This window comes from Phocoena phocoena, chromosome 12 (assembly GCF_963924675.1).
Source record: "Phocoena phocoena chromosome 12, mPhoPho1.1, whole genome shotgun sequence".
In the NCBI taxonomy this organism is placed as follows: domain Eukaryota; kingdom Metazoa; phylum Chordata; class Mammalia; order Artiodactyla; family Phocoenidae; genus Phocoena; species Phocoena phocoena.
In genome coordinates, this window is record NC_089230.1 from 72,677,134 (window position 1) to 72,965,491 (window position 288,358).

Genomic DNA, 288,358 nt, shown 5'->3' on the forward strand with positions numbered 1-288,358 from the left:
CAGCAAAAGTGACCCATGTCAGCATGTAATTCCCCTTCCTCGTCCTCCACTGTCACCATTCAGCCATCTTTTCCACACTGATGGTCACCATCTGGCAGTCATCTCTTCCCACCTCTGCCCTCCAGCCAAAGGACTCAGGTTGATCAAATTGTCAGTGGGGAGAGAATGAAGGAATGGCCCTTTACAGCATAACTAGCCCTGAGCCCCACACCTCTGTAGGAATCACCTTCATAGTAACAGATGAAACCACAGGCCTCTGAAGCTGCTGGGGGCCTCAAGAGTTCTCCAGAAGCCTGCTGCTAAAAATAAGTGTTAGATAGAAATGCAGACTCTCAAGCCCTGCTCCCTTCCTACTGAACCAGAACTGGAGGTTTAACAAGGTCCCCAAGTCATCTGCATACACAATAAAGTCTGAAAAGCACTAGAATATGCTTCATTATGTATACCAGAAAACTGAGCCCGGGAGAAGCCAGGTATCTAAATAAAATGCATCAGGACAGGGCTTCCCTGGTGGCGCAGTGGTTGAGAGTCCGCCTGCTGATGCAGGAGACACGGGTTCGTGCCCCGGTCCGGGAAGATCCCACATGCCGCAGAGCAGCTGGGCCCATGAGCCATGGCCGCTGAGCCTGCGCGTCCGGAGCCTGTGCTCCGCAACGGGAGAGGCCACAGCAGTGAGAGGCCTGCGTACCGCAGAAAAAAAAAAAAAAAAAGCATCAGGACAGATTTGTAGATCAATTCATTCATTGATCCGGGAGAAACAATAACAGGAAAGTGTACAACACATTAGTAAAAGCAGGGCTTTGGCTCCTTACAAAAGACTTTACCATCAATTGAACAAGAAATCCAATTGCGTGACAATACTTCGGAGTGTATCACAGCAGTTCATTAATATTTCTAAGCACCATCATAAGGACTATACAGTAAATACTTGCATTAAATTAAATTAAAAATTGTTTTCTTTTTTAACTTTTTATTTTATACTGGAGTATAGCCGATTAACAATGTTGTGATAGTTTCAGGTGCACAGACATACATATACACGTATCCATTCTCCCCCCAAATCCCCTCCCATCCAGGCTGCCACATAACACTGGGCAGAGTTCCCTGTTCTATACAATAGGTCCTTGTTGGTTATCCATTATAAATACAACCGTGTTTACTTGTTTGTTGCTTTGTTTTGTTTTTACCTGAGCTGGGTCATACAAGTGCTAAAAGACATTTCTTTGTCTTCAGGCAAGATTTTTGTAGTTCCTAGGATTCCTAAGGTTGTTACTCCCTTCATCCTTGACTTTTCTACCTGGTCTATTATTTCACCTCCAGCCACGTGCAGATCCCTATTTTTTAATTACTTGTTAATAAAAGGTAATATATGCCCTACATGGAAAATACAAGAGAATATCTCAAAGACTAGAAATTACCTAGAGTTCCAACCCAAGAGAAACACAGTTAACATGTGAAATGTATTTTCTTCCAACTTTTTAATGTAGTTAAAATGATACTGTATTTATAGGTTGGTATGCTGATTTATTTTAAATTAAGAAAAAGAATATTATCAGGTTATTACCTTGAACGTAATCAAAACTTCATATAGGAGACCTTCAAGATGGCAGAGGAGTACGATGTGGAGATCACCTTCCTCCCCACAAATACATCAGAAATACATCTACACGCGGAACTGCTCCTACAGAACACCCGCTGAACGCTGGCAGAAGACTTCAGACCTCCCAAAAGGCAAAAAAGTCCCCACGTACCTGGGTAGGGCAAAAGAAAAAAGAATAAACAGAGACAAAAGAATAGGGGTGGGACCCGCACCGATAGGAGGGAGCTGTGAAGGAGGAAAAGTTTCCACACACTAGAAGCCCCTTCACGGGCGGAGATTGCGGGTGGCGGAGGGGGAAAGCGTCGGGGCCGCGGAGGAGAGCACAGCCACAGGGGTGCGGAGGGCAAAGCGGTGAGATTCCCGCACAGAGGATCGCTGCCGACCGGCACTCACCAGCCCGAGAGGCTTGTCGGCTCACCCGCCGGGGCGGGCGGGGCTGGGAGCTGAGGCTCGGGCTTCGGTCGGAGCGCAGGGAGAGGACTGGGGCTGGCGGCGTGAACACAGCCTGAAGGGGGTTAGTACGCCATGGCTAGCCGGGAGGGAGTCCGGGGAAAAGTCTGGACCTGACGAAGAGGCAAGAGACTTTTTCTTCCCTCTTTGTTTCCTGGTGCGTGAGGAGAGGGGATTAAGAGCACTGCTTAAAGGAGCTCCAGAGACGGGCGCGAGCCGCGGCTAAAAGCGTGGACCACAGAGACGGGCATGAGACGCTAAGGCTGCTGCTGCCGCCACCAAGAAGCCTGTGTGCGAGCACAGGTCACTATCCACAAACCCCTTCCCGGGAGCCTGTGCAGCCCGCCATTGCCAGGGTCCCATCATCCAGGGATAACTTACCTGGGAGAACGAACGACGCGCCTCAGGCTGGTGCAACGTCATGCCGGCCTCTGCCGCCGTGGGCCCGCCCCTCACGCCGTGCCCCTCCCTCCCGCCGGCCTGAGTGCGCCAGAGCCGCTGAAGCAGCTGCTCCTTTAACCCCGTCCTGTCTGAGTGAAGAACAGACGCCCTCAGGCGACCTACACTCAGAGGCGGGGCCAAATCCAAAGCTGAGCCCCGGGAGCTGTGAGAACAAAGAAGAGAAAGGGAAATTGCTCTCAGAAGCCTCAGGAGCAGCGGATTAAAGCTCCACAATCAACTTGATGTACCCGCATCTGTGGAATACCTGAATAGACAACCAATCATCCCAAATTGAGGAGGTGGACTTTGGGAGCAAGATTTATGATTTTTTCCCCTTTTCCTCTTTTTGTGAGTGTGTATGTGTATGCTTCTGTGTGTGATTTTGTCTGTATAGCTTTCCTATTACCATTTGTCCTAGGGTTCTGTCGGGTTTTTTTTTTTAGTATAGTTTTTAGTGCTTGTTATCATTGGAGGATTTGTTTTTTGGTTTGGTTGCTCTCTTCTTTCTTTTTATTATTACTTTTTTATTTTAAATAATTATTTTTTATTTTAATAACTTTATTTTGTTTTATTTTACTTTTTTTCTTTCTTTGTTTTCTCCCTTTTATTCTGAGCCGTGTGGATAACAAGGTCTTGGTGCTCCGGCTGGGTGTCAGGCCTGTGCCTCTGAGGTGGGAGAACTGAGATCAGAACATTGGTCCACCAAAGACCTCACAGCTCCACGTAATATCAAACAGTGAAAATCTCCCAGAGATCTGCATCTCAACACCAACACCCAGCTCCACTCAACAACCAGCAAGCTACAGTGCTGGACACCATATGCCGAACAACTAGCAAGACAGGAACACAGCCCCACCCATTAACAGAGAGGCTGCCTAAAATCATAATAAGATCAAAGATACCCCAAAACACACCACCGGATGTGGACCTGCACACCAGAAAGACAAGATCCAGTCTTATCCACTAGAACACAGGCACTAGTTAACTCCACCAGGAAGCCTACACAACCCACCAATCCAAACTTAGCCACTGGGGGCAGCGACCAAAAACAACGGGAAATACGAACCTACAGCCTGCAAAAAGGAGACCCCAAACATAGTAAGTTAAGCAAAATGACAAAGCAGAGAAACACAGAGCAGATGAAGGAGAAAGGTAAAAACCCACCAGACCAAACAAATGAAGAGGAAATAGGCAGTCTACCTGAAAAAGAATTCAGAGTAATGATAGTAAACATGATCCAAAATCTTGGAAATAGAATGGAGAAAATACAAGAAATGTTTAACAAGGACCTAGAAGAACTAAAGAGCAAACAAACATTGGTGAAAAACACAAGAAATGAAATTAAAAATGCTCTAGAAGGAATCAATAGCAGAATAACTGAGGCAAAAGAACGGATAAGTGACCTGGAAGATAAAATAGTGGAAATAACTACTGCAGAGTAGAATAAAGAAAAAAGAATGAAAAGAATTCAGGACAGTCTCAGAGACCTCTGAGACAACATTAAACGCACCAACATTCAAATTATAGGGTTCCCAGAAGAAGAGGACAAAAAGAAAGGAACTGAGAAAATATTTGAAGAGATTATTGTTGAAAACTTCCCTAATATGGAAAACGAAATAGTTAATCAAGTCCAGGAAGCGCAGAGTGTCCCATTCAGGATAAATCCAAGGAGAAACACGCCAAGACACATATTAATCAAGCTATCAAAAATTAAATACAAAGAAAAAATATTTAAAACAGCAAGGGAAAAACAACAAAAAACACACAAGGCAATCCCCATAAGGATAACAGCTGATCTTTCAGCAGAAACTCTACAAGCCAGAAGGGAGTGGTAGGACATACTAAAAGCGATGAAAGGGGAAAACCTACACCCAAGATTACTCTACCCAGCAAGGATCTCATTCAGATTTGACGGAGAAATTAAAACCTTTACAGACAAGTGAAAGCTAAGAGAATTCAGCACCACCAAACCAGCTCTACAACAAATGCTAAAGGAACTTCTCTAGGCAGGAAACACAAGAGAAGGACCTACAATAACAAACCCAAAACAATTAAAAAAATGGTAATAGGAACATACATATCGATAATTTCTTTAAATGTAAACGGATTAAATGCGCCAACCAAAAGACATAGACTGGCTGAATCAATACAAAAACAAGACCCATATATATGCTGTCTACAAGAGACCCACTGCAAACCTAGGGACACATACAGACTGAAAGTGAGGGGATGTAAAAAGATATTCCATGCAAATGGAAATCAAAAGAAAGCTGGAGTAGCAATTCTCATATCAGACAAAATAGACTTTAAAATAAAGACTATTACAAGAGACAAAGAAGGACACTACATAATGATCAAGGGATCGATCCAAGAAGAAGATATAACAATTGTAAATATTTATGCACCCAACATAGGAGCACCTCAATATATAAGGCAAATGCTTTATGTATAAACAGCCATAAAAGGGGAAATTGACAGTAACACAGTCATAGTAGGGGACTTTAACACCCCACTTTCACCAATGGACAGATCATCCAAATTGAAAATCAGGAAACACAAGCTCTAAATGATACATTAAACAAGATGGACTTAATTGATGCTTATAGGGCATTCCATCCAAAAACAACAGAATACACTTTCTTCTCAAGTCCTCATGGAACACTCTCCAGGAAAGATCATATCTTGGGTCACAAATCAAGCCTTTGTAAATTTAAGAAAATTGAAATTGTATCAAGTATCTTTTCCAACCACAACGCTACGAGAGAGATATCAATTACAGGAAAATATGGTAACAAATACAAACACATGGAGGCTAAACAATACACTACTTAATAACCAAGAGATCACTGAAGAAATCAAAGAGCAACTCAAAAAATACCTAGAAACAAATGACAATGAAAACACGATGACCCAAAACCTATGGGATGCAGCAAAAACAGTTCTAAGAGGGAAGTTTATAGCAATAAAATCCTAACTTGAATCAAGAAACATCTCAAATAAGCAACTTAACCTTACACCTAAAGCAATTAGAGAAAGAAGAACAACAAACCCCCAAAGTTAGCAGAAGGAAAGTAATCATAAAGATTAGATCAGAAATAAATGAAAAAGAAATGAAGGAAACAATAGCAAAGATCAATAAAACTAAAAGCTGGTTCTTTGAGATGATAAACAAAATTGATAAACCACTAGCCAGACTCATCAAGAAAAAAAAGGGAGAAGACTCAAATAAATAGAATTAGAAATGAAAAAGGAGAAGTAACAACTGACACTGCAGAAATACAAAGGATCATGAGAGATTACTACAAGCAACTCTATGCCAATAAAATGGAAAACCTGGAAGAAATGGACAAATTCTTAGAAAAGCACAACCTTCTGAGACTGAATCCGGAAGAAATAGAAAATATAAACAGACAAGTCACAAGCACTGAAATTTAAACTGTGATTAAAAACCTTCCAACAAACAAAAGCCCAGGACCAGATGGCTTCACAGGCAAATTCTATCAAACATTTAGAGAAGAGCTAACACTTATGCTTCTCAAACTCTTCCAAAATATAACAGAGAGAGGAACACTCCCAAACTCATTCTACGAGGCCACCATCACTCTGATACCAAAACCAGACAAAGATGTCACAAAGAAAGAAAACTACAGGCCAATATCACTGATGAACATAGATATAAAAATCCTCAAGAAAATACTAGCAAACAGAATCCAACAGCATATTAATAGGATCATATACCATGATCAAGTGGGGTTTATCCCAGGAATGCAAGGATTCTTCAATATATGCAAATCAATCAATGTGATACACCATATTAAGATATTGAAGAATAAAAACCATACGTTCATCTCAATAGATGCAGAAAAAGCTTTCGACAAAATTCAACACCCATTTATGATAAAAACCCTCCAGAAAGTGGGCATAGAGCGAACTTACTTCAACATAATAAAGGCCATATATGACAAACCCACAGCCAACATCGTCCTCAATAGTGAAAAACTGAAACCATTTCCACTAAGATCAGGAACAAGACAAAGTTGCCCACTCTCACCACTACTATTCAACACTGTTTTGGAAGTTTTAGCCACAGCAATCAGAGAATAAAAAGAAATAAAAGGAATCCGTATCAGAAAAGAGGAAGTAAAACTGTCACTGTTTGCAGATGACATGATACTATAAAGAGAGAATCCTAAAGACTCTACCAGAAAACTAGTAGAGCTAATCAATGAATTTGGTAAACTTGTAGGATACAAAATTAATGCACAGAAATCTCTTGCATTCCTATACACTAATGATGAAAAATCTGAAAGAGAAATTAAGGAAACACTCTCATTTACATTGCAACCAAAAGAATAAAATACCTAGGAATAAACCTACCTAAGGAGACAAAACACCTCTATGCAGAAAATATAAGACACTGATGAAAGAAATTAAAGAGGATACAAACAGATGGAGAGATATACCATGTTCTTGGATTGGAAGAATCAACATTGTGAAAATGAGTTTACTACCTAAAGCAATCTACAGATTCAGTGCAATCCCTATCAAACTACCACTGGCATTTTTCACAGAACCAGAACAAAAAATTTCACAATTTGTGTGGAGACACAAAAGACCCCAAATAGCCAAAGCAATCCTGAGAAAGAAAAATGGAGCTGGAGGAATCAGGCTTCCAGAATGCAGACTCTACTTCAAAGCTACAGTAATCAAGACAGCCTGGTACTGGCACAAAAATAGAAATACAGATCAATTGAACAGGATAAAAGCCCAGAGATAAACCTACTCACATATGTTCACCTTATCTTTGATAAAGGAGACAAGAATATACAATGGAGAAAAGACAGCCTCTTCAATAAGCGGTGCTGGGAAAACTGGACACCTACATATAAAAGAATGAAATTAGAACACTCCCTAATACCATACACAAAAATAAACTCAAAGTGGATTAAAGACCTAAATGTAAGGCCAGACATTATAAAACTCTTAGAGGAAAACATAGGCAGAACACTTTATGAGATAAATCACAGCAAGACCCTTTTTGACCCACCTCATAGAGAAATGGAAATAAAAACAAAAATAAACAAATGGAACCTAATGAAACTTAAAAGCTTTTGTACAACAAACGAAACCATAAACAAGACGAAAAGACAACCCTCAGAATGGGAGAAAATATTGGCAAACGAAGCAACTAACAAAGGATTAACCTCCAAATTTTACAAGCAACTCATGCAGCTCAATATCAGAAAAAGAAACAACCCAATCCAAAAACGGGCAGAAGACCTAAAGACACATTTCTCCAAAGAAGATATACAGATTGCCAACAAACACATGAAAGGATGCTCAACATCACTAATCATTAGAGAAATGCAAATCAAAACTACAATTGGATATCACCTCACACCAGTCAGAATGGCCATCATCAAAAGATCTACAAACAATAAATGCTGGAGAGGGTGTGGAGAAAAGGGAACCCTGTTGCACTGTTGGTGGGAAGGTAAATTGATACAGCCACCATGGAGTACAGTATGGAGGTTCTTTAAAAAACTAAAAATAGAAGTACCATACAACCCAGAAATCCAACTACTGGGCATATACCCTGAGAAAACCATAATTCAAAAAGAGACATGCACCACAATGTTCATTGCAGCACTATTTACAATCGCCAGGACATGGAAGCAACCTAAGTGTCCATTGACAGATGAATGGTAAAGGAGACATGGCACATATATACAATGGAATATTACTCAGTCATAAAAAGAAACGAGGGGCTTCCCTGGTGGCGCAGTGGTTGAGAGTCTGCCTGCCAATGCAGGGGACATGGGTTCAAGCCCTGGTCTGGGAAGATCCCACGTGCCACGGAGCAGCTGGGCCCGTGAGCTACAAATACTGAGCTCTGCGTGTATGGAGCCTGTGCTCTGCAGCAAGAGAGGCCGCGACAGTGAGAGGCCCGCGCACCGCGATGAAGAGTGGCCCCCGCTTGCCACAACTAGAGAAAGCCCTCGCACAGAAACGAAGACCCAACACAGCCAAAAATAAATAAATGAATAAATAAATTTATAAAAAAAAAAAAAAAGAAACGAAATTGAGTTATGTGTAGTAAGGCTGATGGACCTAGAGTCTGTCATACAGAGTGAAGTAAGTCAGAAAGAGCAAAACAAATACGGTATGCTAACACATATATATGGAATCTAAAAAAAAAAAAGGTTATGAAGAACCTAGGGGCAGGATGGGAATAAAGATGCAGATCTACTAGAGAATGGACTTGAGGACACAGGGAGGGGGAAGGGTAAGCTGGGACGAAGTGCCAGAGTGGCAAGGACTTATATATACTACCAAATGTAAAATAGATAGCGGGAAGCAGCCGCATAGCACAGGCAGATCAGCTCGGTGCTTTGTGACCACCTAGAGGGGTGGGATAGGGAGGGTGGTAGCGACGGAGACGCAAGAGGGAAGAGATATGGGGATATATGTATATGTATAGCTGTTTCACTTTGTTATACAGCAGAAACTAACACATGATTGTAAAGCAATTATACTCCAATAAAGATGTTAAATAAATAAAGGCCACCTTGGATGCTGCCTACCAAAAAATAAATACTTCATATAATCGTAATCTATAGTCATAAAGTAATAAGATCCTTCATAATCATAACCTTAATGATTACATAATATTTTATTGGACACCATAATTTACTTAACCAGTGTTTCATTACCAGACACTTAAATTATTGGCAATTTTTACTTTTCAGATAAAGAGGTGAAAATCATCGTGAATAAAATTTTGTTCATGCTTTGGCATAGAATCATTACAAAACTCTTGATACAGACTGCCAAACTGATTACCAATCCTTTACAAGACTGATCATCTCATCAGAACCTCACAGATACTTAAGGTATTTATTAATTTGATTGGGGAAGATCAAATTTTATAGTGTGAACAGAAAATTTTAAATTTATATTGTATTGGGTTGGCCAAAAATTTCATTTCGGTTTTTCCATAAGATCTTATTGTAAAACCCCAACAAAATTTTTGGCCAACCCAATATTTCTTCTTTGGTGAATAATTCATTTTTTCCAATGTTCATTTATCTACTGACGTTCATAGCATTCTTCTCACTGATTTGTATGGGGTAGTTATAGATATTGTCTTTATTTGGATCTATGTTGCAAATTTTTTTATTGTAGCCATTATAATGTACAGGAATTTTTTAAACAAAATTTTATATAGCCAAATCTATCTTTTGCTTACTATATCTTTTGTTTGCTTCTAGGCTTAGAAAATATTCTCCTGCTCAGAGATACACTATTTATTTCTATTATTGTCTAGTTATCTTCTGTCTTGACTTTTAGATTCAACAGTTTATTCCGTCTGGAACTGATTTTGGTGTGTGTTATGAGATGAGAATATAAAGAAATTTTTCCAAATTATGAACCACTTGTTTCAATACAATTTACTGAATCTTTTTGTTTTGTACTCAATTATTATACCACACACACATATAATATACATAATTATTTAATATATAAAAATATTCTATTGTCTGTTCTGAGCTATATATTCTTGAGTGGGAAACACTATTTTTACTATTGTGACTTTATGATATGTTCACATACGTGATTGACAACTCTTTTCTTGCTGTTTTTCTAAGTTTTTCTATATATTTTCCTGTATTTTCAATATAGGATTTTAATTGTTAATTTCTAATATTCTATTATGGTGAGAGGATTTGGTGGATGTTGCAGTAATTTTTTGAAATTTACGGGAATTCCTTTTTGCCTTGTAAAGGGTCAATTTTGTAAATGTTTGATGTGGGCTTGTCTGATAGAAAGGTACAGAATTCTCTCTATACGTCCATTAAATCAAACTTGTTATTATATTTTTTAGATCTTCCATATTCTTACTAATTTTATGTCTGCTTGATTTACAAATTTTTGAAAGCTATGTTAAATAAACCACTATGACTGTGGAGTTATCAAATTGGCTTACTATATCTTAGGGTTTTTTTTTATGTATTTCGTGGCTATGTGGTTAAATAGAAGTTTATGATCAATGTTCGCGCTGGTTTTTTCTTTGTATTGTTATGCCATGTCTCTTGATTTCTATTAGTACTTCAGTTCATATTCAGTTCATATTCACAGTTTCAATTTCATTACTTGTGATTGGTCTGTTCATATTGTCTATTTCTTCCTGGTTCAGTCTTGGAAGGTTATACATTTCTAAGAATTTGTCCATTTCTTCCAGGTTGTCCATTTTATTGGCATAGAGTTGCTTGTAGTAGTGTTTTATGATGCTTTGTATTTCTGCGGTGTCCATTGTAACTTCTCCTTTTTTATTCCTAATTTTACTGATTTGAGTCCTCTCCTTCTTTTTCTTGATGAGTCTGGCTAAAGGTTTCTTAATTTTGTTTATCTTCTCAAGAAGCAGCTTTTAGTTTTATTGTTTCTATTTCATTTGTTTCTGCTCTGACCTTTATGATTTCTTTCCTTCTACTAACTTTGGGTTTTGTTTGTTCTTTTTTCTCTATTTCCTTTAGGTGTAAGGTTAGGTTGGTTATTTGAGATTTTTTCTTGTTTCTTGAGGCAGAATTGTATTGCTATAAACTTCCCTCTTAGAACTGCTTTTGCTGCATCCCATAGGTTTTGGATCATCGTGTTTTCATTGTCATTTGTCTCTAGGTAATTTTTGATTTCCTCAGCGATCTCTTGGTTATTTAGTAACATGTTGTTTAGCCTCCATGTTTCTGTGTTTTTTACGTTTTTTTCCCTGTAATTAATTTCTAATCTCATAGCGTTGTGGTCAGAAAAGATGCTTGATATGATTTCAATTTTCTTAAAGTTACCGAGGCTTGATTTGTGACCCAAGATGTGATCTATCCTGGAGAATGTTCCATGTGCACTTGAGAAGAAAGTGTAATCTGCCATTTTCAGATGGAATGTCCTATAAATATCAATTAAATCTATCTTGTCATTTAAAGGTTGTGTTTCCTTACTAATTTTCTGTCTGGATGATCAGTCAGTTGGTGTAAAGGAGGTGTTAAAGTCCCCCACTATTATTGTGTTACTGTCGATTTCCTCTTTTGCAGCTGTTAGCATTTGCTTTATGTATTGCGGTGCTTCTATGTTGGGTGCATATATATTTATAATTGTTATATCTTCTTCTTGGATTGATCCCTTGAGCATTATGTAGTGTCCTTCCTTGTCTCTTGTATCATTCTTTATTTTAAAGTCTAGTTCACCTGGTATGAGTATTGCTACTTCAGCTTTTTTTGATGTCCATTTGCATGGAACATCTTTTTCCATCCTCTCACTTTCAGTCTGTATGTGTCCCTAGGTCTGAACTGGGTCTCTTGTAGACAGCATATATATGGGTATTGTTTCTGTATCCATTCAGCCAGCCTGTGTCTTTTGGTTGGAGCATTTAATCCATTCACATTTAAGGTAATTATTGATATGTATGTTCCTATTACCATTTTCTTAATTGTTTGGGTTTGTTTTTGTAGGCCCTTTTCTTCTCTTGTGTTTCCCACTTAGAGAAGTTCCTTTAGCATTTGTTGTAGAGCTGGTTTGGTGGTACTGAATTCTCTTAGCTTTTGCTTGTCTGTAAAGATTTTGATTTCTCCATTGTATCTGAATGAGATCCTTGCTGGGTAGAGTAATCTTGGTTGTAGGTTCTTCCCTTTTGTCACTTTAAATATATCGTGCCACTCCCTTCTGGCTTGTAGAGTTTCTGCTGAGAAATCAGCTGTTAACCTTATGGGAGTTCCCTTGTATGTTATTTGTCATTTTTCCCTTGTTGCTTTCAATAATTTTTCTTTGTCTTTAATTTTGGTCAATTTGATTACTCTGTGTCTCCGTGTGTTTCTCCTTGGGTTTATCCTGCCTGCATCTCTCTGCACTTCCTGGACTTGGATGGCTATTTCCTTTCCCATGTTAGGGAAGTTTTTGACTATAATCTCTTCAAATATTTTCTTGGGTCCTTTCTCTCTCTCTTCTTCTGGGACCTCTATAATGCGCATTTTGGTGCATTTAATGTTGTCCCAAAGGCCTCTTAGGTTGTCTTCATTTCTTTTCATTCTTTTTCTTATGTTCTGCAGCAGTGAATTCCACCATTCGCTCTTCCAGGTCACTTATCTGTTCTTCTGCCTCAGTTATTGTGCTATTGATTCCTTCTAGTATATTTTTCATTTCAGTTATTGCATTATTCATCTCTGTTTGTTTGTTCTTTAATTCTTCTAGGTCTTTGTTAAACATTTCTTGCATCTTCTCGATCTTTGCCTCCATTCTTTTTCCGAGGTCCTGAATCATCTTCACTGTCATTATTCTGAATACTTTTTCTGGAAGTTTGGCTATCTCCACTTCATTCAGTTGCTTTTCTGGGTTTTTTTTTTTTTTTTTTTTTTTTGCGGTATGCGGGCCTCTCACTGTTGTGGCCTCTCCCGTTGCGGAGCACAGGCTCCGGACGCGCAGGCCCAGCGGCCATGGCTCACGGGCCCAGCCGCTCCGCGGCACGTGGGATCCTCCCGGACCGGGGCACGAACCCGTGTCCCCTGCATCGGCAGGCGGACTCTCAACCACTGCGCCACCAGGGAAGCCCTTTTCTGGGGTTTTATCGTGTTCCTTCATCTGGTATATAGTCCTCTGCCTTTTCATTTTGTCTATCTTTCTGTGAATGTGTTTTTTGTTCCACAGGCTGCAGGATTGTAGTTCTTCTTCTTTAGTGCCCTTTTTGAATTGATATTCTTCATACCCCCTTTTTCCTCCTCTGCTGATTTATAAGCTATAGATTGTATTTCTGCCTTTTTGGTGATTACTCGTAAATGTTTACATATATGCAAATAATTCTAACAAAGACTACTTTTTTAGTACTTCTATCTTCCTCTCAAATATCAGATTCTCATTGTAATTTACCTATTCAGCCATCCCATCTACAATCATGTTACTGTTATCTAGAATTTTATTTTTCCTTTTTAAAGGCAAAATTATTATGTTTAAATAGTCAATTACATTTAAGAGGTCCTTTTATCATTTTCTGAGCTAACAATTGTTTCCTCATTCCATGTCTCCACTCTTTATTTATTTTTTTTTTTTGCGGTACATGCGCCTGTCACTGTTGTGGCCTCTCCCGTTGTGGAGCACAGGCTCTCGATGCGCAGGCTCAGCGGCCATAGTTCACGGGCCTAGCTGCTCCGCGGCATGTGGGATCCTCCTGGATCAGGGCACAAACCCATGTCCCCTGCATCGGTAGGCGGACTCTCAACCACTGTGCCACCAGGGAAGCCCCATGTCTCCACTCTTAATCCAGTGTTATTAATACATGTATAATTTAGAAAAAGTCTGAAGGGGGTAAACTCTTTCTGAGTATGTCTTTCTTCTTTTCATTTTACCTCACTTTTTAATAATAGTTTTGCCACATAAACAATTTGAATTTGGCAGCTATGTTCCTTTAGCACTTTAATGATATTATCCTATCATTTTCTACCATCCATGGCTGCTGAGGAAAAATTTGTTACCAGTTTCAAAGTATTTCCTTTGAATACAATTTACCTTTTTCCCTTGGTAGCTTTATTATAAATAAGTAATCTTATTTTTTCTTTGATGTTCAACAGTATCACCATGATACATCTCACTTTGAATTTATTTTACCTGCTTGCTATTCATAGTGTACTTTTGTTATGAGAACTCACTTTTTCTTTTTCAGTTCAGCTATTATTTCTTCAAATGTTATTTTTCCTCTATTCTCTTCTTCTGGAACTTCTATTAGACATGTGTTAGAGCTGCTATACATAAGCTACTGTCTCAACTGCTCTTTCATATACGTCATCTCTCTTTCACTCTGAGCAAACTCTTCAGTACCATCTTTCAATATGCTAATTCTCTCTTTGACTAGGTCCAACCTAGAGGTTATCCTACTTTTAGAGTTTTTCATTTCAATGACTATCCCTTATTTTCATAATTTTTGAATGTTTATTTTCTCATGTCTGTTTAATTTTTGCCTTATCACATTTTTTTTTTTTTTTTTTTTATGCCGTACGTGGGCCTCTCACTGTTGTGGCCTCTCCCATTGTGGAGCACAGGCTCTGGATGCGTAGGCTCAGTGGCCATGGCTCACAGGCCCAGCCGCTCCGCGGCATGTGGGATCCTCCCAGACCGGGGCACAAACTCATGTCCCCTGCATCGGCAGGCAGACTCTCAACCACTGCACCACCAGGGAAGCCCACCTTATCACATTTTGATTGTTTTTTCCGTTGTTATTCAGATTCCTTCATTTAGCTCTTAGAGAATTCTACATATATTCATTTTCAAGTTGTTGTCTAACTGATACGAAATACTGTTTTAATCTGAGGTTAATCTGTGTCCCATTGTTGATTTTGTTAGATGACCTTCTGAGATCAAATTTCTTGATGCACTGTAGAGGTTTGGCCATATTTCTGAAATTAAATTTCCTCATGTATGGTAAAATTTTGGTTTGTAGACTCATTTTGAATACAAAGTTTTTCAGTTTCATTTTTTCTCAATCTCTTAGCTATTTATTTGCTTTTTTTATTACATTTCATCTAGAATTTCTATATGTTTGAAATGGGTGGCATGGGGAAATAGGTTCTCACCAGTTTATTCTGTCATGTGTCATCTCTTTTTCTATATTAATACTAAGGTAAATTCCTCCAAACATCACAGAGATTGTGTTTAGAGATGTTAAAACTTTAAATTAATTTGGGAAGAATTGATACCATATTAGACTTTCCAACCAAGAACAAGGACCTTGTGAATTTCTATTTGGTCAGGTCTTCTTTTCTGTCTCTCAGTAAACTTTCATATTCTAATGCCTTCTGGAATAGTTAAATCTGTAGTACTCAAAAAAGTTCTTTTTATTTATTTATTTTTTGATGAACAACAGAGCAATAGATTTTATTACACTTGTCTTAGTGATTAGTATTTTAACATTACAAAAATGTATGTCCCCTTTTAAAAAATTCAGATAATACAAATATGCACAAACTAAAGGGCATACATTATTTCCTTCTTCTCCAGTCCCTTGTTCTTTCCTAGAATTAATTCTTTTATTTTATTTTTTAAAACATCTTTATTGGAGTATAATTGCTATACAATATTGTGTTAGTTTCTGCTGTATAACAAAGTGAATCAGCTATATGTATACATATATCCCCATATCCCCTCCCTCTTGTGCCACCCTCCCACCCTCCCTATCCCACCCCTCTAGGTGGTCACAAAGCACCGAGCTGATCTCCCTGTGCTATGTGGCTGCTTCCCACTAGCTATTTATTTTACATTTAGTAGTGTATATATGTCAATGCTACTCTCTCACTTAGTCCCAGCTTACCCTTCCCCCTCCCTGTGTCCTCAAGTCCATTCTCTACGTCTGCATCTTTATTCCTGTACTGTCCCTAGGTTCTTCAGAACCATTTTTTTTAGATTCCATATATATGTGTTAGCATACAGTATTTGTTTTTCTCTTTCTGGCTTACTTGGTTCTGTATGACAGACTCTAGGTCCATCACCTCACTACAAATAACTTAATTTTGTTTCTTTTTATGGCTGAGCAATATTCCATTGTATATATGTGCCACATCTTCTTTATCCATTCATCTGTTGATAGACACTTAGGTTGCTTCCATGTCCTGGCTATTGTAAACAGTGCTGCAATGAACACTGTGGAACATGTCTCTTTTTGAATTGTGGTTTTCTCAGGGTATGCGTCTAGTAGTAGGATTGCTGTGTCATATGGTAGTTCTATTTTTAGTTTTTTAAGGAACCTCCATACTGTTCTCCATAGTGGCTGGATCAATTTACATTCCCACCAACAGTGCAAGAGGGTTCCCTTTTCTCCACACCCTCTCCAGCATTTTTTTTTTTGTAGATTTTTTGATGATGGCCATTCTTACTGGTATGTGGTGATACCTCATTGTGGTTTCGATTTGCATTTTTCTAATAATTAGTGATGTTGCACATCCTTTCACATTTTGGTGGCAATCTGTATATCTTCTTTGGAGAGATGTCTGTTTAGGTCTTCTGCCCATTTTGGGGTTGGGTTGTTTGTTTTTTTGATACTGAGCTGCATGAGCTGCTTTTATGTTTTGGAGATTAATCCTTTGTCAGTTGCTTCATTGGCACATATTTTCTCCCATTCTGAGCGTTGTCTTTTCATCTTGTTTATGATTTCCTTTGCTGTGCAAAAGCTTTTAAGTTTCATTAGGTCCCATTTGTATATTTTTGTTTTTATTTCCATTTCACTAAGAGGTGGGTTAAAAAGGACCTTGCTGTGATTTATGTCATAGAACGTTCTGCCTATATTTTCCTCTAAGAGTCAAAACAGTTCTTGATCAATGTTGCTAACTTAAGATTCCTAGAATGTATCCAGTACGCAGGAACATTCAGACTTGAGGTGATATTTCTCCTCATTCCCTACAAGGTCTCTTCTATCAATTAATACCACTCGTTATTTGTTTTTTACTGTGTAAGGATGCTATCATCAGTGCTTCATGCTCTGTGAGGACATGAGTCCATTTCTCTCCCTGGGATTGCTAGCTGTTCTGATAATTTAGAGCTACATCTTCTTGGACTCATTTCCTACAGTCATCTGTTTCCTTTTTCAAGGACGATGTCAAGGCCCAACGCCAGAAACACATGACCATAAGCCAAGAACAGAAGTGCTCTATAAGCTAGAGCAGCAGAGGTAGTTGATGGAAGGTGTGTGTGGGTGTGAGTGTGTGTGTATTTGTCCATATTAAGGACACCTGCTTATAAGTCTCCAGAGAAAAGAATTGTTTCTCATAATTGTTGAGCTCTACTTCCCCTCTGTTGCATATTGTTGATTATAAAGTATTTGTTCTGAATACTAATTATCTGGTTGGGGGTGGGGGGAACTATAGCATTCCAAGAAATAAATATACCATTATGTTCATATTTAATCCATTTAAATTTGACTGTTTATTTATTTAGCAATGGGAACTTCCAAATGCTTTTGAGTACCAGCATGTCATGCTTGAACCTAATTAACTCCTTTCATTTTAATTTACTTATGTCATGTCTGCTATCTTCAAAAGAAATGTCACTTGGCCTACCACTCACCAAGGAAAAATAGATTTAAAATATAGATAGCTTGTTCTGAGATTTGCCCATAAAACATTTACAAAATGGAATAATTTCTGAACTGCTGACAAACAATATCTTATATTTGATATATGTGTGTACATAAATAATGCTTTCTTTCCAAATTAAAATCCTAAACAAATATCGTATATTAACGCATATATGTGGAATCTAGAAAAATGGTACAGATGAACCAGTTTGCAAGGCAGAAATAGAGACACAGATGTAGAGAACAAACATATGCACACCAAGGGAGGAAAGTGGGGGTGGGGTGGGGGGATGAACTGGGAGATTGGGATTGACATATATACACTAATATGTTTAAAATAGGTAACTAATAAGAACCTGCTGTAGAGCACAGGGAACTCCACTTTGCTGTACAGTAGAAACTAATACAACATTGTAAAACAACCATACCCCAATTAAAATAAAAATCTGGGGCAAAAAAATAACAAAGGAAAGTTTAGTACTTCATAAATCCAAAAAAAGAAAATCCTAAACAGTATCAAAATTTCAAGATCTACAAAATTCCTGTTGACAACGATAACAACAACGAAAACCAAATCAAAACAAAACAAAATCTCATTAGATCGGAAGGACTAAACCATATTGTCTTGAAATGAAATGTGTGCTACGTGGGTCATCTCTTTAGGCACCGGAAAATCAATTTCCCATAAGATAAAATAGTTTCAATCAAGCATTTTTTTCTTTTTTTTAAAATTTATTTATTTATATTTATTTTTGCCTGCATTGAGCTTTCACTGCTGTGTGCAGGCTTTCTCTAGTTGCAGAGAACGGAAGCTACACTTTGTCACGGTGCACGGGCTTCTCATTGCAGTGGCTTCTCTTGTTGCAGATCACGGGCTCTAGATGCATGGGCTTCTGTAGTTGTGGCGCACAGGCTCAGTAGTTGTGGCTCAAGGGCTCTAGAGCGCAGGCTCAGTAGTTGTGGTGCATGGGCTTAGGTACTCCGTGGTATGTGGGGTCTTCCTGGACCGGAGCATGAACCTGTGTCCCCTGCATTGGCAGTCTGGTTCTTAACCACTGCACCACCAGGGAAGTCCCCAATCAAGCATTTTTAATTAAACTAGTTTACAACAGAATCCCATTACCCCAATTAAAGGACTAAACATAGTATTTATAGACACTTCTTAATAACTTAAAAATAGATACCAACAATTACGCTTAAAATTCCACATTAAAACAAAAATCCTAAGATCCAGTAGGCTAAAGTGAGTTATTATAAGTAGGAACTTCGGAGATGTTGGTCGTTCCTTGCTGATTACACCATGCAACTCTTTCAAGCGTCATGAGAAGACAAACCAAGATTTAGAACATTCCTTTGGCTGAATTATGTCCTTGTAATTTGCTACACATCACTCAATTAAAACAAAAAGCCTTGAATTATTACAATAATAATCTGAATCTTTGAGTTCAAGAAATGAATTCTGTCCTATGAAAATCATTAAAGCAAAAAGCAATAAATATGTTATAATATTTTTGAGACTAGGTCGTTAATAATCAACCACAGAAAATTCCCAGTTCAGAAACCAGCTTTTCAATACCCACTGCTATATTTAAAATGGATAACCAATAAGGACCTACTGTATAGCCCAGGGAACTCTGCTCAATGTTATGTGGCAGCCTGGATGGAAGGGGAGTTCAGGCGAGAATGGATACATGTATATGTATGGCTGAGTCACTTTGCCGTGCACCTGAAGCTATCACAACATTGTTAATTGGCTTTATTTTAATATAAAATTAAAAGTTTAAAAAAAAAACCAGTTTTTCAAGAATAAAAAGAATCCACTTTTAAATATATTTTAAGTGTATCTTTCATTCTCAAAAACCAGAAAATATGTGAGTCCATAGCTATTGCTCTAGGTTCTGCAATGTTCCTTCAACATTCCTTCAGAGGATTTAAAAGGATTTAAATTTTAATGGAATGAAATTTAATAAAACTGTTCTTCATTGCAAAATGCCAGTAATTGGAATTGCTACTGTAACACAAGCTTTCAGCTTTTCATCCAACTTTTCATTACTGAAGGATTTGATAGTAGCACTTTTTCAAGTCACCACTTTCATCCTTAAATATCAACTTTCTTTATTTCAACTCATTCTAACATCTTACCCAGCTCTTTCTCATTCCTAATCATAGCAGCCCAGTTAATCATAAACATGATACAAAAGAGAAGTAACAAGTAGGTTCTGCAGATTCAAGAAAGCATGCCAAGTTGTGGATTTCTTCAGAGGACAATTTGAGTTATTGACTTCCAAACTCTCACCTCCTCTGTAATATCCTCCTCAGATTGTATCCATCATCTAGCTAACCAGTCTGATTCCAAGGAATTCATTATCTTTCATGGCTGACCATTTTGTTTTGAACTGTACTAAAGTGACTATTCAAAGAGACTCCTGGATTTACATAAGGTCTATTCTGTCTTCTCCAAGACAGCACTTAACATTTTTGAACAAAACTATGACATCTACCTACCCCCAAGTTACCTTCCCCTGTGTTAAGAATTGGCACATTCTTCAATTCCATTCCCTCACCCTTTCTTATCTGAGTATAGGCCAATTTGCCTATATCTCTCTTACAATGTGGCTTCCAGAACAAAATAAGTTTCAGACAGTCTGATCAGTGACAACTAAGATGGGGTTGCGACATCCCTATTGTAAATTCTATTCTTCTGGTTTAGCTCCTCAATATGGAATTTGCTTTTGGGGGAATGATATCAAATTGTTGTTTCATTTTGAATTTATAGTTAAAGTCTCTGGGCCTTTTTATCTGATGTGTTGTCAAGCTGGTCTCTTTAATACAATATTTATATTTTTGGACCTATATGAAGACGTTTTCATTGTTTTCTTTTGTACTAAAATTAACCCGCAAAAATAGAAACAGAAAAATACTTAAATAGCCACAGTTCCACTAATCTAAACATATCAAATCAACCATTTAAATTTTTCCCTTAAGTCTTTCCTATATGCTTAGTAGTACTCCTATCATACATACCATTTTGTTATTTCATTTTATATTATGTTTCCATATTTCTAATACATGGATTCCAAGATTTCTATTTAAATCTTCTGCAGAATTTACTGTTAAGTTAATATACCACGATTTCATTAAGCATTTCCAGTTATTATTATAAATAGTCCTACTTACTTCCCAGGATTTTAAGGTTAGATGAACTCCTCTATGAATCTACAGTAAAATGGTCAAACTGCTTCCAAAATGTAAAGAGATGCATGTGCTAGGTTTCCCCTAACTCTGTAGGAATGACCATCCCAAGGAATACCCTCTAAGTATTTAAGGATATCTTTGTTTCCCTCAAATTAATGCATGGATATTACAGATATTGGGTTTAACTTCTTAATTAGAAAATGAAGAGCAGTTATTATCCTTTTCTACCCTATGCAAAATTCCCTAGCAGTGTCGTGCAAGCATCTGTTTAACCTGGTCTCACCTGACCTTTCCTACTCTCCTCTCTTCCTCCAGGCACAGTTAATAACCTCTACCTGTGTGTTCCAATAGCCTTTTGTACATGTGTCTGAGTAAGATATACAATTCGTCACATTGTTTCATAATTGAACTCTACATCTTTGTCTCTTACCTAGACTGAGATTTTCAAGGGAAGGATGAGGTCTTCATTTTTCTGTCACCAGTATGTACAAGTGTACCTGGCATAAAGAGTAAGTGTGTCGTGAAGGAACAGAGAAACATACCCATTCCATCTTGTCTGCAATGCTATTACCATTATAATGGTACCTTTTTTTCTTAAGATACATCCCATTGATTATTATTAATGTTGAATATTTTTCCATGCTTATTCAATCGCTGAATCATCTGTTGTGTGATTGTCTACGTTCTTTGCCCATTTATATGTTGGGATAGGCCTTTATATTGCCATCATCAATCTGAATGTCCATTTTCATTTAACAAATGCTTATATCGCATTTATGATTTGCCAAGTGTTGCTCTAAGTGCTTGGCAAATATTAACCCATTTAATCCTTGCAAAACCCTTTGAGATAGGTGCTATTAGAGGCATAGAGAAATTAACTCACCTGTCCAAAGTCACACAGCTAATAAAGGGTAGAGCCGGGATTTGAAACCAGGGACGTCAGAGTCCAGGGTCCTAATCCCTATATTATGCTATCCCTATTCATATTTTAAAATTAAATTTTGTAATATTTAATTTTGAAAAATTAAATTTTGTAATACTGATTACTGTAACATAATCAATAACTAGTCTGTGGTTGTGCTATGTATTTTAGCTACTCTATTTTCAGTTGTACTAACATTCTGAAAATAACTTCAGTGTTTAGAGCTATCCAGACCAAAGCTGGATTATAATCTGGAGCCCCGTTCCCTCAAATCGGTTGGTTGTTTTTAGTGTTGATTTGCCTAGCCTGGCATCTGACACCTCAAAGTGGACCCCTCAAAGTGGTAGCCTCACACACTGATCCTTCGCTCCCCTGCCCCATGTGCAATCCTGATTGTGAAGATGTTATCTTTGTTTCCAGGATTTAATTCACTTTCCCTGCTAAGACTGAGACTCGTTTATCCATAGAACTGACTTTCTCCATAGCTTTTTTTTTTTAATATAAATTTATTTATTTATTTTTGGCTGCGTTGGGTCTTCGTTGCTGTGCATGGGCTTTCTCTAGCTGCGGTGAGCGGGGGCTACTCTCCGTTGCAGTGCGCAGGCTTCTTATTGCGGTGCCTTTTTGCCAGCCTCCCCTGCTGGGAACTGTGCTGCTCCTCACCTGGACTTCCTGCTCACCACATTCCAGCCACCTAAACACTAGGAGGCAGATTGCCCCTTCCACTGAGAAACCCCCCACTGGCTCGTCCCAACTATCAGACAGAACCCTGTGTCAGACAGTAAAACGTTTCCTTCGAGACTAAGGCCACCTCCCCTTTTGGGTGTCATGATCTTAAACTGCTACTTATACCCACAGAAAGCATAGAGTCTCCTAGAGTGTGAATGCTGACCCCCAGCCTCCAAAGCACAGCACAGACACAAGCCAGACTCCCACCCACACCCACCCCACACCTCAGCATCCTCTGCCAATTCTTGGCTTATTTCCCATTAGCCACTGCCTCTCTGTAGGGATTCCAGCTATCCTCACTGTATTGAGAGAATGTTAGTCTCCTTTACATTTTGTTCTCTCATTTCAAAGCTTAGAAAGTTGCCAAGCCTTGGAAGACGTTGGGACCGAAAGGTATCAGGCTCTTCCTTTAAAGTTTAATCTCATTCATTTGATTCATTAATCCACATTTCAGCATTCTTCTGAATATGAATTCTGTTTCTAATATATTCACATCAGCAAATTTATTATCTGAAACTTGTTAAAAGATGTCTCTTGTATTTCATTCCACTTACTCTTGTCATGTACAAGACCACTCACATATACACGGGGTCACCTGTCTCATTTGAACACCTAAGGATCCATACAGCTGTACTGTAATCCAGTCTACATTTCTCTCTCCTGTCCATTATGTTGCCATAAGGGACTGCAAAATGCCATCCTGAAGTCCAGGTAGATTGTTTACACAGATTTGCCTGATAAAACAATGTATTTGTGTTAAGGAAGGAAAAGGTGTCCCTAGGGATTTTGTGATATGTGTTTGATTTTTTTATCTTAATTGTATTTCTCTTCCATATTCAGAAGTTGTAAAGTTGATGTGGTATATCCCTAAATGGCTATGAACTTCATTCCAACCTAACAGTCCCTGCAGGTTTCAGAAGTAAGGCTATCTACTACTAAGGTAACTTGTGTTATATTCTATCAAAGTTCCCCTAAGTCTGGTAATTTTTCTCAGGAGAACCATAAATATTTCAGAAAGTAGAAGTGACAGGTACTTACTGGGTTCATCAGATATTTCTTGATCACTAGATTTGAGTAAAATAGCTTTCCAGTAAGTATTATAAGTAGACAGCTGATTTCTTTACAGTCATCAAGAAATAGTAGGAATTATTTTGAGAAGAATACAATGGAGGCCTTTTATAAAAAATAATTTTGTTGCTTTCACAATTGAGCTATTTCCATTGTTTATAAAGATAGAACTCTTCCCATTTTATCTCAGGTGGCTTCTGTCTTCATACAAAAGACCCTCACCACTTCTAGTCCATCATTTCATTAACCTATTTAAAGTTGATTTCAAGTGACACAGAGTTCACTTGAAGCACAAAGTTCCAGACACCTTTAACTAACAGTTCAGTGTTCTAATCACTTACAAAATTCAACTTCTGTCTCAGATGTTATTTTGTATTACAAAATGATTTTCCAATGGCTCATTTATAAGAAAGTTGTTTCACAGCCGTGATCTTAAAATTTGGAATGAAAGTCCTAAAATGATTGCATGTAAAAAATTCCATGCTGTCCAATGTTAACCCTAGCAACAGGGCAACCATAATAGAAATGAAAGCTTTATGAAATTCTTAACATTTTCTCATTGCTGTGGGGCTTTTCTTAGCTGAATGCATATATATATATACGTAATTTTAAATTAGTGCTTTCCCTTAGCAAGTTCTCATATATTTTTTAGTGTCCCAGAGCTAGAATTGTTAGTTTAACTCCTCACCATTCTGAAAAGAAAGTCTAATATAGGTTTCTATTTTTAGGCTTATGTGGTTTTAGGACAAATTTACCTTACTGGTCCTGACTTTTGGTAATCTCTCATTCCAGAGAACAAGAATGAAAACAATGAACATTTTGTAATTAGGAAATTCAGTAAATACCCTCAATGAATACTAGAAAGTATAAAATGAAAAAACTACTACTAGTTTTGATTCCTTAAACGCAGTATTGTGTTTGTTTGGTTTTTTTCAGTGATTTACGGGCAACACCAAGTGAGCAACTGTTTCCCGTATGAAAGGCATCCTTTAACATGTCATCCAAAGTAACAGGTTCAAAACCTAATCTCTCTGCTTTAACCATCAAGTACTATTTTGTTTGTATGTTTTGTGTAGTATGTGGAATCCTAACCATTTTCCTTCAAAATCCTATCATAAAAATAAACAAGCAGCATATACAACTGCCTCTGTAGTCACATATACTTGAGCTCAGTTTTGTAATGCTTATAAATGGGCAATTAACACCTTTGCATACTTAGCTAGTTTAATTGTGATGTTAATCATCTATCTTTTGTCCTAATCCATTTTATTTTAATGTAGCCATTAAGCAAAGAAATAAAATGAGAACCTGTGGTCAAAAAGATATCTGTGGATACTTAGAAAACATTAATGTCTTCATTTATATGTATTACAGGGTGAGGCGTGCAATGGAAGATGTTAAATTCCTATGTTGTGATGAGTCAGTTTTGCTCTGTGGCAATACAAATAACTGAATAAAGCAAATTTGTCCTTTGCTGTATGCTGACAGGATTACCACGTGATCATACACCATAATTAGTGACACTCCACACTCTCAGGAATCTTAAAGTGTGGAAAGCAAATGGAAAAAGAGTATTATCTAATGCACCAACAATTCAAATGCACATGTGACAAAATGGTTGCTTTTAGTACAGCATGCATGGAATGAGGTCTTCAGAATTTGTCAGTAGCAGGTGTTGGCTATATAAATATACATCCAGAACTGTACGTTTGGCCTCTCTCTGTTTCCCCTTCTCTGTTACTTCTCTTTGTTAAGCCACTGACCTTATGGCTTATGTGAGAATAACTTACCAGAAGCGACTCACGTTCTTCAGATTAGAATAACAAATGTGTATTATTTTTTGCTACCATCTAGTCCACTTAGAGTACCTCTTTTAAGATGGATGAATTTGGAAATAGGTGGCTTTTTAAGCTATAAGAGCTCCATCTATTTGATTATGTTGAACATAGAATTCATTGCCTAGTATACAATCTTCTAATTAAAAGCTCTATAGAAAAAATACATTGTGAGCAGTATACTTTTAAGAAATTTACTTATAGACACCCGAGGGTCATCATCTGCTCCTAAACGAGAGATTTTGCAAGTTTGAGAAATGACATTTATTTAGTCAAATGTTCAGTCTTCTAGCTTCCAAGACCAACTTTAAGTCCCTGATACGGTGTTATAATTCAAGGTAACTGACCAGACATTTAGGGGCAAGTTGTTACTCTTGGACTTCTTCAGCTCTATAAGGGACATGATTCACCTTGCCTATAATTGACATATATCCTAGGTAGTGGCTTCCCTTTCTGATTGCAGACCATAGCCAAATATGCAATCCAAAGGCTTACAAAATGCTTGCCCCGTGGACATAGACTACATAATAAAATAGACATTTCCGCATTTGGTTCACTTTGAAGAATTGGAACGTCGCTTTATAATCCATCCTGCTACACTACATGCTTAGTGATTGATGAGACTAACTTCAAAGATGTAACCCTGTAAAGAAACTTCCAAATAAATTTTGATTAACAAGCTCAAGCTAGGTTGCCAGTGCCCCAGAGCAAGATCAGATCTACTTGCCTACGGCACATGCAACATCTAGGCTAGAGTCTGGCACGTAGCAGGATGTCAGGAAAGGTATTTGGTTTGTCTACTAGGTGAAACTGATGGACTGGCCAGTTGTAGTTATGACTGAACCACTCAGCAATCCCATCATCAGAGGTTTTTCCAAGACTAATGAGAATGATTATTCGCCTAAAAAAGGCAAAATCCAAGGGTTCCACCTGAGATTCCACCTCAGATAGAAGAGAAACCGTATGATTTGCTCATGCTTTTAACTGGTTTCTGAATGGTCCAGTCTCCTACTAATGATATGGTAAGTCAGACCAGATTATAACAGAACCTCTGGTTCTAACAAAATTACTTGTCCTATATCAACCTGTACAAACATGGCTTATAACTAACCTCAGAAATTAAAAAGGTCTCCACAAGCTCAACAGTAACACTATTTTGTGATCATCACAATGATATTTTAGGGGCTTCCCCGGTGGCGCAGTGGTTGAGTCTGTCTCCCCATGCAGGGGACGCCGGTTCGTGCCCCGTTCTGGGAGGATCCCACGTGCCGCGGAGCGGCTGGGCCCGTGAGCCATGGCCGCTGAGCCTGCGCGTCCGGAGCCTGTGCTCCACAACGGAAGAGGCCACAACAGTGAGAGGCCCGCGTACCGCAAAAAAAAAAAAAAAAAGATAATTTATAGAAAATAAATAGAAAAATACTTTTTTCATAGAAAAAACACTTTTTATAGAAAAATACTTTTATCTTTATAGAAGAATACTTTTATAGAAAAATACTTTTATTTCAACTCACAGGAAAATTAAGATATCATATGATCACAGTCATTTTTTTTAATGATTAGAAAACTATATCAGAAGGAAAGACACCAAAATAACAAGTGATTATCTCTGGGTGTTAGGATTATTGGTGAGTATTTTCTTATTTCTTCTTTCCCATATCGTCCAAATTTTCTACAATAAACAGGTACTATATGTGTAATTCTAAAACTTTTATGTTTAAACTGTTACCAAATTGCTATTCATGTTTCACTTATTTCATTTCCAGATAAACTGTTCAGTTCACCTCTGCAGCTTAATTAAGACCTAAATTTTCACAAATGGCTGGGATAAGAACATAATTTTATTTGAATGAATGTTTGTCAATGCTTTTCTGCAAACAGAAAGAAAAGCCTGAGCTAGAACTTGTCGTCACACACAAAAAAATGAATGCCACTTAGAAAGGTCAATCTATTTGTTATTCCTTTTTAAAAGAAAGGCGTATGGATATCTCATCTGTATACTGTTTCCCCATGCTAACCTGAATTCATGGTGAACGGTAACTAAAACTTAGTGTGGTGTGCCTGGCGAAGAATCATAAGAACTGCTTTTATTATTATTTTTAGAAAAGGAATTTCCATTTGAGGTTGCTGAAAGTTTCAGTTCCTAGAGTTGAAAATATCAGTTAAATTTGGTAACAAATTCCCTTTGTTTTGGGAAATTCACCAGGAAGGAACTTTTAGTTACACATAAAATTACCTCCCATTGTTCCTGGAGAGACTTGGGAAGTCTCCATAAATCTGAATGTAGTTTCTATGGAATAAATCCTTGTTCTGTCAGGTAAATGCAAATGGCTGCATTTTCATGCAGACTGTGTCTTTGCAGGTTAGTGAACTGTTTTCCCCAAATATGGATTTACACTGGATATTAGTGCCCTCCACGTACCAAGACTGAACTACCCCAAATTTGGGAAATACATTTTCAACTAGTAATGTGATTATACCATCTGAGCCTTCACTGTCAGCTATGCCCTGCTTCTTCTGCTAAAGGAATGGGAGTTTCCAATGTCGGTCTAGCTGGAGCAAGAATGGGAAGGAGAGACACTCCTTGAGATATGGAGCTAAAGAAGTAGGGAGCCAGGGCTTCCCTGGTGGCTCAGTGGTTAAGAATCTGCCTACCAATTCAGGGGACACGGGTTCGAGCCCTGGGCCGGGAAGATGCCACATGCCGTGGAGCAACTAGGCCCGTGCGCCACCACTACTGAGCCTGTGCTCTAGAGCCCGCAAACCACAACCACTGAAGCCCACACGCCTAGAGCCCATGCTCCACAATGAGGAGCCACCGCAAAGAGAAGCCCGCACACCACAACGAAGAGTAGGCCCCGCTCGCCACAACTAGAGAAAGCTGCGCACAGCAACGAAGACCCAATGCAGCCAAAAATAAATAAATAAAATAAATTTATTTAAAAAAAAAAAAAAGAAGAAGTAGGGAGCCTGAAGTGAAGGAACGTGGAGATTTTTACTTGGCTGGAGTAGTAGACTAGCTTCCAGACACACAAGAATCTGCAGGGGGCAGGGCTAGAACCCCGACACTGGGTTCAAACCTCCAGGTAAATCACTTCAGCACCAGAGAGTATTATTTCCCAAAGATTAAGTAAAGCCTTACTGAACATCATTGCCCTGCACCTCAAAGGGGTTTTGAAGGGTTCAGAGAAAGATATATCTGCACTTAGAGCAAATCGATCTTGCATGTGCGGTGTTAAGTCTTACCAGAAATGGTCACAAGTGACTTGGAAAACTCTGGAGTTCTGAGTGGTCATCTGGGTGGGTTAGAGAGATGTGGAAGCATTCCCTAGTGATTCCCAGGACTACGTGAGGAGAGGAGTCCTAGGAAAGAGATTGCGGACTTCAACATTCTGGGCAAGCAGGAAACACCAATCGTTATGGCTTGAATAGTCAAATAAATGTGACCCCAAGCTAGGGAAGAGAGGTGTGTTGCCTATACACGTATAATCCAGTCTTTATAATATATCAAAACACAGGGTTTGAGACTTTTGGTCAATCAGATGACCCATTTTGAGTTCTCAGTTTCACCTGTTAAAATGTGTTTAGGAAATGCTTCACTTAAAAAAAAAAGTTTTCCATATTGTTTTCAGTTCTACCTAATTCCTGATACTTTCCTCTCTGGCTTCACTATGAGATTGTCATTCCATTCTTATTGTTAGAAAGTTCTTTCTTATACCTTCCTCTCCTCCAAGCTAACATTCCCCTCCTATGTATATGGAGAGAATTGTGCCCTCTACTGCAAAGAACACATCAAATTGCTTCAGAAAATAAGATAGAATAAATCAACCTTACACTCCTGACGGGCTATCGGAGGAGTCCATAAATTATCCAAATCCTGTTAAAAGGTTCAGCACGCTTCCGAGGAAAGTGGCCTGAATCACTTCTCAGGATCCTGTATGAGCATTATGGCTCCTACTGCATGGTTTTCATGAAAACAGTCTTGTTTACCACCTCCAGGAGAGTCTAGCCCTGACGTGGAGGCAAGGTAAACAGCGGCAAGTGACTAAGAACCGCTGAGGCAGGAGAAGCATCCGGACTCCTTGTTCATGTTGTTGACCAGACTGGCTTCTCATACTTCTTGAAGAGCTGAGGCAGGCTCCTTCATTATCGTCCACCAACACCTGGAAGCCATTCCTCTTCATCATCTGTCAGGTGGGGACCGAACAGTCTCAATTTCTCCACCATATCCTCAAACTAGGTAGCTGGAAGAGTCCTGCAAGCTGCTATTAATTGGGGGTGGGAGGTATACAGGGAAGTTGCTTTCTCCTTCAGGGCTTTATGGATGAGACAGGGGCAGTCATGGGTCTGTAGGAACCCTCCATTCTGCTCTTGCCTTCTTGTCTCAGGGACAATGGCTTCCCTCATAGCACCTAGTCCATCCCCTTAAGGGCCTAAGGCTGGGATGCAAATAATCAGACTGCAGTTCAGCAATGAGAGTTCTGGAACTGGGCCAAGACACAGAGGTCAGTGACCTCTCAGCAGCTCGACATTAGGAGAAATTCAAGTCCAAGCTGAGGACCAAGGCAGGTGAACTAAGAACCAGGAGCCATGTTGGGCGGGATGGCTGACTGGAAGGTGAGCAGGTAAGAGGGCAGAGGAGAGCAGGGAGGGTGAGACTGATGGGCACAGAGCAGCTTGGTGGGAAGGAGTGCAGCTCTGAGCCCCCTTGGCTTGGACCATTGCACCCGCAATCTTTAAAATGAATGATTGCACCTGACATTAATTATCCAATTGGAGGGGTAGTGACTGAAACTGTGAGCCTCTGAGGGCTTTCTAAGGCCCCTCAGGCACAGACTGCCAGAAGTTAGCCCCCCTCCCCAGAACACAAGGATGGCTGCCACAGGAACACGTAACCCAAGGATGTACCTATTTCTAGGGGCTGAGACAAGCACTGGTGCCTCCTAGTTAGGGACTGTCACTGCTTCCCGCTCTGTGAGGCCTGGAGCTCCGCTTCTTCAGGTGTAAGGAGACTTCCTGTGTGGAAACAGCCGGTGTTTGTGTGTCACCCCAACAGTACGCTTTCTTTTCTCTTTCGAGACCCACTCATTCATCTCACACTCATTTTCCTTTCGCTCTGCCCTTCACCTCCACTTCCTGATAATTTTTTTCTCTATGCTTTCCTTCTTGACTTGTTTCTTTCATCTTGTCAAGATGCACTTTATTCCTCCTAATGAATGGAAGGATACTAGTCTGAATTAAGAGTACAAATAACCCCAAGCCCAGACGCAGGCCAGCCCACGCTCAGAGGATGCCTGTACCCTCAGCTCCACGGGCCCATGCTTCCTGAATCCCAGTCTCTGGGGATAGGATCAAGGCCTCTCCTTGGAAGCAAAACCAGCAGGTGAGCCTTGAGAAACCCCTGTATCAATGCCGCCTCCTTCTAGGGCAGGGACTCTGTCCTTTTCATCTTTGTCACTCGGTCCCCAGAATAGTGTTTAATAAAAAGTAGGTGCTCAAGGGCTTCCCTGGTGGCGCAGTGGTTGAGAGTCCACCTGCCGATGCAGGGGACGCGGGTTTGTGCCCCAGTCTGGGAAGATCCCACATGCCGCGGAGCGGCTGGGTCCGTGAGCCATGGCCGCTGAGCCTGCATGTCCGGAGCCTGTGCTCCGCAACGGGAGAGACCACAGCAGTGAGAGGCCCGGGTACCGCAAAAAAATAATGATAAATAAATAAATAAATAAATAAGCTACAAGGGCATACTGTACAACATGAGGAATATAGCCAATATTTTATAATAACTATAAATGGAGTATAAACTTTATAAGTTGTGGGGGACTTCCCTGGGGGTCCAGTGGGTCAAAGACTCCACGCTCCCAATGCAGTGGGCCCAGATTCGATCCCTGGTTGGAGAAGTAGATCCTGAATGCATGCCACACCTAAGAAGTCCGCATGCTGCAACTAAAGATCCTTCATGCCACAACGAAGATCCCGCAACTAAGACCCAGCACAGCCTAAATAAATAAATATTTTCAAAAGTAAAAAATAAATAAAAATTGTGAATCACTATGTTGTACACCTGAACCTTATATAACATTGTAGAAAAACTATACCTTAATAAAAAAAAAAGAGAGAGCTTATGGAATTCATTTCTCGAATCTTCATTAAAAAAAGAGATTTTCCCTAGTGTGGAATGACTCACGTGGATCGTTATCAGAAGGCAAGAGCATGTACTAGATAAACATTCAAGTATCTTTGGCCCAACAGGCCTTTCTTCCTATTCATGTGGTCCTGGTATTTCAAACTAGATTGTTAACTTATTTTTTTTCTGTAATATAAAGCATTGACATATATACACTACCAAATGTAAAATAGATAGCTAGCGGGAAGCAGCTGCATAGCAGCTCGGTGCCTTGTGACCATCTAGAGGGGTGGGGTAGGGAGGGTGGGAGGGAGACGCAAGAGGGAGGGGATATGGGGATATACGTATACATATAGCTGATTCAGTTTGTTGTACAGCAGAAACTAACACAACATTGTAAAGCAATTATACTCCAGTAAAGATGTTAAAAAACAACAACAACATACATTTTAAATTTAGTGTCCGAGCTTTGGTGATAGTCAACTAAATTTAAATCAATAAATTATTTTACTTGCAGTTAGACCACATGAAGTTTGTTTCTTCTGAGCATGGTGTGAGGGGTTCAGTTTCTGACCCTGTGACAGTGTTGGTGGACACTGTTTCATTAAATATAATGGAGCTACATTGAACAGAATAGTCTGTACTTATAGTTTTATTTTTTTCAGTCTCCCATAGAAATAACTCCTATAGAAGAAGGTAACATGTAATAATAAAAAGACTAGGAAAATGGACTCCAGGTTCACATATAGGAAACATACACATCATTCAAGACAGAATGTGTTCAATACACATAAAAAATATGTCTTTTATCTTATTAAGGAGAAAAGAAAATAACTTAGCAGAAATGTACACCTGACTGTTTCCATGACAAGCATGGTGTATGCTCTCTTCTATTCACTAGCTCAGCTCTGAATAAGGACTTGCAAGGGCTGAGGCGGGGCCACCCTGGAGAGGCACTACAATCCTTGTCACACGATGTTCTGTTGCCACAGAGTCCGCAAGCGGTTGCGGTGGAAGGCAACATACTGTAAAACGCACTAATGCAGAAGCGTGTGTAAGGCATTATAGGAATGTGGAGGCTGAGTGTACAGCTCATCTTGTGGAGGCACAGGGGCAGGGGCTGAGGCTCTCAGGTGTCCTGCTCGTACACAGCCTGCTGAGGATGTGGACTTAACCCTGAAGTTAATGCGGCTTCTTCAGAGAGTTCGACATGGAAGGGTCTGATCGGAGCGCTCTTCTAGGAAAATCACTTTGGTAACCATGTAGAAGACAGATTCGAGAGCAGTGAGGGTGGGTGGAAACAGGGAGATGAGTTAAGAGGCTATCCAGGAGAGAAATGGCGATGGTGCTTGAAAATTTCTTTGTACAACTGAGCCTCAAAACCTATTTCTGTGTCAGTCGGGATAAGTTAGATGATATTGTAAAAGCAAATCACCCAAGGTTTTAGTGACTTAAATACAGTAAAGGTGAATTACTCCTCTAGGCTATATATCCATTGTGGGTCAGCTGGGAGCGCCATGTTACTCCAGTGCAGGGACCCGCTCACAGACTAGCTGCCACCTAAAGCACTGCCTGGTGCTGTGGCAAACAGAAGGAAAAAGGTGGCCAAGTGTGCAGTGACTCTTAAAGTTTCCTGCCAGAAGTGATATATCCTATAGCTACTCAGTTCACGAGCCAGAGGAGGTCCCGTGGCCACACCCAACTTCAGAAGGGCAGGGAAGTGCATCCCTACCACATGCCTGGAAACCAGGGGCTGGGGGAGAGTGAAATGTTTGGAGAAGAGCAGTAATGGTGACACTTTCTAGTCTATAATCATTATCGAAGAAGACTCATTGCCAGTTATATGCGGATCCATGAGAAGAATAGACCGTAAAAGGGTTGCCTATAGACCTTAATGGTCTTTCAGTCTTGACCATTTGGTTTAATAGTATGTTTAGGTCATTCAGGGAAAGAATACTTTTCATTATTATTTGCCCACTGTGTAATCTGGGTACACTCTTTCTCCCTAGCCCAACAGCAGGCATCCCACCTCATTTCAAGCTTGCTTTATTCACTCAACAAATATTGACTATCTATCACATCCCAGGCACTAGGGATATAGGAATGAACAAGGCAGACATCAGACAACATCCGTATCATATGGCTTCAGGTCTATCAGGAAAAATAGAAATTAAATAATTACACAAACAATTATTTACTTATTGTTGCAATAAGAACTGGGAAGGCAAATATAATGTGCAATGAAAATCTAAGAACGGGGGACAGTTTGGAGGGTGAGAGGCATCAGCTGGCTGGAAAGTGGGTCAGGTAAAAGTCCAGTCCAGGGAATGGTTACAGGCGGAGAGAAATGCTTGTAGGAAAGCCATTGGTATTCGAGAGGGAACTGAAATAAATCCAGCGTGGCTGGGGCATAGTAAGCAACAGAAAGAGGCAGGGGGCTGGAGTTGAGACAGGAATGAGATCACGGAGGTTGTCATAGAACAAATTAAAGAGATGGCACATTACACTAAACGCAGCAGAAAATGATTGAAGTTTTAGGCAGGGGGATGACATCACCCTCATACAGACATATGAGGGCTGCTCAAAAGGAAATTTACAAGAGGAAGTAATGTGTTGGACACCATAGTGGCTCATTCATCTTCTTCAAGTCTTTTTTTTTTTTTTTGGCCACTGGATCTTAGTTCCCCCACCAGGGATCAAACCCACACCCCCTGCATTGGAAGCGTGGAGTCCTAACCACGGGACCGCCAGGGAAGTCCCATCTTCCTCAAGTCTTTACTTATATGTTCCTCCTCCATGAACCCACCACCTTTTACCACCCTTTCTAAGATTACAGCCCCATCTTCCCACATTAGCCTCCAGATGCTACTTGCTCTTCTCTTTTTCCATTGCACTTGTCCCTTTCTAACATTTTGATAATTTACTTATTTATTAGTTGATTTTCTGTCTTCTCTTCTAGAATGTAAGCTCCACTGGGGCAAGGATTTTTTTTCCTAGAAAGTACCTGCCACGTGGATTCTCAACAGATATTTGTTGAGTTAACGGCATATCACATTATTATTTAAAGCTATATTGTAAGATGGCCTATCTACCAGTGTTTATGCTTCAATATACTTTGTTGAAAATAACTGTTTCCTAACTAGGCAAAGCATGGACGGTGATTTGATTCTTGAAAATTGTTGCTGCAGCAGAAATGCATCATCTCCTTACTCAAGTGTATGGAAAAATGTTTTTAGTTGATCAAATATCAAAACACTGAGCAAATTTCAGGAAGAAAAGATTATGAAACATGGTCAGGAATCGTGAGTGACTGTGACAGCTTAGCTCTTTTACCATGTTACTACATATAACAATCAAAATATTCTGCTGTGCTGACTAAACGAAAGTATTTCCACAACACAGGAGTGATTAGCCCTTTAAACCTACTTTTGAAACACAATTGTAGCCTTACTTGAAGGTGTTTTAAGGACTAATGTGCAGTTGGCAGAGTATAGCTTGTGACAATGTCTAGAATTCCTTGGAGAAAAGCCAGTTGAGTTGCAAAAAGGGCTGGGAATTCTCCCTTTAATTTCCATGTGTATCTGACCTCATATAATCAGAGGGGGCTGAAGAGTTTCCAAGCTTATTTCACCAATAAAATTTTCCAGGAAAAACCATTCCCATTGTCAATGTCATTACTACCCATGATTTCCCATTCATTCATTTATTAAACTCATTTAATGAACATCTATTACATTTTTGGCACCATGGTAGATATCGGTCCATTCATTTATTAGCTCACTCATCAAATATTTATCTGTATTGAGGAGGGACACAGATTTTAAGAGGTAAAATGGGCCAATTGTATAGTCAGGAAATTATTTGTAAAAAAAAAATGAGAAGGCTTAGGTAAATAGAGGAAGATATATTTAACTTTTATTTAAAAAAACACATTCAGTTAGCTCCAGTTTTAAAAGTTATTTTGGCCAAAAGCAAGACAATGAGATTATAATTGGAAATCTTCTTTGCATTAAACATATATAGATATGTTAAAGCAAATATAAACACCAAAAATAATTACATTACTTCATTTATATGTCTAGCACTATAAAGAAATATGATTGCATATTATTGTCTACTTTCTAAACCACTTGAAGACAGCTTTCACATGAAACTATAGTGCAAGATAATGAGACTAAAATAAGGCAGAGTTCTCACTGAGCTTGGTTTCTTGCCTATGCACCCATTTTTGGAAATGGGGTTCTTTTATTCATCCTTGCAGAATGAGTGTTATTCCAAGTCTGAATCAGTGGGTAGTATTAAAGAATGACTTTTAATCCCTGCTCTAGAATTTCTCTTTCTAGCACTCCTGCCCCTGCCCTTGACCTGCTAACTGGGTTCTGCTTCTTCATATCACACTTGCCTGGATAACTAGGTATTGCCTGCTTGGTCCTAGGCTCACCAAGGTTAATGAACACCGAGCATTTTCTGGCATGTTGAATGTTACCCCAATATGTGCAATTTGGTCATAGACACCTGCACCTCAAACACTAGAGATGAGCTGAGATTCATATCCTTTTTTTTTCATCCTTCTGTACCTAGATCAGCCTGAATAAAGCACCCCAAAATATGCTTTCAACAACAATTAAAGCAATCTATTCTACATAAACTTGTTCATAGTTAATAAAAATGGACATAGCTTGTGCCAGAATATTCTTTCACACATGTAAGAATATCTTTCATTCCACTAGCCCAAGATATCCCTCAAGATTATGAAGGTGAGTTGTGTTATTTTATTCCTCAAATAATTCTGCTATTTGCTATTCTTGAAGATTCCATGTAGGAAGGAATTTCCTGGCCATGGAATGAGCACATCTCTACTGACCTGATCTCAGTCAAGCCTCTGCGAGGTATCCCTACCACAATTAAGACCTTTCATCTACTCTGTGGAGTCAGAGGTCCCAGGGCAGTGTTTGAAGACAGATACTTTGGTTTCCTGAATCAAGGAGGCCAAGATTAAGCTGGCAAAGTTTAGAATCGGTGAGTTATCAAGCTCCAGAGGTATGGGTCTAACTTTCCAATGACAGTAACACTTACACCTATCATAAATGTCATTCAGCCTTTGAGATGGTCACTAGGGAGAACAAAGGGGCAACAGAGACTCTGCAGCAATGAGTTCCTTGACTGTGGACAGACCCCTGACATTAAAGGATTCTGCTACACGCGGCTGTATGAAATGAAGCAGATGAGGACTTGGAAATGCCTCCACTATTGCCAGCTGAAGCTCAGACAGCTGCAACTAGAGAAAGCACCAGATGTGGTTTTTATTTTTTTTGTGGTACGCGGGCCTCTCACTGTTGTGGCCTCTCCCGTTGCGGAGCACAGGCTCCGGACGCGCAGGCTCAGCGGCCATGGCTCACGGGCCCAGCCGCTCCGCGGCATGTGGGATCTTCCCCGACCAGGGCACGAACCTATGTCTCCTGCGTCGGCAGGCGGACTCTCAACCACTGCGCCACCAGGGAAGCCCACCAGATGTGTTTTGAGGGCTTATTATGCCTAGTAAGTGGCAAGGCTGTGGGCTCTGAGGTGATTATAGCCCGTGAGAGATGATGTACTTAAGTGAATATAATCACCATTAAGGGTTTATAAGTAAGAGATTGTGTATCTGAGGCAGGTCTCAAACAGAAGCAGCCACACAAACCATGAGTATAGTTGGAAATTCATCAACAATATTTATATACATAGTTCAGAAAGGGCTATGGCTCCCTAATAAGGACTGATTGGTAATGACAATCAATAATATCTCCAAATGCAAAGGACAGCAACCAGCAGTAAACCACACAGCTGCCAAAAAATGTCCCTCACTGGACAGCACCAGGCTAAGGGCTGAAGTCCCCGACAAAACTTCAAAGACCAAACAAGAGTATGTGTTACCCGAAAGAAATGTATTTCTCCAAAATTTTGCTGCTGACTAATGAGAAATATTTTGATGTCCCTAGGTAACAAAGCTACATAAATACTAAGTTTATTGACTTATTTATTTGATTCCTATTTTATTGCCTATGTCCACGAAATGGAAGCTTTAGGGTTTTCTTGTATGTCAATATTCACTCTTTCTTATCAGCAACATCCTGAGTGAACTTGACAGGGGCTGTAGAATAAAGTCAGTAACAATGGAAACAAATTGGCTGTCTCTCCACATCTAGTAGATATAAAAGATGCCCCACTGACACTGATTCAGGTATCATTAAATCAAATGCACATCTCTGGCGATACCCATCTAGAAGCATCTGAAACAGAGACATAACAAGCCTCCAGGTCTACGAGTGATGAACGATGATGCCGGAGAATTTCAAGTTTTTTTCTTATGAATACATCTAAAGTCATTCACAATAACAGAATTAATCCAGTTTTAAGTTGAATAAGACAAAAATTTAAGGTTAAGACATACACTGATCAAGTCAATAATGGCCATAAATTTGGGGAAGCACAACAATCAACTCGTTCTTTTCTTTATTAATTTTATTGGAGTACGGTTGATTTACAATGTTGTGTTAGTTTCGGGTATACAGCAAAGTGAATCCATTATACATATACATATATCCAAAGAGCTGGCACCCTGGCATTATTTTTTTTACCTGTCTTCCTCCTTAAAAGCGAAAATGTGATCCTCCATTGAGAAGTTGGTTTTCCAAACTAACATTTTGTTAGAAAGGAAATTATATATTTTGTTTCATTATACTTGTATTTGGAGTTTAATTTGGGAACTTTCTACCATGAGGCTAACATAAATATTCGAATAAACTATAAATGTAGAGACTTCTAATTTTCTAAACCTCGCATGACAGTCCTCTGTCCTATGTAATGACATCCACATGCCTGAAGCATAAGCCCCTGGACAAAGGAAAGCACCTGAGGCAAGTAGAAACAAAATTCAATATTGTTAAATGCATTATGCGCTAGAAAGAGTAAGGCCTTACTTGTTCCAGCCAAAATTAGTTTAAACAGTAACACAGCAGTCATTCTCATCTGGTTATACTGAACATCAAATGGCCTAAACTTTCCATTTCTCTTTAATATTCTCTTTACTGGAGAAACAGAAGTGGATGACTGATATAATTATAGTTGATAATTATACAATTATAATTATAGCTGATCTCTGCAATTACTTTTGAAACTGACCGGCAATGTGTGCATGTTCCAGTTACACAATTTGAGGGAGGGTCAGAACCTTGGGTCTTTTCCTAGTGCACTGCTGTGTTCCTGCATCTGGACAAAGAGAAATGCACAGCCTTCTATAATACCCAATATCAAAGACAGCCTGAGTCACTCACCCTAAGCAGGTCAGAATATAAACTGTAGACAAATACAAAGAACAACTGAAAATACAGAAGGTAAAATAACGAGAAGAAAACTTAAAGAAATACACAGTGGGAGGTGAGGCCTACTGGCTCAGCCCTCACATGCTTTTCAGTTAGAAATTTATTTAGGGAACTTCCATCTCCAGACAAACTTTTCTGCTTAATCCTCTCCTTTTTCAAAGAAAAATCTTCTCACCCCCAAGAATTCCCTTGAAATCATCTCTTTAGATTGGAAAAAAATAGAAAAAAATTGCTGTTCAGAACACCATTACTGTACAATGACTGTATATGCAAGTGTTTTCTTCTCTAGTTTACTGAGAATAATAGAAGCTCAGTTCAACCTATGATGATATTTGAAATAACCTGGTTTCATGTCTCAGGAACTAGGTAAATTCTTAGTTTATTTTCTCACTTTAGAAATGATACTAGCTGAATAATGTATTTATCAGAGAACTGTATAAATTTGAATTTTAGTTCCAAATTAATAAAATAAAATAATAAAAATATAATGTAACAAGACCATATATTCATTACTCCATGAACAATTCTGAGTACTATTACTCAGAATCCATTATTCCATGAACTATTCTGAGTACTATTAATCACATTTATTGGTCTTTTAATGTGCGTCATACACTGTGCTATGGGCTTTATATGCCATTGTCTCATTTGGTGGTAATAACAATTTTTTGAGGTGGATGTTATGATCATGCCTATTTAACAGGTGAGGAAACTAAGCCTTAAAGACTACAGAATTTGCCCAGTCATACAGCGAATAAGGTCCAATGCAAGGGATTCAAACCAATACTGTAACCTAAGATATTAGCTGCGACACTTCCCAGCCCATAAATTTCTAAAAAGGACTTTGCTGACTAAAAAGCAAATTAATATTATGACATGAGAGTCTATTGTAATACTATCATATCTTTATCAGAAGCAATGAGTACAGTGGAAAGAACACTGGATTGGAAATTGGACATGTGGGGTTTAGGATTTGTTATGCCATTATCTCACTGTGTGATAGAGGGAAAGTCACTTAAACTCTCAAGTCTTAAATGTCCTTATTTGTAAAAATAAGAGACTAACAGAGGATTTGGGAAAGATTTGCAGATCATGTGCAACTCAATCTGGGGTCTTGAAGGATGAGTAGGAGTTTACCTAGTATGTGAGAGAGACTATTCCAACCAGAGGAAATTGTGCACTGTGTTATTTTAATTTATGCTCAAGCAATTTTTTGCTAATTTTGGGGGTACTTCTCCATGAGACCTAAGTGAATCACTTAACCTCATACTTTGAGAGCATAGGTTTCTCTCTATAGGTCCTTCACAAGGGTTTACTTCTGTGTGTCACTGTGGTAGTTGGTCCCCAACCTTCCAGTAAGAGTCTCTTCCCCTTGAATCTGGGCTGTCTGTGTCGCTTGCTTTTGATCAATAGAATATAAGAGCACTGCTGCTGCATGACCTTGGAGTCAGGTCACAAGAAAACTTATAGCTTCCACCTAGGTTTCTTGGAGCACTCACCTTGGGATGTTCCCTCTTGGAAGCCAGCCAGCATGTAAGAAATGTGACTACCCTGGACCACTTTCCCATGAGGAGCCCAAGCCACATAAAGATAACTTGTGTTGGTGCTCTGGTAGAAACCTCAGACGAGCTCTCAATGAACGGCCAGTGTCAAGTGCCAGGCATGAGAGTGAATAAGCCATCTTGGACAGCCCAGCGGGGACTTCCGATGACCACAGCCCTGGCTGTCATCTGATTGCAACCACATGAAAGACTTCAAAGGAGAACTACCCAGCAGAGCCCTGTTAATTTACAGAACTGTGAAAGAGAATAAGAAATTGCTTTTTTAAGCCAAAGATTGTGGTACAACAGTAAGTAACCGGAACAGCCACATGAGACTTAGGGAAGCAAAATGAAAACACCATATTTAAATTATTCTAATTGTTACCATGTATTAAAATGTACATATTCCTTCAAATATGCTTATTGTCATGGAATTCATTCCTAGACTGATTATGAAGCAGAACCAACTTAATAAATGTTTGTCCTGTCTTGGAATATACTGTCTCTTTGTTTACTTCCATTCTTAAATAAGTTGAATGGTTTCATGGATGAAATGTTATATTTCCTGAGATGATCTAGTTGTTTGAATCTCAATCTTACTGATATTTCATGCAACCTACAGTTTTCTTGCTATGTTAGAATCCTCATCAGTTTCATGGTCCCTTTCATTTGCCATCTTATAAAAGAGAAGTGGGACTTCCCTGGCAGCACGCTTGTTAAGAATCTGCCTGCCAATGCAGGGGACACGGGTTCGAGCCCTGGTCTGGGAAGGTCCCACATGCCGTGGAACGACTAAAGCCATGCACCACAACTGCTGGGCCTGCGCTCTAGAGCCTGCGAGCCACAACTACTGAGCCCACGTGTCACAACTACTGAAGCCTGCGCGCCTAGAGAGCGTGCTCCACAACAAGAGAAGCCACCGCAATGAGAAGCCCACGCACCACAATGAAGTCCCAATGCAGCCAAAGATTAATTAATTAATTAATTTAAAAAATCATTTAAAAGAGAAGCAATCTTTTTGTCTCTGTACAGTACAAGTGCATTCAGGATATCAAATTTGGTTTTTGTTGTTGGTTGCTTTTGAGTTTGGACAGACATGTCACATTTGTATGTGGAGGTGGATATATTCCAATATAGTTATATTTGCACCTCATGTGTTTTTTTCTGCTTTGTCAGAAAAGCATCCCTGGAATAAAATCACTCTACAGTTTTACCTGAAGAAGGACATTAAGTTTTTAGAGAAAAATGCAAATTCCACTTCCTCCTCAGGTCGTTGCCTGAGGCAATCAGATTGGCCTTAGCTTTATTTCTGTTTCTTGTACTCACTGTATCTTACTCTTGTGTCTTAAAGACATTTGCCCTCACATGTTGGTGTAAATTGTCGATCTACATGTAATTATTGTTAGGTTTTTTCTTTATTAAATCTGATACTCAGAAGAAAATATGTATTAAATCAGACATACAGAAAAGAATGTATATGGTGACATATATGTAGATTGGTTCAGAGAAAAATAAGTGCAATGTATTTTTTAAAAACATGTTTTGGATATCTATGTATTTAACTTCTTTTCTGACCACTGAGAGAGATCAAAAAACCTTTCCATTTTTAAAAATATTGACTGTCAATACTTATTCTTGCTTCAGATTTGTTGGATATTATTTATTATGTCCTTGGGCTTTCAGAGGGAATATATTGACAAGGAATCCTTTTTCTTTCTCTCAATGTATTTCTTTTAGTCAATTTTCTTTCCTTCAACTTTCATGGTTGAAATTTCTAAGTTTTTCTGGAGATAAGAACATGGCATTTCTTAATCTTTGCCACTGGAAATATGCTACTATTTTCAAAGCTTAGGAAGATTTTCTTCCAAAACAACCAATTACATCTCAAAAGTTGGTTTTACCCTTGACATGATTCACTAATTTGTATATGATACTTCCATTGTAGGGAGATTTTCAAACATTTTTCTGCTACCACCCATGACAGAAGGATGTTCATGTGTGGAACACTCTCCCATGTATAGTAACAGAGACATGATTAACATACTGAAGACAGACGATGGCTTTCCATACTTCCCATGCCACGTGTACATAATTTACTGTATGTAATATCACACTATTATAGGATTACAAGGAATCCACTCCAATTTATTTTTGAAAAGTATATCACTCACAGATCGTATTATTTTAACCATTTTTGGAATCACGTTACTTGCTCACAGTCTCTTAACTAGTAGCAATGTATATGACCCAACATCACTTTTGGACTATGGGAGAACCAGTATTCTACACTATTTCCTTATTTCATGACAATTGTATAATTTATTGGCATAATGTTCAGAACAATCTCTTATCCTTTTAGCATCCATAAGACCTATCCCCTCTTTCATTACTATCACTGAAAATTTGTGTTATCTCTCTTTTTCCTTTCTGGCTAGGGAGCTTATCCGTTTTATTGATCATTTCAAATAAACAGTTTCTGGTTTCATTGAATTTCTCTATTATTTGTCTATTTTCACTTTCATTGATTTTTACTTTTATCTTTATTATTTCTTTCTTTCTGCTCATGCTGAGTTTCATTTCTTCTTTTTCTCGTTTCTTAGTTGTTTTTCATTCTTTAAAGTATCTTAATGCTATAAGTTTCCCTCTAATTTCTGCTTTACCTGCCTCCCACAAGTTTTGATATGTAGCATTTTCATTATTATTTAATTCAAAGTAATTTCTAAATTTCCTATGGGAAAGTTAGACCCATGGGTTGTTTGGAATGTGTTGTTTAATTACTAAACATGTAGGGATTTCCAGATATCTATTTGTTATTAATTTTCAGTTAAATTCACAGTAGTAAGAGAATGCAGTTTGTATAATAGTAATCCTTCTAAATTTATGAAACTAGCTTTATGGTCCAGAATGTGGTCTATCCTGATAACTATGCCATGCGCACTTGAAAAGAATGTATTCCACTGTTGTTGGGTGGAGTCCTTTATAATTGTCAATTAGGTCAAATTGATTGATATGGTTATTTCAAGTCATCTGTAATCTTTCTGTCCACCTGTGCTATCAGTAGAAGAGTGTTGAAATCCTGAAGTATAATTGTGGATTTGCCTATTTCTCCTTTCAATGCTATTCGTTTTTGCTTCAGCCCATTTTGAAACACTTCTCAATATATATACAGGTAGGATTCTTACATATGCTTGAGGAATTCTTATCTTTATGAAATGTGCCTCTTTAACACTCCTAATATTCCTTATTGTGTAGTCTGTTCTGTCTGATAATATTGCCACTCCAGCTCTTTTTATCAGATTTATTGAGGTTCAATTTACATACAATAAAGTCACCAATTTTAAGTGTACAATTTGATAAGTTTTGAGAAATATATGCAGTTGTGTAACTATCATCGCAATCATGATATCCAACTTTTCCATCACTCCAGAAAACTTTCCTTCTGCCCCTTTGCAGTCAATCTCTTCCCCCATCCCTGGCAGCTGACATGCTTTGTTTCTATAGTTTTGCCTTTTTTAGAATGTTATATAAAGAGAATCACAGCTATAAGTAGCATTTGAGGTGGGGCTTCTTTGATGTAGCATAATACATTTGAGATTCATCTATGTTGTTAGTTCCTTCCTCGTTATTGCTTAGCAATATTCCATTTTGTTTATCCATTTACCGCTAGAATAACACTCTTCCAGTTCAGAGCCACTATATAAATCTATTACAAAATGGGAGGACAAGGTTTTGAATGGAAGTGTGTTTTTATATATTTCTTTTGTTTAAATATCTAGGTGTGGTATTGCTAGATATGGTAAGACTAGCATTTGAATCCTGATAAAGATAGTCTTGGGCTGCCTTTCTTTAGTTGTCAAGCTTGCGATTAATGCTAGAATCAGTCCCAACAGTTACAAAATCATGATTCGTACTCAACACTGTACCAGGTGAAAGAGAGTACACAACAAAACCTTGATATCTATAGGTGGACATTTTAAAGCCTCCAGGCCTAATAGAGGCCACCTGTAGCCAGGAAACATGGCAAGAAAATTCACAAATGAAGTTCTGATTGTGATTGTACCGTGAGAATTTAAAATATTTTTTTAGGTTAAGGTAAATAACAGTCTTTGAAAATGTCAACGCGTGAAACTTTTAGCATAGCCAAATCCCTGTTTAGAAATCCATGTATACAATTCAAATACACTTAAGACATTCAAACACTATTTCATTGGCAAAAATTACTTAGGGGTACAAAGAGTTTTCCTTGCACACCTAAATGATTACTGTGCGTATGATCTGGGACTCGATTGATGGTTTTGTGAATTACTCGTCCTTGTGGTAGACTTCACTATGCGTTTCAGACCAAAGTGGCTAGAATTAACTGCCCACCCCAGATCCCAACTAAAACAGAGACAAGTAGAGGAGCTCCAAGGAGTTGAGGACTCACAGGTAACGGGCGCGGTTGGCCAGCAGAATCTGACATTTTAAATCGCCCTGCCCATCAGGGCCTCTGCTGCCTTTGACGGGCGGGCGAGTCAGAGGTAGGGGAGAGCTGGCTGGGCTTTGCCAGGCAGCGCGGGACGACGCCCCAGTCGCGGCCTTCACAGCGCTGAACTCCAGGAGCCCACTTGCCCAACTGCGCCAACGCCCCCGGCGCCCCCGGCGCATCCCGCAGTCGGCCGGCAGGTGTGCGTGGTGCGCGCGCACGCAGTGCGTGCTGGGTGCGGGTCCCGCGAGCCGAGAGGCAGCTGGGCGCCTGGCGGAGGGTGGCTGGCTGGGTGAGTGTCGCCCTCCTCGCCTCCCCGCCTCCTCTCCTCGCGCCTGCCGGGGATGCTCGCGCGCGGCGCCCCCTTGCCTGTAGGCTCGCGGCCCCGGGGGGCGGCGTGTGTGAGTAGCTGGGAGGGGGCCGCGAGGCGCTGCGTGGAGAGCTCGCCCGGGTTTGTCCGCCGCCGTCACCTGACTCGTCAGAGCAGCTACAGCTGAGGTGGGGGCGGGGATGGAGACGCAGCGCGGAGGGCTGGAGAGACACGGCGGCGGGCGGGTGCGGCTGGCTCCTGGGGCCACGGGCGGCGGGCGCAGGGACCGCGGAGCTGAGGGCGGGGGCCGGGCCAGGGCCGGAGGCGGCGCGCAGCGGACACCGGGTCCGCTCGCGGCCGCTCACACCCACCCGACGCGACTTCCCTCGGCGGCCTGGGCTCCGCTCATCCTGCGGCTGGCGGCGCCGCTCCTGGGGCGGGGTGAGTACCGCCGCCCAGGCTCGGCCCCCTCCCCGTGCTTGGGCCGCCCGGGGATCCGGAGAGGATAATCCTAGGGCGCGGAGAAGGGCAGCGGCCGTGTGACAGCTCCGCGGCGCGCTGAAGGGCGGGCGGGGGGCTGGGCTGTCAGCCCGTCTCTGCTCCGCTGTCAGGAAGGGCGAGGCGCTGCGAGACTCCGGCGCCTCCGCGGAGCCCTGGGGCGGCCCCTGCGGCGGCGATTTGGGGGCGAAGGGAGGGGGTCCGGGCGGAGGGCCTCGGCGGGTCTTTGGAGACCGCGGCGAGGAAGGAAGGGGAGGCGGGCGCGTAATATGGCGCAATACTAGGATAATCTCTGCCGCGACCGAGGGAGGACGAGCCGGTTGCTGCAGCAGCGCGAGGAGGAGGGAGGCGGCCAGGGCTTGGGTATACGATCCATTCTCTGAAGCCTGCGGGCTGCTAGGAGGAGACGCTGCGGCTGGCAGGCGAGAGGTGGGCACACGGCGGGCGCGGCGCCCAGGGCATAACCCCGACGCACGCGGGAGCTGGGCTGGCACCCGAGATAGCTTGCAGGGGAAGTGCTGATGGACGGGGGGGGGGGCGCGGAAGGGTGAGGCGGGCAGCATCTGGGGGGAGGGGAGTGGGGGGGGTCGGTCGGGGACATTGTCACGATGCTGGCACCGGACTCGCACTAGTCTCGCTCAAGACTCCTAAACCGCGTCGTTCGAGCGGAGCTTAGCGCGGTGCTGCCTCCGGGAAGGTGGTACCAGGGCGGGGACGGAGAAGAGAGCCGCCCTGCGGCTGGAGGAGGCAAGGCCTGGGTGCTCGGAGGGTCTGGTCTGCGGCTTAAAGCAGGACCATCTCCCCCTTTTTCCCGCAGAAGAGAAGGCGGTAGACGCGACCGGAGAAGATGTCGGGCCAAACGCTCACGGATCGGATCGCCGCCGCTCAGTACAGCGTGACAGGCTCCGCTGTAGCCAGAGCGGTGTGCAAAGCCACCACTCATGAAGTGATGGGCCCCAAGAAGAAGCACCTGGACTGTAAGCATCTCTTTATATAAGTGGGACATGCGCATGGCCGAGGCGCCGTGGATACGGGCGACGCGGCCTGGGCGCTCGGTCGATAATGCTGCAGCCTTCCGACCTACCAGCGGGGCTGCCCCTGAGCTCGAAATCTCCCACCGTAGAGGTGTCGCCTTGGGTCGGCCCTGAAACCTTGACTTTGAGCCATTTTTTTCTCCTGTTGACCTCCAAGGTTTTGCTGGAGGAAAAAACGATTATATAGATAGATAGATAGATAGATAGATAGATAGATTAATAATTTAAGATACCAAGAAATTGTAAATTCAGGGTTAGGCGCTTTTCACCTCTTTTCCTCCTTCCTTTCTCCACCCTTCCCCTTTTCCAGTCCACGTTCGAGGAAATGAGGGGTTACACAGTGGTAACAACAGTAACCCCAAAAATGGATTCATGGAAGGTCAAATTTATCACCCTAGTTGTTTCCCAAATACATTTTGGGTAGTTTTAAAAGTGTCATCTTTTTCGGTGCTGCTGCTGAGATTTGGTGCCTGAGTGTGTGTTGTATGTCACCACACCAAACTGAAACAAATTCAAGCTCTTCAATGAGGAAATTGCACATCATAGATAATGGAGATTTCATTTTACCCATCCCGGCACACTCCTTTGTCCCGTTCTTGGGAACTGCTGGGCAGAATGACCATGCAGTGGACACAAAATGGATGTGCTTTCCCAGCCTTAGAGATGGTGCAATTTTAGATGAAAACATTCAACTTATAATTTTTTTTAAAGTATTGGGTTTTTTGATGGGTTTTTTAAAGTATTGGGTTTTTTAATCTAGTTTGGAATCTATATATTTCTGAAGTAAATATTTCATTTCATTAACAGTAAATGTTTAGTTATTGAAGGGCAAATGGGGACACTTAGAAAAAGGCTTTCACCTGCTTTGAGTAGTGAGGCTCCTTATAAGTAAGGCTACATCAGAATATATTCTGTAGTTGCTGTTCAGTCTTTTGGGACCTGCTTAGAATCTGTCCTGCTATTGTGTTCGTTGGTAAAGGTCAGTGCTGGCATGAAAGACACAGGCAGGTCAAGCCATACCCATTTCCCACCTGGCTTCCTTTGCCCGTTTTCTGGTTTTCTTATGCTTGAGGCCTTCCCCAGTGTCTGCCTGGTGCAGCTGATAAAATGGCACCACTGTTAGAATTGACTCTGGTCCTGTTACCTGTTTAAGCAAAGCTTGATGAAGCTGACAGCTGGATATCGTAAGGGTTCTCCAGCCTTGCGAACCTGTTGTCTCATAAAATTGAATAATTTTGCTACCAGAAGCTTGCCTGAGGGGGAAACACCATTACTCTTTTCCTGAGGGAATTTTCAACAAAATGTGTTGATTATGGTATCGTGTGTTATACATGCAGTACAGGGTGAGAGAGGTGGCCAGGGACCCTAACAGAAGTGGAAATTATAAATTCATGACCAGCTCGTTTTGCTGCAGCGTGCTGAATCGTTTAGCCATCTTTGATCAGTTTCCCCAACTCTGGGAGGATGATTCATGTTTTAAAGATAGGTGTAGGTGTAGCAAATCCTCATAATAAAAAAGCTATAGGTTATGGATTTGCTCAGTGATTTGAAAATGATAGATCGATACATTGATACATTTCAGAGAACACTTACAGGTATTTCATTAAACGTGATTCACATAAAGACTGACTTTTCCATATCTAGATAGTCACCTTAATCTTTAGATCTTGAAAAGTCTTTTATAAATTTTCCAGGTGGGGGGTTTTTCAGTCTCTCCAGCATATGTTATTAAGTGAAGTGATTCTGAAGATGTGGAACACAGCAGGAAGATTTAAGGAAAGCCGTGGAAGCAGGAACTCGTATTGAGTTAAGAACACGGACAATCATAAGAGCTAAACATTTATTGAGCAGTTACTATATGCTGGGCACTGAGCTTTACATTATTAATTTATCATCACTTAAAAGTTTCGGGGAAAGTAATTAACTTTCATACCTTTTAACCCCTGCACTTAACTGCCATCTGTGGTTTATTTAGTAATATTCTCTATTAGGGGGGTGGGGAAGGGAACCAAATGAGCCTGAATGGTCTAATCTTCAAAATACCCATCCTGTTTGCATGGCTTTGTGTGAAATTCAGCATCACAGCCCCACACACTTATTGTAATTTCTATGATATGCGTGCAGAAATGTTAATTCTGTCATTTAAAAAATGAGCAAAAGCCAAGCACTGAGGAGTATTGGTCTTTCTTTTTAACATTTTACTTTTCCAATAAGACATAAAATAAATTATCTTCACTTAAAGCCAACCTTAGGGTAGAATTTGGAAAGATAGGTATCAAGTTACTGATATGTCCTATTTTAAGAAAACATGATATGGAAAGTCTGAACATATAAATAGTGTTGTATGTATATGTACTGCAAGAGGGGATCTTTGCACAGAATTCTTTGTAATGTTCCTTTAAATAACAGTAGACTACCTTATAATTTATTCACAGGTGTTCCAATAACACACCAGTTTTAAAAGTGAGTTACACCAGTTATTAAAACATGCAAACATATAACTAAGTTTCACTATAGGCACTGAAATAATCTTAAGTTTATTTAGTTTTGAAAATATTAAATACTAGTTAGGAGGAAAAGAGTGCAAAATGTAGAGTTGGGGATTTGAAACCAAAAAAGTTTTTTTTTTAATTTCTCTTGTAAGTTTATTTTCAATATTCATAACGAAGAGCTTCCTGTTTTTTAGCTGGTATATAGGTCTTTTTTTTTTTTTTACATCTTTATTGGAGTATAATTACTTCACAATGGTGTGTTAGTTTCTGCTGTATAACAAAGTGAATCAGCTATACATATACATATATCCCCATTTCTTCTCCGTCTTGCGTTTCCCTCCCACCCTCCCTATCCCACCCCTCTAGGGGGTCACAAAATACCAAGCTTATCTCCCTGTGCTGCTTCCCACTAACTATCTAGTTTACATTTGGTAGTGTATATATGTCCATGCCACTCTCTCACTTTGTCCCAACTAACCCTTCCCCCTCCCTGTGTCCTCAAGTCCATTCTCTACATCTGTGTCTTTATTTCTGTCCTGCCCCTAGGTTCATCAGAACCATTTTTTTTAGATTCCATATATATGTGTTAGCATATGGTATTTGTTTTTCTCTTTCTGACTTACTTCACTCTGTATGGCAGACTCTAGGTCCATCCACCTCACTACAAATAACTCAATTTTGTTTCTCTTTATGGCTGAGTAATATTCCATCATATATATGTGCTACATCTTCTTTATCCATTCATCTGTCGATGGACACTTAGGTTGCTTCCATGTCCTGGCTGTTGTAAATAGTGCTGCAGTGAACATTTTGGTACATGACTCTTTTTGAATTATGGTTTTCTCAGGATATATGCCCAGTAGTGGGATTGCTGGGTCATATGATAGCTCTATTTTTACTTTTTTAAGGAACCTCCATACTGTTCTCCATAGTGGCTGTATCAATTTACATTCCCACCAAGAGTGCAAGAGAGTTCTCTTTTCTCCACACCCTCTCCAGCATTTATTGTTTGTAGATTTTTTGATGATGGCCATTCTGACTGATCTGAGGTGATACCTCATTGTAGTTTTGATTTGCATTTCTCTAATGATTAGTGATGTTGAACATCCTTTCATGTGTTTGCTGGCAGTCTGTATATCTTCTTTGGAGAAATGTCTATTTAGGTCTTCTGCCCATCTTTGGATTGGGTTGTTTGTTTTTTTGATACTGACCTGCATGAGCTGCTTGTATATTTTGGGGATTAATCCTTTGTCAGTTGCTTCGTTTGCAAATATTTTCTCCCATTCTGAGGGTTGTCTTTTCATCTTGTTTATGGTTTCCTTTGCTGTGCACATGAAACCAAAAAAGTTTTAATTAGTTTGATTTGTATATAACTTTGTAGTTTGGAGATCATATTAGAAGGTTGTAAGAATAGAGTTTATGGCTCTGTGATTTTCTTTTTTTTTTAAGACACTGGGTTAATTGAATGGGCTCAGAATCTTTATGAAATGTGTACTTAATATTATTTAAAGTACTGGTTTAGAAGATAATTTTTTTCTCTTTGGGTTGATAGGCCACAAAAATTACTGTTAACTATGGTAATTTATAAAATGATGCTTAATGATATATGATTTATACATTTGAAGAAATGATTTGTTAACATCTGGAGGCAGAATTACATGTAGTAAGAAGGTAGAGCGAGAAGCAAACTCTAGACATATATTCTCATATATTTTGTCCTTCTTTTCACTCATAGTATGTTTCTTGGAGGAAAAAAATGTATTCAGAAAAGCTTGACCATAATCAGCAGTTATAGATGAAAGTTAAGGGTTATGATTAACCTTAATAATTTAAATAAGGATTATATATTTTAAGGTACTTTTGGATTATGTAAAACTTTTATTCTATACTATCATAAGATTGCCCTTTGCACATGAAAATTAAACACCTAACCAATGTTAGTTTAACATTAGTTTTTCTGGATCCATCTGTACATCCTCACTTCCTTTCCCTTTAACATTGTGTACCTATTTGATAGCACATGGAACATCCAGACTTGTCAAGCATTCACCTCCTTGATTGCGTTACATTACAAAATGTAAACTATTTTACATTTCCACTGTTTTTCCTTTTCTGTTTTGTAGTTGATGGCCTAAGGGAGAGCCCAAGTCAAATAATAAAGTAACAGGATCCAGTAGGGCACCCTGTGCTTTCCCAAGTGCTGCGTCAAGGTTAAAGAACAACAACAAAATGGAGTTGGCCCAGAGAAACACCTGCAGGGAGAATTTGGGAAGTTTTACAGCCCTTGTATAAGATTCATTTTGGTTAATTGCTCTTATGAACAGTTTCTGTGTCTGCTATACTTTTAAAATACCCTATTTAAGATTGTCAAAATTCCAAACTTAGACATTACTATCAACATCAAACCAAACCTTATGAAAAGCCAAATTGCTTATCAGTAATCCTACTTTTTTCCATTCTAAACCTCTTGTGAGTTTTTAATAATGAGCTTATCCTACATAATAAGCAAGTAATTCAAGTTCTGAATCTTATGTTTGAGAGATATTGGCATTTTATAAATGATTCTTTTCCTCCCAAATTAAGAAAAAATAAGATTGTATTTCTTTTTTTTTAAAATCAGACTATCTTTATTAGATACCTTTTTTTTTAATACATTTATTTATTTTTGGCTGCGTTGGGTCTTCATTGATGCTTGCGGGCTTCCTCTAGTTGCAGCAGGTGGGGGCTACTCTTCATTGCGGTGCGCGGGCTTCTCATTGCGGTGGCTTCTCTTGTTGCGGGGCATGGACTCTAGGCGTGCCAGCCTTCAGTAGTTGTGGCACGTGGGCTTCAGTAGTTGTGGTTTGCAGGCTCTAGATGCACAAGCTCAGTAGTTGTGGCGCACGGGCTTAGTTGCTCCACGGCATGTGGGATCTTCCTGGACCAGGGCTTGAAACCGTGTCCCCTGCATCGGCAGGCGGATTCCTGACCACTGCGCCACCAGGGAAGTCCAAGATTGTGTTTCTTATAAGAACATCTGGTAAAGGGAATGGGAGATACAAGACTATGTTTTGATTCGAGACAAATATTGGCAAATGACCACAAAATTCCTACTGCTTTTACTTTATTTATAAAATATCTGCTAATAAGAAATTTTGTGAGTAAACATAGAATGAAAATTTAAACCTAAAAATTTATTTGCTTTACATAAGCTTCTTTAGGATACAGTATATAAAATATATTTCAATTTATAGAAGTACTATTTGCACACTGATTCAGTTGATACCATATCTATCTTTGTGATAACTTATAGAGCTTTCTGTAATGCTAGTATCAAAAATGTAAGCTTAGTTTATTGAGTAAAATTAAGTTGGAACAGTGTATAAAAGTTTACTGAACACTAGGGTAACTTTCAATATGAGAAGTGTACTAACTTGCTGTAAATATATTTTACTTTGATTCCAGTTCTCATTTAACCATTTGTTATTGTCTAAAGAAACCCTCTAATTTTCTATACCGAGGCATACTCTGTTCCTCCTCCTTGATTTCACCGGAAGCCTCAGCCCATGTGGAGATGGTTTAGAACAGTCTGTGTTATTTTTTAGGTAGTCAAGAAGAGATGAGGGAAATAGACTTCTGAAAAACATTCAAGCTGAGTATCCTTTATACCTTAAATCTGAAGGGGTCCAATCTGTGTGGTCCTGTGACATTCTCAGGTGACGTTCAGCATCCCAGGAGGGGAGAAGAGAGATCTTGTGAAGTTTAGGGGTTAGCAGGATTAGGAAAAGAACAGTGGCAAGGAGTCTTAGGTACATCTTTGGGTCACTTTAGATTTTTTTTTCCCGTTTGAGATCAGTGTGGTTAGCGGGTACTTTCTTAGCAGCAGTATAAAATTGGTAACTCAAATCAATTTTTTAAGAAGTTACTCTAGTGATTTAAAAGACTGTAAACATGGAAAAAGATGTAAAACTATGGACGTAGTAGGTAAATTCATATCTTAATTGCAATGTTAGCTTGATGCATTTTAGATTAAAATCTGTATTTTTCGTACATTGCCATATTAGTTTTTGACATTTAACAAATGGCTCCTGAAGTCTTATTTGAAATTTAATCTGTGCACTTAGTTGCCATGGATCTTTCCCTTCGTTTTTCACAAGTAAATATCCTTTAAATATCTTACCTCTTCTCTTCAAATTGATTGATCCTGGGATAGGGTGTTCTTTGGAGCTTATCTTGGTTTCAGTAACTTGGTAAAGAAGGTCAGGAGTGGCATATAACCCTGTTCCCTGAGGGCCGAGGATGCTTGAGTTGTATTTTAGGTGACTCAACTCCTGAGCCAGCAACTCCTGAGAGAACCTTCAATACAATCTTAGTGCAGTTAAATAATTTGAAAAGCCACATTTCTTGCCATTAAAAATATTTATTCATCAGTTTCACTTTGTAAAATTCCTTTCTCTTTACAAAGGAATATATTGTTTGCTTGTAAGGGACATGTTGACTATCTGTTTTTCCTTAGGTGTTTATGTAACATGGAAGTTTATCTTTTGTTCCTCACAAAGGGGAGAATAGTTGAATGGCATACTCATTGTCAATTGCATGGTGACCTATAAGTGCAAAATGATGGTGTCTTCCTTGGAGCAGTTGGGTGAAAGCACAAACCAGAGCGAGAATTGTACCCTGAAGCCCACAGCCCTTCTCTAGCTGTTTTCCTGCTCTCTGTTCATTTGTCCTAAGCGTGTGAGGATCCCCCTGTCCCCCCTCCCTGCCCTCCCATGTGTACATAAGGTTTCTCTATTATGCATCTTTAAGAAGGGTCTAGTGTCTTCTAAAAGATTTTGTGATGTGCCATTCCTGGCTACCCAGGAGAGAGAAGCTAGATCTTTGCTTTCTGTGGTTTTGCTTTATGGCCTGATCATTTGATTATTCTCCTAGGGTTAGCACTTTTATTTTAAGCTATAACTCTCCTCCTTTCTGTATCAGTTATTCTCTCTGTCATCCGTATCTTTAACCTCTCTCTCTAGCTCTCTTACGAAATTTTCGAGTATCTCCGTTGAAAACAAACAAACAAAACCTCCTACACACACAGCTCTCCTTGGACTCTATGACCTCTTCTAGCAACCAACCTGTCATCCTTTGCTTTTCTTTCACAGCCATGCTTCTTGAAACAGACACTCACGATTCCAAAGAAAACGAGCATAGCTCTAAGCTTACTTTGGATATTCTGTGTCTTTGGCTTAATTCATGCGTGAAATATTAGAAGCTTTGTGAGGTGCCAGGTATTGCCCACCCAGTTGCCCAGGCCACTGACCTGAGGGTTTTCCCTCCTCTCTCAAATTCAGTGAGTGATCAATTCTTTTAAAACTCTCTGACGTCTCCTTCTTTAGCTGTCTTCTGCCTGGTTTTGATCAGTAATAAACCTTATCTGTAAAATGATTAGTAATAGTACCTACCTCATATCTGTTGAGGAGTACGAGAGAGAGAGTACAGGTAAGAGACCCAGCCCAGAGCTTGACACACACACCTGCAATGAACATCAGTTATTACTACCACTACTGTAGTTAACCATTACTAGTACAGTTGCTGTTTTTGCCATGACTAGTACCATTACTGCTACTCCCACCACCATAACAACTGATGCATGATCCTTACTAATTTGCCCTTACTGTGCTTGTTTTTCGTCTCCTTTCAATTGCTTCAGGTTTTACTTTAATTCTGACTTTCCCCTTCTTTAGTTTGGAAGCGATATATACTATTTCTTTTTTTTTTTTTAACAAGAATATCTTTATTGAATCACATTTTAAATTTATAATTCTAGACATTATAGTTTTATGAATAAATAATATTTGTATTGCATTTATAGGAAATGTTCAGAAAGTGCTCATTACTTTGAATTTGTTCCCAGTGATTTTTGTAGCTCTCTAGAAATGTACTACCATAAATGTATTATCGTAAATCAGATTCTAGCTTTAGAAGAGAATGTGTTATCTTTAATCATGGAGACCATATCCTATATTATATTTATCATTATTAGCAATACAGCTAGGTAGGACGTTACCTGGATTACAGTATATTTAAAAGACTTGTTTTACTTTTATTTCTTTTTTTTTATTTTGATTTTTTTTTACATCTTTATTGGCGTATAATTGCTTTATAGTGGTGTGTTAGTTTCTGCTTTATAACAAAGTGAATCAGTTATACATATACATATGTTCCCATATCTGTCCCCTCTTGCGTCTCCCTCCCACCCTCCCTATCCCACCGCTCTAGGCGGTCACAAAGCACCGAGCTGATCTCCCTGTGCTATGCGGCTGCTATTTCAGTTCTTTTAGTGTTTGCCCTTCAAAATTTAGTATGCATTCTTAAAGTCTCAAGTCGATCAGTATCTCTTTTTTTTCCTACCAAAGAAAAGAAATTTAGAAACTTTTTTTTTTGCCATGAAGTGTGTTTTATTGTCATTAATCATACAAACAATTTTCTATAATATCCCAGAGCAAACCAGAGAATTTGGCAGTCCTATAGAGGATCCCCTCAGAGACCCACAGGCCGGTGGCATCGGCACAGAGTGCCCGGGTTCACAGTGCAGCTTGTTGCTCGTGTCCATCTTGCAGGTGGCTCTTCCTCCACATCATGACTAGGGTCTCCAAGATGATGGAGGCGGAGAATCCTCCAGGTTCTTAGAAAATCTCACTTGACTTGCTGGGTGTTCTTCTCCTGCGTCTCCATCTTCTTCAGCTTGGCCTTATCAAAGCTCACGATTTCTCTCATGTCCAGCTTGTCTGCCATTTTCTTAAAACAATCTTAGAAGTTCTACTCCAAGCCTGTGGTCCCGGTGCACCCACTTGCGTCACTGCAACAAGAGACGAAATTTAGACATTTTTAATTCCAGTCATCCACTTTTTACTTATATGCTATTATTGTCCAGGGATTTAGTCCACCATTGTTTTAACCCCCAAAGCCAGACATTATTACTTCATACAGACAGTGTTCATTTAGCTGAATCCACCTTTCCTTCTTTGTTCACCATTCCTTGATCATGCCTAGGATTTCCTTGAACTATATCTTTTTGAAGCTCTTTCAGTGAGGCTGTTTAGTAGTAAACTCTGTTTTTGTCTAAAAAAAAATCTTTATTTTACCCACATTGCTGAAGGGTAGTTTATCTGGGTATACAATTTTAGATTGAGTTATTTTCTCTTTAAAGATTATATTTGGCTTCCATTGTTGCTCTTAAGAAGTCATCTATTAGACTACCAGCCTTTAGGTAATCTCTGTTTTTGTGGTTGCTTTTAAAATCTTGTGTCTTCTCTATCTATACTGTATGTGTGTTTAGACGTACTTTTTATTTACCCTGTTTGGAGCTTTATGAGTTTCCAGAATTTGAGAATTCATGTCTCTCATTAGTTCTGGAAAATTCTCCATCTTTGATTGTTGCCTATACCCATTCTCTTCCTTCTCTCCTTCACACATGATTATGTATATGCTGGACCTTCTCATTACACCCTTATATCTATAAATATACCTTTCATAGTTTCTAACACTTTCTTTACTGTTTGGCATGCTTTGTTTTTCAGATATCTTCCAGTTCATTAATTCTTTCTTTAGCTGTATCTTGTCTGCTTTTACTCATTCTTAGTTTCTAATTTCATTCATTTATATTTTTCATTTTTGGAGTTTTTCAAAATTGCCCTGTTTGGGGATAACATATTACTTCTTGCTCACATTTTTGAGTTCCTCTTTTATTTCTTTACCATTTTGAACACAACTCATTTTATATTCTGTATGTCATAGATCTATTACATGAAGCTCTGTTTCTGCTGTTTTTGCCTAACCGTCAGTCATCGTTTATTTCTTCATGTGTCTTATAATTTTGGACTATGAGATCACGTTGGCTAGGACTTCATCTTTGGGAATCCTGGAAAGCCTAGGATCACCTAGAGAGGATTTGTGTTTGCTTCTGCAAGGTCCCACAAGTGCTACCATCCTGGGAGCACCTTAAGTTGATTTGTGCTCTTGGAGCTTCCCATCTAGTGCAAGACCAGGTCCATAATCCTTATCCATAATTGGAAAATCCAGAAAGCTCAGAAGAATGAAATTCTTTTTGTAAATCATCTGGTGGCAAAACTTGATCAGATATAGCTGTTGTACTACCTACCATGAAGGTTCATATATTGAGCTACAGAAATGTCATATTATGGTGTGTTGTCCACATTATACTAGGTTACTTAGTATATGGTATATGCACCACATTACTTTTGTAAAATCTGGGAAATCCTAAATTCTGAAACATGTATCGCTCTAAGGGTCTTGGATGGAGGAATGTGAGTCTGTAATATAAATTTGAATCACAGACTCCAAGGAGGTGAAAAGCTATGTTTACAAAATGCCCCAGAGATTTTTTTCCCCCGACATCTACTAAGAACCTAGGTTGAGGGAATAGTTTTCTTTTGGTCTTCCCTTTGCTTGAAGGTGTTCTTTGTTGATTTTTTTCCTCCTAATTTTAGTAAGGGAGTAACTCTCTGAGGATCCCAGCTCTATAAGGAGGTCTTAGTTCCAATCAGCCATCTTGCTTAGTCCCAACTGCCTTGTCTTCTATTCCCCACAGGGTTGTTAAAATCTAAGCCTCTGGCTGCTCAGACTAACACATGGCCTCAGGGCAGCCTTCTCTTAAGTATCAGTTTACCATGTGGTTTTCTGCATCTTCTTTCATTTCTGGCCCTGGGGATTGCTTTTATTTCCTCATGAGTACAGCCAAATGGGTAGAAGATGCCTGTAATGTTTATCTAAATTATCAGGTGTTTTTTTTCCTTGATAGTCCACCTGTATGCTAGAAATGGATCTAGCCTGTTTTTCCCATCCTCTGTCCTCCCACCCCCTTTACACACATCCCAGAGCAGCTCTGACATTCATCGGCTTCACTATACTGTGCATTATTTTGGGGCCTTTGTACACGCTGCTTCTATGTTTTAATATATATTTTAAAATCTCATGTCTGAAACCTGGCTTCACTCATTCCTTTTCAGTAGGTCGATGGCACCCAGTGCTTCTGTCCCTGTCATCTCACTCATGGAGCTGTGGTGGGTTTGGCGGCTCCCTCTGACCTGCAGTTTTGTGAGGCTGCCTTATCTCTAACACCAAACACAGCATGGTAGCAGGTTTAGGTAAACATTTGCTGAGTGTTTTTTTATTACACCTTTACTAAATTTTAGGCCCTTTTTTTCTTACTATTTAAAGATTCTATTTAAAGATTTTACTCTTTTATTTAAAGATTTTACTTTTGCTTACTAATCTTTCAGAAGGGCATGGACTTAAATGGATCCATTTTCTCTCAAGTTTATGAAAACAATAGAAGTATGATATTGAAGGAAAACAAACAAAAGAAACATTAAACTGTTTAATGTACATAGTTAATGTGCATTTCCTGACCGGCTCTTGACACTTGCATTCTTTTGACATGACAAAAATTTAATTTGGGGAAAATTATAGCCTTGATATGGAGAGTTTTTTGGATTTAAAGTATATGTACTTCTCTTGGTGCCTATCACTAATGATGAGATAGGAGATGATTGGGTATTAATATCAGAGAAAATTCTTCACCAGCGTCTTGTGTGCGCAGATGCATTTGCTTTGGGTTTTTTAGAGCTGGATACAGTTGGGTAGCATTGTTCTTCAATAGCCCCTTTATAATTTATAACTGCCTACATTATGAATGGTAAGGGTATTATGGAAGAAAAGCATTATTTCAAAAGTAGCTACATGTTGTTAATTTTCACTGAAATGATATCATTCACCAGGTGTATAGTGATATGATATTACCATTAACAACTTGAGGGTTTTAGAAAAACAGTGAGGAGAGGAGACAAGCTTAACCTAAAGCTTTGGATTCTCTTGCCTTTGTAAAAAGAACAGTGAATATCAACATATTTCATTTAGCTTTTAATGATCTGTTTGGAGAAATTATAAATTACTTTTAGTATTGAGGCTTTTAGTAGCTTATTAAGCACAATCCCATCATTTGTTCATTTAACAAATATTTGGGTGTGTACTAAATGCCAGGAATTATTCCAGGAGGCAGGGGTACTATGGTGAACAAGATACATACAGCTCTTGGCATCAGAGAGCTTGCAACTTACTAGTGTTGACAGAAAATGCAAACACTAATTACTGGTGGTTCTGAAAGTTTTAACAGGGGGAGGTGAAGACATCCATGGGAATGCATTGAAGAGGAACTGATATTTAAGCCCAGCCTTGAAGAACGATCATGACTTAACCTGAGTGAGGGGTGGACAAGGGCTGCCGCACAGTGTTATCTTGGAAGAGGCTTAGAGCAAGCGAGGTACGTTTTAGGAACTGAAAGAAGTTAAGGGCTGCTGGAAGACTGAGTTGTGGGCAGTGGCAGATCTGGAGGGCCTTCTAGGCTACAGAGCATATTAGAAGTTGTCCAACTTTTTCATTTTTATAGATGAGGAAGCTGAGTCCCAAAGAGGCAAGAATCACACATTCTATATGTGTTCATACTGAATATTTCTTGGGACTTCCCTGGCGGTCCAGTGGTTAGGACTGTGCACTTCCACTGCAGGGGGCATGGGTTCGATCCCTGGTCAGGGAACTAAGATCCCACATGCCATGCAGCACGGCCAAAAAATAAAAAAAAATACTGAATACTTCTTAGCTGTCTGCCTTCGGCAGGTGCACTAATGGGTCATTGCTTTGTTCACCTAGTTCTGATGGCTGTGCCTATATGGCATATAACATTCTCCATGTGGGGTCATGTGGGAAATGTAAAATATATATAAATATTAAGTAGACACACACATGCACGCACACTTTAATAGTGTTGAATTCAAATTCACCATAAATGTACACGTAACCCTGGGCACTTCTGACACAGGGACAACCATGCAGCTGTCCCTGGTAAGTGTTGCAGGCCTCATCCTGCCAGCCTGAACCTTTCTTACCGTTCTCCTCTCCTTGTCTTTTGCTTGGTTCTTGGGTCCTGGTGCTGGCACGAGAGAATGCTCTCTTTGCCATTGGTGACAGTGAAGACTTTGAAGATTACAGATGCGTAATTTAGTTGAAAGTCTTCTAAAACTATGTATTGAAACAAACTTTAAGGCCATTTGGTTTGGTCTTATTGTGGTGACATAATTTGTAACATTCCTTAACTATCACCACTGAAATAATAGAATTTTGCAAATCAGGCTTCCTAACTATTAAAACTACAAAACAAAATACCAAAAAGAATCCCCCCTCAAAACACCGTACATGTTAAGTATATCTAAGTACGTTCATGCCATACTTCACTGGGTTGGTCTGTTAGCCTGTTAACACCAAAGAAAAACACAACAGTTACTAAAATTTAGGTTAAGAAAATATCCAAGTGAAGAATGTTACCTTTCCCCTATTCTTTCCAAAGCCAGTTGCTTTCATATCGCTATCTTTTGTAATTTTTTCCTCAAGGTAAATATTAAAAAGATATAAGAAAATATCCTATTGGTTCTTCCTTAATAGAATTTTTTAAAACTTTCTATAATCTCACTAACAACTTGATTAACATCAAATTGTACAGCTTACAAACCATCATCTAGCTAAACACTTGAGTTAGACGGTGGCTTAATGAAGTTTTGTTATTTTTGTCTCCCCATTACAACAGAGTTGCAGCGTGTTCGTGTTTTTCTGGTCTCTTCATTAAATATTTTAACATTTAAGATTCTGGTTTTGGCTCCCCTTGAATGAGCATGAGTGTACTCATGGCACTTTCCATGGAAGACTGATTTGAGCCTTGCTAATGGACAGGCTGCACCAAATTTTTTTTTTTTTTTTTTCGGTGTGCGGGCCTCTCACTGTTGCGGCCTCTCCCGTTGCGGAGCACAGGCTCCGGACACGCAGGCTCAGCGGCCATGGCTCACGGGCCCAGCCGCTCCGCGGCATGTGGGATCTTCCCGGACCAGAGCACAAACCCGTGTCCCCTGCATCGGCAGGCAGACTCTCAACCACTGCGACACCAGGGAAGCCCCTGCACCAAATATTTTTCACACTTGAATCTCCTTTTTGCTTTGTGGTTCTCTAGTTGTTCATTTTTTCCCACAAGAGTTCTCATCATGGTTCCAAAGGAGTCACTTAATTTTTAGTTATGAAAAAATTATTGCATTTTTTGAAGAACAGTGTGTTGCACTAACATTACTATGTCAAGGGTCTGTTCTGTATGTGTATGTATATATATCGGTAGAATAGAGATTTGACTTTGGTCCTTCTTGTGGATTGTACTAATCATTTCATGCGGTAATGCTGTGAATTCAGCAAGAAATGCTTCTTCAGTTGAGTTCAGCATTACTTTCTCAGGTGGAAAAAGAAGAGTATGAATTGGGCACTGAGTTGGTGGGAGAATAAACTGGTACAAACTTTTGGGAGGGCAGATTGGCAGTACTAGTCAAAACTCTTGAAAACAACAATTTGACTGTTATAAATTGGTCTCAGATAAATAATTGGAAAAATAGAGAAAAGTATGCATTTAAGGGTATTTGTTGCAGCAATGCATACAGGAATACAAAATAATACACCTAAATACTTGATTAAAAAAGGATGGTGTGTGCCAACAATAAGATACTAGGCAACCTTGAAAAATGAGTTTGTTAAAGTATATTTGACATGGAAGGACAGTTTATGAGATATGATTCAGTTTTCATTTTTTTAGAAAGTATGTATATGCCCATAGTACTTAGTTTGGTAGAATGTATGCCAAAACGTTGTCTGTGCATGGAAAGATTTTTACTTTCTGCTTCATACCCATATTCATCCTGACTGTTTTGAATGTGAGTCACAAGAATATAGATCAAACTTATTTTGGCAAACAGCTTCACCAAAAGAAAGGGACTCTCTTCCTAGAGCTAAAGTTTTACAAAATCTTAGGGAAGAACTTTTTTTAACATCTTCATTGGAGTATAATTGCTTTACAATGTTGTGTCAGTTTCTGCTGTATACCAAAGTGAATAAGCTATATGTATACATATAACCCCATATCCCCTCCCTCTTGCGTCTCCCTCCCATCCTCCCTATCCCACCCCTCTAGGTTGTCACAAAGCACCAAGCTCATCTCCTTAGGGAAGAACTTTGATTTGCTTTGCTCAGGTCCTTGTTGACCTGTGAGAGTATGTGGCATGGTACTAATGATTGCCGGTCCAACCAGAACTACTTAGTTGGGAACCCCAAGAGCTAGTGGCTTGATACAAGTTTTATTTCTTGCTTGCCTCACAATTTGCTACAGATTAGTTCATTCCATCTAGGTGATTTCATCACCTAGGGTTTCAGAGTCCTCCACTGGATTCTATGCATCTGTGTGGTTGGAAGAAGGAAGACAGAAAGGGGAGTATTGCAGGGGAAGATTGAGGGCCAGGCCTAGACATCATTTCTGTGTATTTTCCATTGACAAGAATTCAGTGGCCTCACCAAAATGTAGGAGAAGATAGGAAATGAAGTCTAGCTATGAGTCCAGGTGTAGAAGGAAATGAGATGTGAACACACAATTGTTGACTCCACCGTGCCTGTGGAAGAAGAAATTGGATTATGGCTTGTCGCCTATATCTTAAAAACACTTATTTTATGCCACTGAGATCTCCAGCGATTTGACTCCTATAGTAATGTCATTCATATCTAGCAATAAGCTAGTTGCTGTTAATTTTTTTTCAGTGAGGCCAGATCATTCTGGAAATGGATGACTAATGGCTGGTCAGGAGACTCTCGGCATATTCCTCCCTCCTTGGCAGACATTGCAGATTGATGCTGGCACTCTTCGAAGCATTGATTCAGCCTCAAAATGCCGTACATATACAATGTTTTGGATTTCTACTGCCAATCATAGTTGACATTTAAGATGAAACAGATTTGCTATTACTTGTCTAGGTAATTTATCTATGTTAGATACTGAGGCATACTACTCTCTGGATTTATCTAGATGCCCAGAATTGACATTCAGCTTGGCTGGTTCGTAGCCCGGGATTCATCTGCCAGTGATCTTGTCTTTAAAAGCTAGTAATAGAGTGATTTGTGTGGTTAGGCCATGGGGAGAAGTTCTTCCTGGCTCCATTTAACAGCAAAAAGCTATTGTTCTTGATTTTATATTTTGTGTAACAGAGACAGTTATAGCTTTTGTGAGGTAAGGAAAGGATGTTTTGAATTTTTGCATAAAATCTAAACTTCCTCTAGGTAGGCATCAAGTCTGATATTAACCAGTGGCCTTAAAATATAAGTTATGCAAAGCATATTAGAATTTTAGTACGGAAGAATTGTCTTTGAGCTGCTGCTTAGGTACCTACATGGATATGGTTTCTTTTTTAATGTAAGTTGATTCTTGATTCACTTGTTTGATGTATAATGTATTAGCAGTCTATCTTTTCCTGGAAGATTTAAGTGAAGAAAACTAAAGGAGGCCCCTAGGGCTGAAGTGGGTGAGCGTTGTGCCTGGCACGTGTACAGGACCAATTGCTGTTTCCTCACAAACCTCCGTGAAGTTAATACTCCTATCCTAGGGAGGTTGGGAAACTCACCTGAAATCCCCCGGCTAATGAAGGAAGGAGCCAGGGGTTCTAACTGCAAGACTTAAGGGTTATTTTTTTCCTTTGTATCGTGTTTTTTGCCTCTTGCCTGTGTCTCTAGTTATCACAAGTCTCAATAATCCGAACAAAACCAAACCAATTAAGATACCATATGATTGTTGTAGGGAGGAAAGACCAGGGTGAGCTCTGAAGGCAGTTCATTAGCTAATTAGCTTGATGGGCAGAAGCCCTGTGAAGGTCCTCTTCTGCGTAATGGGGAAAAAAGTGGAGGGGTGGTTTCAAATGACTGCCCTTAGCCCAGTCTCACCTCTCATCAGTTACGTCTTTTGATGCTTTGATACTGAAGCCTTTATTGGAAATACTTGTTAACTAAGGACTTTGGGCAGTGCTGGGAGGTACAGGAGGAGTAGTGATTTGTGAAGACGACCTAGGGTAATGCCAGGCTCTGTTGCTCTCTGGCTGTGATCTTGGCCAGATGAATTTCATTTCTTTGGGCCTCAATCTCCTCTTTTCCAAGGCATCATGGGGTTATGGTAATATTTAAATATATTTGTTAAAAACATCAATAACAACAATAAAATTCAAACGTAAATGACTGCAAATTATTGTGATTAGAGGAATAAGCCTTGTGGGCCCCAACAGTTAGCGTCCTACAATGTGCAGCAATGAATGTACAAAAAGAGCCCAGCCTCAGCTGCTCTCCACGTATCTTTGGCGTCTGCTTGAGAGATGATAGTTTCTTCCTAGAAGATAAGAAAAGAGAATTGGGCAATTAAACCCTCACTGTATGGTTTTCATGATCTTGTTTTTATTCTGTTGACAGATGTTAGTACTAATTATCAAAATACAGGTGTAACTTATGTTTGATTAAAATCATCTACTGAAATAGATTGAATTGATGCTATAGGTTTAAACTTCGCAGTTTTAGATATCAAGCTTTTCCAATATAGTCTTTTAGTAAAAGAGGGTTATTGCTTTAAGAAAGATAATGGTCGTTGCTCACTGAAATGTTTAATAGGACATGTAGGCAGTGGGAAGACTGAAAAATGTGGAGTGACTTTATTGTTGGCTCTAGATTCTTCATGGTTAGCATTTTGTACTATTTTTGGTTTATATTTGAACACATGAATAGAAACGGAGAGACACTAAATATACTGTTTTGCATTGAACATTAAAGAATTGAGGAAAGATTTTTTAAATATTTAGAAAAAATTTTTGAACTGATAGCAAAACTGATTTAAAAGTGAGGTCAGTTTCATGGTGAATCTCAATTTATATCGTATGTACTAATAATATTATATTTGAAGGATTTGACAATTTTTAGTACTAATAGAAAGGTAAACAAGACGTAGTAGAACCATATAACAAGATGTAGTCAATAAATAATGTTAAGAATACTGATGTTCATTGTTTGTATTGAAGACATTTTGAAAAAATATTAGCAGGATAATTGAATCATTTAAAATTTTACGTATGAGAATTTAGTTCCTGTAGCTAACAGTAAGCTGTGTAGCTGTGGTTAGGAATTCACAACATTTAATCAACGAATTGATCAGGTGAGGTATAACTTGAGGGAGGTTACAGTATGTAGAGCTTGTCAAAATCTTAGTTAGGTCATAATTATGAGCTGTCTTATTTTTAAACATTTTTTGTGTCTTTGTTGTATATTTCTAAAAATGTGTAAACTTGGCCAGCCTCTGTTAAGAGTGTGAAAAGGGGAAGCATTTGTCTTGACTCAGGACTACCATTTTTTGAATTAAAATTTTAATTTTAAAAACCCAGGAATTAATTATCTGTAGTAGAACATTGGAGTTGAAAAGGATAGGAAATGGAATATTAGCAATGTCTGTACCATAGTACGACTCACTATGTATATCAAATCTTGGTTATTTTATATAAAACTGTGTTATATGGTAGTTTAAATGATTTTCTTTATATTATGTGATAGTTCTTAGAAAAATGAATGCTTTTCCCATTCTAATCTAATAATTATTTTTGGACTGTTAGTTAATATAGGAACCAAACTAATACTGCCTATCTCATCTTTCTTACAGTGCATGGCAGAAGAGATAAAATTAAAGGGTATTAGGGAATGAGATGGAAAAGCAGAAATTGTCAAAGTTGTAAGACTTACCTGTTTTCAGCTCAAGATTCACTATTGCTGTTTCCAGACTTATTCCTATGGAAACACATGAGGTTTTATACTGTCAGCCTTCTCTTTCCTTTCAGGTATGTCAGTCAGTTTGGATATAACCAACCAAACGAAACAACTTGTTCAGTGTATCTATTGCTTTAACAGAGAATTGAGAATTTTATTACTAATGTGTAACTGAGCTGAACTGTGTTTTCCTAGACCTACAAACCTTCTTTCAACAAATGCTTCCTAACTAACTTTGAGATCTTAAAATATGTTCTAGTCTCTTTTGAGTTATACAGCAAAAGAAGGCTAATGAGTTCACAGTTGTCATCAAAAACTGCTAAAAGAGAGGTACTTCAGAAATGTGTTCCGTTTGTCTTCATCACAGTATGATTTATTCCTCACAGAGAGTTTTGTTCATCAGAGTAGTATTAGGAAGTACTTCCTGGAAAACATTTAAATACTCAGGTTAAGTTATTGTTCTCTGTCCGTAATCATTAGGAAAACTTTCAATGTATGATGTCCCCTTTTATCCTTAAGTTCAAGAAAATTTACCTGAGAGTATTTTTTTTATACTCATCATGAATGCAAAGAAAACTTTAATTGTTCACAAATAGGGTGGAGTAGAAAGAAGCTGTTAAGATTAATAAAAGTTTTTTAACATATAAAATGAAATTAAATGATGAGAAACGGAAAGGAAGTAAAAGGAATAAATGAAGATAATGATTGTAAACCACTTAAGATAAAATTTTATACTCTGAAGAAAAGATAGTTAAATGACAGAATGTGTAAGATAGAAAAGAAAGAAAGGTGAGGCAACTGACACGAAGAAGTGGGGGGTTTGATGACAAATATTTGACATAGTTTAATAGAAAATTAAAGATGTGATATTTATAGCCATACTTTTTTAAGGATTGATGTCAAAAATTGTTTTCAAAAAAATTTTTTAACATCTTTATTGGAGTATAATTGCTTTACAGTGTTGTATCCCCATATCCCCTCCCTCTTGCGCCCCCCCCCCCCATTTGAGGCCTCATTCTTTTTGGTCCTCTTTCTTTTCTTTCTGTCTTTTTTTTTTTGGTGGTGGGGAGGCGCCACACTGCTTGACATGTGGGATCTTAGTTCCCTGACCCGGGATCGAACCCGTGCCGTGCCCCTGCAGTGGCAGCACGGGGTCTTAACCACTGGACCACCAGGGAAGGCCCTGGTCCTCTTTCTTGATCTTTAGATGACAAGAGAGTACTTAGATGACAGAGTAAAGAGAGTACCATCATATTGAAATTGGGTTAATATTTACCAGATTTTAAAAATATTTATCCCAAAGTTATTTGAAAGTTTCCATTTTTTAGTGCTTGTTTTGTGTATACTTTTTCGTATAATCTACGATTTTTTTAAACCATTCTCTGTATGAGCAAAATGTATTAAGATTCATTTATCACTGCTATGTTCAGCAAATGTTTACTAAAGACCATAGAATATTCCGCTAGGTGTTGGCTTTCTGGCTCTTATGGTTTTGTAATTTGGTAGGAGAGCCAAAGTAGAATTTTGAATTTTGAGGACTTAATTGGATGATTGTTTAAAAGCTGTGCTTTGTAGTTTCATAGGCATGTTATAAAGACTTCAATATATTCAAATACAAAGGATGGCTGATAGTTCAGTTACCATGAAGGCTGCTCTGTCATCAAGCTGTCTTGGCTTCCCACCCGCTTCCCTTTCTCTGGGTGGTCCTAAATGTCTTTGTCCCTAATGTTGCAGGTGGGATGGGGGAGGATGTCCTAAGGCCTGCTCTGAACCTTGATGGGTGGCTCATCTGAAGGTGGAAAGATCTAGAATAAGAAGTACCTTTGCTACCTCTGAGCAACGCTTAGTTTCATTGGGGAGGTTCAGTTTAGCAGACTTTTCCATGAACCTACTGCTTAGTGAGATGCTGTGAAGAAAACAGATAAGACACAGCAGCCTCTGTTCAGATCCTCATAGGATAAACATGTAAACAGACCAATAATAATATACCATTATAAGTGATATAGTGAAGGAATAACCAGTGTACTGTGAGAGCACAGAGGAGGGATGGCCAGTTTTGCCGGAAGAGAGTCAGGAAAGGCTTTTCTGAAGTGGTGCTATGTTTGGCTGCATGGGAGACAAATAGGAGTTTGCAAAGAACAAAGGAGTGTGACTAGGCACAAAATATTCAGTGTGCAGTGGAAAGGAAGAAGAAGTAGGGTGTAGTAAAGAATCGTAGGGGCCAGCCCTAAGTCTTATTTTATAAAGCAGTGAAAAGCCAATGCAGAGTTTTAAACAGGAGAGTTCCATTGTGAGATTTAATTTCTTGGAATATACATCTGGTTATGGAGAAGATGGCTACATTAGGAAGAATGGAGACCAGATGGAAATACTGGAGTGAGTCAAGTGCGAATGAGGGTCTGAGCAAGGAAGTTGCAGAGGGGATAAAATGGAGAGGCTAGATTTCAAAGGAAATTCTGCCTCAGAAGCTACGGGAGTGTGTTTGAAGGGTAAGGAGGAAAGATTTTAAGCTGGCTACATGGAGGCAAAATTAATGAGTTTGCAAACATCTAGACTCTTACACTCAGCACATCCAAGACTGACCTGTTTATTTTCCCCTCAAACCCGTTTCATCTCATATCAGCCATCTGAATCTCAGTTGATAGCAGCTTCATCCATTCTGTTGGTTAAGTCATTGAGGTCATTCTCGACTCCTTTCTTTCTCTCCTCCCCTGTATTCTGTCAGTCAGGAAAACCTGTTGCCTCTGCCTATCTGCAAACTTGTGTTTATCCAACCACCTGTCACCACCTCCTCTGCCAGTCTCAGCCGCCATCATCTCTTACCAGGATTACTGCAGTAGCTGCCTAATTCTGCAGCTCAAGTGATCCTCTTCAGTGTCATTCCAGTTACGGCACTGCTCTGCTCAAAACCTCCATTCCACTCAACCCCAAATTTAAATTCTGATAAATTCATTACAGTCTACGCCCTGTCATTGTTAATTAAATACCTCTGTGGCCAGTAGCTCTTTTTTTTTGGCCATGCCACGTGGCATGTGAGATTTTAGTTCCCCAGCCAGGGATCGAACCCACACCCCCTGCATTGGAAGCACGGAGTCTTAACCACTGGACCACCAGGGAAATCCTGGGGCTAGTAGCTCTTAAAAAGAAAATGGTGAATTTTATTATAAGTTATGTAAATATGACCAGCTTATTCAGAAAAATACTCAAAGTAATAAAAATAGCACGTAACTAAGGAGCCACCTTACACCTGAGAGACTTCATCTAATTTTGTCTGTTTTGCAGGCCTGGTATAGGAAGAACCCAGATTAGAATCATAAGAAAAAATCAGAGCTGACTATAGGAGATGAAGGAAGACTAGACTTAGGCAATTGAGATAAAGGCAGAGTGCATTCCAGGTTGACAATAAGTATTAGTGAATAGGTCCGCTGTCCACCAGGTCCCGTTCTCGATGCTTGGGGGTACATCAGTGAACCAAACAGATGACAATGCTTCCCTTGTAGAGTTTATATTTGAGGTGGGTAAGACAGTCAAAATAAACATAAGCAAATGGAGTTAGATGTTAAAGACGAAAAATGGTCTAGAAAAAGAGAGAGATGAGAGCACAGATGCAGGAATTCATTGGGAGGGGCCTTGAGTGTGAAATAAAAATGACTGGATTTTATTTGTAGGTAATAGGCCATTGAGATTGTTTAGAGCAAGAGAACAATGAGCTCAAAGAGATGTTTTTGAGAACCTCAGTCTTGTCGAATGTAGAGAGGGTTGGAGGGAGGGGAATCTAAGATTGTTTCAGGAGACCGGGTTCTGAAGGGTTGGTAGGCAATGTTTACAAGGAAATTGGAAGGAATGGACAGAATAAAAGACATTCGCAACACTTAGTGTGGTGATCAGGAAAAGGAGAGAGTCAGAGATTGCAGTGCTTCCAAGCCTTGTCTTGCCCCCGAGAATGGTTGAATAAGAAGTTAAGCAGTGTGTGGTCATCTTTAATTTACTAAAGTTAGGGATGGTCCCTCTTGGTGTTGAATCTCACTTTAATTCTTTTTAATCACAACGAGATGAATGTTCTTGGATAGGGAAAATCAATTTATGACTTCCTCGATTCTCTACTCTTAGTCTGTGCCAAGCAACGCATTAGGCATGGCTTCTCCTCCTTCTGCCCACTGCCAGAAATGAGATGTCTCCCTGTGGGGAAGGAGGCCTGAAGCCCCAAGCTGGTGCACCCACTGTGCTTGGGGAAGGCGCAGAGGGGTTTCAACACTCATGTTCTGAGGGCACAAACAGGCAACTGTGTCCATGTGGGCTGTGTTCTGACCCTTATTCTATCTTTCTCTGATGCATAAATGTTGGGTCCGTGGCATCCAATCATAATTTTTCCCTTGTTTACACACTGAGGGACAAGTTTGGCTCCTTTTTCTAACAAGAAATTAGAGCAGCAAACAAGCATGATCTTTAAAGAGAATTTTAACAAGGTCTATGCGGATATTTCCCATCCTCCTCCCTTTCTTTTGGTCACGTGTCAGTTATCTTCTGGGGAGGAGGCACAGATCTTGTTGCAACTCACTGTAACAATAGTCATTGTGGTTTTCTCCATCTCTTCCTTTGAGAAAGGGGAGTCATCATATAGTGGCTCGAGAGTTTCTTGTGACTAATGTCAATGTGATATTACTTTCTGATTTTCTTAATTGATGGATACAGCTCCAAGAATTGGAGTTACTACTGCAGGTTTTTTGGGATAAGGAGAAAAGGAACATTTATTATAGTTCTCTCCAAAGGGTTTTATTGCATATCCACTGTGTTTCAGGGATTTTGCTGGTGAAGCAGAGCTCACATCCTAGTAAAGCATGCAGATATGCAAATTATCCTGCATGATATTGTGAGATGAGCCCGAAAAGTGGGTCCAGAGTGCCATGGAAAGCACTGTGTTTGGTGAAGTCCAAAGAAGTTCACAAAGAAAGCATTGTGTGAGCACCCAGGCTGCATGGGAGCTCTTGAGTGGACAAGTGGAAGAAGAGAACACCAGGCCAGGGAACAGCACGTGCAAAAGCACATGGGTGTGCAAAAGCACATGGGTGTGCAAGAGCCTGGAGGTCCTGTTTGGAGGCAGGCTGTGTGTGTGAAGAAGTAGCAGGACGTGATGGAAGTTGGGCATCTGGAGGCCTGTGTCAGTCTTTCTCAACCGGGGTAACTCATCTGAACCACAGAACATAGAACATGATTTAAGTGACTCCTTCCTCAGTTCTCCCAGGGGTGGTCTATAACTAATCTATTCCAGATGCACGCCAGAGACGTTAATTTGTTACATACAATGGCTGCTCTAGGGCATTGGGGAACCCAGGTTGAAAAGGACAGTATTATATGAAACTGTTCATTTTATCAGTAGGATGACACCCCATTTATATTTAGAAATATATTTTGGAGAGCTGATTAAACATAAAGTGAGAAGAGGACAGGGAAACAAGTTAGGAGGTAATTGTGCGAGTGATCCTAGTGGAAAATAGGAAGATGGTTGAGCACAGCAGAGAAACAGTTTCAGAGATACGTAGGACGTAGGATCTGTAGGACTCAGTAATTAAATACAGAAGACAAGAGAGAAGACAAGGATGACGCTGAGTTAGAAAGCTGAGGCGCCTTGTGGATGGTGGCACTGTCATCTGGGCAAGGCTAGGTAGGTTTGAAGAGAAGGTAATGATTTCTGTCTTGCTGGTCCATTTCAGATTATCCAGGTCGAGTAGAAGTATAGGCATGGGAGCGAGTGCTTAGTAAGAGAGTCTTGATGAGAAAAGAAAAGTGATCTTGGGGACATCCAATATTTAAGGGACTGGAGGAAGAAGAAGGGCCAGTAATGGAGACTGAGAAGGAAAATCAGAGATAAGAAAAGGACTAGAAAAGGGCGGTTCCCCCAAATCACAGGAAATATGACTTTAAACACTAAAATTGGGGGGAAAAATTATTCAGCGACACATGAAATGGAATAGGACGGGAACTAGAGGGTGTCCACTGGTTTTGGCAGTTTAGGGGTCCCTGCTGGCCCCGGAGCAGATTCGATAGCATGGTGAGGATGACTGTCATGTTGTAGAGACTCCTGTGACTGAGTTCTAATGGATTCCAGACCCTTGAGTGAAGAAATGGAGGGAGAGAGAGAAGGTTTGAGTTCACGAAATCTAGAGTATAACACAGGGTCAAGAGAGGGATTTCTTGTTTCTTCGCCCTCCAAAATGGGCTATGTTGACCTTGTTTTTAGAAGATACAGAGGAGCGGGTATGATGGAAAGAATAAAGATATAGACAGAGTGGCAGAGAGGCCGGGGGGAATGAGAGCGCAGACTGAGGTGTGGCCTTAAGAAGGAGGGGAGGACTCGTCTTTCTCCAAGGTCGAGGAGAGAAAGCAGTAGAGTATCAGACCACCAGATGGAAGGGAGGTCAAGAGGGTGTCAGCGGAATTCTAGGGAGCTCTTGTTACCCTGTGACTTAAAAGAACATTCTCGTTTGCTGGTTGCCCCACCACCACCACTTCTGTGACTTGATCACGGGAGCCCCATGACCCATGGAACTGGAAGTTTAAGCTCTGCATCTCCACTGGTTTTGAGTCCAGGATTCCGGCCTCCACTCCCCATTTCAGGACATTTCGGGAGGAACGGTAGAGTATGTTCAGTCATCTTTGGTGCAAGTTATTGTGTGCAGAGTTCATTGCTGCTTAATGGACAGCCCTCTGATCTACCTCTCAGCCCTTTCTCTGCAATACAGAATTGCTCCTCAAAGCAGCTACCCTTCATCTACCTGCGTTCTCTACTATTCTTCACTTCCAACAAGTGCAATTCTGTTTCTTTCCTCATCTTTTCTTCCTTTGATGTTTTCTAACTTTTTCTTTTGCCTCTGAGCTGGCTAGTAATCTTTGTCATATTGTAAACTATAGATGAATCTGAAGTGGACTTTTGTAGATACTAAGACCTATCATTTGTCTTTATCTTGGGGATCTAAATAAATGGGAGAAAAGAGCCGAAGAGAAGCATAGGAAGCTGACATCTTTTGGGGGCCGCTGGGTCTTATAAAAGCCGAAAGGCGATGTATTTTCCCACGGGGTCTGGAAAGGTGGAAAACCTCATCAGAGACAGAGACCACTCTTGGAGAAAATGAAAATGTGAGTCAGTAGTGCCTAAGGACCTTGAGGTAAAGGGACAGCCGGAGTAGAAGAGTTCAGCAGGATTTTGTGGGAACATAGCATTGTTACAGAAAGAAATGATTATGTTGAATCATATGAAGTTGCTGGTAGTGTTAAACCATTTTTTGATTGACAAAAATGGTAATTTTGATATAGCTCAACTGAATGTGTTCCTGATTCTAAGGACACTTGTAAACTTTAAAATCGTAACAATCATAACCCTTTCGAAAGCTGGGAACTGCTGTCCTTGGTTATGTGTGAGAGTTCCTTTCCTGTAAGTCTTCTTTGCTTATAGCAGTACATGCTCTCCGTGTATGTTCAGTTCTTATAGACTGCTACCCATGCAGTGCGGTCCTTTGCCCACAACTGCAACTGGAGAGGATACTGGTCACAGGCTGGGACAGCTTCCCTGGGGACCTAATCTAGCCTGACTTCAGCTCCTGAGATCTCCAGACTCTTACTCTAGACAAGCAGTTCTTACTAGGGGGCAGTTCTGCCCCAGTGGGGAAACTTAGCAGTGTCTGGAGATGTGTTTTGGGGGGGGGCGGGAGGATGCTACTGGCATCTTGTGGCAGAGGTCAGGGTTGCCACTAAGCATCCTCCAATGCACAGGACAAGCCCCCATAACGAAGAATTTATCTGTCCCCAAACGCCGGTAGTGCCAAGCCTAAGAAACTTCTTGTAGACTGAGCCACAAGGGAACTTAAGAAAGCACACGCAAGTCATATTTCTTCGTGCTGAGCATGAAAAGTGTGTAAGGAGATGGGTAGAACTTGGCAGAATAAAGTTTGGAGAATATAATAGAGCAAAACCAATGGCTTAACTATCCTAGATTTCTGAGGCTGCTTGTCTGCAGAGTGCACTCAGAGCCGCTTAGACAACAGACAGTTTTGAAGAAGAGTTGGGAGCTGGGGTCTCAGGAGTTGACTAACTGGTTTAGCTTTCTGCTGCTACCTGCCACCTGTTATATCTGAATTTCTGACCATCTTTCATTTTTCCCTACAGTTACGCGTCCGTACATGAAGTCTCAACAGCTTCTCTTCCGTGTCTCAAGAGCAAATGTAAAGCCTTTTTTCGGCTTTTCCTTCATTCCCCCCCCTTTATCCCCTAGGGATTAAGGATATATATGAAGGAGAGGCCTAAATATTCTTTTCATTTCACTTAAACATTCTTTTTCTCTTTTACTGCAGGAAAGTGATATTACATATATGTGTTTTTATATATTTATTTATGTGTTGATATATATAACATTTATGTATTAAATAATCCATAAAATAAATATGTATAAAGAACTAGAGTTGTATTCCTTAGTATTTCAGACCAAAAATAGGCTTGGGTTTTTTTGAGGGTTTTTTTGACATTTCCTTCTAGGAAGTTATGTAGAGGATTGTGAAAAATAAAAACAAATATGACTTTGGGTAGGCCAAGGAGATGGGATAGTGCTGGGAGGTGTTGCCAAGGATCCTTGTGTTGTGGAGGAACAGGAGTGGAAAGCACAGAACATCCAGCCCTGTACTAGCCTTGGAGTGAGGGCTAAGAATTTGGGAGAGGGCTTCCTGGTGGCGCAGTTATTGAGAAACCGCCTGCCAATGCAGGGGACGCGAGTTTGAGCCCTGGTTCGGGAAGATCCCACGTGCTGCAGAGCAACTAAGCCCGTGCGCCCCATCTACTGAGCCTGTGCTCTAGAGCCCGCGACCCACAACTACTGAAGCCCCCGCACCTGGAACCCGTGCTCCGCAACAAGAGAAGCCACCGCAATGAGAAGCCTGCACACCGCAACAAAGAGTAGCCCCAGCTCGCCGCAACTAGAGAAAGCCGACACGCAGCAACGAAGGCCCAAATACGCAGCCAAAAATAAATTTATATAAAAAAAAAGAACTTGGGAGGAACCCTGAGATTAGGCTGTAGATACAGCAAAGGAGGAAAGTTCTAAATGTCTACAGCAGGAGTTGTCATTTCTGGATACTATTTATTTTTAGGAAACATAAGCTTCACATATGTGAGTGGGGAGCTTGATTGGAATCAGAAAACTGATGCCTTATTTCTGCTGCCTGAGTCCTAACTATGCAACGCTGCTTTCCTCTATGGCTCGAGAGCAGTCTGAAAGGAGATGTTGAATATAAAGAGTTAACCGAAGTTGGAATGGCTGTTCTTTTCTGAGGATGGAATAAGAAGTGATGGGCTGTGGTTAGTGCATGAAGGACTTAGGTTAGACATTTAAAAAGACGTGCAGGGTTGATCAGTGTTAAGATACAGTAATTTACTAACATGGCAAATTCTTCTCCAGACACCCCTAAGATGTTGTTTGGGGATAACTTAAATATAAGCCCCTTAAGCTTTTAATTTTAGTCCAAGTCTCTGTGAAAAACAAAAACAAAACTTAAGGTCATCATGTAAATAGGGCATGAGTTAATTTACCTGACACACTTGAAGACTAGACGTAGGTAGATCATCATGTGGCAGTAGCAGGAACTCAGAAACCCAAGCTGCACGTATCTTCTGAAATCTCCCTGGCAACGAAGTCAGCAAAGGCCATCCTTCCAGCAGTTACTGCCAGCTTAAAGAACTGGCTAGAGATTCTTTGTGGATTGCCCAGAACACCAGGATCTTCTGTTTCAGTGGTTCTGTTACAAATGTCATCTCCTACCTCTGTGCTACTGTCTCCTTTTCTGGTATCCTTTTAAAATTCTGTTCATATAAATTGTCATCTGGTTCTTAAGGCCCAGAGTTCTTTTGAGAACCCTATGATAATTTATAGAAAACAATTGGAAGAGGATAACATATAAAAGCAATGTAGTGTTATGGCTAGTGGACGTATGTGTTTATTTCTACCTCAGGGTTACAGTGTTAATGCCAGCACTGTGTACAGATCCTAAAGGACAAAAATGTAACCTTCCAATTTTTGTGCTAACAATTTTCTACTACCCTAGAGTTAACTGAGGGTGCAATATTTGGTACATGGACTGCTTACCTGCCCCCTACCCCCCAATCCCAAGCAATAGTGGTTCACGGCCCTGGATCCAGAGTCAGGCAGGCAGGTGGGCACTTGTCCTGGTTCGTTGAAGCTCTGTGAGTCCTGATCCTGCATCCGGGAGGCACATGGTCAGTATCTCCTCTACTCCACCCGGTCAGAACAATCATAGTAATTTATAATGTTCCTTTTGAAAAGTTGCCTATGTCTGCATGTCAAACCAACCCATGTTCAGAACTCTTTTGGGTATAGTTTCCATGAGGCTTAAATGATTGACGTAATTCTTGGGACGTCCTTTTACGTGTTCCACAGACAATAGACCTTCCATTGGATGTAGCTCAAACGTTACACAGGGCATGGGCCTCCCTGTGGATGGGAGTAAAGTCCAAAAAGAGAGTGACAAAGTAGGTGAAAGGAAGTAGAAAGAGAAACAAGAACACGAATACAAGCCTAGGCCTCCCGTGCTTCCCTTCCCCAGAGGGTACAAGAGGCCCTTCATCCAGTTGTTCAGATGCTACAAGCTCATCATTCTTGATTCTTCTCTGTATCTCACGCCTCCCATCAAATCCATTGGCTAATATTCTTGGCTCTGCCTTTGAAATATCCAGAATCCTACCTTTTGTTTTCCTGCTTCTATCCCATTGTCACACTGATGTAAGCTCACTATCACCTCTCACCTGAACTATTGAAATAGCCTCCTTTATTGTCTCTCTAACTCTACTCCCTCTACCCAGTGTAGGCTCCACATTGCCCCCAGAGAAACTCTTCAAGATATAAGTTGGGTCACATCATTTCCCTGCTCAAAACCCTCTAGTGACTTCCTACTGCGTTTTAATGAAATGTCAAGTCCTTCCTGTGACCTATGATTCACTGAGTTACCTGGTCCTGATAGTTCTCTGTCTGCCACTCTCTCTGTTGCTTGCTGTTCCCCAGGAACCTGGCTTTCTTGCTGTTTCCTTTTTTTTTTTTTTTTTGTGGTATGTGGGCCTCCCACTGCTGTGGCCTCTCCTGTTGCGGAGCACAGGCTCCAGACGCGCAGGCCCAGTGGCCATGGCTCACGGGCCTAGTCACTCCGCGGCATGTGGGATCCTCCCGTACTGGGGCACGAACCCGTGTCCCCTGCATCGGCAGGCAGACTCCCAACCACTGCGCCACCAGGGAAGCCCCATCTCCTAATTTTGAATTTGCCAAAACCCTATAGGGAAGCAAATAGAGATAAGCAGGAGATTCTTATATTTCTACAAACGATTACAAAAAATCACAAGGTATACATATTTTTCTTTGAGATGAAAGATGTTCCCTTAGTGGTTTAGAAATTAGGTTACATTAAAGTTCACAGATGGTAATATGAAATACCAATAAAGTTTTTATTCAGCTGTATTGACCAAATTAAGTGAAAAATATTGAAAGTTTACATTTTATACCTTCTATTTAAAGGATTTGTTTGAAGGACACCTGTTGTTATGTTCTGCAAATCCTATTCAAGTTGGGCACATTTACAAAGTGCTCCCCCTTGATCTCTGTAAACTCGAAGGTGTTTATTCTTTTATTTCCTGCTCCATTCATCCTTGTTATCTACACTTAACAGTTGAGCGACATCACTTACCCTTGCTGTCTCCACCTTTGCTGTCGTTCTCGTAGCTCTCAACGCCTCCCCATTAAGCCCTCACTAGGTCACTTCATTTCACATGCTCAGCCCTGCCTAGACTTGCCAAGGTTCTCCCAGTACCCCTCCTCAGCTTCTTTTCTTTTGGGATGTCCATGCAGTGTCCAACCACCTCCTTCATATTTTTGTTCTGATTACTGGCTGTGCTACCTCTGAACTTCTATATGCAAAATTTATATCTTATAAAATTATTTCACATTTGTTAGGTCTTTCTGCATGGCACACAGAAACTCTTCTTTCTCCTTCCCGATACATAATTCTTTCAGTGGTACCCTCTATCCTAGTTCCTGTAACCAGCTCACCTGAAACAACTTCTATGCAAAAAGCGCTTACCTCTCAAGGGAAGGCATTAAGGGATTGTTGAACACTGTAAAAGCTCAGAAGCAACATGGTTTTGAGGAGCGGTGAGTGAGATGCTCAAAGGATGTTAGAGCTGGAAGGCGCTGGGGAAGTCATGGGCCTGGTTCCTTTTGTTGTGTTATGTTCTGTGTAGGTTGTATCACTTAGGTTGCTTTCAGCTGCAAGTAACAATACCCTAAGAAAGGAATTGACAAGATTATTTACCATCTTCCTTAACAAGAAGTCTGGAGAGGAGCCAGTTCCTGGGTTTGATTAGGAGCTCAGCAGCATCACCACTGAACCAGATGCTATCCATAGTTCCCCTTGCTATCTTCAGCTTGTTGGTGAAGCCTGTACTTCTGTGTCGCGGTGACCATGATGTCACAGGCATACACAACTACGTCCACTGAAAGAGAGGAGACTTGTTTCCACTCTGCTAATTGTACAGCTCTGCTCATTCCAAAGGGAAACGTTTTCCCAGGTGATCCAGCAGACTGCCACTTCTGTGTCCACGGCTAACTACAGGGGAAGCAGGGATGGCATGTATCTGGCATTTGTAGGCTTTCTGATGGGCGAGGTGGGCGTGTGGATTCTGCTGGTATAGAAGAAGAGAGAAGGAACTAGCTGTTGGTGTGGCACCCATTAATGTCTGCCATTCATACTGAACCCAAGAAGAGGAGCTTCTGAACCATCTGCATCATTACCTTTCTGCATTGCCCAAACTGGAAGGATTAGTTTCTGTTTACAAATGTTTGAGCTCTCTGATGTTGTTAACTAGCAGGAAGGAAGGGAGAGAGGAAGAAAGAAAAAAGATACAAATTTAGAAGAACTATAGTTAATAAATTTTCATGTATATCAGTTCCCGTGGCAAATACTCTGAGATGTTATGACGTATCAGCAACTCTTAAAACCTGCATATTAGTGTGTCACTGGACTTTGGTCTATAACGTCTCATTTTCTTTTTGGGGGCTCAAGTTTAGATGATTGTAAGATAAAATAATGACCAATCTTTGTACCCCTTTCTGGCATTCAGTCGAAGGAAAATTGCTTTCTTAGTGGAGTTTGACAGAATCATGTAATTGAACTTAGGAAGAGACTTTTTTAAAAATTGAAGTATAGGTGACTTACCTGTACTTTACAATATTGTATTAGTTTCAGGTGTACAGCAAAGCGATTGTTATTTTTATCAGATTATATTCCATTATAGGTTATTACAGGATACTGAATATAATTCCCTGTGCTATACAGTAAATCCTTGTTGCTTATCTATTTTATGTATAGTAGTTCTTATCTGTTAACCCCATACTCCTAATTTGTCCGTCCCACCCTCCCTCGCTCTCCCCTTTGGTAACTACAAGTTTGTGTTCTATGTCTGCTAATCTGTTTCTGTTTTGTATATAGATTCATTTGTACTGTTTTTAGATTTCACATATAAGTAATACCATATAATATTTGTCTGTTTCTGTCTGACTTACTTCACTCAGTATAATATTCTCTAGGTCCATCCATGTTGCTGCAAATGGAAATATTTCATTCTTTTTTATGGCTGAGTAATATTCCACTGTATATATGTACCACATCTTCTTTTTTTTTTTTTTTTTTTAAATTTATTTATTCATTTATTTATTTTTGGCTGTGTTGGGTCTTCGTTTCTGTGCGAGGGCTTTCTCTAGTTGTGGCAAGCGGGGGCCACTCTTCATCGCGGTGCGCGGGCCTCTCACTGTCGCGGCCTCTCTTGCTGCAGAGCACAGGCTCCATACGCGCAGAGCTCAGTATTTGTAGCTCACGGGCCCAGCTGCTCCGTGGCACGTGGGATCTTCCCAGACCAGGGCTTGAACCCATGTCCCCTGCATTGGCAGGCAGACTCTCAACCACTGCGCCACCAGGGAAGCCCTGTACCACATCTTCTTAAGCCAGTCATCTGTTGATGGGCACTTGGGTTGCTTCCATGTCTTGGCTGTTGTAAGTAGTGCTGCTCTTGAGGTTCATGTATCTTTTCAAATTAGAGTTTTTGTTTTTTCCAGATAATATACCCAGGAGTGGGATTGCTGGATCATGTGGTAGCTCTACTTTTAGTTTTTAAGGAACCTCCATTCTGTTTTCCATAGTGGTTGCATCAGTTTACATCCCCACTGACAGTGTACAAGGGTTCTCTTTCCTCCACACCCTCTCCAACATTCATTAATTGTAGACTTTTTGATGATGGCCGTTCTGACCAGTGGGACATGATACCTCATTGTGGTTTTGATTTGCCTTTCTCTGATAATAAAAGATGTTGAGCATCTTTTCATGTGCCTTTTGGTCATCTATATGTCTTCTTTGGAAAAATGTCTATTTAGGTCTTTGGCCCATTTTTTTATTGGGTTGTTTATTTTTTTGATATGGAGCTATAGGAGCTGTTTGTATGTTTTGGATACTAACCCCTTGTTGGTCACATTGTTTGCAAATATTTTCCCCCATTCTGTAGGTTATCTTTTCGTTTTGTTGATGATTTCCTTTGCTGTGCAAAAGCTTTTCAGTTTGATTAGGTCTCACTTGTATATTTTTGCTTTTATTTCACTTACCTTGCAATGAAGGCAAATTTCATTGACCTAAGAAAATATCACTACGATTTATGTCTGAAAATGTTTTGCCTATGTTCTCTTCTAAGAGTTTTATGGTGTACTCTTATATTTAGGTCTTTAAACCATTTTGAGTTTTTGTTTGTTTGTTTGTTTGTTTAGTATGGATGTGAGGGAGTGTTCTAATTTCATTGATTTATATGTAGCTGTCCAGCTCTTAGGGAGAAATTTTTAAATGGAATAGAAGATGCCTTTCTAAATGTAGGCTGCTGATAAAAGTCCATGTAACAATGAAATAAAAAGTAACTCTTCCTTTCTAATTTGGTGATTCAGTTATGTCCAGTAGGAGTTACAGAAAGAAATAGCCTCTAATACCTATCAATTTTATCATGAAAGTATCTTAAGTTGAGGCAGATAATTCTAAGCCAGTCATGGCCATCTCATTTACTAAGTTTCTTTTGTATGTCAGGGCCTGTGTTATGTACAAAGGATCCAAAGATAGTGATGGCCTCATTCCTACCTATTGGACCTTGAGCTCCAATGGGGTAGAGACCTATGTAATCAAGCAATTACAATTCCAGGTACTACAGACTACAATAGAGATGTGTAAAAGTAAGGATTAGCACAAATGACAGTGTCTGTCCTATAAGATAGTTCATATTATCCTCATTTCTAGGTGAAAAAAACAGAGCCACAGAGTAGTCAAATTAACTTGTCCATAAACAGCCGAGTCAGGTTGTGAACTGCATCTCCGACCCCAGGTCCAGTGTCCTCTGGCCTACTCTGCATGGAAAGGAAAATCAGGTCTCTCTTCCCCTTGAGGGCAGTGTCAGAAAAGATCTCACAGAGGTTATAGTATTTGAGATTGGCCTTGAGAGATGAGATCTCAGTAGGGTGAGGGCAGAGACATTGTAAGCAATGAGAACAGCATGAAAGGCTTCAGTGCTATATAGTTGGTGCACAATTTGTAGCAGAGAAAAAAATTAGGAAGGTAGCTGAGCCTTCTAATGAAAGACCTTATAGTCAGGGTTGAGGTATTTACTTAATTCAGTGGACAGCAAGAGGATCCAGTGGGGTTTGAGCAGGTGACTGCTATAACCAGAAGGGTACACTTAAGCAATTATTTTTCCACAAATATATCTAGTTGGGCTGGAGGTGATCCAGAGAACAGGCTAAAGAGCAGTCCAAGCAAGAGGTAACGAGGGCCTGTCACGTGGCTCCCTTTTCACGTGGCTCAGGTAGATGAGAGTCTCCCGTAGTCATGGAACAAGAAGCAGGTGATCACAAATTTGAGAGCCATTCAGGTTTGTTGCTATTTTCTTGTCTTAGTGAACAATTATTTACAACTCCTAAAAGTTCAAGATTTTTTCCCACTCCCATTTATTTCTTTTATTCTCTTGATTGTATTATCTTGCCTCAGAGAGATTTTTCTAAGACATTTTTAATAGCATAAAACTACTGAAAATAGAGACTTACTTTGTGACAAGATAGAGTAGCAGGGTCTGTATTTACCCTCCTGCGTGCAACAGCTGAGAAACTGGACAAAGCATATGAAATAACTCTTTTCAATATGTTGGACGTTAGGCAATAAATGGCAGTGACGCCTGAGAGACGGGGAATAAACAAGGCTAACTCTAGGACTGTCGAAGCTCATTGCCATGAGAGGGTCTCCGTGCCATAGCACAGGGTGCTGGACCCCAGCTGGATCCTAGTGGTCTCCTGAATGGTGGAGGGTGGAGCTGGTTCTTTGAGAACATTGACACAGTTAAATGCCTTTACCCAGGCTGATCAGAAAAGAAGAAAGATGTAAATAACCAGTATCAGGTAATTAAGAGAGGGGGTGAGGTCACTACTGATTCTGTAGCGGTTAAAAGGTCAATAAGGGAATACTGCTAATGAGTTGATGCCAATAAATTCAACAACTTACATGAAAATGACAAATCTGTTAAAGGCACAAACTACCCAGCCTCATTCAAAAATAAATTTAAAACCTGAAAAACCCTGTATCTATTAAAGAAATTGAGTTTATGGTTAAAAACCTAGCAAAGAAAACTCCAGGCCAAGATGACTTAATTGGTGAATTCTGTCTATAAAAGAATCAATCCCAAACTCTTTCTAGAAGAATACACAGACTCTTCCAGAAAATTGAAAACGAGAGAACACTTCTCTGCTTATTCCATGAAGACAGCATTACCAAAGACGTTACAAGAAAAGAAAAGCTATAGACCAATATCCCCCATGAACATAGATGTAAAGATTCTGAACCTCCCTGTGGCACAGTGGTTAGGAATCTGCCAGCCAATGCAGGGGATATGGGTTCGATCCCTGGTCTGGGAAGATCCCACATGCCGTGGAGCAACTAAGCCTGTGTGCCACAACTACTGAGCCTGCGCTCTATAGCCCACGAGCCACAACTACTGAGCCCGTGTGCCACACCTACTGAAGCCCACGTGCCTAGAGCCCATGCTCCGCAACAAGAGAAGCCACCACAATGAGAAGCCCGTGCACCACAATGAAGAGTAGCCCCCATTCGCTGCAACTAGAGAAAGCCCGCGCACAGCAGTGAAGACACAACGCAGCCAAAAATAAAAATTTTAGCAAATCAAATCCATGATAAAATATCATGACCAAAGGGGTTTATCCCAGGAATGCAAACTTGGTTTAACATTTGAAAATCAGTCAATGTAATTCTCCATAATAACAGACTGAAAAGGAAAAGTGATTATGATCAGTATTTGACAAAGTCCAATATTTATTCATGAGAAAAAAATCTCAGCAAACTAGGAATAGAAGGGAACTTTCTTAACCTGTCATAGTACATCTATGAAAAACCTACAGCTAACATTATACTTACTAGTAAAAGGCTGAATGCTTTCCCTCTAAAACCAGGAAAAAAGACAGAGATATCTTCTCTTACCATTTTTGTTCAGATTGCACTGGAGGTTCTAGCCATTGCCATCAAGTTTAAAAAAAAAAAAAAAAAGGAAAAGGTATTGAAATTGCAAAGAAGTAAAAACTGACTTTTATCACAGAACACATGATCATCTGTGCAGAAAATGTGATGGAATCTACCAAAAAGAACTATTAGGTGACTGTAGCAAACTGTAGGATAGAAAGTCAATAATACAGAATAAGTTGTATTTCTCAATATTGGCAATGAACTATTAGAAATTGAAATGGAAAATAGTACCATTTACCATATCAAAGAATATGAAATACTTAGAAATGCATCTGACAAAATATGTATGAGACTTGTATACTGAAAACTGCAAAACATTGCTAAGGGAAATTAAAGCAGATTTAAATAAGTTGAGAGACAAACCATGTACATGGATTGGAATACTCAGTATTGTTAAGATGCCAGTTCCCCCTCAATTGATCTATAGATTCAACATAATCTAAATCAGAATCCCAACAGACATTTTTGTTAAAATTGATCAGCTCCGTCTAAAACTCATATGGAAATACAAAGGATCTAAAAAGAGCTAAAACAACTTTAGGAAAGAACGAAGTTGGAAGAGTAACTTTACCTGATTTCAATTAATTATTATAAATTTATAGTAATCAAGGTAATGTGATATTAGTATAAAGTTGGACAAGTAGATCAGTAGAACAAAATAAAGAGTCCTTTAATAGGCCCAAGGATATATGGTCAAAATTTATTTTTAACAAAGGTACAAAGGCAGTTCAGTGGGGAAAGAATAGTTTTTTCAACAAATGGTGCCGGAACAATTTGATATCCATCTGCCAAAAAAAAAAAATCATATATCCATACCTCACACCATTTATAAAAACTAACGATGTATTATAGACCTAGACGTGCAATCCTAAAATTATAAAACGTCTAGAAGAGACATAGGAGAAAATATTTGTGACCTTTACTTAAGCAAAGATTTCTCAGATATGACACCGAAAGCATAATCCATGAAAGACAAAAACCTGATAAATAGGACTTAATCATAATTTCTGTTCTTTGAAAGACATTGTTAAGGGAATGAAAAAGAAAGCCACAGACTGGAGAAAATATTTACAAATCGTGTGTCTGAGAGAGGACTTTATCCAGAATCACTCAGTGATAAGAAAACAAACAATCCAATAAAAATGGGCAAAGAATATATACCAATGGCAAGTAAACTAATGAAAAGCACATGAAAAACATGTTCAACGTCATTAGTCATCAGGGAAATGCAAAGAAAAACCATCACGAGATACCATGCTACACCTGTTAGTATGGTAAAAAATAAGTAAACTGAAACACTCATGTACTGCTGGTAGGAATGTAACATGGTACAGTCATTTTCGAAGTATTGATAGTTTGCCAGTTTCTTAAATATCTACTTCCAAATGACTTAAACATTTCACTCCTGGGCAATTACCCAAGGGAAATTAAAGCATATGTCCATACAGATACTTGTACACAAATGTTTATAGCAGCTTTACTCGTAATAACCAAAAACTGGAGTTGCCTCAGATGTCCATCAACAGATGAATGGATAGACAGTTTTGGTATGTCTATATAAGGCAATACACCTCAGCTATATAAAGGAATGAACTGTTGATACATGCAGCAATTTGATGACTTTCAAAATAATTATGCTAAGTGAAATAATCCAGACCTCTGCCACCCCTGCCCAAAGAAAAAAGTATGATTTTCTTTACAGAAAATTTAGAAAATACAAACTAATGTATATTTACTGAAAACAAATTGGTGGTTGCTAAGGGACAGCAGGGAGGCAGATGGGGAGGGATAGGAAGGAGGATTTTATAAACGGGATTGAGGAAACCTTTGGGGTGATGGATATGCTCATTGTCTTGATTTTGGTGATAGCTTTATAGGTGTATAATGTTAGTCAAAACTTATCAAATAGTATGCTTTAAATATATGCAGTTTTGTGAATCTCAGTTATACTTCAGTAAAACTATTTCTAAACTACCAGAGTGCCACCAGATCTGTCTTCCCAAGTTCAACTAAGAGTGAATTCTAAGGCATTGAAATGTGATAAATATTTAGCATTTAGATTCTCACGATTTTCCAGAGTTTTGTTCAGCATGTTTATGTCTTTGTTCAATTTTTTGAAGTTCTTTACATGAAAGCCCTTTATTTCATGAAGAAGTAGAGCAGTATAAATGCATACAGACTACTGGTGAGAATATAAATTGGTGCAATCACTATGTGACAACACTTCTAATGTAAAATATGTGCGTACTCTACAACATAGCATTTCTCTTTCTTGGAATGGACCGAGACTAGCAGCTCTCAAACTGGTCTCAGGTCGCCTTTGCACTCTTAAATTATTAAGGAATTAAAAGAGCTTTTGTTTATGTTATGTGAGTTATATCTTTAGATATTTACTTATATTAGAAATCAAAACTGATAACATTTAGAAATATTTTTCATTTTTAAATAACCATAATAAACATACTGACAGGTTAACACAATTAATACTTTTAGGGAGAATAATGGTTTTCCAAAACAAAAACACAAGTGAGAAGAGTGGTATTGTTTTATATTTTTAATATATTTATATCTAACATCTTGCTCAATCGAAGATGGACACTCATATCTTTTTTTATATTTAATCTTTTGGGATATACTGTTTTGTTTTTTTTTTTGCGGTACGTGGGCCTCTCACTGTTGTGGCCTCTCCCGTTGCAGAGCACAGGCTCCAGACACGCAGGCTCAGCGGCCATGTCTCATGGGCCTAGTCGCTCCGCGGCATGTGGAATCTTCCCGGACCGGGGCACGAACCCGTGTCCCCTGCATCGGCAGGCGGACTCTCAACCACTGCGCCACCAGGGAAGCCCTGGGATATACTGTCTTAATTGAAGTGTATGAGGAAAATCTGGCCTCACACAGATATACAGTTGGAAAAGGGAGAACCTTTGCAGATAATTGTGGGTAGTCTTCTTTGATACTACACCGTAACTCTCTAAGTGATAGTTTTTAAAATTTAAGTTGCAGTGTTGAATCTGAAACCACATCAGTGAATTTTCTGTACACTGTTGCATTAAAATCCATCGGCATTTGTCGATCTGTACTTTGAATGGACTGATCACATGATTTGTAATATTATGCACTCGTTTGGAAAATATTGGCTCGGGTGAGTTATTCGCATCTCCCAAATGTTGACACATTTCATTATATAATATCAACAAATGATACTCATTAATATCACCCACAATCTTATCAGAAAAGCCTCAAAGAGCTAGAAAGCTGTCAAGCTTGCCATGGCAGACATAAGTTTTCTGAAATTCTAATTTTTACTTGAAAGACTGAGTTTTATCAATGGCAGCCAGTAATGCCATTCATTTCTTTGAAGCGACAGGTTCACTTTCTTTGTTTTCGAGAGGTAACTGTTAAATACCGAGTCTGAATCATGATGGTTTGAAATCTGTCAGTCATTCTTTCAAGTAAAACAGTGGTCTGTGGAAAAAGGGGTTAGTTCAGCTTGCAATTCAAGCACACGACTGCTTTTCCTTGAGATAGACGTTGCTATTTGTTAGACAGCAGAAGTGCCTTATGCAGCTTCCCATTTAGGGACAGAGCAGGAAACATTTTCTGTAAGAGGTCAACAAGTATGTACGTTAGGCATTGTGGACCACGGAATTGAGTTTAAGTTGAGTGTTGTAACGATTCAGCTACATCAGTGCAGTGTGAAAGCAGCCTTAGACAATATGTAAACAAATGGATGTGACTGTGTACCAATAAAACTTTATTTACAAAAACAGGGAGCGGACTAGGTTTGCACAGCAAACTGTAGTTTGCCAACCCTGACATACAGTATTAAAAAGATGAGTATATTAAGGTTAAGAGTTAATAAAATTAATAACTTGCTGCTTCACCAAGGACATGCTTCTCAGTAGCATTGATATCTGTCATCATTCTTCTATCTGAATGATAGATGCTCTTGAGCATCTATCAAGAGGATCCATGCTTACTGCTCTTCATTGTGTAACCCTCCACTCTGATGCTATTCTCAGCATCTGAGCCCTGGATTCTAGAGTTTATCCTGCCTTGAGGACATCCCATAAATTATCTCTACCCTCTTTTCAAACTCAGCTCTTTTTGACTTCTCCTTCTTGATCTCAAACATGCTTACACGTGTCCCATCTTTAAGTGATAAAAGCCTTCCTTTGACCCTCTCCTCCACTCACACCCAGTCTGTGCTTGGGCTCTATTTCCTTTGCGTGGCAGCAGTCTCCTAGTCGTACATTGCGTTCTTAGGGTTCTCTTTGCTAGGACTTTTGCAATGTTTGATACCAGTGATCCCTGACTGCTTCTTCAAATTTTTGAAGCTCTCTTCTTAATTCGCTCGAAAATTTAATTTTCCTGGGCTTCTATTTACCATTCTGATGGTTCTTTCACCCAGTTTTCTTCCATTCATTTCTTAAATGTTGGTCTTTCTTGGTTTTGCTTCTTATTTTCAATAAGATAATTTTCATTGTTCTTTGTATGATCCATGGGTTACCTCTTCTACTTTCATGATTTCAGCTCCCATGTCTTTGCTGGTGACTCCCAAAGTTGTATCTAGACTAAGCGTTTCTCCTGAGCTTTAGAACATGCTTCCAGTCCCCTATCAGACATCTCAATTTGGAGCTCCAACAGCTACTTCCTATGTATCATGTCTAAAATAGTTTATATCTCTTTTGAAACCCACTTTCCTCCTTATTTCAGTCAAAAGTATTTACTGGGCCCCAAACTAGAAATCTGGAATTATTTAAGATTCCTTTTCCCTTCACCTCTAATATCTATGTGCTCACCTGCAAATCCCCATAGCTGTATCTCCTAAATTTCTTTCTGCTACATTCATTATCTCCCTGTCTTCACTGCCTTTTTGTGAGTTCAGCTTCCTCTCTCTGGCTATCGCTGGGCTTTCTAACGTACCCTTGTCCTGTCTTCTAGTATATCTTTCCAGGCAAAGGTGATTCTTCCTTATCTGCCTCTTCTTACCTTGCAGATATTATTTAGTAGTCACTGGGTAATGTGGTTGCCTGTAAAAGCAAAATCTTATTGGTACTTTTCTGCTAAAAGACTCCCAGGGGCTCCCCTTGGTCCAAAGGGTGAAGTTGAAACTCTTTAATGCCAGGTGTGAGATCTCTCACTGGCCATCCCCTGGCTCTTTAGTTAAGTTTCTCCCCTCCGTCTGCCCACATATACCCAGCCCCCAGACCACCACAGTTCTCCAGGGACACGTCCATCACCTCTTACAGCTGCACTCTTGGCATATTTGCTAAAAATGTCCTCACTCCCCTCCCATGTCACAGTCGACTTAAGGGCCGCACTCCACTCTTTCCTTCCCATGGAGTCTTTCCTAATACCCCAACATACTCTCAAAGTGCACTGCATGGATAACAGCATTTACAGACATTTATTTTGGGTGCCTACTTTGTTCAGATCATTTGCAATCCTTATAATAACCCTGAAAGGTAGTAATTATTACTCCCACTTTAAAGATGAGTGCCCGAGTCCAAGATATATAATATTAAATGATTTGTCTGAAGTTAACACATCTAGACGGGGGCTGAGCTAGGCTCTGGAACTGGGCTCTTCCTGTTCTATCAGTCTGTATCTCTTTACTCTTCTAGGGATTTCTTTACTATCTGAACATGTATTCATCTCCTCTGATCAGCAGTACATTTCCATATCACCAGTTCAATAAATAAAGGAATAGAAGAATTTGTGACTGACACAGAGTTTCAGGTATAAAGCAGTCCCCTGATATAATCTCAGAAAACAGTGTTAGAGCTTAGTGATTTGTCTTTGTCAAAGAGCTGTTTATTTAGATCTTGGGTAAAGTATTTTGGTTCTTGTACATTTTGGTCAACAAATGTTTACTGTGTGCAGTGTTCTCCGAAGCCCTGCCCAGGAAACAGACATTGGTATGGTTGTTTCCATCCTCAGAGAGCTTTGGTATGGTAAGAATTTATGACAGACACACAGCTGATGTGGACAGGCGGTAAGAATAAAGTGCCTCAGGTTTTTAAGCAGAGGAAGGTCACGTGAGACTGCATTCAAATGGGACCAGGAAAAATTTCCTGATGGATGAGTAGAATTCCAATCAAGGGAGATATTTATTTTAAACTTCCCATCTTCCTATTCAGGGGATAGGAAGTTTAAAATAAATATAAAGTAAGAAAGAAGTCTGGTTTGGTCCATTTATAATTCAGATCAATTATTGATACCCTTTAGTCTTGGAGTTAAGAGCAGTGATGGAGTATCCATTTTAAAAATTCTGTTTATTGTACAGTAAACAAATGCATAAAGTAAATGTGGAGCTTAATGATTAATGAGTGTGGATTTTAAGTAAGGAACAGGGTGGGTTTGTCTTTGCGTTTGTTGCATGGGATTTCCTAGACACTGGGTATCACATGCAGTCCTCTGCAGGACGGGTGTGGCCTGTAAGAGAATTCCCACAGTTTTCTCGTCCTGACAAGGTCATCTTGTCTGTTGAAGTAATTTTCTTAAGTCCACACTGCGCCAGGGTGGCTTTGCTTCTGTTCCTTAGGACATGGTCTTTGGTTGCCTCAGCTAACTTTTTGACAGTGCTCACTTTTTCTGAATTCTCGGCAGCCCCTCTTGGACACTATAGACATTTTTTTCCCCTGGGGTACACCTGGAATAGTAGCTAATATGTAGATGTGGATGGTGAATGTGTTACAAAGATTTACTCTCTTATAAACTCAGGTCAGATCATAGTAATTTAACGCCTGCATGATGTTCTGTGAAAGCTTTGATGAGCAGAGTGGAATTCTTTCTTCTTTTACTGTTCCCTCTCATTCTGCCACTTACATGACAAGTGTGTTATTAGCACCCATCAAAATTAAAATCCAAGTGAAGTAGGCTTTTCGATATAGTATTTCAAAAAATACACTTATGTTATTGCCTTCAGATGGTATATAGCAGGAGTCCCCAACCCCCCTGGGCCGCACAGCAAGAGGTGAGCGGCAGGCAAGCGAGCGAAGCTTCATCTGTATTTACAACCTCTCCCCATCGCTCACAGTACTGCCTGAGCTCCGCTTCCTGTCAGATCAGCGGCGACATCAGATTCTCATAAGAGCTCGAACCCTGCTGTGAACTGTACATGCGAGGGATCTAGGTTGTGCGCCCCTTATGAGAATCTAATGCCTGATGATCCGAGGTGGAGCGGAGGTGATGCTAGCGCTGGGGAGCGGCTGCAAATACAGATTATCATTAGAGAGAGAGGTTTGACTGCACAGAGACCATAATAAATCAATTGCTTGCAGACTCATATCAAAACCCTATCAGTGAGTGGCAAGTGAAAACAAGCTCAGGGCTCCCACTGATGCTGCATTATGGTGAGTTGTATAATTATGTCACTATGTATTACAATGTAATAATAATAGAAATAAAGTGCACAATACATGTAATGTGCTTGAATCATCCCGAAACCACCCCCCTGCCCAGTCCGTGGAAAAATTGTCTTGTATGAAACCGGTCCCTGGTGCCAGAAGGGTTGGGGAGCGCTGGTGTATAGAATAAGTGTCCACATGTTTGAGACATTGTGCTAGGAGTGATGACAAAAAAGATTAACATAAAGTTTAGCTTCCCTGGGAGTTTGTAATTTTAAAAAATGACAGTGGTACCAGAAAACGGATAAAATTCAGAAGAGAATTCAATAGAAAAAATAAGCCCAAGAAAAAATAAGTACATTGGGTAAATGTATTTATATGTCCATGTGTGAAAATATGACATTTAATTTTCTTTGAAGGCAAGATATTTATTTTTTTTTAATTTTATTTCATTTATTTTTTTATACAGCAGGTTCTTATTAGTCAACAATTTTATACACATCAGTGTATACATGCCCATCCCAATCTCCCAATTCATCACAGCACCACCACCACCACCCTGCCACTTTCCCCCTCTTGGTGTCCATACGTTTGTTCTCTACGTCTGTGTCTCAGTTTCTGCCCTGCAAACCGGTTCATCTGTACCATTTTTCTAGGTTCCACATATATGCGTTCCACAAATATACGATATTTGTTTTCCTCTTTCTGGCTTACTTCACTCTGTATGACAGTCTCTAGATTCATCCCCGTCTCTACAAATGACCCAATTTCGTTCCTCTTTATGGCTGAATAATATTCCATTGTATATATGTACCACATCTTCTTTATCCATTCGTCTGTCTATGGGCATTTAGCTTGCTTCCGTGACCTGGCTATTGTAAATAGTACTGCAGTGAACATTGGGGTGCATGTGTCTTTTTTAATTATAGTTTTCTCTGGGTATATGCCCAGTAATGGGATTGCTGGGTCATATGGTAATTCTAGTTTTAGTTTTTTAAGGAACCTCCATACTGTTCTCCATAGTGGCTGTGTCAATTTACATTCCCACCAACAGTGCAAGAGGGTTCCCTTTTCTCCACACCCTCTCCAGCATTTGTTTTTAGTAGATTTTCTGATGATGCCCATTCTAACTGCTGTGAGGTGATACCTCATTGTACGTCTGATTTGCATTTCTCTAATAATTAGTGATGTTGAGCAGCTTTTCATGTTCTTCTTGGCCATCTGTATGTCTTCTTTGGAGAAATGCCTATGTAGGTCATCTCCCCATTTATGGATTGGGTTGTTTGTTTTTTTAATATTGAGCTGCATGAGCTGTGTATATATTTTGGAGATTAATCCTTTGTCCGTTGATTCGTTTGCAAATATTTTCTCCCATTCTGGGAGTTGTCTTTTCATCTTGTTTGTAGTTTCCTTTGCTTTGCAAAAGCTTTTAAGTTTCATTAGGTCCCATTTGTTTATTTATTTATTTATTTTTAACATCTTTATTGGGGTATAATTGCTTTACAATGGTGTGTTAGTTTCTGCTTTATAACAAAGTGAATCAGTTATACATATACATATGTTCCCATATGTCTTCCCTCTTGCATCTCCCTCCCTCCCACTCTCCCTATCCCACCCCTCCAGGCTGTCACAAAGCACCGAGCTAATATCCCTGTGCCATGTGGCTGCTTCCCACTAGCTATCTACCTTACTACGTTTGTTAGTGTGTACATGTCCATGACTCTCTCTCGCCCTGTCAAAGCTCACCCTTCCCCCTCCCCATATCCTCAAGTCCGTTCTCCAGTAAGTCTGCGTCTTTATTCCTGTCTTACCCCTAGGTTCTTCATGACATTTTTTTCCCTTAAATTCCATATATATGTGTTAGCATACGGTATTTGTCTTTTTCTTTCTGACTTACTTCACTCTGTGTGACAGATTCTAGGTCTATCCACCTCATTACAAATAGCTCAATTTCGTTTCTTTTTAAGGCTGAGTAATATTCCATCGTATATATGTGCCACATCTTCTTTATCCATTCATCCGATGATGGGCACTTAGGTTGTTTCCATCTCCGGGCTATTGTAAATAGAGCTGCAATGAACATTCTGGTACATGACTCTTTTTGAATTTTGGTTTTCTCAGGGTATATGCCCAGTAGTGGGATTGCTGGGTCATATGGTAATTCTATTTGTAGTTTTTTAAGGAACCTCCATACTGTTCTCCATAGTGGCTGAACCAATTCACATTCCCACCAGCAGTGCAAGAGGGTTCCCTTTTCTCCACACCCTCTCCAGCATTTATTGTTTCTAGATTTTTTGATGATGGCCATTCTGACTGGTGTGAGATGATATCTCATTGTAGTTTTGATTTGCATTTCTCTAATGATTAATGATGTTGAGCATTCTTTCATGTGTTTGTTGGCATTCTGTATATCTTCTTTGGAGATATGTCTATTTAGGTCTTCTGCCCATTTTTGGATTGGGTTGTTTGTTTTTTTGTTATTGAGCTGCATGAGCTGCTTGTAAATTTTGGAGATTAATCCTTTGTCAGTTGCTTCATTTGCAAATTTTCTCCCATTCAGAGGGTTGTCTTTTGGTCTTGTTTATGGTTTCCTTTGCTGTGCAAAAGCTTTGAAGTTTCATTAGGTCCCATTTGTTTATTTTTGTTTTTATTTCCGTTACTCTAGGAGGTAGGTCAAAAAAGATCTTGCTGTGATTTATGTCAGAGAGTGTTCTTCCTTTCTTTTCCTCTAAGAGTTTTATAGTGTCCGGTCTTACATTTAGGTCTTTAATCCACTTTGAGTTTATTTTTGTGTATGGTGTTAGGGAGTGTTCTAATTTCATTCTTTTACATGTAGCTATCCAGTTTTCCCAGCACCACTTACTGAAGAGGCTGTCTTTTCTACATTGTATATCCTTGCCTCTTTTGTCATAGATAAGTTGACCATAGGCGTGTGGGTTTATCTCTGGGCTTTCTATCCTGTTCCATTGATCTATATTTCTGTTTTTGTGCCAGTACCATATTGTCTAATTACTGTAGCTTTGTAGTATAGTCTGAAGCCAGGGAGCCTGATTCCTCCAGCTCCATTTTTTTCCCTCAAGTCTGCTTTGGCTATTCGGGGTCTTTTGTGTCGCCATACAAATTTTAAGATTTTTTGTTCTAGTTCCGTAAAAAATGCCATTGGTAATTTGATAGGGATTGCATTGAATCTGTAGATTGCTTTGGGTAGTATAGTCATTTTCACAATATTGATTCTTCCAATCCAAGGACATGGTATATATCTCCATCTGTTGGTATCATCTTTAATTTCTTTCATCAGTGTCTTATAGTTTTCTGCATACAGAAAACTTTTGTCTTTTGTCTCCCTAGGTAGGTTTATTCCTAGGTATTTTATTCTTTTGTTGCCATGATAAATGGGAGTGTTTCCTTAATATCTCTTTCACATTTTTTTATCATTAGTGTATAGGAATGCAAGAGATTTCTGTGCATTAACTGTGTATCGTGCAACTTTGCCAAATTCATTGATTAGCTTTAGTAGTTTTCTGGTGGCATCTTTAGGATTCTCAATGTATAGTAGTATCATGTCATCTGCAAACTGACAGTTTTACTTCTTCTTTTCCAATTTGTATTCCTTTTATATCTTTTTCTTCTCTGATTGCCGTGGCTAGGACTTCCAAAACTATGTTGAATAATAGTGGTGAGAGTGGACATCCTTGTCTTTTTCCTGATCTTAGAGGAAATGGTTTTGGTTTTTCACCATTGAGAATGATGTTTGCTGTGGGTTTGTCGTATATGGCCTTTATTATGTTGAGGTAGATTCCCTCTACACCCACTTTCTGGAGAGTTTTTATCATAAACGGGTGTTGAATTTTGTCAAAAGCTTTTTCTGCCTCTATTGAGATGATCATATGGTTTTTCGTCTTCAGTTTGTTAATATGGTGTGTCACATTGATTTGCATATATTGAAGAATCCTTGCATCCCTGGGATAAATCCCACTTGATCATGGTGTATGATCCTTTTAATGTGTTGTTGGATTCTGTTTGCTAGTATTTTTGCATCTATATTCATGAGTGATATTGGTCTCTTAATTTTCTTTTTTTGTAGTATCTTTGTCTGGTTTTGGTATCAGGTTGATGGTGACCTCATAGAATGAGTTTGGGAGTGTTCCTTCCTCTGCAGTTGTTTGGAAGACTTTCAGAAGGATGGGTGTTAGTGCTTCTCTAAATATTTGATAGAATTCACCTGTGAAGGCATCTGGTCCTGGACTTTTGTTTGTTGGCAGATTTTTAATCACAGTTTCAATTTCATTACTTGTGATTGATCTGTTCATATTTTCTATTTCTTCCTCGTTCAGTCTTGGAAGGTTATAACTTTCTAAGAATGTGTGCATTTCTTCCAGGTTGTCCATTTTATTTGCATAGAGTTGCTTGTCGTAGTCTCTTAAGATGCTTTGTATTTCTGCAGTGTCTGTTGTTACTTCTCCTTTTTCATTTCTAATTTTATTGATTTCAGTCCTCTCCCTCTTTTTCTTGATGGGTCTGGCTAATGGCTTATCAATTTTGTTTATCTTCTCGAAGAATCAGCTTTTAGTTTTATGGATCTTTACTACTGTTTTCTTTGTTTCTATTTCTTTTATTTCTGCTCTGATCTTTATGATTTCTTTCCTTCTGCTAACTTTGGGTTTTGTTTGTTCTTCTTTCTCTAGTTCCTTTAGGTGTAAGGTTAAATTGTTTATTTGAGATTTTTCTTGTTTCTTGAGGCAGGCTTGTATTGCTATAAACTTCCCTCTTAGAATTGCTTTTGCTGCATCCCATAGGTTTTGGATCATCGTGTTGTCATTGTCATTTGTCTCTAGGTATTTTTTTATTTCCTCTTTGATTTCTTCACTGATCTCTTGGTTATTTAGTAACATATTGTTGAGCCTCCATGTGTTTGTGTTTTTTACATTTTTTTCCCTGTAATTGATTTCTAGTCTCATAGTGTTGTGGTCAGAAGAGATGCTTGATATGATTTCTGTTTTCTTAAATTTCCTGAGGATTCATTTGGGACCCAAGATGTGATCTGTCCTGGAGACTGTTCTGTGCACACTTGAGAAGAAAATGTAATCTGCTGTTTTTAGATGGAATGTCCCATAAATATGAATTAAATCTATCTGGTCTGTTGTGTCATTTAAAGCTTGTGTTTCCGTATTAATTTTCTGTTTGGATGATCTGTCCATTGGTGTAAGTGAGGTGTTAAAGTCCCCCACTATTATTGTGTTACTGTCGATTTCCTCTTTTATAGCTGTTAGCAGTAACCTTATGTGTGGAAGTGCTACTATGTTGGGTGCATATATATTTATAATTGTTATATCATTGATCATTATGTAGTGTCCTTCCTTGTGTCTTGTAACATTCTTTATTTTAAAGTCTATTTTATCTGATATAAGTATTGCTACTCCAGCTTTCTTTTGATTTCCAATTGCATGGAATATCTTTTTCCAGCCCCTCCCTTTCACTCTGTATGTGTCCCTAGGTCTGAAGTGGGTCTCTTGTAGATATCATATATATGGGTCTTGTTTTTCTATCTGTTTAGCCAGTCTGTGTCTTTTGGTTGGGGTATTTAATCCATTTACGTTCAGGGTTATTATCGATATGTATGTTCCTATTACCATTTTCTTAATTGTTTTGGGTTTGCTTTTGTAGGTCCTTTTCTTCTCTTGTGTTTCCCACTTAGGGAAGTTCCTTTAGCATTTGTTGTAGAGCTGGTTTGGTGGTGCTGAATTCTCTTAGCTTTTGCTTGTCTGTAAAGCTTTTGGTTTCTGCATTGAATCTGAATGATATCCTTGCTGGGTAGAGTAATCTTGGTTGTAGTTTCTTCCCTTTCATCACTTTAAATATATCTTGCCACTCCCTTCTGGCTTGTAGAGTTTCTCCTGAGAAATCAGCTGTTAACCTTATGGGGATTCCCTTGTATGTTATTTGTCATGTTTCCCTTGTTGCTCTCAGTAATTTTTCTTTGTCTTTAATTTTTGCCAATTTGATTACTATGTGTCTCGGCATGTTTCCACCTGGGTTTTTCCTGTATGGGACTTTCTGCACTTCCGGGACTTGGGTGGCTATTTCCTTTCCCGTGTTAAGGAATTTTTCAACTCTAATCTCTTCAAATATTTTCTCTGGTCCTTTCTCTCTCTCTTCTCCTCTGGGACCCCTATAATGTGAATGTTGTTTTGTTTATTGTTGTCCCAGAGGTCTGTCTTCATTTCTTTTCATTCTTTTTTCTTTATTCTCTTCTGCAGCAGTGAATTCCACCATTCTGTCTTCCAGGTCACTTATCCATTCTTCTGCCTCAGTTATTCGGCTCTGGATTCCTTCTAGTGTATTTTTAATTTCAGTTATTGTATCGTTCATCTCTTTTTGTTTATTTTTTAATTTTTCTAGGTCTTTGTTAAACATTTCTTACATCTTCTCGATCTTTGCCTCCATTCTTTTTCTGAGGTCCTGAATCATCTTCACTATCATTATTCTGAATTCTTTTTCTGGAAGGTTGCCTATCTCCACTTCATTTAGTTGTTTTTTGGAATTTTTTCTTGTTCCTTCATCTGGTACATAGCCCTCTGCCTTTTCATCTTGTCTTTCTTTCTGTGAATGTGGTTTTTGTTCCACAGGCTGCAGGACTGTAGTTCTTCTTGCTTCTCCTGTCTGCCCTCTGGTGGATAAGGCTATCTGAGAGGCTTGTGCAAGTTTCCTGATGGGAGGGACTGGTGGTGGGTAGAGCTGGCTGTTGCTCTGGTGGGCAGAGCTCAGTAAAACTTTAATCTGCTGACTGCTGATGGGTGGGGCTGGGTTCCCTCCCTGTTGGTTGTTTGGCCTGAGGCAACCCAACACTGGAGCCTACCGGGGCTCTTTGGTGGGGCTAATGGCAGACTCTGGGGGGGCTCACACCAAGGAGTACTTCCCAGAACTTCTGCTGCCCAGTGTCCTTGTCCCTTGGTGATCCACAGCTGCCCCCTGCCTCTGCAGGAGACCCTCCAACACTAGCAGGTAGGTCCGTTTCAGTCTCTTACAGGGTCACTGCTTCATCGCCCTGGGTCCCGATGCGCACACTACTTTGTGTGTGCCCTCCAAGAGTGGAGTCTCTGTTTCCCCCACTCCTGTCAAAGTCCTGCAATGCAATCCCGCTGGCCTTCAAAGTCTTGGTTCTCTAGGAATTCCTCCTCCCGTTGCCAGACCCCCAGGTTGGGAAGCCCGACGTGGGGTCAGAACGTTCACTCCAGTGGGTGGACTTCTGTGGTCTAAGTGTTCTCCAGTCTGTGAGTCACCCACCCAGCAGTTATGGGATTTAATTTTATTGTGATTGAGCCCCTCCTACCGTCTCATTGTGGCTTCTCCCTTGTCTTTGGATGTGGGGTGTCTTTTCTGGTGAGTTCCAGTGTCTTCCTGTCGATGACTGTTCAGCAGTTAGTTTTGATTCCCATGCTCTCGCAAGCGGGAGTGAGAGCACATCCTTCTCCTCTGCCATCTTGAACCAATCTCTCTGACATTTAATTTTTGAAAATCTTTTTAGCTGTTGTCAGTGCAATTTTGGACTCATAAACTCAACAGGTTTAAATGTTTAAAATTTGAAATGAAATTTTTTTATGCAATCATTAGTGTCATTGGCTGAAATCTTCTATTTCCATAGATTTGATCCAGGCTACCAATGAGACCAATGTTAATATTCCTCAGATGGCGGACACGCTCTTTGAGCGGGCAACAAACAGTAGCTGGGTGGTTGTATTTAAAGCTTTAGTCACTACGCATCATCTCATGGTGCATGGAAATGAGGTAAGCCATGTAGACCTAACTTTTCTTTTTCTGGCAGGGGAGGGAGGCTGGTGATGACTTAAGTTTCTTAAGCTTTCACTAATTAGGAGAAAAATAAGAGGAAGTATATGGTTCAGAGTCATCTGGAGTACAATTTTAATCTACTGTTTAGCTGTTTTTCAGAAATATGTTGTTAGACATTTTGTTAGGGATATCAAAGTGTTAAATCTGTATATACCATGTAAATGTATTAGTGGACAAAAATATTAGGAGAAAGGAACAACAAAATTATTTTCCCATTGGGAAGTAATTCTTTGTGCCTCTGTGTGAAAATTGCTTTCATAAAAATGTTTAATTTTGGAAAATATTGACTAAACTAAAAATTAGCCATTTTATATGGGATACCTACCGAATCCTATTAAATTGCAGTGTTTCTGTTATATACAGAAATGAAAGATCACACAATTTAATTCGATTTCAGTGGGTCTGATCAGTTTTTATTCCCCCTCAGAGAAAGCCCGTAGGAAACTTTATACTGAGTAAAAAAGATCACAATGAGAATTTATGTTTTTAGAAAATTGTCTTTAGTATCAGAACTTGTTTAAAGTAGTGATTTCAGACTATTGATGTTTAGTTCTGACTTTTGTTTTTCAGAGATTTATTCAGTATTTGGCCTCTAGAAATACACTATTCAATCTCAGTAATTTTTTGGACAAAAGTGGATCCCATGGTGAGAATATTATGTTTTATAATTTTCTTGCTAATGTTTTTGATGCAGAATTTTTTGATTTTTGAAATGAGGTTATTAATTAAAAATCCGTGTTAACTGATAGCTCCATTGGATATAAAAGGGAAAAAAATGTAAACCTAACTATATAGTTACTTTATACTAGCTTTAAAATACTTAATTGTTATGCAACTCAGCATATGAATTATACATTAATTCTATTTCTTGTCTTTTTCAGTGTTTACCTTAAAAAGTAACAGTGGGTATGTTAGATCCACAATTGTTTGTTAATGAAGGTGTAAGAGACAATGAAATGAAAAAGTACTTTGCCAATGAAAAATAATCCAGTTTTAAATGTTTTTTTGTATATTAATAGAATTTGTACTGCAGTCATTTGTTCATTCAGCGTATTTACTGGTTGTCACTTAACGTATAAGGCAAGCACACCAAGCACGTGGATAGTTCTCAGATAGCTACATGTATTAAATCTGCAACAGTGAACAAAAATGCAAGGAAAAATCAGAAAAGGCATTCTGTACAAAGATGGTAGCATATCTAAATTGAGTAGTCTTGGAATGTCTCATGCCAAAAGTATTTTTGCCTGAAGTAGGATTTTAAATGAGGCCTGTCTGGTACACTTATTGACCTCATCTTAGAATTATTTATATTTGAGGAGTTTAAAAAAAAATTGGAGCTAGCAAAGCACAGTTGAAGGTATTTTATTAATTAGTTTTATCTCCTCTGCCCCTCTCCCCAGGTTATGACATGTCTACCTTCATAAGGCGCTATAGTAGATATTTGAATGAAAAGGCTTTCTCTTACAGACAGATGGCATTTGATTTTGCCAGAGTGAAGAAAGGGTATGTTTTTTCTTTCTCATACTTATTTGAGCAGAAGAAGTCTTTGAGACATACTTGATTTATCTCAACTAAGTTAATTGCCAACTAGTTTTTTTGATCATGAAGGCCCAGTTTATAATAACCTAAAAAAAAAACTCAGATGCAAGTTACCTTGTGGTTGCAATGTTACTTATTTATATTTTCATGCAGAAAATCTGGTTTGCTGCTCAGAGTTGACCTGGTACAACATTTTATTTTGTTAAAATCAACTCAAAATTCTTCAACAGTTATATACCTTCAAATAATTTTAAAGGGAGAGAATTTAAACAAGTTTCATTTAAAAGAACATGGCTGTAGTCGACAATAGTTATTTCATTGTGTTTTGATTGAGGTGAAACTGAACTGTATGTGTGTGTGGAGATCTGTCACAGATTTGGAGAACAGATAACACTGTCCAACTGTTATACATGCACACACACAAACACATGAAAACACACCATATCTGAACTAATTATTAATACTAACCATTGATTAGGAAAATCTCATTGATACAGACTCCTTGCATGTTTAATTCATAATTGCTATTTATTTCCCTCTAAATAGATGTTTGAGTTTAATCAAAAGTGTTCAGCTGTAGATCTGTGCAAATCTTGTATCCATTCCTAATTTGAAATAATGGCAACATATTGTACAAAGTTTAATATTTTAGTCTCAAGAATTCACACAAAGAGATATAACTGTGTTTTCTGATAGCTGACCTCAACTTAGCTTTGAACGACTTTTTTTTTTATCATGGTAGTGAAAAATATAAACTTGCCTATTCAAAATAAACTAGTTTCTTGTGGGTGAAGATTTTATAAAATTAAGGTTTGAGTTCATCCCCATCTCATTAGAGATGATTCTAGTTGCTATGCCTTCCTCTGACTTCTTACATGGCCCTGGGCAGCCGTGGCTGATGTTCCGAGCTGGACTGTGACCTCTCCACGATATGTCCACAGCCTTCTTAGAAACTTCTGCACCGCTGAGTGGCACATAAGGGCACTTTGGGATGCTTTCCCTACCGTTGAGGTGGGAGAGACCGAAAGCTGCCATTATCAGCGCAGTCGTGTCAGCTGGGCATTTTCCTCAAATGTTTCACTCCTGCTGCTTCTTGACCATCTCTGGATACAGGAGCTCCCTAAGAGGCCTGTGGGTGGGTGCAGGCTTCAGTACCCCTTACGATGCACCCTTTAGTGCTAACCTCCAGTCACGTTCTCTACAGCTGGTTAAACTCAGCTCTTTTTGACCAAAATGCAAATCAGAATGCCTTTTTCTTCACTTGATGCTTAATAGTATAAATTCTGTTCCCAGTCCTACAGGTTTTGAAGACTTCCAAGACATGTTTTCTCTCTCTCTCTCTCTCAAAAACAAACAAACTGGGGTTTAGGAAACCTAGATTTTTAATACTACTATTTCTAGATTTTTAATACTACTAAATCTATAGTAATACTACTATAGATTTAGAAAAATCCATTCATAAATTCAGCTGGCCTCTTTTATCCAGACCACATTGCTTTCTTCCTGAGGGCAGTGCATAGAAAGCACGGCCTTTGTGGTTAAGGAATGCATGTGGGTGAGAAGGAGTATAGAGAAGGGACCCAGCCAAAGCCTCTTCACATCTCAGAATCATCCCAGGAGATTAACGAGGAAATAGGAGGAAAACAGTTTGGAACAATGCATGTGGTCTCAAATTTTCCACATACAAGTAAGTCTTACCTTTTTGGTTTTTGTTAAATTGTAGGGCTGATGGTGTCATGAGGATAATGGCTCCTGAGAAACTACTGAAGAGTATGCCCATACTACAGGGACAGATTGATGCACTGCTGGAATTCGACGTACGTACCTCACCAGAAAATGCTTCTTACACAATCATGCTGCCTTTTATTTGAAGGTGGGCTACAGATAAGGAATTTCCTCAGGAGACAGATTTAGGTCTCCCTCATATAGTTGAATTAGGTGAACACTTAGTTTAGGCCATCAGTGAGGAATAGAGGATTTTGGTTGTCCAGATTGTCAGAGAAGTTTACAGGTGTTGACTTGAGTCATGGAAAACTACGAGTGGTGCATTCTTGGATCCCCATGTTCAGAGCAGGATGGTGGCCTCCTGTTGTGTTTGACAGAATAAAGTAGCTGCAAAACATACGTTCAGGCAGCTAAATACCCCAGCCTACTATTAGAAACTATTTTATACAGTCTGTTTAAATGGCACCATCCATGGAAGAGAATTATTTTTGTTTTGTCATGGTCCTTCTTCCTGCCAATACCAACGTGGCTTGTCTCTTAAAACCAAACTTGTATCTTGACTGTGATGGTGGATACACTAACTTACACATGCGATAAGATGATGTAGAACTAAACATACACACAACAGGTAAAACGGGAAATCTGAGTAAGATGGGTGGATTGTATTGATATCAGTATCCTGGTTGTGACATTGTAATATAATTTTGCAAGATTTTACCTCTGGGAGAAACTGGTAAGTAGTACATGGGAATCTCTGTATTTTTCACAGTTTCATGTGGATTTGCAGTTATTTCAAACTAAAAATTTTAATTGATGAAACATACCTGATTTGTGAAAATAAAATGTTCTGCCCTGTAGGAAGATTCTTAACTCACATTGTTATCTTTCCTCTGTTTTGGTGGTTGCCTAAAACAAAGATTTTCCTCAAATATTAGTAACTAACATCTCTGTTAAGATTATGGTTTCGTCTATCCTGGTCACAACACCCAACTCCTGTGAAATTTCATTTAAAGCAGCAAACCATCTTACTGTTTTTTTTTTTTTTCCATCTTACTGTTTTTTGACAGATTTGACAGTAAGGACATCACTAGGTATATATGGAATTGCTTCTCTTCACTTTTTCTCTTATTATTCATTTTTCTTTGTTTTCCTTACCCTTAATGTTGGTACTGTCTTACTTAAAGGAGAAAAGAAGTCAGAAAAGGAAAAAGAGCAGAGCGTGAGGAGTTGTGAGCAAGGACTGGGAAATGGAGAGAAATCATTCTTCTTTGTGCTAGTGATTAGAGTATTTGCTGGGTGGGCGAATACTGTGAGTCTCCAGAACTATTTTCGGGGTAGCCGGCTAAGGTATGTTTTCCCTGTGCTAGGCTTCCTCTCTGAGTCACTGCAGGCCCCTGGAGCCTGAACCCTTCCACAGAGATCGTTACCCAGGGGAAGGAGAAGAATGTAATATGGCATAGTAAAAGCAACAGGAGTTCAGGTGTTCAAAAGTTGGGTTTGATTTATCTGTGGGTCATTAATCCCATAGAATGTATGTATGTCTTTTAATTGATAGGACTAACTTCACTGACTTAAATTGAAGCAAAAAAAAAGAGGCAATCCAGTTTTTGATATTGGTAGTGTTACTCGAAGAGTTATGCAGCATTTGGTGAATATGAATGAATTTCTGTCATCATTTGAGACTTCTCAACATGCTCTGAGAAAAATTGTCGTTTGATGATCTGCAGTTAACTTATGGAATTTTCATCTGTTTCTAGGTACATCCAAATGAACTAACAAATGGTGTCATAAATGCTGCATTCATGCTTCTTTTCAAGGACCTTATCAAACTTTTTGCGTGCTACAATGATGGAGTTATTAATTTACTTGGTAGGTAGAACTGCTGCATGGTGTCTGTGAAGAGAGACTGTATCAGAATGCAAAGATTTGGGTGCTACAGACTTCATAAAAATCTAAATACACGGCTCATTCAGGTCACATTTCTGTGTGTGTTCTTAGGTCGAGATTAAGTGCAGGGAATGGAAAGCTTTCTAGGTATTTTCAGCAGAAAGAGATTTCATACAGGGATTTTGATGCTTACAAAATTTTGGAATGACCGAAGGAGCAGGTTCTAGGCTTTGCCTCTTGGAATAAGTCCCATAACAATACATAACTGTTCCACTGTGCTGACAGCTACCTCTGATGCCTGCCCTGGAGGTGCTCCTATTTTGATGTAGTTCCATACATCTCACTATCTTTCATTTGCCATAAAGTGAAAATCAGATAGATACACTGCTTGACGTTTGGCCTACAGTAAAAGATTTCTTTCTACTGACAAGGTCACCCCTTTCTGGGATATAATGATTCAGCAAACCACTTCCACCTAGTGCCAGTCTGAGAAAACATCTCTAAACCAAGCTTGAATTATATTTTTCCCGCTGTCAGCTGGTCATAGGGATCTCCCAGGGGCTATAGGCATGATTGGAGGGAGAAGTAGCCGTCCAGAAGATGTAGGTATGCTGGGAGTATGAGCCACCCGTTCATACAACCTACATGGGTATTCAGGCGCTGCTCGAGGCTGATCGCTTATATTTTACCACCTCCATTTGATGATGGAGTATATTCTTGCGCTTGTCTAGCTTTATGGTTTGGTATATAAGATATCGCTTGAGGTCTTATGATCACTTGGTATTCTCTGGTCAGAACTTCAGTCTCTAGAAGCAAGCCTAGAGCAGTTTTTCCAAAGGAGATCAGTTACTATCTGAAAAAGAAATGGCCCTGCTCCAAAGCGCTAGAGGCTTCTGTTGTATTTTCCTATTGGCACGTGCCAGAGTTGTCCTGCAGCATTTGGATCTGCTGTAGACACTTGCAGCGCCTTTAGCTTTGCAGGAACAAAGGCCCGAGTGGCCCCAGGTTGGAGCAGTTGCAGAGTCTTCCTTGAGCTGGGCCCTGCTTCCATCTGACACCATACACCGATACTCTGTTTAGAGCAGCACATACACATGTTGTCTATGCTACCTCCAAAACCGAAAAAAGCTCGGCAAAACTTTCGCCTGCATTTTCGTTACAGAGAGTGCAAGGTGAAGCAATGTGTCTTTCAGATGGAGGGGACCTTCGGACCCGCAGAAACTTCATCGTTGTAGCAGGTCCCTGGGCTTTCATAGATTCTCTCTCCTTCCCCTTGACCTGCCTCTGACTTATTAGGCACCTAGCATACCTGAAATTCTTTCCCACCAGCCACAGTCAACCTGATGTCAAGTGATATCCAATGACATTATGACAACCAGAGAGGTTAATATACTTGAAATAAGACAGTGACCATGTACTGGCATCCCTGCCAGATGAAAGAAAACTGCTTCTGATGGGCTGTGTTTACTGGGGTAGATAGAAGAGAACTTGCTAGTTTGATAGATGCTGATCACATGTCAGCAACTGTGCTGATTTTATGCTGGAAAGGAGGACACATCTGGATCTCTACAAGTAAGAATCATCACCTGATTAAGTTTCCAGTAACCTACAGTTCATCTCTAAGATTCACTCATCTTTTGCACAAACCAGGTATGCAAGTTAACTGGGAATATGATGGAATTGCTACCCTGTATCTTTGTAGAGATCATGAAACTGATGTGGAGATCCTGCTAGGTTTAAAGTATTTCTGTGTATTTCAAAGTATTTCATCTATGTATTCAGGAAACTGGGCAAATAGCCACTCATAGTTTCATGCATCCACTGGATCTAATTTTTTTTAAATCTCCTAATCCCCAGAAAGCCTCCACTCAGATCGGTAGAAAATATAGTGACATTTTGGATCCCCAGAGACTAGCATTGGCTTAGAGTCTGTGTCCCTGAAAATTCTGGGTATGTCCCCTTTCCCATGTGTGTAGTCACTCTGGTAAGTGTCCTTTGCAGAAGAGTAGGAATAGATGCTTTTGGCTGTGTTTCAAGGCTCTTACTCAAGAATATCTGGATGGCTTATTAAAATTGAGGTTGCTGGATGCTAACTCAGAGTTTCTAATTCAGTAGGTCTGGGGTAGGGCCTGAGAATTTGCATATCTAGTGAGGGCCTGGATGGTGCTGGGTTTGGGGGACTACAGTTTGGGAACCACTGTGCTAGATCCACTTCCGGATGTTCAGGCCAGCATTTTTTTTTTTTTAACATCTTTATTGGAGTATAATTGCTTTACAATGGTGTGTTAGTTTCTGCTTTATAACAAAGTGAATCAGCTATACATATGCATATATCTCCTCCCTCTTGTGTTTCCCTCCCACCCTCCCTATCCCACCCCTCTAGGTGGTCACAAAGCACCGAGCTGATCTCCCTGTGCTATGCGGCTGCTTCCCACTAGCTGTCTATTTTACATTTGATAGTGTAGATATGTCCATGCTACTCTCTCACTTTGTCCCAGCTTACCCTTCCCACTCCCTGTGTCCTCAAGTCCATTCTCTACATCTGTGTCTTTATTCCTGTCCTGCCCCTAGGTTCATCAGAACCTTTTTTTCTTAGATTCCATATGTATGTGTTAACGTACAGTATTTGCCTTTCTCTTTCTGACTTACTTCACTCTGTATGACAGTCTCTAGGTCCATCCACCTCACTACAAATAACTCAATTTCGTTTCTTTTTATGGCTGAGTAATATTCCGTTGTATATATGTGCCACATCTTTATCTATTCATCGGGTCGATGGACACTTAGGTTGCTTCCACCTCCTGGCTATACGGGCCAGCATTTTCAATCGGTGCTTCTTGGCATGTTCACGCAAATTGGTGAATTATCAGTGACATCAGAAGAACGAACGTAATGGTCCTTCTTTACTGCTCAGAACCTTTAGAATTTATTTAAATTCTCTAGATTTTTATCAATTAGGATTGCCCCATTCAGCAGGAAAAAATTACAGGACGTCTCGTTCAGTTTGTATTCAGATCAACATGAGTAACTTTTTTAGTATTAGTAAGTCCCATGGAATATCTGGGACCTACTTAAGCTAAAAATTATTTTTTACAATTTAAATTTAACTCAGTGTCTTGTATTTTATCTGGCATCCCGACTGCCGACATGGATTTGCACAGTCTTACACTTCTTTTAGCGTGTATGTTTTTTTCCTCTTGAGTCAGGCTTTGTACCTGTCTCCTGAGGACATGCTGGATTGCTGGGTTCTAAATCTCATTCTAGGTATTGAAGCAGTTGGCAAGGGGAAGGGAGTAAGAAGTAGAGGGACAGAGCACGAGGAGAATTTTTTGCTTGTTTGTTTGTTTTGTTTTTTGCGGTATGCGGGCCTCCCACTAACGTGGCCTCTCCCGCCGCGGAGCACATGCTCCGGATGCACAGGCCCAGCGGCCATGGCCCATGGACCCAGCCGCTCCGCGGCATATGGGACCCTCCCGGACCGGGGCACGAACCCGTGTCCCCTGCATCGGCAGGCGGACTCTCAACCACTGCGCCACCAGGGAAGCCCATGAGGAGAATTTTTATTCCCTCATGGAAGGTGGGTTGATTACAGGATCTCCAAGCAACGCAGGACCAGCCTCTTCAGACTGAGAAAGAAAAGCTTTTCCAACGAGGGTAGCTCATTTTGGTTTGAATCTACCCAAGTACTTTCCTTTCCAGTTTTCTTTTTCAATAAGAGTCCTAACTTTCGCAAAGGAGACCATGTTGAAGCTTGAAATTTAACTTGCCCACATACATTATAATTCAGCAACTCACAAGACTAGCCTCTCTGACTTTGGCGATGACAGCCCTGTGTCTGTAGGGATAAGATTATTTTAGGGCAGCTTGGAGTACCACAGTCTGACTGGAGCCTTGAGCCAGTCATTTTAAATCCTGTGTTGTCGTTTTCCTTTTTAAGCTCTCCAGTGGAGTCGGGAGCAGCCGTCCACCCCACAGTTCCATCTGCCTTGTTCTCGTCATGGTCTATCCCAGCAGCTGCTTATTCTGATAAGCTCCATTCTATGTGCTTATTTCAGAAAACCACAGGTCATAATTTAAGTCATTATTTTGCTCCTGTGCCGCACAGATTCCAAGAATCCCATTCTCCACTAGTTGCCGGTGGTCATCATAGCCTTCACATTCATTCAGTTATCTATCTAATCCCAGATTCCTCCCTTTGACGTTTTCGAGGGTCTGATTTCTACAGCCTCTTCAGCCACCAAATACTGCGTCTAATGCGAGAAACAGAAACCACTCTACGTATTCTAAGTAGAAAGGGATTCAAAACAAGGGGTTAGGTCTTCATTTAATTATGGGAAGCCTACAGGAACTGGTTCTGGTCTCGGCCTCCTGAGATGCTCCTGAAGTAACCAGTTCTTGTGCTCTAGGGAAGCTACTGCTTGTGAGGCCAGTACTTGAAAGTAGGCTGAAAAATCTCGGCTGCCTTACAACACTAGGGAGCTGGAGAAGGGACACTTGAAGCTATAATCCAGGGAATCAGGTCAAGTGGCTGTGACTGTGACAGTTATTCCCTAAAGCCCAGGAAAGCTGGAGGGTGACAGTGAAATGCTGTGAAGGGTAGCTCACCCTCCAAGGATCTTATCACTTGCCATAGGAAACAGCTGTTCAGGTACAGGAAGCCTGCTGCTTCGGCCTCAGTTTCACCTTCCAGATCGCCCACAGGTCTGTCTAATGTGCGGAACTAAATCTGCATCCAGATCCCTGGCTTCTCATGAGTCTAGAAAAAGATAGAATGGAATTGGGCGAGCCAGTCACCAACGTCGAATACAGTGCCCTGGGAGGTTTTGCCTTTCCTGGGGAGAGATTCCTGCCCGTGGTGTGTAGTTCAAAACCCCATCACCTTTATTTCGCATGAGGGAGTTTGGTGGCAAGCCAAGTAAGGTAGACTTTTCCATTCGCTTTTGCTGGCTGACCTTAATCTTCTTTACAACTCATAAATGTGAGCTTTTGCTAAAGTTCATGTCCAGCCATCTGCTGTTTTGCTATCTCTGTGTATTCTTCACTGGGAAACTTATCGTTTCCATTATGAGGAGTCTCACGTCTATGCTTTCAGTCCTTCCCTTCCTCCTGAGCTTCAGTTTTGCACGTCTGCTTATTTGTCGACACTTAAATATTGTGTTCTTACCTCAAGCTTTGAGTTGCCCACTGACTAAAATCTGTGCCAGCCAGAAATGAAGTTCTGTTGATTCATTCTCATCCTCTCTCCCCAGCGTACCCCCGCTTCATCCCCACTTCTGCTTCATGAACGCTGGACTTAATGCCTTTACCATTGATTTAGCAATTAAAGATGTTAAGTCATGTGACTCTCCTCTGTTATTGTCTTGAACACTCCTTAAGTGCTGCCCTGCTTTACTTTATGTTGACTTTACAGATGGAGTGTATTAAGCATGCATTTTCTCCTTATATTAAAATAATAAACATTCCATGTATTTTTTTATTTCATTTAATTTGAAAAAGAGAGTCTCTTGCCTAAGATTAGGAGCAGAAAAGGAGAAGAGTTGTACCTTTTCATATTAGAGACCTAACCTTTCAGAAGTGGTAGTTGTACATTCTGGCCTCACGACACTGTGGTGTTGAGTGGCCTTCATTCAGCATTGTCAAATTGCTCTTGTAAAAGTAACACTCTAGAGAAGTATACGCAGTATCCCGGGTGGTTTGAGACAGGTCTGTTTTTTGTTTGTTTACTAACCAAGCTCTAGGAATTAACTTTATATATATATCATGGGTGAGTCTCAGTCAAGGACTTCATGACCAGTTCTCTACATCTAATGTTGGAATCAACAGTGGTGCAAATCTTAGCAAACATTTTATCACTGTAATGAAACTCTGGCGCATGAATAAGAAGATGCTTCCCTTACTGGCTAGTGGTCGTTAGTAATAGCTTACATGCAAGGTCTCAGTTTGTCTCACAGGGATGAGATACCTTTTCATCTGGTTCTTTTCCTCGGACAGTTATTCTGCAAAAGCCAGTACTAATATGACAAGGGAATTTGTCAACACTTTATAAAGATTCACGTTACAAATGTCAATATTTGATCATTTCAGATACTGAAAATCAACATGTTATCTTTATTATGAAAGAAAGAGACTCATTTCTGGGTGACCCATCCCCTCTGTTAAAAGTGTTAATTTCTCTGGTCTCTTAAGCGGGTGAGGGAACTTCCCAGCTTTGCACTGATCAGTACATGTTCCTTTTCTGTGTCATTACCACTGTTACAGAAACACTTAGGAGATTATAACCTAAAACCATCATTATTGAAAACTCTTTTGTTGCTGAATCCTAAATTACCACAAAAGATACAGACAACTTAAAAAGCATCCAGAGGAGACAAAAAAACACGGCTTAAGATTTTGATGCATTGGTTCTAAGAGGAGATTGAGATTATTCAGTTTGATTTCTCTTCTTGTGTTATCCCTGAAGATCTGATTCAAAGAAATAAACTTGTAGTAAAGAAAAGTAATTTAGACACTTGGAAGAAATTGTTTATGTGAAGATTGCTTAAAAAGCAAGAAAGGTGTGTTTTACCAGAATAAGTCCTAATTTTCAAAGGTTTAAACTGAAAAGATCTGTTCCCCTATAACACCATATTTCTGTCTCTAGCTTAGAAGACAGGGTGGGTGGACAAAGAAAGTATACTTAAATTTGGCCATTTTTTAAAAGACCCACTTTCCTCTCGAATCCTAACAACTAGAATACATTATGTGTTTGTTTTCTTGATCTTTTTACTTCCCTTGAATACCCTACAGGGGAGGTGCATGTTAAAAGTAAAATTACCGAAAAACTGTCAACAGAAGGTAATGAGTAGCTACCCTCAATAATTAGTTCTTTGTGTAATTATATATTATTAAACCTTTCATGAGAAAATTAAAAATACTTTTGAGGTAGTAAAATTACATGCCGAATGAAATCCAGAACTTTCAAATGTGAGAGAGCATAAAAATAGCATATGTTTAACCATGTGCAAATATGAAATAATGAAGATACTGAGCCATCAGTTATGATCCAGGGTTGCCAGGGAGCTATTGTAGACACTGGCCGACTGTGTCTCCATCCGCAGTGTTAGTAATTTTTGACTGAATGAATGGATGAATGACTGGCTGGGGAAAGCACTGTTAAAATGCTAGTTTTCTTCAAAACATGTATGGAGAAAAATACACTCTCATACTACACTTATAATTCATAATTCTAGTCTTGGGAAGCAGAAGAGAGCAGCAAAAGGACCCTTTGTTTTTCTGTCTAGAAAGCTAAAAGTTGAGAAAATACCCTCTCATACTACAATTATAATTCATAATTCCAGTCTTGGGAGGCAGAAGAGAGCAGCAAAAGGACCCTTTGTTTTTCTGTCTAGAAAGCTAAAAGCTGAGAAAGACGATACGATTATGGACTAGAAGGGACGAAACTCCACTATTTTATAACAAAAAGACATAATGTTTGAAAGAAATAGTTGATGACCAGTAAAAGCAAGTATCACTTATATGGAGTGTAGACAATTTCAAGAATTCTTTAATTCAGGGAAGTTTATAGATTATTGCTTTATAATATATAGATTATTGCTTTATAGTGAACTATTAAGAAAATAAGGATGCTGTAGGGTGCAGTTTTAACTTTTGAGATTGTTATCAGTAAGAATTTGATGCTATTTTCTGAAACAGAATATTACGCTATATGTATCATGAAGTATACCTGTTATGACAATTAATATATTCTTCTACTTTAACTGTATTTTCGTTATTTAAATTGTTTCATGTGAGACATCTTAGAACATAACACCTTTCCTAAACTACTCAGACCTCACTTGTTTAGGTGTTCTTAATATTTCCCATAAGTTTTAGTGCCAAGTGTTTTGATTCAGACATTAAAGTTGTTAAGTAGTTGTATCAATGTAAGCTTAGAAGAAGATTGAATATAATACACTTTCCGAAATGCTTATCTGTCTCTTCTAGAAAAGTTTTTTGAAATGAAGAAAGGACAATGTAAAGATGCTCTAGAAATTTACAAACGATTTCTAACTAGGATGACACGAGTGTCTGAATTTCTCAAAGTTGCAGAGGTAAGTAATATTAACACATGTATCTGGAGTAAACAGTAGAGTTCATAATCTGGCAAGACATTCTGCCACAGAGTCACAGGTTATTAGGGTTGGTAGTGGCCTTGGAAGACATTTCATCCAGCTTCTCAGCCAGAGCTGTGCTCTGCACTCTTGCTTTTCAATCAGAAGATCATCCTGTGTCCAAATAAAAGTTTCATGGATAATGAGCTCACAGCTTTGCAAGGTGGTGGTCTGTCCCTCCATCTCACCTCATGGCTGTCCTTGATTTTGAGAAAGTGCTTCCTTTGTATTGAACTGTAGAAAAAAGCCCTTAGAAAAGTCTGTCCATTGTTCTTAGTGTGTAAACGATAAACCCTGACTTTTCTTACTGTGTCAAAATGATTTCAATACAAAGGAAAAAAGAAAACAAAGTATAGTTAATTTTATAAAGTTTATAAATTGTGTCTTAAGGATGTCTCTTTATACGTAATCACAATAACTGTGTAACCATACAGTTGTTGTTCCTGAGGTTATCTGTAAATTGGTGTCTTCTCTTATGAAATCCAATGATTGACTCATAGTGGAAATTATGACATTTTATTACATTCCTTTGTCAGGGTGACAAATGGGTTCTTATCTTGCTTGTCAACTAACTGATTGCTAGGGCTGACTGAAGTGTTTTGCGGGAAGGGTTCTGAAGCTCACCAGCAAAGCATAAAATGCTGTGGACGTGGGACATTCATGCCATGTTTTTGCTGTTCTTGCCATTTTCAGAATGTAGCACAAGAACAGGCATTTTATACACATAGTTTCAAAAGCACTCTAGTCCAAGCATTATTCTTCAAATTTCATTTATTCACAGGAGTGCTAATTGTCATATGTAAATTCCAAGACCAAAATAATCTTGCAAAATACTGTCTCTCGAGCTTAGATCCATACAGTTTATAATCAGAATTTGCTAAAAAAAAAATCAATATGGGAAACAAAAGGTAAAGATTAGCTTAATAAACTACATATACATTAAAGCATGTTCATGTATATTTCCATGGGTTTATTGATGTTGGTGGCCTTTAAGGAAGGATAGAATTGCTTGAAACTTTTGCTGCTACACAAGTTTTATTTTTTGTATTTGATATGATTTTCCCATGGTTCAACTGTAATTATCAGTGTAATCTAGCAAAATTTGCCTAATTTCTTTCTGTGAGAGGATCAGTTATACCTAAACACTCAGGGCAGAAGATTATTTCACTGTTCGATTAATTCCTGATGCACACTCTTCCCAGTGTTCCCATCTGATGTTGTGTATATCGAAAAAGTAAAGAGCTGGACGTGTTACAATTTGGGGGTAAATATTTCTCTAATCAACCTAATAAGGCTGGGCTCAAGGTCTCCTTGAGAAAAAGGGTGCTTATATATCAGTTCCTTCTATTCTTACATGTAAAATTTTACTTTGTGTCTCTTGATAACCTCGTGTTATCACAGGCCCATTTCAGGCTGCTGAGAAGGAGATATACAGAAATTAGATGTCACTTTGAGAGTTTGTCTTTAAACAACATAATAATCAATATTTTAATTTTGTTCAAACATTATGACTAAGACTTCTTATAGAATGGATACTAATTTACAAAATTACTTTTAATAGAATAAACATTAATCACAATGGGTTAACCATTAGTGTTTTCTTTCACATTTAAATCGCATCGTTCATAATTTAAACATTAACTATTTGGATACCAGTGTCGAATGGTTTGGTTATGATTGGTAAATACAGAAAAATTTCAACAAATATACGAAGCTTCTCTTTTCTACCAAGCAGTGCTTGTGTGGTGTACATATGTATGGACTCCTACCCAATAAGCTACCCTGTTGTTAATACCATTTGCCTGAAGAATGTGCAGATGACTTGCAAGAATGTTGTTTCTAAAATACAACTCTATATATAGGCTATATGGCAAATGTTAACATTAAATTTCCCATCGTATTAAAAGAAATGTGGAGTAATTGAATAATTCCTATGGATATATTCAAATTTTGCAGAGGAATTGCTTAAAGTACAGAAAACTTCCTGTGCTTTGAATTTTTATACTGAAGTCTCCTAAAGCAGGCAACTGAAACTTTGAAAATGGTTATTTTACAAGTAATAGGCGTGTCTGCTAAACGCACTTACCTTTTATAGAACTAAATTATTCTTAGTTTGCTATTCCAAGGTAAATACCAACTCATTGGAGTTACGTCTCCCAGAATACTTGCAGACAGAAAGTGATGAGATTTTTGTAGTACAATCGCACTTCATCCTCCAACTTCATTGTGATTCAGAAGTTCAGGACAGTAAGAATAGCAATGTAAAGGAAGAATTCCTTTAACAGAGTTACCCACTTCATAGAATCGAATCACCTTTTAAGGAGGTGATTCCAATATTAGGGACCCATAATGCTTTAATTTAAAAAACACTGACTTCATTCATATTCATATTTATTTTAATGGATCATCTCAAGAGGTATTGAAATATGGAAGTAAATAGAATGAAGTTGCCTTAATTTATAATTTCCATACTTTGAAAGAATGTGAGTTTAGGGCAGACATAAGGCAGCCCCCAGCAAAGAATTATCATCCCAAAATGTCAATAGGGCCAAGGCTGAGAAACGCTGCTTTATTTTGTATTTTTTTTTAACATCTTTATTGGAGTATAATTGCTTTACAATGGTGTGTTAGTTTCTGCTTTATAACAAAGTAAATCAGCTATACATATACATATATCCCCATATCTCTTCCCTGTTGCGTCTCCCTACGCTGCTTTAGATATAGAAAAGGCAAAGGAAAGAAGTTAGCTCAGCATTTGACACACAAGTGGACTTGCCCCTCTCTAGTTTGCCTTATTGTCTTTCAGGAGCCGACACTTAGGCTTCCTGTATTTGCTTCCACATTTCCATCAGCATAATGAAGCACTTCATTTCTCACAGAGAGACTTGGGTTAACCCGCTTTGTTTCTTTAAGCCTCAATTTCATCATTTATATAGAATGAGAGAATGAAGTTATGATTTGTATTTTTCCCCAGCTTTTTATTTTGAATAATTGTCAAACCTACAAAAGAGTTGATAAGCTTGTATAGTGAACACCTGTGTACTCTCTTCATTGATTCACCTTTATTAATATATTCCCGTATTTGCAGTCTTGATAGCACTTTCTTTTTCTGCCCCTCCCTCCCTCCCTTCTCTTCCTTCCCCAAGCTACCAAAATTTAAAATTCACATTTGCTTTTATCTAGTAATTCCACTTCTACAAATGTGTCCTACAGATGTGTCCACACAGGTGCAAAGTGATGTGTGCAGCATTGCTTGCAATGGCAAGGGATTGCACGCAACTTAAATGTTCGTTAATAGGTGACTTGTTAAATAAATTGTAAGACAAGGAAGCTGTTTAAAAATGAGGAAATTCTGTATATTAATATGGATATAGTTCCAAGATGTATTGTTAAATGAAAAGTATAATCCCAGTGTATATAGTACACCATTATTGTATAATAATGTGGGAAATAACTATGTATTTATGGATTTACTATTTCCTTGGATATGCATAAAGAAACTCTGGAAGGATACATCTTGGATGTCACAGTGGTTCTCTCTGTGTGAGGAAGGGTGGAAACTACACCCTGAACAAGTTACTAAAATTCAGTGAACATTCCCTGTCCAGAGGACTGACTGGGCATAATGAACAATTTAAATTTAGTCGAAGCATTTAAAAAAAATTTTAGTTGCCATTAACCATGGAGGAAACCTTTTACACTTCAGTTTCCTAAGTTCTTTTTTCAGGTTCTAGCAAAATTCTGCACATTTGTTATACCTATATTGCCAAAATCATTGCTCTTATATTGAGTGGAAAACTCCACAAAAAGCACATATTCAAAGTGAGATTGATATATATAATAATTATTATTTTATACCAAGATTGAGCTGTGGTTTTAACTAATTCTATAGGTGATCTGAGAAATTAATTTTTTAAAACCTATTAAGTAACTTTTTTTTAATCCGCAGCAAGTTGGCATTGATAAAGGTGACATTCCTGACCTCACACAGGTAAGTGATTCTCTGAGTGAAAAATTCAGTATGCATGAAATTATTAATCCATAGTTTACCATAAATGGTCTTACCTAGGGCAGAGGCTTATAAGCATTTAATGCATTTTTGAATGTAGGCCAACCACCTTTCTTGGAAATCATTCTAACTTACTCTTTCTTTTTTAGCTATTAAATATATTTCTGGAGATAATATGAATATTTTCCTAATCTTATAAAATCGTTTCCTCTTTAAAGGCAACGGTATTTAATTATTGAGCTCGTTTTTTTCATTCTTAAACTTGAATCAAACGGAAGCCTTGAAAAATGTTTAAAAAGTGTTTTATCCATGAAACGTGACTATTCATAGGCATGTAATCAGAACATTTGAACTGTTCTTCCTGCTTCTTCTCCTAGTTTTCAACATGTCCCAGGGATGGAGGAGGGGCACGAATAGCGAGAACACTGATGTCGTAGTTCTACTGTTCGATACACTTGATTTTTGTCTCCCCTGTGAAGGGGAGGAATTTCTGTATACAAAAGAACCTTTTTAAAAAAAATAGTAGTGGTAGATGAGTGATTTTCTGGGGACTATCTAGGAAGCAAAAACAATAGTAGAGCTTCCTTATCAATCCTTTTATCTGTTAAGAGGGTACATTGTATGGCTCCTTGGATTTAGAATCAAGATCATTCACATGTGCAGAATTACTGTAGGACCTTTCTCATAATTGGCAGGAACTATTTTTGTTTAATCAACTTGTCATTCTGCTACGGTAAATTTCTGTTCCAAACATGTTCTTTAACTAGAAATAGATGATAGGAGAGAGTTAAGAACTGCTACCCTATATACCAGTAATGAATATATGAGTTTTCTGTCTTTGCAGATAAAAAGAAGTTATTGTAATTGAAGAAAATTGTCATAATGAAAGGTTACCCATTTTTAAGAGTATCAAAATGTGTTTAATAATATATTATCTTTATTATCCCTTAAAATGTTTCTATATTTAAATGTTAACCTTAAATTTTTATTAAAAATTAGGGAAACCCAAAGTAATGGTCTCTGTATTGAGACCATTATTATTATTATTAAAATACCAATTAAATACCAAGAATTCTTCATAAATAAAATTCACAGAACAATTCAGAAAATGATGGCATTGTATTTTTTTATTTAAAAGTTGGTGGAAAGTGCCTTCTAATAGACAGAATATTAGTATAAAATATTTTTGCTACTATGAGAAAATAGTGTTCTTTGATTAGGTGCATACCTAAATAAGATATTGGTATCATCTTGGATATGGCTAAAAATTGTGTGCATAAAATACTATTAAAATTTCTTTATTAGATTATAATCTAATAAAGATTTATTAATTTTGTACCACTGTAATAAAAAGCAAAGAAAATCACTGTGCTTTCATTTTAAATTATTTAATTATTTACATTATTAACATTTACATTGCAGTTTAAAAAAATAACCCAACTACATGTTAACCTAAAAAATGTAGATATTTAAATATTTAACTCAATGAATAGCTTTTAGAAATGGTAAATCATCTTTATTTCTACTGTACAGACTGCTCTCACCATGGAACAGAAGTAAAACTAGTCATGTTGTTAGAGAGGCTGGCAGGTTAAGAAGAAAATAGGTCCTCATTTATCTCAGTTTGGGCAGAGTCTGAAGGGAGATTAAAAAAAGGTTTAAAAGGATACTTAAATACCTTTCTGTTTTTAAAATTAGAAAATTATAGCATATCATTGACAGATTTACATACTTGGCTTTAATTTTTAATGATACTGTTATATTCATTACAGTTTATATAATCTTCTCTTAAGAAGTCCAGAGGCATAATATTTTATGTAATGATGTATGTTCTGTGTTGTTATAATCTGGGGAACAGAGACCCATCCTTAAAGAAGATAAAATCTTACTCTGGGTCTAGTAGAAAGCAATTCTGTGGTAGAGATTCATTAGACACTGGTAACATTCTATCCTCTGCTTTTGTTATGACTTGAAGAGCCACGTAGACTTCAGTATTAACATTTATTTTGAAATTATCTCCTTATAAAAAAAATCCTCTAGTTCATTTCTCCAGTGTATATTTAAATCTCAATTCAAAAGTTTTGTGTGCTTCTGAAATTTCTTAATAAGTTACTTAATTGTGATTTCTGTTGGGTTCATGAGCAGCAGAGCTAAACACACTCCCTAATTTTTATTTAGAACCCTTCCACAGGTCTCATTGGAGGCTTGTCATTGAGCTGGGGTTTTAGACCCACTGTGACAGTCTGGTCAGACAGAAACTGGAATGTGAGCTGTTCTAGGGTTAGTCCTTCAGATAGTGTTAGACAAGAACTAATCTGGAGATGGGTCAGAAATGCCAGGTAGTGTGGACTCTGTTTGAGACCTGTGAGATTGGGTTCTACTCTCTGCCAGGCTTCTCTGTGGCTGCCATGGCCACTGAATCTAGCCGTGGCGATGGACAAAAATAGCCAGCAAGGAAGAGGATTAAAGAGATGATGGGGACCAGAAGGGCTACCTATTGACTGGGAGTAGGGAAAGGCTGCTCCTCACTGAGAAAGGATTAGAATTCCTCTTGCAGCAAGATGAAACAGAGGGATTGAATGGATGTCTTTCTGGTTAGAAAATGTACAGTAAATACCAGTGTGGTCATCTGTAGCCCTTTTTAAATTGTGCATATAATATCATCATAAAAGCATTTTAAATGATTTATAAATACCAGTGAAAAACCTTGTTAAACACTCAGAAGTACTGTATTGAATAAGAAGTGAATATGATATCAGAACTGAAATATTCCTCCTCAGCACTTTCCAATGGTTTCTTAGATCTAATAATCAAAAAATTTGAATGACCTTTTGGTTGCTTTTTATTTCCATTTGTTTTTAATGGTGCTTTAGGATCTAAAGCATCTGAATTGTAGATGGATGCTTCCTTTTTGATCCTGTGCTCACAATCAGCTATGAATTTGTTTCAAGAAAAGGATTTTCAAAATATTATTTCCTGTTTGGTGTGTGTGCATGTGTTCCGAATTTAATATATCTCCGTTTATGAAAAACATCTTAGGTTTTGATGTCAGGAATTCTGGTTGATCTGAAAACTACTGGTAAAGAAAAGTCTCCTTTTAAAGACTGTACCACTGATGAATCGGTAACCATGATATATCACTGTCATTTATTAGTCACAAGCTGCCTCTTGTTCTTTGGGTTGGTATTTTCACCTGATTGGTCTGTTGACTTCAGCAGTATTTAAACTAAGCAACTAAAGATACTGCTAATTATACTAAAGTTCCTTTTACAGCAGCAGAGGCATTCTCAAAGTTTTGCCCCTTGGAAATTTGAGACAGTTTTCATTTTTGTCTGCTGCATGCCAGGATGTGCTCAGTGCCATAGAGCTCAGAAGGCCAATATTCCTACACCCAATGAACTTTACTATCAAAGTAGTTTTTTTCCCTCCAAAAATGTTTGAAGAGTTTATTTCTGTTAGATTTCACATGTCCTAATAAGAGATATAAATGATGAAGCATTTTTAAACTTCTAAGCTAAAATGCTCCAAAGTTAATTTTATGTGCAATGCATTGCAAAACAACACCTCTTAAAGTCAGTTTTGTAGTCTGTGTTCTTGGTCACATTTCTCTCAACTATTGTGATTTTAGTGACTACTACTTTATTTTTTTCTTAAATTACTAAGAAACTTTACAAAAAGAATGAAATTGAAAACTATCATCCTGTTTTTGGTTTTTTTGTTTTACATAATCAAGAAACTATATAGGAAAAAATACTACTTCTTTTGTTATCCCATACTGTTCTCTATTTTATAACTATAAATAGCATTTCTTTAAACAGGTTTAGCACAGAATCACATTTCATTTACCTTGCATTTAATATTCAGAGCACCTAAGTCTTCCAACTGGAGAGAGGTTCTATGGCATGATATATTTTTCCTTACTGTGATCCCAATGAAAAGAATGGAAACCGAAAAGGTTAAAGTTATATGCCCGGGCCTCCTAAGTTCCATTATTATGACAATTATAATTACTACTATTATGACAGTTATAATGGAAGTTCTCAGGTGTGAATTCATCTAAAAATTGTTAAGCCATTTCTGTCTTCTTCCTTTTAAAGTTACAATACACATTCTGTTTATTAAGCGAGCGCATCTTAGTAGTTTACAATTTTTCTATAGAGCAAAATTTCCTTTATCTCTTAAAAATTCATTCTTTAAAACTTAGAAGTATACCCCTAGTTGCAGTTTACTGGAATTTGCTAAGTAACCTTTTACCTGAGCTATATTAAGAATTCTAATTTTTATAACTTTCAAAATTTATTATATCTCCTGAAAGTCATTTTTTCTACTCTACAGTAATTAACTTTTTATATAACGTTCACAGGGCTGTCCCTTTCTACCCTACCTTCGTCACTTTGATCAAGTTAATATTTTTGTTCACTTACTAATTTATATTTATAAATTTATGTGTGGCTCACTTTGTAATTTACATGTACAATAATCTCACATAATTATATATGTAATAATATTATTGTTAAGGCAGTATATGAGTCTATTAGTGAAATGAAAATGAATATTAAATGTACTAAACAATTTTAATATGAATTTTATTTTCATTTGTCATTAGAGGTGCAATGTAAAATGTAGAGTTATACTATATTAGAAGTTAGCATAGTTACTTTAAAATCCCTCAAAATTAATTTTATATTAATTTTAAGAATAATTGTCAAAATTAAATGTATCTATAAATGTTATGCCAGTCTTTGAATGCCTATGCTGCTGTTAAAGTCTAACTTGGGTTAAGATTATTCGAGAAAGGTGAAGGTAAATTTCTAATGCTTGAGGAATAGATGGGGTGGAATATTTATATGAACCTATTATTTCTTCTCCTAATATACAGCAAAATGCCATCACTTTATATTGCCTAAAATATGATAAAAACATTCAGGTACTTCTTAATAAAAGAGGTGAAATATATTAAATTTGCCAAAACACAGTAGTCTGTTATAACATTAATATTTGCTAAAGTTACTTTATTATGTATATAAATTACATAGCTGAATAATAAGAAAATCTTAATTGTGATTGACTATTAAAGTTGTATTTTTTTCCCCACAACTCTCACTTACCCTCTCTTTTTTAATAAAGTAGTAATTTTCCCTAATATTTCAGTCAAATATGGATAAGTGAGATTTTACTGTATTTTCATATTTCTGTAAGTTTGTATTTGGGCACTTATATTTTTGACTTGGATACAAATACCTTTACTTTTTCCACTGTGGTCTTATGGAAACATATGGTGAACTTGATTTAATTGAGTTTACTACATTTAAGTAATATCTTAGTAAAAGTCTATCCAATGTCATTTCTACACCGAAACCACACTGTAACACTGTTTGTTATGCAGTGAAGTTAAGTATATATATGATGGGCCTGTTTGAGATTCTGTGGAATTTAAATATCTAAGTACCAAAAGACCCTGGAATGAAATTATCTCCCATATGTATTAGGGTGCCCAGACCTGCACTATACAAAGTTACAGTGATGTTCCAGTGTATTTATTTTGAAAGAAAGCGATGCAGACATTTATATTTTACTTTCTTATTGTAGGCTCCCAGCAGTCTTATGGAGACCCTTGAACAGCATCTAAATACATTAGAAGGAAAGAAACCTGGAAACAAGTACGCATTAGTTGTATATTCTAAATAAGATGAAAAATACTAGACTTATTCTTTATACAGTGAGATTTATCACAGTACTACCGTTTTAGGGTATGCTTTATTGTAATTATCCTGAGTTCCCTCAAAACCCCTACCCTTCCCATTAACTTATGACATCATGACCCCATTATAGGTAATCTATCTGCAGGCTAATTCAGCAAACTAGTAGGTTGTACCTGTGTTGGCTGGACTTGCTGATTTATTTATTATTTTGCCCTCAGAAGGGTCTCACAATCCTCAGAAAAAGAATTTCTCGTGCTAAAACTTGAGACTGTCATCATTGGGAGCCCAATTTCCCAAGAAGCCTTGAACACTCTGTTATGTTACCGACCCTACTGTGAAAAAGCAGAGCCTTCAGGAATGGCTTTCTGGATTCAGACTCTTCTCAGGTGGACCCTTCGGCATGACATGCTGCTGACACTTGACAGTTATTTTTCTAGACAGAGTAGCAGTTGAGCAGCGATAAGTGTAGTTTTAATAGACTTTCAACCTTTCTGTTTAGACACTTAGATTTTTGACCATTTTTCCTGACTGCATGCCAGAAATGTCCAGGTTCCATTTTTGTCCTCTCTCCAGCCGGGGTCATACTTGTCGGTTCACAAGACCTGGTACTTTCCCGTCTTTGTACCTCGCTCAGAGTGTAATTCTGCTCATCTTGGGTGCCTCCGCTCCTTGTCTCTGCGTGTGTGCATTTTACACATCCTGGGAGGGCCATCTCATGAGGGCTTCCTTAATCATGCACCACACTGTTTTATGACTCTCCTCCCCACCTCCCCTGCCCCGATATGTGGTTTAAATGGATTTTCTGATTCTTAAGGTCAGGGACTATTTTATACTTCATCATCTCCACCTAGAAACATAATGTAGCTCTCTCTACAGAGTCAGCTTGAAATCTGTTTTTGTTGGTGATCCCAGCTTTATGTTGATTCTGTTTAGATCGACAGCAGAAATTGGTAGAGACAACCCGTGAAGTGCTCATTGCAGGGCTATAGGCTGATCGTGGATTTTACCTGTGATACAGCTACCAAAATGCACCTCCTTTCTGCTTGCTTCTCTCTGGGCGTTCTCCCAGAATCTAGACTCATGTGTTGAGTCACTCTTTTGCCTGTTGTTTAGCTAAGGGTGATTTCTGTCATCTTTTCCAAGTTAGTATAAAAACTATTGCATGTCTTAAGTTTTTGATGGTAAACAACGGAGTAGGGCTCTCTCAGGCTGTGATGGCAGAGCTATTTGGAATGATGGATGACAGGACCTCTCAGGGGCTCTGTCAAGGTTGTACCATTGTCCAAGGTCTGTCCCCACTTCAGTGTGGCCATGGACGATCAGACTTGTGTGTGTGGATTGACGTCAACTGAAAAGACGTGCGAGTATATTAAGTCACAAAAGAGGGTGCCCGCTTCCAGTAATTGCTGCCTTCTCACACCCCTCCCGTATTAGGGTGTCTGGGAAGCAAAATGAGTGGCCTAGGATTTAAGCCAAAGGAGGCAGGAAGCCTGAGAAATTTCCCTCTTCCTGTGGCAGATGGATCCCTTTAGCTGAGGAAATATGCATATGCCAGAGTTAGAGCCTCTCCCTTGGGCCATGCAGGATGCGCATGGGTGCAAGTCAGCTTCTCCGCCCTCTTCCCTGCTCAGGTCCCCGCACCCCACACAGGTCCACCCTCTTGCCTCCTGAAATCTGCCAGGGCTGCAGTCCTGTGAGAAGCCGCCTTCTAGAGTGGATCTCATCAGCCCTAACTTCAGCTCTAAAGCCGCCCCCTTGGGGCTGCTACCAACTATTTTTGGACTATTTGGCTATGGACACTTGGTTACATTTCTAGGAGTAGTAAAATAAGAACCTAATGATCTTCTGTTTTGATTTACCTTGTACTGAGCATAATTTTCCTCTCTCCTTTAAAATCATTTTATGCTTGTCAGATTTCTTTTCTGAATTGGCTGAGACCACCTATGAACTTGTCTTTTGCTTATTCCCTATTTTTAAAATAAATGAACTATAGTAGTTAACTATTTTCTTCTTTGTATGTTTGTGCTTACCTGGGACCTTAAGTGAAGGGTGAGTACTGTATTGAGTGACATTTTTTGCATTTGGTTATTCCTAAAAATGCAAAAAACACTCTTAAAATTCCACATTTGGTATTTAGAACATTGAAAACTGATTTCTGTCCATTTTACACATCTGTGTTTTTTCATTATACTCTTAAAATTTTCTCCTAAGGTGGCTCGCATAAATGGTTTTATTTTGGTCTTCTTTGATCAAGACTAACAGACTCTCTTAGTTGTATATTCAGATATCCCTCTTAGATTTTAGACATCAAAGACTTTTTCACTTGTTTAGTAAACAAAAGATTTCCCTATGGCACGTGGCAGAAGTGCCAAAAGACAATGCTATTAAGAAAATTAATTACTTAAATGGGTTTTCTTTGTCTTCTGGTAGCAGTATAAAACTATTCTAACCTCTAAGTCAAGTAAGTGCATAAAATGAAGCATTTTCAAATGTCTGCTGAAAAATACGTAGGCCTTTTATATTTAGTGCCTTATATCCACCGATACTCGTTTTTGAAATTCTATGCAATACTGTGTGATATGCCTTTGTATATTGTCTGTTTCTGTAATTCCACAGAACAAAAGAGAGAAATTGATTTTATTTTATATGTGGGTTTACTAAGTGTTGAGGGTGCAAGAAACTCAAGTTTATTGTAATCAAAATTATTTGGAAGAGATAGGTTTTTCACATCTGTGTTTTGTTTGTCTTTCTGGCTAGCATTTTTGACCAAAAACTGTGTAGGGATTAGTGTTGTGAATAAGAAATAAAATTTCTTCTTTTGATAGTTTACCATTAACACATGGGAAGTGTAAACCTTAGCATTTTCTGTATTCATCATAGAAACCCATGGATTTGTTTGTAACATTTTACAGGATCTGTGGGTCATTCATTCTCCTCTAAAATTACATTCGTGTTTTATTTTCCCCCAACGTGGTTCACCATGTACTAAATTTCTCTAGCTGAAGTTATCGAAATAAGTATCGGGCTTTAAATAATGTCATTATATATAAAAGATTGTAGCATTTCCTTTTATAAAGGGCGAAGAGCCAGTGGTAGGGTAGAAAATCAGCTGAGGAACAGGTAAAAAGAAGCAATTTGTGTGTTGTGTAGGGGAGGAACAAATGTGCTGGGCACCCCTGTGCTTTTGTCAGGACGGGCTGGAATGTGAAATGTGCACAGACAGACTTGGACTGGAGCCTGAAATCCACCACTAAAGAATGATGAGACTTTGGCGAGTTATTTACCTCTCTGAGCCTCAGAGCCCTCAGACTTGAATCAGTGTTGAGTGATGCTTTTTAAAGCTGTGGCCCCAATGGGAGCACCTCTGGTTCTACCTTTTTGATGAAATCATGGCAAAACCTGGATCTGGTCCATGGGAACAGAAGTCATACATCCTGACAGTTTAGTTTCATACAATATAATTTTTAAGATGTTTGGTTAATTTATTTTTAAGATGTTTGGTTAGTTTATTTTGGTTAATATGTTTATCTGATATAAAACAATGAGATAGGTTCGCTTCCTTCAAAAAATTTGGCATCTAGTGGAGAAGACAGACGAATAAGATACAGTGCTTTAAGTGGGATGATAGTGGGAGACAGGAGATTTTTTTGCTGAATCCATGGGGTAGCTACAAGTGTCATTTAGTAATAGCACTCATGCAAGAGCTTGACAAAGTGATTCTTGTGCCAATTATGATATTTTGTACTTAGGTTTGAGCATGATATTCTTTAGTAGTAGGTAGAGAAATTCTGTCATTTTTACTATATCTTTATTTTGCTACAGAGTATAGAATATGTTAGAAACTTTTATGTATTAGTTTGGAAATACAGTTCAAAAAGTTCTCGTTCATCCTCAGTTCTCTTTTCTATATTAATATTGCTCACTGTGTCAGTGCCACTAAGAATTGGTTCATGAAAATCTCTTGAGAGAGAAACAAATTAATTTCAATTAACTCATTCTTAGAAACTGACCACATCAGATGGCTTCTATGTTTTCTTTGAAGAGTTAAGGCTATTATTTTCTTGAATTTTTATTTAGACTTAACTCGCTTCCTTTTCCACATATGTAAAGAGAAAAAAATGGTAGGAGTGGAGGAATTATTAACCAAAAACTCATTAGGGAATTTTCAACCTCAGTACTAGATTTTTAGATTCCTAAGTTTCTGAGATATAGAGAATACTGTGATTCCATTTATTTCAGTAGACCCTTAGTGAGCAATATAGAGAAGCATATATCCTTTTCTTCATAGGATATGTTACTCTGAAGATAACAGCCCAAGTACACATAACCTAATCGAGTGTAACCCTTATGCATCTGTCTTCCTTATATCACAGAAATCTCTGTTAGCCCTTGCTTTCATGTTCATTTTAAGTGAAAACTTAAATGACAGGAAATGGCAGGCTTGTGTTTGCAAATGAAGTTGAACATAAGAGGTATTAATCTGGCATATAATATTGTTAAATTTCTTTTGCTATATCCAATAAAATAAAAATTCATGATATTGTACAAAACTCCAGTTACTCAATCTCTGCTGATTTTATTTTACTCCTGCCACGTGTGATATTTTCTCTGTAGATGAGTAGAAGGGCATCCCTGCCATTCTCTGAGACCCTGACAATAGTCTTCTTACTGAAATGTCTTTTTTTCTTCATTTTGTTTCCTTACTAATTTATTTTCCACCAACTCAGGTTAGTAAAACCTAAGCTGTTTAGGCAGTCATCTCTGAAGCATGTTTCTGGAAATGATATATATAATCAGTGCTACCAGCAATCTAACTGAAAAAAAAAATGTATGTCTTCCTGATCTTCCCTCACTCCCTTAGACACAAGCATTGAGGTTACTCTTCTTTTTCCAGCTCCCAAGTTCTCACAGGATAATGGGAATATTTCTCATAGATAGTTTTCATTACAGCCATGAAGAAAACCAGACAATCTCTAGGAGTACACACTGTGGAGTATGCACAGTATGTCTCAGCTCAGTATGGAAGCTGAGACACGCATCAGGCACAGGGCTTGTAGGGATCTTTTTTTTAATTCTAGTGTTCCTTTTATGTATCACAATTATGACTAAATGAATCACAATGTGCTTTAACCTTAATGGGTTTTCTAACTTTTAAAAATAATAAACTGGACGATTTTCTAAAAATTCTGTAAAGCATTATTTTTCCCAAGTGTTGGCAATTTTTTTAAAATTCCAATTTGAACAGTTTATTTTTGATGGACGTAGGCAATAAAGATCAATTCGAATAATTAATTGAGTTGCTAGAGATACCAAAAAAAAGATTTTGAATTTAAGAATTTCTAATACTAGAAATTAAGTGGATGGGAGACATTGGAAGCAGATGTTGTAATTGAGTGAAAGATAAAATATATTTTAAAAATAGTTTATCCATTACTAAAAAAGTCTGTATGTAAACAAGTTCATGCTTGACCAACCATCAAACTTAAGTGCTTCTACAAATGTATTCATGTATATCCAATTTTAATTCTTTTTGGTTGCCTTTTAGATCTGGTGCTCCCTCTCCATTAAGTAAGGTAAGTTTGTTTTTTGTTTTGTTTTGACCATTTTAACAACTTTTGATTGTACAGTTCAGTGGCATTAAGTACATTCACATTGTTGGGCAGCCATCGCTATCATCTGGTTGGAGAACATTTGTCATCTTCCCCAGCTGAAATTCTGTACCCTTTAAACACTAACTCCCCGTCCCCCTCTCTGACCACGCTCACCCCCAGCTCCTGGCAGGCACCATTCTACTTTCTGTCTCTATGAATTTGATTACTCTAGGTACCTCAAATAAGTGGAACTGTCCTTCAGTATCTGTCCTTTCATGACTGGCGTATTTTACTTAGCATAGAATCTTCAACGTTCATCCATTTTGTAGCATATGTCAGAAATTTCCTTTCATCTTAAGTCTGAATACTATTCCATTCTATGTGTGTATCACATTTTGTTCATCCATCCATCCATCCATTAATGATCACTTGGGTCACTTCCGCCTTTTGGCTGTTGTAAATAACGCTCCTGTGAACATGGTGTACAAGTATCTGTTCAAGTCCCTGTTTGCAGTTCTTTTGGGTCTACACCCAGAAGTGGAATTGCTGAATCATATGGTAATTGTATTTTTAATTTCTTGAGGAAAGGTAAGTTTTTATGTATTCCCCTTTATATTAGTTTCTTAGTCATATAGCAATGTGTACTTAGCCCTCTATCTGGACTAAATTTTTCTTTAAGTAGACGAAATTTTCATACATTTATATTACAACTGAAAACAAATGTGTCAGTGTTAACGTCTTACTAGTTACAAAGCACTTTCTCGTACTCTGAATCACAGCCCTGTGACATAAATAAGGCACATAACATTGTGCCTGCTTTGATGGTAGAGAAACCAATTGTCATTGGGTATCCTCACAAGCATACCTTTTAGACAGTCTACCGTAATAACTGTCACAACTCCTTCACCTCCCTCTCTCCTTTAGCATCCTGAAGGACAGGATTAGGGTTGTTAGTGACAGGAGTATTCTATAGATCAGTAGTTCACATTTGCCATTGTATTTTTCACATTGCCATTTTCATTGCAAAAATGTGATAAATGTGCTCTTTCCTCTTTGCCAAATTTCTGTTACATAACTGCTGTTATTACAGACAAAAAAGTTGGCATTATGACTGCACAGGGTACCCCAGATACCCTTTACTGTGTCAATACCTGGCCGGCTGCCCAAGAGACCCTCAGGGAGCTCCAACAATCAAACAAAGAAACAAACAACCTAAGCTCCCTGGTGATTCTGCTACAGAGCCAGGTTTAAAATCATTATGTCACATGGGAGAAGATGACAGTGTGGGAAGATGCAGAGTTAGCGTCTCCCCACAACTAGGGAGCCTGCTGGCCGCTGGTGGGGGACTCTGATGCCCAAGGAGATTGGAGGAACCCCAAAGTGAACCGGTAGGACGTAGGGGGACTGAGTGGGGAGGAGAAGTGGATGCCAGACAAGATCAGTGCCCCTGAGGCCAGGGAGATCAGGAGAGGCAGGCGGGAGGGGCCATCCAGGAGGAGCGGGAGAGGAGCAGAGGGCGATTGCCCTGCCCACTGGGGCCGTAGGAGCCTCTAACCTCCCAGGCTGGTCCCCTACAATCCAAAGCCCCCTCCAGGCGACGTGGGTTCTGGGAGCATAGGAGGGAGGCCAGAGAGATTAGGAAAAGCAGGCGGGAGGGGCCCTGTGGGAGGAGCAGGAGAGGAGCAGAGGGTGATTGCCCCACCCACTCGGGCATGGGGAGCCTGCTGAGCTCCCAGGCCGGTCCCCTCCCCACCAAGACCCACCCCTCCCTGCCAGCCACATTGGTCCTCGGGGCATAGGAGGGAGGCCGGGGAGATCAGGAGAGGCAGGAGGTGGTGGGGCGGTGGCCCTCTGGGAGTATCGAGAGAGGAGGGGAGGGCATTTGCCCCACCCCCTTGAACCTAGGAAGCCTGCTGGGCTCCCAGGTAAGGTCCCCCGCCCTCTGAGAACAGGGGTGGGGGGCACGCCTGGGCCCCTTCTGTTCCTTGAGCCTAAGCCCCACCCCCTACTGTCCCCAGGGCCTTTTCTAGCCCTGTGGGTCCTGAGCACTGGCCCCACCCATTGTCCAAACCTCACCCTTGCTTACTCCCTGCCCTCCACAGCCAAGGCCTTTCCCGCCATTTTTTGTTTTCTTTTCCCTCTTCTTTTTTACTATTGTGGTACTGATGTACCTTCCGGTTGATTCATCTATATTTTATTTTTATATTCTCTCTAACATATCTGTTAGTTTCATACTCTAATTTTATTTTTTACTTTGTTATTCTGGTTTTTTTGTTTTGGGGGTTTTTTTTGCCACCCCACGTGGCTTGTGGAATATTGGTTCATGAGCCTGGGGTTGGGCCGAAGTTCCTGTGGTGGGAGCTCTGAGTCCGAACTACAGGACTAACAGAGAACCTCAGACCCCAGGGAATATTCATCACAGTGAGGTCTCACGGAGTTCCTCACCTCAGCACCAAGAAGCAGCGCTCTACCCAGCAGCCTACAAACTCAAGTGTTGGAAGCCGCAGACCAAACAACCAGTAAGACAGTAACACAATCCCACTCATAAAAAAAAAAAAAAAAAAGGCAAAAAACTATGTCACAGATGAAGGAGCAAGGTAAAAACCTACAAGACCAAATAAATGAAAAGGAAATAGGCAATCTACCTGAAAAAGGATTCAGAGTAATGATAGTAAACATGATCCAAAATCTTGAAAATAGAATGGAGGCATGGATTGAGAAAATACAAGAAATGTTTTAACAAAGATCTAGAAGAACTAAAGAACAAACAGAGATGAACAACACAATAACTGAAATGAAAAATACACTAGAAGGAATCAATAACTGAGGCAGAAGAATGAATAAGTGAGCTGGAAGACAAAATGGTGGAAATAACTGCCAAGGAGCAGAATAAAGAAAAAAGAATGAAAAGAATTGAAGACCTCTTAGACAACACTAAACACACCAGCATTCGAATTATAGGGGTCCCAGAAGAAGAAGAGAAAAAGAAAGGGTCTGAGAAAATATTTGAAGAGATTATAGTTGAAAACTTCCCTAACATGGGAAAGGAAATAGTCACCCAAGTCCAGGAAGCACAGAGAGTCCCATACAGGATAAACCCTAGAAAAAACACACCAAGACACATTAATCAAACTAACAAAAATTAAATTCAAAGAAAAAATATTAAAAGCAGAAAGTGAAAAATGAAAATAAAATACAAAGGAATCCCCATAAGGTTATCAGCTGATTTTTCAACAGAAACTCTGCAGGCCAGAAGGGAGTGGCAGGATATACTTATAGTGATGAAAGAGAAAAACCTATAACCAAGATTACTCTACCCAGCAAGGATCTCCTTCACATTCAGTGGAGAGGTCAAAAGCTTTTCAGACAAGTAAAAGCTAAGAGAATTCAGCACCACCAAACCAGCTTTACAACAAATGGTAAAGAAACTTCTCTCAGCGGGAAACACAAGAGAAGGAAAAGACGCACAAAAACAAACACAAAACAACTAAGAAAATGGTAATAGGAATACACATATCAGTAATGACCCTGAATGTAAATGGATTAAATGCCCCAACCAAAAGACACAGACTGGCTGAATGGGTAGAGAAACAAGACCCATGTATATGCTGTCAACAAGAGACCCACTTCAGACCTAGGGACACATACAGACTGAAAGTGAAGGGATGGAAAAAGATATTCCATGCAATGGAAATCAAAAGAAAACTGGACTGACAATACTCATATCAGATAAAATAGAATTTAAAATAAAGACTGTTACAAGAGATAAGGATGGACACTATATAATGATCAAAGGATCAATCCAAGAAGAAGATGTAACAATTATAAATGTTTATGCACCCAACAAAGGAACACCTCAGTACATAAGGCAAATGCTAACAACCATGAAAGGAGAAATCGACAGTAACACAATGATAGTAGGGGACTTTAACACCCCACTTATAACAATGGACAGATCATCCAAACAGAAAATAAATAAAGAAATACAACTTTAAATGGCACAATAGACCAGATAGATCTAATTGATATTTATAGAACATTCCACCCAAAAGTGGCAGAATACACTTTCTTCTCAAGTGCACATGGAACATTCTGCAGGATAGATCACATCTTGGGTCACAAATCAAGCCTTGGAAAATTTAAGAAAATTGAAATCATATCAGGCATCTTTGCTGACCACAGTGCTATGAGATTGGAAATCAGTTACAGGAAATAACTATAAAAAACACGAATACATGGAGGCTAAATAGTGTGCTACTAAATAACCAAGAGATCACTGAAGAAATCAAAGAAGAAATTAAAATATACATAGAAACAAATGACAACGAAAACACGAAGGCCCAAAACCTATGGGGCACAACAAAAGCAGTTCTAAGAGGGAAGTTTATAGCAATTCAATCTCAACTCCAGAAACAAGAAACATCTCAAATGAACAATCTAACCCTACACTTAAAACAACTAGAGAAAGAAGAACAAAGAAAACCCAAAGTCAGTAGAAGGAAAGAAATCATAAAGATCAGAGCAGAAATAAGTGAAATAGAAACAAAACAGTAACAAAGGTCAATAAAAACTGGTTCTTTGAGAAGATAAACAAAATTGGTAAACCCTTAGCCAGACTCATCAAGAAAAAAAGGGAGAGGATGCAAATCAATAAAATTAGAAATGAAAAAGGAAAAATCACAACTGACACTGCAGAAATACAGAGGATTATAAGAGACTACTACAAACAACTATATGCCAATAAAATGGACAACCACAGAGAAATGGAAAAATTCTTGGAAAGGTAAAATTTTCCAAGACTGAACCAGGAAGAATTCGGAAATATAAACAGATCTATCACAAGTAATGAAATTGAAACGGTAATTAAAAATCTTCCAACAAACAAAAGTGCAGGACCAGATGGCTCCACAGGTGAATTCTAGCAAACATTTAGAGAAGAGCTAACACCCATCCTTCTCAAACTCTTCCAGAAAATTGCAGAGGGAGAAATACTCCCAGATGGATTCTATGAAGCCACCATCATGCTGATAGCAAAACCAGAAGAGATCACAAAATAAGAAAATTATAGACCAATATCACTGATGCACACAGATGCAAAAATCCTGAACAAAATACTAGCAAGTGGAATCCCAACAGCACATTAAAAGGATCATACACCATGATCAAGTGAGATTTATCCCAGGGATGCAAGCATTCTTCAATATATGTAAATCAATCAATGTGAAACACCACACTAACAAATTAAGGAATAAAAACCATATGATCCTATCAATAGATGCAGAAGAAGCTTTTGACAAAATTCAACACCCATTTATGATAAAAAAAAAAACCTCTCCAGAAATTGGGCATAGAGGGAACCTACCTCAACATAATAAAGGCCATATATGACAAACCCACAGCAAGCATCATACTCAATGGTGAAAAACTGAAAGCATTCCACTAAGATTAGGAACAAGACAAGGATGTCCACTCTCGCCACTTTATTCAACATAATTTTGGAAGTCCTAGCCACAGCAATCAGAAGAAAAAGAAATAAAAGGAATCCAAATCAGAAAAGAAGAAGGAAAACTGTCACTGTTTGCCAGTGGCATGATACTATACATAAAAAATCCTAAAGATGCCACCAGAAAACTACTAGAACAAATAAGTGAATTTGGTAAGGTTGCAGGATACAAAGTTAATGCACAGAAATGTCTGGCATTCCTATACACCACCAATGAAAAATCAGAAAGAGAAATTAAGGAAACACTCCCATTTACCATTGCAACAAAAAGAATAAAATACCTAGGAATAAACCTGCCTACAGACGTGAAAGACTTGTATTCAGAAAACTATAAAACACTGATGAAAGAAATCAAAGATAACATAAACAGATGGAGAAATATACTATGTCCGTGGATTGGAAGAATCAATATTGTGAAAATGACTGTACTACCAAAAGCAATCTACAGATTCAGTGCAGTCCCTAGCAACCAACCATAGCATTCCTCACAGAATTAGAACAGAAAATTTTACAATTCGTATGGAAACACAAAAGACCTGGAATAGCTAAAGTAATCTTGAGAAAGAAAGAGAGTTGGAGGAATAAGGCTCCCCAACTTCAAACTATACCACAGAGATACAGTAATCAAGACAGTATGGTACTGGCACAAAAACAGAAATATAGATCAATGGTACAGGATAGAATGCCCAGAGATAAATCCATGCACCTGTGGTCAACTAATCTATGACAAAGGAGGCAAGGATATACAATGGAGAAAAGACAGTCTCTTCAGTAAGTGGTGCTCGGAAAACTGGAGAGCTACACGTAAAAGAATGAAATTAGAACACTCCCTAACACCATACACAAAAATAAACTCCAAATGGATTAAAGACTTAAATGTAAGACCAGACACTATAAAACTCTTAGAGGAAAACATAGGAAAAACACTCTGACATAATCCACAACAAGATCCTTTTTGACCCACCTCCTAGAGTAATGGAAATAAAAACAAAAATAAACAAATGGGACCTAATGAAACTTAAAAGCTTTTGCACAGCAAAGGAAACCATAAACAAGACCAAAAGACAACCCTCAGAATGAGAGAAAATATTTCCAAATGAACCAACTGACAAAGGATTAATCTCCAAAATTTACAAGCAGCTCAATATCAAAAAAACAAACAACCCAATCCAAAAATGGGTGGAAGACCTAAAGAGACATTTCTCCAAAGAAGATATACAGATTGCCAACAAACACATGAAAGAATGCTCAACATCATTAATCAGAGAAATGCAAATCAAAACTACAATGTGATATCATCTCACACCACTCAGAATGGCCACCATCAAAAACACTACAAACAATAAATGCTGAAGAGGGTGTGGAGAAAAGGGAAACCTCTTGCACTGTTGGTAGGAATGTAAATTGATACAGCCGCTATGGAGAACAGTATGCAAGTTCCTTAAGAAACTAAACATACAGCTACCATATGACCCAGCAATCCCCCTACTGGGCATATACCCTGAGAAAACCATAATTCAAAAAGAGTCATGTACCAAAATGTTCACTGCAGCACTGTTTACAATAGCCAGGACATGGAAGCAACCTAAGTGTCCATTGACAGATGAATGGATAAAGAAGACATGGCACATATATACAATGGAATATTACTCAGCCATAAAAAGAAATGAAATTGAGTTATTTGTAGTGAGGTGGATGGACCTAGAGTCTGTCATACAGAGTGAAGTAAGTCAGAAAGAGAAAAACAAGTATCTTATGCTAACACATATGTATGGGATCTAAAAAAAAAAAAAAAAGGTCACGAAGAACCTAGGGGCGAGACATGAATAAAGATGCAGACCTACTAGAGAATGGACTTGAGTACACGGGGAGGGGGAAAGGTAAGTTGGGACAAAGTGAGAGAGTGGCAAAGACATATATACACTACCAAATATAAAATCAATAGCTAGTGGGAAGCAGCCGCATAGCACAGGCAGATCAGCTCGGTGCTTTGTGACCACCTAGGGGGGTGGGATTGGGAGGGTGGGAGGGAGGGAGACACAAGAGGGAAGAGATATGGAGATATATGTATATGTGTAGCTGATTTACTTTGTTATAAAGAAGAAACTAACACACCATTGTAAAGCAATTATACTCCAATAAAGATATTAAAAAAAAAAATGGGTTGCAGACCTAAATAGACATTTCACCAAGGAAAACATACAGTTGGCCAAGAGACACATGAAAAGATGCTCAGCATCACGAATTATTAGAAAAATGCAAATCACAACTACAATGAGGTATCACCTTATGCTGATCAGAATGGCCATTTTCAAAAAATCTAGAAACAATAAATGCTGGAAAGGGTGTAGTGAAAAGGGAACCCTCCTCACTGTTGGTGGGAATGTCAGTTGATCCAACCATTATGGAAAACAGTGTGGAGGTTCCTTAAAAAACTGAAAATAGAACTGCCATATGATCCAGCAATCCCAGTACTGGGCATATACCCTGAGAAAACCATAATTCAAAAAGAGATATGTACCACAATGTTCATTGCAGCACTGTTTACAATAGCCAGGAAATGGAACCAACCTAATGTCCATCGAGAGATGAATGGATAAAGAAGATGTGGCACGTATATACAATGGAATATTAATCAGCCAGAAAAAGAAATGAAATTGAGTTATTTGTAGTGAGGTGGATGGACCTAGAGTCTGTCATACAGAGTGAAGTAAGTCAGAAAGAGAAAAATACGATACGCTAACGCATATATATGGAATCTAAAAAAATATATATGGTACTGATGAACCTAGTTGCAGGGCAGGCATAAAGAGGTAGACGTAGAGAATGGACTTGAAGATGTGGGGTGGGAGGGCGAAGTGAGGGTACCATTGACATATATACACTACCAACTGTAAAATAGTTGGCTGGTGGGAAACAGCAGCATAGCACAGGGAGATCGGCTCGGTGCTTTGTGGTGACCTAGGGGGTGGGATAGGGAGGCTCAAGAGGGAGGGGACATGGGGACATGTGTGTGCATATGGCCGATTTGCTTTGTTGTGCAACTGAAACTAACACAGTACTGTGAAGCAATTTTATTCCAATAAAGATCTATTTTAAAAAATGAGTAAAATCATTATGTCTCTGGAAAAATTTTCACCATACAAATACTGAGTAGCGTGTGGTAAAATTCTGGAATCCTTTGGGATGGTCTGTTTCTGCAGTTTGGCCAAATTGAATTTTCATCTTTTCTTCTTGTAATAACAGGATTGTTTTGGTTCTGTTTTCATACCTCCGGCATCTCTTCAGAACTTATTATTACAAGGCAGTTTTTTTGTTTTTTTTTTTAAATTTATTTATCTTTGGCTGCACCGTGTCTTCGTGGCTGCGCACAGGCTTTCTCTAGTTGCAACCAGCGGGGGCTACTCTTCGTTGCGGTGCGCGGGCTTCTCACCGCGGTAGCCTCTCCCGTTGCGGAGCAGGGGTTTTGGTGCACGGGCTTCAGTAGTTGTGGCTCGCGGGCTCTAGAGCGCAGGCTCAGTAGCCGTGGCGCACGGGCCCAGCCGCTCCGCGGTATGTGGGATCCCCCCGGACCAGGGCCCGAACCCGTGTGCCCCGCACCGGCAGGCGGACTCCCAACCACTGTGCCGCCAGGGAAGCCCTACAAGGCAGTTTTTAATGAGCCTTTGAAGACCTTCTTTTCTGCATTTATATTGGTAGATTCATTGCTGTCATTACGTTCTCCCTTTCTAAGGTATTTACATGTATTGGTTTATTTTTATAAATTTATTTATTTTATTTTTGGCTGTGTTGGGTCTTCGTTGCTGTGTGTGGGCTTTTTCTAGCTGCAGCAAGCAGGGGCTACTCTTCATAGAGGTGAGCAGGCTTCTCACTGTGGTGGCTTCTCTTGTTGCCGAGCACAGGCTCTAGGCACACGGGCTTCAGTAGTTGTGGCTCGTGGGCTCCAGAGTGCAGGCTCAGTATTTGTGGCGAACCAGCCTAGTTGCTCCGCGACATGTAGGGTCTTCTTGGACCAGGGCTTGAACCCATGTCCCCTGCATTGGCAGGTGGATTCTTAAGCACTGAGCCACCAGGGAAGCCCACATATATTCGTTTAAAAAAAAAAGCCACTAATTTATTTCAGAGTTGTCAGTGTCCACAATGGATGACATGCAAATTAATGTTAGTCCTTTCTATCCCCTTGATAATCTTTCACATTCCATTTGGAAATTTTAAATTTTGGGTGAAGAGCAAAGCTTGAGTTCACCCTTTCTGAGCAACAGCATCCATACTGCTCATGGGTTTGTCTTTCTTGAAGTGCTGAGCGCTTGGCACTTGCGTATCTTTGGATTTTGACTTCTTGATTAGTTATATTCTTGGACAAACAGCTATTAAACAGATACTATCTAAGTCTGGAAACTCCTATACATTTCTTATCTCCTCAGTCCTTTTTCTTAAATTGTTCTTTTTCAAACTTCCTCTGAGTTTGGTCTACTTGATATTAGATGTCCTGTTACAGCAGTGTCTGATGGCCCTTGCTGGACCTTGGTCTCTGTGCATTTTGCTTGCTGTTAGGTCTCGTTTCCACTTACAGAACTAAGTATTGGTGGACTGGTTTGAAATTGCTATTAATCTTTCTCTTGTGAATACAAGCAAATTAAATATACCAAATAGAGTTGGGATAGTTACTAAACAAACATTTTTTTTGATATATTAGCTGACTATTAAGTCCTCTTCTTAAACCAGCCCAGGACAATAAATGTTAGGTTTATTTCACTTTTTTAGTTTTATCTGTTTCATATTAGTGATGGGCTGTCCTCAAGCTGTCAGTGACTTGAATCTTGTTTGGGAATTGTTCTCTGCCATCTGTGAACTATTTTGTAAGTTACCTTTCTAGATTTTAAAGGCATCTGAGAAGACTTTACATGAAATCTGTTTAGGATGCAGAAAAGAAAATAATGGCCTTGGTTTCACAGGAGTCATTACAATTAATTTTTTTTCCATTTTTGGCAGCTAGCAAGATCATTCCCACTAATTTAATGTTTAGAAAATATGTTTGGCTTTGATTTTATTTTATTTTTTTATTGAAGTGTAGTTGATTTACAATGCTGTGATAGTTTCTGATGTTCAGCAAAGTGATTCACCCCTTATATATATGTGTATGTATTTGTGTGTGTGTATTCTTTTTCAGATTGTTTTCCATTATAAGTTGTTTCAAGTTACTGAATAAAGTTCCCTGTGCTATACAGTAGGACCTTGTTGTTTATCTATTTTATATATAGTAGTGTGTATCTGTTAATCCCAAACTCCTAATTTATTGTTTGGCTTTAACTGTAAATACAGGCATAGAAGTCATTGCAATGTTAGGCCAATTATTTTTTTCATAATTTTATGTAAATTACGTATAACTTTTAAAATTTGAAACATGTTTTGTCCAGTACTGATTATTTATTACAGTTCTCAATTTCAAATTTTCTTGAGTTTTTTTCTCCCACGAGGAGCAACCAGAAAATTGCTGGGAATGGCATGGGTCTGAAAATTGGAGGTCCTCTTGCCTTGTGTCCTGTAGATTCAAATCTGACCAGAGTGTGCTTTGCATCTTCCCTTTCAGTCTTCTCCAGCCACAACTGTTACGTCGCCTAATTCTACACCAGCTAAAACTATTGACACATCCCCTCCAGTTGATTTGTTTGCAACTGCATCTGCGGCTGCACCAGTCAGGTTAGTTCATGAGAATGCAGCGAACCGTTTATTAATATTATGATCAGGTTGTCATTTTATTTTTGTGTACCAAACCCAATGACTTCACAAAATGAAATGTAGTCCTAGTAAATGTGTGATATTTGGGGTTATTTTCAGGTACATAGACTAAGTTCTTCTATACTCCATACAGTTACTTAGGCTTGTACCTCTCAAAGTGTAAGACCTAAGCTGTGGAAATCACCTTGGTGCTCACACATTTGGCAAAGGAAGTGGAAGAAAGATGCACACACTTCAGGTTCTTCTGAAATGGATGATATGGACATTGTTTTCTGAAATTAGTTTCTTCTTATGTGAAATTTAAAGGGTGTCTTAAAGTGGTAAGAAATGAGATGAAAGGAAGTGTAGTGAAAAGAAATGCTCGTAGTTGCAGGCCAGTTAGCTGGTGCATATGAGGAACTCAAACTCTGGTGGTAGGAGGAAACTGTCAGGATGTGCCTAATTGCTTTTTTAAAATATTTATTTATTTATTTGGTTGCACCAGGTCTTAGTTGCAGCAGGCAGGCTCCTTAGTTGTGGCTCATGGGCTCCTTAGTTGTGGCAGGTGGGCTCCTTAGTTGTGGCAGGTGGGCTCCTTAGTTGAGGCTCCAGGAATGCTTAATTGCAGCTCCAGGGCTCCTTAGTTGTGGCATGTGAACTCTTAGTTGTGGCATGCATGTGGGATCTAGTTCCCTGACCAGGGATCAAATCCGGGCCCCCTGTATTGGGAGCGTGGAGTCTTATCTACTGCACCACCAGGGAAGGCCCCTTATTGCTTTCATAGTGCCTAAAGGTCAGAACAGTAGTGAGAAAACGGGGGATGACTGTGCTTTCTGTAAAATCTCTGAGCCACCTGAAATGAAGCCCCAACTCAGAGAGGCTTCCTCAGATAATAATTTTAGGTCAACTCTTTGTTTGGTTCTTTAGCCTTGAGAGCATTCTAGTCCCATCTTGTCGTATCTGTGACTCTGATTATGAATGCCCTGTATTTGGAGACGTGAATTTTGAACTGAGCAATAAAGCCCCATAATGTATGCATGTTAACTATGCACGTTACCCTCTACTTGCTTAATTCTGCTTTCATAATCACAGGCTTGGTAAAGCCAAGTCCTTTCTGCCTCTATACTAAGATAAATTGCTCCTTATAAAAGCTTTGATTCCAGTCTTAATAATAAATGTTTCCCTGTTCTGGCTCTTAGACCAGTCGTATTTATGAAATAGACATCAAAACTATGCAAGTTTCAGGGGTCTTGAAACTTTTTTTTTTTAAGCAGCAGAATCCTTTTTTCCAAAAAATATTGCTGGGAAATCTAATACGTAAAAAAGAAAAAGATGGAATGGCTATTTATGAGGAGGGGTGGGGAACCTGGGACCCTGATGGCTTAGTACCTGGTCTGGCAGCCTTTAAGCCAGTGCTCCTTAAACCTGACTGTACAGTGAAACCCCTGGGGTTGTAGTAAAATGAAGACTGATGTAGTAGATAATGGTTAAGCCTGGGATTTTGCATTTCTAACAAGGTGCCAGGATGCTGCTAGTTTGGAAACTACACTTTGAGTAACAACGCTCTAGGCTCCTCCTTGGAACTTCTTTAGATGGAGGAGCTTTGAAAAGCACAGCCCCAATTGAATAAGAGTGAAAAATATGGAATTATTTTTAGGTGAGGTCTCTTATAGGCAAACTTGATGTGTTGTAGTTTAACTTAGAAAAAAGGTACAATAGTGATTATTCATTTTAGTATTCTTTGGTTTATAAATTCTTTTCAAGTTAAGAATTATTTACCATACTACAAAAAAAGCATACAAAAAAACTTTAGAAAATAGAGAAAAGGAAAAAAATTACCAATAATTCTCTTACCTTTATTATTTGGAGTATGTTTCCTTTTGTCACAGCCCTCATAACCAGCATTTCAGATGACCCAGTGGACATAACATGTTTAAAATTCCCCCTTATTTTGAGGCATTTAGATTTTCCCTTTTAATTTCTGCTCTGTGATTTGCTGAGTGACCCATTGCTTGAGGTATAATTTAACTTTGCAAGAGTTGGCAAACGATGGCCCATAGATCAAATCTAGCCCACTGTCTTTTGCTGTAAATAAATTTTTATTGGAACAAAAGCATGTTCATTTGCTTACGTACTGCCTATGTCTTATTTCACTCTGCACTGGCAGAATCGAATAGCGATAGAGACTGTCTGGCTCGCAAACCTAAAATTTTTAGTATCTGGCCCTTTACAAAAGTTGTTTGCCAACTCTCAGTATAGAGGAACATATGCTTTACTGCTGTACTTTACAAAATATTATTCTCTTACTGAATTTAAAATAGCCAAAATCTGTGATGTTTTCTGCATAAGTCTTCATTTTAAAAGCATCTTTACATTTTAAAATTTCAAAATCTGATTTTAAAATCATATTTTCCTTTCAGCGCTTCTAAACCATCTAGTGATCTCCTGGACCTGCAGCCAGACTTCTCCTCTGCAGGGGCGGCAGCAGCCGCGACACCAGCACCACCACCACCTTCAGGAGGCGCCACTGCGTGGGGGGGTGAGTGAAACCAGGCAACCATGCCATTTTTCTATTTAGTTGTTTTTATTCAGGCTGTAATTGTTATACTTACCTTCTGATTATCCAAAATGGTGCTAGAAACTCGGGGAGAAAATGTTAAGAATGGCATTGATTGATTGATTGAAATATATATTGAGAGAGCGAGACAAAGACAGAAAAAGTACCCATAATACAGTTAAAATATTCAAGTAATCATACATGTTTTTTAGTTTAAAAGCTGGAACAATGGGAGTATTTTTTCTTCGCTGTTCTCAAATTCTGATTATTTTTAGTAGTTGCTCCCTAGAGATGCAGGCCTTAGAAGATTGGGTGTTCCCATGAACTTATAAGTTTACTCAGAGGCAGCATTTCGAATTTGGTTTGTTCAGATATGGTCTCCTTCATGGATTCCTTTAGACCTTAACTGGTTTTATTCACATTGTATTTTACTTCATGCAGTTGAAATCTGGGATAGATTCTTCTTGGTGCCAGAAAATATCCGTACTAAACTAATTAAGAGGAATCACACCTAAGTGCTTGATTTCCATTTTATTCATGGATCTTAGGGAAAAAAATTAAGCTTTTATATGTTTTTAATTAAACATATTTAATACCAATATAAAAGTTAATTACTGCTTAATTCTCAAAGCTTCACAGAGTTGGTGTTAAATAACTTACTCTACTACATCAAACTATCAAAATAAAAAATTGTTTAAGTTTGAAAATGGCTCGTAGGAACAACACAGAGGGAAACAACACAGAGGGACTGACACAAGAGGTGTCCCATCATATCCCCCCATAGGAACAATACTTTGGCAGCCACCCACAGATAAAAGTGCCTTTGTGGGAGCTTTGGGATCCAGGTAAAAGGTTGCAAACCCCAAGTGGAGCCCAAGACCAAGAACAGTTGATTTGAGAAGGCAAGCCTACTACCAGGTGGGAGGCTCGCCAACGCTGGTCCTGGCAATAGACCTGGAAACACTGCCATGCCCCTGTGGACTCACTACAGTCCTGTTTGGCCATGATCCTGCCACCAGTAACATCTGCCAAGGGACCAGGGAGGAGTGTACACAACCATGCCTTGGGTAACAGGCCTCCTGTCCTTGGTCTCAACTGTGGACCCTGAAACTGCCTGTGACCCAGCTCCAGCCTCTCTCAGTCATGGTCCAGGAGCAGTCCTGCCTGCCCAGGGATCCAGCAGGAGGCACATCTGTCTGTGCCCCCAGAGGCAGGCCCAGTGACCTTAATCCAACCTCAGATCCTGAAGCAGCCTTGTGACTAGGCTCCAGCCCCTCAGTCTTACCCACCCAGGGACGCTGTGGGAGACACACTCATCCATGCCCCTATGGGCAGGCCTATAGATCTTGGTCCCAACTGTGGACCTTAAAGCAACCTTCTCACTTCATTTAGCCCCACTTAGCTGCAGTCCAGGGCTAGTCTGGCCTAGCCAGAGACCCAGCAGGAGCTACACCCAGACACGTACCTGGTAACAAGCCCACCATCTCTGAACCCAACTGCACATCCTGCAGTGGACCCTTGTCCCAGCTCCAGCCCTACTAACCAAGGTCGTGAAGGCAGTCCTGTCTGCTCAGGGACCAGGAGGCAGGATCTATACCTACCCAAGGCCCTGGTAACAGGCCCACTAACATGGACACTACAGCAGACCCAGAAGCAGCCACATGACCCAGCCCCAACCCCACTCAACTGCAATCCTGGAGTCAGTATCATCAGCCCAGGGACCTGACAGGAGAAGGCCTGCCAAAACCAGTGTTTAAAAACAGGAAGAGGTGTTTGCTCCTTCAGGTGCACAGACACCAACACAGGGCTACACAGAGTATGAAGAATCAGGCAAACAGACATGACACTGCCAAAGGAAACTAATAAATCTCTAATAACTTACCCTAAAGAAATGGAGATCTCTACATAGCTTGATAACAAATTCAAAATAATTATCTTTAAGAAACTCAGTGAAATACAAGAGAATACAAATAGGCAACGAAATTAAGTCAAGAAAAGTATACATGAACAAAATAAGAAAATAGAAACCATAAGAGGGAACAAAACAGAAATTCTGAACGAAACAGAATAGTATGACTGAACTGAAAAGAAAAACTCAGTAGAGAGCTTACTTGATCAGACAGAGTAAAGAATCAACAAACTCAAAGATAGACTGTTAGAAAATAGCCAATTAAAAGAACAAAAAGGAAAAAAGTGATGCATACAGGACCTATGGGTTGCCATAAAATTAATTAATATATGCATTATGGGAGTCCCAGAAAGAGAAGAAAGTGATAAAGAGAAGAAAGCTTATTTAAAGATAATGGCTAAAAACTTCATAAATCATGGGAGGGATATGGACATTTAAATTCACGAAGTTCAAAAGTCTCCAAGCAGGATCAATCCAAAGAATATTACCTGAGACACAGTATTTAATCAGATTGTCAGAAGTCAAAGGCAAAGAGAAACTTTTGAAAACAACAAGAGAAAAGCACCTCCTCACATACAAGGAAACCCTGATAAAGCTGTCAGCATATTTCTCAGCAGAAACCTTGCAGGCCAGGAGTAAGTAGCATGATATAATAAAAGTCCTGAAAGAAAAAAACTGCCAACCAAGAATACTATACCTGGCAAAGTTGTTCTTCAGAAGTGAAGGCGAGAAAAAGACATTACCTGACAAACAAAATCTGAGAGAATTCATCACCACTAGACCTGTCTTACAGGAAATGCTAAAGGAATTTCTTTAAGATAAAACAAAAGGATGCTAAATAACAATGAGAAAATGTATGAAAGCACAACCCTTGAACAACATGAGTTTGAACTGTGAGAGTCCACTTCCACACAGATTTTTTTTCCACTAAATATGTAATACACAACTAAACACTACATGGTTCGTTGAATCTGCAGAACTGTGGATATGGAGGACCAACTGTAAATGTATAGGTGGATTTTTGACTGCATGGGTGGTTGGCTCCCGTAACCCCTTTGCTGTTCAAGGGTCAGCTGTATCAAACTCACTGGTAAAGGTAAATTTGTAGTCAAATTCAGAATACTCTAATACTGTAAATGTAGTAGGTAAATCACTTTTAACCCTGGTATGAAAGTTAAAAGACAAGAGAACTTAAAATAACTAAAGCTACAATAATTTGCTACTACATACACAATATAAAAAGATGTAGGGTGGATAATATGTGGAGAGTAGAGAAAGGTAAAAGTGTCCATACTTTTTGTATGTGATTGAAATTAAGTTGTTATCAGCTTAAAATAGACTGTTAAAACTATAAGATGTTTTATGTAAGCCCATGGTAAACACAAAGAAAAAAAACTCTACTGGATACTAAAAATAAAGAGAAAGGAATCAAAGCATACCACTGAGGAAAATCATCAAGTCACAAAGGAAGAGAGGAAGAAAAGAACAAAGGAACTACAGAATGGTCAGAAAACAGTAAACAAAATGACAATAGTAAGTCCTTACCTGTAAATACTGTAAATTTAAATGGATTAAATTCTCCTATCAAATAATAGAGTAGTTCAGTGGATGTTAAAAAAAACAAGATCCAACAATCTAGTGCCTACAAGAGACTCCTTTTAACTTTAAGGACATACATAGGCAAGGTAAAGGGATGGGAAAAGATTTTCAGTCAAAATCTATCACAAGAAACAAAGAAAATCACTATATAATGATAAAATCAATTCATCAAGAGGGTATAAACATCAAAATGCCCAAATATATAAAGCAAATATTAACAGAACTGAGGGGAGAAAGAGACAACCATACAGTAATAGTGGGGGGCTTCAGTATGCCAGTTTCAACAATAGATAGATCATCCAGACAGAAATCAGTAAGAAAATAGCAAACTTGAATAACAGTTTACCCCAAATGGACCTAATAGGCATAAACAGAAAATTTCATCCAACACAGCAGAATATACATTCTCCTCAGGTGCACACAGAACATTCTCCATGGTAGATCATATGTTGGGACACTAAAAATTTCTTAACAAATTAAAGAAGATTGAAGTCATATCAAGTATCATTTCTGAGCTTCAGTGGTATGAAACTAGAAATCAGTAACAGAAGGAAATTTTGAAAATTCACAAATATGCGGAGATTAAATAACATACAACCAACCAATGGGTCAAAGAAGAAATCAAAAAGAAATTTAAAAGAATCTTAAGACAAAGGAACATGGAAACACAACATATCAAAACTTACATGATTCTGCCAAAGCAGTTCTAAGAGGGACATTTATAGCGCTAAATGCCTCCATTAAGAAAAAGAAAGATCTCAAATAAACAATCTAGCTTTACATCTCACAGAACTAGATAAAGAGCAAACTTAGCCAAAAGATAGCAGAAGGGAAGAAGTAATAAAGATTAGAGCAGAAATAAATAGAGACTAGAAAGACAATAGAAAAGATCAACAAAACTAAGGGTTGGTTTTCTGAAAAGATAAACAAAATTTCTTACAGCTAGACTAACCAAGAAAAAAAGAGCAACAACTCAAAAATAAAATTATAAATGAAAGAAGCATTATAGCTGATACCATAAAAATACAAAGAATCATAAGAGACTACTGTGAGAAAGTTATGCCATAATTGGATAACCGAAAAGAAATGGATAAATTCCTAGAAAGATACAATTGACCAAGACAGAATCATGAAGAAATAGAAAATCTGAACAGACCCATATGAAATAAGGAAGTTGAAGTGGTAATCAAAAACCTCCCAACAAAGAAAAACCCATGACCATATAGCTCCATGGGTGAATTCTACCAAACATTTAAACAGGAATTAATGCCAGTCCTACTCACACTCTTCCCAAAATATTTAAAAGGAGGGAATACTTCCAAACTTATTTTTTGAAGCTAGTTTTACCCTCATTCCAAAGCCATATACAGATACTACAAGAACATAGATGCAAGAATCCTTCACAAAACATTAGAAAACTGAATTCAGCAGCAAATTAAAAGGGTCATACACCATGATCAAGTGGGATTTATTCCTGGGATGCAAGGAGGGTTCAACATATGCAAGTGATACACACCACATTACAGAATAAAGGATAAAAATCATATGATCATCTCAATAGATGCAGAAAAAGCACTTAACAAAATTTAACAGCCTTTCATGATAAAAACTCTCAACAAATTAGGTAAAGAAGGAATATATCTCAACATAATAAAGGGCATATATGACAAGTCCACAGCTAACATGATACTTAATGATGAAAAGCTGTAACCTTCTCCTCTAAGATTAGGAACAAGACAAGGATGCCTACTCTCTCCACTTCTCCTCGACATAGTACTGGAAGTCTAAACAAGAGCAGTTAGTCAAGAAAAAGAAATAAAATGCATCCAAATAGGAAAAGAAGAAATAAAATTGTCTCTGCAGATGACATAATCTTATATGTAGAAACCCAAAAGACTCCACCAAAAAACTGTTAGAACTAATAAACGAATTCAGTAAAATTTGGGATACACAATTTATGTACAAAAATCAACTGCCTTTCTATACAGTAACAGCAAACTATCTGAAAAAGAAATGAAGAAAACAATCCCATTTAGAGCAGCATCAAAAAGAATAAAATACTTAGGAATAAATTTAACCAAAGAGGTGAAAAACCTGTACACTGAAAACTATAAGACATTGATGAAAGAAATTGAAGATACAAATAAATGGAAAGATATCCTGTGTTCATGGATTAGAAGAATTAATATTGTTAAAATGTCCATACTACCCAAAGTGATCTAGAGATTCATTGCAATCCCTAGAAAAATTGAAATGGCATTTTCCCATTAATAGAAAAAAAAATTTGTCTTCATACAGACCACAAAAGACACCAAATAGCCAAAGAAATCTTGAGGAAGAAAAATAAGGCTGGAGGCATCAAACTTCCTGAAATCAACCTATATTTCAAAGCTATAGTAACCAAAATGGGATGGTACTGGCATGAAAACAGACACCTCAACCAACAGGACAAGAGAATAGAGAGCCCAGAAATAAACCCATGCATATTCAGTTAGCTAACCTTTGACAAGGATGCCAAGAATACACAACAGGGAACAGATAGTCTCTTTATTTAAATGGTGTTGGGAAAACTAGATATCTATGTGCAAAAGAATGAAATTGGAACCTTATCTTAAATCATACACAAAAATTAACTCAAATGGATTAAAGACTTTAAATACAAGATCTGAAACCATAAAACTCCTTGAAGAAAACAGGGAAAAAACTCCTAGACATTGATTTTAGCAGTGAATTTTTTGATTTTGCCACCCAAAACACAGGCAACAAAAGCAAAAATAAGCAAGTAAGACTACATTCAAACTAAAAAACTTCTGCACAGCAAAGGAAACAACAAAATAAAAGTGCAGCCTGTGGAATGGGAGAAAATATTTGTTAAAAAAAATAAAAACCCAAATAACTTGATTTTAAAATGGGCAAAGGACATAAATAGACATTTTCCAAACAAGATATGCAAATGGCCAACAAGTATATGAAAAGGTGTTCACTGTCATTAATCATTAGGAAAATGCAAATCAAAACCACAGAGATAGCACCCCACACTTGTTAGGATAACTGTTGTCAAAACCACAAGAAATAACAAGTGTTTGGTGAGGGAGTGGAGAAAAGGGAACCATTATTCATTGTTGCTGGAGATGTAAATTGGTGCAGCCATTATGGTTTTTTTTTTTTTTAATTTATTTTTTTGGAGTATAATTGCTTTACAATGTTGTGTCAGTTGCTGCTATACAACATAGTGAATCAGCTATATGTATACATATATCCCCATATCCCCTCCCTCTTGAGCCTCCCTCCCACCCTCCCTATCCCGCCCCTCTAGGTCGTCACAAAGCATCCAGCTGACCTCCTTGTGCTATACAGCAGCTTCCCACTAACCATCCATTTTACGTTTGGTAGTGTATATATTTCAATGCAACTCTCTTACTTCATCCCTACTTCCCCTTCCCCATGCCGAGTCCTCAAGTACGTTCTTTACATCTGCGTCTTTATTCCTGCCCTGCCATTAGGTCCGTCAGTACCATTTTTTTAGATTCCATATATGTGCTTTAGCATATGGTATTTTTCTCTTTCTGACTTACTTCCCTCTGTATGACAGACTCTGGGTCCATCCACCTCATTACAAATAATTCAATTTCGTTCCTTTTTATGACTGAGTAATATTCCATTGTATGTATATACCACATCTTCTTTATCCATTCACCTGTCGATGGACATTGAGGTTGGTTCCATGTCCTAGCTATTGTAAATAGTGCTGCAATGAACATTGTGGTACATGTATCTTTTTGAATTGTGGTTTTCTCAGGGTATATGCCCAGTATATGCCCAGTGGGATTGCTGGGTCATATGGTAATTCTATTTTTAGTTTTTTAAGGAACCTCCATACTGTTCTCCATAGTGGCAGTACAACCATCATGGAAAAAATATAGAGGTTCCTCAAAGAATTGAAAATAGAACTGTCACATGATTCACCATTCTCACTTCTGGATGGATGGAGATCTGTACCCCCATGTTCATTACAGCATTATCCACAATAGCCAAGATATAAAAATAACCTAAATGTCTGTCAACAGACAAAAGGATATAAAAAAAGCACATTGTATATATTCAATGGAATATTAATCATTTAGTCCTTTAAAAAGAAAGAAGTCCTCCTATTTGTTACAGTATGGATGATGAACATGAAGGACATTATGCTAAGTGAATAAACCAGGCACAGAAAGACAAATATGTATGATCTCACTTCTGTGTGAAGTCTAAACTCATAGATGCAGAAAGTAGAAGGGTGGTTGCCAGAGGCTGGTGGTGGGCGACGGAGGGCAGGGCATGGAGTGGGAAGACGGTCAAAGGGTACAAAGGGTCAGTTGTAAGATGAATAAGTTTTGGAGATCTTATATACAGTATGGTTACCATATTTAATAATACTGTATCGTATACTTAAAATTTGCTAAGAGAGTAAATCTTAAGTATTTGCACTACAAAAATACAGTAACTATGTGAGATGATAGATGTGTTAATTTGATTGTGGTAATCTTTTCATAATGTATATGTATATCAACTCATCACATTGCATCTTAAATATATACAATTTTTATATGTCACTTATACCTCCATAAACCTGAAGGGGGTGGGGAGAAACAGCACTGGCAAAAGACATTAACTGGCTGATGAGGAAACCAGTAAGATGATAAAGCTGGCTCAAAGAGCGTTTTGAGGAACTGGGTATTTATAGACATTTGAAAGGAAATGTTAAAATAAGATGGCTAGGTTAAGTACAAAACTGGTTAATGTCCAGTAGAGCAGTAAAAACCATGTCTTGAGGTTATCTTTTCTCCCAGATAGAGCATCACTAGCAGACAAGAACTGTAACTCAGTATATCATTTCAGGATCAGAGTCCTTAATTAACAGTTAAATTGCAGCATCAAATGAAGATACATTTCCACAGGTAATTAAATAATCCTTGGGTGAGTTTGGTAAACATTGGCAATATAACATCAACACTACCTGCTATAATCTCTTGGTTTTATTTCCAAGTTTTTGTGGTAACAAAATAAACAAAAATAACTACTTGTGAAACAAAGTTGCTAACTATATTTATAAGCATTTAACTATTGGTGCTTTTCCATTTAAATACTTAAAACTTCTCCTTTGTTGAAATGGTCAACTCCTAAGCCTATAGCTATCATTTTCTTAATAAAAATTTTCTTTCAGCTACACTTAACTTTATTAAATTTCAATTGGTAAAGGAAAATATTTTTGTTGAAGAGATTTTATAAGGGCCTTCTGGTTTTCATGTTTTTTCATTCTGAGCTTCATCTTTCAGAAATGTTTGATTATTTCAGTTTACTAATAATTTTCATTGCCACGGTATCTTATACAGTGTATCATGTTTTCCTATTTATTTAAGAATGCTTCAAATCCATATCCTTAAATCAGGTTTTCTCTGTCACAAAATTCATATAAATGACTTTCATAGAACTTTTATAATTTAAAATTTAGTATTAATTATAAATTTGTAGGGTTATACAAAATTATTTTTCAGTATTATATGAATGTGTTAACTCTAATTCTCTCAACTGATTAAATCAGTAGATTGTTCACACTGTAATTTTTAGAACTTATTAGACATTTAGTTGTTTAGTGATTTAGAACTTTAATGAATAAACAGTGAAATTGTAAACTGTCTCCTTTCACTGTATTCTCCAGCATCAAATTGAAGAGAAATTGTGTCCTTTTTGTTTGTTTGGTTTGTTTGGCACCAAAATAATAATAAATGAAAAAGAAGATCCCTTGGTGAAATCTTTTTAAATTGCATTGTAACATTTTTATTTATATTCAAGTACTTTTTGCTAAGACACATTATAAGGAATAAGTTTTAATAACCAACTTTATTATAACACATTTCAGTCTTTACTTGTTAAGAATAAATAACTATTGATGATTGAAACATTGAGGTGTCAGTGGATATAGAAGAAAGCAGATTAGTGTGGTTTTAACCAGGGCTGTGCAGTGTGGACCCGCAGTTTGTGCCTTGCCCAAAGGCAGGGCGAGAGGCCTGAAATTCAGCCTGCTTTCTGCTAGCCAAGCTGTGGGCTTTTTTCGTCCTTGAGGAAGAAGTAAGTGCTTTTCCTGTTCCAACCTGCTGGCCCAATGGGAGCACTTTTTTATAATTAGTACAAAACGCATTATAGTGTATGAAAATGTTGGCTTAGGACCTGATGGTTAGCATTAGTCTTTTGTTTCAACAAAATATCTACAGCTCCTTTCATAGCAGTAGAAAAGTCAGCTGGGGAGAAAAATACTGATAAGTAAATTCTCTCATTCCTAAGCAAAACAGTAAAAATTATAAGCCTTAAGAAATTCAAGTAGGGAATTCCCTGGTGGTCCAGAGGTTAGGACTCAGCGCTTTCACTGCCAGGGCCCGTGTTCAGTCCCTGATCGGGGAAAATAAGATCCCACAAGCCCGTGCACACGGCGAAAAAATTAAAATATAAAATATGTATCTTATTTAAAAAAAGAAATTCAAGTAAACTAGTGAAATATGAAATTGTTAAATGTTACCTTCAGTTTACATTTATCCTGTAGATACCCAGTTGTATTTGAAGAGGTGCTAAATTGTTACCAATATGTTTTGGCTCATTTGACTAAGCAAAAAAGTAAATACATAAAACCACTTTCTCAGTCTTGTTTGATAAGATCACTTCACTATTATTGTAGTTTATTTGAATTTTGTGTAACTAGATGGTAAAATGCAAACTCTAAAACTCTTTAGACCTACTTGGATGTTCTTATCCGACCATAGTGATAGAGGATTTCATTTTCAAATGACTATGGCCACATCAGTTGTTTACAGATTTCTCTTGGGGTTTCTGGGTATGGATGAATATTGCCATTTTAGGGGACGTATTGTAAAGGATAGTATTTCTTGTCATTGGTGTAAACCAAATTTTAGCAAATTCATATTTTAGTAAATTTAATTTAAATAGTGCATATTCCATGTGGCATTCTGCCAGCCAGTAATGAACTTGGAAGAATACAGAGTGCTTTTAAAATTCCTACCTTTCTCCCCATAAAAAGGAGAGTGTTTTTTTCCTTCATAATAAATTCACCTCTCTGCACAAACAAATGAGTGTGTGTGTGTTATACTCCTATGCATCTTAGAAGTGGAAAATGCGTAATTTTTTATTATAAATGCTTGAAGTGAAATTTCTACTTTTTGAGAAATACAGAATTACTGCTAGGGTTTAATTAGAGTTAATAGACTTAATAGAAGTTAATTTACACATGCTGGAACGCTCATCAATATTATGTGATCACATGACTTTAATAGTTTCCATGAGAAATATTAGGTACAGTACGAGCAGATTTTGTGACCCATATTACCATTTGCTTGTTAATTAGATCTGGGGGGGCACATCTGCAGACTGTCTTCAGACACATTCATGTGTACACACACACACACACACACACACACACACACACACACACACATATACACACATATACACATGCTCTCTCTGAAAGATTTATAGAAGCTTTGAAATTCACAGTCCTATAATGAAAAATTATTATTTAACTTAAATGTTAGTTATTGCTATTTTTTTATTGAAGTATAATTGACATGCAACATTATATTAGTTTCAGGTGTACAACATAGTGATTCAACATTTATATACATTGTGAAATGATCACCACAGTAAGACTAGTTACCATCTAAGCTATTGCTATTATTAACTTTTATTATTGATATGTTCTTGGTATGGGCGAGCACTTAAATAAATTAACACACTTAATCTTCATAAAAACATGAAAAGTTCAGCTCCATCTCACAGCACAATATAGATTTCCTTGTTCATTTAGTTGTAGCTCTGTTTCCTTGGTTACAGGGAATATTTTCTAGCAATTTCTATAATACAAACAACTCTAATTATGTACTACTTGCAAATGGATTGAACTCATGCTGAACTCATGATTGAACTCTTGCAAATGGATTGAACTCAAAAATGGGGTTTTTTTATATAGTTTAATCCTCTATAAAAAGTAGCAGTTTTGAGAATATTTAATAACCATCCTCATCATCTTGTAATAGGGACTTGCTTTTATAGTAGAGAAAATTTTGCATAAAACAAGGAATATATAACATAAATTATATTTCATCTAGAAAATTAAGATTTTGGAGACTAACACCTGTGGTTTCCAAGAGTGGAAAAAATTTTCAACATCAGTTATCCACCAATATGCTTAATCATTGTACATTTTCCTAGGAAATTTTACTTTCCATCTTCCATCATATCATTCTCATCACCCTCCATCTGAACAAAACACTAGTTAAGAGCAAGGAACTAATATTTTAGTCTTTCATACCTCTTTTTAAAATCTTTTTAGCTCTCTCTCCTTCTAGTACACATCAACAGTCTTCTCCTTTCTCACTTACCAAATGTATGAAATAAATTATCTGTCTCCTGTGATAGACAATGAGAGGTGTGGAAGTAGACAATGAGAGGTCTGGAAGCTGTTAAATCACATGGCTCTTAGCTCTTCTGCTAAGTCACACTGCAGCTTGAAGTAGCCATTGATAAGGGCAAGGCTAAGGAGAGCCCCACCAATGCCAGGAGAAAAGAGAATCCAATCTCTCTGGCTTCTGATGACCCACTTTGGTTTCTAATGAATATTTTTATTTATATATTTTATTTTTTTAACATCTTTATTGGAGTATAATTGCTTTACGATGGTGTGTTAGTTTCTGCTTCATAACAAAGTGAATCAGTTATACATATACATATGTTTCCATATCTCTTAGGACTTAGGACTGTAGAGTAACAGTTGTATTGGGTCAGGTCCGGTTGGCTTGAGGAATGACTGGAAGGACCTTCTACTTCTCAGGATTTGGGACCTGGACACCTAACAGCAGAAAATACCCTAGCCCTACTTCAGCTATCCACTAGGTGTACATTCTAAAATTTAAAAACTATTTCTAATGTCAAGAACTCTATGTGCTATAATTTTCTAATGTTGCTATGAAATATGTAAGATTTAGTTTTAGGAAGAGCCTTGATTATCTTAGTGGATCTGTAGATGCTTTACCTAATATTTATTGGGTTCACAAATTGCATAGTTAAATTAATGTGATAATTTTTTTCTTCCAGTTTTGTTGAGACATAATTGATGTACAGCACTGTTAGTTTAAGGTGTCCAGCATAATGATTTGACTTGCATACATCATGAAATGATGACCACAATAAGTTTAAGTGAACATCCATCATTTCATAGAGATACAAGATTTAAAAAAGAGAAATTTTTTTTCCTTGTGATGAGAACTCTTAGGATTTACTCTCTTAAAGACTTTCATATATAGCATATATAGCATGGTGTTGATTATGTTTGTGATGTTGTATATTTTACCCCTAGTACTTTTTAATCTTATGACCGGAAGTTGGTATGTTTTCACTGCCTTCATCAAACTCCTTCATTCTTCCCCTGCCTCTGATAACCACAAATCTGACCTCTGTTTCTCTGCATTTGTTTGTTTGTTGTTTTGAACTATAATTGACCTACAACACTGTTAGTTCCCATTACATAACATAGTGATTCAGTATTTCTATACATTTCAAAATCATCACCACCGTAAGTCTAGTTACAATCCATCACCATACAAAGATAGTACCTATTAATGACTGTATTCCCCACAATACATTTCATCCCCATGACTCATTTATTTTGCAACTGGAAGTTTATATCCCTTAATGTCCCTCAGCTATTTCTCTCCTACCCCCCAACCCCTCCCCTCTGGAAGCCACCTGTTTGTTCCCCAAATCTGTGATTCTGCTTCTGTTTTGTTGTGTTGTTCATTTGGTTTGTTTTGTAGATTCCACATATAAGTGAAATCATACAGTATTTGTCTTCCTCTGACTCATTTCACTTAGCATAATCATCTCTAGGTCCATTCACATTGTTGCAAATGGCAAATATGGCTAAGTAGTATTCCATTATCTATATGTAGACACACACCACATCTTCTTTATTCATCTAGTGATGGACACTTAGGTTGCTTCCATATCTTAGCTATTATAAATAATGCTACAGTGAATATAGGGGTGCATGTATCTTTTCTAATTAGTGTTCTGATTTTCTTTGGATAAATAGCCATGAGTGGAACTGCTAGATCACATGGTAGTTCAATTTTTAATTTTTTGAGGAATCTGTATACTGTTTTCCATAGTGGCTGCACCAGTTTACATTCCCACCAACAGTGCATGAGGGTTCCCTTTTCATCACATTCTCACCAACACTTGTTATTCATTGTCTTTTTGATAATAGCCAGTCTAGCAGGTGTGAGGTGATATCTCACTGCGGTTTTGATTTTAATTTCCCTGATGATTAGTGATGTTGTACATCCTTTCATGTGTCTGATAGCTATCTTGTATGTCTTCTTTGGAAAATGTCTACTCAGGTCCTTTGCCCATTTTTTAATCAGGTTGTTTGCTTTTTTGATGTTGAGTTGTATGCGTTATTTGTGTATTTTAGATATTAACCCCTTGTTGGATATATCATTTTCAAATATCTTCTCCCATTCAGTAGGTGGCCTTTTCATTTTGTTGATCGTTTCCTTCACTGTGCAAAAGCTTTCTAGTTTGATGTAGTCCCATTTGTTTGTTTTTGCTTTTGATTCTCTTGCCTGAGGAGACATATTCAGAAGAATATTACTAAGACCAGTATCAAAGAGTGTACTGCCTATGTTTTCTTTGAGAAGTTTTATGGTTTCAGGTCTTAATTTAAGTCTTTAATCCTTTTTTTTTTGCGGTACGCGGGCCTCTCACTGATGTGGCCTCTCCCACTGCGGAGCACAGGCTTCAGACGCGCAGGCTCAGCGGCCATGGCTCACGGGCCCAGCCGCTCCGTGGCATGTGGGATCTTCCCGGACCGGGGCACGAACCCATGTTCCCTGCATTGGCAGGCAGACTCTCAACCACTGCACCACCAGGGAAGCCCTGCGCCACCAGGGAAGCCCTCCATTTTTAACTTATTATTGTACATGGTGTGAGAAAGTAGTCCAGTTTGATTCTTTTACCTGTAGCTGTCCAGTTTTCCTAACATCATTTATTGAAGAGGCTGTCTTTTCCCCATTGTATATTGTTGCCTTCTTTGTTGTAGATTAATTGCCATATAAGTGTGGATTCGCTTTCTGATAGTTCACTCTTAATGTATAGAAACTCAACAGATTTCTGTATATTAATTTTGTATCCTGCAACTTTATTGAATTCATTGTGAGGTCTAGTCATTTTTTTGGTGGCATCTTTAGGATTTTCTATGTATGGTATCGTGTCTTCTACAAAGAGTAACAGTTTTACTACTTCCTTTCCACTTTGGATTCCTTTCATTTCTTTTTCTGATTGTATGATTGCTATGGCTAGGAGTTCCAATGCTATGTTGAAGAAAAGTGGCAAGAGTGGGAATCTTTCCCTTATTCCTGATCTTAGAGGAAAAGCTTTCTGCTTTTCACTGTTGAGTATGATGTTAGCTGTGGGTTTGTCACATGTGGCCTTTATTATGTTGAAGTATGTTCCCTCTATACCCCCTTTGTTGAGAGTTTTCATCATAAATGGATGTTGAATTTTGTCAGAAGTTTTTTCCCCATCTATTGTGATGATCATATGAGTTTTATTCTTCAGTTTTTTTGTATCACATTGATTTGCAGGTATTGAACCATTCTTGCATCCCTGGGATAAATCCCACTTGATCATGATGTATGTTCCTTTTACTGTGTTGTTGGATTTGGTTTGCTAATAGTTTGTTGAGGATTCTGGCATCTATGTTCATCAGTGATATTGGCCTGCAATTTTCTTTTTTTGTGGTATCTTTGTCTGGTTTTGCATCAGGGTGATGCTGGCCTTGTGGAATGAGTTCGGAAGTGTTTCTTCCTCTGCAGTTTTTTGGAGTAGTTTCAGAAGGATAGGTGTTAACTCTTCAATAAATATTTGGTAGAATTCACCTGTGAAGCCATCTGGTCCTCTACTTTTGTTTGTTGGGAGTTTTTCTTACTACTGATTCAATTTCATTACTGAACTGTTTGTATTTTCTATTTCTTCCTGATTCAGTATTGGGAGATTGTCCATTTCTTCTAGGTTGTCCATTTTTTTGGCATATAATGGCTTGTAGGACTCTCTTATGATCCTTTGTATTTCGTGGTGTTGGTTGTAAGTTCTTCTTTTTCATTTCTGATTTTATTGATTGGGATCCTCTCTCTTTTTTTCCTTGATGAGTCTGGCTAAAGCTTTATCAATTTTGTTTATTTTTTCAGAGAACCAGCTCTCAGTTTCATTGATCTTTTCTATTGCTTTTTTTAGTCTCTATTTCATTTATTTCTGCTCTGATCTTTGTGATTTCTTTCCTTCTTCTAACTTCTTTTTTGTTTGTTTGTTCTTCTTTTTATAGTTCTTTTATGTGTAAGGTTAGGTTGTATTTGAGATTTTTCTAGTTTTCTGAGATAGGCTTGTATTGCTGTAAACTTCCCTCTTAGCCTTGTTTTTGCTACTTTCCATGAATTTTGGATCACTGTATTTTCATTTTCATTTGTCTCTGGGTATTTTTTAATTTACTCTTTGATTTCTTCAGTGATCCATTTGTTTAGTAACGTATTGTTCAGCTTTCATGGGTTTGTGTTTTTTGAAGATTTTTCTTGTAGTTGATTTCTAGTCAAGGCATTTTGGTTGGGAAAGATGCCTGATATGATTTCAGTCTTCTTAAGTTTACTGAGACTTCTTTTGTTGCCCAGCATATGATCTATCCTATAGATTTTTCCATGTGCTCTTGAAAAGAATGTGTATTCTGCTGCTTTGGGATGGAATGTTTATATACATAAATTCATATATTAAAAATATATATATATAAGTCCATCTAATCTAATATGTAGTTTAAGGCCAATGTCTCCTTATTGATTTTGTGTGGATCTGTCCATTGATGTAAGTGGGGTGTTAAAGTCTCCTACTCTTACTGTGTTATTGTCAGTTTCTCCCTTTATGTCTGTTAATATTTGCTTTATGTATTTAGGTGATCCTATATTGGTTGCATATATATTTAAAATTGTTATATCTTCTTCATTAATTGATTCCTTTATCATTGTGTAATGTCTTTCTTTGTCTCTTGTAACAGTCTTTATTTTAAAGTCTATTTTGTCTCACTTAAGTATTGCTACCCTGACTTTTCATTTCCCTTTACATAGAATACCTTTTTCCATCCCCTCACTTTCAGTCTGTGTGTCTTTATATCTAAAGTAATTATTTTTAATGTCAAATTTATGTTTCTCAATCTTTTAAATGTCTTCTAGAACTTTTGGTTTACTGAGGTCCCATATGGCTTTTAAGGCTCTGAAAAAAATAGCTCCCTAATGAGTTTTGATAAAGTTTCTTCATGATTAAAATAAATTTCCAGTAACATTCATGAATTTGAATGTGATCCCTGAGATATATCACATGACTGAGAGTAGAAGAATGCCATTGGACACTATAAGTGTTTAACCTAACATCATAGTACAGTTAAAAATAATCCCTCCTAGGCTTTTTCTTTAGAATGCCAACTGTAATCCCACTGTTGGTCGCTAAGTCTGAACCTCCCATTGGAATGCTGGCCTCAGAAGGGCTGAAAAGTTTTGATGCTGTATAATCTCTCACATTCTTCTTAAAAATAATTTTCATATGTTGTCACATAATGTTTATAAATTAGAGATTATATATTGAACTGAAAAACACCTGGTAATGTGAAACTTACAAAGAAGAAAATAGCTTAAGGTAGAGTTTCTTTTTTCTATCCCCTAAACTTGCATTCAGCTTAGTATGTTCCACAGTCAAACTGTAGCCATTGTAAAGCCTCTGTTCATGCTCTGGTATGACACATCAAATAAAGAGGATCAATAAAATTCAATTAACTATGGTTTCTTCAGAATTGACAACTACAGTATAATGAAATCAACCAAAGCAGATGAAATGGTAAATCTGACAAGAAATCGATTGAGTTTGTCAAAGTTGTTTAGACCTAGCTTAAGGTAAGTCTCTTGACCTCCCTTGCTCTCAGTTTTCCCATCTATGAAGTTGGAAAGTTGATCTGGAGGATCTCTAAGGTCCATTCTGGCTCAAAAGTTCTATGGTAATAATAGGTAATACATTTATTTTTTAAATTTCAAATGGTCCAGAAAGGTACATAAAGCTAAAATTTCTTCAGTTAGTGCCTCACCCTGCTTGGACATTGGTGTGGTTGAAAGTTTCAGCTTTCTCTCTTATTTCTTCATATGCTGACCCATGGACATCGATAGACCTCTTGGGAGAGGGTGAGTAAAACTTTATTTGTAAACTTCTGTTTCGAGAGACTTCCGTATCTTAATAACTGTCCTCACTTTGATCATTTGGAGCCTGGTATATCTTTTGTCCTTTCCTTTTCTTTTCTTCCATTTGTTCTCTGTCTCTGGTGCGACATAGATTCTCTGGCTGCACTTTCCTCTGTTCCCTCCGAAGCACAGATTTCAGATCCGTTCGCACCAGAACCTACTCCTCCTGCTACAGCTGCTGAAATTGCAACTACTTCAGCCTCTGTCTCAACTACTACAACTGTCACTGCTGTCACTGCTGAAGTGGATCTCTTTGGAGGTTAGTCAGTCACATCACTTTTCTTTCATTTTCCTTCCAGGATTGCTAGCGTTAAAGCACTTAAATCTTTTACATGATAGAACGTGGCAGATAGATAGAACATGCATGGCAGAGTGTTTAACTACTTTTAAAATGTTTATTCATATATATTTATCTTTGCTCAATTTGTCAACTTCATATTCATTTAATTTTAGTGATTATAGAGCAAAGGTTGCAAATGCTTTGGACCTATTCAATTTTCTACTTTTTGCGAAGTTAGGATTTAAGCTGCTATTAGAACTCTTGTCCCGTATATGCTCCAGCCCTGCAGTATCTATAATAGTGGTACCAGATCTTTCTATCATATTTAGAATTGGTTTTTTGGCTTTTTTTTTTAGATTTGAACTAGCTGAGAGAAAAAAATGTTTGGGGAACATGGGAGGAGAAATCCTGGCCTAAGTTATTTTTTAAGATTTAGGACAAAAAAAAATCACCTAAGTGGAGTTCAGATCTAGAGGTCTCTGAAGAGAGTTTAGGGATATGTCCATTTTTGCAACTTTTTAAGCTTGTTCTGTCCAAGCAAAAACTTGGATCATCTTTGGCTTCAGAACTTTGAGAGATCACTGGAGTCGGCACTTGCAACGCTGATTGAAAACAGGTTTATATCAGACTTTGAAACGATTGTCTGAAAATATTTTTCCCATGCAAATGTAAATTCTGACACAGAGTTGATTTACAGCTGTAAGCTTCAGTCAAATATCCTACACTCTGTCAATATAATATGCCTGGACCTGATGAACCATCTGAAACCAGTTTATTTACATCTTCCCATTTTGAGTGGTGCTAATGTCCAAACCTGGAGAAGTGCTCATTATGTGTACATTGAACCGTGTTATAGTCATCATAGTTTTGTGTTTCTTCGTTACAGTATAACATCTGTCCCAGGGCATTTTGAGAATATGGTAAAGAAATTGGAGGAAGCAAATGATAAGGGGTGGGGGCAGGAGAGATTTGGCAGGCTCTGGTGGAGTTAACGTATTCCCCTGGGAACATACACTTACTTACGCACTGTCACATACCACTGTGCTACATGCCGTGCCCCAGTCTCTGAGGCTTGCCAACGTTGTCTAAGACAAGGAATACTCAGCGGGACACAGCATCGTTCGTTGCCTCTGTTTCATGCGAGGAATTTGCTCCTGCCTTGCTGCACTGCCATTCTGTTGCTCTTCCAAATCTATTATAGGAGAAATTCGGGGTTTTTTGTTTGTTTTTTAAAGTAGGAGAAGGGATTTGCATACTCTGAATAATTTATTATGAGGAGTCATCCACTAGAGAAAGTTAGTTTTTCACTTATGCCTCTGTAACTTTTGAGACCAGAAATTAAAATATTAGCTTAAATTTATAAAAACCAACTTCTTCACCCCATCCTTCCTACCTCCATTATTGGTCTTGAGTATGGATGGTTTCTCATAGGCTTATGTTCAGAGAAAAATTCAAGGAAAATATGGACGGGTTGGATGACAATTTTGGATGACAAAGCATTTCTATTCCTTTAGCTATTTAGATTTTTGTTTTTCAGCCCATTTTAAGGAGCTTAATTGCCTATTAGAAATCAGTCAACTCCATCTTGCTTCTCTCATGGTCCTGCCTAAGATATTTCTTGGAAATATTCTTTGTGCCATTATGCTGTTTGTGGTAATCATTTATTACTGCTTTGATGACAGTCATCAAGCAGAAGAATCTGTATGTTTGAAAATATTTTCGTGATGTCAGTCTTTCTACCCTGAAATACAAATTTAAAAGGTCAGTACTGTAGAAAATCATATGATTTAATGCCAAAGAATGGAGGCTGTCCTTTAATTTCACCAATATCCTTTCTAGTCATCTGGATGGAGGATAAGTAAAGATGAGTACATCTGCAAATCTCATCACAATTATTTTTACTAATCTTTATAGTTCTGTAAACTGTCTCCCGGCCTCTGATAGCTATAAAATCTCTATCTTTTATGTTCAGAAATCTATATGTGTCACTGTCTGTCTTGTAGTTTTCAGTGATACTCCCTGATTTCTTTCGTGTTCTTTATGGATTTATAAGGAATCATTTAGAGGTAAGATTTTAAATTAAAACTTAAACTAAAATCTCTTTGGTCGTGTTGTGTGGCCATTTTAAAAAAATTTTGTATCTCTAAAATGGGCAAGTGGTAGAACTTTTGAATAATAAGAGCACCAGTTATTTCATTTATATGACTTTAAAATATCCCCTTTGAGGTTTTATGTAGCATATATAGCAGTATTAAGTAGATTTCTTTAGAAATAAGCTTAATGAATTTTAATTTCTGAATAATGGCTAATTGTTTAATTTCAGGACTATGAGATACTGAAATGTTGAATTTTTCTATGTATTTTAGTCTTGTATTTTCATTACAAATTTGAAAAATACGGAGTGTCTGTTATTTTAAAATACTCAGATTGATACCCACATAATGTTTTAGTTGTTTCAATGTAAGTCATTAAAAAAAATTTTTAGAAACATTATATTTACTAAATGCTTATTTTTTTTAAAGGAACTTTTAAGAAATGAAATCTGCCTTCTGCCTTCTGTGGTCAGGCAGAACAGGACTGCAAGGCAGTGTTATGCTTTAAAAATGTAGTAAAACTTACAGATATTGATAAAGATAAAACACAGAATCCTTAAAGGCATTCTGTTTTTCACTGATGCAAACTCTACTAACAACAGCACATTAGTTTGTAACAATACAGTTTTTTTCTAAGGAGTGCAATGCTAAATGCTAATTCCTCTACATGTTCACCCGGGTACCCTTTCAGTCAACTGTGTTAATTTGTGTGCAGGCCTCCATGATGGTAGGCTGTGAGCACAGAACCAAGTGGCTGGAAAACCAAAGAACTTGCCTCCCAAACCTGACTTCATGTGAACAAGTTGGTTAACCAAGTTAATCAATCTTCCTTAACACCAATACTTAAATATAAGCACTTACAACTAGATTTCATGTAAGATTCTTATAATCTGGGACCTTTGGGGAAGAAAATGAACTGGAATGGTGACTCTTGGGCTCAAGAGGCTGAGAATGATTGAAACCTTTGTGCCGAGTATGTGATTTAAAGATGGTGTGTGTGCCTGGAGAAGACAGGGAGAGGAGTTCAGGCTGGAGAAGACAACAGCAGTAAGAAATTTTTACAGAGGTAGTCAGTCACATGATAAAAAATGAGAGAGAAAATTCTTCCTAGATTGCCAGAAGGAAGAGAAGGCTAGTCTGCAGCAGTGTCAGAGACTGGTTTGCTGAGTAAGGCTGGACTGAGTCCATAACAGTAGAAAAGCAGGAACATGCATTTCCTGGAAGTAGCACTGGTAGGTAATGGGCAGAATGTAGACCTGAACTGCAAATGGGTAACAAGAGAATGAGAACTAGATTGGAGATTGCTTTCGCTTTCAGTGCTGGAAGGATAATGCTGCCATCGATGATGAAAGAAAGCTGGGTAGCTAAGAAGTTTTGCTGTTTTTTTAAACAAAATCAAAATTATCTTATTGTCTCTGACAGTCCCGGGGGGTCTAGTGGGCCCAGCTGGACGGTTGTCTCTCAGGGTCCCTTTCGTGGCTACAGTCAGACAGTGGCTGTGGGGCTGGGATTATCCAGTCTCACTCGTTCACATCTCCATCAAATGGGCTGGGAACACTTAGCAGCTCGGGGCTGGAGCAGCTGGGGCTCCTTTGTTTAGGAGAAGTGTTGACAGTTGATGAGTTAAGTTTACAATGTTTAGTTTCAGAGAAGCATTAAAAGGAGATGTCTTGCTGACCAGGAATGGAGGGACACCACCTCTCCTAAAGATATAGCTACAAATATGGGTTTCACCTACGTACACAGAAATCATAATTAAGGAGGCCAGCCTGTGAATATTTGTTTGAACTCTAGCACTGATATAACTGGTGCTTATTCCATCCTGCAAGGAGGGGACAGTATAGTAGAATGTGGCACAGTTCATAACAGTAGAGTGGTCAAACACCCAAACCTCCATCAGACAACTTACAGCCAAATCCTGACCCCGCCACTTGACAGACCTTGGTCACATCCTCAGACTTTACAAGTTTCTGTTCTCCTATCTACAAAGTGGAGATGATAAAACCTATATCACAAGAAAGTTGAAGGAATTAAATTTAATAACGCAAATAAAATATTTACACAGTGACTGGCACATAAATAGTGATTGCTATTACTGTTTCTATTACTTCCAATGGCATTACCGTCAGTTCCAAATTTTCTAAGAACGAAAAGAAAGAAAACAGACCTGACCCGTGGCAAAATATTTTCAGCCCTTCCAACCTCCTCTTAGACTTTTCTTGTGGTCTTTTGCCCCAGCTGTTAGGGCTTTCAAGTTGCTCTAAGTCCTCTGTGATAGTATTCTTAGCATGGCATCTGAGGAGGTGTGTCTGTCCTATCCCCTGGTGTGTTTTTCCTACTCCATTATTATTATTCAGCCTCTCCCCTGACTGCCCTCTACTCAGAACATATATATATTCCCTCAGTGTAGCTGTGGGAAGCAATCAAATCAAGCTGTAACATATGATTGTCCCATTGTCCCTTCTAGGGATATTTGTGTTTTTGTAAAGGACCTTTTAACTCAAGCGAGTCTCTAATGTTTAATGTTTGTTAAGGCCGGGCTTCAGGACGTTACCATAATGTGTCTCATACTCAGCTCAGTTTGGAACACGCTGGGTGAACCTGAGAAACAAGTGTCTCGACTGCAGGACTTCCTACAGCCCAATACACCACATAAATCTCTGAAAGTGGGTATACTGTGTAGCATTTCCCAAGCATGTTTGACAAATTCTTTTTAATGGCTAGAGGAGCAGTGTTCTAGGGAACACTGGTAGATACTGCAGAAGGCGGTATTTTAGGATGGGAAATCTAGCAGGTCAGTGGCAGGTTCTTGTTGGTCCCTACCTTCCAGAAATTTCTTCTAGGCAAGGCATATTTATGATGGCTTCATTCCTTCTGTAAAGGGTTTCTTTGAAAGCTCCAGGATTTTTTTTTTTACCATAATTAACATGGTGTGTTGACAGAAACACATTGGGAATCATTTGTACACATCAGCCACTGATAAATTGGACATTTATAAATGGAGGCTGCCTGCATGTTAATGGATCTACTGTATATTATTATAATCTACTATAGATAGTTATACACTTGTAGTCTTAAAACATGAAACTACATTTTTAATCTGTTGAAAATGGATCATTGACCACATAACTGGAGCAATTCAGTATTTGAAAACAACTATAAATTTAAGTCAAAATAAAGGCATTATGGTGCCATCTCCTAATTTTGTTTCTTTAGTTCTTTAAAACAAATCCTTGGTTGTGTCTGAAAATGCTTTTCAGGGATAGTGAAGATTTAACTTTTATGAACATTTAGTATACCTTTCATGTTAACAGTGTAATTTTGTCTGTAGTAGACTATAAAAGAACATGTAAACTAAAATTGTTTACATCATCATCATATATTTAATTTTATTGGGCTTAAAGAAGATATCCGTGTTTGCTAGAAACCACTAGTCAGAGACATCATAGTAACATAGTATATAAATATTACCTGGACATGAAAGATCGATGTCTTAAATTGCATAATAAAGTTATTTTTGTGTTTTATTTTTCACATCCATTTCCTTCCTAATGATACATAAAACATGCTTCTCAGAGCCCTTATACAATGAGAATCTTGTTACCTTTTGGATCCTCACAGGCCTCAGCAGGATCAAGGCTGTACCACTTGCATGTAACCAACATGAAGGGGCGCCAAGAGTCATTGTCTTGTGACCGCCAACAGTGCATGGGCCATAAAAATGCGTTTCAAGCAATTCATGTTGTATAAGGGAGCCTTCTTTGCAATTTAACTTGGTTCTTTTACGACATTTTTCTTCTCTTTTTATCCCTTTCATTTCTGTTGTTTTAAAACCTGCACCCAAGATGCCTTTGCAGCTTCTCCCGGGGAGGCCCCTGCAGCATCCGAAGGGGCCGCTGCGCCAGCACCCCCGACCCCTGTAGCCGCGGCGCTTGATGCGTGTTCAGGAAACGGTGGGTTTCCAGTCCTGAGCCCGTCTGTTGTCGTTCTGTCCTGATGTGAAACTCCTGTAGCTAGGCTTGGCCCTATGTGTTTCTAATTTTGCTTTCTTCTGAGTATAAAGTATCACTCATCGTAACGGAATAAAGAATGCGGGCACTTGAAAACATTAAGAAAACGAAGGGCATCCTTATCAAAATTGACAATTTCTCAAGATTGACAATTTTTGTCAGTGCAAGTATGCTCTCTTAATGTTTTTTTGTTTTTTTGTTTGTTTCCCTGTAATGCTGTATTGTACTCTTTTGTAACACTGAGTTCCAATACGTTGGCATGTTTTCATGAATTTTCCAAGCTACCAAATTGACCAGATTAAAGTAAGGATTTGAATAACCATCTCTGATCCTAGACTGTAGGCTAATCTGACAATACTCTGAAGTGTTTCCATTTCTGAACTTCGTGGTGCCTACTACATTTTCTTTTCTCTTTAGAAAAACATCCTAATGACTGACCCCTGCTAATAGGGTAGTAGCTCAAAGCAGGCCGCCTAACGCCTAGCTCGCATGTGAATCTGTGCCAGGTGTCTCGTACCTATAGTTTAGACGCCTCTCTGTTGTCTGTTTCCTTACTGATGCCGTATGTGTCTCCACTTTCCTTTCCCCAAGACCCCTTTGCCCCATCTGAAGGTAGTGCAGAGGCTGCACCCGAGCTGGACCTCTTTGCAATGAAGCCACCTGAGACCAGTGTTCCTGTAGTTACCCCTACAGCTAGCACAGCCCCTCCGGTTCCCGCCACCACTCCTTCTCCTGCTCCCGCCGTCGCAGCTGCCGCCGCTGCCACTACCGCTGCCACCACAGCTGCCGCTGCCACCACTGCCACCACCTCTGCCGCCACCACCACCGCTCCTCCTGCTCTAGATATCTTTGGTGGTAATTTTTTTTTGTCATTGTCGTTGAACTCTTTCCACCTGGTGGATTGAATTCTGGTCCTTGTGATGTACTGCATCCGCACCTCTGTCTGCATGGTGACTGTGTCATTAAATGGTTCTCCAGCAACCATTTGCAGCTCGTTTCAGAACCCTCCAGAGTGCTCATGCACAACTGGAAAGTGATGCTGTTTCAGGCGGGTTTGTCCAGTTGAGTAAAGGCATGTGTGTTCTTGGTCTTAGATTTATTTGAGTCTGCTCCCGATGTCGCCCCCGCACCTAAGCCAGATGCTGCTCCTAGCATAGACCTGTTTGGGACAGGTAAAGCCAACTCCCGCCTTTCTTTACACTAATTTGCCTAGATGTTTTCATGACTAAGCCCTTTGTCCTCACCTGTGATAATGCACTTGTTAGACTTGTGACTTTGATTTCAGCTCTCTACTTACCTCTGCTTGGTTTTGGTTTGTTTCACTTTTGGAAGATGCTTTCTCCTCTCCACCACAAGGGGCCTCTCCCGTGCCTGAGAGTTCTCTCACTGCTGACCTCCTATCCGGTGAGTGCTTTTGCCAAGGTGAAGCCTTCCGAGATGTCTTGTGGGCATCATATGTGGAGAGGCAGATGTGAAAACACGCGGGTTCGTCTTGAGTTCTTTTACACTCAAAACTCACTTTACAATAAAAAAAAAAGTCTCGTTTTGTGTCCATCCCCAACTGATGAGGGTAAATATTTCAAATCTACTGCCGATTGAAAAGAGAAAACCTCTTTTTCACACTAAAACCTCTGACCTCAGGAGTCAAAAGTTTTATTTTCTTCTGGAAAGCATGTATTTTAAAATCTGTTGGCTTTTCCTTAACTGTTAAGATTGTCTACAGTCTTCGGGCTATTCAACATGAAATCTCAAGAAGCCGTTTGTCAAGGCTCATGGTTTCATTTTCCTTTGGGTGACATGCACTTTGTCCTGTTCTGTGCTTTGCTACAGTGGATACATTTGTAGCACCATCTCCTGCAACCACTGCGTCGCCAGCAAAGGTGGATTCTTCAGGTGTGATAGACCTTTTCGGGGGTGCGTATCTCTCCTCCTTCAACACTCACAGAATCTTTTACTCCCTCAGAATAGCTTTTAGATCTTCTGTTTCATGATACTTGGTCTTTTTTCTTTCGACTATGTGAAGTTATTTCCATCTTTTAAATGTAAACTTACGTTCAGATCTTTTCCATTTGTCATCATCATCTACATGCTCGTCAGTTCATCATATTTTTTAGTGCATGTCCTAACAAAACCAGATCATTTTTCATTTGCAGTCTTTTCATTTGAAGTCTTTGTGTTTTTAACTTTTTGTTCGTCCTAACGTAGAATCAGCTGATTGGACTTTCCTTCTACTGCTCTTCCTTAGTGATCCTGATCTGTTGGCTAAATCAACATTTCTAAGCTCTTAAAAGCAATATAAACATAGATAATTCAGAATTGAAAAGACATAAGCCAGTCGGAACTGAAAGCATAAGCTCTAGATGTCATACATTATTCTATAGGGTTTATTTATGTTGCGTTTAATGTTTCTAAAACCTCCCAGAGAACTGGAAGAGGTTTCACTGATTTAAATGCATTTTCCTTCTCCTGTGTGTTATCAGAAGACAGGCAGATGTACTGAATTAACTCTTGAACTACTCATTTGGATGATACATTCGAAGTCTTCTATTAGCAGTAAATTTATAGGGAAAAGTCCAGGTTTGAAGTGATTTCTTCGTGAACATCTATAAATGTGTATGCTATGGGGTAAAATACCATCCTTAGCAAATTAAACCCACACTGAGTACCTATAGTACATTGACACATCATGGCGTACAAAGATGTCACAGTCTGTGACATTCAGGGGCTCAAAACTTGTGCAAATAAACACTGAAATTTAATATATAGGTACAAGTAGGGCTGCTGCTGTTTAAATTAAGTTTGTTAAATTTTATTTAATAGAGTTCTAAGTGGGAAGATTCTTTCATTTTACCTTTGGGCAAAAATTTTAAAAACTTTGATCCTGTTTGGATAGGAATTAGAATTTACAGAATTTAGTCCCAGAGTTTTATTCGTAAAGAAAAGAAAAAGAATTCTCCTACTCTTACAGAGATGTTAATTCTTAAATAGCCTAGAACTCATCTTTTGAGAGAATAAACTGGTCAGAGCACAATTCAGTCCACTAAGTCATTTAACACATCCACAGGAGACAAGCTTACCTCACAGAGTGTCATGTCTGTGCATTTCTTGGGAAATCACTTCCCTTACTTGCTGTACTTACTGTTTACACTCTTTTACTTTTTTGCTGCATAATGGATAATGGGTAGATGCATTTGGAAGTAGTGCTTCTGAACCCCAACCTGCATCTCAGGCTGCTTCTAGCTCGTCAGCATCGGCAGACCTACTAGCTGGTAATTAATTACATTTACATAAAATGGTGTTTTGTTAAAGTTAAGTTTGGGTGTATTTTTATAAGTAACAGATATTATATAAATTTCAAGGTGCATGTTTTTTTCCCTTTTGAGACATGAAATTGAAAAGCAAGACATTGTGTAATAGAAGGTTGATTATTTCCCAGGATTTGATGAAATTGGTCTTAAAATCACAGCTGTACACAAGCCACCCCTGTGGCTCCTTGGGTGCTCTTAATATGCGTTACTTTCAGTTAGCACATTCCTTTTTTGTTTATTAAGGAGGTAATGTGCTTATAGCAATTTTTATCTTGTATTGCCCATGCCCACCTTTTTTTTTTTAAGGAGTTTGTGGGAAAAGTACCGTGATATTTGACAGTTGGTTCTGTAACATGAGAAACTGTTACAGAGTTCCACCCTTGGGTTGAAGCCACTGCTACCTATATGTTACTGTAAAATAACTGATTGTTCTATCTGAAAACCCCTGGAGTGATCCCAGTTCAACAGGGCCATAGTGTGAAGTAGATTGGTACAAGGTGCCCACGATTATTGCTCATTGCCAGGATGGGATAGATAGAATAACAGGAAACATTTCAGCGACTCAAAGATCGTAAAAGCCAACTAATAGTTTTCCTTGGGACCAAATCAAAGTGTGCTTAATGATAGCTAGACCTAGACATTATTATTGTTACAAGCAAAGCATTTGCCAGTTGTCAGACCACAGTAGTAAGTTTCAGGTTCAAGTTCTCAGTCAACAGCCTCTCGGCAGACGCTGCTGGTTTGCCTTGCTCTGACTTGACTTAGAAGGGTACATAACAGGAGGTACGGCAGTGGCATCACCGAGGCCACAGACACTCAGATGCAGCTTTGATGTCCCTCTCCTGTCATCACAAGGGACGCATTTTGTCACAAGGCTGGCAAGGGGCTGATGAGAGTGTGACTCACATCAGCACAAGGAAGTCACCAATGTCTGGAGTCTCTCAGCTTCAATTCCCTGCCACCCAGGTAGCCCCTGATAGGGTGAGAGGCTAGTTCTCATTTTTTTAGTGTAATGAACAATCCTGACACCAGGAACAGCAGACTAAGGAACATTCTTTCTTGGATTAGTGATGACCAGTGACCTCGTTAAAGGACCCTCATCAGCTTTCCAAGTTGTAGGAAGTTGGACACAAGGTCCAGAGTCTGGAGGTGTCATCACAGCCCAGCTGTTACCCTTTCCTTCTATCGGTCATTCAGACAGGTTTAACAGTCTTTCCCAGGGGCAATAGCATTTCTTTTGCACTTTTCCCATTCTCTCCAGACTACCCTGGTTAAACATGACACTCTTGTTTTCTGAATCCACTTCAAACCAGTAACTGCCAACCGATATTTTCCTGAAGGGTGAAGAGCCAGGTTCCACTGTGATGTCACTGTGGACTTTGGAAGCTACAAGTATAAGAGGCAGTGCACTTAACACAGACCACAGCTGGTTACTTGGGGAAAACAGTACTACCTTGCCTGGCTTTTCTCCTGACCTAGGTAGTCTTCATAACATGGTCACAGTAACTTTGAAGCTCTTACTAAACCAGTAAACTTAATCCATGTTTTCAAGGTTCAGCAAAAGGATTTTAACGGGCCACAGAAATAGCATATTTGGGGGGAAATGACCTTGTCAATTTTTACATGAGGTTGCTAATTATAAACCTTTTGCTCTGAAGTTATAATTAAGCTTCAGGTAGCACATGAAATCAAACGTTCTGGCTTTTTGCAAAATTCTCAGAAGTCTTTCTTTCTCTCTGGGTAGCCCCCATCCTGCCACAGACCCCAGCAAGGGGTTTGAATCCTGCCAGACAGAAGCCTGGCAGAGTGGTCAGCCACCACTGACCACATCCAGTGCTGCAAAGCCATGTCGTCTTCTCCAGTGTCCCCAGTTTGTTTGGGCTCTCTGTGCTTCCAGGGCTAGAACCTGAGATACTGTGTTTCCAAAAGAGCCAGGTACACTAGAAACAGGAGCAGAGAGGCCAGTGGTGAAAGCCACTGTTCCCTTCCAGTGCCAAGTCAGACGTCAGTGACAGAGCTGAGAGATTTGATCCTGGGAGATGAGATGGATCTCAAATACACCTGTAACGAGCAGGAAGGGTTCTGTCACCTACTGCTGAGTCTAAGAGCAGGTAGCTGAGCCTCCACCGCTCAGCTTGGTACATGGATGGGTCCCACGGGGGAAGTGCACAGATAATGCAAGTCAGGTCCCTTCACTAGAAGCAAGCTTAGATTACTCAACTGTGTTGTCCATCCTGAAATCTTAGTAAAATGTGGTAGAAAAGAGCAGAAATCAGTGCTGAAAGTGACAGTGTCATTTACATAGGTGGTGTTTTTTTTTTTAATTTATTTATTTTATTTATTTATGGCTGTGTTGGGTCTTCGTTGCTGCGCACGGGCTTTCTCTACTTGCGGGGGGGGGGGCCACTCTTCGTTGCGGCGTGCGGGCTTCTCATTGCGGTGGCCTCTCTCATTGTGGTGGCCTCTCTCATTGTGGAGCACGGGTTCCAGGCACACGGGCTTCAGCAGTTGCAGCACGCAGGCTCAGCAGTTGTGGCTCCTGGGCTCCAGAACACAGGCTTACCAGTTGTGGCGCATGGGCCCAGCTGCTCCGCAACACATGGGATCCTCCCGGACCAGGGATCTAACCCGTGTCCCCTGCACTGGCAGGTGGATTCTCAACCACTGCACCACCAGGGAAGCCCTACATAGGTGTTGTTGACTGTGCCCTTCCCCCCTTTTCCACCGTATCTTCTTGTGATTATTTCAGTGATGGGAAAGGTATTTTTGTGTACATGTTTTCCTCTATTTTTTTCCTATTTAAATTAATTAATTTTTTAATATAAATAGGTATAAATGGGTTTTAATGTCTAGTTTGCTTTCCAAATATTTCTTGAAATTGAGTTTGTACATTTCTGTGTCTGATTTACTTGGCATGGGCCAATATCCTGATGTAAGAAATTTTCACCTAATATCCTGATATAGGAAATTTTAAATTACTTCTAACTTCTCCAGGTCTTAATTATTCGGGCTGGTTTTTCATACTTCTGTTTTGCTTATAGAAAAACATTTTTCACACTTGCTCAAGTAACAAAATAGCAAGAAGCCATGTTTTCAGTGAAGAATATCATGGACCATTAATGTAATTCTATCTTATGAACCAGAAGCAACTTTCCTAGCCAAAAAAATGAATAAACACAAACCCTGCAAATATATACAGTATAAAATCACAGTCATATTTGTATAGGTAATCTAGCTGACAGTGGCTATTCTGAGCTTTCACATTGCCTAGACATATTTATTTGATGAATATCAGTGATAGGACAAACATTCGGGGCCCTGTATTACAGTAATTTGCAGTGAAGCTTAGCACTTGGGTTATATCTGTGTGTGTGTCTGTGGAGACAGATCAGATAAGTCCACAGGCTATTGAAATAAAGAGGAACATTATTTTAAAAGGTAAATGAGCCTAATCATGGATAACAAAGAAGTCCACAACTGGGCTTCCCTGGCGGTGCAGTGGTTGAGAGTCTGCCTGCCGATGCAGGGGACACGGGTTCATGCCCCGGTCCGGGAAGATCCCACATGCCGCGGAGCGGCTGGGCCCGTGAGCCAGGGCCGCTGAGCCTGCACTTCCGGAGCCTGTGCTCCGCAACGGGAGAGGCCACAACAGTGAGAGGCCCGCGTACCGCAAAAAAAAGAAGTCCACAACTGCCATCAGGTTCAAAGTAGGAATTTGAATTAAAAAAAAAGAGAGAGAGAGAGAAGGTTGTATTATGTGAGTCTCTAGAATCTTGTATTATTGGCTTTCAGTAATAAGACGATTGTGAAAGAGTAAAAAAGAAAAATAATACACAGACACAGTAATGGGAGGTTCAGACTGTCCAGAATATAATGTCCGTTGCTTGACTGGGAAGAGATCTCACCTTATGCTTGACTGAGGTTAGATTTTTTTGAGGGCATAAATATGCATGTAAATAACAAGGGAAATGCAATAAAGATGTAGTGTAGATGTAGTGTAAATTTTAAAAATGATTTTTAGAGATTTTAAACCAAAAATTAAGAATCATCTCAAAATTGGGGAGAAAGCTTTATCAAAACTTGGTTTGTAATTTAAAACTAGAAAATAAAGGCTAAGTGGATAATCTCTTAAAAATGGGCTTATCTCCCAGAAAAACTTGTTATTCTTCTTCATTTAATTTACTTCTAGAACTGTCAGATAGTACCAATTCCACAATTGAACTATGGATAAAATATCATCTTAGTCACCTTCTACTCCTTGAGTAAAAATTTCAAGTTCTGTTTGGTGCACCCAGTGTGGTGACACTAGAGAAAATTCTAGAAAAGGCAACTGCTGTGGCCAAGGAGAACCGACTAACAGAATAAGTCTCTCCAAGTCATCGAGATTACTGGTGGGATGCAGGTATTACCCGTATCTCAGACAGAGTCTGGCTGGACCCTTGAGAGTTAAGTTTATAACAAATAGAAGGAAATATTATTTCACACAGTGAAGAGTAAAGCTGTCAAATTCCTCTCATGATGTACCAGCTGAAAATACAGATGTTTGAAAGCTAGAGACAGATTCCTGGATGACAGTGGGAAATGGATTATTAAGGGAGGTTAGGTATGTTGAAGGATATGAGGTTGACTTCTGAGGTTGACATTAAACAGGAAAACCATGTTCTTCCATAATAGACCATTCTGAGGCAACCGTGCCATAATCTGTACTAGTGGTAGTAATACATTTTTGATAATAGAACATCATCTAATGTCTTATTAAGAAATCACTTTCTTCACAGGCTGCATAATTTTGTACGGAAGCGAAACAGAGTGAGCTCTGCTTCTGTCTCTTGATTGAGAGCAGTACTTTACTTCCAGACTTCAAAAGAGAAATATTTAATTTGAGGTTTGGTTACTTTACAGTAGGCTTTGATTTTTCCTCACCTTTTAAATTCAGAAGTTGCCCTTCATTCAGTAAGTGTAATTCAGTGTTTTAGGCATTTTGTTGAATATTAGTGGAAAAGGTGAAAACAAGAGGAAACAGTTCCTGACACCAAAAAGCCATTCCTAGGCTGGGGTGGAGAGATGTACCAGGCGCTGAGGACGCAGAGGCAGAGCACATAACCCACGTGTACCGGCGGTGGGAGGGGCAGGGCGCGTTGTGGCTGGTAGCAGCAGCAGGCAATATAAGGTAAGGAAGCCCTCCCAGAGTTGGCGTTTGACTCACTACGGTGCATTATGGCTGCAACTGAGTTTGCAGGGATGGGGAAGGGCCCAGAGACAGATGAGCTTGTTTGCCATGCAGAGGAACCTGCATTTTATGAATCTGAAAGCTAAGGGGAGCCAGTGAAGGATTTCAGAGACATTTTCCACTCAGAAAGATCACTCTGGCTGCACCGTAGAGGCTAGATTGGAGGAGGTACGGGTTAGAAGCAGAAAGCCCCTCGGGTTGTGTTGGGTGAGCCTAAACTTGTCAGTACCAGCAGTGGGACTGGAACGTACGTGAAATATATTAAGGAGGATTTGATGGCAGAGTACACGCATACTTTTCTGATTTGCCTTTTATTATTATACCGAGCCAGTGTGTACAAGTAAGCATTTTCTAGCTACCTGGTATTGTGATTTGAAGAGGCAAAATTTAAATACGATGAAAATAATTATCTGAAGTTTAACCCTGGTGAGACCTTCTTAGCTTTATGTACTCCATTATAACAGTAGATTAGATAGCTGCAGGTTCTTTTAACAAGGGTATACAGTCTTGTGTGCTCTCTTATTTCCAGTTAAATTAAATCGCTCATTAATACATGACAGGTTTCAAGGTACTTGAAAAACTTTTTAAAAACTAACTTCCTGGGTTTCAGTGCCTTCTCATCCATATGCATTCAATTCCTTTTTGGTCTTCTATGACTTTTTCTGACTCTGTTTTAATGGCCTTTACTTATCTTTAGTTGTTTCTGCTTATATTTCTCTGGAATTATTTTTTTCCCAGGATTTGGGGGTTCTTTCATGGCCCCTTCTCCATCACCAGTAACTCCTGCTCAGAATAACCTGCTACAGCCCAATTTTGAGGCAGCTTTTGGAACCACACCTTCAACTTCTAGCAGCAGCTCCTTTGATCCGTCAGGTGAGGCAGTGATTTTCAAACATGCTTTTTATTTGTTCTGATTATAAAGTACACCACCTAAGGCTAGCGTGATATCAGGAAATTTATAAGCAAATATTGAGTGATGACCTTGTTTTAAAACTGTTCGATAAATCTCTCATTCTATAATTTAAAGTAAATATTTTCTGTACGTTTTGGTAGCTCTAAGAGTAACCTGCAATCCCTCTCTGTGTTTGTTTTTAACTTTTAGCAGAAATCTGACTTAACATGCACACCCATCTGTTTGCATGAGCTTACATGCACATGGTTTGGAGAAGGTTAAGGGAAAACAAATACTTTGTGCTAAATCTTTGTGCAGTATCTTAACGTGTGGACACTCCCACTGCTGTTGCTTACACCCTCTGAAGCTTGCCTGGCCCTTGGTTTTATGAAGTTGACACAAATAGTATTCTTTGCCTGCCTTTAACCTTTCATCCTGCTGTCATTTTGTTTGTATTCTCTTCCATTCTATTCTTCCCATGCTGGGTCCTTACTACAAATTTTCAATTGGTGAGTTTTTGGCAATCAAATGTGTTTCAGAAACACCCTAAATATATCCCCTGCTTGACAATTTGGTTGCTTCCTTTGCCAGTGCCTAGTTGAATGCTATCGTTTTTTCAACTTAGAATTATTGTAGAGTGGTGTGTATGGTAAATATGCATAGTTTTTTGATAAAAAATTAACAACCATAAAACCTTGACATAGTTATCAGCAATAACTTTTGCACACATCCTATGAGCCTTCATTTTGAATGGTCTTTCTGTATTCCAGGAACTAAACAAGTGATCATTTGTTATATGCTGATCAGGAACCATCCATAATGGCATGATTCCTGATGTTTAAAATAGTGTTTACTGTAGCTATGCCCTTAAAGTTAGAACCAAAAGTGAATACTGTAATGAGAGAAGAAAATCAAAATTCTTACTTCTACAATAGGGTCAACTGTTTTTCAGATACTTATTACTAGGTACTGACCATTAGATCAGGTTTTATTCCAGCACTGATTTCATAGAAACTAGGAGATTCGGCCTTCCTTTCTCGTTTAAGAATTGTTATAAAAGTAAGCATTGTAAATACTACACACTGAGTACCTATATAAAGCAAGCATTATAATAAAGGTGTGACATATATTATCTATTTTAGTTTTCACAACAAATCCGTGTAGTAGTGGTACTCTCCCCACTTTCAAATGAGAAAACTAAAGCTCAGTCACTTTCTCAGAGTCACATGTTAGTGAGGCATGCAGCTGAATTTGAGCCCAATTCTGATTCCAAAGTCTATGCTCTTTCCTGTACATTATACAGATTTTCTTTTCCATCTTCACGTTCATTAGTATTCCCATACTTTATGAGTAGACATATGCAGAGATGTTCTTTTTTGGTGTTATAGTCGTTAAAAGTGTGAATGAAATGCCTTCTTTTATAAGATTGTAAATACATTCACTTGTTTCTATAGTTTTTCAAAAGGCAGTGTCCCTTTAATTTTGCATATGGGTTTTTTTGCAGTTATTCTGAACCCGGTCTATTTGATTTCCAGTGTTTGATGGTCTAGGTGATCTTCTGATGCCAACCATGGCACCAGCCGGGCAGCCTGCGCCCATCTCAGTGGTACCTCCCAGTTCTGCAATGGCAGCAAGCAAAGCTCTTGGGAGTGATCTTGACTCATCTCTTGCCAGCTTAGTAGGCAGTGAGTAATATAGTTTTCTTCAACAGAATCGTACGTGAATTTTTTTCTCTATCTGTTCGTATGTATTGTTTCTGGATTCACTTACAGGCGAGTGTGTCAAGGAGCAGACAGAAATTCTTAGTGCTTTACCCAGTACAGTTCCTTGGAAGATACACAGTCACTCTGCCGTTGTCTCCCAAGCAATACCCAGGACACTTTTAATCTAAATTACAGGAGGTGTAATTAGAGAGCATGTACAAGTATGAAACCAAGTGTATTATGTTTAAGAGGTACTTAATTTTTTATTTCTCTTGGAAATAACATAGAGTAGCTTAACTGCAGTATATTTACCAATTGAGTGTCCAAGTTCATTTCAGTTACTCATTGAACAAATATTTATTGAGCACCAGGCAGTCTTCTAGGCTCTAGAGATAAATCATGAACAAAACAGGTATAAATTTCTATTAATAAGATGCTTAGAAGGGCAGAGACAAACATTAAATATTTTCAAACAAATGAATTTTCTAGTGCCATGGAGAACAAAAACAGAACACGCCAAGAGGGATTGTGAGTCCTACAGAGTGGGAGTTAGAGTAGGCCTCACTGAGAAGGTAAAATTTGAGCAAAGATTTGAAGGTAAAGGAATGAACCATACGGATATCTGAAGGAGAATATCTGCAGGCAAAAGAGAGAGCCAGTGCAAAAGCACTGGGGCAGAAGATTGCCTGAAATATTCAAGGAGTACCAACGAGGCTAGTGGCTAGAGCTGGCTAAGTGAAGGAGAGGGTCCTAGGAGATGAGGGCAGCTATTATAAAGATTGCCTTTTTTAAAACAACTCTGAATTTAATTTTTTTATTAAGGTGAATGGGTTTACCATCACAGATACCTTTCATTTTACTCAAAGCTATATCAAAAATTTAGCAGATCCCTGAGACAGACCTTTTTTCCTATGCATTATCCTGTGGACATACTTTTTTTCCCATTCATCGTCCTTGGTCTGGACATTCATGAAAATGCTTTGATAACAACCACGGAGAGGTTATTTGAATATTTCTTCCTACTTTAAAATTTTATCTTGCTGGTGGATAGTCTGCAGTAGTAACTGCTTTTACTGAATATTATAATGTACTGTCTAGATCTTCCTTCAGAAATAAAGACTTTATACCTCCAGGGCTGAAAGTGCCACTAGCACACATCCCTCAGGTGGCAGCCACCTTTAAAATTATCTCAACTGAAGCAAGCAGACCCACTTGAGAAATAGCCAGACAATCTGGATAAAGAAGCATAAATTCGAAGTAGTCATATTTTGCAATATCAAAACTTCTACAAAGCTACAGTCATCAGGACAAATGGTATTGGCTTAAGGATAGAAAGATAGACCAATAGAATGAATAAAGATCTCAGAAATAAACCTCACATACATTGTCAAACAATTTTTTCAAGGATTCCAGGACCATTCAAAGTGGGAAAGGACAATCTTTTCAAAAAATATGCTTGGATAACTGGATAGCCACATGCAAATGAATGAAGTTGGGCCTCTTCCTTATACCATCCACAAAAATCAATTCAAAATGAATCAAAGATCTAAATGTAAGATAAATCTGTAAAACTCCTAGGAAAAAAACTAAGTACAAGTCTTTATGACCTTAAATGAGGCAGTGGCTTCTTAGATATAATAGTGAAAATACAAGCAATCAAAGAAAAAATAAATTAATAAAAATTCATCAAAATTAAAAACTTTTGTGTTACAAATTGATACCATCCAGAAAGTGGAAAAACAACCCACAGAATGGGAGAAAATATTCCCATATATCTCATAAGGGACTTACATCCATAATATATAAAGAACTCTTACAATTCCATAATAAAAAGTAAAACAATTTAAAAATCGGAAAAGGATTTGAATAGGTATTTCTCCAAAAAAAAAGCACAGGTGGCCAATAAGTATGTGAAAAGATGTTGAATGTCATTAGCCAGCAGAGAAATAAAAGTCAAAAACCACAATGACAGGCCACTTGACACTTACTAGGAAGGCTATCATCAAAAAGATAATAACAAATATTGGCTAGGATGTAGAGAAATTAGAATTCACACAGTGCTGGTAGGGATGTAAAATGATGCAGTTCTCCAAAAGTTAAACATAGTTTCCATGTGGCACAGCAATTTCAGTCCTAGCTATACATCCAAGAGAATTGAAAACATATGTCCACATGACTTGTACACAGATATTCACAGAAGCAATTTTTATAACAGCCAACAAGTGGGAACAACCCAAAAGTCCATCAACTGTTGAACAGATAAACAAAATGTGGTACATTCATAAAATAATCAGCCATAAAAAGAAGATGAACCTTGAAAATAGTTTGCTAGGTGAAAGAAGCCAAATACAAAAAGCCACATATTATATGATTACATTTATATGAAATGTCCAAAGCCGGGGAATCTTTAGAAGCAGAATGTACATTAGTAGTGGTCAGAGTGACTGCTAATGGGGATGGGGATTCCTTTGGGGTGATGAAAATGTTTTGAAATTAGAGTGTGTTAATGATTTCACCACCTTGTGAACATACATTGTGCACTGAATTTTACTCTTTTAACAGTATGAATTTTATGATATGTGAATTGTATCAGTCTTTTTAGAAGTCTCATCTTACTATACACCCATTAGAATGACTAAAATTTTTAAAAGAAGAGAAGAGCTGACAGTACTTTCTACTTACCAAGGGTGTGGAGCCTCTGGAATTCTCACACTTTGCTGTTGGGAATACAACATAGTGTTGCCATGGAAATCAGTTTAGCAGTTTCTTATAGTTAAACCTATACTTAATATGACTCTGTAAATACATGTCTAGGTACTTGTCCTAGAGAAATGAAAACATATGTTCTCACAAAAACTTGTCCATGTATCTTTATAGGAGTATTATTTTAAAATGCCAGAAACAACCGAAATGTCTTTCACTGGGTAAATGTATAAGCAAACTGTGGTAAACCTCTTCATTAGAATACTACTTAGAAATGAAAAGGAATGAACTATTGAGGTACACAAGAGCACAGATGAATCTCAAATACATTATGCTAAGTGAAAGAAGCCAGACATAAAAAAATTACATACTGGTAATTCCACTTATACAGTTTACTTTTGGGCTTCCCTGGTGGCACAGTGGTTGAGAGTCCGCCTGCCGATGCAGGGGACACGGGTTTGTGCCCCGGTCCGGGAAGATCCCACATGCCGTGGAGCGGCTGGGCCCATGAGCCATGGCCGCTGAGCCTGCGCGTCCGGAGCCTGTGCTCTGCAGCGGGAGAGACCACAACAGTGAGAGGCCCACGTACAGCAAAAAAAACAAAAACACATACAACATATACAGTTTACTTTTGTTAAGGCAGAACTATAGGGAATATATCAGTGGTTGCCAGGGTTAGGAGTAAGGGGAAGTTTGGGTTGCAAAGAGAGAATATTTTTGAGTGATTAAATTGCTGTGAATCCTGATTGTAGTGATGATTACGTGAACCCACGTATTTGTCAAAATTTATAGAAATGTACAACACCCCGCAAAAAAGTCCCACTGAATTTCACTGTAAGTAAATATTTTATTAATGAAAACATATTCCAAAACTGAAAAAAATTTTATCTTCATACTCCTTATCAATATTGCAGCTTTGCTTTTTTTTTTTACAGAAATTGACAAGCTGAACCTAAGATTTATATGGAAATGTAAGGAAGCCAGAATAAGCCAAAACATTTTGAATAAAGAAGAATCATTTTGAAAGACTCACACTTCATGATTTCAAAACTCAACTACAAAGCTACAGTAATTAAGACGCGTGGTACTGCATAGGAATAGGCATACACATCAGTGGAATAGAATGACAGGCTACCAATAAGCTTACACATCTGTGGTCAGTTGACTTTCAACAAAGGTGCCAGGACAGTTCACCTTTTTGATTTGTTGAAAAGAATTTGTTGAACAGAATTTGTTGAAAAGAATCACCTTTTCAACAAACAGTGCTAGGACAAGTGGATATCCACATGTAAAAGGATGAAGTTAGACTTTTTATTTACCCCAAAGTAATTAATTCCAAATGAATCTAGAACTAAGTGTAGGAGTCAAAATGATGAAACTTTTAGCAGAAAATTTATGAGTAAATATTGATGACCTTGGATTAGATAATGTTCCTAGATGTGACAGCAAAAGCACAAGCAACAGTAGAAAATAAAAGATAAATAGGACTGCATCAGAATTAAAAACTTTTGTGCCACCCAGGAGACCATCAAGACAGTGTAATATCCAGAATAAGTAAAGAACTCTTATAACTCAATAATGAAAAGACAACCCAATTTTTAAATGGTCAAATGATTTAAAAAAGACATTTCTCCAAAGAATATATACATGTGGCCAATGTACACGTGAAAAGAGGCTCAACATCAGTCATCTGTGAAATGCATATCAAAACCACAGTGAACCATCCCTTCACACCCATTAGGATGGCTATAATTAAAAAGGCAGATCATAACCAGTCTTGATAAGGATGTGGAGAAATTAAAACCCTCTAACATTGCTGGTGAGAATGTAACATTGGGCAGCTGCTATGGGAAGCAGGTTGGCAGTTTCTGGAAATGTTAAACATAGAGTTACCATTAGGCAGAGGTGCCTAGAAAGCTCTTCCCCAGATCTCTGCTCAGCTTTGCGTAAGCTTCACCCCTATGAGGCCTTCCTTGAACACCCTATTTAATCCTGCCTGCCCCTCACTCTCAGCCTACCCCACCAGTTCCCCCTTACCCTGCTGCTTTCCATTTTCCATAGGCTTGCCATATCATCTTCTAGCAGCCTGTATACTCTTTTATTATTTTATTGTTTTATCATCCATCTCACCCATCAGAATGCAAATTCCTCTGGGGTTGGGCTCTTTGTTTTTGTAACTAACCTATCCCAACTGCTTAGAGCAGTGCCTAGCATATGTAGGGTTCAATAAATATTTGCTGAAATAATAAATGAATTGAGCTTAGAGCAGAATGACTAAGCCCGTTGGGTCAGGAGTCCCCAGGACCACCCACACATTTATAGATCCACTAGAAGGACTCAAGGGAGTCAGCACGTAGTTGTACTCACAGCTAAGGTTTATTACAGCAGCATAGTAAGGATACACAGCTGGATCATCAGGGGCAGAGACACAGGCAGCATCCAGAAGAATCCACACATGGACTTCCTTATGCTCTCTCTTCCCCTTGAGGGGAAGAACACACAAACATGCAGCAACCCCTAGGATGTTCCTGCCCAGGAAAGCCCTTTAGAGACTCAGCATCCAGGGTTTTTATTGGATGCTTGTCCTGTAGGCACTCTGCCTGGCATGTACCAAAATATCAGTCTCGTGGAAGGAAAGCAGATTTTCAGCATACACCTTGTTTGTGCCGTTTAGATACAGTGATCCACGCTTATCATTAGGAAAACTTTTATCTCAGTATAGGGGACAATTGATATTAGCAAGGTCCCCAGCCACACGGGCTTTCCTAAGATAGCAGTCTCAAGCCTGCTATGTTCACTCTTTTCTGGACACCAGTAGACATTAAAATATGATCCTTAAGAATAACGTGAAGTGAAAGAAAATGTTAGACTTGAGAATATGTTTCCTAACGTGGTTTCTCCTTTGTAAAACTAAATGCAGTCATCTGTAGGCAAAATATGGACTTTTGCTAGACCTCTGATTCTTTGATCTTTTAAATGTCATATCATTTAAGCTGAGTATAGAGGTTTAAATTCTTTTTTCTTCTATCCATTTATAGATCTTGGAATTTCTGGTCCCACGTCCAAAAAGTAAGTATTTTTGAAATTGTCTGGTTTTCTTATGAAAAGTGTATCTGTACTTATTTGAGACTATCAAACATTGCGCTCATTGGAGTAATTACTCATTCCCAGGCTAGGTAACTGCAAAATTGGTTTTAATTCATTCCCAGTTTTTGTTTTTGTTGTTATTCTATTGGAACCTCCAAACTACTGGCTCTGCAGTGAGAAGGAATAATCTATTTCAGCCTCCATATTGTCACTAAGTATATCTAGAAATATTTGGGAATTGTGGTTTGAATACTTTAGTAGCTTTAAATTGTAGATTCATTGTAATATTACTAGCTAACATTGATTTTTAAAAAAGTCTCATGGGGGTCAGTTTTAAGGAAGAGTAGTAAAAATGACAAACAATGTACACTTTTTTTTTTTTTGCCTCTCACTGTTGTGGCCTCTCACTGTTGTGGCCTCTCCCGTTGCGGAGCACAGGCTCCGGACACGCAGGCTCAGCAGCCATGGCTCACGGGCCCAGCTGCTCCACGGCATGTGGGATCTTCCTGGATCGGGGCACGAACCCGTGTCCCCTGCATTGGCAGGCGGACTCTCAACCACGGCACCACCAGGGAAGCCCCAATGTACACTTTTTTTTAGATGCATATTTCAACGTCTCTGAAATTGGGATGCATTTAACAGTAGATGTAATCTTACAATCACTTGAAGGCAGGTTGTAGTCATGACATAGTTATGTGAAACCCTCTTTTGAACCCTGTAAGATCCAGAAAGTGCCATTATGGATTCATCTTCAATTCAACAAAGGATATACAATATTTATGATATACTTATTTGGAATTTTTTATAACCAGTGATGAATTCAGTTGAATTTTGTGGCACATTTTTCCATTTGAAGTGACAAGAAATTCTTGTTATCCCTGAGGTCTAACCTCTAACTGATTTTTTTGTCAAATGCTCTTAAGATCTCTTAGATGAGATATGGTAAGACTCCTCTATCTGTTTTAACCTGTTCTCTTTATTACCGCTTGACCCAAACAGACTGCTTCTGACCCCAGATAAAAGTATTTAGGGAGCCACACACCCTTCTTTTCTGATTGTGTGTTTGTCTCTTTGTTTGGTTTGCGTGCTTGATTTTAGGGGAGATCTTCAGTGGAATGCTGGAGAGAAGAAGTTGACTGGGGGAGCTAACTGGCAGCCAAAAGTAGCCCCTGCCACTTGGTCAGCAGGTGTCCCACCCAGTGCACCCTTGGTATGTAGTCCCCAGAGGCCAGGGCAGTGTGGGCACTTTGCCAGTTTCCAAATGTATAGAACAGGGTCCATATTGCTGAATTTTGCTACTGACATTGTACTTTTTCACCCACATTAGGAACAAGATGCCATATTTACTGAAATGCAAATTTCATTGACTTTAGTAAAGATTATGACCTATCTTTTTATTTTAATGATTTCAAAATAGTATTTATGCTTCTTCAGATATTAGTCCTTTATTTGTACAGTTATGGAAATGATTCTTCAAAACATGTAATATCATTGATCGCTATCTGTGTTTTACCACATTTCTTGCCCAAATTTCCTGATGGCCATAAGAAGTAATGAAAACTTTTTTTCTTACCAGAAAGATTGGGCAGTTTTCTATCGTGTAAGTGAGCTTTCATTTTAAAACCTTGTGGATTCTTCTCACCATGTTTTCAATTTGAAACGACTTTCACCATCTTTTCTATAAAATTTAAATAGGTTTCATTTCTGTATATTAAATTTCTATCAGTATATTTAAGGCCAACATTCACTCTGTGGAAGAACATATCACTGGAGATAAAGACTTAATTATTACTTAGTGTGATTTGCCACCACAAAAAGTACGTTTCCAGGATAGCAAAATTTACTATTTTTCTATATATGCCCCATATTTAGCAGAACTAGGCTAGCTACTGCTTCCCCAGCTCACCCGTAGTTTTTCACCTTTGCTTACATTACACCTTCACTTGTCTAATTGACCCATCTCTAAGGTTTTCTTGATGCCAACCTCTCCTTGTTGCTGAATTAATTCCTAACCATCAACCGCCAACCCCAGCCAAACAAGCATGCATGGAGGTGAATTAGTATATATTAGAATATAAACATTTTAGATAGGCTCCATTAAAAATGATGTGTTCCACACATATATATGGAATTTAAGGGAAAAAAATGCCATGAAGAACCTAGGGGTAAGATAGGAATAAAGACGCAGACCTACTGGAGAACGGACTTAAGGATATGGGGAGGGGGAAGGGTGAGTTTTGACAGGGCGAGAGAGAGTCATGGACATATACACACTAACAAACGTAGTAAGGTAGATAGCTGGGGGGAAGCAGCCGCAAGGCACAGGGATATTAGCTCGGTGCTTTGTGACAGCCTGGAAGGGTGGGATGGGGAGAGTGGGAGGGAGGGAGACGCAAGAGGGAAGACATATGGGAACATATGTATATGTATAGCTGATTCACTTTGTTGTAAAGCAGAAACTAACACACCATTGTAAAGCAGTTATACCCCAATAAAGATGTTTAAAAAAAAAAAAAAAAAAAAAAATGATGTGTTCCAGAAATTTATTTAAATATCTGAGTTTTTGAATTTAGAACACATTTTCTTTTTTTTTTTAACTTTTTATTTTATATTGGAGTACAGTTGATTAACAGTGTTGTGTTAATTTCAGGTGTACAGCAAGGTGATTCAGTTATACATATACATGCATCTATTCTCTTTCAAATTCTTTTCTTAAGTTGTTACATAATATTGAGCAGAGTTCCTGATGCTGTACAGTAGGTCCTTGTTGGTTACCCATTTTAAATATAGTAGTGTGTACAAGAACACATTTTCTTTTAAACAATTTTATAAATAGTAATGTTTTTACACATAGTTTCATAGCGAGTTTATAAATAAAAATAAGCTCAAATCACTCTGAAAAAGGACTTTTGAATCAAAATTTACCACTAAACAGTACTAATAGTATTAGTTGAACTACAGTTTATACCGTAGTTTCTATAGGAAAATACATTCTGTGCTCAGACTTGGTTCTCAAAACCCACTTCCTCTGGTCTCCCCACTCCACCCCTTGGTGCTTGTAAGAGAGCAGGAAATTCAAGGACTGATATTCTCTGCCTTTGGTGAGTTCAAAGTCTGAAAGAACTTAATTTTAAGAAGTGACTTCTAAAAGATAACAATGAGAAGATTGCCTATTATGTATGGATATTTACCTCTTCAAATCTTTCATTATTTAAAAACAGTGCTTAAGAGGGCCATTTTTGTATTTAGCTATAAATAGAGTTCCATTTTAATTTTTAGAAAGGATACTTAGTAGAAAGCTACCAGTCTCTTAAACTGAGCTATGCCCAGGATAACCATATAATTTATTCCCCGAACTAGGGCTCTTTAAGGGTGGAAGGGAGCATAATTATTATCCTGGGACCCCAAGCATGTGCCTGGTACCTGGTGGCCCACATAGATGATCAGACCACAGTCAGGTAGCACTCTGGGCCTAGGCAACTGCACTCCATTCTTTTTTTTTGTTTTTTAATTGACATAAAGTTGATTTACACTGTTGTGTTAATTTCTGCTGTACAGCAAAGTGATTCAGTTATACACATATATGTATATATATCTTTCCATATTCTTTTCCCTTATGGTTTATTATGGGATAGTGAATATAGTTCCCTGTGCTGTACAGTAAGACCTTGTTGTTTATCCATTCTCTATATAATAGTTTGATTCTGCTAACCCCAAACTCCCAGTCCATCCCTCAGCCGCACTCTATTCTTAAATACAAAAACATTGCTGGGGGTAGAGGGAGAGAGATTCAATAAACGTAAATAACATCCCTAAAGAAAGAGAAAGCTTCTTTAGAACGGATCTTATAAATCTGTTAATACTGCATATTGACATGAACGCTCACAATTTATATTATCATCGCCAAATTAAAAGAACTAATTTTTCTGCTCTGTTCTGTGCAAAATTAAAGAGACCTTATCTGCAGTCCTAAGAAGTTTATACTTAGTAGTGTTGCCCTTATCAGCAGGATAAAGCCATTTAATGTTTTTTTAACAGGTTAGTTTCCAAACAGTCATGGAGGGAAGGGCGATGAGAATACTGGCATCTGGCAGATCAGCTGTAGGTTTAAAAATTTTTAAAAGGTTGGAGCCAGAGGTGAGGATGGAAAGTAAGACAAGAAAGAAAAGTCTCAGGTAGATTCCACACAACTGGGGATAATTGTGAACAAACACACCAAGACACTGGTTGCCCAGGTTTGTATGTGGGGCAGTTTGCTAAGTAATGAGGCCATTACCCCAGAAGGGGAACAAAGGAGAAGTCCTTTAAAAACGGTATTGAATTGGAGATCTTCCTTGGCCATCACCTCCCCTGAGATGAAGAGTTTAACCATACAAGGTTAGGAATTCATCAGGTGCTTAATTAACAGCTCTTTTGCTTCTTCAGGCCCACGAGGCTGCCAGTTACCCGATTGTCAGGCACCATCCCTGAGACTGAGATTAATACTCTTATATTTTTAAACCCCAGAACTCCTTATTTTTGTTTAAGAAGCAGAAAACTTTATGTTGTTCATAGTGAAACTCCAGAAAGTTAAAGACAGTAGGCTTTAGCATGAAGTGTCCGCAGGCAGCTGTGGAAAGAGAAATTAGAACAACAGAAATAATTTATTAGGAGGGCAGAGTTACATGTAGTCCTATTTCTTTTGTTTATTTTCTTTAACATTTTAGGTAATAATATGAAGGCTGTCCTATGCAGTTATTTTATCATTATTAACCCTCACTTAGTTGTATAAAAATTCACTGCCATTTACTGCAAAGCTCTCCTTCCTGAACAAAGCTGTAGCCTTGTTTTTACTTGGTGGTGCAGCTCTAAAGTTTTTCAGACCATAGAACCCAACTTATATCTAAAAACCTTTAACAGGACTGGCATATCATCATGGCCATCAAGAGGGTTACTCGTTCCTAGTTTTGAGCACAACAGACCTGTTAAGTTTCCATCAGACAAACTAGGAAGATACTTGCAACTCGGAAATATGTGCATTTTGCAGGAGGCCACAGAATCCACAATTCTCCCCCTAAAAGCAACTAATCTTTATATGCCTATAGGTGAAAGATTTTGTTGAGTGTGGAAAAAGAAAACAACTTTTAAAACCTTAGGACAAATAACACTGAGGGAGTAAATTATTAAGAGTTAATCTACCATTTGAGCAAAATGACAAACAGACTCCCTTTAAATTTTTTGATTCATTTGTCTGATCAGGATCTGCAGGTTCATTTTATTTTGGTAGCTTTTTTCGTTCACGGTCTTAAGTCCTAATGATACAATTCTTGTAAATACAGTTATCATTGTATGGTGCAATTCTGGGTCTAGTGAATAGCCTACCACCTAACCTGTTGAGTAGAGTGAATGTGAAGTATAATACTTCTTTTGTAGGGGAGGAAAAATAACTTCCCCTCTATCCTTCTGAATTCTTAGTAGAGACTCCTGTAATAAAAGACGTATGAACAAGAGAAAAACAGAAGTTTATTAACATGTATGCCTCATATATACAGGGAGATACCCAGAGAAAAAAATGAGTAACTCCCCAAGGTGGCCCAAGCCAGCAGCTTAAATATACCATTCAGCTAAAGACAAAAGAAAGAATGATGTAGGGAGGTTACCAGGAAAAGCAGGGTCGACAAAGTTAAGATTTGTTATGTAGATTTTAAGTCAGTGACTTCTCCATTGATAAGATTCTCTTGTGATTCAGTCATCCTTCTCTTCCCGGTACAGAGAAGGAGACACCCTTACAAGTGGAGATTTCCTTTATAAATCTAAATGTCCCTTACAAAAGTTTAATTTCTACCGTTTTCAGAGTTTCTCCTGCTGTTCTTCAAAATAATCAGCTCAAAATCATCCTTATGCCAAAGAAGCGTACGGTGGTGGGGTGGGTTTTTCTGCTACCCTTTGGATTTTCTTTCATTTAAAAATTTTTGAGATAAATTTATGTAACATTAAATTCACCATTTTCACAACTTTCAAGTGTATAATTCAGTGATTTTTAGTATATTTTTGAAGCTGTAAAACCATCACCATTCTCTAATTCCAGAATATCTCCATCACCCCATAAAGGAACACAGTCTTTCCCAATTTTCCCCTTCCCTATACCATGACATCCAAATATTTACTCTGTTTCTATGGACTTGCCTATTCTGGATTTTTAATATAAACAGAGTCATATACTTTGGAGCCTTTTGTGCCTGACTTTTTGGCTTCTTTCACTTATCATAATGTTTTCAAGGTTGATCCGTGTTGTAGCATGTATCAGTACTTCATTTTTGTATTGCTGACTATTCTGTTGTTTGGATATACCACGTTTTATTTATTCATTCATTAACGGACAGACATTTGTGTTGTTTCCACTTTTGGCTGTTATGAAAGATGATTCTGTTATTTGTATACAAGTTTGGTAAGAATATATATGTCCTCAGTTCTTTTGGGAATATACCTAGGAATGGAATTGCCAGGACTTGTGTGACTGTTGAGCTTTTTGAGGAACTGCCAAACTTTTTCACAGCAGCTGCATCAGCTTATGTTTCCACCAGCAATGCACAGGGTTTCAATTGTGGTTTTCATGTGCATTTCCTTAATGACTAATGATACTGAGAATCTCTTCAGGTACTCTTGGCCATTTGTATATCCTTTTCCAGAGAAGTGTTTGTTCATGTCCTTCGCCCATTTTATAATTGGGTTGTCTGTTTATTGTCGAGTTCTAAGAGATCCTTATAATTCTGGATACCAGATACATAATTCGCAAATATTTTCTCCCATTCTGTGAGTTGTCTTTCTTGGTAGTATCTTTTAACCCACAAACTTTTTGATTCTGATAAGCTCCAATTTGTCTATTTTTATTGTTGTTGCTTTTGCTTTTTTTTTTTTTTTTTTTTTTGTGGTATGCGGGCTCCGGACGCGCAGGCTCAGCGGCCATGGCTCACGGGCCTAGCCGCTCCGCGGTATGTAGGATCTTCCTAGACCAGGGCGCGAACCCGTGTCCCCTGCATCGGCAGGCGGACTCTCAACCACTGCGCCACCAGGGAAGCCCTGTTGCTTTTGCTTTTGGTGTCATATTTAAGAAGCCATTACCTAATCCAAAGCTTAAAGATTTACACCCAGATCTCCTTCTAAGAGTTGTATAGTTTTACCTGTTACATTTGGTTTTTGACCTATTTTAGGCTTATTTTCATATGTGGTCCAAATTCTTTGTGTTGCATGTGGAAATCTAGTTAATCCCAGAACCATGTGTTGAAAAGACTGGTTTTTCTTCATTTATTGGTCTTGGCATTCTTCTCAAAAATCAATTGACCATAGATATATAGATTTATTTCCATACTCTCTATTCTGTTGTATTGACCTATATGTCTGTTCTTATGCCAGCACCACAGTGTTTTGATCAATGTAGCTTAGTAGTAAGTTTTGAAAACAGAAAGTGTGAGTCCTCCAAATTTGTTCTTGTTTTACGAGATTGTTTTGGCTATTCTGGGTCCCTTGCATATCCATATAAATTTTAGGTTCAGATTGTCCATTTTTCCAAAAGAAGCTGTTGAAATTTTTATAGGGTTTACTCTGAATCTATAAAGCAAATTGGGAAATAGTGCCATCTTAACAATATTGTCTTCCAGTCCATGAACAGAGGACATCTTTCTGTTTATCTGAGTCCTCTTTAATTTCTTTAACAACGTTTTATAGTTGTCAGTGTACAAGTCTTACACTCTCTGTTAAATTTATTTCTAAGTATGTTGTTTTTAATGCTGTTGTAAATTAATTTTTTTATAATTGCATTTTTTATTGTTCATTGCTAGTGTAAGGTGAATGTCACATTGATTTTTGTATACTTATTTTGTATCCTGTGACTTTGCTGAACTTGTTTATTAACTCTGATAGTTTTTTTGTGTGTGGATTCTTTAGGATTTTCTGTATATAAGCTCATATCATCTACAAATATAGTTTTATTTCTTCCTTTCTTTCTGGATGCTATTTCTTTCTTTTTCTTACCTAGTTGCCCTGACTAGACTTTCCAGTACATCTTTGTCTTGTTCTTCGGGAGAAAGCTTTCAGTCATTCAACATTAAGTACGATATTAGCCATGAGTTATTTGCAGATGCCCTTTATCAGGTTAAGGAATTACCCTTCTGTTCTTAGTTTATTTAGTGTTGTTTTGTTCATGAAAGGATGTTGGATTTTGTCAAATGCCTTTTCTGCATCTACTGAGATGATCTTTTTTTTCTTATATTCTATTAATATGACATATTACATTGATTGAGCCTACCTTGCATTCCTGGGATAAATCTCACTTAGTTTTGGTGTGTAATTCTTTTAATATGCTGCTAGATGTGGTATGCTAGTATTTTGTTGAGAATTTTTGTATCACTGTTTGTAAAGGATTTGGTCTGTAGTTTTTTCTTGTGATGTCCTTGTCTGGCTTTGGTATCACAGTAATACTGGAATCAAAGAATAATTAGAAAATGTTCCCCTTCTATTTTTTTTTTTTTGAGAGCTTGAGAAGGATTGAAATTAATTCTCCTTTATAAATGTAATAGAACTGACCCGTGAAGCCATCTGGTTTTGGGCTTTTCTGTGATAGAAGGTTTTTGATTACTGACTCAGTCTCTTTACTTGCTATACCACTATTTAGATTTTTCTGTTTCTTCTTGAGTCAGTTTTCGTAGTTTGTGTCTTTCGTGGAATTTGACCATTTCATCTAGATTATCTAATGTTTTTAGCATGTAATTTCTGATAATATTTCCTCATAATTTTTTATTTCTGCAAGGTTGGTAGTAATATCTCCACTTCCTTTCCTGATATTGGTTATGTAAGTTTCTCTCTCTTTCTTGGTTTGTCTACCTGAAAGTTTGTTAATTTTATTGATCTCTTCAGAGAGCCAGCTTTTGGTTTCTTCTATTTCCTCTTTTGTTTTCCCATCTCTATTTCACTTTTCTCTGATCTAATCATTATTATTTCCTTTCTCTGCTCACTTTGGAATTGGTTCTTCTTTTTGCTAGTTCCTTCTGGTGGAAGTTTAGGTTATTGATTTGAGATCTTTCTCCTGCATATGGGCTATATGTTCTTGTTTCTTTGCATGCCTCATAATTTTCTGTTGAAACCTGGACACTTTGAATATTATAATATGGCAGCTTTGGAAATCATGTTCTACCCCCTCCCCAAGGTTTTTGTTGCTACCTTTTTTGTTGTTTTGCTACCTTGGTTGGGGGGAGGGGGTTATTGTTTGTTTGTTTGTTTTGTCCTTTTAGCTAAGTGGTCAGCTAATGATTAGACAGATACTACTTAAACTCCTGGAACCAAAAATATCTCCCAGTCTTTGCAGAGGGGCTCTGAGTATGTATTAGGCATGACTTCAGACTCAACCAGGCAGTTTGCAACTCTGCCTTAGCGATCACGGCTGCTTTCTTAAAGCCTCAAAGTCAACCCAGAGGCATCTCACATCTATCCTGAGCATATGCACAGCCCTGGGTATGTGCCTGGCTATCTAAATTCCCAGGAGAAGGTCTGGGTTTTTCAAACCCTTTACCCTCAAAGCATCTCATTCTCCAGCCTTTCCTTCTGAGCTTTTTGTTTAGTCTGTTGTTTTTGCTGACTGATATCCATTGCCTGATACAGCAACAACTGAAAAATTTGCCTTTAAGTATTTTCCACAAATGTCTTCAGGTAACAGCTTTAGCGCTAGATGGGTTCCCAGTTTGGCAAGATAAGGACAAGCCTTTTGAGCCAATGTTTCCAGGGAGCCACCTATACACGAGACAAGACAAGGCAAATAATTAAAATATATTCTGCTCCTCGTGGTACTATTACTGGGACTGTGTGCTGTTATTTTCAAAGCTACAGCTGAACTGGAGAACAGTGGCTGGAACTCTAGGGTAAGTTAAAATGCCCCAAAGCTCAATGTTCTTACCAAGATTCAGCTGATTTTTTTTTTTTTTTGATTAAGTACTTTGTAGGCCGCTGCAAACTTTTAGTTAGTTTCCAGAGTTCCAAAAAAGTTGATTTTGACCATTTTTGCCTGTTTTTCCATTGCTTTTATGCCTAGGGGGACTCTTAGAGTTCCTTATTCCACCATTTTTGTTGATATTACTATAGTATTTTCTTTTTCAATTAGGATTTTGCTCTAACGGTTAACTTAAATTTAAGAGATTGCAGCAGGGTTAATTTTATACATAAGGGAAATATTAGGGGGTTTGGTGTGTGACTGAAGACTATCAAACCTGTACCTGAAATGGGATATATGTATGATATTATGTGCAGTCCTCTAAATGCTTCCTAAGACTTAGAATTAATTTTGGTCTTTGTGCAAATGTACAACAGTCAAAAGTCAGAGAGAAGCAAATATAACACAGAAAAGAATAATATAAAAATGGGGGGGGGGGGAATGGAAACCAAGCATTAAAAATGTAAATGAAAGCATTCTTTAAATTTCTAATTCGGTGCCTATTGGAGGATATAATGATAGGAAAAGACAAGCTTAGAAAAATTTGACTTGTTTACAGTGAGGGTGGTATAAGGAGACAGAGACGAAGCCCAGTGCTTTAGTATAAGCTGAGCCCGAATAAGTGAACCCAAATAGCACCACAACAGTGAACATCGAATTAGTAACCTTCTTCATATCATCGGCGTGGTGCTAGTGCCTTTTTTTTTTTAATTTAAAACTGAAATTTGAGATTTCTTTACATCTTTACACATACTTAAGGGCATGCATTTTAAAATTGTATTTTGTCATTTTAAAACCAAATTATATTGGTTCTTTTTGTTTGTTGTTGTTTGTGTGTGTGTTGTTTCATTTTTATAGCAAGGAGCTGTACCTCCAACCAGTTCAGTTCCTCCTGTTGCCGGGGCCCCATCTGTCGGACAGCCTGGAGCAGGATTTGCAATGGTGAGTGATGACCGGTGCTAAAGATTGTAATGAATACTTCTACGGCCTTCACCAAATCCCAGATTAACTATAGAATATAATTCTCCCCAAAATGCAGTAAAGTAAAATGTAAAAAGTTAAGTCATCTGCTTTAGACATTAAGTAGTCTACAGAGGGCATGACTGAGTCACTTATAAGACACTTAAATTCTGCCATCAAAATAATTTTTATAGTACACTGTTATGTCATTTTTGAAGTACTATTTACCAAACATATTTTTAGCTCAATCATCAAAATCCACTTTTAATCACTATACTAGGACTTTTCACTTACCACGTTTATCACTAGCAAATTTTAGAGCCATTTTCCATAAAGAAACAAGTTTTCGTCTCTTCAAGAACTATGCTTCCAGAAGATGGGTAAACAACAGCAAAGCCTGTGTGGGGTGAGGATGCTTTGTGGCCAGCCAGGCTCCTACTGCCCCTCAGTGATTCTTTGCCGTCTGGCAGCCTCACAGCACCCATTGTTCAAAATTACAAATTATACTTTCTCACAGACCTGGATTCCTCAGGGGATATGGGCATATATGTATACATATAGCTGATTCACTTTGTTATACAGCAGAAACTAACACAGCATTGTAAAGCAATTATACTCCAATAAAGATGTTTAAAAAAAAAAAAAGGAAAGAAAAATTTTCAGGAACATATTAAAGACGTAAAGGTCAGGGCATTGCCAGAGTAGATTCCACTCATGCTATGAACTGCTCTGCTTTTCAGCCTCCTGCTGGGACAGGCATGCCCGTGATGCCTCAGCAGCCTGTCATGTTTGCACAGCCCATGAGGAGGCCACCCTTTGGAGCCGCAGCTGTACCTGGCACACAGGTCGGTTTTTAAATGTCCCACAAAAGAATGACATTACTTTATAAATGTAAAACTGTCATGTGACAAACTGTTTAAAAATGTTTTTACCTGATACAGTCTTCATACCTGTTGCTTCAGAAGTAAAGGGAACATGGAAGAGAGATGAGCAATAGTGTGACATTTGGAGGAAAATGATGGAAATAACTAACTGTCCTAAAGTCCCTCCGTTCCTCTCCTACTTAATTCAGGATGGTTCCTGAGAACTACCAGGTGTTTAAAGTATCCAGGCATTTAGTCCAGAAAAAATGAGCAGCTCTGATCCATACTCTTATTATGTGTTCCCAAAGTTAGCCAAGCGGAAAGTTAGCGACACAGTCCTCCAGATTGCCAAGTTTGCCCAAGACTAGTAACACAAACTGCAGTGAGCTTGCCAAACTGCAAAGCCTGAGGGAGCAGTTCCCACAAGGCTGCCCTCGCATCAGACCCTTCAGGTCCCAAGGGCCACCCTCACTTCCAACCAGCTGCCTACAGATTTGAGGGTTCCCAGGACCATCCTCAGATTAGACAGTTTTCTAGAATGACTCATAGAACTCAGGGGAGCCCTAACTTTATGATGACACTTTTAGTGTAGTAAAAAGATGCAAATCAGATCCAGCCAAAAGAAGAGATGTGTAGGGCAGAGTCTGGGAGGGGCCCACATATGAGGCTTCTTTGTCCTCAGGGATGCATTACCCACCTGGCATCAACGTGTGAGGGTACGCAAGCCGTACTGCCAACCCAGGAAGCTTACCTGAGCTTCAGCATGCAGAGGTTTTATTGAGGTTTCATTCGATAGGAATGACTGGTTGAGTTCAACCACATGGGAAATAATTCAGTCTCCAGCCCTCCTCCCTCCCTGAAGGTCAGGCTCATATCCTGTGGCCCAAAGACTTAACTCTGTAATCACATGGCTGGTCTTTCTGGCGTGGCTAGCCCTCCACCCTGAGTCATCTTGTTGGCATAAATTATCAGGTGTGGTTCCAGACGCCCACCCTGAATAATAAAGACATTCGTATCACTCAGGACGTTGCCAAGCGTTGAGAGGTTACCTACCAGGGTCCAGGACAAAGGGCAAACCTCTCTTTAGATGAGGCCAAATTTCTTCCTGCCCAATGTGCTACCTCCATTTTTGAAGATGCTAAAGTATATGCACTTGGTTGAACTGTTTTGCTGCTAATAGTGATGTGCATACTGATGAATCACCCTTTCTTTATTACTCTTATAAATTGCCTGGCCAAAGTGAAGGTGTGTGTAGAACCAAAGAGGTCACTGTGAGAAATTGATTTAGATGGAGACAGAACATTGTAACTACTAGCACCATGATAGTCCTATTCACATAGCTCAAATATATTTTAAGGATATCAGTAAATAGTTTCACTTCTATAATGTTTTTAATTTACCACATGGGTGTTTTTATTGTTTCAGCCGAGGAGTCCTACTGTGAACTTTCTGAGTGTACTTTAATCCCCTTTGCTTCCTTGAATCATTTCTAAATTCATTTTCTACCTGTTCCCAAAATTTGCTTTCTTCAGCTTCTTTACTTTAACCCTCAAAAGCCATAATGACCAGGAGAGAGAAGGGTGGGTGTCCAGAGAGATGAATTTACAATGTAAGAGACTCTAGCCTTCAAGGCCATAGCCAAAGCACTGGCTTCATGAGAAATCTTCTGTTCTGCTCTCATACTAATGAACGCTGCCTAAAGTTGTTTGGGGGGAGTGGGGTGGTAGTGAGGAAGCTTTTAGGTGTAATAGTTGGTTTTAAATTTAATCTGGATATATTTAAATTCTAAGAAGGATCTCATTTATTGTGAATGTCTCCTTGATGGTTAAATATATCCATGACTGTCTACCACCTTTTTGAAAGAAAGGAAAGCTGTTCCTATTTTTCTGAGATTTTTAAAAGTCATTGTGTTTGGTGTGCTGAAAGCTTTAGAAATAAATTACTATAATTTTATTATTTAAGGTAGTTTTTCTGTGTGATACCAGTGTTACAGAGCATCCGTTTGCTTACTTAATTCAAAGAATGAAAATGAAAAATAGATGATATGATGAAAACAGTGTTTTCAATCATTTAATTGATTATAGACCAGTCCTTGAGTTTCTTATCTTCCAGACAACTCTGACCCTTACCCCGGTCTTTCTATGAAATACGATCCCAGTTTGAAAAATGGAAATTTGACTGATAGATACTACAGTCAGTCAGTAGTTCATGGACATAGGAACAAATCTGAAACTTCTTACTTCTGGAGCTTTGTTTATGGAACCAATGAAAACATACATCCGTGCCCTACAATCCCAGGTCTCTGGGTTTCCATCATGTTATAAGCATAGGAAATTAATGAGACTCGAAGGATACAGGTCAGTTATTGCTCTGTGTAAATTCCTTGACCTTTTTCAAGGCCTTGGACCTTAACATTCCTGCAAAAGCCTGTTCCTAGAACTTATGTCTGTCACACAATGAAATAACTTAGGTATTCACTAAACAGAAACAAGGTAAGAAAATTTTTTATTGCTTTTGCTGCAGGTTTAGTATGACTCTTCTCTACAGTCTGTAATAATTAGTCCTCTCTACAAGCTTGGAATTAGCGACATTCATAACTAGGAGACTGTTTGCTCATCTGAAACTAACAGTGCCCCAAAACTTGACAGGTTTTCACTTAAAATACTTTCCATGAAATCCTAGTATATTTAGCTGATATTTTTAAATAATTTCTTAAGGAACTTTCTGCAAGCTGTTTTCTTCCCATTTTTCCTTCAAACTCACTGTCACTCTAAGAGAAGTCATTTCTATTCCTTTATTCGTTTAGTGGTACTAATAACTCAAAGTAAAATGCTTTGAATAGAGAAATGGTTTGGGTTTTTTTTTTTTTTTTTTTTTTTTTACTGTATATTCATAATAGCTTTAATGTGACTAGTTTTTCACATCTTCCCTAACTAATATCCATATTGTTCTACCAGAGTCCTCAAATTTTACTTTGGCTAAATTTGATGTCAGAGAATTTCAAGAAAGCCAATATCCTTTGCAGTGTGTTTTATAAATCCAAAATCTAAAACAACACTGTGACTAAATAGAACAAAGTAGATTTTGTCAACTTTTAGCCATCTAATCTTCTGCATGTTTGTTTTCTGTGGTATGTGCTCGGCCTAATGCTTGTCTATCTCTCTGTTTGCTTTCTGTTTCCACTGTCTTGGGCTGGCTTTTCCCCCTTAGCTTTCTCCAAGCCCTACACCTGCCACTCAGAGTCCCAAGAAACCTCCAGCAAAGGACCCATTAGCGGATCTTAACATCAAGGATTTCTTGTAAACAATTTAAGGTATCTAATATTGAGCTTTTCCTGTGGGCTTGTAATAATGACCTATGCTATGCTTAGCTATTTTATTAGGTATAATATTTGTACTTCTGTGTTTTTAATACATGTATATAATAATTTGAATGTTTATGCTTTTTGAATCAATATTGAAAGCTATCTTTATCAATGATTTTTTTAATCTTAATTTATAAAACTAAGAGGGAGAGAAACCTCCAAATTGTCCTTACACTGGAAAGCACAAAGGTTATACTGATAAAGTTGCCCAAGCTACTACATAAATTAGAAAATTCCCACTTCATTCCATGATGACTGGAATTTATGGAAAGGTAGCATTTATAATACTTCATTTAGAAATTGTCTAAGAATATGTTTGGCTACAATAATTGTAATTTTATTTTGCTTATTCTTCTTTATTCTCATCAAATAAAGCTTAGATTATTATTTTGTATTCTGCATTCAAGAAAAATTTTAAATTTCTAACATTCTAGTTTTAAATTTCTAATGTAGTTTATGAAATTACATTATGACTAATAGTGGACTTAACAGAAGAAAACTGATGAAGGAAAAGGGTTTACTACTAACCCCAGCACCAAACACAGTGGGTAGGTTCTCAAGAAATACTTGCTGAATGTGAATGAACAGTATTAATGATGCTTTTCATTTACATGGTATTTTTCGTACTTGCCAGTCATTAACTCCTTGACCATCTCTGTAGAAGATCAGACCCTGCGAGATAAACTAGTCAGATACTTTTGCCTCCATTTCACAGCTAAAGAAACTGTTCCTTGGCATTAAGTGATTTACCCAAGGCCACACTGGCAGAGCAGTAAGAGTGTTGAAGCTTTTGGACCCCCATCCAGTGTTATTTTTATCCTATATCTACTACCTATATTTTTTTTAACTTTCTCAAATGCCTACTAAGATTTTTGTGGATTCCTGCCTTATGAGTTTTTTCTTCATACAAAATTAATAAACAATTTATCATTTTAAGGCCTTGGCATCTCAGCCAAGTAATTCTCCTTGTGCCCAACTTTTCTGTCCCACTTTGGTTTGGATTGGGCTGAGGTAGGCATCATGTAGGCTTATGTAAGACAATGATCACTTATTTCTTAGCAGCTGAAGTTTCAGGAATGACCAAGGACACTGCAGGGGGCAGCCTTTTATCCGTCTTCTATTCAGTAATATTGCTGTCAGTCTGTGCAGGAACTCCGATAAGGACCTGAAACAGAGATGCTTTAGACAGCCCCTGCCCTCAGAGATTCACAGTCAAAAGAGGAACAGATACAGACTATGTTTTGAAGAAGAGTTACCCCCATGGCTAAGCCTGAAGACCCCAGGAAAGTTTTCCTGGCAGAGATGTTGAAGCGTGGGAGATGGCCAGGGTGACTAGTGGGGGGTGGCATAAGCGAAAGCTTTGAATCGCCAGGGATATCTCCCCTCTATTCTGTTCTGTCACTTGTGCAACTGTTTAGTGGCTCCTTGAAAACCATAACTGAAAAGGACCCAAAAAAAAGGGAGTCCCTGCCCATCCCCCTTTTTTTCACTGCCCTTTTTTTAAGGTTAGCTGTTCTTAATTGGTACTGAATGTCTTGCTAAGGTTTCTAAGTATCCAAATTTCAAAATCTTGCCGATAGAATTTTCTTATCTAAAAATGAAGCTATACCTTGAAAGTTTTTTTTCCCCCTGGATGAAATTTTAAGCTTGTTTTAAAGAATTGTGAAAAGTATATAAATGTGACTTTGGTAATACGAAAACCTTTGATGTGAAGATTTTCATTGTAACGGCCAAGTAAAATTGCAAGGAAGGTAAAATCTTTGAGGAGTACGTAGTATTGTTCTCTAATTCGAGTGCTTTTTATCTTTACAGCTGCAATTTTTGTGACTGAATAGGAAAAAAAAATAATGAGTTTGGACACTTCAAATAAGACTGATGCTCAGAGTTTCAAAGGGAGCCACCAGTACCAATCCCAATGCTTATACATAACTTCTCTTCCCAAATGTGTAGCACAGCTGTGAAAGTGAACATTAGGAATGTGTACTACCTTAGCTGTTATCCCTACTCTCAAAATTGTAGTGTATATGGGTTCTCTGTGTGTTGTACGATGTAAACAACGAATGGATGTTTCTAATGCCTTTAGTGCTTCTCTGGACCTCACCCATGGATGGATGATGCAGCTGTTGTGTGGTGAGCCATTTGGAAAGACGTGTCTGTGTTTTTGAAGGTTTCAATGTATATATAACTTTTGGACAAATCTAAACTCGCCCCATAAATTCTCTTTTCTTCTGTATGTACGTTACAAACATAGTGTGATGATATCAGATAGTAAGGAAAACACTCTTAAATATACAGAACTTTTTTCGGTGTGGAGTACACTTTTCCAATCACAGGAACTTCAGCTGTTGTGGGAAATGTTTATTTTTGTGGCACTGTATATGTTAAGAACTTTTATTTTAAAAAAATGTAAAGGTTAATGTCCATAACAAATATTTCTCCTCGAAGCTACCTTATCAAGAATGAAATTCATGTGGGAAGAATTCCATATTCAATCACTGCTATATTAAAATATATATTTTAATTCTATTTGACAGGTTTTGCATCTAAATTGACCTATTTGTTCATTTTTGATTCAATGCACTGAAAAGTGAAGGGTGCATTTCCATCATGTCTGTGAAAATGCAATTAGAAATGTGCTATTCAAGTGATTATAAAGGCACTCCAAGGTATAACTGTAATTTAAAGATTACTGCAAATATTTTTATTTTCTTGTGGGTTTTATGTACATCTGTTAATTTAGTATTTCTTTATGTGTTCTGTAGCGTAGTGTTCTTCCATCCCTCAATTGAGCTCAAAGTAGGTTTTGTTGTACCATTGTGATTAGAATTTAAACTAAATCAGAGAATTGTATCCTTTACTGTACATATTGTATTCTTTAATTTTTAAGTTGTTGTCATATTGTCTGTGCTGATGGCTTGGCTTAAGATTTCGATGCATAAATGAGGTCACTGTTGATCAGTGTTGCTAGTGGCTTGGCAGTTTTTTGTTAAAGCATATTGGGTTGGAAAGGTGTTTGCCTTTTTTTCAAATTATTCAATAGATGTATGGTACCATTTAAAAGTGGTTGTATCTGAATTTACTGTGGGGACAACATACACTGTAATGGGGAAAAATTACCTAAAACCAATTTCAAAACGGCTTTTCTTTGTATTTCAGTTTAAAAACCCAGTGCATGTATGCCCTCTGAGATGCAATAAACACCTTGAACAAAGAAAATGCAAACATAATCTTTCTCTCTTTGATTATTTCTTAGGGGAAAAAGTCTGTTTCAGATGACGCATGCCTTTACTGCCTCTCCTGGGCTCTGCGTGCATACACACGCGAGCACACCCTTCAGGGTGTGACCACACCACTGCTCACACAGGTGGGCACTTTGCTGGCCAACACAGGGCCCTCTGCCTTAATTCCCTCCCCCAACCCCACGAGTACAGCTAAATCCTACTCGTCCATCATGGCTCCCCACCCTCTTCTCAGAGCCCAACTTTCATCGGCCTTTATGGCACTTGACATACCGTGTTATAATCAGCTGGGAAGGTGGAAAAAGGGCATGGTCTTGTAGCAGTAATGACAGTGTTTCTTGTGTGGAAGTAGTTGATGAAACTCAAAATGTGTGTTGTCTTAGTTGAAAAGTCACGTTGGTCTATACTTTTGAGGCAACAGGCTTTGTGGTAGTTTGTTATTCATCCTCTTGGACTGTAAGAAAACTTCTGTTTCTCATAGCCTTGCTGACAGCACATTTCACTACTGGATACATCATTCGGGTCTCCTGTATGAGTGGAGATGTATGAGGGAGCAAGGTTTCGTGGCTTAGTGATATGGTCATTAACCTTAGCTAAACTGTCAGAGCCGCAGCACTAAATCATCCAAGTTCATTTCCACTTATGACATGCCTCGTCAAACAATTCTGAAAGAGGAATCCATGCTATAATTGATTCCATAATTAGGTATTCTGTATTTGATCGCAGAACAGAGATTTTCAAACTCTTTGTCTCAGAACTGAATTTGAACTTTTTTTTCGCCGCGCATCATGTGGGATCTTAGTTCCCCAATCAGGGATCAAACCTGGGCCTCCAGCAGTGGAAACGCGGAGTCCTAACCAATGGACTGCCAGGGAATTCCCTGAAATTTATTGAGGACCTCCAAAAGCTTTGTTTATGTGGGTTATGTCTGTCAATACTTGGCTATGTTAGAAATTAAAACTGAGGAAATTTTAAAGTTTTGTTTAATTCATTTTTTAAATATTAAAACTATTCTATATTAACATCAATAAAATATTTTTATGAAAAATTCCAATTAAAAAAAATTTAGAAGAGTGGCATTGTTTTGCTATCTTTAATCTCTTTAATGTTAGACTTAACAGAAGACAGCTACATTCTTATATCTGCTTCTGCATTCAATCTGTTTTCATATCCCATGTCATGCAGTCACTGGGAAATTTCACAGTGAGCACGATTGTGAAAAAATGAGCATCCTAGTATTATTATGAAAACAGTTTTTACCTCACAGTATTGTTATAAAAATAACTTTAACCTCACAGACCCTTCGAAAGGGTCTCAGATCCTCAGGAGTCCCCAGACCAACCACACTTGGAGAACCACTTCTTTAGATCTGAAAGAACTGTTCACATGTTCTTTGAAAGAGAGAAAACATTTACTAGTTAACAGATTGCATCATTTTCTGTGTGTGTGAACAGAATAACCCTACCACCACCATGTGTTTTGTTCAGTGTCTGAACAAATGCCCTCCTCCACCAACCCCACATTACTTTTTAAGCAACTTTGAGACACGTACAGGAATGGGAATTCTGCGTCAGACTCCACAGAAGGGCATCCCTGCTCAACCACCCACTGTTACCTTAGGCAAGTTACATAAGTTCTCTGAATTTGTTTTCTTGTCCGTGGAAATGAGAAAATTTCTATCTTTGTACTTACTCTTCAATGAGATAATGCATGGAAAATGCTTGGCACAGAGATAGTGCCCAAGAAATACTGCTGTTGTTACTTTTAGAATTACTATGGCTGTTTTTGCTATAGATTTTGTCATTTGTCTATGATTGTAAGAACCCTAAGGGATGGAGAAGATGGAAGTATAAAAAGTAGTCAATAATAGGAATATTCCTTAATAAAGTACAATCACCAGAAGTACTAAACGTGTTTTAAGTTTCATCAACGTAAGTGCCTGTTCCACATATTAATACAGCTCACAATTCAACACAGCTGGAAGATGAGGTATCTGAGCAGGGTACAAACAACATCTACCACCGAGTTCAACTTGTTTCCCTGGAGCCTCTTCCTGGGCACAGTTTCCAGTGTCTAATGACACTTTTTAAGAACATAAATGAAAGATACTGATATGAAAGATGCTTTGGGCCCGTAATAGAATTGTTGCCACTGGCCAAAAGTGTTTCTACTTGGAGATCAAATATCTTTTAAAAAATACACTTAATAGTGATTTTTTTAAAATAGGAGAAATATTTAATGAGTATTTGACAGAGATGGAAGGTAAAAATATCCAGAATGGACATAGAATGTGCAGGTAGCAACATTGAGGACTGAAGTAGGGAGAAAATTTTGAACAGAAACCTACAGCAGCAAGAGACTATAGCCTAGGACAGAACCCAGGCCTGCAGACAGCAGACCACAGGTGAGTAGGACCTAGAAGGGCCCCCTTCCAACAAGGGGAGGGGGAGACAGTCTTCTTTTAGTGATCGTGTTCTCTGCTGTTAACCCACTCTTTAATGCTAAATTCATCTCCAGATACCCAAACAGCCCGTGGTTCATCTCTCTCCTTCAGAGTAGGGAACATCTTTGGGGTAAGTCAACTAATTTTGTAATTAATAATTGTCTTTGTAAAACCTAAACAGAAGGTCAAAACTTACAGCCTGAAGTGACTTACAAATCTGTGCCAAGGAAATTTGGAGTTACTTTTTAAATCACTTGCTATTTTGGATCACATGGCTTTTGGTACTCTATTGAAAACATGAAAACAGGACATGCAGTTGTGACCATGTGCGTAATATTTTAGTTGTGTATTTGGGGCCAGATTTTTTAAACATCTATCTCTTCTCGCAGGGAAAAAAAAAATGGCTTCAAAGCTACACTAAAAGGAACATTTAGTTTAGAACAGAGACAAAGGTGTTCCTATTTGATTGGGTCCAGAACAAAATATAGTTACATAACTGGCTAGTTGGTGATGTGTTAATGGGTTAGTTCACTGTAAAACCACATAATGTTTATAACTTGTTGCTTTCTTTATGTCTAGGTGTTATCAAACTTATTGATAAATATTCTACAAAAATGTTTAACAAACATGTCTAAGAGTGAACTCGTTATCTGTTTACCTCAAGCCTGGATTTTCTGTCTAGGTTGGTGGTCTCACTGTCTACCTAGTCTCCCAAACCAGAAAGTTGGTGTGACATTACACCCTCAGTTCTCCCCTGTATTCAGTGAGCCACTAAGTACACTGAACATTCTGCTCTCGGAATGTCTTACAAGTTGCCCTCTCGTGCCATTTCTGCGGCCACTTTCTTAGGACAGTAGCTGTTTACTGGGCTCTTTGCCTCTAGTCTAATCCCCACCCAAACTCACCCCAATTCAGCCTACATGGTTGGCCAGGTTTCCCTGTCAAAATTCTCATCTGATGACATGACTTTTCCCTGACCTCAAAACCTGCATGTAAAGGTTGAAGTCCAAGCTCTCTAGCATGACATTCAAGTCAAACGTCTATTCAAGGCTAGAAGTCTAGTTTGGAGCCTCATTTCTTGCCATTCCTCGCCACTAGCAGGAGCTAACCTCTCATGGCAGCAACCCCCAACACTGCGTCCTAAGCACACAGGACAGTGTCACACTTCCATACCTTTGCACAGGCTGTTTCGTCTCCTGTGGGTGGCCTCCACTCCCCCAAGCTCCCCCCCGATAGGCTGGCAAACTTGAACGCATCCTTCAAAACCCAACTGAGGTATCACCTCCTCTAGGAAGCCTTTCTTTTCATCACATCTGCCCACCCCGATAGAGCTGATGCTTCTCAAATGTGTTCCTTCAGCACCTTGTACTTGCTTCACCTTTTTCACACCATTTTTTAAACATGTGTCTGACTTCCTTACTATATTATGAATTTTTTGAAGAAGGGTAGAATCTAGTACTTAACTCTGTATCCTATGTGCCTAAGATTGGACTCAATAAATGTTCATTGAACTACAGTGATTTGATCTAACCTATAGTGTAAAGCAGATCATGAATTTTTAAAAAAATGATCTCATTTCCAGGAAACAAGTAAAATTGGATTTTGTCCCTGATTGTAAAATGATTGCCTATGTTCAGGAGTTTTGTAAATTTGACTCGTTTCTTACCATCATAAAACAGAATTTGACAATGTTATTGCTAAAATGTGTTTCCGCTTTATAAAAATACTGAAAAGAATACCATCTATGTGTCTGATGGTTTTACCACCACTTTCCTTACCAAAGTACTTAAGGTAGTTTACAGGAAAAAATATAAAGATAGGTAAAACTGAGAAAACATTTTATTGGGGAGAAAAAGACAAACATAATTGTGCACAGAAGGAAAGTGTAGGAGCTGGAAGAATTAATTTAGGGAAGATAGGTTTTCATGGTGGTTCCCAAATCAAGCTAAATTATGAACATCATAATTCCTTGGAGAGCTTTATCAAATATAGATTTCTGGGCCTCACTCTTAGGGGCTGCAAGGTAGATCTCAGTGGGGCCCTGGAAACAATCTTTCTAAAATAATTCCCTAGGTCATTCTGATGAGCAACCAACTTTGGAAACCACTGAAATGTCATAAATCTGGTGGACTCACAGGGTGTAGCTCTATTTGAACGTTCTAGATAATTCCAGCAAAAGAGAAAATTTCTGAAGTCTTCAAAATAGGAAAGACACGGAGAGTATTTTGTCTCATCTAGTCTAAAACTTGAGACATGTAGTTCCTAGTCATAAAAAGGTGGTCCCTATGGCATTATGATACATTAGCTTCCACCAAAAACCAAGCTTTCATTTGGCGGCTATGTGCAGGAAAGATGCTGGACCAATGAGTGCCCAGGACATCTGTCCATGGAGCCACATCAGCCACGTACCATCTACAGGAAGTGGCACCACTGCCCATTGGGTGGGTACAATGATGTTGCTTATTTTCCCAGGCCACAAAGAGAGCCTTTTAAAGTAAATGCTCCAAGTACAGTGGCAGAATACTAAATTTGGTTCTGTCTTAGAAATAACACGCTTTTATCTTTCGGCAGTTGCTTGATAAAGTGGTAGTTTTGTTTGGCAGTAGAATCTTGGCACCAAGCCCCCTCTGATTTTTAAAAGAAAAACATAATTAAACGGCACTTTTGTAGGTACTGTAAAGAAAAACTGTTGAAAAGTTTAAAAGGTGCATCTTCTAAGATTGTTAGCTGCAATTTTTTCCAACTGATCAACTTAAAGGAGTTTTGAGGGAAAAAATGAATGTGTCCTCTCAGATCTCTGTACTGTATACTAGTCTGTTCTTTTCTCCTATATGCTGAGATCGATGTTGTTTTGTGATCTGGTATCTGGGTCGGTAGCTGTAGTTTAAATCCTAAGGAACGCAGAATTGCAGTTTTTACTCCTGTCAGTTAAGAGGAGAAGAACGGAACATGCTTAGAACAGAAAGGGACTTCTTCTCATTTTCCAGAAGCCTCAGTCATCTAAGGATTACTCTCGGAAAGCCCCTGGAGGGCTTATCTAGCTGAGAAGAGAGTAGTTCCTTAATAGGCACTTCTTAGAAAAACCTTGTGTTGTTGGCTAAACCCCAGGAAGCTGGAGGTTTAAGAGTAACATAGTCGTGGGAAGGGGAAGCTGACCGTTTCAGAGAACAAGAGTTGCAACACCCCAATCCTCCCAAAACATGCACCGGCACACACTCACCCTCACGCTAGTTCTTCAGGGATGATTGATTGGTGATCTCTGCCCTTAGGAACTTCCAATCTTTCTTTCAATTATAGGAGGTAATTTCTATCATTTTATAATACTAATTACAATTATCAGCATATTGTATTTGGTGACCATTTACTTCACTCAGGGCAGTCTACTAGGATTAGACAATTAAAGCTATTGTATTCCACGTCCTGAATTTTCTCCAATACACCAGAGTTGCTGTACCTGTGTGATGTGTTTGCATAAACTGGGTGCAGCTGTATGGCTAATTCTCAACTTTCAATACACTCATTAACAGTCAAAATCACCAATATTTTAATGGTTAAGGATTTGGGGGTATAATAAAACATCTGGGAAAGATTTTTTTCTTGACGTTCGAGATTAGAATTTCATTTGGTACAGAAGCAAGTCGATTCTGTAGACCACTGATGTTTTTCTCTTCTTTTAACAAAGCTTTAAAAATGTATGTTAAGCTTTTTTATGAAAAATGTTCTATAACACCTTACAAAACTCATACTGACCATAACTAAATTTTATATCAATTATTCAGCCAGCATTGTGAACATAACATACATTGGTAGGCTTTCACAAGCTAGTATGGGTCGCATAGCTACTGCTCCGAAACTCAGCAGCTCTAAACAACTGTAATTTTGTAGTTTTTAATAACTGGTTTTTGTTGTTGTTGTTTTACTAGTTTAGTAGTTTGTCTGCACCTTCTCTCTCAGGCTGTCACTTCTGGGGACTGATCTAGACTTGCCTTGACAGCTGCTTTCAAGTATAGTTTAGGAAATGAGATAACCAAACTTGTTAAGATTATTTCCAGAGTAAAAGTCATTTCATTGTCATCCATTTCGGTTATCAGAGGATAATATCTGGGGCTTAATATTTTTGCTATATTTTGGATACTTGTACTTACCAGCAAAGGAAATTCTGGGTAAATAAGATGATAATCGTATGGTATATTACAAATCACTGATGAAGTTGAATGTAAAATACAGAGATGAGTAAAAAAAAATGAGTAGTCGTTATGCTGAGCAAAAGGCTAAAGGAACTTTCCAAACTCATCTGTATTCACTTGTGTGAACAGTTTCCAGAATTTTGCTCTCATCTGTGCCACGTGTGAGAGTATATACTATACACATTTCAGTATATGAATGCATACACAGAGGATTTCAAAAGCGTAAATGTCAGTTTTACTACTAGTAAAACATTTACAAATATAGATTAAAATGTGATCATATTGTCTCAGTTTGGTAAAACCACACTGGAAGGCAATAATGGATCATATGGTCACAGTGACTGCAATCTGGATTAAAGTAGACATTCTAAGCAGACTACTTGTCCCAGGGCTTGAGAAAAGTGAATGAATTTTAACATGTTATTGGAAATTTTAAAATATTGCTGAAACGAAAGACTTCAGAGGCAAGTTCTGAAGCAGAGATTATCTGATTAAATATTTACATGGCGTGGGGGAAGGGGAAGCTGGGACGAAGTTAGAGAGTAGCATCGACATATATACATTACCAAATGTAAAATGGATGGCTAGTGGGAAGCAGCTGCATAGCACAGGGAGATCAGCTCTATGGTTTATGACGACCTAGAGGGGTGGGATAGGGAGGGTGGGAGGGAGGGGATATGGGGATATATGTATATGTATAGCTGACTCACTTTGTTGTACAACAGAAACTAACACAACGTTGTAAAACAATTATACTCCAATAAAGATGTTTAAAAAAAATATTTACACAGCAGAGCAGGGGATGAGGCATAACTACAGGACCCTGGCACTCCTCAGTTTGAAAGCATTTTCATCAGAAATACCCAAACCAGTAGGGAACATGGCAAATGTCTGATTCCTATGCCATGCTACAATATTCTGATATTAAAATTCTCATTACAAATAAACGTCCCCATTATTTGAACATGTGCTATATACAATATGTGGCTAAGATAATACCTCTAGTATAATATTTTGGAGCCTTATCATGCAGTGCAGAGTAGATAATGCCCTGAAAGAGTAAGCCTCAAGGAATTCTGGGTGTTATTTTAAAGCATGTATTTATCACCTCCTCTGTGTCAGGTATAAGCACTTGAGATAATGATCATGAAAATGTGGAGAAGGAGATTGGTTGGCCTGGGCTTCCATTCATACCCCATTGCCTCGTTCCCCTGCTGACTGCTTTATTTTATGAGTTCCCTGGGCCTGGCCCAAGTTGCAACTTGTGGGTTTAGAATAGACACTTGTTATGGACTGAGTGTTTGGGTCCCCCCAAAATTCATGTGTTGAAGCCCTACCCCCTATGCAATAGTATTGGGTGATGGGGCCTTAGGGAGGTAATTAGGGTTAGATGAGGTCATGAGGGTGGGGCCCTCATGCTGGGATTAGTGCCCTTGTAAGAAGAGACACCAAAGAGCTTGTTCTCTCTCTCTCTCTCTCTCTCTCTCTGAGAGCACACAAAGAAGAGGTCTTGTGCACACAAGCAAGATGGCAGCCACCTACAAGCCAAGATCAGAGGCCTCAGAATGAAACCTACCTTGCCGGACTTCCCAGCCTCCAGAACTGTGAGAAATAATTTTCTGTTGTTTAAGCCACCCAGTCTATGGTATTTTGTTACGGCATCCCAAGCTGATTAAGAATTACCTGGACTGTGGGTAAAGCAAGCTAGCATGGCCACCATGCTCTAGACAGTTTCACTAACTGGATCAAACTGCCAGTTATTAAATACAGAAAGAAGTAGACAGGGGATTGCCCTCCTAGACTTTATTTAGAAAAAAAAAACACCTGAGGGTGATTTTGTTCCCCTTAGTTGAATGGCAAATCGATAAAGAATTGTGAATCTGCCTATACACTGACCCCATATAATGACAACATGATTTCACCACCAGTTAGACCAAATATCCTAAATATCTCTGAACTTTATGATTTGGCCATTGAAGAAAGCTAGAAAAATCAGTTTATTAAAAAGATTGTTTTGAAGCTGAAAAAACAAAAAGGTAATGATTTGTGCACAACTCTGATCTTGGTCATACATATATTTAAATCTTTTTCAAAGTGAATATCTGGGATTTAACTAGAAACATATCAAAAAAGGAAAAATGTCTCTTCTGCCCACACAGTTATTGATTTAAGCAAGAAAAAACATAAATAAAATGAAATGTATTATTTGGGTAAAGAAAAAAACATAATTCTAAGTTTCAGTTGTTTTATAAATAGTTCTTTAAATTCACCCATTGATAAGTCTTTCTAAGCAATAAGTCAGTATCATCCTTTACACACAGTAGACAACATATGTGTGTGTGGGTATATTTGTTTAGCTAAGAGGATTGAAATTAATTTTCTATTTCAAATCCGATAAGCATAACAGAAGAAGTATGTGAAGTAAAACTTTCTGAATAATGTAGTACATTTTGGTGGTCCTAAATAGGTCATATGAGATCCATGATTCTCTTGGGAAAGAGAAGAAAATGAGAGAATCAAACCTCTGTGAATAAAATGAGCTAAAATTTTGTATTTTAGAAAAGTATATTATACAGTGATTTTAAGGAAATCATGTATATTCAGAACTTAACCTTAAGAACCAAACTGTTGACAGTAAGCACCATAAATTCCTCCAAACTGACTCAAACCCAGGACTTACTGTCTAAGAAACTAAGATGAAGAATGCATGTGTGTTTGCAAGAGTGCAAATGTGCAGAATTCACCTTGGAACATTTTTTTTTTTGCGGTACGCGGGCCTCTCACTGTTGTGGCCTCTCCCGTTGTGGAGCACAGGCTCCGGATGCGCAGGCTCAGCGGCCATGGCTCACGGGCCCAGCCGCTCCGCGGCATGTGGGATCTTCCCGGACCGGGGCACGAACCCGTGTCCCCTGCGTCGGCAGGCGGACTCTCAACCACTGTGCCACCAGGGAAGCCCCACCTTGGAACATTTTTAGTCGCAGTGATCATATAGATGTTTCCCCAAAAAAGATTTGATCCAAGTTTTTGAGACAATAGCCCTATTCCACTACCACCAGTGATAAAATACTTCCCAGCAAAATGTGCTTAGAATTAAGTAGAATCATTTTTTTAAATAAACAGTTAATACTTGCTAAAACCTTGTATGTAAAACATATATACAAATACAGTAAGAGTGATAGTTGATTTATTTTAAAAATTTTTATTGAATGATTTTTAACAGATTCACATTATAAAAGAATATAACTTGTGCTAAATTTCAGCTATTTTCAACACCATTTACAAAATCACTTTTTAACATCATAATCTAATGTATTCCTTTGCATACTAGTCAAGGGTATAACTTCCCCTTATTACAGAAAATAATAACAAGTAAAATAAATTGGAACTCAGGCAGAATCAATGACTTGGGTGTGTCCCAAGAGAAGAGCGTGTACCCTAGACACTACCAGGAAGAGCAGCCCAGAAATAAGGTCTGCAACTCCTGAATTTTGTAGTGCACTCAATTACAAATCACTAAAACCCTTTAAACATAATGGCCTGAACTAAACCGCTTGTACAGCCATTCAGCAAATATCTGATCATTCAAGAAATATGTATTGAGTGTCTACTGTGTTTTGCCCCAGGGCAGCCACTGGACTCTGTCTGCTGAGGCTGCCATGATGGCCCCAGTGTGTGCACCGCCTTGGTCCCTAATGAAAACGATCAGAACTTTCTTTTAAAAACTATATTCATAAATTATACTCACTTTGTTAAAGGGACATATCCAAAATCGCTAATCAGAGAATTCACCAAAATAATGTCTGTGGCCCTATTAAGAAAAGCGAACTTTGTCAAGGGGAAGAAAGGCTTTCTCTTAAAAAAGACGATAGAATTCCTTGTCTCAAACTGTAACACCTCATTCGTAGGAGACCGTGTAGCTGTATAAAATGATGTGGCTTTCAACACCTGATCATTTATTAACTTTGGAACTGTCTTCCTACGCATACTTGAAAAGTCCATATTCTGAATACTAGTTAAATAAAAACTTGAGATCTTAAAATGTCTCAGTTTCCCTTTTTTTAAATTAGATTTATTTCATAGAACAAAGTAGTTCTCCCTTAAATAATAACACTTCAGTTGGTATTTTTTTAAAGCAGTAAAACTGTTAATAGTTTTGTTTATAAAGATTGCTGTTCATTGTAATTCTTAAAAAAAAAAAAAAGAGGGCTTCCCTGGTGGCACAGTGGTTGGGGGTCTGCCTGCCAAGGCAGGGGACATGGGTTCGTGCCCCGGCCCGGGAGGATCCCACGTGCCACGGAGCGGCTGGGCCCGTGAGCCATGGCCGCTGAGCCTGCATGTCCGGAGCCTGTGCTCCGCAACGGGAGAGGCCACAACAGTGAGAGGCCTGCGTACTGCAAAAAAAAAAAACCTAAAGTTTCTCAGACCCAGTGGAAAACACAATATAAACATGGAGGGCATGAGCTGAATGGGTCTACCTCAGAGTAGTACAAACTGTGTTGTAACTGTCTCAAACTTGATTCTAGTCGTCCACCTCTGTATATGCAGTTTCACATTGAATACGCAACCAGCACCCTATTGGCCTCTTCTTAGAGTAGGACCCTGAGAGTTAGTCCATTGAGAAATCATATTATTTATGATACCAGCTTGAAATTTTAAAGAGTGTCTAATCTTTAACAAGGCAGAAAGAAACAAAACTTTTCCCACCAATGAAACTTATCACCATGTAAAGAAGAATATATACTTGGCATTGAAGTGTCCATCTAATTGTAGGATGCGTACCAACACCTTTTAAAAATGTATGAAAAGCTCCTAATTTTGAAAAAATAAACATGTTGAAATACTATGGATAGGGTTCAAGTCCAAGCAAAACCTATGAAGTGACCTTTACTAGAGTAATCAGAACCAGTTTTCTCTGCGATGTAGGTCATCCACAGCCTCGTTTCAGGGATCCGTTAGCCGTAGGTGCAACTGGCATCATCCCCGTGCATCCAGAGGCAGATCTGGGCGTACTTGAGGGGCGTGATGCGCACGGCCACGTTGTAGTCCTTCTGAACCCCGTTTATGTCCACCCACTGGTGGCCGGAATAGACCGCAATGATTTTGCGTTTCCATCTCTTTTTGTCCGGATCTTTCAGACGCAGATAGACCCCAGAGCCAGTGGAGCCCGACTCGGCATCGCAGTATTGATAGAGAAGATCATTGGATTCCTCGGACACGCTGCAAAACCGGTAGACTAACTGATCCGCCCTGTCGTGATCAAATCCTGAGAAGTGGATCATTCCGCCGGGCAGCTTCTTGACAGTGGGACTGATGCCCAGCTCCATGTATTTCTTTTTGTGAGCACGCTTCAGCTCCAGAAGGGCGTAGTCATAATCCAAGGCTGCATCTCCCCTCCCTCCTCTAGCCCAGCCTTTGGGGATGTGGATGTTCTTGACCCGGGTCCACTGGAAGGAGGGCATCCCGTCAGCGGCTCTCTGACCCCGAGCAGATTCCTTTCTCCTTCTCCCAGCCTTGGCGCTCTCCTTCAGTTTCTCTCTGCTACCCTCTCTTCCAGCACCACCCCTTGCTTCCCTCCTGTTCCTCCTAGAACCTCTGTGCTTCTTGCCACTACCTTTATTTCTCATCTTCAACAACCCTACCCTTAGCTTTTTGCTACCTTTGATGTAGTCGTTTCGGTCGTGGACACAATGGGCAGCTGTTAGGACGTGGTTGGGGGAGATGAGGATACCACTGCAGCCCGTGGAGAGCTTCACGGCCGTATTGAAAGGGAAATTGGTTAAGAATCTCTTGTCCAAGATGCTGAACCTGCTGTCAGTGCCGTACACCTGTCTCTTTCTCCTCACAGGTGCTCCCTGGGCAGTGAGATTTTCATGTGGCTCAGGGACCCAACCTTGAACTTTCACTCTGGTCAAGGTTCGGGTGCCGTTCTCAAAGACAGTCTCATATGAGAGAGAGTCTTCCAGGTCAGAAAGGTTGGGAGCCGGGAGTTCTTTCTGGCATTCGATGCCACACGTTTGATTTAACACCATCTTAGCATCTGCTTCAAAGGTGGGGCTGGTGAGATGGAAGGTCCTTTCACTGACAAGCCGGGGTATTTTTCTCAAGTGCCACATAAAATCCCGTTCCATTTCAGATCCATCGATGAGAGTCCACCCAAGGGTGGAAAGTATCAACCAAAATAGCGTTTCCATTTTGTTCTTCTATGTTGTCCTTTAAAATAGAAAGAGAGGCTTTATAATGGTTTCTTTTAAAATATGTTACTTATCATTCATTTAGGTCTTGGGTCCTAAACGTAGCTTCACCACAAATAGGAGCCCATATTCTCACTGTACTTAGATTTTACTGAGATTAGATAAACACCCTACTAAGTAGGCTCATACAGACATCCAAAATCAGTAAATTGTTTTCACTCAGACTGCCCTCCACCAGCCCTAATCCCCGTGCATCCTACCCCCATCTGCCATCTCCCCCTCTTTCTCCCCTCTTTCAACCCAACACATGGGAGAATAAGAAGGGGTGGCAAACTGCGGTCCTCTGTTGCATAAGCCACACCATCTTCCTTCCAAGGTGTCCTACAACCTTATCTCCAAATGATTTAGAAATAAAGATAACAGCAGATGTCCGGCCCTTTCCCTGAACTCAGCTTCTTAATAAAAGCAGGGATCATAAATTCCTCATCTCTAGAATGTAAATGGCTAGCACAGAGCTCAAAAAAAGCATTCACTGGAATACAATGAATTTCCCTTAATCACGGCTTGCAGACCAAGCTGATTGATGGTGCAATTAAAATCATAGGATAATATTCTAAAATATTCAGTAGAGATTTTAGAAGTAAATAAATGGGCTCCTCTGCTATTGACCTGCTTTGATTTTCACAAGCAGAACCCCTAATCGTAAAAAGAAAATACACAGCACAGGCCCTTTTATCCGAAAATAAGCAAAATGTACCCTGTACTTTTTTAAAACAAAGTTGTGCTTGGAACTACCACCTAAGCAAAGCACCACGCAAAAATACTTTATAGGGCTTCCCTGGTGGTGCAGTGGTTGAGAGTCCGTCTGCCGATGCAGGGGACACGGGTTCGTGCCCTGGTCCGGGAAGATCCCACATGCCGTGGAGCAGCTAGGCCCGTGAGCCATGGCCGCTGAGCCTGTGCGTCCGTAGCCTGTGCTCCGCAACGGGAGAGGCCACAACAGTGAGAGGCCCGCGTACCGCAAAAAAAAAAAAAAAAAAAAAAAAAAAAAAAACTTTATAGTGGCATTTTACTTTATATTAAAATTGTAAGAATTTATGGAGCAAAGGCGATGGTTATGAATTTGCTACTTGGGGGAACATGATCATGATGAAATATAGTCCCTTTCATCCTGGGTCTCTCATCTGAAAACTGTTTAAATTGTATAATACCTCTTCTATTGTTTACATCTTCTTGCCTTCATTTCCTGCTTCTCTAGGTTCACTGGTATGTAAATCTGTTCCTAGAACTGACTTTCGTCAGTTGTTGCTTGGTGAGAGAGGGGGAGTAGTACTCTTTGGAGCAGCAGTTTGGAAATTTGTAAGCTATGTTCCAAGTTGTTTTTAACTAATAGTTAAAATACCCAGGCTTAGCACGTGATTTGCACTGTGTATAAAGCGGAGGCAGTTCAAGGTTAGATTATTCCTACAGTACCTTCACTCTCAAGGCTTTCTCATAAGCTTTCTTTGCTTATCAAAGAAAAGAAAGCTAATAAAGAATGTCAGGAATGGCCCACAAAGCAGGGTACACCCATAAGATCCTGGGAGCTGGCAGGAAAAGCCGAAGTTGTGTCTGATTCAGAGCCGAACATGGGCATCTCTTGATACAACAGAGTTCATTTTGCCATATACAAGTACAGAATTTTATTAACAAACTAATAACATCCTTTTGATAAAACAAAAACATATACTACATTAACCTCTTTGTTAAACATGCTCTATTCATCAAAACACGACAATTAATTTGAATGATCATACATTGGAACGTGTTAGAATAATCTTTACCGTGACTTGCATCAGCAAAATTACGTAGAAGTTTTGCAATTTCCATTTTTTTCTGTTTGCTCCCAGTTGAATGCTAAGTAATGGTGATTCTGGTTAATATTAGTATTGTTTGCTGAATAGCTTGTACTTCATTTTGGAGACAGGGCATTCTTCTGTAGACTGATGGATATTGTCCAAAAAATCAGTAAACAATATACTTGAGAAAAAAATCCACACTCATGTCACAATATTTTCTAATCATTACCATGGCAAATTTGACTTTACGCAAAGCAGTGATTATATCAGTAATGATTTTGTTGAACCACTTAGTATTTTCTTTTGTTGCCTTTTTATGCAATTTTCATAATGAGTATTTCATCCATTTTATTTAATTGGATTGGAATGACAAAGGCTAACGACTCAGTAACTCTACTGAGACCTTGAAATTGTATGTTTTTTTTTTTTTTTTTTGAAATTGTATGTTTAACTGGGTGGTTCCCAAGATGAAAAGTTATGTCTTTCCAAAAAAAAAAAAAACTAAAATCATAGTTATTTGCTGCCTCTTAGTTTATCAACAGGCCATAATACATGATTTAAAAAAGATGCATACATATCTTTTTATCTACTTGATTCTTAGCAAAATTTCAACCAAGGGAGTTTTTTGATGTGGGAAACAAAAGTTTTAAAAATTGATTTTTTATCTAGCTCTATGTGATAACAGCTGTTCATTATGTACTTAATATATGATTACAGCAAAGACTGAGAATCAGCCAATTACCCACATTAAAAAATACACAGGATCACCTTGTACATTTTAACACTTGGTAATAATGATCTGTGCAGTAATAAGTGTGTCAAAGGCATTCCTAGGCAAAAGAGAGAACGTCAAAATCTTGGTGTTGTGGTATTGCTTCCACAGTTAGGTTTTGTTTTTCGGATTTGGGTTTTTTTTTTTCCAGCGTTGTTTAATTTAGTCTTGCAAATTTTTAGCTAGTTAGGATTTAGATAGGTAGAATGCAAATATTAAATTATAACAGACCAGATGGTATTTTGCTATACAAATAATTGACCTAGAATATGCATCTTAAATTTAGAAGTTCCTTTATTCTTTACCAAATAAAACATGTGCCCTGTGCATTAATTCTGTAGTCAGACTTTTAAGAAAGTCCCATGTAATGGTTAGTTTTATGTGTCAACTTGACTGGGCCACAGGGTGCCCAGATATTTGGTCAGATATTATTCTGGGTGTGTCTGGGAGGGTGTCTCTGGATGATATTAACATTCGAATTGGTAGATAGAGTAAAGCAGATTGCTCTCCCTAATGTGGGTGGGCCTCATCCAATCAGCTGAAGACCTACATAGAACAAAAAGGCTGACCCTCCTGTGAGTAATGGGGAACTCCTTCTGCCTGACTGCTTTGAGCAGGGAAATTGGTTTTTCTCCTGCCTTTGGATTCAAAATGAATTTTGAATAAGATTTTGTTTGTTAGTAAGATTTTGTTAGTAAGATTCTGTGCTTGTGAGTGGCAAAATAAACTCTGTCACATCAAGGGATTCCCAGGTTGTAGTCCCCAAACCAGCAGTGTCAGCATCCCCTAGGAACTTGTTAAAAATGCTAATTCTCAGGGCCCAACCCAGACCTACTGTTCAAAACTCTCCAGGAGAGGTGTGGGTTCCCAGCTAGGCATGTTGTACACAGCCCTCCAGGCAATTCTGATACTCAGTACAGTTTCAGAACCACTTCAGCAGACAAGGTCCTGGTGTAGCAGCTTAAGCCCCTCCCAGAAGGTAGACTTTCCAGGGATGATTGCTTAACCAGGTTTCAAAGGACCTCTGCTTCATCTCTGTGTACAAAATAAATTCATTCTAAACTTTGCTCTTTTACTATGTTAGCAACTGTTAATATTGAATGGTTCCTCCTTTAATAGAAAAAAAACCATACTTTTACATAAGTGATTTAATAATACTTCTGAAAAGATTCAAATTCAATAGGCTTGTGTGTAACGCCTCTGATGCTACAGATGATGCAAGAGTGTTAGTTGGCCAGCCCTATCTGGTGCCCTTTGAGGGACTCAGCTGCAATGGAGCACAGGAATAAAAGCCATGCCCACATTTATCCTTGGGCACGGGAAGGGCAGAGCCTCGTCATATGACCTCAGAATCACAGTAATAAAGGACATGGATTTAGTAAGCCTGTCTAATTCGGCCTATAATTTCAAACTGAGCAAATGTCTCAGGACACTTCCTTTTGGGAAATCTAAGTTTGCCTTGTGGTAAAACGTCAATGTAACGTAAATGATAGCTCTTGCTGATAGAGCAAGCCATGGTTCAGTGGATACATCTATAGACTCCTGTCATCCAAAAAGCACTAACTAAAGAGACACGGTCCCAGCTGGTGGAGCAGTTATAGTATTTTGAAAGCTTTAATGTGCCATGTCTTCCCTCATTCTCCTCCTTTTTCCTGTCTTCCATTATAATTGTGACCTTCCCTGTCACTTTCCAGATGGCTTGGATTTGGGGCTTCAGATTCCAATTTTGGTTAATAAAAGTGAGGTTGCAGTCATGGCTCTCACCACGAGTCAATGTACACATAGTTAATTATGAGTTGGACCATGGAGACGAACGGAAGGGAAGAGAATTAGGGAGGAAGCAAGAATACCAGGATTTATAGATGAATTCTTACTGATGAAGCAGATATCAGTCCACATTTCTACCTGGTCTGTATGATTAACAGAAATGACCACCCGTAACTATAAGAGATAACTTACTATTGCTTTTGTTTGGTTGCTTGCTTATACTTTCTTAGAAATGTAAAAGCTGATAGTATTTAGAATATTTGGGTATCTCTACCAGCGTAGTGGTTACAAGGGCAGACCAAGGAGTAAGAAGACTTGGGTTAAGTCTCATCTTTACCACTTACTAGGCAACTGAATATGGGCAGTTTATTAAGTTCAATTAAGTTTCCATTTCCTCATCTGCAAAGTGAAGATAAGAGTAATCTCAACTTCATAATGTAATTGTGAGAATTAAATAAGTTGATATATGCAGAGAATTACCACTGAGCCCAGAGCATAGACACAATCAATAATAAGCTCTTTTATAGTTATTATTCTACCTTAATGGGTGAATTAATATCACTTTAAAACAATTCATCATATAAGGCAAAGTTATAGCACTTTTAGTTTTCTAGAAAGTCAGTTTTACACTCAAATATTTTTATTTCAGGATAGTTCCTGACACACTCTCAAACTCCGTTTTTCTTTGTTTTGTTTTTTGTTCAAGGACAGCTTCACTTTAGAGACTTCTCAAATGAATGTTTTCCTAATTACTCATTTCTATGAATATCTGTGGCTTTGTAATATGTTTTTCTCATTGCTATTAAACTTCAGTGTGATTAAACATTACCCAGCCATAGAACACTTGAATTGCATTTCCCATGTCTTATTTTTAGCCTGAATCTACCCTAAGAATTCTGGAACTGCAACAGGCCCTCAGCCTAAAAAGAAACAGTCAGTGTCAGAATAATTACTCTAAGGGAGCGATTTACAGTGAAAGAAAAACCTAACTTTTTGAGTGAGTCTTCTAGAGTGTATAGAATTTTACCATGGCATGACATAATTACATTCTCAGGCTCAGTTTCTCTTTTGTTTTTTGGTTTGTTACCCTTTAAAGTTTATATTTTAACCCATGTCAGGCAGACGAAAGAAAGATTAGATGACCTTGCTATATTAAACGTTTTGAATGAACTATTTTTCTTGTAAATGAACATGAGCTGATTTACCATCCAGAATCTGCACCAGGTGATAGAGTCACACTTACCTGGGCCATTCTTTTCACCTGGTCCCTTGTAATGGACAGTGAAGTAGTTGCCCAAGTTCATGTGTATAGTATGCTGCCTTGGAACATAATTTTGCATTACTCTGTCAGACACTTTCTGAGGGGCTGATATGGGTCAGGGACCACTCAGATCAATGACCTCATAGGGCCAACACCAACTTCTACCTTAATGTATATTAGGACCCAGAAATGACTGCATAACCACTTTTGACAACTTGCCTGTCCTTTATTTAGCCATTCAAGATCCCAGCCACTCACCCCTCCCAGCATCACTGCCTGCATTTACACATGTGCACGAATGTGAAAACATGTTCCAGCTATCTCCCTCCTCCTCCAGTTTCATCCTCCACCTGCTCGGTCAAGACTGACACACAACAGGTAGACATTGCGGTCCGGACAAGATACTCTCTTTATCTGCAGAGAGAAGTGCTGGCTTAGGCAAAAGGCCAGGGCAGGAAAGGAGGAGCATTACTAGTGAGAGCAGACAGGTGGGAAGTGAGCATTAAACGGGTCAGGTTTTAGAGAACACTTGTCGAACTTTGAGTCACTTTCGCAAATTGGGAGCAGATGCAGAGGGGAAGTGGTTGGGAGTCCGCCTGCTGATGCAGGGGACCTGGGTTCGTGCGCTGGTCCGGGAGGATCCCACATGCCGCAGAGCGGCTGGGCCCGTGAGCCATGGCCTGCAGAGCCTGAGCGTCCGGAGCCTGTGCTCCACAACGGGAGAGGCCACAACAGTGAGAGGCCCGCGTACAGCAAAAAAAAAACAGAAATGAAAAAGGCATGTGGAGAGCCGAGATAGGCTGAAAGCTAGGCTTCTGCACCAGTCAGCCAAGTTGTGAATGCAAAGAAGTTCTTGAAGGAAAGTGAAAGAGCTACTCCAGTGAACACACAAATGATAAGAAAGCAAAGGAGCCTTATTACTGATAATGGAGAAGGTTTTAATGGTCTGGATAGAAGATCAAACCAGCCACATATTCTTTTAGGCCAAAGCCTAATTCAGAGCAAGGCCCTAACTCACTTCAATTCTCTGAAGGCTGAGAGAAGTGAGGAAGCTGCAGAAGAAAAATCTGAAGCCAGCAGAGGCTGGTCCATGAGGTTTAAGGAAAGAAGCCATCTTCATAACATAAAAGTGACACAGCAAGTGCTGATGTAGAAGCTGCAGCAAGTTCTCCAGAAGGTCTAGCTAAGAGAATTCATGACGGTGGCTACATTAAACAACAGATTTCCGATGTAGATAAAACAGCCTTCTATTGGAAGAAGACGCTATTGGACTTTCACAACTAGAAAGAAGTCAGTGCCTGGCTTCAGAGCTTCAAAAGACAGGCTGACCCTCTTGTTAGGTGCTAATGCAGTTGGTGACTTGAAGCCGAAGCTAATACTCATTTACCATCCTGAAAATTCTATAGCCCTTAAGAATTATGCTAAATCTACTCTGCCTGTGCTCTAGCGATGGAACCACAAAACCCGGATGACAGCACATTTCTTTACAACATAGTTTACTGACTATTTCAAGTCCACTGTCGAGACCTACTGCTCAGAAAAAGATTCCTTTCAAAATCTGACTGCTCACTGATTTTGAATTTTGAGAACTGTAATTTATATTTTCTTTTTATTTATTTTTATTTATTTATTTATTTTTGGCTCGTGGGCTTAGTTGACCCGCCACATGTGGGATCTTAGTTCCTCAACTGAGGATCTAACCTGCGCCCCCTGCATTGGAAGGCGGATTCTTAACCACTGGACCGCCAGGGAAGTCCCTATATTTTCTTTGATAATACACAAATGTTTTGAGATGAACTGATTCTAAGTAACTGAATCTAATTAAAATGGACTCTTAACCCAGAAAAAAACATATTACTGCTCACCGACAATGCACCTGGTCACCCAAGAGCTCTGAGGGAGATCTGCCATGAGATTCATGTTGTTTTCATGCCTGCTGACACAACATCTGTTCTGCAGTCCATGGATCAGGAGTCATTTTGACTTTCAAGTCTTATTATTTAAGAAATACATTTCGTAAAGCTACAGCTGCCACAGATAGTAATTCTTCTGATGGATCTGGGCAAAGTTAGTTGAAAATTTTTGGAAAGAAGACACTATCGTAGATGCCATGAAGAACATGCATGAGTCACAGAGGTCAAAATATTAACATTAACGTGAGTTTGGAAGAAGTTGATTCTCATGGATGACTTTGAGGGGTTCAGGACTTCAGTAGAGGAAGTAACTGCAGGTGTCATGGAAACAGTGTGAGAACTAGAAATAGAGGTGGAGCCTGAAGATGTGACTGAATTACTGCAGTTTCATGATAACACTATAACAGACGAGGAGTTGCTTCTTATGGGTGAGCAAAGAACGTAGTTTCTTGAGATGCAGTCTACTCCTGGGGAAGATGCTGTGAAGATTGTTGAAATGACAACAAAGGATTTAGTGTGTAACATAAACTTAGTTGATAAAGCAGCTCAGGAAAGAAGTTCTGTGGGGGAAATGCTATCAAACAGCATTGCATGCTACAGAGAAATCGTTCATAAAGGAAGAGTCCATCGATGCAGCAAACTTCAGTAGTGTCTTAATATCAAGAAACTGCCACGGCCGCCCCACTCTTCAGCAGCCACTGCCCTGCTCAGTCAGCAGCCATCAACCTCGAGGCAAGACCCTCCACCAGCAAAACGGTTATCACTTGCGGAAGCTCAGATGGTGGTTAGCATGTTTTAGCAACGAAGTGTGTGTTCAATTGTTGTATACGTTGTTTTTTAGACATAATGCTATTGCACAGTTAGCAGACTACAGTAACTTTTATATGCACTGGGAACCCCCCAAAATCACGTGACGCTTTGCTGCAATAGTCACTTTATTGCAGTGGTCTGGAAATGAAGCCATAGTATTTCCAAGTTATGCCTGTAACACATCCTAATGTGTCATATGTGACTATGTTCCTGACTTGGTAAAAGAGACTTTGCAAACGTGATTTAGTTAAGGATTGTGTGATGAGGAGATTAGCTCGGGTTACCCAGGTGAGCCCAATGTAATCACAGGGATCCTTCTGAGAAGGAGGCGGGAGGGTCAAGAACGAGAAGGATCTGTGAAGATGGAGGCAGAGGTCAGCGTCAGGCAGGACCACAAGCTACAAAATGCGGGTGGCCTCTAGACCCTGAAAAGGTAAGGAGACATTCTCTGCTGGAACTTGCAGGGGAGAAGGCAACCCTGCTGACCCTCTCTGGACTTCTGGCCTCCAGAATTATAGGATACTGGGTTAAGTCACGAAGGTTTTGGTAATTTGTTACAGCAGCAATAGCAATATACTTAGAAAGGTAAAAACCTAGTTCTTAAAACGGCCTGCCCTGGTTGTTTGGAAAGAAAGAAGTAGTGGGGAGTGATATAAGGGGGGAAAGAACGTTTGGTTCAGAGACTTAAACATAAATGAAAATGTTCGTTTTTAGGAAAATTATACAGACACACAACTTTAGAGCTAAAATCAGAAGATCGTGATAAAACATTCCTGTAGCATGCAGCAGTATTGCTAGGGAGAATCAAGAACTGGAACAGGATAGATACATTTGTTTATTCGACAAATTCAGTGCAGTGCTGTGCATCACTTCATAAGCCTCTTTCCTTGCTTATGAAACTCTGTGATAAGTCCTCCTTAGCCATCGAGTTGGACTAGAACATTTCTAAGATCTCTTTTAGCTCTAAAGTCCTAGATTAAATCACAAATGAAAAAAACACAAGTTAACTTACTCATCGCTGAGCCTCAAGCCGCTTCGATCCCTAGCCCCGGGTGAGGGGAGGGGTGGGGGGAGGCGGGTAGGAACTTGCCTGCTATCCCTATTTCTACCACTAGATGGCGAAGCTAGCCTGGTGATGCCCAATCTAAGATCCCACACTTAAGATGGTTTACGTTCCTTGAGGTACAAAATCGAATTTATTTTAAAAGCATGTAGGATTCATGGGAGGGATAGAAGTCTAACTGGCTAACAGTATACTAGATGGTTATCACATAGAACTGATCCCATTTAGAAAACCCACCTCCAGGCCACAGAGCCCAACCGGATGAGCTGAGGGCTGGTAATGCTGTCTACAGCCAGACGTCTGGCAGGTGGTTTCCCAAAACCATTGTGGTGCCAGCACACTTCCACTATGACCTCGGGCGCTGCTAAACAGTCCCCCAAATGTGCTGCAGTTCATTTCAACAGGAAGAAAAATCTTCAACCTGTCAAATATTTCCCATGTCTATCAACTACTTAATAATTCACTTCCAAAGGGTAAGCTCTCCACTGATTCTGTGCTGAAAATAAATGGCAAGGAAGTTCATTGACAATGTGCCAATTGCTATTCAAAATATCATACCATAGCACTATCTTCAAGTTTAGTTTCAGGAATGAGACAGAGTAATGTCTGCTGGAAAAGTTTCGCAGTAGTGGAGGGAAAGGAAGATGGTAAAGTTACACAGTTGATTACTTTACAGTAACCCACAACTTCTGTTTCTCATCATAATAAAAAAATAAAACTTCCCTTTGTTTTTTAAGCTATTTTTCCAGGACCTGTATATTTCAATCTGGGCAATGGATATGCTGTGTGTAAATCAAATTTGGGGTGAATGGCACTGAGGGAGCCCCAAGGGAACCCTCTGCTGGCTCTCTTATCCACTGACATAGGAAATGCACAGCGTATGGCTCCTGACTTATGTTTTATCTTGCAAGTTGGCCTTTGAAAGTGAAGAATATCTGGAACTGTATTAGGTTTGCTACTCTTCAGGCTTTAAAGCATCTTATGATGACTGTGTTTCTAGCTAAGCAAACATCTGTTAAAGCTTGTGAAGCTTTTGAAAAAATATTAGTTAAGCAAAGTCATAAAATAATAACATTCATACTTAACTTTGCTGTTTCCAATCTCTCATCTCAGATTTCTCATGTGCAAAGTTAACCCAGGCGAAGTAGCTTCAGCCTCCAAAATTCTGAGTCTGATCCCGCTGTTAAAATGCAATGTGCTTGCCTTGGATAGTTGAGCATTGGGCAGAGAAAGGTAAGTAATGAACTCAGCAGGGGAAATTAACTCACATTAGCAATTGATTACTTTAACATAATATGCACATTCTATGTGCCAAGCACGAGGCTAAACAATCTCACGTTTGAAAACACGGAAAAGATTCTTAAAAGTGTGCAGGTTTCCAAGCTGTCTGGAGGAAAAACAGGAAGAGTATCCACATCCGACCTCTTCTCACGTTAAAGGAGCTCTTCTAGTTATGTCCTAATAAACATAAAATTCCATACGATGCTCACACACTACTTTCAAGCCTAGATGTCTTATTTGGCTGGAATTTTAACCTTCTCTCTTCTAAATTATATACCAGATCCTAAGCATAATTCTCCAAGCAGCAACATATGACTTTTATAACTCTCTGTGGAGACAAATGCACTTGGGATAAAATGAGAATTTCAGAAGTGAGAAGAGTTAATAGAAGGGAAAAAAAACACCTAGACAGGATATGCAGCTCCTTTCGAATCAATGACAGTGTAAAAAGGTCAGAGGAATCAGGCAGGAAGTGTTTCTACAACTTTGCAAAAACTTTTATGATAGGGCTTCCCTGGCGGTGCAGTGGTTGAGAGTCCGCCTCCCGATGCAGGGGACACGGGTTCGTGACCCGGTCCGGGAGGATCCCACATGCCGCGGAGGGGCTGGGCCCGTGAGCCATGGCCGCTGAGCCTGCGCGTCCGGAGCCTGTGCTCCGCAACGGGAGAGAGGCCCGCGTACCGCAAAACAAAAACAAAAACAAAAACTTTTATGATAGAAAATTTCCAAAGGAGAGAGAAAGCTAGAAAGTAGAAAATCACAACCCCACATGCCCGTCATCCCGCGGCAACAATTACCAATATTTTGACAATCTTGTCTCACTCAGTTGTCTTCCCCCACCTTTTTTTTCCCCTAGAGTATTTTAAAGCAAGTCCAAGACTTCTCAATTTCATTTCATCTTCTCGCTTAAAAACTGTTTTGCGCTGCTCCTTTTGCTGACCTGTGCGGCCAGGTTGATGAGACAGCGAGAGATTCCTAGCTTTCATAGTAACTCTGCCAAAGAGGCTTTCAAGGAGACGAGGCTTTCCAGGAACGCGTTTTACACCTTTTTTCAATGGCATCTGTTAATAATCATAAAAATAAAGAGGGTCCCCTCTGGTAGTGCTTAAGTAGAAAGAATTCCATTTATATTCCAATGCAAACAATTTTACTGTTGATATTAAACGGTGCAGAGGCCGACACAAAGAATTGCCTATTTGGAAGAGTAGCTTCTTTGATGACTTAAAACTGCTAAGTTTGATCCCTATCTTTAGAGCCCTTCAAAGAAGCTCTCCCCGGGTGGGTCCTGCCTTTCTCGGGGGAAACTTACAGGTTCTAGGGTCTCGCCCTGTCCGGGGGCGGGGGGGGGGGGTGTCTCCATCTTTACCTGCGAAGGTTACTCGGTCCCGGGGGCGCTGCCCTGCTCGAATCAAAGTGCCCCCGAGGCAGTCACCGACGCTGGCGAGGCAGGAGGGCAGGGGTGCAGCTGCCTCGAGCCTCGGGACAAGCCGGAGTCAGAGCCTGGGCGCCCGGCCACCGCCCGCCTGCGTCGCCGGGAGCTCGCGGCTGAGACTGCGGGGAGGCTGGAGGCGAGCTGAGCGCAGCGTCGCGGAGGTGGGAGGGGAAAGGGGGCGGGGACCGGGGCGGCCGCGGGAGGGAGGGGGTGTCGGAGGAGAAGGGAGAGGAGGAGGGGGTCAGGCGGGGAGGAGGAGGGGGGATCTGGGGAGGGTTTACAAGGAGGTGCGGGGCGGACCGGGCAGCCTCTCACCCCAGCGCCTCTGCCCCCAGCATTAGGAAAAATTCATGAGTGGGTTCACAAGAGATGTCTGTCCCTGTGCTAGCGTGCATCCCTTAAATAAGGTTAAGAAGATACTCCCAAGTGTGTGCTTGGATGGATTGGGGAGGGGTGTTCGGGACTGCTTCTTTGAGTCCCAATCCCCCGGCTCTTAGACCCCAGCGCCTACAAGAACCAGGGGCGTTTCCCCAACCCCATCGCAAGCCTGTCTCCGCCCGGGACGCGCTCTCCACAAGGCAAATCCTGCGTCTCAGGCTCCTGCAGGCGCCCACATCCAAACTGAGGACCTGCGACCTGCCTTGGGCTGGGATCTGGGTCACCCTGTAAGCATCCCATGCGGCCTCCAGGGGGAGCGCGTCAGTTTCTGTCTGTCCTGAGGCTAGAAGGCTTTCTCTACTTTGGACGAGCCTCCTTTAAGATGTTTGCCCACCTCAGACCCACCAAAATTCTAAGCACATCCTTTCTTACTCTCTTCATTCTCCTCTTTAGGAGAGGTGCTCCTTTGGGGTGGGAGCTGCGTAACGAAGGGGACTTCATTTATTCAACATCTACTGATCTACTGGGTGGCAGGTCTGAAGCAAGATGGCACCGATAGAAAAATGAGTTGAAAAACTTGGTGCTGGCCCTCAAGGAAGGAAGGTCAAATAAGTGCACAAGTATTTATAACACAAGGTCTTAGCATGTCCCATAAGACTTGGCTCAGTAGTGGTTTATTGCATTTCTCAAGTTTTTATTTATTTTTTTAAGCAATGAGATTAGAACATATATACAATTGTTTCCTGTTTTTCCACTTAGCATTTTCATTTAGGCGCTTACCCATATAATTAAAATCTATTAATAAATTTTATCTGGTATAAAACAATTAGTTCTGAAGCCCTCTGTCTCACCAGTTAGATCATAATCTTCAAATGCATCTTTGAATCACCACCCTCTACCACAAGGGCTGGCATATAACGGCTGCTGATTATGTGCCGAACTTAAAAAGTTTACTGGTGAAATGGAGTGTGGGGAATTGAGAGAGGAAGCCCAGAACTCAGAATGGGAAGTCCCGTCTGACACTAAATAGATATGCCCTGGGCCTCAGCCTCTTCATCAGTAAATTGAGAAGGTTACACTGGAGGAGTTCTACAGTTTGTACTTCTCAAACATTTTGGGGGATTCTAGCACTGCATAAGTCCAGGAGGATTTAGTGTGGACGCAGGTCTGATTCCTCTAATTCCGTCATCACCCCTGTTGACATCACATAAAGCCAACTTCAAGGCTCTCACATTTTCAGGGCCCCCTTCCTGAGCCTTTTGCCCCAAGCCATCTTTTTTCCCCCAGTTTTATCGAGATGTCATTGACATGTAATATTGTGTAAATTTAAGACGTACAATGTGATGATTTGTTACACGTATAGCAAAATGTTTACCACACAAGGTTAGTTAATACATCCTTTACTTCACGTAATTACCATTTTTTAATTGTTTTTATGGTGAGAACATTAAAGCTTTACGTTCAGAGTAACTCTCACAATACAATATTGTTAACTGTAGTCATCAAGCTGTGCATTAGACCCCTGAAACTTATTCATCTTATAACTGAAAGTTTGTGCCCTTTGACCAACTTCTCCCCATTTCCCGCATCCCTCACCGCATTGAGTATTCCTGGCTCTCTTTTCAAATACTGGTTTACTATATATGTGTTGGTTTATTTCCGGGCTCTTGATTCTGTTCCATTGGTATATGCATCTGTTTTTGATGTATAGATATTTAACTAGATTGGTTAAATTTATTTCTAAGTATTTTATTATTTTGGATGTTATTGTAAATGGGATATTTTATTTAATTTTGTTTTCAGATAGTTCATTGTTTGTGTATAGAAACACAACAGATTTATGTAGGTTGATTTTGTATCCTGAAACTTTAGGATAGTTTATTAGGTCTAAGGGTTTTTTGAAGTCTGGAATTTGCTCTATACTGTACTACTCTATACAAGATAATGTCATCAGCAAACAGAGACAATTTTACTTCTTCCTTTCTGATTCAGATGTCCTTTTTTTTTTCTTGTGCCTAATTACTCTAGCTAAGACTTCCAGTAGTATTCCAAACAAGAGTGGTAACAGCCTTTATTATTTATTGCTGTGGGCCTTTATGATGTTGAGGTATGTTCCTTCTATACCCAATTTTTTGAGAGTTTTTATCATGGAAGGATGTTGAATTTTGTTAAATGCTTTTTCTGCATCTATTGGAGTGATCGTATGATTATTGTCTTTCTATTAATGTAGTGTATCACGTTTATTGATTTGCATATGTTGAACCATCCTTGCCTTCCAGGGATAAATCTCACTTGATCATGATGTATGATCCTTTTAATGTGCTCTTGAACTCAGTTTACAAATATTTTATTGAGAATTTTTACATCTATATTCATTAAGGACATTTACCTGTAGTTTTCTTGTGATATCTTTATCTGGCTTTGGCATCAGGGTAATGCTAGCCTTGTAAAATGAGTTTAGGGGTGTTCTCTCCTCTTCAGTTTTTCTGAAGAGTTGGAGAAGAATTGGCATTAATTTTTAACGTGTTTAGCAAAATTCACCTGTGAAGCCATCTGGTCCTAGGCTTTTCGTTGTTGGAGGGGATTTAAATGCTGATCCAATCTCCTTACTTGTTATTGGTCTGTTTAGATTTTCTATTTCTTCATGATTCAGACTTGGTAGGTTGTATATTTCTAGGAATTTATCCATTTCTTCTAGGTTGTCCAATTTGTTGGCATATAACTGTTCATAATACTCTCTTATGATCCTTTGTATTTCTGTGGTATCAGTTGTAATGTCTCCTTTTTCATTCTGATTTTATTTGAGTCTTCTCTCTTTTTTCTTGGTAAGTCTAGCTAAAAGTTTGTCAGTTTTATCTTTTCAAAAACCCAACCTTAGTTTGAGTAAAATTTTCTATTTTTTTCTAGTCTCTATTTCATTTATTTCTACTTTGTTATTTTCTTCCTTCTACTAATTTTGGGCTTAGTTTGTTCTGATTTTTATAGTTCCTTGAGGTATAAAGTTAAGTTTGCTTGAGAGCTTTCTTTTTTCTAAATGTAGGTATTTATTGCTATAAACATTCCTCTTAGCACTGCTTTTGCTGGATCCCATAGGTTTGGGTATGTTGAGTTCTTATTTTCATTTGCTTCAGTATATTTTTGACTTCCCTTTTAATTTCAACTTTGACCTATTTGTTGTTCAGAAGTGTGTTGTTTAATTTCCACATATTTGTAAATTTTCCAGTTTTCCACCTGTTATTGATTATCCCCCCGCCACATGTTTTTGATGTCACAATATACATTTTTATATTATGTATCCATTAACAAATTACTGTAGCTATAAGTTATGTTTAGTTCTTTTGTCTTTCAACCTTTATACTAGACCTAAGTGGTTAACACATCACCATATTACAGTATTAGAGTATTCTGAATCTGGTAATTCAGATGTGTGTTGTTTATTTCTGTATGTTGTCATGTTTCTGGTTGGCAGTCTTTCATTTCAACATTTCTTGTAAGGCAGGTCTAGTGTTAATGAACTCTCTCAGGTTTTGTTTGTTTGCAAAAGTCGTTATCTTGCGTTCGCTTCTCAAGGACAATTTTGTTGAGTATTTTTGGTTGGCAGTTTCTTTCTTTTTTTTTTTTTTTTGCGGTACGCGGGCCTCTCACTGTTGTGGCCTCTCCCGTTGCGGAGCACAGGCTCCGGACGCGCAGGCTCAGCGGCCATGGCTCACGGGCCCAGCCGCTCCGCGGCATGTGGGATCTTCCCGGACCGGGGCACGAACCCGTGTCCCCTGCATCGGCAGGCGGACTCTCAACCACTGCGCCACCAGGGAAGCCCAGGCAGTTTCTTTCTTTTAGCACTTAGAATATCATCCCATTCTCTCCTGCTCTGCAAAGCCTCTGATAAGAAATCTGCTGAGAGCCAAGTGCAGAGGTGTGCACTGGCGCCAGCCCCAGGGGGGCATGGTAGCTCATTGGCTCAGGCCACTGGGGTCCACAGAATTGACTTGGTGAGCACTACAAGAGGTCTTAAGAGGCTGCAAGGAGTCTTAAGAGGTTGTTTCGCTCCCCAGCAGCATCTCCAGGTCCAGCAGCTAGGGACCGGGGCAAGTACGGGTAGTGGCCAGAGCCAGTGATACACACACACTTGGCTGTGGGGGACCAGCTGTAGGCACCTGTGTAGTGGCAGGGGGGTTGGTTGCAAATGTACACGTAGTGGTGGGGGCCAAGGCAGGCAGCAAGGGCCGGGGCCAGTTACTGGTGCACTGGCAGCTGCGGAGGCCCTGGCTATCGGCGTGCGTGACTGTGGCTGCTGGCTCTTGTCATGGGCACACGGCAGTAGAAGGTGATGATGGAGGTTGGGCCCAGAGCATGCAGGTGCACTGGCTGCCTGTGAGCACAGTGCAAGCATATGACGGAAAGACAAGGCCAGATCTGGGCCCACCAGCAGCTGCAGGGGCTCTGACTTCGGGCGTGCTTTTCCATGTCTCACCGTCTGCCCCCCATGTGTGCGCATGACAGTGAAGTCTGGTGATGGATTGCATGCGAATGCACAGCTAGAGGGGCTAGCCGTGAGCACACACACAGTGGTACTGGTCGGTCTCTGGGATCTAGGCTGGTGTCTTGTATTCTGGCAGCCAGAGAGGCCTGCAGTGGCTGTCGGTGTGGCTCCGGGGCTCTGGCAGGATTTGGGGGGTGATGAGCAGGGAGAGACTCAGGTAGCTGGTGTCAGCAAACAGGAACATCTGTGGGACGACGGCCAGTGAAATCTGCAGGAAGTCCATGGTGGCCATGCTGGCGGTTGGTTACTTCAGTGGTGAAAACTGTTGGGTTTATCAGCAAAGCAGGTCACCGAGAACGAGGATCACGCCCACTGGGTGGCTGCCACCGGTAGCCCCTGCTTTGCTCCCTTGTTCCTAGCCGTCTCTAATTGTCTCAGCTCTGTGTTCCCTGGGCAGGGTGAAACCAAAGCAGAACCTTCATGGGGTGATCTGAGGGGCTGGGGAAAATGGTAGCTCACCTCACTCTTCCTTCCCCTTTGAAGGCAACTCTTTGTAGCTTGGTGTGGGAAACGGTCAGCCATGAGAGCAGGCTGCAGACACGCCAGGCATGCCGCCGCTGCTCGAAGGGACTGTCCCTACTCGTTCCCCTCCTTGTTCCATCCCATGGGAGATAAATCACCAGGGCCCAGAGATCAGAAAGAATGTAAACTGAGACAAGCCAAGCTGTCTCCCCCCTGCACATGCAGGTTATTTTTGATGATTCTGGCTTTATGGCTTTTCTCCCAGGGAAGTTAACCTTGAGCCCAGACAGTCTGTAGATAATATAAGCCACCGTCTGGCAGCCTTCCTTTTTCTAGTCTAGATAATCTGCAACTGTAGCGCAATAAAATTTGCCTTGCAACCATCAGTTGTCTTGGTCCTTCTGACCACACTCGTCGGTGCTACTTCAGTTCCTTACCCCTTCCCTTCTGACCCTGGGCCGTGAGATCCCCTTTCTCCAGCTGGTCCGCGGCAGCTTGGGTGTTCCCCTCCCTGTGCTAAGAGCTGCCACCTTGTGTGTGTGTGCATGTGGGGGAGTGCAGGGGGGAAGCAACAAAGCAGACAAAATGAAGCTGTCTTCCTTCCCTTTGGGGGTGGTTATTCTCAGGGGTTTTGTTCCACTGTTTTGCTGTTCTGTTTTCTCAAGTGGACTCCAGAGCTCCTCCAGATCTGTTCTGTTCACTGATCTCCATCCTGATCTCTGTGTGGGTGCAGAGGCTGGAGCCTCCTGTGTGGCCATCTTGGTGACATGACTCCCCCATCTACCCCAAGCCCCCTTGTACTCTATTTCTGGATCTGATCAAGGTTGTCTTAGCATCAACTGGAAACTTGTAAAAAAATTAATTAACCAATTCATTCATTCATTTCTAGCTTTACCTCATCTGGCCCTGATGTGTGATAAATACTACTTCTCTGCTTTCAGGATTCTGGCTTCTCTTTATCGGAATTTCTTCTCCTGGCTTCATCCAGTCCCTCAGGTTTTCTGTAGCCTTGGGTGAGCCATTCAGACACCTATACCCAACTATCTCACAAAAAGGTCCTTTGCCAACCCCTCAAGTTCCCCATTCTGGTCCTGTTACAATGATCCTTCAATTTTCCAATGCTCGTCAATCAGTTTTCTTTGTGAGAATGAACACTTCATACAATACGAGTGACTCCTACCATTTCAGAAAATGCACTGTAGGGAGTAATGTTGTCAGTTTAAAATAAAACATGAATAATGAAGTTTCTAGGCTTCTTTCCCCAACATTCCTAGGCTTGGTCTTTTAGTGTTGCGACTACCATGACCGGAGATTTTATCCAATTACTTTCAATACAGCCCAAGCCCTCCATTAGTGCGGGAGTAGAATTCATAATTACCTACCCTGTGTGGGGCCTCTAGGTTATGGGCTCATTGGTATACCCCTCCAAAAATGGACCAAGAGTCCTGGACACATCTCTTGTCACATTTCAGGTCATTAGGGATATTGTGACTTTGGGAGAAGTCGTGGCCGTGATTAAGGCTGTATCACTTAACTTTTTTCCTAAACTTGATTTCCCAAGGGACTCAGATCAAAATAGAGGAGGTCCCTTTCTGAGGCTAAATCTTATTTGTCATGGAAATGTACTTGGAAAGTTTTAGCCATGGAAAGACAGGAAGAGGAGATGTTTCATGGTTTATCTATGGTCAGGTCTAAGCGCTGACTCAGCCTTGTAGAAGGGGAATGACTTGCTATGGCTGGAATCATCCCTGTTAACTTTTAACTCCAAAGTTTGATCAAAACCATTTACTTATTAGGTAGTACGGATATGGATCTCTGTGTTTAAAACCCAGGGCCTCTTGACTAACAAGACAGAGAAAATTAAGCAAATGTGATGATAAGAAAAATTAGAAGATAAGGTGACATTTACCCTCAGATTAGATTGAGTCTGAAAGGAGCCACCTTTGATCAGCTAATTTGAGGAACGGCTTCTGGCTCTCCACAAACTTATAGCATCCTTGACTTTCTCCATCTTTCTCTGTGGCCCGAGGAGAAGCAATGATGTATTCCCAAAAGAAATCTGGAAGTTGTGTCCCCAGGTGTAGCCCTTCTCCATTTGGACCTGGTCTCTCTGATAAGTGGTGTTGATCTCTCCCTCCTGTGTGCCCGCACTGGACCTGGATACTTGTCACACTCTCCTGGGATTATTTGTTCCCATGTCTCTTTCTCAGACTGGACTGTGAGAACCTCAAGAGCATCAAAACTTCTCTATCTCCAGCACCAAGTATAGTACCCAGAGTTTTGATATTCAGCGTTAACTGAGAAAATGAAAAGGCCTCCAAAGGGGACCAGAATGAAGAGATTCTCTCCCATGCCATGGGTGAATTAGAGAGTAGAGAAGACTATCAGAAGAAACCAGATTTCCCACAGAAATAACTAAGACTTAACCTAGAACCATCCCAAATAAGTATAAATAAAAAACCTGAAGAGGACCTGGACTCCAGGGAATGCAGCTAGGATACAAACACGGGGCCCCAACCAGAAAGTCTCCCAGAGACAGGATTTCCTAGGGCCTTGCTGGCAAATAGAGAACCTTGTAAAGCTGAATTTATAAGAATGTAGATTGAGGCTAATGGAGCAGAATCACTTATACTCCAAGCCTGGAAGCTCATGACACCTTTTTGTGTATTATTATTACTTTCTCTTTTGGTTCTGGAAATAGTGATAAATACTACAGGACATGAGCAAGGCTTCAGTAAAGATCTTCAACAGGGTCAGAATGATCCTGGGCAAACTGTACTTTCTAACATGTATCCAGTCAGGAAGAATAAAGGCTGTTCTCTGAATGAGGCACTGAGTCCATCTTAGGCTCGTAACAACACTACCCTCTGTGGAAGTGTTTTTGGGGTTGACAGAAGTTGGAAGCTGAACACTGCCACTTATTAGCTATTTGATTTTGTCAAGCCATTTAACCTCTCTTTGCCTCTGTTCCCTATTTGAAAATTTGGCATGACAAAAACTTGCCTGGAAGAGTGGTTCTGAGGCATAAATGTGAAAATGTATGTGAATGTCCTTAGCTGTGACCTGGTCCATGATAGGTGCTCAGTAAACAGATTCCAACTCCACAGATCCAGAGAAGTGGTCCCGGAATAGAGTATAGTGGGTGACAAATGGCGGAGGTCATGACCTCACGCCCAGGTGTAACCGGAAGCTGATTGCTTTTTTAATTTTATTTTATTTATATATTTTTTAACATCTTTATTGGAGTATAATTGCTTTACAATGGTGTGTTAGTTTCTGCTTTACAACAAAATGAATCAGTTATATATATACATATGTTCCCATATCTCTTCCCTCTTGCGTCTCCCTCCCTCCCACCCTCCCTATCCCACCCCTCCAGGCGGTCACAAAGCACCGAGCTGATCTCCCTGTGCTATGCGGCTGCTTCCCACTAGCTATCTACCTTACGTTTGGCAGTGTATATATGTCCGTGCCCCTCTCTCGCTTTGTCACAGCTTACCCTTCCCCCTCCCCATATCCTCAAGTCCATTCTCTAGTAGGTCTGTGTCTTTATTCCTGTCTTACCCCTAGGTTCTTCATGACATTTTTTTTCTTAAATTCCATATATATGTGTTAGCATACAGTATTTATCCCTCTCTTTCTGACTTACTTCACTCTGTATGACAGATTCTAGGTCTATCCACCTCATTACAAATAGCTCAATTTCGTTTCTTTTTATGGCTGAGTAATATTCCATTGTATATATGTGCCACATCTTCTTTATCCGTTCATCCGATGATGGACACTTAGGTTGTTTCCATCTCTGGGCTATTGTAAATAGAGCTGCAATGAACATTGTGGTACATGATTCTTTTTGAATTATGGTTTTCTCAGGGTATATGCCCAGTAGTGGGATTGCTGGGTCATATGGTAGTTCTACTTGTAGTTTTTTAAGTAACCTCCATACTGTTCTCCACAGTGGCTGTATCAATTGACATTCCCCCCAACAGTGCAAGAGGGTTCCCTTTTCTCCACACCCTCTCCAGCATTTATTGTTTCTAGATTTTTTGATGATGACCATTCTGACTGGTATGAGATGATATCTCATTGTAGTTTTGATTTGCATTTCTCTAATGATTAGTGATGTTGAGCATTCTTTCATGTGTTTGTTGGCAGTCTGTATATCTTCTTTGGAGAAATGTCTATTTAGGTCTTCTGCCCATTTTGGATTGGGTTATTTGGTGGTTTTTTTTGTTATTAAGCTGCATGAGCTGCTTATAAATTTTGGAGATTAATCCTTTGTCAGTTGCTTCATTTGCAAATATTTTCTCCCATTCTGAGGGTTGTCTTTTGGTCTTGTTTATGGTTTCCTTTGCTGTGCAAAAGCTGTGAAGTTTCATTAGGTCCCATTTGTTTAATTTTGTTTTTATTTCCATTTCTCTAGGAGGTGGGTCAAAAAGGATCTTGCTGTGATTTATGTCATAGAGTGTCCTGCCTATATTTTCCTCTAAGAGTTTGATAGTTTCTGGCCTTACATTTAGGTCTTTAATCCATTTTGAGCTTATTTTTGTGTATGGTGTTAGGGAGTGATCTAATCTCATACTTTTACATGTACCTCTCCAGTTTTCCCAGCACCACCTGTTGAAGAGGCTGTCCTTTCTCCACTGTACATTCCTGCCTCCTTTATCAAAGATAAGGTGACCATATGTGCGTGGGTTTATCTCTGGGCTTTCTATCCTGTTCCATTGATCTATCTGCTTTTGTGCCAGTACCATACTGTCTTGATTACTGTAGCTTTGTAGTATAGTCTGAAGTCAGGGAGTCTGATTTCTCCAGCTCCGTTTTTTGTTCTCAAGATTGCTTTGACTATTCGGGGTATTTTGTGTTTCCATACAAATTGTAAAATTTTTTCTTCTAGTTCTGTGAAAAATGCCAGTGGTAGTTTGATAGGGATTGCATTGAATCTGTAGATTGCTTTGGGTAGTAGAGTCATTTTCACAATGTTGATTCTTCCAAGAACATGGTATATGTCTCCATCTATTTGTATCATCTTTAATTTCTTTCATCAGTGTCTTATAATTTTCTGCATATAGGTCTTTTGTCACCTTAGGTAGGTTTATTCCTAGATATTTTATTCTTTTTGTTGCAGTGGTAAATGGGAGTGTTTTCTTGATTTCACTTTCAGATTTTTCATCATTCGTGTATAGAATGCCAGAGATTTCTGTGCATTAATTTTGTATCCTGCTACTTTACCAAATTCATTGATTAGCTCTAGTAGATTTCTGGTGGCATCTTTAGGATTCTCTATGTATAGTATCATGTCATCTGCAAACAGTGACAGCTTTACTTCTTCTTTTCCGATTTGGATTCCTTTTATTTCCTTTTCTTCTCTGATTGCTGTGGCAAAAACTTCCAAAACTATGTTGAATAAGAGTGGTGAGAGTGGGCAACCTTGTCTTGTTCCTGATCTTAGTGGAAATGCTTTCAGTTTTTCACCATTGAGGACAATGTTGGCTGTGGGTTTGTCATATATGGCCTTTATTATGTTGAGGAAAGTTCCCTCTATGCCTACTTTCTGCAGGGTTTTTATCATAAATGGGTGTTGAATTTTGTCAAAAGCTTTCTCTGTATCTATTGAGATGATCATATGGTTTTTCTCCTTCAATTTGTTAATATGGTGTATCACGTTGATTGATTTGCGTATATTGAAGAATCCTTGCATTCCTGGAATAAACCCCACTTGATCATGGTGTATGATCCTTTTAATGTGCTGTTGGATTCTGTTTGCTAGTATCTTGTTGAGGATTTTTGCATCTATGTTCATCAGTGATATTGGCCTGTAGTTTTCTTTCTTTGTGACATCCTTGTCTGGTTTTGGTATCAGGGTGATGGTTGCCTCATAGAATGAGTTTGGGAGTGTTCCTCCCTCTGCTATATTTTAGAAGAGTTTGAGAAGGATAGGTGTTAGCTGTTCTCTAAATATTTGATAGAATTCACCTGTGAAGCCATCTGGTCCTGGGCTTTTGTTTGTTGGATGATTTTTAATCACAGTTTCAATTTCAGTGCTTGTGATTGGTCTGTTCATATTTTCTATTTCTTCCTGATTCAGCCTTGGCAAGTTGTGCATTTCTAAGAATGTGTCCATTTCTTCCAGGTTGTCCATTTTATTGGCATAGAGTTGCTTGTAGTAATCTCTCATGATCTTTTGTATTTCTGTAGTGTCGGTTGATACGTCTCCTTTTTCATTTCTAATTCTATTGATTTGAGTCTTCTCCCTTTTTTTCTTGATGAGTCTGGCTAATGGTTTATCAGTTTTGTTTATCTTCTCAAAGAACCCGCTTTTAGTTTTATTCATCTTTGCTATCGTTTCCTTCATGTCTTTTTCATTTATTTCTGATCTGATTTTTATTATTTCTTTCCTTCTGCTAACTTTGGGGGTTTTTTGTTCTTCTTTCTCTAATTGCTTTAGGTGCAAGGTTAGGTTGTTTATTCGAGATGTTTCCTGTTTCTTAAGGTAGGATTGTATTGCTATAAACTTCCCTCTTAGAACTGCTTTTGCTGCATCCCATAGATTTTGGGTCATCGTGTCTCCATTGTCATTTGTTTCTAGGTATTTTTTTATTTCCTCTTTGATTTCTTCAGTGATCACTTCGTTATTAAGTAGTGTATTGTTTAGCCTCCATGTGTGTGTATTTTTTTACAGATCTTTTCCTGTAATTGATATCAAGCCTCATAGTGTTGTGGTCGGAAAAGATACTTGATACAATTTCAATTTTCTTAAATTTACCAAGGCTTGATTTGTGTCCCAAGATATGATCTATCCTGGAGAATGTGCCATGAGCACTTGAGAAAAATGTGTATTCTGTTGTTTTTGGATGGAATGTCCTATAAATATCAATTAAGTCCATCTTGTTTAATGTATCATTTAAAGCTTGTGTTTCCTTATTTATTTACATTTTGGATGATCTGTCCATTGGTGAAAGTGGGGTATTAAAGTCCCCTACTATGAATGTGTTACTGTCGATTTCCCCTTTTATGGCTGTTAGTATTTGCCTTATGTATTGAGGTGCTCCTATGTTGGGTGCATAAATATTTACAATTGTTATATCTTCTTCTTGGATCGATCCCTTGATCATTATGTAGTGTCCTTCTTTGTCTCTTCTAACAGTCTTTATTTTAAAGTCTATTTTGTCTGATATGAGAATTGCTACTCCAGCTTTCTTTTGGTTTCCATTTGCATGAAATATCTTTTTCTATCCCGTTATTTTCAGTCTGTATGAGTCTCTAGGTCTGAAGTTGGTCTCTTGTAGACAGCAAATATATGGGTCTTGTTTTTGTATCCATTCAGCCAATCTGTGTCTTTTGGTGGGAGCATTTAGTCCATTTACATTTAAGGTAATTATCGATATGTATGCTCCTATTCCCATTTTCTTAATTGTTTTGGGTTTGTTATTGTAGGTCTTTTCCTTCTCTTGTGTTTCTTGCCTAGAGAAGTTCCTTTAGCAGTTGTTGTAGAGCTGGTTTGGTGGTGCTGAACTCTCTCAGCTTTTGCTTGTCTGTAAAGGTTTAATTTCTCCATCAAATCTGAATGAGATCCTTGCTGGGTAGAGTAATCTTGGTTGCAGGTTTTTCTCCTTCATCACTTTAAATATGTCCTGTCAGTCCCTTCTGGCTTGCAGAGTTTCTGCTGAAAGATCAGCTGTTAACCTTATGGGGATTCCCTTGTGTGTTATTTGTTGTTTTTCCCTTGCTGCTTTTAGTATGTTTTCTTTGTATTTAATTTTTGACAGTTTGATTAATATGTGTCTTGGTGTATTTCTCCTTGGATTTATCCTGTATGGGACTCTGTGCTTCCTGGACTTGATTAACTATTTCCTTTCCCATATTAGGGAAGTTTTCAACTATAATCTCTTCAGATATTTTCTCAGTCCCATTCTTTTTCTCTTCTTCTTCTGGAACCCCTATAATTCGAATGTTGGTGTGTTTAATGTTGTCCCAGAGGTCTCTGAGACTGTCCTCAGTTATTTTCATTGTTTTTTCTTTATTCTGCTCTGCAGTATTTATTTCCACTATTTTATCTTCCAGGTGACTTATCCGTTCTTCTGCCTCAGTTATTCTGCTATTGATCCCATCTAGAGTTTTTTTCATTTCATTTATTGTGTTGTTCATCGTTGCTTGTTTCATCTTTAGTTCTTCTAGGTCCTTGTTAAATGTTTCTTGCATTTTGTCTATTCTATTTCCAAGATTTTGGATCATCTTTACTATCATTATTCTGAATTCTTTTTCAGGTAGACTGCCTATTTCCTCTTCATTTGTTAGGTCTAGTGGGTTTTTATCTTGCTCCTTCATCTGCTGTGTGTTTTTCTGTCTCCTCATTTTGCTTGTCTTACTGTGTTTGGGGTCTACTTTTTGCAGGCTGTGGGTTTGTAGTTCCCATCGTTTTTGGTGTCTGTCCCCAGTGGCTAAGGTTGGTTCAGTGGGTTATGTAGGCTTCCTGGTGGAAGGGACTAGTGCCTGTGTTCTGGTGGATGAGGCTGGATCTTGTCTTTCTGGTGGGCAGGTCCACATCTGGTGGTGTGTTTTGGGGTGTCTGTGGACTTATTATGATTTTAGGCAGCCTCTCTGCTAATGGGTGGGGTTGTGTTCCTGTCTTGCTAGTTGTTTGGCATAGGATGTCCAGCACTGTAGCTTGCTGGTCGTTGAGTGAAGCTGGGTGCTGGTGATGAGATGGAGATCTCTGGGAGATTTTCACCGTTTGATATCATGTGGAGCTGGGAGGTCTCTTGTGGACCAGTGTCCTGAAGTTGGCTCTCCTTCGTCAGAGGCACAGCATTGACTCCTGGCTGCAGCACCAAGAGCCTTTCATCCACACGGCTCAGAATAAAAGGGAGGAAAAGTAGAAAGAAAGAATTAGTAGAAGTAGAAAGAAAGAAAGAAAAGAAAAAGAAAGAAAGAAAGAAAGAAAGGAGGGAGGGAGGGAGGGAGGAAGGAAGGAAGGAAGGAAGGAGGGAAGGAAGGAAAAAAGAAAGAAAGAAGATAAAGTAAAATAAAATAGATAAAATATAATAAAGTTATTAAAATAAAAAAATAATTATTAAAAGAAAAAGAAACGGACAGAACCCTAGGACAAATGGTGGAAGCAAAGCTATATAGACAGAATCTCACACAGAAGCATACACATACACACTCACAAAAAGAGGAAAAGGGGAAAAAAATCATAAATCTTGCTCTCAAAGTTCACCTCCTTAATTTGGGATGATTCGTTGTCTATTCAGGTATTCCACAGATGCAGGGCACATCAAGTTGATTGTGGAGGTTTAATCCGCTGCTCCTGAGGCTGCTGGGAGAGATTTCCCTTTCTCTTTATTTGTTCGCACAGCTGCCGGGGCTCAGCTTTGGATTTGGCCCCGCCTCTGCGCGTAGGTCGCCGGAGGGCGTCTGTTCCTCGCTCAGACAGAACGGGGCTAAAGGAGCCGCTGATTCGGGGTCTCTGGCTCACTCAGGCCTGGGGGAGGGAGGGGCACGGCGTGCGGGGCGGGCCTGCGGCGGCAGAGGCCGGCGTGACGTTGCACCAGCCTGAGGCGCGCCGTGCGTTCTTCCGGGAAGTTGTCCCTGGATCCCGGGACCCTGGCCGTGGCGGGCTGCACAGGCTCCCCGGAAGGCGGGTGTGGACAGTGACCTGTGCTCGCACACGGGCTTCTTGGTGGCAGCAGCGGCGGCCTTAGCGTCTCATGCCTGTCTCTGGGGTCCGCGCTTTTAGCCGCGGCTCGCGCCCGTCTCTGGAGCTCCTTTAAGCAGCGTTCTTAATCCCCTCTCCTCGCGCACCAGGAAACAAAGAGGGAAGAAAAAGTCTCTTGCCTCTTCGGCAGCTCCAGACCTCCCGGACTCCCTCCCGGCCAGCCGTGGCGCAGTAACCCACTGCAGGCTGTGTACACGCCGCCAGTCCTCTCCCTGCGCCCCAACGCTCCAACGGAAGCCCGAGCCTCAGCTCGCAGCCCCGTCCGCCCCGGCGGGTGAGCAGACAAGCCTCTCAGGCTGGTGAGCCCTGGTCGGCACCGATCCTCTGTGCGGGAATCTCTCCGCTTTGCCCCAACCACCCCCGTTGCTGTGCTCTCCTACGCGGCGCCGAAGCTTTCCCCCTCCGCCACCCGCAGTCTCTGCCCGCGAAGGGGCTTCTAGTGTTTGGAAACCGTTCCTCCTTCACAGCTCCCTCCCACTGGTGTAGGTCCCGTTCCTATTCTTTTGTCTCTGTTTATTCTTTTTTCTTTTGCCTTACCCAGGGACGTGGGGGGTTTCTTGCCTTTGGGGAGGTCTGAGGTCTTCTGCCAGCATTCAGTAGGCGTTCTGTAAGAGTTGTTCCACCTGTAGATGTATTTCTGGTGTATCTGTGGGGAGGAAGGTGATCTCCGCGTCTTACTCTTCCGCTATCTTCCCAGAAGCTCCCCGCAAGCTGATTTCTGTGCCTCTATGTGACCCCCAGGTAAGACACCCAGGGACCTCTAATGTCAGCTTCTTCTCTCTGTTATGCTTTCCCTTCTGTTCTCATTGTACCCCAACTCTGACTAGAGGTAAAGCATCAGTTAGGTCAAACAGCCTTCATAACATTGAAGTCAACAAACAGGGAATGATCACCAGAGGGTGGAGTGAAGGGTACGAAGGGAGGAGCGGTGAGCGCTGGAAATAACACACGAAGACTGGGCCACCTTTGATCTTAGGACCCATGTTTCAGATTACAGAAGTTTTGGTATAGCTAATCAATTGGAAGGTTACTGTGAAAATCCTGATTTCTAGGATTTTTCTGTGAAAAATTAGAAGATCACACAAGTCAAGTTCACATTCCCTCGTGGCAAGAGTCTGTTGAAGCCAAGTATGAGCCAACAAATGAGGTGGCCCAGCCCTTCTTGAACTTGACAGTTGCTTCCACTCCTTTTTATCTGCCAGTCTGAATACTGGTTTCCATTTGTTATCTCCATGCATGACTGTTTCTCTTAGCTAACTGTACTATTTACACGGTAGGGAGCTAGCAGAAGAGATAAGATCAGTTTGAGTGTTAGAAAAATAATCTTGGAAGCTGAAAGATTTGTAACTGTGAGAGGGAGATAAAGTGAAAGAGAAGGATTAAAGATCAAAAGTAGAAAGATCAGCTTAGGGACTACAATAGTTTACACTAAACATCAAGAACATTCCAACCGGGAGGTAGCCCTGGAGGTGGGGAGAGGATAGATTCCGAAGATAGGTTGGGAGCAAAATTGAGGGAGCTGGTGACTGAACATGGAGGGTGAATGAAGGAAAGGGAGAATTTCGGGGCTCAAAATAAGTCAAGGCTATGCACAGGGGTCTTTATTACAACAGTTTTTGTTTAGTAGCAGAAAAATAGAAACCAAGTGAGTGCCCATCAAAGGAAAATGGTGGAAGATACCATGGTATGTCCATGCTCTGGGGCACTGTACTGCCATTGTCAGGAATAAGTCAGATCCAAACCAGCTGCCATGCAGGGATTTCCTCTGAGTGTATTTAGGTAAAATGCACTGAGGAACATTTATGAGATGATTCCATTAATGAAAAAGCAACAACCCCCTAACCTACGTATGTATGTATATGCAGAGAGTTGTGTATTCGTTCGTATATATGTACGTGTGTATGTTTGATTATGATCATATGAACAAAGGAAAAAGGATGGGAATCATTATAGTAATAGAACGTGGGAGTAAGTGGACGATGAAGGAAGTAGGAGAAAACCAAAAAAAAAAAAAAAACCAAGTATATTATAAAAGGTGATCTTTGGATTTTTAAAGAATGCATATTTTATTTTTGTCTAATTGCGTATGTGTGTGTAACCATTGAAAAGGTGCATGAAATGGATACATGGGGTCTGAGGGATTCCAGTTGATTTTAATTTCTTAGAGTTATAGATTATTTATAAAATTGGTATAAACTCCCCACAATATGTGAACCTAAAACTGCTGAACAAATGAAGTTTGCTAATTTTGTAAAAACCCACAAGAGATCTCTTTTCATTGTAGACAAGCACAAATCGAGGTATGTTTTTCAATCATCTCAATATTCCTCTCATTTTATATTTAAATCGTGCCATGGCTGTTTCCCAGCTGGGTGAACTCAGGCAATTTACTTAATCTCTCTCTCTCCGCCTAATTTTTCTTATTTGAAAAATGGGAAAGATCATCTTAACCCTGAAATGTTGTTGCTAGGATCAAAGGAAAGAATATCCATAAAGTGTCTGGCCCCTGGGAGGCTCTCCTTAGATGACAGCTACTATTTTTAGTACTTTTAGAGAATACTTTACCCCTACCCTGCTCACAAGTGTGACATGATTGATGGTTTCAGCCATGGCCTTCAGTGCCTCCTGAACCTCCAGATACTTTTCCGTCCAGTTCCAATGATAACGCTCCCTCTCCTTTTCTTTAGACTTTAATCAGTTACTTGAGGCCAAGGAAGGGATTCTGGGCCACTGGCCTGTGAGCAGGCATCAGGGCTCAGTTTCTTTCTCATCCTATTTTTAGCTGATCAGACTTCTTAGTTCAAAACTTACCATCAAATTTAAGTCATTTTCAAGCCTTCTGATCATGTTTAACAAGTAAAAGCCTTTCGAGGGGCACGTTTTTGCAAGTTTGGAAAGTTTTATTTTTGCAAGTTTTGCTCACAATGTAAAGAAAAAGATGAAACGAAGGTGGGATTTAGGTGTGATAACATTACTAAGTGCTAGGTAAGATTTACAGAGCCACCGTCCCTCCCAGCCCCATCAAAATATAATAGAAATTATTTGAACTTTGGATACAAAGAGGGTCAGATCGATTTAGAGGAATTAAAATCACCTTGTATTTGTATATTTGTTTAGTGTCTCCACTCCTGGAGAAACAAGAAATACTGAGATATTTCAGGTAGAGCTGTACTGTGTCAGCATTGAAGTTGCTTAAGGTGTTTCTGTTTTATTTTTAGCTAAGAAATTCCATATAAGTCTGGATAAAACTTAACAATTCAATTTGCCATGTTGTCTGTTTTATTTCTAAAATAAATCATTGATATAGGGAAAATGTATAAATAAGTGTAAAAATGCAAATCCCAATCAGTTGAAAGTTTCCCTCAAAGTTCGGTTGATTCCACATAAAACCTTAGAGCAAGTCTGTCCTAGCCCCAGAGCTTTTCAAAAGGAACTACAGGGGCCCTTTTATAATGAGTTAGACTTTGGGCATTTCTTGAATTCGTTAGGGGGTTTCTTCATATTTTATTTGTATAAGAATTTTATTTATTTATTTCTGAATAGAATTTCCTCTTTTTTTGGTCTCTGAATTACACTTTAATCTTCTTCAAACAGCAGATTACTTTAAATATTTTAGAAAATAAACCTTCAGATGTGGCCATTTCTGGGTAAAAATTCTATTCCATTTGATTTGCCATGATTAATAGAAAAACAGAAACCAACATTTACTGTTTATAATGCCTTAGGCATTGTTCTAAACAGGTTTCTCAACCTCAGCACTACTGAAATTTTGGACCGGATGATTCTTTGTTGTTGAGGGCCGTCCTGTACATTGAATACCATTAAACAGCATCCCTGGCCTCTACCCACTTGATGCCAATAGCACACCTCCACCAGCTGTGACAACCAAAATGTCTCTAGACGTTGTCATATGTCCTTTGAGGGGCAGAATCACCCCAGTTAAGTACCCCCACTGTTGAAGACACTTTCACATAGGTCATTTTATTTACTCTTTACAACAGAGACTCTGAGAGTTTACGTTATTTTCCAAAGGTCACATATTGGAGTAGTGAGTGGGGTCCTGGGATTCCAATTCCAGCTGGAATAATCCCACAGTTCCTCTTTTAGAGATCATGCTGGGAAAAAAGAACAGAAAAGAAAAAGGAGAAATCTGACTTAGCTTCAAGATTTCTTAAAGCATAAAAATTATTCTCAGTGCTATTCTCTAATAATTTCTACATCCTCAAACCTTATTCTCGTCCCCAGGATGTGCTTTTAGCTGCCACCAACCCCCAGCCCTCCCTCCCAACAAATATCTCATTTTTCCCTGAGAGATAGAAGTTGTCTAAAGTGAGTTTTTTCCAGCTTTTTTCTCTTCATCTCAAAAGTCTTCCAACACCTAACCCATCCTTTACCATACTTCTTTCTAAGCCCAACCCCTCTACCTGTGCCCTTGATCACACCCCCTCTCTTCTCTCTAACCTTGCTTCATGAATGATCCCTACTACAAATGATCCCTGTGACAAGTCTTCAGTTCTTCCCTAGGCCTGAGCACGTGCTTCTCCCTTTGTGATGGTTACTTTTAAGTGTCAGCTTGAGTAGGCCATGCATGGTACCCAGTTATTTGGTCAAATATTATTCTAGATATTTCTCTGGAGATATTTTTTAGATGTGATTAAAAATCAGTAGACTTTGAATAAAGCAGATTACACTCCATTGGGGGGGTGGGCCTCCAATCAGTAGAAAGTTGGCCTCTCTGGAAGAAGATGAATTTTTTTTTTTAAGGAGTCTGTCAGTGGATGTAATGGTTATGCCTCAGGAGGTCTTGTCTCTATCATTTGCTTTTTCTGTTCCAGTGAAGTATGTTGTCAGTCAAACTTCTTTGAAGATGAAATTCTTAGGACTGAAACTACAACTCTTGTCTGGGTCTTCAGTCTACCAGCCTACCCTGAACATTTTGGACTTGCCAAGCCTCAATAATCACAGAAGCCAATTCCTTAAAGTAAGTCTTTCTCCCTGTATATACAAATAGAAATTTGTTCTATTTCTCTGTAGAACCCTAATATACCCTCCTTTCCTAAAAAACCTTTTCCCTGAAGCTGCCTTGCATCTAAGCTCACATGCCCCTTCTCTACAAAGTCAGCTCTACTACCTCTCTCCTTCTGCTGGCTGCTCTTACAGTCTGCATAAGGAGGTGTTTGAAATAGTGGGATTTCTGCAGTGTGAAACAAGGACGTAATCTATTTCATCGTTACATTTCCAAAATATGTCTAGCACAATAACTGGAATATTGTGGGTACTTGAGCTTATTCATTTGAAATGTCAAATCCTTTCTCTAAGTAAGGCTGAAAATCAACTGAGAAAAATGCAACCATAAACATTTCCTTTGATATTTCTGGACTAAGATGTTTGAATTTGAACTCTGTTTATTAAAAACATTCTTGCTGGGCTTCCCTGGTGGCACAGTGATTGAGAGTCCGCCTGCCAATGCAGGGGACACGGGTTCGTGCCGCGGTCCAGGAGGATCCCACGTGCTGTGGAGCGGCTGGGCCCGTGGGCCATGGCCGCTGAGCCTGCGCGTCCGGAGCCTGTGCTCCGCAACGGGAGAGGCCACAGCAGTGAGAGGCCAGTGTACCACAAAAAAAAAAAAAAACACATTCTTGCTGGGTAATTTAGTCCTCTTTTCTCTTAAAAAATGTTTTTCAGAGTTGCAGTAAAAGAGGAACCCAAATGCATAACAAGATCAAAGAAATCATTCCCTACATCCCAGTAGTGATGAACAGACATGTGGTGAGTGGCTGGTGGACACTGTTCTACTTTACTACACGTTTAACCCCTTTGTTTCTGTCCATGGTACCTAGAATGTCCTTATAAAATCAGAACATTAGGAAAATTTTGAATTAATTATTAAAATAGATTTTTTTTAAGTCAATAAGAAAAAAAAGAAACAGGGTCAGAGAAGGAGTATTACTGCTGTTAGTGAAAAACAGTTATATCAGTTGAAATTTTGACCTTTAGGCTGAAAATGAGAAAGTGGGTTTTAAAACAGGAACATATTCTTAGGGAATAAGAAGGAGTTTTTAAAAATTCAGTGGGGGGGCTTCCCTGGTGGCGCAGTGGTTGAGAGTCTGCCTGCCGATGCAGGGGTCACGGGTTCGTGCCCCGGTCCAGGAGGATCCCACATGCCGCGGAGCGGCTGGGCCCGTGAGCCATGGCTGCTGAGCCTGCGCGTCTGGAGCCTGTGCTCTGCAACGGGAGAGGCCACAACAGTGAGAGGCCCATGTACAGCAAAAAAAAAAAAAAAAAAAAAAAAAAATTCAGTGGGGATTTACCACTGATATTTTAAAAAAAATTTAGCAACACTCAGGGCACTCTAAATTGAAAAGAGAAAAAATATTATCCACAATAACAAAAACACCATAAATCAAATCACTTCTGCTTTTATATTTGTTTTATTTCTACAGTCCTTGACCATTTAGATTTATAATTTTTCCAACAATGTATTATAAATCTTTGAAACAAATCACTCTATCCATCTTATTTTTGTTTTAAATACATTTCAAAGAAAGTTGCAGATATCAGTATACTTCACTATAACCAAATGGGATTTGTTCCAGGTATGCCAGGCTAGTTCAACATTCAAAAAAATCAAATAATGTAATACACCACATCAATAGATTAAAGAAGAAAAATCATACAATCATATCAATAGATGCTGAAAAACATTTGACATATTCAACATCCATTCATGATCAAAGCTCTCAGCAAACTAGGAATGCAGAGGAACTTCCTTAACTTGATAAAGAACATCTATAAAAGAAAAACCTATAGCAAAGACCATACTTCATGATGAGAAACTAAATGCTTTCCCCCTAAAATTGGGAACAAGGATGTCTCCTCTCCTGTCTAACATCATACTGGAAGTCCTAGCTAATGCAATGAGACAAGAAAATAAATAAAGTATACAGAATGGAAAGAAAGAAATGAAACAGTCTTTGTTTCCAGATGGCATGAATGTCTATGTAGAAAATACCAAAGAATCAATCAAAAAAACTGCTGGAACTAATAAGCAATTACAGCAAAGTTGCAGGATACAAGATTACTTTCCTATATGCCAGCAATGAACAATTGGAATTTGAAGTTATAAAAACAACACTATTTACATTAGCCTCAAAAAAATTTTTTAAGAGATACTTAGGTAAAAATTTAACAAAATATATACAAGATCTATATGACAGAAACTACAAAATGCTGGTGAAAGAAATAAAAGAATATCTAAATAAATGGAGAGACACAAGATGTTAGTTCTTCTCAACTTAATTTATGGATTCCACACATTCTCAGTCAAAATCCTGGAAAATTATTCTGTATATATCAACAAACTGATTCAAAAGTTCATATGGAAAGGCAAAAGACCCATAAGAGCCAATACGACACCGAAGAGGAACAGAGTCGGGACTGACATTACCTGGATGAAGACAGTGAGGTATTGGTGAAATAATAGATAAGCAGATCAGTAGAACAGAATAGAGAGTCCAGAAATAGATCCACACAAATATAGTAACTGATCTTTGACATGGGAACAAAAGCAATTCCGTGGAGAGAGGATAATCTTTTCAACAAGTGATGCTGGAACTACTGGATATCCACATACAAATCATCATCATCATCATCATCTAGCCACAGAGCTTACACTCATCCCAAAATTAATTCAAAATGGATTATAGATGTAAAAATGCAAAATTATGAAACTTCTAGAAGATAAAAAGGAGAAAATCTAGGTGACCTTGGGTTTGGTGATGAGTTTTAAGATACAACATCAAAAGTGTGATCAGTGAAAGGAAAACTTGATAAGTTGGATTCCATTAAAATTTAAAACATCTGCTCTGTGAAGGACACCATTAAGAGAATGAAATGACAAGCCACAAACTGGGAGAAAATATTTGCAAAACTCATCTGGTAAAGGGCTGGTATCCAAAATATACAAAGAACTCTTAAAACTCAATAATAACGAGACAACCAATTAAAACATGGGCAAACAATTTGGACAGACATCTCACCAAAGAATACATACAGATGGCAGATAAGCATATGAGAAGATGCTCAATATCATATATCCTTAGAAAATTACAAGTTAGGGAATCCCCTGGTGTTCCAGTGTTTAGGACTCGGGACTTTCACTGCCATGGAATGGGGTTCGATCCCTGGTCAGGGAACTAAGATCCTGCAAGTAGTGTGGCGCAGCTAAAAAAAAAAAAAAAAAAAAAGAGGGCTTCCCTGGTGACGCAGTGGTTGAGAGTCCGCCTGCCGATGCAGGGGACACGGGTTCGTGCCCCAGTCCAGGAAGATCTCACATGCCGTGGAGTGGCTGGGCCCGTGAGCCATGGCCGCTGAGCCTGTGCGTCCAGAGCCTGTGCTCCACAACGGGAGGGGCCACAACAGTGAGAGGCCCGCGTACCGCAAAAAAAAAAAAAAAGAAAATTACAAGTTAAAATAACCACTACACACCTATTAGAATGGGTAAAACCCAAAACACAACAACAAATGCTGGTGAGGATGCAGAGCAACAGGAACTCTTGGTCATTGCTGGTGGGAATGCAAAACGTTGTAGCTACCTTGGGAGAGAGTTTGGCAACATTTTACAAAGATAAACATAGGCTCCATAAATCCAGTCATGTTGCTCCTAGGAATCTGCAAATGAATGTTTGCAGATGAAACAAAATCTGCACATGAATGTTTATAGCAGCTTTATTCGTGATTGCCAAAACTTGAAAGCAACCAAGATGTCCTTCACTAGGTGAATGGATAAACAAACTGTTATACATCCAAACAATGGAATATTATTCAACAATAAAAAGAAATGATCTATTAAACCATGAAAAGACACAAAGAAACCTTTAGTGTATATTGCTTTATGAAAGAAACCAATTTGAAAAGGCTACATATGGTATGTTATGGACTGATTGTGTCCCCCCAAAATTCACATGTTGGAGCTCTAACCCCCAATTTGACTGTATTTGGAGATAGGGCATTTGGGGAGGTAATTAAGGTTAAATGAAGTCATAAGTGTGGGGCCCTAATTGGATAGGACTGGTATCCTTAAAAGAGAGGAAGAGACACCAGCACTCTTTCTCTTTCTCTGCCCACACACAGACAAGAGGCCATGTGAGGACACAGCAAGATGGAGACCATCAACAAGCCAGGAGGAGAGATCTCACCAAACACCAACCCTGATGGCACCTTGTTATTGGCCCTCTGGCCCCCAGAACTGTGAGAAAAAAATCTGCTGTTTAAGCCACCCAGTTTGTGTTATCTTCTTATGGCAACCCGAACAGAGAAATACATGGTATGATTCCAAATATCAGCTATCTGAAATAGGCAAGACTATAGAGACAATAAAAAGACCGGTGGCTGCCAGAGGTTCAGGAAAAGGGAGGGAGATTTGAATAGGTAGAGTTCAGGGCATTTCTGGGACTGTGAAACTATTCTGTGTGATACTGTAATGATGGATACATGAGCTTATTCATTTGTCAAAACCCATGGAACATACAGCACAGAGAATGAGCCACAATGTAAACTATGGACTTTAATAATGATGTACATTATTTAATAATAATGTATCAATATTGGTTCACCAATGTTAACAAATGCACCACACTAATGCAAGACGTTAATAATGGGTGAGACTCTATGCATGAGTTATTAATACTTTCTCTGCACTTTTTCTACAAACCTACTCTAAAAAATAAAGTTTATTAAGACTTATAAAAATTAATATTCTAAATGTTAAAAATTAGCCTCATGGATAACTACCAGTTTTTTCTTCACAGTTATGTGTACTTTAATATAGTACCTATATTATCCAGTTGTCTGTCTTGTTCTTGAAAGTATTTTTCTGGTTTGCTGTTGACATTTTAAAGTTAAGGGTTTTGTTTGTTTGTTTGTTTTACAGAAGACTAGCCCCAGGTCAACTAAGAATGTAACATATTTGTGACCTAAAGATGACAAGGTTGGTCTGCTTTTTAGAACATAACAGTCACCTCGAATACTTGAAAACACTGCATATTTAGTTATTTTCACATTTGCCATTAGTCTACCATGTGAAGAAGGTGAAGATGAGAAGTTAGAGTCGTCCAGCTCCCCTTAGAAAGTAGTTGCACTTCACCAAGATGGGGCAAGCCTGCCTGCTAGCTAGCACCTTGCTTGAAGTGATGGTGGTTGCCGGGAACCATATATGCCCCAAATCTCATACACCCCTTTTTCCAGAGACATTAAAGAAGGATTCTGACTTTGTATTGAGTATCTACAAAACCTAAAGCATACATTATCCCTTCTAAGTAAATTCTCGGGACCACTCACCTTTTACTGTCCCCCTCCCCTCCTACCCTTCTTCCTCTATTTTTTATCCCTGGTCCTATGTTCCTATGTTCCAGCGTTCAGTATCTGCTCTGCTCTCTCCACTTCCTTTCTTCTTCCTTCTGGTACCTTCTGTATCATTTTCTCCAATATATCTTTCAGTTTACTTTATATCATTTATTGTTAAAACCACCTATTAATGTTTTGTTTTGTTTTTTTAAAATTCTTTTATTTCAGAGAATTTCAAAGTTCTCCAAACATACACATATACAAAATAGACAGAAGAGTAAAATGAATGCTCATAGCCCCGTGGCCCTGCTTCAATAATTGTCTTTTTTCATTTTTTTTAAACCAGTGGATTTTAGTATAACAGAGTATCATAAGATGTTTTTTTCATTTATATTCCCATATTTTCTCTACAGCTAAGTATTATTTGAAGCAAATCTGATAATCTTTTTTCAAGACTGCTTTTATTTATTTTTATAATTTTTATTGGAGTATAGTTGATTTACAACGTTGTGTTAGTTTCAGCTGTACAACAAAGTATCTCCACTCTTTAAAATTCGTTTACCATATAGGCCATTACAGAGTATTGATTAGAGTTCCCTGTGCTATACAGTAGGTCTTTATTACTTATCTATTTTGTATATAGTAGGGTGTATACGTCAATCCCAGTCTCCCAATTTATCCCTCCCCCCACTTAACCCCTGGTAACCATAAGTTTGTTTTCTACATCTATAACTCTATTTCTCTTTTGTAGATAAGTTCATTTGTACCCTTTTTTTAGATTCCACATATAAGCGATATCATATTATATTTGTCTTTTTCTGACTTGCTTCACTCAGTATGACTCTAAGTCCATCCATGTTGCTGCAAATGGCATTATTTCATTTTTTATGGCTGTGTAATATTCCATTGTATATATGTACCACATCTTCTTTATCCCTTCATCTGTTGATAGACATTTAGGTTGCTTCCATGTCCTGGTTATCGTAAATAGTGCTACAATGAACATTGTGGTACATGTTTCTTTTTGAATTATGGTTTTCTCTGGGTATATACCCAGTAGTGGGATTGCTGGATCATATGGTAGCTGTATATTTAGTTTTTTAAGGAACCTCCATACTGTTCTCCATAGTGGCTATACCAATTTACATTCCCACCAACAGTGTAGGAGGGTTGGCTTTTCTGCCCACAGTATCATCTCACACCGGTCAGAATGGCCATCATCAAAAAATCTACAAACAATAAATGCTGGAGAGGGTGTCAAGACTGCTTTTAAACGCATGGCTATCTCTCCTTGATAGGCATTCCCTGGCCCCTGCTTGTTTGTTCATCCTCTAGGAGATTCTATCAGAGCCTTAGGGTATAGTGAGAAAAGATTGGGAAAGTGTAGCATACCAGGGCAGAGAGAAGAAGCTGACACTAGAGATCTCGAAGCTATTGCCTCTTCTGGGAGTCATGTGGCACGGTGATCAGTTTGTAATTAGAGTGTAGTAGTGACCTCTGTCATATGTCACCTGTTTTATTCTGCTCCTGGGGCCCTCCTCTGGGCCCATGGCTTGTGGCTCAAGAAATTGATGCTCTGAGTCTCTTTATTGTATTTGTGTTGAAGTACTTTCAAGACAGACCTCACATAATTTCTTCAGACACATTTCTGAGGAGTGTGAGCTCACGAGGAAACAAGGCATGTGAGCAAGATCCAGGAGACCCAGACCCACAGAGATTGCAGACATTGGAATTATTGGACATAACATTTTAAATAAGTTTGTTTACTATGTTTAAAGGAATAAAAGAGGACATTGAAAATATGTGTAAGGATCAAGAGATTCATTTTTAAAAGACCAAGCAGATTTGAAAAAAGAACCAAATAGACTTTTTTTTGAAATGAGACTGCGAAAACTGAAATTAAAAGCTCAATGTTGTCATGGATGAGATAGTCATGCCAGAAACATTGAACCTAGATGTGATTAAACCTCTGATTCCAACTATCAGTTTACAGGTACGAGAGGAACTAAACCACAGATAAGCAACTGGGAAAATCCAAATTGTAGAAAATTCCACAGGACAAACAACTCATTAAAAAAAAAATAGATTGCAAGGAAAAGAAAATATGGAGGAGAACCTATTGATTCAATAGCAGCATAAAAGACACATTTACCAATTGCAATATTCATAGTTTGCTTGATTCAAGCAACTTGTAAAAAATATGACATTTAGGATACAATTGGAAATTTGAATAGTTACTGGATGTTGAGCCTACCCATGGATAATAAGCGGTTATTGTTAATTAAGGGTGTGATCATGGTATAGTGACTTTTTGTAAAAACAGGAGTTACTATCTTTTATAGATACATACTGAAATACTTATGGGTTTTTGTTTTCCTTGCATTGTGAGCAGAGAATTAGCATGATCAGTCATTCTGGTTCACCTAACTCTCCCAGTTTTAGCACTTAACCCTTTAGTCCCAGGCTAACCAGGATGATGGGTCACTCTAGTCTAATGTCAGTTATTTAAAATTGGTTGAGTTATCAAATTATGATTAGATTATCCCTGTTAATTATTTTGTCTCTTTGGATATTCCTGAAATGAGTTAAAATCTGACACTTTTAATACGATTTTTTGGTGATTTTATCATTATGATTCTGTTAAGTTTTGCTACACATATTTTGAAGCTCTATTTAAGTTACATAGAAGTTTATAAATGTTCTATCTTCTTGAATCCTTTAATTTCCTTATAGTCCTCCTTTTGATCCCTATTAATGCATTTAATTCTAAATTTTATCTTATTGTATTACTATTGCTACATCAGCTTTCTTTGGTTAGTACTTGCTGGGTATATCTATTTCCATACTTTTATTTTCAACCTTTCTGGGTGATTTTCTGGTAATTTTGTCTCCTATATGTAGCATATACCAAGTTTTTTTTAATTTTAATTTTTTTATTGAAGTACAGTTGACTTACAACGTTGTGTTAATTTCTGCTGTACAGCAAAGTGATTCAGTTTTATATATATATATATATACTTTTTCAAATTCTTTTCCATTATGGTTTATTACAGGACATTGAATATAGTTCCCTGTGCTATACAGTAGGATCTTGTTGTTTATCTATTTTATGTATAGTAGTTTGTATGTGCTAATCCCAAACTCCTAATTTATCCCTCCTCCACCGCCTTTCCCCTTTGGTAACCATAAATTTGTTTTCTATATCTGTGAGTCTGTTTCTGTTTCATAGAAAAGTTCATTTGTATTATATTTTCGATTCCACATATAAGTGATATCACATGGTATTTGTCTTTCTCTTTCTGATTTACTTCACTTAGTATGATAAGTGAAGTAAACCATCCAGTTGCTGCAAATGGCATTATTTCCTTCTTTTTTATGGCTGAATAATATTCCATTGTATAGATGTACCACATCTTCATCCATTCATCTGTTGACGGACATTTAGGTTGTTTCCATGTCTTGGCTATTGTAAATAGTGCTTCTGAGAACACTGGAGTGCATGTATCTTTTCGAATTATAGTTTTGTCTGGATTTATGCCCAGGATTGGGATTGCAGGATCATATGGCAACTCTATTTTTAGTTCTTTAAGGAATCTCCATACTGTTTTCCATAGTGGCTGCACCAATTTGCATTCCCACCAACAGTGTAAGAGGGTTCCCTTTTCCCCATACCCTCTCCAGCATTTGTTATTTGTAGACTTTTTAATGATGGTCACTCTGACCAGTTTGAAGTAATACCGCATTGTAGTTTTGATTTGCATTTCTTTAATAATTACTGATGCTGATGCATCTTTTCATGTGCCTACTGGCCATCTGTATGTCTTCTTTCGAGAAATGAAGATTTATTTTTTTAAATTGATAATCTCTATCTTTTGATAGGTGAAGATAGTTCATTGAAATATATTAGAATTTTTCTTATTTCTACTATCTTAGTTTGGGTTTTCTGTTTAACCTCCTCTTTATCTATTTCCTTTCTCCTCTTCCTGTGTTCTCATTAAATGATAAACTTTTCTGTATACCCTTTACATCCTCAGAGATTTTGTAAAATAAGGATTGTTTTTCTATTATGATTTTTGGTTTTATATTTTAGTAGTTACCTTGAGCAAAGCACGCCTTTGGCTTCAGCAGGACTCTCACTCTTAAATGTCCTGCTTCTTTTCTGGTTCTTGGAAATGTTTATATTCTGTTGAGCCTGATTATGTCTTTGTCAGCCTCTCTTATTTGCATTTTACATAAATTTCTGTGTAGAAATCATTGCTGTCTTTTAGAAGTAAATATTGACCTTCAAAGCATTAACTTATTATTAACAACCTTGAGCGGAATTGAGCCATTCAAGCTACTCATTTCTTACATACAAGTTAAAGATCCTTTATTTTTCTTTCTCTTTTTGTATTTTAGATAATGTATTGTCAAAATTTTACAAATTTATACAGTTTATAGAATATTTTTAACATATCACATATTCAAAATGCAAAGTTACTTATTAAGGTATAATTTGTATAAAATACACAAATCTTAAAAACACAACTTGATAAAATTTTACACATTTATAAATCTGTGTAACCACCACCAATCAAGATGTAGAACATGTCTATCTACCCAAAAAAGTTCCTGTGGTATCTTCCCAGACAAAACCAACCTCTGAGGTAACCATTATGTTAACTTCTATCACTGTGGAAAAGCTTTGCCTATCCTAAAACTTCATATAAATGGAATCCTGCCCTATATACTCCTTTGTATCGAGCTTCTTTTGCTCTCAATATCTTTTTCAGTTTCATCCTTATTGTTGTGTATATCAGTACATTCCTTTTTTATTGTTGTGTAGATTTCCCTTATATTAACATACCATGACTTATTCATTTGTTCCTCTTATGATGAATACTTGAATGGTTCCTAATTTTTTACTATTATAAATTAATATGCTATGAAGAGTCTAGCATAAGTCTTTTTGTGGACGTAGCTGTGCCATAGAAAAGACACTTGTTTAACTTTGAATAGAAACAGCCAAAGAACAACGTATGAGAGTCTCAATTACTCCACATCTTGCCAACACTAGAAACTGTCAGTCTTTAACTGTAGAATTAAAGAGGGTGTATAGAAGTATCTCTTGTTTTTAATTTGCATTTCCCTGATAAGTAATGTTGTTGAATAATTTTCTTATGCTCGTTGACTAGATATTTTATTTTGTAAATTATCTCCTAAATCTTTTGCCTTTTTAAAAATTAGGTTGTTTGCCCTATTATTATTGAACTGTAAGAGTCCTTCATATATTCTGGATACAAGTCCTTTGCCAGATATATGTTTTTCCAGGCTCTGGAGTGCCTTTTCATTTCCTAAAGAGTATCTTTTGATAAGCAGATTTTTAGATTTTGATGATGACCAATTTATCAGTTAAAAATTTTTATGGTCAGTGCTGTTTGTTCCCTGTTTTAAAAATCTTTGTCTGTCTCAAGGTAGCTTTAGCTTTCAAATTTACACTTGATCTACCCAGAATTGATTTTTGTGTATGGTGAGAGATAACATCAAATATATTATTTTTTCTATAGGAATATCCAGTTGCTCTAGCAGCATTTATTAATAAGACCATCCTTCCTCTTTGAAATGCATGAGTGTCATTGTTGTAAATCAAGTGACCAAATATATATGTGTTTATTTCTGAACTCTCTCTTTAGTTCTATCAATCTGTTTGTCTGTCTTTTTGCCAATACCTCACTATCTTAATTACCAAGCCTTAGAGTAAGTTTAAAATCTGTTAGTATAGGTCTTCCAACTTGGTTCCTTTTTTCTTTTTTTTTAAAATAGTTTTGGCTAGTCTATGTCCTTTGCATTTCCCAATAAATTATAGATCAGATGATTGATCTCTATGCACAAAATATTAAACCTTCTGGGATTTTCATTGGAATAGCATTAAATTTATAGATCAATTTAGGGATAATTGATATCTTAATAATATCAAGCCTGTGGTATATCTCTCCATTTATTTAGGTCTTCTTTAATTTTTCAGAGCACTGTTTGATAGTTTTTAGCATGTACATCTTGCACACTTTTTGTTAATTTACTTTCCTTTTCTAGTTTCTTGAAGTGGAAGCTTAACTCCTTGATTTTAAAACTTTCTTCTTTTCCAGCATATGTGTTTAAACATATAAATTTCTTACTAAGCATTGCTTTACTTACGTCTCAAAATTTTGCTAATTTGTGTTATTATTATTTGTTCCAAATAGTTTCTAATTTACCTTGTGATTTCTTCTTTGACCAATAGATAATTTAGAAATGTGTTGCTTAATTTCCAAATATTTGGACGATTTCTAATTATTTTTTGTTACTGATTTCTAATTTAATTCCATTATCTTTGCAAAATATATTTTATATGACTTTGGTCCTTTGAAATTTATTGAGACTTGCTTTATAGCCCAGAATATGGTCTATTTTTGTGAATGATCTATTGCACTTAAATAGTATGTGTTCTTTTTTTCTTTTTCATGGTTGTTGGCTCTAATATTCTTTAAATGCTTTATTAATGTCGGATTAGGTCAGATTATTCATCTTATATATTGTGACTGATTTTTGTCTGCCTGTTCTATCAATTACAGAGAGATATATTCTCAAATATCCATTTCTAATTATGGATTTATCTATTTATCATTTTATTTCTGTCAATTTTTACTTCCTATTTTGAATGTATGCTATCAGGCATATACACATTAAGGATTATTATATCTTCCTATTGAATTGACCCTTTCATCATTATTAAATACCCCTCTTTTTACCTGGGAATACTTTCTGCCTTAAAGTCTACTTTGTCTGATATTATAGCCAGAGCTATAATTTTTATAAATATAAACTTAATTTTTAAGCTTTTTGTGGTTAGTGTTTACATCTAATATGGTATTCATGTTCCTAATAATTTACTTTCAACTGTTCTGTGTCCTAATATTTAAAGTTTGTGTCTTATAAGAATATTCTTGGGTCTGTTTTTTAGTTAGTCTAATAATATCTGCCTTTTAGTTAGGATGTTTAGTCCTTTCACATTTAATGTAATTACTGACATGGATTTCAGTCTGTCATCTCACTATTTGTTTTCTATTTGTCCCATACACTTTTGCTCTTCCTTTAATGGATTTTTTTTGGATTAATCAAAATTTTCCCTCCTATTTTGTCTACCTTCTTATGCTAACTGGAAATGTTTTGATGATGTAGGGAATAAATTACTAACTCAAAAACCTTGTGCACCAAAATTCACATAGTCACAGTTCTTACCTTTATACTTTTACATTGTGGTTATTATTTTTTTTCTATGTGAAATCATTTGGTCTCCTATTATAGGGTATATGTGGGTGGTGCATATGTGTAGGGGTGTGTGTGTGGGGAGTATGTGTTATGCATATGTGAATGTGCTGCATATGTGAGTATGTGTACAAACATGTATGCTTGCACATGTCTGCATGTATAGTGTGCCATGTGTGTGTTGCCTTTAAATCCTAAATATCTAGGTGATGAATTTTTTGTTTGTTTGTTTTTGTTTTTTTTGCGGTACGCCAGCCTCTCACCGTGTGGCCTCTCCCGTTGCAGAGCACAGGCTCCGGATGCGCAAGCTCAGCGACCATGGCTCACGGGCCCAGCCGCCCCGCAGCATGTGGGATCCTCCCGGACTGGGGCACGAACCCATGTCCCCTGCATCGGCAGGTGAACTCTCAACCACTGCGCCACCAGGGAAGCCCTAGGTGATGAATTTTAAGAGCACATTTCATAATTTAAAGATATCACTTCGTTAATTTCTGACTACAATGAAGTAATTCATTAAATGACAACAGACTGGTCTATCAGAATAAATGTTTCTGCCAAGCTGTTTTAGCTTGTAAGCCAGAATTTAACTCAAGTATTTGAAGAAAAAAGTTGTGCATTCATAAAATCTCTCAAGGGGAAGATATGAATGATGTCCTAATTTAATTCAATATGTATTTCCATAAAATCGTACAATAAAATTCATGAAACATAGTAAGATATCATGTCAGACACTCCTAGCATTGGAGAAACATATGCTGTATTGGTTTCATGTCAGCTTTCTTTTTTTGACTGATTTCTTAAGGAAATACCTTCCTCTCCCTCTGGTAATATGCTTGAACTTTGTTTGGAAAGCTTCAGGGCAAGGGAGGTTTGGGGCAGACTGCCTAGAGAACTTATTTCCCTTGGTGATTGATATGATCCAGGCTTACAGCATGCAGGTATGATGCAAGTCTGTACATGTGTGGAGATTATGTTTAACCAAGGGTTTTCTTGGTGAAGGGGTAAAACTGAACTCTGGGAAATTTTGAGAAATAATTCTGTGAGTTATAATTGTAACTAAGGTCTCTTTGATGTGGCTAAGTTCTTCTCTATTAGCAGTAATTATATTAATTTCTTTTACCTTGATTTCAGTACTGTGAGAAAGACAAAAAAACGAAGTCATCCGTTACATGAATTCACACTTTTTAAGCACTTGTAATCCTGCCAGGCACCATGGGTAATCTAAAATGAAAAAGTCTGGGTTACTGCTTAAGAAAAACACAGTCAAGTACAGGGAGCTACATTATGAACACAAATAACCGTAGGATAAGGTAGAAAGTGACATGCACCTTAAATTTGAAAAACAGAGGCTGGGATTGATCAAAGAATGCCTCCTGAAGGAGGGGACATTTGAATTGGGCCCTAAAAAATGGGTAGAAATTTGATAGCCACTGATGAAGTGAACGGTGTTCTTAGGGGCAGACACATGGTCAAACGTACAAGGATGGGTTTAGGGGAAAAGGAACAATTCTGTTTTATTGGTATATAAAGTACATAGGAAAGCAGTAATAGATAATTCAGGAAAGGTAAGATAGACTATGTCAAGGAGAGTGTTAAAGGTTATTATCATTATTACTACACAATTACCTTTTTATTATTCCCCTCACTATGTGTTAAAAATAGGACCAGCTGCTGTGTAGACATGCAGAAGGAAACATGGTCTCTATGTGGATAGAAAATAAAACACAGTTCAGTTCCTCCAATTTTGAATTGTCTCCACTCTTTTCAACATTACAAACATCCTCGTTTTTTAAATGCTTTGTTTATATTAATATTTACTTATGTTTATATTTAATTATATTAAATTTATACTTACTATCATTTATATTGGCATTAACTGGAAAGCTGGTTCAAATAGCAAAATAGTTTTCCATTGATCTGCTGCTCATGGCTACTTTCATCAGTACCACCTGCCTATAGTCCCTGTTACTTATTGAGCTTTTGTCGGCCAAGGGCATAGAGATTTCCAGAACGTTTGTTCTCTTTCCTTAAATTTTAAGTATGCAGGGCTTCCCTGGTGGCGCAGTGGTTGAGAGTCCACCTGCCGATGCAGGGGACGTGGGTTCGTGCCCCGGTCCAGGAGGATCCCACATGCCGCGGAGCGGCTGGGCCTGTGAGCCATGGCCGCTGAGCCTGTGCGTCCGGAGCCTGTGCTCCGCAACGGGAGAGACCACAGCAGTGAGAGGCCCGTGTACCACAAAAAAAAAAAAAAAAAAAATTTTAAGCATGCAGAACTTCAAATATACTAGCCAATCTTTAACATTAAATATCTAGGATATGTATGACCACTACTTAATAATTCCCCTGGCATTGACCTTCTACTCTGTGTTCTCCCTAGTTCTAGTCTGTGGTAGGTGGAATACAGATTCTCTTTTTTTTAATTTATATTTATTTACCATTTACCAATAAGACTGAACATCTTTTCCTATATTTATTTTACATTCAAGTTTCTTATTCCATGAAATGACTCTCTGTCCTGCCCTTTGATCTCTCTATTAAAACATTTGTCTTTTTTGTTTGTTTTGTTACCTTCTTTTTATTTTTAGAATTTTATTTATATTTTTATATAGCAGGTTCTTATTAATTATCCATTTTATACATATTAGTGTATATATGTCAATCCCAATCTCCCAATTCATCACACAACCACTGCTCCCCTGACCCACCACTTTCCCCCCTTGGCATCCATACATTTGTTCTCTATATCTGTGTCTCTATTTCTCCCCTGCAGACCAGTTCATCTCTGTACCATTTGTCTAGGTTTCACATATATGCGTTCATATATGATATTTGTTTTTCTCTAACTTCTCTCTGTGTGATACACTCTAGATCCATCGACCTCACTACAAATAAATCAATTTCATTCCTTTTTATGGCTGAGTAATATTCCATTGTATATATGTGTCACATCTTCTTTATCCATTCATCTGTTAATGGACACTTAGGTTGCTTCCATGTCCTGGCCATTGTAAACAGAGCTGCAATGAACATTGTGGTACATGACTCTTACTGAATTATGGTTTTCTCAGGGTATATGCCCAGTAGTGGGATTGCTGGGTCATATGGTAGTTCTATTATTAGTTTTTTAAGGAACCACCATACTGTTCTCCATAGTGGCTGTATCAATTGACATTCCCACCAACAGTGCAAGAGTGTTCCCTTATCTCCACACCCTCTCCAGCATTTATTGTTTGTAGATTTTTTGATGATGGCCGTTCTGATTGGTGTGAAGTGATACCTCATTGTAGTTTTGACTTGCATTTCTCTAATAATTAGTGATGTTTAGTGGCTTTTCATGTGCTTTGTGACCATCTCTATGTCTTCTTTGGAGAAATGTCTATTTAGGTCTTCTGCCCATTTTTGGATTGGGTTGTTAATTTTTTTTAATATTGAGCTGCATGAGCTGTTTATATATTTTGGAAATTAATCCTTTGTCCATTGATTTGTATGCAAATATTTTCTCCCATTCTGAAGGTTGTCTTTTTGTCTTGTTTGTAGTTTCCTTTGCTGTGCAAAAGCTTTTAAGTTTCATTAGGTCCCATTTGTTTATTTTTGTTTTTATTTCCATTACACTAGGAAGTGCGTCAGAAGAGATCTTGCTGTGATTTATGTCAAAGAATGTTCTTCCTATGTTTTCCTCTAAGAGTTTTATAGTATCTGGTCTTACATTTAGGTTTCGAATCCATTTTTTTATTTTTGTGTATGGTGTTAGGGAATGTTCTAATTTCATTCTTCTACATGTAGCTGTCCAGTTTTCCCAGCACCACTTATTGAAGAGACTGTCTTTTCTCCATTGTATATCCTTGCCTTCTTTGTCATAGATTAGTTGACCATAGGTGCATGGGTTTATCTCTGGGCTTTCTATCCTGTTCCATTGATCTATATTTCTGTTTTTGTGCAAGTGCCAGGTTGTCTTGATTACTATAACTTTGTAGTATAGTCTGACGTCAGGGAGCCTGATTCCTCCAGTTCCGTTTTTTTTCCCTCAAAACTGCATTGGCTATTCGGGGTCTTTTGTGTCTCCATACAAATTTTAAGATTTTTTCTTCTAGTTATGTAAAAAATGTCTTTGGTAACTTGATAGGGATTGCATTGAATCTGTGGATTGCTTTGGGTAGTATAGTCATTTTCACAATATTGATTCTTCCAATCCAAGAACATGGTATATCTCTCCATCTGTTGGCATCATCTTTAATTTCTTTCATCAGTGTCTTATAGTTTTCTGCATATAGGTCTTTTGTCTCCCTAGGTAGGTTTATTCCTAGGTATTTTATTCTTTTTGTTGCCACGGTAAATGGGAGTGTTTCCATAATTTCTCTTTCAGATTTTTCATCATTAGTGGATAGGAATGCAAGAGATTTCTGTGCATTAATTTAGTATCCTGCAACTTTACCAAATTCATTGATTAGGTCTAGTAGTTTTCTCATGGCATCTTTAGGATTCTCTATGTGTAGTATCATGTCATCTGCAAACAGTGACAGTTTTACTTCTTCTTTTCCAATTTGTATTCCTTTTATTTCTTTTTCTTCTCTGATTGCCATGGCTGGGACTTCCAAAACTATGTTGAATAATAGTGGTGAGAGTGGACATCCTTGTCTTGTTCCTGACCTTAGAGGAAATGCTTTCAGTTTTTCACCATTGAGAGTAGTGTTTGTTGTGGGTTTGTCATATATGGCCTTTATTATGTTGAGGTAGGTTCCCTCTATGCCCACTTTCTGGTGAGTTTTTATCATAAATGAATGTTGAATTTTGTCAAAAGCTTTTTCTACATCTATTGAGATGATCATATGGTTTTTATTCTTCAATTTGTTAATATGGTGTATCACACCGATTGATTTGCATATATTGAAGAATCCTTGCATCCCTGGGATAAATCCCACTTGATCATGGTGCATGACCCTTTTAATATGTTGTTAGATTCTGTTTACTAGTATTTTGTTGAGGATTTCTGTATCTATATTCATGAGTGATATTGGTCTGTAATTTTGGTTTTTTGTAGTACCTTTGTCTGGCTTTGGTATCAGGGTGATGGTGGCCTCATAGAATGCATTTCGGAGTGTTCATTCCTCTGCAGTTGTTTGGAAGACTTTGAGAAGGATGAGTGTTAGCTCTTCCCTAAATGTTTGATAGAATTCACCTGTGAAGCCATCTGGTCCTGGACTTCTGTTGGAAGATTTTTTTTTTTTTTTTTTTTTTTTTTTTTGTGATACGCGGGCCTCTCACTGTTGGGGCCTCTCCCGTTGCGGAGCACAGGCTCCGTACATGCAGGCTCAGCGGCCATGGCCCAAGGGCCCAGCCGCTCCGTGGCATTTGGGATCTTCCCGTACCGGGGCACGAACGCGCATCCCCTGCATCGGCAGGCGGACTCTCAACCACTGCGCCACCAGGGAAGCCCTGTTGGAAGCTTTTTAATCACAGTTTCAATTTCATTACTTGTGATTGGTCTGTTCATATTTTCTATTTCTTCCTGGTTCAGTCTTGGAAGGTTATACCTTTCTAAGAATTTGCATTTATTCCAGATTGTCCATTTTACTAGCATAGAGTTGCTTGTAGTAGTCTCTTAGGATGCTTTGTATTTCTGCAGTGTCTGTTGTCACTTCTCCTCTTTCATTTCTGATTTTATTGATTTGAGTCCTCTCCCTCTTTTTCTTGATGAGTCTGGCTAATGGCTTATCAATTTTGTTTATTTTTTCAAAGAATCAGCTTTTAGTTTTATTGATCTTTGCTGTTGTTTTCTTTGTTTCTATTTCATTTATTTCTGCTCTGATCTTTATGGCTTCTTTCCTTCTGCTAACAATGGGTTTTGTTTGTCCTTCTTTCTCTAGTTCCTTTAGGTGTAAGGTTAGATTGTTTATTTGAGATTTTTCTTGTTTCTTGAGGCAGGCTAGTATTGCTATAAACTTCCCTCTTAAACTGCTTTTGCTGCATCCCATAGGTTTTGGATCATCGTGTTTTCATTGTCATTTGTCTCTAGGTACTTTTTTAATTTCCTCTTTGATTTCTTCAGTGATTTCTTGGTTATTTAGTAACATATTGTTTAGCCTCCATGTGTTTGTGGGTTTTACATTTTTTTCCCCTGTAATTGATTTCTAATCTCCCAGCATTGTGGTCTGAAAAGATGCTTGATATGATTTCAATTTTCTTAAATTTACTGAGGCTTTTTTGTGATCCAAGATGTGATCTGTCCTGGAGAATGTTCCGTGTGCACTTGAGAAGAAAGTGTCATCTTTTGTTTTTGGATGGAATGTCCTATAAATATCAATTAAATCTATCTGGTCTATTGTGTCATTTAAAGCTTTTGTTTCCTTATTAATTTTCTATTGGGATGATCTGTCCATTGATGTAAGTGAAGTGTTAAACTCCCCTCTATTATTGTGTTACTGTCAATTTTCTCTTTTATAGCTGTTAGCAGTTGCCTTATGTATTGAGGTACTCCTATGTTGGGTGCATATATATTTATAATTGTTATATCTTCTTCTTGGATTGATCCGTTGATCATTATGTAGTATCCTTCCTTGTCTCTTGTAACGTTCTTTATTTTAAAGTCTATTTTATCTGATATGAGTATTGCTACTCCAGCTTTCTTCTGATTTCCAATTGCATGGAATATCTCTTTCCATCCCCTCACTTTCAGTTTGTATGTTTCCCTAGGTCTGAAGTGGGTCTCTTGTAGACAGCATATATATGGTTCTTGTTTTTGTATCCATTCAGTGAGCCTGTGTCTTTTGGTTGGAGCATTTAACCCATTCACATTTAAGGTAATGATCAATATGTATGTTCCTGTTACCATTTTCTTAATTGTTATGGGTTTGTTTTTGTAGGGCCTTTTCTTCTCTTGTGTTTCCCACTTAGAGAAGTTCCTTTAGCGTTTGTTGTAGAGCTGGTTTGGTGGTGCTGAATTCTCTTAGCTTTTGTTTGTCTGTAAACTTTTGATTTCTCCGTCAAATCTGAATGAGATCCTCACAGCTACAGTAATCTTGGTTGCAGGTTCTTCCCTTTCATCACTTTAAATATATCATGCCACTCCCTTCTGGCTTGTAGAGTTTCTCCTGAGAAATCAGCTGTTAAGCTTATGGGAGTTCCCTTGTGTGTTTTTTGTCTTTTTTCCTTTCAATACTTTTTCTTTGTCTTTAATTTTTGTCAATTTGATTACTGTGTCTTTGCATGTTTCTCCTTGGGTTTATCCTGCCTGGGACTCTGTGCTTCCTGGATTTGGGTGGCTATTTCCTTTCCCATGTTAGGGAAGTTTTTGACTATAATCTCTTCAGATATTTTCTTGGGTCCGTTCTCTCTCTCTTCTCCTTCTGGGACACCTATAATGCGAATGTTGTTGTGTTTAATGTTGCCCCAGAGGTCCCTTAGGCTGTCTTCATTTCTTTTCAGCCTCTTTTCTTTACTCTGTTCTGTGGGAGTGAATTCCACCATTCTGTCTTCCAGGTCACTTATCCATTCTTCTGCCTCATTTATTCTGCTATTGATTCCTTCTAGTGTATTTGTCATTTCAGTTATTATATTGTTCATCCTGTTTGTTTGTTTTTTAATTCTTCTAGGTCTTTGTTAAATATTTCTTGCATCTTCTCGATCTTTGCCTCCATTCTTTTTCTGAGGTCCTGAATCATCTTCACTATCATTATTCTGAATTCTTTTTCTGGAAGATTGCTTATCTCCACTTTATTTAGTTGTTTTTCTGGGGCTCTGTCTTGTTCCTTCATCTGGTACATAGCCCTCTGCCTTTTCATCTTGTCTATCTTTCTGTGAATGTGGTTTTTGTTCCACAGGCTGCAAGATTGTAGTTCTTCTTGCTTCTGCTGTCTGCCCTCTGGTGGATGAGGCTATTTAAGAGGCTAGTGCAAGTTTCCTGATGGGAGGGACTGGTGGTGCGTAGAGCTGGCTGTTGCTGGTTGGCTCCAACCAAAAGAGCTCAGTAAAACTTTAATCCACTTGTCTGCTGATGCGTGAGGCTGGGGTTCCCTCCCTGTTGGTTGTTTGGCCTGAGGCAACCCAACGCTGGAACCTTCTGGGCTCTTTGGTGGGGCTAATGGTGGACTCTGGGAGGGCTCACGCCACAGAGTACTTCCCAGAACTTCTGCTGCCAGTGTCCTTGTCCCTGTGGTGAGCCACAGCCACCCCCCGCCTCTGCAGGAGACCCTCGAACGCTAGCAAGTAGGTCTGGTTCAGTCTCCTATGGGGTCGCTGCTCCTTTCCCTGGGTCCCGATGTGCACACTACTTTGGGTGTGCCCTTCAAGTGTGGAGTCTCTTTTTACCCTGTGCTGTCGAAGTCCTGTAATCCAATCCCGCTAGCCTTCAAAGTCTGATTCTCTAGGAATTTCTCCTTCCGTTGCCAGACACCCAGGTTGGGAAGCCTGACCTGGGGCTCAGAACCTTCACTCCAGTGGGTGGACTTCTGTGGTATAACTGTTTTCCAGTCTGTGAGTCACCCACCCAGCAGTTATGGATTTGTTTTTATTGTGATTGCGCCACTCCTGCCGTCTCATTGCGGCTTCTCCCTTGTCTTTGGATGTGGGGTATCTTTTTTTTTTTTTTTTGGGATATCTTTTTTGGTGAGTTCCAGTGTCTTCCTCTTGATGAATGTTCAGCAGTTAGTTGTGATTCCAGTGCTCTTGCAAGAGGGAGTGAGAGCACGTCCTTCTACTCCGCCATCTTGACCCAATCTCCAAAACATTTGTCTTTTTAAAAAATTGATCTGTAGGCCTATTTACATGTTTTAAATACTAATCCTTTATCAAGTGTATGCCTTACAATAAATGCAGTCATTTTGAGGTTTGTCTTCATTTAATTTATGGTATCTATTGATGTACAGAAATTTTAAATCTTAATTTAGCCTAGTTTATGAATCTTATCCTTAATGATATGTAGTTGTAAAATCTTGCCTAAAATCATCCTTTCCTAATCCAAGATCATAAAGATATTTTCCTATATTTTCTTCTTAAAATTTTAAAGTTTTTCTGTTCACATTTACATCTTTTATTCACCTGGAATCTGTTTGGGGGAATGATACGAAGCAGAGATTGAAATGTAATTTTTCAGTATGGACAACCAGCTCTTCCAGCATCCTGTCCCCAGGAGTCGGTAGTTCCTCTTTTAGTAAACAAGCTTCCATATATGTGGATCTGTTTATAGACTGTTCATCAGTCTAGTTGCTCTCTCCCTGTACTAACCCACTCTGTCATAAACCACACTGTCCTAATTACAATAGCTTCAAGATATAAGATACATGATTTTTTTTTAATTTTTAAATTTTTTATTGAACTTTAGTTGATTTACAATGTTATGTTAGTTTTTGGTGTGCAGTGAAGTGATTCAGTTATATATATCTATAGTTTTTTCTCTTTCATTATGGTTTATTATAGGATATTGAATATAGCTCCCTATGCTATACAGTAGGACCTTGTTGTTTATCTATTTTATATAGAGTAGTGTACATCTGCTAATCCAAAACTCCTAATGTGTCCCTTCCCAACCTGCTTTTCCCTTTGGTCATCATAAGTTTGTCTTCTATATCTGTGAGTGTGTTTCTGTTCTGTAAATAAGTTCATTTGTATCATAGTTTAGATTTCACATATAAGTGACATCATATAGTACCTGTCTTTCTCTTTCTGACTTCATTAAGTATAATAATTTCTAGGTCAATCCATGTTGCTGCAAGTGGCATTAGCTCATTATTTTTCATGGCTGAGTAGTATTCCAGTATATATAATGCTATATATACATATATATATATATATATATATATATATATATATATATATATATCTCCCATCTTCTTTATCCATTCACTCGTCAGTGGACATTTAGGTTGCTTCCATGTCCTGAATATTGTAAATAGTGCTGCTATGAACACTGGGCTGCTTGTATCTTTTCAAATTACAGTTTTCTCTTGACATACAAGATGCATGGTATTTTAAAAAGTGGGTCCCTTTTGTTCTTCCTAAAAATTATTTTGGCAATTTCTGGCCCTTTGCTCATTCAGATGGACTTTAGGGTAATATGGTTTAACTTTCATCAAAAGAAAAAGTCCATTGGGAGAACTGAAGTCTTTATGTTACTGAGACTTCCCATGCAAGAACATTTATTTCTTTAATAGCTTTCAATAAAGTTTTCCTCTTCCTATTAAAAATGTCTTACACACTTGTCAAAGATTTATTTGTAGATAACTTAAATGTTTTGTTGCTGTTATAAATGATATCTTTTTTTTTTTTTTTTTTTTTTTTGTTTGTTTTTTGCGGTACGCGGGCCTCTCACTGTTGTGGCCTCTCCCGTTTGCGGAGCACAGGCTCCAGACGCGCAGGCTCAGCGGCCGTGGCTCACGGGCCCAGACGCTCCGCGGCATGTGGGATCTTCCCGGACTGGGGCACGAACCCGTGTCCCCTGCATCGTCAGGCGGACTCTCAACCACTGCGCCACCAGGGAAGCCCTAAATGATATCTTTAAATGTTATATTTTTGAACTATTTGTTGCTGGTTTGGGGGATGCAGTTGGTTTGCATAATCATTTATCTGTTGGTTCCTTTGGATATTTTTATGTAGAAAAGCATATAAGTTGAAAATAATGATGGTTTTATGACTTTTTTTCTAATCTTTATATCTCTCTTAGTTACATAACAGCTATATATTATATGTGTATATTCCTATGTATAATATAGTATATGGTATACAAGTATATAGTATACAGTATATGCTATAGTATACCTATATAAATGGTATTACTATAGCAATATTATATAATAATATACTAATTATATATATTATATGTAATTATATATGCAGACACTTTAAGTAGAAAAGGGCTAACTTGTAAAGGGCTATCTGTGATTATTTTTAGTGGTAAGTCCAGGAGCTGGTTTAAGTAACTATATTCAGTAATTTACTATTAGAATTAGACCTGTAAATACATTTCAGTATTTGCCTGAAATAAAATTGAATATGCTGTTTAACAGGATCCATTAACTTAGGCTCTGCAATTTAAGTCAGTTTTCCAGAAATGCTAATAAGTTTGTATTGACCCAATACAACTTTGCCACTAAGTATTCCTGAGGACCAAAGACGTAGTATTAGTTACTAAGTATAAAAGTATAATGCAAAGATCTGGTTGCAGATTCCCCAAATCAGCGGATTCAAAGCATAGACATTAGTAAGGGCATACACATCACGTGCATTTACACATTTCACATTAAAATAAAATGTTAAGGCATGCTTTTTTTTTTTTTTTTTTTTTTTTTTTTGTGGTAGGCGGGCCTCTCACTGTGTAGCCTCTCCCTTTGCAGAGCACAGGCTTCGGACGCGCAGGCTCAGCGGCCATGGATCACGGGCCCAGCCGCTCCGCGGCATGTGGGATCTTCCCAGACCGGGGTACGAACCCGAGTCCCCTGCATCGGCAGGCGGACTCTCAACCACTGCGCCACCAGGGAAGCCCTAAGGCATGCTTTTTAAAAATTATTTTCGACTGCCTTTATTGACCAATTGCTTTTCCCAAGCACGTCAAAAAAATCATCCGCTTCTACTGCTGACCAGGGCTACATTGGGGTCATAATTAGTACACTGTTGATTGACGTAAAGTCTAAGCCGCAGGCAAAACTCCGTTCTTCAACGTTGTCTCTCTTGTTTACTTAGCTCAGCAGCCGGCCACCGACATGTATAGAGGAGCTTTGTGCAAGCACCGATTATCAAAAGTCTGTGCTTTCATCCACACCATTAATTTCTGAAGCCAGAAGACAGCATGGTGAGTGCACTGACGAACACCACTACAGAGAATCCCAGGACAAATAATCCTAGGAAAGATCAGCTCCTCTAGGACTGAGTGGATCTTCATTTCTTGACCTGGGCACCTGTAGGGTGTGTCAAGTATACTACGAGGGTAAATACTAATAGTGCTTTAGAGGTAGGCACTACCTTTCATCACAGAAGTTCACATTTTTCATTAGATGCTTTCCTTTGTCCTGACAGCACTGCAGTGGGATACATAGTAATTAATTCATGTTTTCATTTTCAAATAGGGACACCACACACAAAAGGAGCCCACTTATTTACTCAGATTTTCCTACGATTCTACCAGTTGCAGTCTTACTTAATCTTCTCCACCAGGCACACATATTCAGAAAGTTCTGGTGCCGTCAGGTTCACCAGACCCTGCTTGTGACCCTTCACATGTTTGCTGTCTGCTCTGTCTCTCTGGGGATGATGTTACACAGCTGTTGGCAACTTTATGTCCTCCAGTGTTCTTCCTCCCCTTAATCCAAACAGGACAGAGGTAGTGAGAGTGGAGAGAGAAGCACTTCGGCTAAAATCTCATTGCCCCAACTGCTAACTAGCATGACTTTGCAACGTTTCCAGACACTATTTTGTGTTATCAGCATCATAATGACAAATACATTAAACTGACGAAAAGAACTCTTTGAACTCTAACCAGAATGGACAAGTTATATGTTAGAGGGGGTTCTATGAATTATGTTCATTAGGGTTATTCTCTGTGACTGGTTCCATGGGACTGTCTAAATGAAAATGACTTGGGGGCTTCCCTGGTGGCGCAGTGGTTGAGAGTCCGCCTGCCGATGCAGGGGATGCGGGTTCGTGCCCCGGTCCGGGAAGATCCCACATGCCGCGGAGCGGCTGGGCCCGTGAGCCATGGCCACTGAGCCTGCGCGTCCGGAGCCTGTGGTCTGCAATGGGAGAGGCCACAACAGTGAGAGGCCCGCGTACCGCCAAAAAAAAAAATGACTTGGGCTTAGAGCAGCCATAATTAGGAGGGAAAGGAAGTGCTGAAAACTTTCTAAATCGGTGTGAAGACAGTGGTAGAACAAAAGACACTAAGAGCTGGGAGGAACATTGGACTTCATCTAGTCTAAATGCTCATTTTACAGATTAAGTAATAGCCAACATGTTTCTCATCAGGGACACCACTGGCGTTTGGGCAGGACAGTTCTTTGCTCTGAAGGACCATCCCACACATTGCAGGATGTTTAGTATCCCTGGCACCTGCCCACTAAATGCCAGGAAGCGCCAGTCATTATGACAACCACAATTCCCCTGCCAACTTCCCAGTGGACCCTCCCAGACAGAGCGGTACCCTCGCTGTTGAAAACCTCTGAGCCAAATTGCTCAGAGACAACCAGGAAACCCGTGCTAACACAACTGACTCACTGACAGCACTTCTGAGACTTTAATGTGTGTGAGAATCAACGAGGGATCTTGTTAAAAACACACACTCTGACTCAGGAGGTCTGGGATGGAGAGTGAGATTCTGCATTTCTGACTAGCTTGTAGGTGATGCCGAGACTGTGAGTTTGCAGATCCCACTTCGAGTAACGAGGGTCCAAGCATCTAAATGAGAGGACGTCTGAACTGTCTTGGTGTCCTTACCAGTTCATGTACCACTCAGAGTTGTGGCTTCGGAATTCCACAAATGGTACCTGCTCTCTGTACAAGCTTCTCGGGAGATCGGCTCTAGCTTTGTCTTGGAGACTCTGCATCTGATTCTTCTCCCCGGTGACCTGATGGCAGACTCTGCCTTTACCTCTCTACACAGCAGGCTTCAGACTATTTTTTTGTTTGTTTCCAGAGCCTGATTTTATGTAAGTCCCTCTCTTGGAGTCTCATACCCTCACCTGTCCAGCTGCAGCTCCTGGAAGCCCAGCTGAGACCAAAAGCAAGGTGCCCGCTGGTAGCTGAGCTGGCGGAGGTAGGTGGGTTCTGGGAGAGCCTAGGAGCTGTCATTTGTCTCAGTGACGGAGCTGCCCAGAGCCCAGGTTTCCTGACTCCTGCCCAGAGTTCCTCCCCAGTGGTCCATGTTCTCGTTTCCCTTCTATTCCTACCATTAAGTGAAACTGTGTGTCACTCAGTATATCTGTTTAACTCACCGGGAAACTGCCACCTACTCTGCTTTAGCAAGAAGGTTCCTCATGGACCAGCTTCCTGGTTGAAGTGCAATGTTGAGAAGTCTTGCAACGTAGAACAAATGGTATAATGAGAAGTAAGTTCCCACAGGCATTGTCATTGATTTTTTTTTTCATTTCTGGAACTTGGAAGTAGCTGATGGGAAGATTTGGAGATGGTTTCATCTCCACTGGTGATAAAACAAAGAGCTATAATGGAATTCAATTACTAGTCACAGAAAATCAGCTCTATATTCTCCCTTATCTTTTCTGGTTCCCTCCATCCCTTTTCAGCCAAAGAAACAAGCCAGAAGGCCATCCATGTGGGTGGGTAGGCATTTCATGGGGAGCAAGCTTCTCTGAAATTCCATAATATCTGTCTTAGCCTGAGTTCCTCTGAAAGCAGAGTCTGAGACAGATGTTTGTGTGATGGTAGATTATTTGAGAATGGAGATTCCGTGGAGCGGCAGGGCAGACAGAGGGAGTCAAACAGAAAGTGAGGGGAAGAAAAATAAGGATAATTATCAAGTCAGCCCCTGGTACAGGTGATGGTGCTGGATTCCTCCTGGACCTTATGAACTGACTTGAGAGCTCTCTAACTAGAGGACAGAAGGAAGAAGCATTTACCTATCACTTCCCACTCCCCATTGACCAAGGGTGGGCCCACAGGTGTTGACTCCCGTGAACTTTCAGGTTTTGCAGGTGTGAGTGTCCAGCAAGTTCCCAGAGGACCTCCGAGTTGGTCAAAGTCTGTGAGGAAACCTAGAGCAGGAGGTGGGGTTGAGTGAAATTTTAAGTGGTACCTAAGAGGCAATAATCCTTGAGACAATGGAGGGTACTGGAAACAGTTCTGGGAGTCCTGGGAAATGGAGGTATCCCCCTCGAAGTGTCTTTGGCAGGCCAAGCACTGGCTCTTGTTTTTATATGGGAGCTGTACTTTCTGAAATTCATGCTTCCAACCTGCATTCTGTAACCCTGCATTGTCACAGCAAGGGCCCAAATGGGGAGTCTGGAAATTTTAGAGAATTGCAGACAATTTAGACCATTTCCCAAGTGTTGGTTTCTCATCCTCAACTTTGAGTTTGGGAACACCGACCATAAAAACAGCTTTGGAGGGCTTCCCTGGTGGCGCAGTGGTTGAGAGTCCGCCTGCCGATGCAGGGGACGCGGGTTTGTGCCCCGGTCCAGGAAGATCCCACATGCTGCGGAGCGGCTGGGCCCGTGAGCCATGGCCGCTGAGCCTGCGCGTCCGGAGCCTGTGCTCGACAGCGGGAGAGGCCACAACAGTGAGAGGCCCGTGTACCGCAAAAAAAAAAAAAAAGAAAGAAACAGCTTTGGAAAACTGGATATGTACATGCAAAAGAATGAAGTTGGGCCCTACTTACATCATAGACAAAAATTAACTCAAAATTCATCAAAGACCTAAACATCAGAGCAAAAACTATAAAACTCTCACAAGAAAACAAAAGGGGAAACTTCTCGACAGTGGATTTGGCAAGTATTTCCTGGAAGTAACGCCAAAGACAGGCCAAAAAAAAAGTAAAAATATATAAATTGGACTACATCAAAATTAAAACTTTGTATGTACCAAAGGACTCCCAGCACGGAATAGAAGAAAATATTTGTAAATCATATATCTGATAAGGGGTTGGCATCTAGAATATGTAAAGAACTCTTACAACTCAACAACAAAGAAACCAACAACTCAATTTAAAAATGGGCGAAGGACTTGAATAGATACATCTCAAAAGAAGACACATAAATGGCCAAAAAGCACATGGAAAGATGCTCACCATAACTTATTAGGGAAGTGCAAATCAAAGCCACAATGAGATGCCACCTTATACCCATTAGGATGGCTACTGTGTTAGTTTGTTATGGCTGCCGTAACAAAAGACCACAGGCTGGGTGGCTTAAACAGTAGAACTCTCTTTTCTTACGGTTCTGGAGGCTGGAAGTCCCAAGGTGTTGGCGGGTTTGGTTTCTGGCGAGGCCTCTCTCCGTGGCTTGCAGATGGCAGCCTTTCACTCTGTCCTCACCTGGACTTTTCTGTGTGTGTGCACATCCTTGGTTTTTCTCTGGATGCCCTAATCTCCTTTTCTTATGAAGACACTAGTCGGATTGGATTAAGGCTCACCCTAATGGCTTCATTTTAATTTAATTACCTCTTAAAGGCCCTATCTCAAAATATGGTTACATTCAGATAATCATATTGGGACTTCAACATATGAATTTTGAGGGGACGTAATTCAGCCCATAACAGCTGTTTTCAGCAAAACAGGTGTTGGCGAGGGTGTGGAAAAATTGGACCCCTTGTGCATTGTTGGTAGAAATGTAAAGTGATGCAGCTACTGTGAAAAGCAGTAGAGTGACCTTCAAAAACTTAAAAATAAAATTACCTTATGATCCAGCAATTCCACTTTTGGGTATATACCCAGAAGAGTTGAAAGCAGGGTCTTGAAGAGATTTTTGTACACACGTGTTCATAGCAGCATTATTTACAATAACCAAAATGTGGACGTAACACAGGTGTCCATTGAGGGATGAATGGATAAACAAAATGTGGTATATACGTACAAAGGAGCATTATTCAGCCATAAAGAGGAAAGAAATGCTGACATGTGTTATAACATGGATGAACCTTGAGGACATTATGCTAAGTGAAATGAGCCAGTCACAAAAAGACAGATACTGTAGGATTCTACTTATATAAACACAGTCAAATTCATAGAGACAGAAAGTAGAATGGTGGGTGCCAGGGGTAGTGGTGGATGGGAGGGCAGGGGGATGAATGGGGAATTGTTGTTTAATGGGTGTAGAGTTTCAGATCTGCAAGTTGAAAGAGTTTTGGAGGTTGGTTGTACAATAATATGAATGTACTTAACACCACACTACTGAACTGTATACTTAAAAATGGTTAAGATGGTAAAGTTTATGTTATATGTATTTTGCTGAAATTGAAAGTAGATAAAACAAAATTAACAAATAAAAATATCTTATGGAGGTGAGAGAGGAGGAAAGCCATCAGAAAATGGGCAGGGAGTTGGATAAATGGATGAACAAACATGAGCAAGTGGAAATTTTTAAGCTCTTGTAAAACTGTTTCCTTACTAAATGGGGATGATTTAAACGACTGAATCTTGCTGACACAAACATAGCTGTTAAGAAATCTGCTGCAAAGGCAGGAGCGAACGCTGTAAATCTTGATCTCTTCCCCACTCTTTGCTCCTGAGGCCATGCTACACAGTGCTTAGGAGCAGACAATGCACTGCAAGGGCAGTGAAAAGAAGCGTCCCTAGGGGTTCAGGGGCCCTCTAGCTACTGCTGCACATCTACAGTGTTGTCTTTAGGCACTGCTGGTGCAGGAGCCTAAAGCACTTTGCCAGTAAATTAGGGATGAGAACAGCATAAAGATGTCAGCTTGCGAGCCATTCAAGCAAATTGAAAAATCTGGAAAGATGGTTACACTGGTGGTAGCTGTTCATGCACAAAGTCATACCTCTAATGCTAACCTTATGTTACCTAACATACAGTCATCTTTGACAGCCACCAGAAACCAAAAGTCATTGCTTGTGTAAAGCAGCAGGGAAGTGGGAAAGACAAAAGCCTTAAAAATGCTTTTTTTATGTTTTGAACGGACCGATTTTCCATTTGGATTTTGCTGATGTCTCTGCCCTCTACCATTTGCTCGTAAGATTTTACAGATGCTCTGTAATCTTCTCCAAAGACGTAAGATAGTATGTAATTTACTTTAATTATATATTATTAACTTTTAAGTTAATCAACTTTTATAAATAAGTAATGGTTTTTCTGACTGATCAAGTTATTTTATAATATACACAATAAATGTTAGCATTTATGAAGAGTCTAAAAGAGATGACAAAGCTCAGAATGAAGGGGAGAGAAATTCACTAAACACTTCAGTTCCTACTACACTCAGAGTTGTTACTATGTGTTTTTGTTTAAAGCAGTTATCCCCATTGTTTTAAAAGTTCTTTATGACCTTAGTGTTAGGAAAGATTAATCCCATTTAGCAGAATAAAATTTTTATATAAAATGTAAAATCCAGTTTTGAGCACTGGTTTTGAAGAGACACAAATGTACTTGAGCATGTACAGATAACAGTAACTACAATGGAAGGGTCTAGAATCATTTTATGTGCTAAATGATTAACAAAGCTGGCAATACTAACTTAGAGAAAATTTGAGAGACAGGTGTTCATGCTAAAATACTTGAAGAGTTATTGGGTAAAAGATAAATTATATTTCTATGACATCAAAGGTAGAAATATGGCTGCTGGATAGAAATGAGACTAGAGAAACCTTTTGCCTATTATAAAGATAAAAGTTCCTAGAGCTAGTAGGAATTTTTTAAGTCACATACTAAGGTCTACAAAATGTAATTTTTTTTTTCTATGTCTAACAGATTTTATCTCAAGTACCCACCTGCAGGAAAAAAAAATTCATTTCAAGACAAATTAGATCAGTTCAAGATTCCTCAGAAAGGGAGCCTTTTTCTTCCTGCAAATGCACCAAGCCATGCGCCAGAGCACAGAGATTGGTTAGGGAGTCACAGGCTGGCCACTCACAAACCGTAGATGACGGGTCCTCGGGGGATGGGGCACTGGTGGCTCCAGATGGGCCGGTCCAGGGAGACTGAAAGTCTTGACCTCTTTCTTCTTCTCCAGCCGCCTCTCCCTTCCCTCACTTCAGAGGGTCTTTACATATTCAGGAGATGGGAGGAGGCGAGGTAGGGAGGAATCGCGTCCCTATTCATCCAGATCCTTCTTGAAGAATTTGATATTTTGAAGTCTCGTTTTGTTTGAAGCCACCCATTTGAGGCAATGGAAGCTTCAGACTGCATTTGTAGTGGCTCCAATGGGTGGGACTCTTGAGGTGAGAGGAGAAGGCGAGAACCCACCATAAATGGCAATAAAGTTTTCCCCGACTACCATGGTCCTAGGCACTTTACATTTCAACCCTACAGTAGTCCTGTGAGATAAATATTATTTTATAACCATAATAATACCATTATCAAAACAAAACATCATCACTAACATCACTAACATATAGCCCACAATTAAATTTCCCGTTACCCCAAAAGTGATTTTATACCATTTTTTTAAAAATCCAAGATCCAGTTAAATTTCCACAAGGCATTTGGTGGTTAAATTTTTTTTTTGCCTATGCTGACGATAATCTCTGAATAAATTATTACATTGAAGGTTGCAAAATGCTGATTTTAAAACGATCATTCCTCCTGTACTTATTTGCTATTTAAAAGAATAATCTTCATATTTGTTTTCAACTATAGAAACATAGCAAAAACTTTTTTTTTTTAATTAATCAATTTATTTATTTATTGGCTGCGTTGGATCTTCGTTGCTGCGCGCGGCTTTCTCTAGTTGCAGCGAGCAGGGGCTACTCTTCGTTGCGGTGCACGGGCTTCTCGCTGCGGTGGCTTCTCATTGCGGAGCACGGGTTCTAGGCGCCCAGGCTTCAGTAGTTGTGGTGCACGGTCTTAGTTGCTCCACGGCATGTGGGATCTCCCCGGACCAGGGCTCGAACCCATGTCCCCTGCACTGGCAGGCGGATTCTTAACCACCGTGCCACCAGGGAAATCCCTTTCTAACTTTTTTTTCAGGTGGTTTTCCCCCCCAGCTTTATTGAGGAATAATTGACACACAGCTTTGTATAGGTTTAAGGTGTAGAACATAATGATTTCACTTACATACATCATGAAATGATTGCAGTAGGTTTAGTGAATATCCATTGTCTCATTTAGATACAGCATAAAAGAAATAGAGAGAAATTTTTTTTCCTTGTGATGAGAACTTTTAGGATTTCCTCTCTTAACAGCTTTCATTTATAACGTACAGCAGTGGTATTGTCTTTATCATGTTGTACATGATACCCCTAATACTTATAACTGGAAGTTTGTATGTTTTGACCACCATGATCTAGTTCCCTTTCCCTCCACTCCCCTTTCTCTCGTAGCCACAAATCTGATCTCTTTTTCTGTGAGTTAATTTGTTTGTTTTTGAAGTATAATTGACTTACAACAGATAAATATTTTAATTGCATTTTATAGATGATGAAAGTGAGGTTTACAAGATTAACATCATCAATATCACAGCTTTAAAGAAGCAGAACTGGGATCTGAAACTATAACTGCCTCATCCAAAGCTTGTAAGTTAATATTTTTGGTTCTACTCTGTGCCCCCAGCTGCTGTATGTATTAGGAATAAATCAGCTTTAAACCACTATGCTCCCTTAGAATAGACTGTGTCAGAGAATTGAAAATTCTTGATCACCTGAGACATTCAGGCAAGAATAGAAGGCTTTTGGCTGAGATAGTTTCTATTGGACAGTAATCTGTAGCATTCATTTCAAATCAATAAAACATTAAAGCTTGAAGGAAATAATCATTTAATCCAAACACCCGTGACTCAGAAGCATAATTTTCCTCACAATTCCATAAAACGCTTATTAGACTTTGGGTGCCTAGTAATATTTATGAAACTGCGCTAATACTAAGACTGCCACAGAAACTGGGTATGGTTATACTTTGGCTGAACGCAAAGCCAATGAAAAGGACACCTTTCCAAATGAACAGCTCCAATGTCTGAACAGTGTTGGCTGAATTCTAGAGTGGCTTGACCTGTCGTAGGGTAATATTCAATCTCATAAAAAGGAGAATTTTTCAGAGTATATGAGCCATGGAGATTGGGCGTAAGCAAACCATGGCCGAACTGCCTACTGATTGCGACAGGCCCAGCCTGACACTCTTTGGGGATGTGCCATGAGAGGCTTGCTTCAATTACACGGTAATCATGAATGGCTTGATGTGCCACAGCTTCACATGAGACATAGGAGCAATTCTCCTCTACCCTCCTATCTCCAGAAGTGAGTGACAGCTAAGAGTCACTGCATTTACTACAGCTGTTGCATAATAAGGCAGGAATGCTCCAGGAGATGACTTATACTTCTGCTCTCTGCCTTTATACTAGTGAGTGTACTGTTGCTATTATTGGCATATGGAGCATTAACTGATTTGAGAAGCTGACAAATACTTTTGAAGCTTATAACACCATAAAACATAAAACATAATGGCAAGGTCTCTCTCCCTGGCCCCGTGTTATTTATAAGTGTGACTAAGGGCCCATTTGAAAATACAGCATGTAAAATGCACATATGTAATGCATAATAACAGCTACCATTAAATGTAATAAATAACATAGACAGCTGTATTCCCCTCATCTGCCCATTTGCCTAAAATGCTGCCATTTTGTGGTCTGTGTTCCTTGACTCCTAAAGGTAATGTGTGTAAATATGGGTTATATGTTGATGACTCCCCACGGGACATCTTGAACTTGAACCCTTTCCTGAATTCTAGATTTATACATGCAGGGCCACCTCCCCAAACCTATTTTCCCCTAGAAATATCCCTCAAGCCATAAATCAGTGTCTCCCTTTCCCTACATCGAATCCATTCACAAGTCAGTTCCCCTTTCCAATATATCCTGAATCTGTTCATCTCTCTTCAGTCTGTTCACCTCTTCAGTCTTTTCCTTTCTACTGCTACCACCCTAGTACAGGCTTCCATCACATTTTCTCCAGATTTTTCTAATACATTCAAAGCTGCTCTCCTATTTCCACTCTTGTCCCCTACTATTCTTTTTACATGAACAACCAAAGTGATTAAAGATAGATAGATCATTAGATAGATAGATTGTTAGATAGATAGATGATAGACAGAGATTGTCTACTTTGTCTCACCAGCATTTTAGGCTCTTCAAGGTGATGCTATTCCCCATCTATCTATCTATGATGTTCTCAGCCCCCTGCTTAAAATCCTTCCTGAGTTTCCACGTCACTTAGAATAAAGCCCTAATTCCTCACCACTGCCTCTAAGGTCCCATGTGACCTGGCTCTCTTTCTCCACATCTCAGCCCACTCCCTGCTAATTCACTGTGCTTCAGTGACGCCTTTCTGTTCTGTAAACTCACCAAAACTATTTCCACATCAAGGCATTTGCACATGTGCCCTCTGTCCAGAATGCTCTTCCCCCAGATCTTTGTATGACCACAGGATCATTCAGACTCCAACTCAAATGCCTGTTCAGAGAGGTCCCCTGAGCTCTACACCTAAAGCAGATCCCTCCCAGCCCATCACACTCTATCATATCACCCTGCTTGGACTAACTTACAGTAATTTTTTATAAAATGTTCTAACGTCTTATTTCCTTACTCACTTATTGTCTGTCTCCTACCATTAGAATGTGAACCCCCTAAAGGCAGAGATCTATTTGTCTCATTTACCACTGTATCCTCCGGGCCTAGAACAGTGCCTAGAACGTGGTAGGCAAAAATGAGTATTTGTTGAATGATTTGGCTTTTCCTTAGAGCACAAAGTGTGTTTCAAGGTAAAATACCTAGGTGGGGTACTGAGTCCATTTACTTACTTATGATAAAAGATGCAACCCAAAGACAGTGAAAGCAGAGGACTCGTCATTTGCTTTTCTAATAAACTCCTTTCTCAGCATTACAGTCCACTACTATGAATTAAATTTCTGTCTCTTGGGCATTAGTGATAGTAAACGTCTCAATTTCATTGAGACCGACTCTTGTTTTTCACAAAAAGCATAAGTCTGGACAATTAGGTATTTTAGAAATAGTGAAAAGTCAACAACTTTCATTTTATTCTTCAAGGCCTCTTCTTGACTAGGCCTCAACCTTTGCCTCTAAGAAATGTAACTTTTAGCACAAATGGTTTTATCCATCCTTCACACTAAGAGACTTGAACAAACACTAACATAATTTCTATCAGCTCAGAGCTGTGTTCCTAGGATGACAACCCCAGTCCCCTTAAGATGCCATGCCTGGAAAACTCAATACTGCCTAAAGAATTTGTTTGTTCTAGCAAAAACCTGACCTCACTTTTCTTAGAGCATTGACTTTGGAAAACATGCCATTGTAAATCCTTTCTCTGTCTCTTTGAGATTGTATCTTCTGCAACCCAGGAATGTCTTTGTCAAGGATCTGGGAGCCATCCCTTTAAAATGCAATCATCAAGCCCAGGGTGCTTGTCTCCCTTTCAGATATAAATTGAGTAGATAAAGCTTACTCAGCAAGAATGGGTTGACTGAGAAGAGGGCCAATGACAAAACCTCCCAGGAAATACCAATATTTTCAGAAAGGGTGGAGGACCGTGTTTCCCAACTTTAAACATATAGGAGCACCCATAGAAAATAGCATCTGTATGGCACACTGCAGGTAAACTGTAAGAGATTTAGGGGTGTCTATGTGGACTTGGTGAAATTGTTCATTACTTTCTGTACTGGTTTCCGAGGGCTGCTGTAACAAAGTACTGTAAACTGGGTGGCTTAAAAGAACAGAAATTTATTGTCTTACAGTTCTGGAGGCTTTAAGTCCAAAATCAGGGTGTCAGCAGGGCCATGTTCCTTTTGAAACGTGTAAGGGAAATCTTTCCTTACCTCTTTCTTGCTTCTGGTAGTTTGCCAGCAGTTCTTCGCTTTTTTTTTTTTTTTTGGCTTGAAACTGCGTAACTCGGCTATCTGCCTTTATCATTATATGTTCTTCCTGTGTATCTCTATGTCTTCATATGATCATCTTTTTGTAAGGACACCAGTCAGATTAGGGTTCCACCCTACTGCAGTATGACCTCATCTTAACTAATTATATCTGCAATGGCTCTATTTCCAAATAATGTCATATTCTGAGGAAATGGTGGTTAGGACCTCAACGTATCTTTTTGTGGAGGGAAAAAGAGTTCAATCCATAATAATAACTTCTTTACATACCATACCTATAATAAAATAAAATTAAAAGTAGTAGGAATGCTAAATATTGAATTTGTAAAATATTTAATATCAGATTTTGTTTGAAATGGATATATTTTCCTTCTAATTATATATGATCTCTTCAGTTTTTTTTTTTCTCTTCCAAATCCCTTTGAACGAAGCCATGGGCAGTAGAATATACAACATGGCTTGGATACGCAGCACAGCAGGGCCTAGATAATGAGATAATTTTCCCCACATCTTGGGGAAAAGAATGAAATGTATTTCTTTATGAACACTCTTTTTAAAATATAAACTCACAACATTCTCCAGGAGCTAGAGCCTAAGAGTTCCCACTGGGGATCGTCATCCATCAGAAGCAGCCTCTAGGGAGGGGTAGGGAGTTTCTCCATGGTCGGGAGAGGCTGCAGCAGCCCCCGCCTTTGCTGGGAATGTGAGGCAGTGACAGCAGCAATGAGGGAACAGATCTGGTGGCAGCAGTTTGGGGCAGATCTTTAGCATCTTCATCACAAATACCCGGTAGGATCCAATTGGTGGCCTTGCCAGTGGGGCCAGAGAGGCGGAGGGAGCCTTTTCCTTCATGGAGGCAGAGAATTTGCTTGAAGGGAAAGAGGAGGGGCTGATAAGGAATGGGGGAGGGCATGGGGGCCCACAGAGTCTGCAGTCTTGGCGACCTCATCTGGACCACAGCCACGGCGTCAGGAGCAGGTTAAGCCTGGCCACTGTCAGCAGGAGAGGATGCAGAGCCCAATCACTGACAGGTTTGGGAAGTTTAGGTTCATATCTGTTGCAAAGTTTTTCTCTACCAACTTGGCATCACAGGGACTTCCAGAGCTGGAGTAGCCCTGCTTGGAGGTGCTTTTGTTGCTACTCCAGGCCAGGGGTCTGCCGCCTTTGGAATCCATGGTCCTCCTGTGTAGCACAGTTCTGTTGGAACTGGACACGGTGGCTCTGTGACTTGCAGCACTTCGGCGTGAGAATCAAAATCGGTGAAGAGGTAGATGGAGGTGTTGCTGGATTTCGGGCCTCTCGGCTGGTACAGGGTAGGATCAGGGCTCTGACTAATACATGCCATTTAGTCTTAAAACAGACATGGTTTTTTTCCTCTGCTCAGGGAATTTGATTCTCATATTCTTGATTATTACCAATGGTGAGAAATGTTCATGCAAATAGGTAATAAAAATTTTTATAACCACTCAAAAATTTATGATGGTTAAAATTATATTGTACATAGGAATCCATCGGCCCTTGCTTTTTTTTTTTTAAATATTATTACTTTATTTTTATTTGTTTATTTTCTTTTGGCTGCATTGGGTCTTCATTGCTGCGCACGAGCTTTCTCTCGTTGCAGCAGGCGGGGGCTACTCTTTGTTGTGGTGCGTGCTCTCGTTGCAGCGGCTTCTCTTGCTCCAGGGCGCAGGCTCTAGGCGTGCGGGCTGCAGTAGTTGCGGTTCACGGGCTCTAGAGCGCAGGCTCAGTAGTTGTGGCACATGGCGCACGGGCTTAATTGCTCCGTGGCATGTGGGATCTTCCCAGACCAGGGATTGAACCCGTGTCCCCTGGGTTGGCAGGTGGATTCTTAACCACTGCACCACCGGGGAAGTCCCGGCCCTTCCTTTTTTTTTTTTTTAAATTTCATTGACAAATGTAATAGTAAATTTCATGAAAGTGAATTTTGAATCCAATCAGATTTTCTCTTTTTTAATTGAAGTATGGTTGATTTACAATGTTGTGTTAGTTTCAGGTGTACAGCAAAGGGCTTAAGTTATACACACATATATATCTATTTTTTTCAGATTCTTTTCTCTTACAGGTTATTATACAATATTGAGTAGAGTTCCCTGTGCTATACAGTAGGTCCTCGTTGATTATTCCTTTTATACACAGCTGTGTGTATGTTAATCCCAAACTCTCAATTTATCCCTCCCCTTACCTTTCCCCTTTGGTAACTATAACTTTGTTTTCTATGTCTGTGAGTCTATTTCTATATAAGTTCATCTGTATCATTTTTTTTAGATTCCACTTATAAGTGATTTCATAACGATATGTGTCTATCTAGCTTACTTCACTTAGTATGATAATCTCTATGTCAATCCATGTTGCTGCAAATGGCATTATTTCATTCTTTTTCACGGCTAATAGTCCTTTGTATAAATATACCGCATCTTCTTTATCCATTAACCTGTCGATGGACAGTTAGGTTGCTTACATGTCCTGGCTCCTGTAAATAGTGCTGCAGTGAACACTGGGGTGAATGTATCTTTTCCAATTATTGTTTTCTCTGGATATATGCCCAGGAGTGGGATTGCCAATCAAATTTTCTCTTGATGCACAAGTCTGCCTTGTTAGGATGGTCACCCTGCAGCTACCTTGGAGGCTACTAAAAGTGGAGTTGGCACTAATACCCCTGAGGACTGAATTTGGTCCTCTGATTGCTGCTCCCATACGAAGGAACCCCTCCCTACCTGGCTTCCCCACCACTGCCAGCTATAGCTTGAGCTGTGTACTCCCCTCTTTGGGCTGCTAAAGTTGATGTACACCTTGGCCTTGGAAGTGAGTTCCGCGTTGCTGGGAAGGAGAGAGGCACACTTTCAGATCCATTCTTCTTAGTGGCCTTCATAGGATAACAGAATAAAAGTGCTTGTAATGACGGCCATCAGCTAGGAGGTTCTGTACTTCCAGGCACCATCTGGGTAAAGCAATCAGTATCTCTTTGCTTTCTGCCTGTTGGAAAGCTCTTAGAGGAAGTTAAGTCCTTAAATGGGCAACTAGTTAAGCAAGAGAAAAAACCAAGGAGTGTGGTGTCCCAGAAACCAAGGAGAGTGTAGCCCACAAAGTCAAGTGCTGGTGACACTCTTGGAAGATAAGGACTGAAAGATTTCCACAGAGAGGTTGTGGGAATACTATACTACTCATTGGAGGGAGTAGTTTCACTCAGTGACAGGAGCCCAAGCGTAAACTGCCACGGGTTACAGAGAATGGCAGTGAGAAGTGGGGATGGTAGAGGCAGGCATCTCTTCTACAAGCTCTGCTTACCGCTCAGTGCCTCTAAGCTTCCTAGTTGGTTTTGTTTCGTTTCTGTAAAGTGGGCAAACATTAAAACCCATTCCCACAGGATTGTTGGGAGGTTTGAAAGAATTAACATGAAAGCTTTCTGAAAATTATAAAGCACCAGAAATGTATATCTCTACGTTAGCAGGTATCTTTAGTTCTAATGAAAGTTTGTGATTCCTCCATGCCGACCCGTACTCCCACCTCCACCCACAAAAGCCATCTCTTTTCAAATCTAGCTTTTTTTTTTTTTTTTGCTATACGCGGGCCTCTCACCCACTGTGGCCTCTCCCGTTGCGGAGCACAGGCTCCAGACACACAGGCTCAGTGGCCATGGCTCACAGGCCCAGCCGCTCCGCGGCATGTGGGGTCCTCCCGGACCAGGGCACGATCCCGTGTCCCCTGCATCGGCAGGTGGACTCTCAACTGCTGCGCCACCAGGGAAGCCCTAGCTTTCTTTTTTTTTAAAAGGGTGGTGGGCTTCCCTGGTGGCACAGTGGTTAAGAATCCACCTGCCAATGCAGGGGACATGGGTTCGAGTCCTGGTCCAGGAAGATCCCACACGCCACAGAGCAGCTAAGCCCGTGAGCCACAACTACTGAGCCTGCATGCCACAACTGCTGAAGCTCACGTCTAGAGCCCCTGCTCCACAACAAGAGAAGCCACTGCAATGAGAAGCCCGCACACCGTAATGAAGACCCAATACAGCCAAAAATAAAAACAAATTAATTAATTAATTAAAAAAAAAAAAAGGTGGTGAACCAGGAACCAGAGCTGGGTGGAGTCAACATTTCCTGATCCCCTCTTTGGTGCCCAGGTGGTAATGGAAGGAAATGCCCTGGCATGTCATAAAGAAAGGAAAGAAAATTCCTTCAAAGAGCTGTCTCTCTGCAAACTATTGGATTTACTCTCTGAAAAGGAAGTGTTTTTCTATTAATAGTGATTCAGCTTTGGCAAAATGCTGAGAAGAAGCCAACAGACATGATGATTAATTCCTTGAAATTTGCAGAGAACATAAACTGGAGGAAGGGCTGGGAGTGTAGATTTGGGCTAGAAGTGGCCTTGGCTGGGCCTGAAAATCCTAGTGGAAACAGATCACTGGAGGGACCCACCTGAGAAGCCAGCCCCACCACTCCAAGCCTAGGTGGGGCTTACTTTGATGTTTAGCTAAAGAAAGAGTATGTTCCAGAAGAAACTATTCTTAGATCAAAAAGCTTGGCTTCCTTTCCTATCGTGTTTTCATGGTACAGCAGTTAAGCTGGGTAACAGGTCTGTGTAGCATTGAAGCAGTATCAGGCATAGCTACGTGTAACTGTAATTCTGTACCCTTCAGTCCTGGAATTGTATTTACCTTTGCAATCGACCCATTTCACCTTGTGCACATAACTGTCTGCTTGCCTAGGTAGACCATTCAACAGGGGGTTGACCTTAGGAAAAGAATATCAAAACTATTTTCAGTATAAACTAAGACAGTAGTTTGAATGACTATTTTCATTTTCTGAAAACTTCCTTCAGAGCAAAATTGCACCAAAGTTAAACAGGCAAGAAAGACTTTATTCAAGTCTATTGCGTTAGGGAAGAACTAACTCTGAATGTCAGAACTAACTCTGAACCCAGCTTCACTGGAGAAGGGTAGGTTTTTTAAGGGTTGGGGGCGCTGGAGAATGTTAGAGGAAGTCACAGGTCATCTGTGTTTGCTAAGTGGCTTTATCCAAAGGAAAAATAAACTCCTCATACCTTTATGACAGGAGGTAGTTTTGCAACTTGGAAGAAGGTACCCACTGAATTTAGGCTCCTACCCTCCCAGGGAGCTGGGAGATAGAGGTGCTGTCTCCTTTGATGATTACATTTTAAAGAGATAGCTCCCAGGTCATGGAGAAAGATATTCCTGGATTGTGAAACTGGCAAGAGAGTTTTTAAAGGGCATCTCAAAGGGACAGAGAAATAATTTACAAGTTTTCTAAAGACAGTGATCTAAGAAAAGGGAGGACGGGGGCCTGAGAATGAGGAAGAAGCCTATCTAAAGTTTAGTCTGGCTGAAGGAGATGTTAAGGCCACCTTAGTCCCTGGTCACATGATAAATGATCATTGAGCAAAAATTATTTCACTATTAAATCTAATTACTCAACTGTATATCAACTCCACTTCTGTTTTCTTCAGTAAAATTGCCGTCTGTTCTCATCGTTGCAAGCCTCCAATTAGCACTGTCCGATAGAACAATCGGCAATGATGGAAATGTTCTGTAGTCTGCACTGTCCAGCTCAGTAGCCACTAGCCACATGTGGCTACTGAGCCCTTGAAATATGGTTAGTGTGACCGTGGAATTGAATTTTTAATTTTAACTGATTTAAATTTAAATAATCACGTGTGGCTAGTGGCTGCCATATTGGGCAATGTAGCCTCCAAATCTATCTCACCCTCATTTTATCAGCAGAAAAAAATGCTATCAAACGTAACATCTATGACTGTGTCATTCTTCAAGGAAGAATTATCAGTGGAGTATAGGGATACTTATACTCACTTTGCAGGATGCTGGTAAGAATGAAGCCAGGTACTGTATGTAAAAGTGCCTAGCGAAATGCTTAGTATCAACTAGGTACCCAACAATCTTAGTTTCCTTTTCAGTCTCCTTCAGGGGGCATGTAATAAATCGCGGCAGGGTCTTCACCATTTAGAACATAGCGGTAGGGCCTTGATTGTGTGGGTGTTACAGGAGCAGGTGTGTTATTGTTCGTCACCATTACAATGCACAGATGCTCTTGCCGTTTTGTGATCTACAAGAGGTTACTTAATCTTGGAACCAATCTCCTCTTTTTATTGCCTCAAATTAAAATGCCAAAGCTTAACATTAGAAATTGCAAGCATTTGTTCTTCTCTTTCTGAAATACCATATGCACATATATATGGACTCTTAAAAAAAAAAAAAAGGTTCTGAAGAACCTAGGGGCAGGACAGGAATAAAGACGCAGACATAGAGAATGGACTTGAGGACACAGAGGGGGGAAGGGTAAGCTGGGACGAAGTGAGAGAGTGGCATGGACATAGATACACTAGCAAATGTAAAATAGATAGCTAGTGGGAAGCAGCCGCATAACACATGGAGATAAGCTCGGTGCTTTGTGACCACCTAGAGGGGTGGGATAGGGAGGGTGGGAGGGAGATGCAAGAGGGAGGGGATATGGGGATATATGTATGCATATAGCTGATTTACTTTTTTATACAGCAGAAATTA

The 288,358-nt window shown here is 39.1% G+C and overlaps 2 protein-coding genes across 26 annotated transcripts; one reads left to right on the forward strand and one right to left on the reverse strand.

The window, feature by feature from the left end:
• Positions 1-45,014: 45,014 nt before the first annotated feature.
• SNAP91 (synaptosome associated protein 91) lies at positions 45,015-200,618 on the forward strand. 25 transcript variants are annotated; one of them, XM_065888564.1, is made up of 30 exons: positions 45,015-45,114; positions 46,448-46,607; positions 98,485-98,627; positions 99,261-99,336; positions 100,091-100,193; positions 101,953-102,046; positions 103,712-103,823; positions 111,825-111,931; positions 115,941-115,982; positions 121,590-121,660; positions 123,746-123,751; positions 127,248-127,275; positions 138,387-138,496; positions 140,935-141,053; positions 158,880-158,894; positions 159,043-159,210; positions 165,170-165,277; positions 165,926-166,189; positions 166,429-166,506; positions 166,667-166,738; positions 167,165-167,248; positions 168,520-168,603; positions 174,611-174,745; positions 176,300-176,449; positions 182,209-182,239; positions 183,356-183,467; positions 193,074-193,157; positions 193,916-194,020; positions 197,249-197,351; positions 199,215-199,247. In XM_065888564.1, the coding sequence occupies exons 2-29, from the start codon at positions 46,478-46,480 to the stop codon at positions 197,339-197,341; spliced, it is 2,724 nt and encodes a 907-aa protein (XP_065744636.1). In that variant the 5' UTR covers positions 45,015-45,114; positions 46,448-46,477; the 3' UTR covers positions 197,342-197,351; positions 199,215-199,247. The 25 variants fall into 25 exon arrangements, with proteins under 25 accessions (XP_065744636.1, XP_065744640.1, XP_065744638.1 ...); XM_065888568.1 differs by lacking the exon at positions 45,015-45,114 and adding an exon at positions 45,455-45,573 and having other exon boundaries at positions 176,315-176,449; positions 199,215-200,618; XM_065888566.1 differs by lacking the exons at positions 45,015-45,114; positions 123,746-123,751; positions 199,215-199,247 and having other exon boundaries at positions 46,478-46,607; positions 197,249-197,341.
• An 11,605-nt stretch (positions 200,619-212,223) lies between these two features.
• PRSS35 (serine protease 35) lies at positions 212,224-213,462 on the reverse strand. Its single transcript, XM_065889106.1, has one exon. The coding sequence runs from the start codon at positions 213,460-213,462 to the stop codon at positions 212,224-212,226; it is 1,239 nt and encodes a 412-aa protein (XP_065745178.1).
• Positions 213,463-288,358: the final 74,896 nt, after the last annotated feature.

Bases quoted from the DNA above. Each gene is read 5' to 3' on its own strand.
- SNAP91 (XM_065888564.1), top strand. From the start codon at position 46,478: ATGTCGGGCCAAACGCTCACGGATCGGATCGCCGCCGCTCAGTACAGC. The intron at 159,211-165,169 runs GTTAGTCAGTCA...CCTGCACCCAAG, and splicing joins TGAAGTGGATCTCTTTGGAG to ATGCCTTTGCAGCTTCTCCC. The intron at 182,240-183,355 runs GTAAGTATTTTT...GCTTGATTTTAG, and splicing joins TCTGGTCCCACGTCCAAAAA to GGGAGATCTTCAGTGGAATG.
- PRSS35 (XM_065889106.1), bottom strand. From the start codon at position 213,462: ATGGAAACGCTATTTTGGTTGATACTTTCCACCCTTGGGTGGACTCTC.